At 44.9% G+C, this 288,358-nt stretch overlaps 3 protein-coding genes, 3 long non-coding RNA genes and 1 pseudogene across 17 annotated transcripts in view; 3 read left to right on the forward strand and 4 right to left on the reverse strand.

Moving 5' to 3' along the window:
• Positions 1–3,372, reverse strand: part of LOC134482155 (uncharacterized) — a 175,220-nt gene extending 171,848 nt beyond the window's left edge. Inside the window, exon 1 of the mRNA XM_063274898.1 lies at positions 2,770–3,372. Coding sequence (XP_063130968.1) covers positions 2,770–3,372 — 603 coding nt within the window. The remainder of the gene's footprint in view (positions 1–2,769) is intronic.
• A 28,795-nt stretch (positions 3,373–32,167) lies between these two features.
• On the reverse strand, positions 32,168–35,992 carry Rps29-ps6 (ribosomal protein S29, pseudogene 6; annotated as a pseudogene).
• Positions 35,993–106,270: 70,278 nt separating this feature from the next.
• Tsc22d1 (TSC22 domain family, member 1) lies at positions 106,271–206,903 on the forward strand. Of its 11 annotated transcripts, XR_010057848.1 has the most exons (5): positions 106,278–106,411; positions 106,607–109,619; positions 113,560–121,206; positions 122,505–122,687; positions 129,815–132,465. XR_010057848.1 is itself a non-coding variant. In XM_063274558.1 (4 exons), the coding sequence occupies exons 2-4, from the start codon at positions 106,774–106,776 to the stop codon at positions 205,844–205,846; spliced, it is 3,153 nt and encodes a 1,050-aa protein (XP_063130628.1). In that variant the 5' UTR covers positions 106,271–106,411; positions 106,611–106,773; the 3' UTR covers positions 205,847–206,901. The 11 variants fall into 11 exon arrangements, 7 of the variants coding, with proteins under 7 accessions (XP_063130628.1, XP_063130627.1, XP_063130629.1 ...); XM_063274558.1 differs by lacking the exons at positions 113,560–121,206; positions 122,505–122,687; positions 129,815–132,465 and adding exons at positions 204,377–204,425; positions 205,589–206,901 and having other exon boundaries at positions 106,271–106,411; positions 106,611–109,619; XR_005493779.2 differs by having other exon boundaries at positions 113,560–122,687.
• On the reverse strand, positions 177,062–178,490 carry LOC120097112 (uncharacterized). Its single transcript, XR_005494357.2, has 2 exons — positions 178,337–178,490; positions 177,062–177,613 (listed from the first exon to the last, which is right to left on the reverse strand). It is a non-coding gene; the product is annotated as an uncharacterized LOC120097112 (long non-coding RNA).
• A 28,903-nt stretch (positions 206,904–235,806) lies between the features above and the next one.
• Serp2 (stress-associated endoplasmic reticulum protein family member 2) lies at positions 235,807–259,883 on the reverse strand. The gene is made up of 3 exons (NM_001394792.1): positions 259,616–259,883; positions 253,114–253,186; positions 235,807–236,241 (listed from the first exon to the last, which is right to left on the reverse strand). Exons 1-3 carry the CDS (start codon positions 259,697–259,699, stop codon positions 236,201–236,203), a joined length of 198 nt encoding a protein of 65 aa, NP_001381721.1. The 5' UTR covers positions 259,700–259,883; the 3' UTR covers positions 235,807–236,200.
• A 225-nt stretch (positions 259,884–260,108) lies between these two features.
• On the forward strand, positions 260,109–260,688 carry LOC120097114 (uncharacterized). The gene is made up of 2 exons (XR_005494361.2): positions 260,109–260,219; positions 260,347–260,688. It is a non-coding gene; the product is annotated as an uncharacterized LOC120097114 (long non-coding RNA).
• Positions 260,689–273,166: 12,478 nt separating this feature from the next.
• Positions 273,167–285,281, forward strand: LOC102556319 (uncharacterized). 2 transcript variants are annotated; one of them, XR_005494363.2, is made up of 3 exons: positions 273,167–273,362; positions 275,174–275,367; positions 283,811–285,281. It is a non-coding gene; the product is annotated as an uncharacterized LOC102556319 (long non-coding RNA). The 2 variants fall into 2 exon arrangements; XR_010058217.1 differs by lacking the exons at positions 273,167–273,362; positions 275,174–275,367 and adding an exon at positions 281,832–282,192.
• Positions 285,282–288,358: the final 3,077 nt, after the last annotated feature.

Here is a 288,358-nt window from a genome sequence, read left to right on the forward strand (position 1 = left end):
CTTTTTTTAGGTTAGGGAAGTTTTCTTCTATGATTTTGTTGAAGATATTTACTGGTCCTTTGAGCTGGGAGTCTTCACTCTCTTCTATACCTATTATCCTTAGGTTTGATCTTCTCATTGAGTCCTGGATTTCCTGTATGTTTTGGACCAGTAGCTTTTTCCGCTTTACATTATCTTTGACAGTTGAGTCAATGATTTCTATGGAATCTTCTGCTCCTGAGATTCTCTCTTCCATCTCTTGTATTCTGTTGGTGAAGCTTGTATCTACAGCTCCTTGTCTCCTCTTTTGGTTTTCTATATCCAGGGTTGTTTCCATGTGTTCTTTCTTGATTGCTTCTATTTCCATTTTTAATTCCTTCATCTGTTTGATTGTGTTTTCCTGGAATTCTTTCAGGGATTTTTGCCATTCCTCTCTGTAGGCTTCTACTTGTTTATTAATGATTTCCTGTGTTTCCCTAAGTGTGTTCATGTCTTTCTTGAAGTCCTCCAGCATCATGATCAAATATGATTTTGAAACTAGATCATGCTTTTCTGGTGTGTTTGGATATTCCATGTTTGTTTTGGTGGGAGAATTGGGCTCCGAGGGTGGCATGCAGTCTTGGTTTCTGTTGCTTGGGTTCCTGCGCTTGCCTCTCGCCATCAGATTATCTCTAGTGTTACTTTGTTCTGCTATTTCTGACAGTGGCTAGACTGACCTATAAGCCTGTGTGTCAGGAGTGCTGTAGACCTGTTTTCCTCTCTTTCAGTCAGTTGTGGGGACAGTGTGTTCCGCTTTCGGGCGTGTAGTTTTTCCTCTCTATAGGTCTTCAGCTGTTCCTGTGGGCCTGTGTCTTGAGTTCACCAGGCAGCTTTCTTGCAGCAGAAAATTTGGTCTTACCTGTGGTCCCGAGGCTCAGGTTCGCTCGTGGGGTGCTGTCCAGGGGCTCTCTGCAGCGGCAGCAACCAGGAAGACCTGTGCCACCCCTTCCGGGAGCTTCAGTGCACCAGGGTTCCAGATGGTCTTTGGCTTTTTCCTCTGGCGTCCGAGATGTGTGTGCAGGGAGCAGTCTCTTCTGGTTTCCCAGGCTTGTCTGCCTCTCTGAAGGTTTAGCTCTCCCTCCCACGGGATTTGGGTGCAGAGAACTGTTTATCCGGTCTGTTTCTTTCAGGTTCCGGCGGTGTCTCAGGCTGGTGTCCTGCCGCTCCTGGGCCCTCCCCCACGGGAGCCCAGAGGCCTTATACAGTTTCCTCTTGGGCCAGGGATGTGGGCAGGGGTGAGCAGTGTTGGTGGTCTCTTCTGCTCTGCAGCCTCAGGAGTGCCCACCTGACCATGCGGTTGGGTCTCTCTCTCACCGTGTCTGGGAGCAGAGAGCTGCTGTGGGCCGGGATCCGCGGGTGTGGGACTTCCGGTAAACACAGACCGTGCCTCCTAGAGAAATTCTGCTTCCGTGTCCCAAGCTCACCAGGCAGCTTTCTTGCAGCAGAAAATTTGGTCTTACCTGTGGTCCCGAGGCTCAGGTTCGCTCGTGGGGTGCTGCCCAGGGGCTCTCTGCAGTGGCAGCAACCAGGAAGACCTGTGCCGCCCCTTCCGGGAGCTTCAGTGCACCAGGGTTCCAGATGGTCTTTGGCTTTTTCCTCTGGCGTCCGAGATGTGTGTGCAGGGAGCAGTCTCTTCTGGTTTCCCAGGCTTGTCTGCCTCTCTGAAGGTTTAGCTCTCCCTCCCACGGGATTTGGGTGCAGAGAACTGTTTATCCGGTCTGTTTCTTTCAGGTTCCGGCGGTGTCTCAGGCTGGTGTCCTGCCGCTCCTGGGCCCTCCCCCACGGGAGCCCAGAGGCCTTATACAGTTTAGTTGGAGTTTCTATTGCTATGATAAAACACTAAGACCGGAAACAACTTGGGATGGAAACAGCTCTCTCGCTAAGGGAAGTCTCAGCAGGAACTCAAGGCAGGAACCTGTGAAAAGCTCTCTGGGAGAACTTTCCCTCGGGATGGAGACCCTCCAACTCCAAAGACCAGACCGAGACACCACAGGATGCAATCAGCAAGAGGATTTGGTTTATTGTCGGGATACACAGGCACAGGCACCTGCGGGCGCTTCAGTCACTCGGGGGACTGGCGCACCCCACGGAACCAAGGATGGGCTTTTATAGGATTTTGGGGAGCAGAAGCAAGCATACAGAAGCAGATGCATGGTTACAGGGATATAATTGGTGGATTCTAATATGGCAAGGGTTTAGCCCGGGGGCAAGTTTCCTAGCTACCTTCCTGAAACATAACGGCTGACTCGGCCCCCCAAGGGTTCAGCCCGGGGGCAAGTTTCTTAGCTACCTTCTTGGAACATAACGACTGACTCGGCCCCCCACCAGGGTGTGGGACCTCTCCCGGGGCTTTTTTTCATTGTCAGGTGTTCAACCGAAGTCGTCCTGTTGCCAGGCCTTCAACCAAACACAACTTGTTTGGCAGCCGCTGTGTACTCAGTGTTCTAACCTTTCCCTGAACCAGTCATCTTAAGTACAGCCTTGCAAAATGGCGTTACTGCTGCTAAGCTGGGGTCTTTCATTCCCCCATTTTTTTTTTGTTAACTTTGAGTGAAATCTTTCACTCGACTTGGTCAAGAAATTTCTGTCTGGTGGGGGCCACAAAAGGACTAGGAGGAGCCACGTAGGAGTTTTAACTTTAAGGGGTTTGGAGTGCGCTGAACTCTCCATGTCTGGGGTGTAGTGTTGCAATTCCTCAGACCGGACTGTCTTGACGTGTGATGCGTGGATCTAAGCCGCGACTCCGTCTACCTTTAGGGCGGTCGGGGTAGTCAGGAGGACGGTGTAGGGTCCTTTCCACCGTGGCTCGAGATTCTTGGTCTGGTGTCTGTGCACCCACACGGTGTCTCCAATCTGGAACGGGTGTGGCACCACCGGATGCTCAAGCTTGTCCTGGTAAGCAGTGGCCAAAGGTCTCCAGACGTCTCTCTGCACAATCTGTAGGGCCTGTAAATGGGCCCTCAGAGAAGGGCTGTCAACAAAATCAGCAATGTTTGAATCAAAGAAATGGACAAATGGGGGTGGTGCTCCATACATTATTTCAAAAGGAGTTAGACCATGGGGGCCCGGGGTATTCCGGGCCCGATATAGAACTAGGGGAAGGAGGGCCACCCAATCCTTTGAGCCAGTTGCAAGCGTAAGTTTGGATAAAGTCTCCTTAATTGTTCTATTCATGCGTTCTACCTGACCTGAACTCTGGGGTCTATAGGCACAATGTAATTTCCAATCAATCCCCAGCAATTTGGCCACCAACTGACTTACTTGGGAGACAAAAGTGGGCCCGTTGTCCGACCTCAATGCTTGAGGCATGTCATACCTGGGAAAGATTTTCTCGAGGAGCTTCTTGGTGACCATTTTTGTAGTCTCGTGTTTCGTGGGGAAGGCTTTGACCCATCCTGAGAAGGTGTCTACAAACACTAGGAGATACTTGTATCCATATATACCTGGTTTAATTTCAGTAAAATCAATTTCTCAATGGATGTCGGGATGGTGTCCCCTAGGACGAACTCCTTGTCTAATCATGGTCCTTTCCGGGTTAACCTGAGCGCACGCTTTGTAACTCTCAGTCACCTTTTGTATCGCTTTGTCCCGATTAAAAAAAAAACAACACAGATTTATCTCTTCTCGATCTAGTAAGGTTTTTATCTTCTTATGTAAAAAGGAGATCAATTCAAAAGTCCTTTGTAGACCCACTGTTTTAGTTGAGGGTGGTAGATGGCCCCCATTTTTTTTTTCTAGGAGCTCTATGTCCTCATGGGCATAAACCCAACTGGTTTGTCCCACTGGTGGGGGCGTGGGTTGGTCTGGGCTATTTAAGGGCAAGATTTGTTTGCTCATGGCCGCTTCTCGCGCCGTGGCATCGGCCAGCCGGTTTCTTCGTGCCTCTGGGTTGTGCCCTTTTTGGTGTCCTGGACAATGTATAATACTCAGTCTTTTGGGCAAGAATAGGGCTTCTAAGAGGGCCAGAATTTTAGCCTTATTTTTAATATCTTTACCCTTAGATGTGAGCAGCTCCCGCCTCCGGTAGATCTCCCCGTGGATGTGTGCCGTGGCAAAGGCATAACGGCTGTCTGTATATATATTTAGCCTCTTACCTTTTGTCATCTTGAACGCCTGAGTCAAGGCGATGAGTTCAGCCCGTTGTGCGGAGGTACCAGCAGGCAGGGCTTTCGCCCAAATCACTTTGTCCTCCGTAGTGACCGCAGCTCCAGCCTTTCGCTCTCCCTCTGCCAAGAAGCTGTTGTCATCCATGTACCATGTGTGGTCAGCATTCTGAAGAGGCTGGTCCGATAGGTCCGGCCTGGTTCCATGTACTTCTGCGAGGATTTGTAGGCAGTCATGCTGTTTTGCCTCCTCTGGTAGAGGAAGCAAGGTGGCAGGATTGAGGGCGACTACGGGCCCAAACTGAACCCGTTCTGCATCCAGTAACAAGGCTTGGTGCGAGAATTAGAGAGCCAGCGGTCTGGGGGCTGCTTTACCAAGGCCTCCACTGCGTGGGGTGTTAGGATGGTGAGTGGCTGTTCCAAAGTCAATTTTCCAGTGTCCTTGATCAGGACAGCAATAGCAGCCACCATCCTTAGGCACGGTGGCCAGCCGGAGGCCACAGGGTCCAATTTCTTAGACAGGTAGGCCACAGGGCGTTTCCAGGGTCCCAACCTTTGTGTTAGGACCCCTTTAGCATACCCCTGTTTCTCATCGATGAACAGTTCAAAAGGTTTGCAGGAGTATGAGGGTGGGATGTTGAACCCTAAAGTCAGGAGCAAATTGTAAGGGTTTGGAACAGTCAGATGAATATCTTCTATCCTCTTGTTGACCTTTCTCAAGTCTTGTACTGGCCTATAATCTCCAGTGCCAGGTTTCTTACAGGCAGAAGAGGCGTATTCTAAGGCGACCGGCAGGGGATTAGGATGCCTTGATCTAGAAGCCTCGTAATGTGAGGCCTTATACTTTGATAAGCTTCATGTGACAGGGGGTATTGTTTTATGGAGACTGGAGTTGTAGTGGCCTTTAACTGTATAATTAAGGGGGGCTGTTGGAGCGCCAACCCCATCCCACCAGTCTCTGTCCAAGCCAGTGTCCTGTCCCAGTTCATAGGGTTAGAACTTGAAGGGGAGTTCCGTGGGGGCCAGTTATTTGGGCCCCTCCTTCCTCAAAATGAATTTGTGCTTTTAGTTTGGTGAGCAGGTCACGGCCCAGCAGAGGGTACGGGCAGTCCGGAACATGTAAGAAGGAATGGGTCACCTTACCAGTAGCCAGCTGAACCCGGCGGTCCGTAGTCCATCGGTATTGTTTCTCACCAGTAGCTCTTTGTACCCAGGCCGTCCGGTCGCTGAGTTGTCCTGAAGCTTGAGTGAGGACTGAATGCTGGGCTCCTGTGTCTACCAGGAAAGTAACCGGCTGCCCCCCAACTTTAAGCGTTACCCTGGGCTCAGGGGGGGCTCCTGGCCCTGACCTCCCTAATCTTTATCTAGAGCCAAGAGGGAGGTTCGTGGTCGAGGCTTTCGGGGTCCGCCAGGCTTCTTGGGGCACTCTCTGGCCCAGTGCCCTTTCTCTTTGTAATAGGCACATTGATCTTTATCCAGCTTCAGCCCCTTTCGAGCTCCCCCCTATCTCCCTTCCTTTTTTGGCCCTGAACTACGGCGGCCAAGATTCGACTCAATTCTTTGTTTCTTTTTTTATCTCTCTCTTATTAAAAATCTTTTTAGCTTCTTTAAGTAAATCCTGTAATGTATAGCCCTGCAAATTTTCTAACCTCTGTAACTTAGTCCTGATATCTGGAGCAGCCTGCCAGATGAAGGACATAGAGACACTCGTCATTTGTCCTGGGTCATCTGGGTCATAGGGAGTGTACATACGGTAGGCCTCCTTAAGTCTCTCTAGAAAGGCGGAGGGAGTTTCCCCTGTTTCCTGTAATACCTGTTTTACCTGAGCCAAATTAGTAGGGCGTCGTATAGCCCCTCGGAGACCCGCTAGAAGCAACTGGCAATAAAGGCGTAGGTGTCCCTTACCTTCAGCTGTATTAAAATCCCAGTTTGGTCCTCAGGCAGCTGGGTGGGACGCCCATCATCTCCCAGAACATGCTTTCTGGCCTCTAGGAACACTCTTTGTTTTTTTTGTTTTTTTTTGAGGTTAAGAGGGCCTGTAAGAGCTGTTGGCAGTCATCCCAAGTAGGCTGGTGGGTAAGTAAAACAGATTCTATTAGGTCAGTGAGTGCCACCGGATCTTTGGAGAAAGAAGGGTTGTGTTGTTTCCAATTGTAAATGTCAGCTGCTGAAAACGGCCAGTATTGGGTCTGGCCACCGGTTCCCTGTCTAAGTGGGAAAGCCTGGGAGGTTGTATCTGGCATCACCTCGCGCTTATTGTGCAATCTCCCTGCGACAGGGGAGAAACCCTTATCAGACTGTGGCCCGGCAACTGATCTGGCCGGCGGCTCTGCCTCCTCTGTTTTAGCCGGGCCTGTCAGAGAGAAGATCTATGAGAGGGGAGTTTGGGTCTGCCGGGAGGACAGGTTTCTTAGAAGGCTCTGATTTCACAAAGGTAGAGAGAGGAAGACGTGGCCGGCGGACCGGGCGGGGCCGAGGGGACAGGCTGGGGGTTGAGGGGAGGCCAATTCGGGTCCACGAAGGGTTCCACCCGGGGGGGGGGGTTTAAGGCGAGACTCTCTCAAGTGATAATATAAGAAACCTGGTCAGGATGTCCGTGGACGACCCGATCTTTAACCTGTAAAATAATGATCTTATTAAATGTGTCATTCACTGGCCATCCTGCTCCGAAAGTGGGCCACTCGGATGTGTAGAGAGTCTGCCCTTTTCCTTTTTATTTTTTAACCTCGACGGACTGGTTGTGTGCCCGGTCGTGGATGTCTTTCTAATGATCAAGAGTGAGACTTAGGGGCGTTGTTAGGGACTGTCCCATGTTAGTTCTAAGGAAGATTAGAACACAGAGAAAACAAACAACACCAACAGTCAAACAAACAACAGACAGGCGTGCTGCACGGCTTTGGTACCAAACTGAAAGCAAAAAGTCAGATGGAGGTGGCAAAGGTCCGGGGCCCTCTGAAAGCCAAAAATACAGACAGAGGTGCCGTTAGTCCGGATCTTTCTCCTCCCAGATTGGGCCCCGAAAAGTCGGGCCCCTAACACCCTTGGAACGTCTTCCAGGGCTGCGGGGCGAGAAGTCCGAGCTCGTCAGCTCCTTCTTCGTCCCGCCCAAATTCCAAACAACCTGGCTGGGCGCTCACAGAACCTGGCTGAGCGCTCACAGAACAGACCTGGCTGAGCGCTCACAGAACAGACCTGGCTGAGCGCTCACAGAACAGACCTGGCTGAGCGCTCACAGAACAGACCCGGTTGAGTGCTCACAGAACAGACAGAATAAGGCAGAACGAGACAAAATCAGACAGACAGACAGACGCCGGCCGGCTTACCTCCCAGTGGGTGGTCGGTGGTCCCTGGGTGGAGGATCTCCTTTCCCGGCCAATGCACCAAATGAAAAGCTCTCTGGGAGAACTTTCCCTCGGGATGGAGACCCTCCAACTCCAAAGACCAGACCGAGACACCACAGGATGCAATCAGCAAGAGGATTTGGTTTATTGTCGGGATACACAGGCACAGGCACCTGCGGGCGCTTCAGTCACTCGGGGGACTGGCGCACCCCACGGAACCAAGGATGGGCTTTTATAGGATTTTGGGGAGCAGAAGCAAGCATACAGAAGCAGATGCATGGTTACAGGGATATAATTGGTGGATTCTAATATGGCAAGGGTTTAGCCCGGGGGCAAGTTTCCTAGCTACCTTCCTGAAACATAACGGCTGACTCGGCCCCCCAAGGGTTCAGCCCGGGGGCAAGTTTCTTAGCTACCTTCTTGGAACATAACGACTGACTCGGCCCCCCACCAGGGTGTGGGACCTCTCCCGGGGCTTTTTTTCATTGTCAGGTGTTCAACCGAAGTCGTCCTGTTGCCAGGCCTTCAACCAAACACATCTTGTTTGGCAGCCGCTGTGTACTCAGTGTTCTAACCTTTCCCTGAACCAGTCATCTTAAGTACAGCCTTGCAAAATGGCGTTACTGCTGCTAAGCTGGGGTCTTTCACCTGGAGGCAGGAAGTGAAGCAGAGACTGTGGGGGAAGGCTGTGTACCAACGCACTCTCCATGGCTTGCCCGGTTTATTTTCTATGACACCCGGGACCACCTGCCCAGACGTGGGACCCCCCCCCCCCCCCGGGAGCTAGGCCCTCCCACATCAATCATGAGTCAAGAAACTTCCTCAGCACCTTGTGTAGGCCAATCTGGTGGAGGCATTTTCTCAACTGAGGTTTCCTCTTCCAAGTGACTCTGGCTTGTGCCAAATTGACATAAAACTAAACACAACACTGTCCACTCCCAAAAAAAGTAATCATGGTTTATTACAAAGCTCAGCTGTCAATAGTGTGCTCCTTGTGATGTCAACTAAATATTGATTTTGCCTAATACCTGTGAGTAGAAAAACGAAGGCATGCAGAGAAATAGGGGTGAGTGTGGGGCTAGGTAGGGAGCGAATCCGTAGTAAGAAAACAACTCAATGTAAGTTTTTAAACGCACACAGAGGGGTGGCTTCCAGTGAGCAAAGGGTGACTTTTTTTTTCCCCTTAAAACAAATATTATAGAACTATCTGATGCTTAACTAGATGCCGTGCAGCTCTGACAGGGTCTTTCAAGTTCCATTGTAGAAGCTATGAAGGAGTGAGAAAATAAAATACTAGTCAAAAACTCTGCCAGCTGAGAACTGATCTAAAGAAACAGTAAGTGTTGAGCTCTGTGGTGTTTGTTTGCTGGCCTGACACCGCAGGAGCTTAAGTCATACATGTTTATAATTTAAATCAGCCTGAATTGCTTTTGGTTACAAGATGGAGACACTGCTATGGGAACTTGTGAACCAGGCTGGGTGATCCACCTGATACTTTAAAACCTCACTTACAAAGGCCTATTTATATCCTTTCCCAAATAAAACTCCAGTTCCCTTCCCTCCTTAATTAATTTACTTATTTATTTACACAAGGTCTCTTTATGTAGCCCAGGGTGGCCTCAAACTTAGATCCTCCCTGCCGAAACTGGGATTACAGTTATATGCTACCACTTCCATACCCCTTAAAGTGAGAGGTGATCTCTAAGGTGAGAATCAAAGTGTTAATAGTTTATTTCACGATAATTAGCTTAACATAATTGAAATTAGTCAGTTAGTGACGGCACACACCTTTAATCCCAGCACTTGAGAGAGGCAGATCTCTGAGTTCAAGGTCAATCTGGTCTACAAATTGAGTTCCAGGATAGCCAGGGTTATACAGAGAAACTCTCAAAAAACAAACAAACAAACAACAACAACAACAGTTGAAATTATAAGAGGAAATAAGAAATAGAAGATGCCAGGCACTAAGCAAGTGGTCACTTCCTTGTTTCCATGGAAGAGAGGATTTGTTCCCTATCACTCAAAAGGTGACGTCATTTCTAGGTTCTTGGAACCTGGGACTTCAATAAAGATGTCTGGTGACTTAGAAGGGTCTCAAATTATGTCAGAAGGAAACAGTAATGACTTAGAAGTATCTGCTTTAAAGTGATTTTTTTTTCAGTGTCCAAAGAAGTTCTTGTCATATGTGGTCTCATAATTAAGGCCAGGTGTCGGGGTAGAAATCTCGGCTCGTGTCCGGACAAACCACAACGGGCCAGCATGGTTCCACATGGAAAGGTTTAATGAGAGAAGGAGAGTAGAAGAGGAGAGGAGTAGAGGCCAGCCATGAGCACGTGGAAGGAAGTGGGGAGGGGAATAGGGAGAGAAAGGACAAAGAGGAAGAGGGAAAGAGCAAGAGGCAAGAGAAAAGAGAAGAGAGGAGAGGAGAGGAGAGGAGAGGGAGAGGGAGAGAGAGAGGGGAGAAGAGCAACAGAAGAAAGAGAAGCAAGCAAGGAGGGGGCAAGTAGCCCCCTTTATGGTGCCAGGCATAGCTGGCTGTTGCCAGGTAACCATGAGGCGGAACATACCTGGCTGTTGCCAAGTAACTATGGGGGTGGAGCTTAGAATATCAACACCAGTTGACTGGACAATTTAGGTCAATCCAGATGCCAAGCTCCACCATGTAGAAGAAGGCCTTCCTAGTGAAGAAACCCCTTTCCCTCAAGTATCTTTCATTAGAGTATTTTATCATAGCAACAGAAGAGTAAGACAATACCCTTTAATTTCACGATTTATTATTATTATATTATTATTTTACTTCTCTCTTAGGGCTTGATTTTTTTTAACGCTTCAGCTTGAAGAAATGATTCCCAATAAAGCTAGACAATTGACTGTGCAGTGTTATGAACCTTATGGATGGCCGGGTCTTAGAAGTGGTATCAGGTATGTAGCTGGTCCTGGGACTCCCTGCTGGATTCAAGCTGGTCTGTGCTTTCCTCAGACCTGTTCTGACTGGTCACAACACTGGGAACAACATGAGACAGGAGCCCTAGCACTCATTGCTGCTGCTGGCCACTGACTTGAGGCTGTAAGGAGAATTTGCTGCATTCCTGGAACTGACTCATTTCTCATCTAAAGCTTGTATTGGGGCGGGAGAGCTGCTGGCTCCTGCTCTCAGGAGGCTGCTTCTGTGATCCCAGGACTGTGCTCCATCGTGGGAACCTGGAGCTAGCTTCTTCTGGAGCAGATTGGCTAAAATAACTTAGATATGCTTAAATGGGAAAGAGAATCCAGAGAGGAAAACTCTGAGTGGATCTCAGGCATTTTTGGGTAACTTGGCTCATAACTCCAACAGAGTAGTTTCCCCCATGAATCTTGGAACTGACCCCAGTCAGAAAGGTACAGCAGGTAGCGGTGTAACCAGGAGTGTCGATGAGGGTTGAGGACATAGCCCAAAGGTAGAGTGTTTGGAGCTCAAGGTCTTATGGATACAGGTATTTGGAGCTCCTGTGCCAAAACAAAATCTCAAAAGACCAAACCAAAACAAGCAAACAAGCAGCAAGAACAAACAAAGAAATGAAAGAAATAGCAGAAGCAACAAGCAGGGGAGCAGAAACTCAAGACCACTGCCTGCCTCCCTGGTTTGGCTGCCCTCCAATGTTTCTAGAGCCTCTCAGGTCCTACAGCGAAATCAATAGAGAGATACCAAGATGACTTTGGCCTTTTAAAACCAAAACCCCATAATGTGTAATGGAACTCACGGAATTGACTCCCAGGTTTCCCTTTGGGGAAAATCAGATCCATAAACAGATCAGACATCTCTAGGTACCATGTGCACCCACGGCGTATGCAAGGCCAACTTTATCGCCACTAAAATATATTCTAACTTAGATTTATTTTGAGCTAAAACAGGCACACATTAAGCTTTAGTGAAACTTAACAGAAAGTTGACACTGGCCTCTCTCAGGTATTCTGGGAAACAGAGCAGGAAGCTTCCTAGAGCCCCGCTATTTAGAGGGATTAATGGCACTAGCATAATTCATTTTTCATTTTTAGGATATTCGGGTATAATACTGTTTATACTCGGCAGGCTGTATGGATTATGGGGTTTATAATTGAAGTTTTAACAAAATTAAATCTGATGGGAAGAAGTCAGCGACAAAAACATTTCCCTAATGAGACCAAACACCTCTCTTATCTGTCACATAAGGTAAAAGTGAGGACAATTTGGTCCATCACATGGTCCTAACTAAAAATATCAATGAGAACAGAGTAATAGTTATTTTGCCTTCATCTAACCCTTCTGAAATTCCTGAATTTAGAAACTTTTAGTTATATATCATGAATTTCAGTCATTTTCACCCCTCTCCCACCCTCAGCCCCTCCTTCTCCTTCTGAAACCTTCTGCCCAACAAATCCCCATCCTGCTTTCATGACTCTTTGTGTGTGACACCCATTGAGTTTAACTGGAGTTTCTTGCCCAAGCATGGGTGACATGTAGAATCAATGACTACATCATTGAAATAAACACTCCCTGCACCAAAGACTCATTAACTGCCAATTGTCCCTCAGAGGAGTTGGGCCTCCTGGGCCTCTTCATCTGTGATAAAATGTTGACAGGCCCAACCTTGTAGTGGTCTTATGCAGATAACCACTGATGTAGCCAGTTCATGGGGGAAATAGCTAAGCCATGTCCAAAGATGTGTTTTTGTTGCTCATCCACACACCCTCAGCCCTTACATTACCTCCCTCTCCTCTTTGGTGACATTCCTTGAGCCTTGGAGGGGATGATATGACTGCCATGCTTAGAACCAAGCACTCCATCACTTATTTTGGTACTTTGGCCAGTTATGGGTTTCCATATTTATATGATGCCTGCTGTAGTAAGAGGTCTTGGTGATGAGGGCTGGGCATAGCACTAATCTATGGTTATGAAAAATGACCTACCTGACTCTTAGATGTCTACCTATGTGAGCCAAACTTGCTACACACATACACAGAGAGAGAGAGAGGTTTTATTCAGAAGCACCCTAAAGTCAAATCAGCTCAGAGGTCTTAGGTCCTTCTGGCGAGCTGATGACAACACAGAATGGAATCAATACTGAGTAGCACAAAGGAGCAGGTTACCATGACGAGAGAACATGGCTGAACTTTAAATGCCTTTACTTAACAGAAGAAGCATGATTGTTGGGATAAGAGTAGATGTGCTTCAAATACAATGTATTCTCACAGACTCAGGCGTGTAAGTACTTGGTCCTAGTGGTTGGTGATGCTCGGGAGGAATATGGTGGGGCCTGTGGAAGGTGGAGGCATGCTAGAGGGAGGGCATCACTAGGGGTGGGCTTTGAGGTTTTATAGCCTGGTCTTGCTTCCTTGCTTGTTTTCTTTCTGCTTCCTGAGTGTGGGTATCCTGTGATGATCAGTCATCTTCCTGCTCCAGCCTGTTGCACTATCCGGCCATGATGGACTGCATCTCTTGTGAACGGTGAGCCAAAATGTTTATTTTCTGCGGCGCTTTTGTCGGGGCATTTTGCCATAGCAACAGAAAAGAACCTAGTAGGGCAGGGAAAGGAGTGACTACCATGGGGGCACGGAGTATTGTGGGACTCTCCTGTGCTGTTATGCTAACACCCCTGAGCATTTATCATAATCCATAAAAAAACCCAACCCAAAGAATGAGCTTTACTGTATACAAGGGGAGGAGGATCAACCAGGAAGTAAGGAGAAAGCCAAGAGTGGCCTGTGAATCCCAACAGTGTGACAAGTGGCAGATGTGCCACGGGGAAGGGGTGGGAAGAGGGGAATGTTGGAAAGCAGTGTGTGAAGTAGATACTGGTAATGGCTAATCTCCACGGTGAGCTTGACTGTGTCTCAAATCAACTGAACCCTAAGCTGCTGGGCGCACGTGCGAGGGATTTTCTTAATCAGATTATTTAAAGTAGATCCACTCTAAATCTGTGCCACACCTTCTGGGGGCAGCCCACGTGAAAGGACATGGAAGAAGGAAACTTTGCTCTTTGCCTGCTTGCTCTCACTCTCAATGGCGAGTCCATCTGTGCTGTTGCTGCAGCCGTCCCTCACCAATATCAGAATCGACTCTTTTGGGATTCCAACGTAGACTGAACCCAGCAGCTGTAGTCATCTGAAAGGTGGGACCCTTACTTGTGAAAATGCTTCCATAAGATCAGGCTGGAGGCAAGTCTCTAGGACATTTTTAAATCAGTGACTGATGAAGAATGGCCCCATCCATTGTGGGTGGTGTTATCCCTTGGTTGGTGGTCCTGATTTCTTTAAGAAGGAAGGCTGAGCAAACCACGAGTAGCAAGCCAGTAAGCCGGAGCCCTCTATGGCCTCTGCATCAGCTCCTGCCTCCAGGGTCCATCCTGACATCCTTCAATGATGAACAGCATAAGCTTAATAAACCCTTTCCTCCCCAAGTTGCTTTTGGCCGTGGTGATCCAACACAGCAGTAGCCATCCTGACTAAGACAAGTGTAGAGCTGGCTTTTCTTCCCAACTTCTGTTAAACCAGAGAACTGTGCCATATGACCCCTAGTCATTACACGTTCTTTTCTGCTTTCTGGCCTGTCAGCCTTCATGATATATGAGGATATGTCATCTACTCAGATGTTACCCCACAGACTTACAGTAGAAGTGAAATGTTCAGTCCTTTCATTTTTAAAATTTCCTTTTTATTCTTCTGAAACAGAAAACAATTACCTCTCGGATACTAAGGTTGTCATGGGATCTGACCAATTGGCAAGTACAGCAACAGCCACACCTCCATCCACAAGATTCTCTTTAAATTAATCGATTCAATTAATCAATTAATTAGCAGGTTAATTAGTTAGCCTGAGGGAGTCTCCTCAGGACAGAGATGTGACTAAGGATATGTAAGGAAGTAATGACTTTAGAGTCAGTCTCACCTTCTACCTTGCCAAGGCAGGGTCTCTCTGGTTTCAGGGCTGACCTGGATACTGTAGGCCAGCAGGCACGGAGATGGAACTCAGGCCTTCAGCGTATATAGCCAATGCCTTCTCCAGCCGAGCTATCACTCGGGTCTCCACCCATAGGATCTCCATAGAAGCTCTTTTCACCCATCACCAAACGGAGGGACTTATGCTACACCTCATGGAGGTTGGCAGATGAGCCGCCTGCTGTGAGGAGTCACAAATAAAGACACACCCGGGTCTGCTAAGTAAGCAGATGCCACACACGGCAAACACACTAACATGTATTTTCTGAAAATGCAATGCTTCAACTGTTTGATAAGGAGGTTGAACTGGTTTCTCTATACTTTTCCCTGTCTTCTGTCTTCGACTACAATACGAAGAGAAACTTCAGCCAACTTCAACCATCCACAGACGCCCAAAGGCGGTCACTCAGATTACAAGGGGAAACTATTTATTAAATAGCACCTACATACTTGTGGTAGCCGCTTTCTTGTCAACTGGCATTTACTGTAATTTCTTTGATTTCTGAATCTTTTCTTTCTGTGTGAATTCTTCCTTCTTGCAAGGTTTTCTGGTTTTAACTTATCATGGTGTCTCACAGGCAAATGGCACCAAGTTCCAGTGCTTGTGGCTTCCCTAAAATGAGCCGTCTCTTCCTAAATCAGTATGAACCCACTAGGCCAGCACACGTGGAGAGGAGCACACGTGGAGAGGAGCCCATGTGACGTCCTTTTCTGAACTTCCTTCTTTCTCACCAAAGTTATGTGAGAACAGTCACTCAAATCGTGGTCAAAGGTAAGGGAAGCAAGTGACATCACCATGTGACCGAGGACAGCGAACAGTTTGACTGAGAGTCAGCATGTCAAGCCTGTGGGTTAGGAAATCGGTTTGTCTTTTGGGCTTCTGGCAAGACGTGCCACGGACCTCTGTGTCTCTGCACCTCGCTCTCTCCAGCATTGCTGAGCGCTTGGTAAGACCTACATTGTTTTATAAAGGAGAATCTAAAGGACGGGCAGAGGACATATGTGACTGTGAACTTCATTGGTAGAGTGCTTGTCTCCAGTACAGGAAGCCCCAGGTTCAACACCCAGCGCATCATAAACTGGGCACAGTGGTGCTCTATGTGGAGTCAGCACTTGGGAGGTGACGGCAGGCAGAGGAGAAGGTCAAAGTTGCCCTCCATTACGTAGGGATTTTGAGGCTAACCTGGGTTACATGAGACACTGTTTCCAAAAGAAAAAGAAGAGGAGGAAGAGGAGGTGGAGGAACGGGAGCAGGAGGAAAAGAAATAGAGCTAAATTGACCCATTAATTAAACATGGAAGGAAAATGACTGTTGGTGTTTTTCTTAGGAAACAAAACTGAGGGCTGGGGATATAGCTCTGCAGTACAGAACTAGCCCCCTGGATTCAATGCCTTATAGTAACGCACACACACACACACACACACACACACACACACACACACACCCCAAACAACACCCTGAAGGTGGATGAGTAGCCAGCCTCAGCACTCAAGAAGCTGAGGTAGGAGAATCAGTTCTAAGCCAGTCTGAGATGTATAGCAAGACTGTCTCAAAAAAAAAAATTAAAAATGAGGGGCTGGAGAGATGGCTCAGTGGTTAGAGGCATTGACTCTCTTCCAGAGGTCCTGGATTCAAATCCTAGCACCCACATGGCAGCTCACAACTGTCTGTAACTCCAAGGTCTGACATGCTTACATAGACACACATGCAGGCAAAACCCACCAATGAACATAAAATACAGCTAAATAAAATAAAATAAAAAGTTTTGTTTGGAAGTAAAAGGGTGAAAATATGTTGACAGAACACGATTGTGGGCACGAAGGTCTGCCCTGGGTTGTTGCTAAGTGGCCTTGCACCTTACAGATATCACCAGCAGCTCACAACGATTGTCCCCCTTCTGTCCCTCCGCTGTCCTAGCAGACACTCATTTGTATGTATGGTTTCCGCCTGTCTGCCATGTCTGGCCAAAGGGACAGATACTAATGGCATATGTTAATCACCACCCAACCGCTTCCCTCATTACAGTGTTTGTTAACTCTCACTTCAGCCCTTGAACCAGCTGGCAGGAGGAGCTGCTGGCAGCCGGAGTTCACATGGTGTTTTCACTAGGGACGCACAAGAGATAACAGATTCTTTTTTCTTTTGTGTAGTGAAATTCTTTCTATTCTTCCTCAGCCAAGAGCTTTTTGCAGTCCCTGGAAGATGATGCCCAAAATAGTAAGTTGGAAACAAATGTTTTGGCTATCATGGCTGGTTTACATCGTTGTAGGTAACACAATAGGCATCTATAGCCGTTGTTTAGACATTTTCACCATTAGTGGGTAACCCTCATCCTAACCATATATTCCCAGATGCTATCAAATAATTCATGTGGTACTAAGAGTATGTAAGTGATTTTGAGAGATGTAACAACTTCTAATGTGTCTCCTACACACACACACACACACACACACACACACACACACACACACACACACACACACCCCTCCCCATTTTGTTTTGTTTTGTTTTTTGAGACACAGGACTGTCCTAGCTGGAACTCACAGAGAGAGATCTGCCTGCCTCTGCCTCTCACGTGCTGGGATTAAAGGCCTGGCATACATCTCTTAACAGTGTTTCTAATAGAACAATGACACACATCACAGTAAAGTTTAAGATCTGGGGACAAAAAGAGAGTAAGACAAGGGAGAAAGGTTTCACGACCCCAAACCGTGGGTGTCATGATGAATCATGACCTAGTGTATATCCAGTTTACCAGTAAATGTCATACTTGATCAGCAGGCGCTGTGAGAGCCGGTGTCACAGACTCAGTCACAGGCGTCTGTCTAACACACCTCCAACAGACAGCACCAGAACAACAAGATGGCAGTTGGACTGGTTAGGCATTCTTCAGGGCTCTCACCTGGTGGGTGACACGGTCCTCAGTGATTTGCCTCAGGATGCTCCGTGAAAGACAGCGACAAATAATGATGAGATGGCTCTGAGCCTGCGTCCGTGTTAGGGAATCATGTGAAATCCCACTTCAGAGGCCATCAGAGGTTTGTTCTCTTCTGACCGGGCTACCTTGCTGCAGATATTAGACCAGCAGCGTTGGGGCCTTTTGTATTAGAATATGGTTGCATGATTCCATCCGTGGAGCTCACAGTTGTAAAAGAGAACTTGTTTGTTTGTTTGTTTGTTTGTTTGTTTAGAGAGAGGGTTTTTCTATGTAGCTCTGGTTGTCCTGGTACTAACTCTATAGACCAGGCTGGCCTTGAACTCAGAGATTCCCCCACCACCCTCTGCCTCCCAAGTGCTGGGGAGGGTTTTGCTGCTTTACTTCTTTTGAAGTGAAAGCTAGAGCAGGCTCATCTTTCAGAGAGGCCACACTCCTTTCCCTTCCCCCTTGTGACCCCAGCGACCAGAACCAGCCATCACCCTAGGGTATGTGGTAGAAGGTCAAGCAGGTTCTGTCTCTCGTGGGTGTGACGTCAGGAGGCTGGGGAAGGACAATCTTGAATGTTTTATGGGGGAGCTAATGGAATGCCACAAGCCATGGAGACACATGATTTAATTAACCACTACTTGCTACCTAAAACCAGAGCTGATAGTCCGCTGTCGTGCAGAACCATGGGCTGTGTCTACTTGCCCTTTAAATATTGAAAATAGGACTGGAGAGATGGCTCAGCAGTTAAGAGCACTGGTTGCTCTTCCAGAGGTCCTGAGTTCAATTCCCAGCAACCAGATGATGGTTCACAACCATCTGTAATGGGGATCTGATGCCCTCTTCTGATGTGTCTGAAGACAGCTACAGTGTACTCATATAAATAAAAGTAATCTTTAAAAAATTATTGAAAGTGTTCCCAGTACTGATTGGCAAACACTGAGTATCTCAAACGCACTGTTCCCTTCTAAATAAACATATCAATGTCTTCCCAGGACCCCTGCATCCTAAGGCCATCCGTCTATAAGAGTAGCACCACATTGGTCTCCAGAACACTTCTGTAGCATGTAGACATGAAGCAGAAAGGGTAGTGCCTCTTACATGCATGTAAACATGTAGATTGTCTTTCTTTCTGTTGTGGTTGTTTGTGTTTTGTTTTGTATCCCTGGCTATCCTGGAACTCACTTTGTAGACCAGGTAGGCCTTGAACTCAGAGATCCACCTGTCTCTGCCACCCAAGTGCTGGACTCAAAGGCATGTGCCCCACCACAGGTGTAGACTGACATTCTGAATTCCTAGCAGTAAACCTGCAGAATAGAACACGGCCCTCTGTCCACCGATTCTCCACCCGGTGTAGAGCGGCTTTGTCCTGGGAATCTGGAGGTGGTAACACCTCGTCGAAATAGACTTGCCAGCTTGGGAACTAGATTCTATGAAGGTACTGGATGGACTCAGTACCTTGGAAACAGATTTGCATCACACAGGCTCCCAAGAGGCTGCCACATGAACCAAAATGACAACTTATTAATTTGTGGTGAGAAACAAGAATTTTAAAGCAGAGTGGACCCTTATGTCACCTTGATGAACCTGTTCTGTCCCAGTAGGAAACTAAATAGGAAGACAAATGGTATCGAGAAGGCAGTTGGAGTAGGCAGCCTGGCTGGGGAAGGGCAGGGAATAGACACTAATGTCAAAGGGTGTCCGCGGTCGAGCTCACGTCTTCTTTCTCCTTTGGGGGGAAACCTGCCAAACAGTTAGAACTGGCTGTCCCTATGAGGTGTTTCTCACACCCCCACTCAGCCAGCCCTTCCTCTCTGACCCCACTTTCTCTGTTCCACACACACTCATTTTGGCTGACATGTTCTATCTTTAGAGTTGTTAATACCACTGACCTGGCTCTAGCCAAACTCTGTTGATTTCTTCTGCCTGGCTTAGAAAGTGTCCTTTCTTTCAAGTCCCTTGCCCCACCCACCCCCACCAGATCCCACCACGTGGGTGAGATTATTGTATTTAACTCACTGTTCCTCAGTGACTCACTGGACATTTAAAAGTGAGGCACGGTCCCACCCCTGGAACTTCAATTTAATTAATTCAAGTTGAAGTCTGGGTGCTAGATTTTTTTTTTTTAAAAAAGCTCTCCCAAAATAGGTCCCTAAAACGTTGACATTGAAAGGAAAGGAGCTGAATTTGAGGAAAGTTTTGGAATCGCTGTGTTTAACTCTGAGTTGGGGGGTGGGCACTGATACCTTGCATCAGCTCCTTGCTTTTAAAATTATTTACTTTATGTGTGTGGCTTCCCTGCATGTATGCACAAGCACAACACAATGCCTGGTGTTCGTGGAGAGCCTGGAACTGAAGTTAAGTTGGAGTATGTGGGTGGGTGCAGGGAACTGAACCCAGGACCTCTGGAAGAGCAGCCTGTCCTCTTAGCCCCTGAGCCATCTCTCCAATCCCTGCATCCACTCTTAACAAGTGCCAGAGTTCCAGTCTGAGGTCTGAATTGTTTGGTCTGAAGTAGGAGGTAGTCATGAGTGTTGTGGGTTTGGGGTCGGTTTTATTTTTTTGTTTTGTTCTGTTTTGTTTTTTCATTTTATTTTTTTATTCTTCTCTCATAGATTATATCCCAAACATAATTATCCCCTCCCTCCCCTCCTTCCTGTCCCCCCACCACATCCCATCTCTCCTTAGATCCACATCACTCACACACACACACACACACACACACACACACACACACACACACACACACCCTGCCTCCCCTCAGAAAAGAGCAGGACTCCCAGAGACATCAACTAAACAATAAGACCCACCATATTCGGGGTTGGGGATTTAGCTCAGTGGTAGAGCACTTGCCTAGCAAGCGCAAGGCCCTGGGTTCGGTCCCCAGCTCCGAAAAAAAGAAAAGAAAAGAAAAGAAAAGAAAAAAAAGACCCACCATATTCTTACCCCAAGGCTGGATGAGGCAACCCAGTGGGAGGAAAAGGGTCCCACAAGTAGACAAAAGAGGACAGGCCCCAATCCCATTAGGATTCCCATAAGATTGCTCCATTTATAAACTTGTATATCTGCTGTTCACTACCCTGGCTGCCCTGGGAGCCTCAGGGACCTGCTTGCCTCCACCTCCCCAATGCTGGAATTCTCCTGTGGTTTTCATGTGGGTACAAGGGTTCAAACCCAAGTCCTGTGCTTGACCAACTGAGACATTCTGCAGCCTTCCCTCATGTGTGATTACGAAGCACCCCGGATAAGCAACCAGGATTCAGATGCTACGAAAAACAATGTTAGATTCTTCAGTGTCCACTGATCCTTGGATATGGCATTGCACAGAGGCAAACTGAGGACAGCCATGGAGGGTAAGGCCTATGGGGGCAGTAGGAACTTGTGTGTGCAAGGGAAATCCTAGAAGTCAGCAGGAAGAGCCTGTGGAAGAGCAGAGTAGAGGACTCCTGTGGACTGGGCCTAAGAATCTTGGAGCCACATTGTGCCATATTGTTTAGTTACTCTAATGATACATGACCCTGGCTGTGCTTGAGGGCAGTGTAGTTTACTGAGTCCTTTTTCTACAAGAAGGATGACTTCTTTGTCTTCTGGGAGTGCTCTTCTGCCTGTCCCTCCCAGCTCTTACACAAGAGTCCCCTGCCGTCCTGAATTCTTCGTCTTGAAAGAGATTGGCCAATATTTTGGTGCATATTCTCTTTAATAGTGGGAGAGAAACAAAAGACTGGAGAATTCTAGCCTTCCCTCTTCCTAAAGTAGCTGAGGATTTTCAGTTTCCCTCATGATTTCTTAGCTTCCTGTAGTCATGTCTAACATTTCCAATGTGCATGAGAATTCACTTGACTTTTCCCAGTGTTTGCAGCCCTGTGTGGTTGCCAGGCATCTGGGAAAGCCATCAAATTCACTTTGGAAGCTACTTTGAAAAAGAAAATCCAGTAAAAGGTGGTGGGCGGGGGCAGAGTGCTGACCAGAGCTTCTTCCCTTCCCTTTGCTGGCATCTGCCCAGCAATCTGATTTGAGATCAAACAATCTTGAACAGTGGGATACAGTGGACAGAACAGGGCCATCGGCTAAGACTGGAGGGGGTGGGGGCACACAGCACAATTTCAGAAATGCCATGGATACACCAGCACCCCACAACCTCTCTGCTTGTCACACCCCACAGTCCTAGCTCAAGCATTATTCTGTGAATTCTGGTCATCTCTGCACCCAGACTCTTGTATGTTCAAGTTCTCCTGGGTCAAGTTCACCTTGACCTATGCATGTCCTTTGGAAGATTACCTTCTTAGAACCTGGGGCTGTGGCCTTTTTCCTTGAATTGACTTGGGGTGAGTGACTGTGGGTGTTTTGTCCAGGAAACACAAACAAAGGCCAGTGGCCAACACTCTGAAACACTCACAGGTCGCTCTCCCTTAAGAATAAGGTTGTATGATGGGTTAAGCTACTGTTTCTCTTAGGCTGGGTTCTTTCCCAGATGGCTCCCCTGTTCCTTAACCATCTCAGGGTCTTATACATTTGTCTCACTAGTTCATGAGTCATCCCAAAGTTGAACCCCAACTTGGAGTGAAGGCAGAACTCCAGTTACGCCAGCAAACTTCTAAGTCTACAGTGATAACTCGGGAGCACTGACGTGACTTGAGAAGAGGGTCACAACTTGACCTTTGATATGTATATAGTCTAAATCATTTTTTCTAGATTTTTCCATCCACAGTGTGTCCCCCATAAGCTTTGCCTATGTAACTTTTATAAGATCTATCAGAGCAGGATAACACCAAGAATAGGCTGTGACCTTCCCATTGGTGTCATGGTAGAGTGCAGGCTTTGCAAGACCCAGAGCTTAAAATGTTGGGCACAATTGTGAATAAAAAGAAGCCAGCTGGGTCTGGTGGTGCAGGTTGATAGTCACAGTTACTTGGGATATAAGACAAGAGGGGAGCCATATAGGAAGTTTAAGGCCAGTCTGTGCAACTTAGTGCAACCATGTTTCAAAACAGAATAGGAAGAGAGGAAGATTGTGGCTCTATGGTAGAGATGGTAGAGAGTGTCCTAGCATTTTTGAGACCCTGGATTTGATCTCTAGAACGGAAAGAGAAGGAGAAGGAAAGGGAGAAAGGGAGGGAGAGGGAGGGAGAGGGAGAAGGAGAAGAAGATGAGGAGGAGGAGGAAGAAGGAGAGGAAGAGGAAGGAGGAGGAGAGGAAGAAGAAGAGGAAGAAGGAGGAGGAGAGGAAGAAGAAGAAGAAGAAGAAGAAGAAGAAGAAGAAGAAGAAGAAGAAGAAGAAGAAGAAGAAGAAGAAGAAGAAGAAGAAGAAGAAGAAGAAGAAGAAAAGACACAACCATATTCTTCTAACCCCAGCACTCCAACACTTGCTTAGCAGAGGTAGGAGGATCCCAAGTTTGAGGCCAGCCTGGTCTATATAGTTCCAGGACAGGCAGGACTACATAGAGAGACCCTGTCTCAAAACACAAACAGACAAACAAGCAAATCACAAAATGACAAATACAAAGGCACAAAATGAATATTTGTTTAAAACAGGAAGAGAAATCACACCATATTTTAAAGTGTATGAAGTTAATCATTAATAAAAACAAGACATGATAAACACTCAGAAAAATATGATCTGTATTGCTTCCTTCCCCAGCTGGAGTTCCTCTGAGGGCTTTCTCCTCTTTGGGGGAAGAGGGTTGCACATCTGCTCACTGCTCTTTACATTGTTCCAGTTCTCCTATATCCGTTTCTATAGTAATCATAAATAATTCTGTTTTTGCTCTAGCATGGCTGGTGGGAAATTGTTTCTTTTGTAGTATCAATAGTTTTAAAGATTGGGCTCTTTTAGATGTGCCAGCACCATACTGACCCTGTCATATGGGCTTCTGGTATGTAAACTGTGAGGTTCCAGGGGAGTTTCAGATGTGTTTACATAATAACCAATTTTCAGTCTGTGGCTTGGTGCTCTTTAATGGTGCGCATGCAAGGGTCCCGAGGCTTCCTCTTCTCTGCTGTCTAGGAAGCCCGCTCTACCTCTGGAAGATGAGTAGGGAGCCGTCCTGCAGACTCCTTTCTCTCCCCTCAGTTCTGCTGTGGTTGCTGCAGCCGTTGCTTAGGTGGAACTTGGGATGTGTCTGCAGAGAAGCTGAGGCTGAGACAAAGGCACTGGAATCAGAGCCATCTCCAAACTGACTTTCTTCTGTTTAAAGCAGGTCCAGCTCATAAACACAGACATTTATACCAAGTCAGGTCACTTAAGTGAGCATTAGGAGAGAATGGGTGCTGTGCACATCAGACCCCTGTGACGTCTTCTTTCCACCCATGGTTGGCACACTTCACTGCATAAGACTCCTGAATGCTCAGAGGCTGCTTGGGTGAGTATGGGGGAAGGTGGTGGGTGCTGAAGGCTAGGCTTGAGGCCCTGACAACCAGACCCCATCAACACGAACAGAATACAAACACTTTGCTACAAGAAAAGTGTGAAAGCGCTTCCTCATCAGATCTTGTCAAGACCAAGCACACGTTCCTTAGGTCTCTGCCCGCTGCCATTTAGAAAGACCACTCACCATCCATGTTCCATTTATTTACCCATGAGAAGCAGCCAATGTGCTTGCATGACTGAGGCTAAAGGAGTGTGCTTGTTCTGTACTGCTGCCTGTTCATAAAATACAGGTACCAGTTTGTCTTCTACTTTATCATTTTGTTTTACCTTGTTTCCATTTTTCTGATATGTGTGTGTGTATGTGTGGTGTGTGTGAGTGTGTGTGTGTGTAAGTGTGTGTGAGTGTGTATATGTGAGTGTGTGAGTGTGTGTGACTGTGTGGTGTGTGTGTGAATGTGTGTGTGTATGTGTTTATGTGTAAGTGTGTGAGTATGTGTGTGTGAGTGTGTGTGTGTGTAGTTGCTTAACACAGACACCTTGGGAAAACCAACAATCTCTTCAGAGACGAATGAATGATAGGCATTTTATATGTTTTTCTCTCCCCCTCCCCCTCCCCTCCCCTCCCCTCCCCCTCCCCCTCTCCCTCTCCCTCCAGCTTTCTGTTTTAGTTGAGTTATTCCTGAACTCCCTTGAGGTTTGCTTTGGCATTTTCCTCTGGCTTTCCTTATCAAACTCTGTATTTTGTAAACTCTTGCATTTACGAATTTGTTTTTGCAAGATAATTTATGAATAAAAATGATTTGCATTTTCTGCCATTGTTGGTTAATTTTGTGTTGTTTCTTTTAAAAAAAACCCCATATATATATATACATATATATATTCTATCTTCCTCTTCTTTTTAATTTTTTTGAAGATCTATTTATTTTATGTATCTGAGTACACCGTCACCTATTCAGACACACCAGAAGAGGGCATTAGAACCCGTTACCGATGGTTGCAAACCACCATGTGGTTGCTGGGAATTGAACTCAGGACCTCTGGAAGAGCAGTCAGTGCTCTTAACCGCGGAGCCATCTCTCCAGTCCACTCTCTTCCTCCTCTTCGAGATGCAGTTATAGATTAACATATTGTAAGCAACTAGCAAATCAATTTATATTCAAATAGATATTTGAACAATTCACCCTGGCTTTCTCTTGTATGGGCTCCTCAGGATATGCCTTTGACTCCTTCTCTAATTCAACATCTTCCAGCTGGGAAATCTCACTGCTATCCATGTGCTGATATCTTGTGGATATGTCTGAAAGCCATCTGTCACCTCCAAGCCAGCTCTACTTTCCTAACTTCAAGACCCTTATTTTCAACAATTAATGTGGCATCACCATCAAACCTACAGAGACCCCCCCACCCCCAAAAGCTTCTCCACAGTACACCATATCTTGTACTAAAGGATTAATTTACATCTGCACGAAGTGATAAACCATTGGGTTGGGTCTCCACCCCTTGCTTTTGGGTGAAGTAGTTATTCATTGACAGTCGCTTTTCTCAGGCTGCTCACATTTAAGAGTCAGAGTATTCAGTAAAGAGCAGCAGTTGCCTTAGCTGGGATGCAGAGGCAGAAGGATCCTAAGTTTGCGGTGGGTCTGGGGTACTTGAAGGGATGGGATTTCAAAGCAGCAGACAAGAAGCTATTTTTGCAAGTAATTTGTTGTACTTTAATGTGGAGTGATCAAAGAAAGCAACTGCTCATTGTAGGAAAGGTTGGATGGCTTTCTGAGATTCTCACATTTAATCCTCGGGTTGGCATTCAGGTACACGCTCATGCGTGTAACATTTTCCCATTAGGAGCCCTATTTGGAGGGGGTGGGGCAAGAACAGAAAACCTGTGGGAACAAGTTCCATTTGAGTGAAATTAAGAACAAAGCATCTCTTTCCAGAAGAGACACCCGTGTGTACCTGAAAGTCTAGTTTGGGTTCAGATGTCGCTGCCGTCTGTCTGTCCTGGATATACCCACCAACCACTCTGGCCCCGGGATATTTGTAGAGGCCGGAGTGGGAAGCTTGGAGAAGAGAGAGGCCAGTAGAGCTTACCTTTGGGGAGCCAGGAAATGGATAAATAGATGACATGAGTTGAGAGTACAGTTTAATATTGACGTGATACATACTCAGGAAGAGGCAATCTCAACTGAGGGGAAACCGTCTCCATCTGCTGAGCCTGTGATCGTATGCCTATGGACATGTGTGTAGAGGTCTTGTTTAATGATTGGTGTTGGAGAGCCAATCTCACTGTGTGGTAGCATTGCTGGGCAGGTGGGCCTAGGCTGTTTCAGAAAGGTAGCTGAGCAAGCCAGGGGAAGCGAGCCCATGAGCTACACAGTCCTCTACAGTCTGCTTTGCTTCCTGCCGTGAGTTCCTGCCCCGACTTCCTTCAATGATGGACCGTAACCTGTAAGCCGAAGAAACCCTTCCCCACTCCAAGTTGGTTTGGGTTACTATTTGACGCCAACTAAGTTAGTAAGATAATAAGATGAAACTGAACAACAGGGGTTGCGCTTTAGGTAAGTGGCAGGGGAGGGACTTCCTGTCTGAGCAAGCTTTGACAGGCATTTCAGCAAGGCGCATGAGCAAGGTGGAGAGGGAGGAGCCCTCCAGGTGGGGCGACCAGAAGACATCTTGCTCTGTACTAGCTGCTAACCGGAAACGTGTCATTTCCTCCAGAAACAGCTGTGAACAGCATCTGAGACTCTCCCATGCATCAAAACCAGACACATCTCTATCACAGGACATCTGCTGCCGATTTCTGCAAATGCCACATGATGGTAGTGACTGGGGTGGCTGTTTGTCCTGTTACTTAACTTACTGAAGAAGTTGGAGTGCTACCATAACACATGCGCTTTCCAATATTCTCACAACGCCATCTCCTTAGAACTGTATCATTTGTAATGATGTGAATTTCTACTTTAAATCTAAAACCGTCTTTTGGAGAGGCTGGGAGATGATTCATCTGGTAAAGCACTACCTGTGCTAGTATAAGGATCAACAGAAGGATCAGGAGCTTGGATCCCTAGCGCACCCATAAATGACAGGTGGGTGTGGCCAGCCTGTAAGAGACAGATCTGTGGAGCAAGCTGGCTACAAAGACTAGCCAAGTCGGAAAGCTCTGGGTTCAGAGAGACACTGCGCACACATGCGCGCATGCGCCTCACCCACACATATGCCAACACACGTACACACACTCACACCACACACACACATTCACATGCAAATTAATCTTTGGAGAGAAGATACATGAATTTTACCAGCTACCAGAAGGGCCTACAATACAGAATAGGTTATGACTAATTTGTGAAAAGGAAGTAAGAAATTGAGAAGGAAATAGCAGATCAGCGGTTGGGCCTGAGGGTGGAAATGTGCCGACAACACACAGGTAGAGCTGAGGTTGGCTGTCGTGGGGGTTGAGAGTCGCTGAGTGCTTTGGCAATGGAGGTAACAACTGTATCAGGTGGCTGGCTATAGTGGGGAGAAAAGATTTTATAGCTACATATGGTATTCTGAGACCCTAGTCCAGCCTAGTTGGAAAATGGTAGGAACTTGAGCTGGGCTGGTAAGTGTCTGTCAAGAACAGCCATGATGGTGAAGTCCTTTTGAGGTTAAAATTGCAGAGTGAGGATAGGTATGAGAGAAAAAGAACATTCTAGAAAGATGTTCAGGATGACACAAGTGGGTGAGCTGTAGATTCACTTACAAAGAGGAGAATAACAGGAGGGAGACAGAAATGGCTGTGGGACCAAGAGTGCTTCTTAGAATATATTAAATTTGCAGAGCCTCCTTGCCATCCACAGGGCTACCGAATGCACAGCTGGATGTGTGGCCAGAGCTAGGGAAGGAATCGAGGCTGGAGAAGGAAGTGGAGATGTTAGGCATAATTGACGTTTGAAGTCATGGGCTAGAACATCTCCATCCCCCCCACCTCTGAAGGGCCAACACCTGGAGGTCTGGAAGGAGGAAGGAGCTGGCAAAGCTGGCTAAAAGGTGACAGCCAGTGAGGTGGGAAGATTGTATGGATGTTTAATGAAATACTGAGAAAGTAAATTCCAATGATGAGTTATAACCTAATCCAGAACATTTTGGTTACATCAACTATAACAGAGGGAAGTATGCCCGGCTTCTGGCACACATTTGACCCCATGGTTTAGATGTGGATAGGGTTCTAGATTTAAGCATTGATGTTTGTGTCTTAATACACTTTTCTCAGCCTTTGAGCTCTCGGTGAAGTTGTTTACTATTGTAACATCATTTTTTAAAAGTTTTCCTGCCTAAGCCGGACAGTGGTGGCGCACGCCTTTAAACCCAACACTCAGGAGGCAGAGGTAGGCAGAGCTCTGCGTGTTCAAGGTCTATACAAAGAAATCCTGTCTTGAAAACAAAACAACAAAACCCAGCAAGGACAAAAGTTGTCCTGCCTAAAACTGAAATGCACGTGTTGCCTTCTTCCCAAGAAGACTGGGAAAGATCTGGAACGCCCTCAGGAGAAAATGGATTACAAGGCGCTTGCTAGTAATGGGGTTAAATGTGAGGGGAGGAGGCAGGCGAGGTGGCATTTGCCTGCAACCCAATACCTGGCAGGCTGAGGCAGCATGAGTGGGTGTTTGGCAAGCCTGGGCTACATAGCAAGACTTGTGTCTCAAACAATAAGAAGAGAGTTCAGGGGGGACTTGACCCAAGTTCAATCAGTCTCTTGGATCCTGACATCATCTAAGACTCTATAGGGCCTATCCTAGACCAAAATGTGGAATAAAAACGCACCCTCAGCTACTTACGCACTTTTAGCATCACTGTGTCAGGCCCCCAAATAGATCTCTTGAGCCTGACTTCTCCAGGGTCCCCCATGCTGTCTCCCACATACTGTTTCCACTTCCCATTTCCTGGGCACTGTATCTTAGGGGCGCCTGCTACTGACTCCCTCTCTCTAACTCCCTCACCAGCAGGCACAAAGCCCATTGCTGTTATTAAAAACAATCTGGGCTTTAATATGGGCATGGAAGCTTTCTGTCTCTGTTTCTCACCCTTGCTATTGTCTAGCTCAGTGTGCATCTCTGTCCCCGCCCCTTCTTTGTGAATGGTTTATACAAGGACCTGCTCTCTCCCAGCCATGCTAAACTTTCCCAAATCATAAAAGAAAAAGAGTTTATTACACAGACTTAAAGACCTGTGTTCTGAGTCCACGATACTTCAAATGTAAATGTCTGTCTGAGTTGCCTAAATGTAGAGAGGTCCCAGAGAGACAGCTTCGTGGGTAAAGCATTGAGGATACAGGTTGACTCTTCAGTACCCATGTAAAATCAGAACATGGTGGTGTACACTTACACCCAACACTGTAGAGGCAAAGACTGGGGATCTTTGAGGATCACTGGCTAGTCAGTCTAGCCTAATCTACAACCTCAAGTCCATGAGAGACCTTGTCCCAAAATAACCAAGGATGATAGCTCTCAAGAATGATGTTTAAGCTTGCATTTTAGTTTACACACACACACACACACACACACACACACACACACACACACACGAAAAATGGAATCTCACTTTCTAGTTTGAAAACATGGTTGGCATGAATTCTGAAGTTCTTCCTCTTGTGCAACAACTTGATCTTCTCCAGCTGTGATAAGTCATAAAATAGAATTAGAAAAAAATAGTTTGTGTATGTGTTGGGTGGTGGTGCTGTGTGTGTTGCATGTGAGTATGTAAGTGCACACGTATACCTTTATGTGAACATGCGAAAGCTTGAGAAAGATGTAAGATCTATCCTTTCATCGCTCTCTCCCTTAGTCTCCTGAGACAGAATATTTCACTAAACCAAAATCTCACCAGTGATCTTCCCTCAGTGCTGCGGTTACTGGTGCACACAGCACACCCAGCTTTCCTTTGTTTCTAATGTGAATACTGGGGATTAAACATTATGCTTGCCAGCAAGCACTCTTGCTCACAACCATCCTCTCACTATTTTGTCACTATTTTGACTGACATCACACTTGTACACGCACGGGTATGCGATGTTTGATCCTTGTCTGCAACGTGGGTTGTTTAAACGAAGCTTCTCTGCACCACTTTCACTCACCCGCCATATCTTTTATGGCGAGGACCTTGAAATTCTCTGTTACTTGGAATACGGAGTGCATTCTTGTTGATTCCTCCCATCTGTGACTTTATAGGTTGCTCAAAAACGCCATCTCTTCCTTCCCTTCCCACCCTCTACTACTCTGGACACTGGTGACCATTGTCCGGCCTATACTTCCATAAACTCAACTCTGTTAGTCTCCACGTATAGCTGAGATCATGTAAAGTGAAATAAACAGTGCCTGCTCCCAGTGTCTGCTGTGTTTTACTCCACAATAATGTCTTCCAGATTCATCCAGGTCGTTGTAAATGGTAGACTTCTTGCCTTTTAAAGCTGAATAGTATTCTGCTGTGTAGACACATCACATTTTCATTGACCATTTATTGATTGGTTGATGGATGCTGTGATGGGTCTGTATCTCGGCCAAGAACGCCTCCACTTTTTATAAGAGATTTACTAACCCTGCAAAGTATTACTGGGTATTTCTTGAGTGGTTGACTTCCCTTCCAGGTCACACAGTTGACCTTCACCTTAGATAGAGTACTGTAGAACTTCATTTTCCCTTCTCCCAGTGGGTTTGTTTCAATATTTAAAGTACATAAATATTGGGCACACCCAAAGGAAGTATTAATTGGAATAGCGGAAACTTTTAGTAGCTCACAGGTCACCTTCTCAATTTCTACCTCATTCTGTTTCTTTGTCTATGAGAATGGGTCAAAGGGAGGGGATTCCAGCATAGAGCACAGACCAATCCAAAGCAGAGTACTGGGCTTCAGTGTGTCTGTCAATTTGACTCTAAATTCAGCCTCCTAGGGAGAGGGACCCACCACAAAGAAAAAACTTCCTTCAGATTGGCCTGTAGGCAAGTCTGTGGGATCATCCTCTTGATTAATGACTGATGTAGGAGGGCCCAGTTCACCATTCGTGATATCACCAGTAGGCGGGTGGACCTAGGTCCAATAAGACAGCAGGCTGAACAAGCCAGGAGCACATTCCTCTGTGGTCTCTACTTCATCTCTTGATGTCCTCCTTTGAGTTTCTGCCTTGATTTTCCTCGACGACAATGACAAGCTGTAACCTCCAAGATGACATAAACCCTCCCCTCCCCAAGTTTGCTTTTGGTCAGAGTGTTTAAGAAGGCAAATTAGGATGGGCCTATAGAATATATTTCAATTCAGAGGGGATCAACTTGGGGAATAGGGCTGGGGGAGAAAGCAGATAATTGGCTCTATGATGCCTTCCTCTCCTTAGTTGACCCAGGATTGTCTGCAGTCCCCCATGAACAGGTGGGAAGAGCTAAGATGATAGGAAGTCCTCTCCAGATAGCAGGACTTCATTCTAGCTCCTAGAAGGTGGAGAGAACTCTCTGGGCATCTAGCATTCCAGCCCCAGTGCCTGCAGAGCCACGCCGGTAACATCAACAAGGCTTTGCCTATGCCACCATTGTCTTTCTGCATCTCCAAAATCATTCAGGCAATGTACAGGCCCACAATGACCAAGGGACCTTTAAAAGCTGAGCTCTTGATGTCATTGACAACAGGCCAGAGGAAGACGTCTTCTGAAAGACAATGGGGAAAAAATACCATTCACCCATCACCCTTAAAAGTCTGGGAAGGGGATAGTGAGGGAGTCTGGAGAACACTGGGTAGTTTCCCTGGGGAGAAAAAAAGAGGATATATTATCTGGCTAGCTGGGACTTATAGAAAAAGAGTCCAAAAACCAGACAAAATGTACCTGAAAAATAAGATGTGTCACCAAGGTATTCAGTTCTCTGAGATGTCTACAGTTTAATTAAACAACAAGGGTGATCTTCTAGCTCCTGAGGAGTTCCTTTAATTAAACTTTCCATCTCTCCTCTTTGTTCTGCAGGTCCACTCCAGACCACTGTCTTTGATGCAGTGATCATTCAGCCACCCATGATGGTTTGGAAGAGTCCTCGCTGCTGTGTTGGCAGAATCTTAAAGGTGGCTCATTGACTCTTGGTTGTCACCAATGCCAATCCAGTCAGGAAGCTCTTAGGGCTGCAGTGAATCTCGGATGTGATTTTATTGACTCTTTGTGGGCTGAACGCAAAATATCTGCTCCTGGTAGAACTTAGATGGTGGGGAAGTTCCTGACTCTTCCAGCTCTGAAATAGTGTCACTGTGTTCTCTTAATAGAGAATTGTTTAGTCTTTTTGGTTTTTTTTTTGTTTTTTTTTATTAACTTAAGTATTTCTTATTTACATTTCGAGTGTTATTCCCTTTCCCGGTTTCCGGGCAAACATCCCCCTAGCCCCCCTCCCCTTCGTTATAGGTGTTCCCCTCCCCATCCTCCCCCCATTGCCGCCCTCCCCCCAACAATCACGTTCACTGGGGGTTCAGTCTTAGCAGGACCAAGGGCTTCCCCTTCCACTGGTGCTCTTACTAGGATATTCATTGCTACCTGTGAGGTCAGAGTCCAGGGTCAGTCCATGTATAGTCTTTAGGTAGTGGCTTAGTCCCTGGAAGTCTGGTTGCTTGGCATTGTTGTTCATATGGGGTCTCGAGCCCCATCAAGTTCTTCCAGTTCTTTCTCTGATTCCTTCAACGGGGGTCCTATTCTCAGTTCAGTGGTTTGCTGCTGGCATTCACCTCTGTATTTGCTGTATTCTGGCTGTGTCTCTCAGGAATTGTTTAGTCTTTGAGTTAAAAAGCTCATGACATTGTATGTCTTGACGTATTAAGCTTACTGGTTTAATTCATGAAAAGCCAAAGTTATCAATCACTCTGGGTGAAGTAAAAAAACTTCCAGTGGCAAAGTTGCCCATGTCTGACATACACTTAATCCTCAATTTGGTGAAACCCCCAAGTTAGGGTTAAAAAGACATGGACTATTGTTGCTACAAGCCACTCATGTTCTAATTGAGAGAGGCATCTACACAATGAAGAACTAACTGGGTAGATCTGTCAGGAGACTAACCAGCTAGTCAATGAGGAAGTTCGGAAGGCTACCTATGGTGAACTGGTGACTGCTTCATTCGTATGACACATCTGTACTAACTTGAAGTGGTGTGACCATTTTCTGCACTGTAGAAAGATACAGCATAGTCTCATATGCTCCTGTTGAATTGTCTGCACAGATACACATTTTCCAAATGCTGCCATATACACTAGCATAGAAAGCTAGGGCAGTGTGTATTTCAGATTGGAAATAAAAGGTGTCCATGTAGTTCAGATTTTGAAAACCCAAGATCAATCTTGGTGGCCCAGTCTTAAAGATATTATCCCATCTTCCCCCCAAGTTTTTTTTAATGGGACAATATTTTACAATGGGGAAAGTGAAATCTGGCTGCTGCTGACCAGACTTCTAACATTTGCAATACAGGAGGGCTGGCAGGACTCTTTGCTTCATTGTACCCATCCATGTGCTGGGCTTTGGTAAATTTAATTTCTTTTAGAGCAAATCCTAAATAAGCCTGAAGTAATTGCATCCTAATGTGTGTGAAGAAACAGGTAACATTAAGTTGGAATAAAGAAGCCTTCCGAAACTCAACTCTTGTCTCTTTGAACATAACCATGTGATGCTGCTATCTTTCCCCTTCTCCACTGGAAAACAGAATGGTTCTGTTACCTTTCTTTTGCTATCTTTGAAGATTTGTGTCTAATAAGTCATAAGTGATTTGAGGCCCATTTTTCTCCTCCATCCAATGGGAAAGCGACATCTGCTCTAAAGCAAATATTGCTATAAGACTGTGGCTATCAGGAGTATTTGCATCAAACTCAACACCAGCGGTTTGAATATGGAGCTGGTTGGTGATTTGTTCAGATTAATCAGGACAAGCAGTATAGCAATGAGGATGACAGATTCATTCTAATGACAAACCAACAACACCAAAGGAAAAGCAAGATCTCATTCTAACACTAAACAAGGAACTAAAATATTAAAGGAAAGCAATTATTCTTTTTTTTAAGCCTTCCCTTTTTTATTCTTGTGCACAAAGCCTAGCATGATCGGTTTCACTGGGTAGACAGTCAGTCTAGAAGGTAGACAGAAATCATTCAGGTCTCTTAGTCCAACTTAATGAAGCCCATGTCTTTCGCGTACTGATAGAAGCACTGTTGGCAGATGTTCAGTCCATATTTACGGATCAGACCATGGCGGTTAGAGCAGACGTGGTGAGAGCGAGAACCCTGGCCAAACATCCAAGGGTGACTTCAGTAGAGCTGCTGATGACCCATCTTGCCTTCAGACGCCCAAGGAGGAAAAAAGGAGCGATTATTTAGTCCTGTAACCCACTCTGTAAATCGAACCCTGAGCTTCACTTTTATGGCAACATTGGAAAGCTTTGGGAATAGACATTCTAGCTGGTGATGCGGAAGGAACGAACTTAACTGGCTTCACTAGGCAGGTGCCCACCACATTGGGTTACTCAGCAGCATTTGTAGCTAGTAGATCTGACCACATCGCCTCCTACAGCACACAGATGCCCCAGATAAATTCCAGGGTTGAATACAGCGCATGAGAAAATTCCTTCTGAATGTTTAGAACAAGACGCCATATAAGAACATGTTGTAAGTCCCATGTCGACAGGACACACTACAGTGACTTGAGACTCATTTATACATGGAAATTGCTGTGGTAGTTACAATAAGTTAATACGATCAGTTCAGAGATATTTTGCCACTGAATCTGTATGAGTTGAGACTGGTAGACAGACAGGAGAAACCCAAGTTTAAGCAAAAAAGATTCCGAAATAGATGGGAAATGTATTAGTCTTTCTTTCCTTCAATCTGTCACTCCAGCTATGTGTCCATCTTCCTGAGTTGGCCTCATACTTGTGACTAACTTTAAGAGATGGGAAAGATGGCATGTTGGTCAGTGTCCTCCAGAGGAATAGCCAACTGACCATGTGTATGTATGTCTCTGCTCTCTACATTTATTGTCTAAGCTAGAGTCACTGGAGAAGAGAGAACTGCAGTTGAGAAAATGATCAGGTTGTAGGCAAGCCTGTAGGGTATTTTCCTAATTAGCAATTTTTAGGGCAGGGTCCAGCTTATTATGAGTGGTGCCATCCCTGGGTTGTATAAGAAAGTAGGCTGAGTGAGTCATGGGAAGTAAGATGGGAAGAAGCACTTTACCAGGGTCTCTGCATTGGTTCTTGCCTCCAGATTCCTGCCCTGTTTGAGTTCCTGTTCTGACTTCCTTCAATGATTAACAGTGATGTGAAATCATAAGTCAAATAAGTCCTTTCCTCCCCAAGTTGCTTTGGTCATGGCGTCCCAACAAAGTAATATGAACCCTAAGTAATACTGTGTCTTTGTATACATTTACATAATATATTTTAAGAAATTGCCTCCTGGCATTGTACAGGCTATTAGATCTGAATTATGAATGGTGGGTCACTGTACTGGAAATCCAGGAGAAAGCACTTAAAGTCAAACACCCACTAGGCTGAGAATTCCCTTCACTTGAGGAATGTAAGTCTTCCTTTATACAGACCTTCACCTGATTGGGTGAGCCCTCCATTCTATATTGGAAAGTAATCTGCCTTACTGAACCCCAACTGCTTAAGTGTTAATCTCATTGAAATACCAAGAGTAATGTTTGCTCATGTATCACTTCTGACCATCCCAAGCCAAATGTGTACCTCATACAGAGACGTAAAGCTTTTGTTCAAGTATCCACATACCAATCCTCTGTTACCTTGTTGTTGTTCCCTGACCAACCATTGGCCAACTATTATTATACTTGCTAGCTACTGATAAACCTCATGGAGGGATGAAGAGGCTCTTGTACATGCTCTGCTGTGTTATCCCCTGAACATCTGATTACCTGGGGGCATAGAAAACTATCCTGTGAATAGGTTGGTGCTGTGGAAATTTCCCATGTATACAAAGTTCACATTATAGGGAAAGGTATATGGGATGGAGTAAGGTATCTGTGGTAGGGAACCTAGCCTTACCACATGGGGGGGGGGGGAAATGGGTCTCAGGTATGTATTCCAGGATCCATCCTTTGCTTACAAGATGAATTTGTATCAATAGGCATAACCCTGATGATAGAGCTGTCCCAGTTTGCCTTTTGTTGCTGTGTGTCTTAGTTACTGTTTTATTGTTCTGAGAAAACACCAAGACTAACACAACTTATAAAATAAATTGCTTAATTAGAGAGAGTCCATGAAAATGGAGGAGCAGCATGGTGGCAGCTGAGCTGAGAGCTCACATTTTGATCCAAAATCAGGAGGTCAAGCAGGCACATCAAGAATGGCACACGTCTTTTGAAACCTCAAAGATGCCACCAGGGACACACCTCCTCCAACAAAGCCCCGCACCCTAATCCTTCCCAAACGGTTCCACCAACTCATATTCAAGCATATTAGCCTATGGAGGCAGTTCTCATTCAAATCACCACACTGTGACAATTACTATGACCAAAAGCAACTTGGGGCAGGGATGGAGGGCAGAGGAAGTGTTTCTTTCATCTTATGTTTCTAGGTCATCCTCCATCACTAAGAGAAGTCAGGGCAAGAACTCAAGGCAAGAACTGAAGCAGAAGCTATAGATGAACACTATTTACTGGCTTGCTCAGGTAGCTTTCTTATACAACTCAGAATGGCCCACCAAGTGATGGTGCTGTCTACAGTGGGCCGGACCCTCCTATTAATTAACAATCTAGAAGATGTCCCCAGATTTGCTCTCAGGACAGTCTGACTTGACAATTCTTCAGTTGAGGGTCTCTCTTTCTGGAGAACATTAGGTTGTGTCGAGTTGCCAATGAACACTAACTGGGATAAGTACTGTGCCCAAATTAGGTACAAATTGTTTGGCATCTTCTTCATTGAATTATAAGACTCCCTAGATTTCAGTATGCATAACAGTGATCGGAGGAGGTATAATTATTTTTCCCTTGTCATTAGCTATAAATAGCTAATTGGAGACTAATTTTAGATTGATCTCTACTTAGATAAATATCGATGCTCTTATTTTCAGCTATTTATACTGGATGTATGAGATATGCTTACACCTGAACTAACTATAAGACCAAATACAAACTATAGTGCTCTCTCATGGGAATAACTTGAGATGAAAATAGTATAGTCACCCTCGCTTCATCTCTGTACTGTTTTGTGAGTTAGTCTTCCTTCTCCCTGCTGCGAGTCATTTTTGTGAATCATCTTATTCATTCACTTTTTGAATATGTATAACTCATCAGGCCCTGGAAGATGAGAGGGATATGTGCATGACTGCATCTATATTGAAAAGGCCAGGAGAACTCCAGCCTCACTTGGGCCCCTCTCACTCCCTTAGCCCGACACCTTACTTCTTACTTCTTTCATATCTGACCTTCTTTTTTCATCCTGCAATGTTTATTATAGTTTAAAACCAGTAAAATCCTTTTCTGGAAGACGATAGATCATAAATGAGCTAACAGCTCTTATTTTGTGGTGAGTTCAGCTGTTTTAGTCAATGCATTTTGTTATCTTAATAAATACACCATTTAGGGCTGAAGAGATGGCTCAGTTGTTGAGAGCACTGACTGCTCTTCCAGAGGTCCTGAGTTCAATTCCCAGCAACCACATGGTGGCTCACAACCATCTGTAATGGGATCTGATGCCCTCTTCCGGTGTGTCTGAAGACAGAGACAGTGTACTCATATACATGAAATAAATAAATGTGTCTTTAAATAAACACACCACTAAATAATTTCTTTGGGCAAGGTTAAAGGTAGACAAACAAATTCAATAAAACCTACCTAACTAGTCAGTCTAGATGCTAAGTCCCAGAGTGGGAAGAACCAGATGGGCAGTCCTGGTAAAAAGTTTAAATGCTGGACACCACTTTCATTTTATGATGATTGCTTTTGTTATGTTTAACAAAACCATTGAACTAATTACATCTTACTATTTGAGAGAAGGCCAAGTCTCTTCGCACTCCACATCCTCCTTTTTTTCCACCTTCATTCACTATTTTATTAGAACATTTAACTTCACATAATGAGATCTAATGATAGATGAAAACCGTTAAATCTCTTATGGTCTTTAAAAATATTTTTAATGGGCATTTTCTTTTAAGATAGTGATCGTAAACTTTTATTATTGAATTATTTTTATTATAATGTTCTATAAACACGTAAAGCCATAAAATAAGATAGAAACTCAGGCTTACACTTATTGCAATCTTCTAAATGAAATAGAAATAAAGCTATAAAACTGAAATATTCAAACTGACTATTTTAGTGTGATAAGGTAGAATAATTTCATTGAAGCTAAATTTCAAAAGCTGTCTAATGTCTGGCTTTCTCATTCCTTTTATTCTGACTTAGTTGTGCTAATATGACTTCAATATCATGAATACCTATTCACCTAAGAACACGTTTCAAGACAGTAGTCCCCAGGGGTCGCATCTCAGATTTCCTGCCTCAGCAACATTTCACTTCATACAGCACAGAAAAACCAGACTACACAGACGATAACATTAGCATCGCCGTGCGTTTGAAAGGTGCACTAAAGGGATAGCTGGTCACTGGTTGAATTCGGCAGAGAAAAGCACTTTGCTGTACTGGGTGTTTGCAAGTCGATGTACACAAAGGTAGGATCTGCTTGGGAGAGCAGCGCAGCAGATTCCTTTGAATGTAAAACTTGGACCATGGATTAGTGCTGCTTTCTCAGCACTTTCCTCCTTTTGAACTGAGGCTTTGCTGGTCCAGCATCCTCGTTGGAAGTGCACACACTGCATGGGTGTACTCAGAGGTTCGTGTGGCTCTGAAGTTTTTATCTTCTAAAGACTGTCATTGAGGTTAGAATATTTCCAGAAAAGAAGAACTCCGTCAGGCCCCAAGAAACCCTTAGTTTGAGAAATATCGCCTAACAGAATACTTCTTATTAGGTTAACCCGGTCTCCCCACCCTCCACCTCCCCATCCTCCCTCTGTGTGCACCCCCAACCCCCATAAGACAAAACCATGGCAAGTGGGCTGGGATAAAGAACACAGTCCTAAGCCTGAGAATGGCCCTTACCGTAGTCTTCTTTCTCATAACTTACTACCATTTACTCTCATCTTTGGATACACTGGGCTGTTAATGGTAGGCCCAGAGGAGCCAATGTCCCCTTCAGTGAGTGGCTGTAACAAGAGATGGCTGGGGAACACTAACATGGTTCTCTCACCTTGTCAGGCACAGGGAGCCCTGTAGCCCTTGCTCACATGCGGTTTCTAACTCAGTACCTGGAACTGAGGCCCTCTGCCTTGCTCACAGGCTCTCACTTACCTAGCCAGTACCTGTGGCTTATAGTCCCCACACCAAGAGACACATGCCTCAGGCACTTGGAACTCTTCTAGAATATATGTGAGAGGTGGCAAATTTTTCATCTATTGTCATTAGTTATTACCAAAGAAATTGTCTTAGTCTTGAATATTATTTGGGACTCGGATATTTCAGCTCTTTTGAAATGAAGCAGGGACTTATTAAGTGGATTAAACAGATTATACAATTTTTTATTTCAATTTGAGAGAAAGCAAAATTTTACCCAGCACAGAAGATATTCACAGTACAGAACATTTTATACCACTATTTGAGGCTGTGTGAAGTTTCAGTAAGATTAACAGCCAGAGAATCCATGATCAAACTCTAGACACCCTTCATGAGCTGTTAAGTATTCTCAGAGGTAAATCAAAAGACTGAATCATCCAGAAGAGAACTAAATGACTGTGTTTTGGATTTGGGTTTCAGGGAAGCTTTAAGGTACCACTCTCTGAGCTAGTCTCACACTGACATTCATGCAGAGGAATATTTTGATTTTTAATCAATGCTATATATTACTGGAGGAAACTCATAACGAAAGCTATCTGCTTCACAGGAAGCCAATGAAAACCAAGTACGATCAGAAACACAGATGGCTGCATGTGACAGAGAACCCAGCTGACTGGGGGCGTCACAGATGGTGGGTCAGTCTCTCCCAGAAGTAAGAAGCATAGAGGTGGGAGACCTGGCATCGGCAACTTATTCATCAGTGACTTAGTGATGCCACGGTCTTCACGGTGGTCATGGTCTTTTCTTCATCATCACAAGAAGCTATGATCAAAAAGATCTTAGAGGAACCACAGGGGAACCTGCCCCAGAATAGCTTGAGAAATAGATTGCTGAGTGCCCAGTGTAGGGGTGGGGTTTGATTGTAAGAACAAAAGGCAGGAGGAAGTGTCAAGCTCTGAAGAAAAAAAAAAAGGGGGAGTGTCTGTTCTTTGGTATTCCTTGGGGGAATAGATCCTGCTAGCGTCTGACTATGTGTTTTTGAACAATGAAGACTGGAATATTTGTAGGAAGGATAAAAAGCCACATTTTACCTCTGCTCGCCCACATGGTGTATTAGGAGACACATAAGGACCTGCCTAGCATTTTCTCTGTCCTCACACAACCATTGACAAAGAAGGCTCCTTTGACCTAAGAAGGTATAAGCATCTCTTCCCAGCAGCAAGTGTGCAATTCCACGGCAGGTGACGGCTGCAACCTCCCCAGTCCCAGTCGGTGCTGACGTGCCCGGTGTTGGTGTCTGCATGGTAACTCGGGCTACCTGCAGCCAACTCTTTCCTTGAGTTTGATTAAGTTCTTGAGGTACTCATGGAACCCAGGGAAACACATTACTGGCTTGTTGTAGAGGGTAACACGAAGGATTCAGATGAAGAGACCACAAGACGAGGGGAGGAAGAACCGTCTCCTTCTCTCTTTGTCTGTGCCACCCTCCAGGGGCCAGCTGCCCAGTATCACTCTTCTCTTGAGTGTTATGGGAATGCCATTGCAAGGCCTGACTGTTCACAGACTGAGTCCTCTCTGTGCAGTGCCCTCTCCAGGACCCTCCGGAATGACACAACGGTGGACAAAGTAGAGTTAAGAGACAGGAGCCACAGATGGAATCCAAAACGTGTATAAAGTGATACGTATATACCACTGTGCTGTAATAATAAACAAGAATTAATATATCTTGGGGGCATGTCACTTGTGGGCTTTTACTTGGGCAAAATAAAACGATTCTATGTCATGTATCAACTTTTTTGATAATGATGATACCAGGGACGCTGAGTTTCTTCATCTCATTAATAAAGGAATTCTAACTGGACTCAGGATGCTCCAGAACAATTTTAATAGTTTGACAACACCACCACCACCACCAGGCAGGCAGGCTATAAATCCCAGCAACTGTCAGGAGGGGAGAGATGGAAAGGGGGAGGAGAGAAAGCCAGGCTTTTGAGGTAGGGTCTGAGAAAGCGAGCACAGTCAGCAGTGGCATCAGAAGCAGTGGAAGGGCAGAGGGGCTTCTGAGAGAGAGAGAGAGAGAGAGAGAGAGAGAGAGAGAGAGAGAGAGCGCTCCCCCAACACCCCCTCTGCGGTAGCTTTAGAGAAAGCAAACTCATGATTTTGAGCAGGAGATATGAAAGGGAAAATTTGCTCCTTACTCCAGGATTTTGTTCTCCAGGGCAAAGAAATACAATGGGGCACATGGTTAGAAACAGAAACGGGGGCGTTTCTTTTAAAAGGAAACTTCTGAGAGCAGGCGTAGGCTAGTGAGGAGAGGGCTGAGTATTGGACGGGGTTGGGCCAGGGTATCCATTCCTTTATCTACAGATCTACATAGCACCTGCCTCTCCTGTTTGTTTTTTGTTCCTGTTGTTTTTAGTTTTCTGAGACAGAGTCTCACTGTGCAGGTCTGGTTGGTCTGGAATTTGCTCTGTGGACCAAGCTAGCCCTGAAATCATGAGATCTGCCTGCCTCTGTCTCCAGATTTTGCAGGGATCGAAGGCCTGGTCTTCTATTTGTATTGCGAATGCTCTGTTTATTAGGTGAAGCCCAGGCCGGAAAGGTTTCCAGTCTTCCCCGGCAAACTGGCTTCTTTCTAATGTTGATCTTGCCATTCCACACCTTGGCCCCTGTTTTCCTGCTACGGGGATGGTGGTGAAGATACGAACACTTTTTTTGTTTCATAAAAAAGAGTTTCATTGGTAAATGAGTTTGCGAAAAAGATGGGCCAGATAGCTAAAGTATGGGTGTGTGTGTGGGAAACCTTACAAGTGATATTTAGATATTTAGGAATGGCGAAAGCTGGATAGCTATTTAAATGCACACAGAGACAAAAACATGCCTTTTGCTCTTGGGAATCACAGACATGTCAGCTTCTGGAACTGGGAAACCATGGCGCTGTAAGCGCTACTTTAATGAGTTACAGCTGCCGTCCACTTCACATGTGGCAGTTCAGGGAGCCTCCCTGCTGTGTTTCTGCTAAAGAGGCAGGACTTGTGCGTACATGCACACCAACTGTTGGCGCTGGGTGGATTCCCTCTCCACCCCACCTCCCCCAAATCAGTTGTGGCCCTCAGAGCTAATAGGGGCCCGGAAAGTGCCCGCTGCCTCTGTAAAGACCTGAGAGAGGAAGTGCTTCCTTCCCTTTTTGAGCATGAAGACCCCTTGCTACTTTGTATGCAAAGTAAATCCAAAAAGCCTTAAGAACCAGCACACCTACACCGAGAAAGCTGAGGTAGGAGAACTGTTGTGAATTTCAGACCAGCATGAGATACATAGAAAGCCTACCTCATCAAAACAAACAAAACAAAATACCACGCGGTAGTTTTCTTTTTAGTACGTAAGCTTTGAGAAAATGTCAGCGATCTTTAAACGTTGGTCACATTTATAATGAATCGTACATTGTACAAGGTCATAATTAGGTCGCAGTGCTAGTGGTGCATATATTTCGTTTCCCTCCGAAGCAGCCAGACTCGCTTCTCATCCCTTCTACACTTACAGCTCTTGTGCACGCAGACCACACACTTCGCACCGCCCCGCTCCGCTCATCCCTCGCAGTCTTTATTTACAAACTGGGGAAAGCTGCTGCGGGGCGATTATGATTTTGGTTCACACAGCGGCACTCTTGTCAAACTGTCGTCCAGCCCTCACTTGAAATGCTTTAGTGACAGGAAACTCACTATTTAAAGAGTATATTGGTTTTGAACCATCTCCGCCCGCCGTCATCACTGTCTTGAACTGATTCCCGGTTCCTTTGGCGGCTCAGGCGAGCCCCACCCCTCTTTCGGATGACAGGCCTCAAAAAACTACAGGCAAGGCCGATGTCTTCCGTGTGGTTTCTCTTTTCCAAGGTACCATTTTGTAGACCCATGGACTAATTATGCATTAATGTTCCCCTGATACGATTTTTTTTTCTCGTGTGATGATTCCGCCTCTGGGTCTGCCCCTCCGCCACCCGCTGCCCCCTTTTTTGCCCTTTTACCTCACTTCATCTTCCTGAACATTTGTTCTCTGGACAGCTGAACGCCGTGCCAGAAGGGGGGTGATTCGCCCGTGAAGGCAGAAAACACACAAGATTTCACCTTCCTGTGTCTTGGAGTTAAAAGAGAGAAGGTGGTGGCTATAGTAGCTCACACCGGTAGTCCCAGCCCTGGGGAAGCGGGGGCAGGTGGAGCTCTGTCAGTGGGGCCAGCCTGGTCTACATAGTTAGTTCCAGGACAGCTGGAACTACTCTGTGAGACACTGTCTTGAGAAAGCCTAAAAATAAAATAAAGTAAAAGAGAGAAGGAACTCTGTCATGGCCACATTTTTTTTTTGTCCAACCCTGCTACCTTCACCCCAGGCACGGAGTTCTGAAGCAGGAGCAGAGGACTGGGACTGTGAGATCTGTGTTCGAATCCTGGTGATGCCTCCTTTGTCTTGAGAAGCACCTGGGACTTCTCTGAACTGGCTTCACCGTGTGTAAAACTAACAGAGGAATCACAATGCCGCTATTTGCAGAACCTTTCACCATCCCATTCCGTGCAGGTCATCTCACTAAATGTACAGCCCACCCTACCATGTCCCCTAAGGCTCTGTGTGGAGCCCTCAGACAATGGGTTTAAGATGCTATTCGATTTCGTTTTCTGCCTCTTCTCAGGTCCACTTGATGGGTTCTCGGTCTTTTTATACCAGTTTCTCACTGGAGCAATGCTGTAGTTTAGACCCGAGTGGCCCACAAAGGCCCATGTATTAAAAGGCTTGTATGCTAGCCTGTGGAAGTTTTGGGAGGTGGAGTCTTTAAGAGGTAGGGCCTAGTGGGAGAGAGTTAAGTTCTTGGAGTCGTGCTCTTTAAGGGGACAGTAGGATCTTGGATCCTTTCTCCTCTCTCGTTGTTTTCTGCAGTCAGAAAGTGAGCAGCTTCCTCTTCTGACAACCCAGCTCAGTCAGCCAGCCAGGTCTCAGGGAGGGAGCAAGGATTGAAGAGAAAGACAATTAGACAGCATCATAACATGACTCCAGCCAGCGCTGAGTCTGAAGTAGTTTATTTTTTTTTTCCAGTCTGCTTTTATACCGTTTTAATTACATGCAGATAATAAGGTCAGTTTTAGGTTAGGGAACAAGCAAGACAATAAACAAAAATAGTCAAGGAACAAACAAGGCAATGTACAAAGTCCCGTGATCACTCTTTCTAGGGGCTTATCAGGGTGACCAAGGTATCTGAGCCTACTTCCCTGTCCCAGCCCAATGTCAGATTCTTGCCTGAGCCCTACTTCTTTGTTCTAGCCCCAAATCAGCTTCCTGCCTGAGCCTGCTTCCATATCCTGGCCCAATGTCAAATTCCTGCCAAGTTTCTAGAAGCAGTCCCAAAAGCTCTCCACACTCCTCCATAGATTCCCACCATGATTTACTATGCTAGCTGCACCCAGTAGCGCCTGATGCTCACCAAGGTCAGAAAGGGGCATCAGATCTCCCGGAACTGGAGACAGAGGTGGTTGTGAGCCACCACGAGGGTGCTGGGAATCAAACTCAGTCCTCTGCAAGAGCAGCCACTTCTCTTAACCACTGGGCTCTCTCTCCAGCCTCATTTGAAGTTAATTCATCTCAAGTATTTTTAACTATGGACAAAAGTCCAAGTATACAAGCAATGGCTTTCCTATCAGCAGACTGTGGCTATTCACTGCCGTGTTTATAAATCACTGTATCCTTGGCCTTAACGTTCCCTACATTAGGCAGGTTTTCACTGTGGTCACAAAATTCTTGAGAAAAGTAACTTAAGGGAGCAATTGTTTATTTTGGTTCACAGTTTCAAAGATTTCAGTACACGGCTGGCTGGCGCTGTTGAGCTTCGTAAGACAGAACGTGAGAAATGTTTAACCCCTGGTTGTTAGAAGGCATGCAGACTCCTCTCAATTTTGTCCTATCCAGGTCCCCATCTTAGTGGGCGGTGCTGCTCACATACAAAGCAAGTCCACTCCTTTTCCCACTGCTCCAATACGTCAATCATCTTTGGAGATGGCCTTGCAAGCATAGCCAGAAGTGTTAATCTCCCACCTGCATTTCAATCCAATGAAGTTGTGCAGACCATATTCGCTGACTCCACACTCAGATTCTGCACGTGTGTCGAGTGTCGGCATGTCTGGCGGTGTCTCACTTCCTTCTTTCTGCTTATGATCACCAATTCAGTGACTGAAACTACCCCACACCTACGCTCAAAGCAGATGCACTCGCCAGTGACCCCCTCTTACCTGCTACCCCAACATCCATCTCTACAGTCCATCAGTGTGTCTGTGTGTTTTTCTCCTCTACCCTTTCCCTCTGCTTTGTGCAAACGCCTACAACGTCTTGTCCAGGAAACTTGTTTCCTTTGAGTAACCTTCCAACTAAAGCCAGAGTGATCTTTTTGAAGAGGAGGACTCACACCACCACCTTGCCTAAATGCCTTGACACTTGACCTTTTACCGAGAGCCTCTGGGGGCCGTCCCATGCCCTTTATAAGCACCCTCCCCTTTAATTTTTCATGCTCACCCCTTATAAGAAGTCACCTAGATCCAGGCAGAGTGGCATATGGCCTGTATTTGGTTTGCAATTTCAGTTCATTAGCTGATCTTTTTCACTCACAGACTGTCTCCTCTGCCAAGTAGCCCAGATCCACTTGAATCGTTTGGCCTATGTAGTGATTCAATCCCAGAAAAATTCCTCTGGTGGATATTTTTAGTCACCAAATGACAAACACTCTACACATTAATCACAGAGTTTACAAAATGTCAGAGGAAAACTATAACTATCTGACTGCATCTCAGCAATGTTTTTAAAGAACCGTGGCATGATGACATCATAACGACATTAGCAGAGCCACCCTGGCAATTTTATACTGAGTAAAGGGAAGGGGATAGCAGAGAGATAACTCGCGGCACCAAGCACAGAAATAAGTATATTTCATTGTATAAAGACTTTTTCCATGTTACAGAACAACTTACCTAATGAAGCTAGTGACAATTCCCACTCCCTGGTACCAAGTAGCTGAGGCTAAATTGGGGGATGATCCAAAAGTTGGAGTGTTTTTAATGCGTCTAGAAGACAGAAGATGGAAAATAATGTTTGTCACAGAAACTGCATGTACCACGTCATTCTAGGTTGTGGGCGTGTCTCTCTGCTGTCGACTTGCTTGTTTTACACAGCCACATCTTCCACCTTAGCCAATGATCGTCACAGTGTAACAACAGCAGCCTGCCTCCACTGTGAATGCTATATAGAAAGCTGGCACTTTCTTGGTTCTCCGTTGTTGTGACTGGGTCGGATGTAAAGCACATTCCCCCATCAGTCATCCACCCATGGTCGGCGTGGAAGCCAGCTTTCGCTCCGTTTTCACTCACTTCCTCTTTAATTGCAAATTTTTAGTGCAGGAATTTGCACAAAGGGGTTGTGCGAGCATGCCAAATGGCTTGAAATATTTTCCACTTCTTTGACTTCCCATGGGAAAAAACCACTAGGTTGCATTTGTGGCATCTCAGTCTGTTTGAGCAGCCTAATTGGGATTTAGAAGCTCCGAACTGCCCTGATTTCCAGATGAGCATCCATGGACATCCAGGGACTCCGGTCTCCGCTTGGTCCCCCGCATATGGAAATGTGTGAAGTACATAAAACAGAGCCTAAGCGATGGGCTCACATACAACTGTTAGTAATTATCCTTCAAAAATAGTTTTAGAAGGATGTTGGACTCTAAGCCACAAATTTCACCAAGAAGCAAAATATTCTAGGGGTTGTTTAAAACACACATAGAAAAAAAAAATCAATGTTCCCATCTCACGTGACTTCTGGGCACAGGTGACTTTCCCGAGCTGCAGAAGCAGCTAATCACACTGCCACATCTGTCTGTGTCTTTTAATTACGAACACAGACCTTTTGCAATGCAATGCCAGGCAAGGCACTAATGCAAAAGCCTTAATGAAAGCTCAGAGGAAACCGACTTGTAAGGATGAGCTTGGAGTGTGAAAGGTCCAGACTATTTCAGACACTTCCTTCACCTTTCAGGATCCCTAGGCAAACTTGTCACCGCGTGACTTGCTTGGTGACTGACACGGTTAGCACACCCCGGATCTAGTGTGTTTGACTGCTTCACTTCTCAGATCTGTTCTTAGATTCTTAAGGAGATATGTAGGCGGCTAGGCCTCTTAGAGACCACATGTTCAAGACCCCCCCCCCCCCCCCCAGCGTTCTAGGAACAACTTTCCTCTCCATCTGTGGCTGGAGACAGCTGTTTGGAAGATGCACTGGCTAGGTTGAATGTGTTCACAGATCTTCTTGTGTGAGAAGATACGCTTACTTCTGATTCTTTCTCCGGAAGAAATGACAGCCGAGTCTCCAGGGCCCCTTTCTGCTCCCTTCCTCTAAGATTCTAGAAGTTGGTCACCATTTAAATAGAGTTTTATCGGCTTGATCCAGTGGATGCCTCTTTTGGACGGTAGCCCTCTTCGTGTTGAAGTGTGGCTGAACTATTTGGGTTCCTCCCCAACCTCGGTTGCTGGGGTAGAGCTGTAAACACTGCTCTGAGGAGACTGAGGCAGGAGGATCTGAGGCCAACCCGGGCTACATAGCGACACTCTTTCTCAAAGGAAAGGAAGAAGGAAGGCAAAAGGAAGGCAGGCAACACATCTTCATTAGTTTTCATCCTTCAGTGTAATGAACTCTGAGTGTGGGGCGTTTTGAGACGAAGGGAAGTAGCCGAGAAAATTCATGCCTACTTGCCAAGATCGTAGACTAGACAGGAATTAACTACCCAAAGCACCTAAAAAATCAGCCTATCCCACCAACAGGAATTAGGAAGTGAATCTAAGTGGTCAAGCCAAAGATAGAGTTGGAAGGCTGCCAAGGGAGCCGAATAGAACCATTGTCAAGAAAATAAGTCGTGACCAGGAGCTGGGAAGTCTGGGCCCTGGACACAGAGAGAATTCAAGAGCTTATGGAGCAGAGGCTTCTGCCTGTAGATGCTGACCAACACTGTGAGGACCTGATGGTGGTATTGTTGCTACATTTTTAAAAACTGCTCACAACTGGCCAGAGACTATGACCTCTGCTATATTCTCCCCAACCCCCACCGTCGTTTTAAACAAATGCACAGTATAATAAAAGAGATGAGTTCAATAAAGAATGAATGTCACAAATCAGATTATTTTCCAATAAGATAATTTTTCTATGTCTCTCATAGATAGTCTTTACATTTTTGCCACTTTATAAGGTTTTTTCTTTTATCATCATCAGATTTTTACTTTTGGTTTGCTTGCATGTTTTGAGTGCAGGAACTGATGCAGGATCTCCTGCCTCCCCCTCCCAAGTGCTGGCTACACAAGTGTGAGCCACTGCACAAGGCTTATTTCTCTGTGGATGGAGTGCTGGGTTTCAGGTGTGCTGGGTGAACACTCTACCAACTGAGCCAGCACAGCCCACACACACACACAGTCACACACACAGACACACACAGTCACACACACAGACACACACACAGACACACACACACAAACACACACAGACACACACACACAGAGTCACACACACACAGACACACACACACAGACACAGTCACACACAGACACAGTCACACACACAGACACACACACTGCTGCCATATTCTTGCTATTTCTAAAGCAAAGAAAATGCCCTCCTTGTTTCCCTGATCACTAGCAACTCCTATTTTTGCTATAGCTGCTGTTATATCAAAGAAATTAAGCTATCCAAGGTTGGGAGAAGTGTCCTGCCAAGTTTTGTAGGCCCAATACCACTGAGCTCAAAACTAGGATTGCAGAGGCGAATCATCTAGGTTAACATGCTCGGTTGTTTCAAAGATACATTTGAAACAATTTGTTTTCATTCCTCATAAACTAGATACTTGAGAGTTACACTGGGCTAATACAGCCTCACAAATCCCAGCCCATTTGACATCCCACATTAACGATCACTAAGGCCAAGACTGCGTTGTTATTTCGGTTAAAAAACAAACGAACATACATAAAAACAACACCCAAACAAATAAACAAAAACAAACCTCCCAAATTCTTTAATAAGACACTGGGGACCTTAGAGATCTGAACCCTTCCTCCACAAACATTGGTGGGAACAGATGTGACTCTAATTTCTAGGGACTCAGGGAATCTTGAAGTGAGCAGAGAGACGGTCTGAAGCTTCTGTTGGGGAAGAATGGAGGTGAAGGCCCTTTCCTCTTTTCTCCTCTGACACACAGAGTCTTGCTTGTCCTGTCACCTAGACCTAGGAATGATGAACCTAAAGCAGATTCCTCAGTACTGACTCTAAAACAGAAGGCGCACACACACACACACACACACACACACACACACACACACACAGAGATACACAGACGCACACACATGCATGCACATACACACAGACACACACACATGCATGCACATACACACAGACACAGACACACAGACACACAGACACACACACACACACACACACACACACACACACACACACACGGCAGGGCACAGAATATTTGATATAGTTGCTACTAGTAAGTACTCTGTGGCACAAGGCTGTAGGAAATGACACAGGACCAGCTAATGCTGCACTGCTGAAGCTAAGACCGAGAGGCTGGGGCTTCGCTGTCAGCAGCTGATGAAAAAAGCACTCATGCTCGCTCAACCTATCTCAGTGGTTCCAGGAGGTCTAACTGTCCCGAGGAAGCTGCCAATAACACAGGCTAATTCTTAGCTTATGGAGTCTTCTTCACACTCCTCTCTTTCTTTTATCCCCTTTTGGGGGCTTCAGAATTGTATGTCGATTTGGTATATAAGATTGTTAGTAGAGAGAAGTCTTAGGTCTACAAAAAGAAAGAAAGAAAGAAAGAAGGAAGGAAGGAAGAAAGCTGACGGGTCAATGCTGATTTTTGTTTAATTTCCTAACAGCTTTATCTTTGAAATAAAGGCCTCCAAGTGTCTGTTTCAGGGGGAGGTACTTCAATACCCTTTGCAATTCAGAAGGAAAAAAAAAAGAAAAAAGAAAAAAGAAAAAGAAAATTTCCTGATGCAAGTTGTCATGGCACGATGGAAGAGTCCAGAAAAATCTGGTGAGATCATGGAATTTAATCGCCCTTTTCACAGCTCTTTTCTTCCCCTCGCTTTCACCGAGCACCCTGCATCTCGCCATAGATTCACGAGCCTCCTGCAGCATATGAAATAGGGTCCTCTGGCTCTTCCCCGTGTGGCAGCTTCCTTGCCCACTCGACCGGTCCATAATTGATTTCTGAACACGTCGATGCATAGAAAACATGGGCATTGATTGCCAATGATGAAAGAACATCATAATATACGAGACACAACCAGTTTTGACTTATGTTCAGTAAGAATTGGAGTAAGTGTCGCTCTGTGAAGAAACCAATCCTTCCTTAGCCAGCCTCACAGTCAGTGTGATTCCAAAGGAAGGGAAGAGAGTTGAAGCCAGAAGGTCAACTACACATGGCTAAGACTCTGTGTTTCAGGGGATTATGTGGTTAAATTGAACCCAAGTATTACTGAGTGGCACTTGTACAGACGGCATTTGTGCACATGGATGTGCAACTCGGTTATATTCCATATGCCTGTCCCTGTAAGTTATGCTTTCATTCTAGTCTACTACATAAGTATTTGTTATGACATATGCTGTCCTTAGGAAAGAGATCTTAGTTTGGCACGAAACAGCAGAAAGTTTGCTTTAAGATACAATTCATCTCAGGTATCTGTGGATGGGGAAAAAAAGCCCACAAAAGCCCTACTCCTTAAATTCATTCCTCAGCTGCAGCTAAGTAAATAAAGTGTATGTCTCGTATGCCATTCAATCAATGTCACCAGGCTTACTGTTCTCCACAAGTGAGATAAGACGTGGAAATATAGGAACTGAAGCCTGTAAATTGGGGGCAGGGCTCCTGGTATTCGTTTAATGTTTAACTTGTTGCCACTTCACTGTATGGATTCAGACAGGCACTTTGCATGTCTAGGTCTGACCTTGTTTGCACGGCGAGAGGATTACAGAGACAAGACCTAGCATTTGTTAAACATGTTAACTGTGTCGGGCATGATGCCTAATAACTTAATGTATCTTCTTTAATCCTTACAACAGCCTTCCAAGGTAGATTTTTATCTCCACATTACAGAGAACATCGAGGCTCAGAGAAGGGAAATAATTAGCCAGGAATGACATAAGACACAGACAGGATGTCTTAGATGGCCACCCTCCTCTATGAGGCCCCAAGATTTGATTCTTCCTGAGTTGTTGGTAACAGTTGGAGGGAAGTACTAGAACAAAGCACGGGCTAGGTGGCTTGAACCACAGAAACGAACTGATAGATTTGAAGCTGGGACAGGATGTTGACAGGGTTGGCTCTTCCGGGGCCACGAGAGCCCCATGGTTCTCTGTGGCATGTTGCTTTGCTAACTGTCTTTGATGCTCATTGGCTTGTGGCAGCGAAACTCCAGTCTTCCCGTGGTATTTATTCTCCCTGTCTGTGGTCCAATGTCTACTTTTTAAGATTTTCATCCGCCTGCTCCAGGATGAAGTCATCTAAGCTAATATCTGCAATGACCTCATTTCCATAGAAGGTCACATTCTGCGGCACTGAGGACTGGGATATAATTTATCCCATAACAATGCTTATGTCTGCTGTAGCTCTCAGGAAAAAGTGTGCAGGACTACCTAGTTTTAGGACAGGGTTAACTAGTCCCAGGACGTGGCCAGTAGTCCCAGTTGATACCGTGATTTCAGAATACATGAGTGTGGCTTCAGTGGGAAATTAATACCAATCCTTCAGAAACCTGAAAAGTCACGCTTGCTGGGGACGAGCAGGAAGTATCCTCTGCAATCTCCAGACCTGAACTTCGTGTGAAAGAATAACAGCTGGGAACTGTGTCGAGAGTTCTCAGCCTAGGCTGGTGGTCCTAGGAGGTTGAGGTGTGAGGGTCACCAGAACCCAGCAGTTTAAGACAGGTCTGGGCAGCATAATGAGTGCATGTGTGTAAGCTTGTGTGTATGCATGTATGTGTGTGTGTGTGAGCTTGTGTATGTATGTGTACATGTGTGCATGTATGCATGTGAGCTTGTGTATGTGTACATGTATGCATGTGTGCATGTGTGTGCATATGTGTGAGCTTGTGTGTGTACATGTGTGCGTGTACATGTGTATGTATATGTATGTGTGTATGAGTGTGTGCGAGCTTGTATATATGTGTGTACTTGTGTGTGTACATGTGTACATGTGTGTGCATATGTGTGAGCTTGTGTGTGTGTACATGTATGCATGTGTGCATGTGTGTGCATATGTGTGAGCTTGTGTGTGTACATGTGTGCGTGTACATGTGTGTATATGTATGTGTGCATGAGTGTGTGAGCTTGTATATATGTGTGTACTTGTCTGTGTACATGTGTGTATGTGTACATGTGTGTATATGTGTGATGAGTATGTGTGAGTTTGTGTATATGTGTGTACATGTGTACATGCATGCATGTGAGCTTGTGTAGGTGTACATGTATGCATATGCGCAAGCATGTGTGTGCATATGTGCAAGCATGTGTGCATGTGCGTGTGCCTGTGCGTGTGTGCGTGTGTGTGTGCGCGCGCGCGAGTGTAGGTGTAGGGTATGGCTTAACTTACAAATCAGTGGGGATGAAGGAGGCATGGTCTCCGTGTAGGACGACATGTATTTGGTAGAAGTTGTTGAGACATGAGAGAAGATATTAGGTAAGGAAATTGACTTCCTAACAAAAGAGTTTAAAACCTACCCTTTACTCATGGGGATATCCAAACTGAGGCCTGACATGCCGGTCTGATAGAAGCCACAGGTGCCTGAGGGAGAATGTTACTGGCCAAGAAAGGAAAAAATGTTCCTCTACTTTCCTGTCCTTCTAGAATTTTTTCTTTTTGAAACGGAGTTTCTCTGTGTAGCTCTGGTTTTCCTGGAACTCACTCTGTAGACCAGGCTGGACTTGAACTCCAAGATCTGCCTGCCTCTGCCTCCTGAGAGCTGGGATTAAAGGCACACACCGCCATTACCCTTCTAGAATATTGAGTCAAAGACACCACCCTTTCAAGACTCCAGAAAAAGCATGTAGTCAAAACTTTTCTGTTCTATAGCCCACTGCTAAGTGTTTTCCCATTAAAAAGCAGTCCCAGGTTTAATGGCTCTAAGAGATAATGAATTAATTGGGAATATGACTTCCAACAGCCCCTTGAAGGAAACATACATAACACACTCACATGACTCATCTCAGAACAGCTTAGTAAATGACAGGCAGGGTTTGGGGAAACCACAAAGGAAGGTACAAAGATTATGGACTTGTCCCAGCAGCAGGGAGTCACAGCCACTCAGAAAGCCAGAGTACAAAGGGGACTCTACCTGGAAGGCAATTCCCAGAAGCATCTGTGCCCAGAGAGGAGAGACACAACCAGCTCGAAATGACTAGGCTGAGCAGCCCGAGGGGAATGAACATACCTCAAACTATCTTCCCTTCACCTGACCCCATGACATCTCCTTTGCTCTTCCAAATCCAGCTAGGGTTAAAGGTGAGGTGCCTGTTGATTCAGAGCAAAATAATTGGGTCAACCTCCCAGGGCACAGAACAGGGTAAAGCCACCACACAATGGATACGGGAGGATAACAGAGGGCTTCTGAGTAAGGAGAACCTTTGAGTGTTTAATATGTTACTACACCAATGTGCCAAGGGGGTCCTGGAAGACAGTATTCTCAAACTAGATTTACCGTGTAACTTTTCTTTTTCTTTTCTTCTTTTTAAAATGAACTTCTGGGACCAGTGATCAAAGGAAACCACTTTGGAAAGCTTTGATCTGTGGGGTGAAGTCTAAGCTTCCTGAGTTGTTCAAGATGCTTTTAGATGAACGTATCAGAAAGCAATCTCAAGCTAGCAGAAACAGAAAGAGAAATTTTCTCGCTTCCAGGGAGCTGGCAAGTCTAGGAAGGGACACTGGTGTGGGGCAAGCCAGTTCAAAAGATGACCTGAACTTGTCTCCCAACATCCACCTCAGCCTTGCTCAGTTCAGCTTCATTCTACATGTGGGCTCCCCGAAAGAGGTGGCTGGCTCCCCTACTGCCTGCTCCCTGTCCCTGTGCGCCAGTGCAGCAGGTCCAGGAAGGAGGGACGTCGTTGGACTTCGTTCTTCCATGTCCTCGTGCACATCCGATGGAGACTGATTGCTCCTGCTGGGGTGGAGGGCTTATCTTTGCATAGCCACTGGTGTCAGTTCCGCCCTGCCCTTTGGCCATGAGGAGGATGACAGACTCACCAGGGTGGTACAAGGTGGGGAAGGACCAACGCCAAAGAAAAAGAAAGGGTCATGGGAAAACATGCAGACTTTTGTTCAAAAACCATCACGACTGTGATCCTTAGTATTTCTTAGAGGGGTGTCTTTGACTTTAGCCTCAAACTGCCAATCCTGAAGTGCATCCCGGCAACCTTGGTTCTCTCACTGTTGCTCAGCTACATTGACTGCCCCACTCCCCCTGGCCCCCGTGGTCCTCTCTGATTTGAATTCCTGCCCACCCACACCCAGAGTTGCCCTTGGTTTTGCTCTCATAATTCTAATTACAATAAAACTTCTATGCTATCCACTGGGTGTTCATCACACAATGCATTTTCTTGCCATTGTCTGCATGAGTGTCTCACATCCCCACAGACATATCTGCATGGCGAGCTTGAGCTCTACAACCTTTGTTTCGTTTGCTTTTGGGGGGAAAGTTCTCACCGTGTAGCCCAGCCTGGTCTGGTTTAGTAGCATTGCCTGGCCTTGGGTTCCCAGTTCCTAGGTTGCCTAGGTAACAGGTGCACTGTAGTACCCCGGGGGATATCCTCCTTAAATTCGGTGTCTGTCTCACTTGGTGGGCTGTGGGTGCCAACCTAATCGTTTGGTTGCTATTTCATTACCCGAAGTAACACCTTTACCATCGTACAGCGGCCTTGAAAAATGTTCTTCCTGGAGTTCAGTCTCAGTTCTCACAGGAGTGTGAGTGCAGACGTCATGGGAGAGAGAAGCTCGTCCATTCACTGACTCATTCATTCACTTGCCAGTACCCACCAAGTACCTCTATGAACCCGCTGCCAGGTGACACAAAGCCAAAAGTGAGAGGCAGGCAGTTCCCTAAGGACACACATTAGGGAAACGTGCGGAATGTAAAGTAAGAGTGAACGCTCTCTAAGGGAGAACACTGTGTGTCAAGACATGTTTCCTGCAGAAAGACCTTGGCAATACCTAACAAAACTACACACACATTTCCCCCTGCACATGAGCCAGCATTCCCGATCCTAGGAGTCGATCCCCACATAGAACTGCAAATGTATGAACAACACATGTGTGAGATTTTCACTGAGGTAAGCTTATAAGAGAAAAATAATAATAAACAATGTTAATACCTAGTCTCAGAAGGCTGGTGAAATAAATTATAGGGCAATTTGATATACATTATTTAAATAACTTTATATTGATTTTATAGTAATTGTAAATATGGGAAATATCAAATATGGCTTGAGTGATTTCCACTACATAGTGTTAAAAATAAAAGACACACAGAGGGGCTGGGGATTTAGCTCAGTGGTAGAGCGCTTACCTAGGAAGCGCAAGGCCCTGGGTTCGGTCCCCAGCTCCGAAAAAAAGAACCAAAAAAAAAAAAAAAAAGACACACAGAGAGAAGGAGTCAAAGAGAGAAAGCAAGATAGAATATTGAATATAATATGCCACCCAGGAAGAATTTTTGCTAAAATTATGGCTCTACTCTTGAATAAGTAAGCAGGAAAACTCAGGATGTGGTACAATTTGTCGTAGGGTTACTGTTGCTGTGATGAAACACGATGACAAAAAGCAAATCGGGGATGAAAGGGTTAATTAGACTTACACTTCCACGTCACTGTTCATCACTGAAGGAAGTCAGGACAGGAACTGAAACAGGACTGGAACCTGGAGGCAGGAGCTGACACAGGCCATGGAGGGGTGCTGCTTACTGGCTTGAACATCACGGCTTGCTCAGCCTGCTTTCTTATAGAACCCAGGACCACCACCCAGGGGTGGCACCACCCACAATGGGCGGGGCCCTCCACCGGCAATCTCTAATTAAGAAAGTGCTCTGCCGGCTTGCCTGCAGCACAACCTTACTGAGGCATTTTTTCAATTGGGGTTCCTTCCTTTCAGATGACTCTAGCCTGTCTGTGTTAAGTTGGCATAAAATTGCCAGTATACAATGCCATTAAGGAAAAAAATACAATGAAATCCTGGACACTGCTTCGGGGTGTGGTGGTGCACACTTTTAATCCCAGCACTCAGGAGGCAGAGGCAGGTGGATCTCCGAGTTAGAGACCAGCCTGGTCTACAGAGTGAGTTCCAGGGCAGCCAGGTCTACACAGAAAAACGCTGTCTCGAAAAACAAAAACCACACAAACAGTAATGAAAGTTGACTGATGAATCTTAAGGAAAGAATAAAATAAAATAAAAGCATTTTAAGGAAAAACTGAGAAAGTTTTAAGATGAGCTACTTATTGAGTTGACTTTAATGTATTTAATGATAAAACTACTGGTGCTGTATAGTAGCAAAAGAAAACGGGATGGATGAATAGGTAAATAGGCAGACAGACAGACTGGCAGCTGGATGATAGACAGAGTCAGATAGGTAGATATAGAGATATATGCTGATAGAAGGTCCATAGAGGTAATGTTTATGTACCAATTTGTTAATCGGTGAATTTTGAAGAAATACAGACTTTCACTTGCCATTCTTCTTGCTTTTCTTTGGGTTTGGAAACGTTAAGTGTAAGTAACTGAAGGAAGAAAATATAACAAGAATTATACACATTAGAACATTTTTAATTCCAAGTGTAACTTGAGTCCAAGCAGGTTTCTCTATAGGAGAAGTTGAGATGATGTCATCTTCTCTTTTGAGAGACTGTGTCTTCTGTTCGACTTGCAGCTCCACGGAACAGGGGTAACAACACCCCACAGAAGAGAAGGAAGGCCAGGGATGAAGCATGAGAGTTGCTTTCTAATTGGCCCAAGCTAGATATCTATCTATCTATCTATCTATCTATCTATCTATCTATCTATCTATCTATCTATGAGTCGCTAGACTCATCTATATGTAAAATCCAGATGCTGTTACCAAAAGGGGCTGGTGCTCCCCGGCCGGTGTTCCCCACTGGAGAAAGCAGGAGGAACAGCAGCAATAACATTAGAGGAAACTAAGGTATGATCAGCATTCAACTACGCTGACCCATAAAGGAGTCATCACGCACATCTGCTCATCACCCCAGGGCTTAGGGATGACAGAAGAGGATTGTCCTTCCCGTGAACGCCCACAGTAGAGCAGCAAACTGAAAGGCACGTAACTGGACTGGATTGGGTCTCAGTTGTTTCATTTATTCATTTCCCCCCAAGCCTGAAGCCGAAGTCTGCATTTGAGTAGACCTTGACAAATGAACGGAATGAAGGCCCCAATCTGATAACTAAGTTCAAGATCCGAACTTCTGCCAGACCACCAAGGCTTCCTCCGTGCTCACTATGGCTGAATGGGTTTAATTTGTTAGTGTTTACACTAGGTGTTCTCTCTCTCTCTCTCTCTCTCTCTCTGTGTGTGTGTGTGTGTGTGTGTGTGTGTGTGTGTCTACATGGGTGTGTGGAGTCCAGAGGACACACTCGAGTTGTCCCTCAGGTTCCATCTGTAGCAGCTGGTGTTCTTTTGCTAATTGTGTTATCGAAAAAAACAAAACAAAACAAAACAAAAAAACAAAAACCTGTTCATAGGCTAAAGGAAGCCTGCTCCAGCTGGCCCTGATTGGTGATAAAGAGTGGCCACATAGCCTATGGCTGGGCAGAGGGAGACCTGACGGGACCTTTAGATTTACATGGATTAGGAACTGGAGAAAAGGACACAAGAGAATCACCATGATTTGGAGGGAGACAGATCAAATCTAGAGCTGCAGAAGGAAAATCATCTGAAATGTGGGTGAGAAGAATGCGCCCCACTCCCCACCCCCAAAAGGGCTGCCCAAAAGCATCTTGGGCAGCAAAGACTAGAGAGTCGCTATAGAATTAGAGGGCACTAAGCCAGGATTACAGGAGGGAAATGTGTGCTAGCCGTGGCGAGGACTAGAATTTTGAACTGTCCAAGGAGTTTTAAAATTAACTGGTGTGTGTGTGTGTGTGACCCACCAGGAGTCAAAGCACTGTAGCCAACTACTGCTACACCATCTACTTTTTTGTTTTGTTTTGGAGACAGGGTCTTTCATTGGCCTGAGGCTCACTGATTGGGATACCTTAGCAGGATAGCAAGTCTCAGAGAGATATGTGCCTGTCTTGGTATAACGTGGGTTCCAAGGACCAAAAGCAGGCCCTCACACGTGCATGGCAAGTGCCTTAGTAACTAAGCTACCTGCCTCACCCCTGGATTGTTCTTTAAACAGTGTATTATTGCTCAGAAATTGCCCGATTTTTTCCCTTTTAAATATTGAGTGATCACCCTTTTCTCTCCCAAGCATGTGCGAAGCACTGTCGACAGTTTTTAATGTTTCGTCACATTGCAAATATATCGAGTCCTATTATGGTTCGTGGAGCTCATAAATAGTGTCACAAGACAAAGAGATTCATAAGCTGCGGTTACATGTGAGATTCCTGAGATACTCAGCCTCCCAGAGGACCCGCCTCATTAGTCACTTTGGATGCCACAGAAAAGATTTACAATGTTGCTCATAAAAACGTTAGAGGGCTTTTATGTGTGATTGAAGCGCCCATCAGTTACTGCTGTTTCCCAGGTGGTGCTGTGAGCTGAGCTGCAAGGGCTGCAGACTCAAAGGCTTTCCTCTGGTGCCTGCACACGAGTATGTCCAGGAAGGTGATGCAGACACATTCCAAGTCTGCCCTTCCAGTAGCAAGAGCCTCTATCCTAAACAACGGTTAGACAATGAAGGTTCTGCAAGGTGTCCAACTGCCTGTGCCCCTATCAGGCTGTGACCAGAGCCATAACCATACTCTGTCAGGGTCCTTTCTAAATTCTGTTGTGTTGAACATGTGCTGTCTACCCAGGACCTTTCTAGATTGTTCTCATAGGGATGTGGGCCTTCATCTGTGCAGATCTTTCTCCTCCCTGGGAAAAACAGACGCAGGGTACAAGGAGCCTGGGCAAGGTGATCCCCTCCCAGCCTCTGTCTTTTGGCCCGTCAGCCTTTGCCAGTCACCACTGTCTAAGACATACTGTGCAGCCCTCTTTCTCAGCACCCTTGTAGGTCTTATGATATACATTTATATCATTTTTAATTCTACAAACTTGTGTGTATGTTCCCTTAACTTTAAGTGACAAAGGCTGGCGAGCTCACATCCTGTCTCTTATGTTTATCTATTAAAAAAGAAAGAAAAAAGCAGAGGCTGGTGTGTCCTCCCCAAGGGGGCAAGCTATTGAGCCATTCTAGCCAGCTTTGTATCTCCACCCTGCCCCATGCCCTCTGTTGCCAGAGATTCTCCCCCTTTGAGTTTAGGGTAACCATCACGGGCTCCCTGTCTTTCCCCTTCATTGCATTCCACAGACTTAGCCTTCCCAAAGGGCTAATTTGGTAGGAGTTGGAGAAACCCAGTGGGGCTCTGTGTCTGTGATTCATTTCCGTTGGCCTTACAGAAATGATGGACGGCTCTGAGTTAACACATCCAGTTTTCAGGCCCAATTGTGAGCTAGCTGCACAGCCAGGCCCCCCGGCTCTCATGGAAGGGGAAACTTAAGCACTAACCGAGATTATGTGACTCCCCTGAGGTCAAACAGGAAGTCAGGGATAGAGTGAGAATTAGAGTCATGGCTTGGGAGAGCCTTGAGGAGGTGAAAGGGGGTGACGATGTCGGGAGACCACCTAGCTGGGTTACTCCTGTTTTTCTACCATTGCAATTCCAGACAACTCTGGTTCTGGATGCTTTTCTCGGGTTAATAATTCATTCGGAACCTTGATAATGAATTAAGAGTGTTCATGCTCACGGCATCCTTCAGTGACAGTTCTGTGCTCTGCTCCAGGAGGAAAAAAAAATAATAAAGCCACCTGCAATGTTGGTGCAGTTCAACTCAGTTCGACATGAAATTTTTAGCCCATGTTGGGTGCCAAACATTGGGCTAGTTCTCTGAAATGAATATTGGGGAAAGTTCAATCCCTTCCCACCGGAACTTGGAGTCTAATGGTCTGTTTGTACCTTACATGACATTTTATTATTTGTACAGTCTCTCTTTGGGGCCAACAATGATGGGAGGACATAGTAGATTTTGACTTACAACCATGAAGACTTTGCGGCGTTCCCAAAGACACAATCCGTTAGCTTTTATTCAGCCGGATGGACTGGTGAATGCCAGCACACGCACGCTACATCAGCTGCCACCCTTCAGTTAGAGCCCTGGAAAGTCTATTGTAAATCCTTCAGTGAGATGTTTTGGCAGGAATTTCCATCCAGATATTATTCACAGTAAAACTGAAACTGAGCACACATCTGTTGCAACGCTTCTTCATGCAGGGAGGTCTGTGCAGGACTGGGGCTCTAAGTGCTTTGTCCAATTAAATCTCATTTCCCAATCAGTCATAACCATGTAAGTAGCTTTTCTGTTTGGAGTCAGCAGAGTAGCCCTGGCACGTCCTTGTCCAGCCATGCCTTGTGTTTCCCATTATTGTGACGTTTTTAGAGTTTATGGCTGATCCAAGACTGCACGAGAACAGACTCACTAGCAGAAATTCTGTTGAAAACAAGCATCACACTCAGGAGGAACAGGTTGGAGAGTGTAGCCTACGTAGCCCATGCGTTTGACAGATAGCGATCAAGCACCCCACCTGACTTGGTACTTCTTCCTTAGTGATCGAGGTCTTTGAGACCCAGCTCTCCCCATGTGTGAAACCTCATCACTGCCTCATACAGGGGTGATGGTCACAGACAGTTACTGTGTGAAAGTTCTCAGTCCAAGAACTCCAGAAACACTGTCATGGAGGAGAAACAGTACCTCCTACCTTCCTCTCCTCAAGTTGTCTTCCCCAGAATTCCGGTCCTCTTAAAAAGGTGAAACTTAATATTTTATTTTAGATTTTGAGAAAACAGAGAGAAGTCAACATGGATGTGCTTCTGCACGCATGTCTTTTGATCTCTGCCAGTCCTCTTCCTGAGATCTCGGCTCTCATAGCTTCCTCTATCCTTCTTACAGGTACTAAGGACTTGTCCTTCTAGGACACAGCCTGATTCCTGATTCTTGAGAACCTTTTGCTGTCTACATCCTCATTCTCTTCCCATCTCAGTCGTTTACCTCCATAAATAATGACATTGGCTCTCTTCTTGGCTCCTATTTGACACTTGGCCTGGCCCTCTCCAGCTCCCTTTCTTCTTTGCATCAGACTCCTAGAAGACAAGGAGACTCCTTCCTTCCTCCACTTTTCACCCATCATTCATTCATTCATTCATTCATTCATTCATTCACTCCTGAAGCCTCGTCCTCCGGCTCTATCTTCCTCACACCATGGAGATAGCTCTTGTTAGTCACCATGTGTTTCTAGGCCTGGTGGGTGTTATGTCATCCTTCATTACTGACGTCTTTTCGCTTGGCCGGTGCTGAGAACTGAACCCAGGGTTTCACGGGTGTGAAATGCTGATGATTTGTTAAGATTTCTGCTTCTTAAAAAAAAAAAAAGATTTCTGCTTCTTTCATGATAAGGCTATTTGGGTTCTTTACTTCCCTCCCAGCCCCCATTGATTATTTTAGGGGTCCCACATCCATTGTACTGGAGGATACTAATCTCATCTCCAACTAAGTCCCACAGAACCTCAATCTCGGCATGTCCGGTGAGTAACCAGTTCTTTGTCTTAGGCCTCAGGTTCCGTGTCGTCTACTAACTCTCCTTTGGAATGTGGTCCCACTACCAATAACCATTTCAAGTTATAGCTCCCTCCCCCACTTGCTTCATCCGTGTACAATTAATAGCTAACTCCTGGGAACTGTATGTCTGACGTGCACGTTGACTTACTTGAGTGTCTCTTCTTCCTACACAGGATTCCTCCCTTTTTTCTTCTCATTTACACTGAAAGAGCTTCTTATTGCTATTCTCCTCTGTTCTCTTCCCACTGTGTTCCCAACAGAGTGATCCCCACCCCATCTCCAGAAAGAAAAAGTCCCCATGGACCTATTCAGCACGTGCTGTGTGATACAGCAGTCCATGTAGGGTGAGACACATGAGCTACTAATCTCCACAGTGGGGACACTCATCCCTTGACGAGGGTTAGAACACTGCATTTCCTGAAAGAAAAAAAAAAAGACCTAGAAAAATCGCAAAGATCATTGGCCTCTTTTAATAGGGAGTTACTCACTTAGATGTCATTTTCCTGGCCAAGAAAGGTACAGCCAGAAGGAAGCTTCAGGTGCCCTTGGAACAGTGGACTGCCAGAGGCAGGCGCTTCAGCGTCCCTGAAACCTGAGGACCTCCAGGCTCTAGTTTGTCTTTTAAGCACAGTCCACATTGACCCATATCTGTTGGAAGGGTTTCAAGTTCAGCCCCTGACTCTGCCAGTGCTCCCTGACTGGCCCTACACTTCCCATCTCCTTTTAACTTGAGAGGCAGGCTAAGGGAGGGATTGTTTGCTGTCTCCTGGAAGAGAAACTCTAGAAGGCCGTCGGTGTGGGCCTCTCCCACAGGTACAATGGCTACTTGATGGCTCCTGGACTTCCTAACACAGTCGGTTCAGTTCACGCCAACACCGAAATGTTTTAGACAATCATCAGGTTTTGAGTATTTCATGTTTAACTCTAGGACCTATCAATAGATATGTAACAATTCTATGTTCTAGGTAACGTGGGATATTTTTCTCAGTGAGCTTACTTGTGAAAGTTTAACAGTTACCATCTCCCCTATCCTGGATATAGAAACACATATTTCCCTTCATTCAGGAGTCATTTACTGCACATTCTCTATTAGACAACTAATGGACACTAGAATCAATTGAATAAAGACATGTGTGTGTTAAAAACTCGAAGTGATAAGTTTAATTATGCTATCTACTCATAATTGTATTAGGGAATTCTACTTGAATAGCACATAATGTCTTAACCTGCTTTATATGCCTGCCCTCATCCCTCACCCCAAGGAAATGATTCCATTGTCTTTTCTCTCAACTATAGGGATTGAGGGAGTCACAGAAGGAAAAGACAGCGGAAGGAAAGGTCATAGGCATCGATTTGACTGCTCAGGAAGATGATTAACTACATCTGCAGAGCAACCCCTGGGGCCATGAAAGCAAGGCTCGATGTCAGGCACACCCAGGTTCTTCCTTTGCTGCTACAATGGCCTCCATGCTTTGTAGGCATCCATCAGTATCCTGGTGACTTTATTTGACTTTAGTTTTCCCCCTGTATTCAAGATTATTTAAGTATGCAGTAGTCCCTGTTGTCTCTCTGGGCTTGTGTCTTTATGTCAAAGAGGAAAGAAGCAAGAGCTAAGAGAAGAGGCAGGTCAGACCCAGCGTCTGGGAGATGACTGTGCGGCTGCCATCTTTTGTGACCTTTGAACTCAGATAGACCACAGCAGAGCATGTAGACTGAATAGCTGATTTTCTGGAATCCAGACTATTAATATTACTACTAATAAGGCTAGAGGTAGGTGTGTCCCAGGAGCTATGAATGTGGCCTGACACGTTTTTGTAGTTGACGTTTTCATGTCGCAATGTCAGAAAGCTGGAAATTCTTATTAGAATCTTTATCGCTATCGAATATTGTGAATGTTAAATAAATATGAAGAGGTCGATGGTTTAAAAATAACATTATAGTTATTAAAACAACACTAATAAAATAACAAATAATAGTTCTAAAAATAGCTTGCCTTTACTTGGATCCATTCCAGAGAGTTCCTGAAGGCAGAGACTGGGGAGAGATCTGTGCTATGCTGGGCGTTAAGATCAGAGAAAAAGCTGGGCATCTTTGGTCCAGAAACAGCTTTTCAGGGGATCTCTGGACCTCAACGCAGGTGCACACTTACACTTACGTGCACAAACCTCTTCTCTTTCCTCTTCCTTCTCACTTTGATGCCTGGCCACAGGTACTTTAAGTCTGTGTGTGCACAACACCCTGCTGGCTCTTAACTTTCTATGGACTTCCTCTGAAACCTTTTCCTGAGTTATCTTGAGCTAAGCTGATATTTCTAAGCACCCAGAGGGGAAAAGAGAAATAGCGTCAGCTGCCTGCCTATTCCAGGACACAGGCATCCTGTCTCAGCATGGCAGAACAATAGGCTGTATTGATTCTTTTTTACAGGCAATCAGAATCCAAACTTCAAAGTCCCTCTTTGCAATGTAAGTACTGCGTGATGGTGGGACATTTTCTGAACACCTGCAAGGCTCAGTTTCTCTACCTGAAGAATGGGAGGATGATAAGACTGTGGCAGGGTTAGGTTACAACAGCTAAGAGGACAGACTTCTCATTTTCTGTGTCTGTGACTGTGTGTGTGTGTAGGGAGCAGAGTGTTGGATTGACCATGGACTGATTAACAAAAGATGAGGCTTATCTGTGTGCATGGGTTCCTTTGGATGAAATGGTTTCCCCACATAGCTAGGGAAAAGGGTTTGCAACTCCATAGGGGAAGAGGGTAGGAGAAGGGGATTCTCCAGATGGAAACCAGGAAGCTAAGAGTTCTGGGTAATTTAGCGATTACTTACTGCAGCGGTCATGCTTCATCTCAGTTAAAGTATAAAGTTTCTGTAAAGAGGTTTATGACAGCTGTAATTTTTGGAGGGTGCAGCTTAAATCAGTGAAATGGGTTTAAATAAAGTATTTTAAGCTGTTTACTCTTTGGAAATTCTAGTTTAAATTTTTTATTGGGCTGCTAAGATGTACTTACTTTTATCTCAGGATATAGCACACGGTGTTACCTAGGAGCTGCTGTGTAACTGGCATTTTCCTTGCTCTTGTTCTGGGCTAGGGAAATCTTTCATAGATTTAGAGGTATGACCTGTCCTGGCTAGTTTTATGTCAACCTGACACAAGCTAGAGTTAAGGAACCTCCATTGAGAAAATGTTTCCATAAGATGTAGCTGTGAGGCATTTTCTACTAGTGATCATAGAAGGGCTCCGCCCACTCTGGGCGGTGCCCTCCCTAGGCTAGTGGTGGTAGGTTCCATAAGAAAGCCATGGGAGCAAGCCAGTCAGCAGCATCCCTCTGTAGCCTCTGTGTCAGCTCTTGCCTCCTGGTCCCTATCCTGTTTGAGTTCCGGCCCTGAGTCCTTTCCATGATGGTCAGTGCTGCAGAAGTGTAAGCCAAATAAACCTTTTCCTCCCTGTCCTGCTTTTTGGTCATGGTGTCTCATTACAGCAATAGAAACCCTAAGACATTACCAAGCAGTGGCACCACCATCCTTAGGGACAGCAGCTCCCTTCCAGGCATTGACTGTGCCCTGGAAATGACAGCAGCTAGTTTAGCCATGAGGGGAAGCACTATGCTGTTTAAAGATATATTTCCAGTCTTTTCTCTTTTGCCATAAGTACAAATAAAGGTTTTTGTCTTTTCCTGCCATTGTCTCTTTGACCCATAGCACAAAAAATACATCAAGTTTAGGGCTGGGGAGATGGCTTGGTTGGTTAAATGCCTGCTTGTGCACAAGGACCAGAGGTCCACCTTTAGTATCCATACAAAAAGCCAGGTACCTGTAGACCCAGTGCTAGGAAGGCAGACAGGAGGATCTTTACAGCCTGTTGGCCATCCAGTCTAGATCAATTGATGTTCTTCAGGTTTAGCAAGAAACTCTGTCTAAAAATTAAGGAGGAGTGGGACTGAGGGAGAGAGCCAATGTTAACCTCTGGCCTCCACATGCATGTGCACCCACTTGTTCATGCACAATCAGGCACATATATAAACAAACACACACATAGACACCTATGAACCATAGTGACAACCAGCATGGCACAATAACCCTAAGGGTGCCACAGTGGCATTAATGAACAGCTCTCTAATTGGACTTAAGACCTGCTCAACAAGAGGGAAAACATAACCTGGTCTGAACACATAGCCAACTACTTAGGGTTAGTGAAATCATGGATTTTGGAGGAGAACTTACAACTATTCCCTCATTAAACCAAGATAATCCCTAACTGCATTCTAAGTATTTGTCCTTATAACTGCAGGTAACTGTTGTCCTTGACCCTCATCAAAGAAGATTCCCTTTGTCACAGTTGGACACCATTACATAAAAACCACAACCAATCAAAACGCAGTTGTGGAGTCCAGTCCCATGTATATATCTACAAAACGCTTCTGAACCTAAAGCTTTGAGAACATTGTGGATGAAGGGGTGGAAAGACTGTAAGAGTCAGAGTAGCAGGAAATTTGCTGTGAGATTATGTCTCCTGGTGATGTCGGTCAGAAGCTACACCCATAGTCTCACCAACATGACTGCTGAAACATGAGTTGAACAAGGAACACAGCAGAAGTCATGTTAATGTGGACAGGAGAAAGCCCAAATGGCCTCCAGCCCTACACAAAGAACTACAGGTGCACTGGCTGGTTTTCTGTCAACTGAACACTAGCAAGAGTCATCTGAGAGGAGGAAGCCTTGGTTGAGAAAATGTTTCCATAAGATCAGGCTGTAGGCAGGCCTGTAGGACCTTTCCTTAATTAGTAATTGATGTGGGAGGGTTTATTGTGGGGGACCATCCCTGGGCTGATGGTCCTAGGTGCTATAAGAAAGCAGGCTGAGCAAACAAGGGGAGCAAGCCAGTAAGCAGCACCCCTCCATTTCCTCCGCATGAGCTCCTGCCTCTGGTTCCAGCCCCATTTGAGTTCCTGCCTTGGCTTCTCTTAATGGGCTGTGACTCTGGATATGTAAGCCAAATAAACCCTTTCCTCCCCACATTTGCTTTTAGTGATGCCATTTTATCCCTGCAATAATAACCCTAACTTAGACAACAGGTAACTAAGCAATGCTGAGAGGGGAGAAACAGTCTTCCCCAGGGAAAAGCCCACCAATTGCTTATCCAATGCAATGGTCATAGGCATTGAAAACATACATACAAATAACATTATACATACTAAGTAGATTATATTGTAGATGACAAGAGTACACTCTGACAGGAACCTGATATAGCTGTTTCCTCAGAGATTTTGCCAGAGCCTGACAAATACAGAGGCAGATGCTTGCAGCCAACCATTGGACTGAGCACCAGGTCCCCAAGGGAGGAGAAAGGACCGGGGTAGCTGAAGGGGTTTGCAACCCCATAGGAAGAACAGCAATATCAACCAACCAAACCCCCCAGAGCTCCCAGGGACTAAACCACCAACCAAAGTGTACACATGGATCGATCAAAATGGTTCCAGCCACATATGTAGCAAAGGATGGCCTTGTTGGGCATCAATAGGCGGAGAAGCCCTTGGTCCTGTGAAGGCTCGAGGCCCCAGTGTAGGGGAATGCCAGAGTGGGGAGGAAGGAGGGAGTTGTTGGGTGGGTGGGTAGGAAAGCACCCTATAGAAGCAGGGGGAGGGGGGGCTAGGGAGTTGCTGGAAGGGAAACCAGGAAAGGGGATAACATTTGAAATGTAAAGAAAAAAGAAAAAAAAACCTAAGTGTTCACACTAAAAGAATATATATATATACACATATGCATATACATGTAACAAAAATTAATAAAAAATAGGCCATGAATTTGAGGGATATATGGGAGTGTTTGGACAGAGGAAAAGGAAGAGGAACATAATGTAATTATAATCTCAAAGAACGAGAAATTTATTTTTAAAAAGAAAAAATAAATACATATGTACAAAGTACAAAATTGAGTAAAAATCATTTAATTAATAAGGTCTACAGAGATGGAATGTGGCAGAGAGATTCTAGAGTTGAAGAAAAAACTACAATCACCTGTTGTTGTAAAAATTTAAAAAATAAATCAGTCTTTTTACCCGCTCTAGATCCTGCACTGCGGTGCCCCATGATATCTGCTGGATACCTTAATTCTCAGTCAGCAAAGCCTCTCACCCGCTCTGCTCCGTCCTATCACACTGCCGAAGGCCTCTCTCTGAGCCGTCAGCAATCTCTCTACCTGTCTAGTTCCCAAGGCAGGTTTCCATGCCAGAAACACACATCCCAACTGTGTGGCGGCCCAGGCCAGCCTCTGCACACTTTCTTACACTTAAATCTACACATGAAAGAACACACAACACAATAACCTTTGGCCCACTTGATAAGATATAATTGCCCACCTAAACATACAAAGCCCAGTACCATCCATCCCTTAAGAACATTGATAACAACCTGTAAATACACAGAGAAGAATCTTAACGTCACCTACCATATTGTCCTGCCATGACTTCTCTCCCTCCTGTTTCTTCCTCCTTTCTGTTCCAGTCTCCTCCTCTTCCTTCAAACTTTTCTCCCGCCCATCCTTTCTTCTCGTCCAATGACAGGCCTCCTTCTATCTTGTACCTGCCTCACCTGTGACATCATCCCACAGTCACTCAGACCGGGGATGGTGCCACATCTCTAATATTCTAACATTTGGGAGGCTGAGGCAGGAGGCTCACTGAGGCTCACCTGGACTGCATGTTAATTCAGGATTAGTCTAGGCTATGTTTAGAGACTCTGTCTTGGAAAAAAAGAAAGTCAGGAAAGAAGGAAGGGGGAGAGGGAGGGAAAGCAAATGTATACGTATAACAAAGATGCCATGAAAACAAGGTGTGTTTTATCTACTTATTTTCAATCCCTGCTAGGTAAAGTCTCTATTACTGTTCATATTCTCAAAGTTTTGTCTACTTAAAAAAATCTCAGGACAGCAAGAGACTCAAATGGCTAGCTTTATATAACAGTGTTATCTGGTTTGAAGGTATTTTAAATTTAGTAGAAAAACCTTTAAGACATAAATCTCTTATTTTGCTCTTTATAGAAAAACCTGACAGGACAAATGCTCCATACTTCATAGATTTCCTGGTTTAATTCTATTTTCTGGGAAATCACATTTCCCCATTCTATTTGTGGTAAAGTATGTAGCTCGGGTGAGGGCACATTAGAAAAAAATATTGTAATATGTAATTACGTCTATGAGAGTTGTACCGAAATAGACTGACTTTCAAATAAGAAATTTGATTTAATTTTGCTATTTACAATCTTGTTAAGGACATATTAATTTCAAGCAGTGAAAATGGCACTGATCCAGACCTATTACTTCATACTCATATTAAACAAATAATCTTTAAAAATGAATCCCTGAATTCATGCTTTATTATTGCCATTGTTATTATATTACAATGCTGGGGACTGAACCCAAAACCTTTTGCCTGTGAGGCTGGTACTCCACCATTAATCTATATCCCAGGCATTATCAACTCTTTTTGTAATGATTTAGCTACTTATGTCAGATATTATCAATCAAGCCAGTGGCAGAATTGTATTTGAAGAGTGAACAATTAATTATTTAAGGAGTGGTGATGGTTTTCTTATTTCAAGAAGTACTCTACGTTTACCCATTTCTTCTCCCCCAACAGTTGCTTATGACAAGTAAGGAATGAAAATTGCTAAGCTGGTGTATTTACTTTTAAAAAAAAAATCCCTTTGCAGGTTGTCAGCACTTTCTCTATGTAATTAATTCTCTTGGAATATAGGTTCTTAAAGCATTCATAGCTTTTAGCTCTGATGCCATGAACCACGAGTGCGCTGCTATTTGTGAAAGAGGGGTGCGTAGTCAACATCTGTGATGAGTTGAGGTCATGTCACTTTGGGTGATTCTGTCCTCGTGGAACAGTGTGAGCATCTCATAAAGGTGCCTGAAGCAACAATGGTGGTGACAAGCATCATGGTGACGACGAAGATGGTGGTGGTGGGAACACACCTTTGCTCTCAAGTAGGCCTTAATTTTCTGTTTTACCTCTTATTACATCGGGGATGTGCATGAAATGCAACCCAAGAGTTCTTGTGCTGAAAGGTGATTCCCGTCCCTTATCAAAGAAATGTCTTTCTGTAGCAGAAGGATATTACAGAGAGTCACAGCTGATCAAAAAATGTGAAGGACCACTGATGTGCCTGTTTACAACACAATCCCTACACCTAAGGCTCAAGGAACAATTTGCAAGAGAGGATGGACGATTGTAAGAGCCAGAGGGCCAGGATCTACTGTGAGGTTGTTCCTTTTATATGCGACAGGGAAGTTGGATCCATGAAATACCAACTATATGGTTCCCTAAAATAATCTGAGAAATAATGACACCAACTGACATGCTAGTATGGATAGAGAAAATCTCATACAGCAACCAGTGGGTGCTGAGAGAAAGACAAGCCTCCTAAAAGGTTATCTAATCCCAAGCTGTCAGCCCTGAACACATATACACATGACCAATATTAAATGGAACCAGCAGGTTGTATTTTTAAAATGTCATATTAATCAGGGTCCTTTAGAGGATTCAAACTTTAAAAATCTATCTATCTATCTATCTATCTATCTATCTATCTATCTATCTATCTATCTATCAAGAGAAACAGAGAAATGGAGAAACAAAGAAACAGAAAAACAGAGAGAAAGGGAATTTATTAGAATGTTTTGCAGGTGGTGGTCTACCTAGTCCAACAATGGTTGCTTACCAATAGAAAGTCCCATAATCCAGTAGTTGGTTCAGTCCATGAGGCTAGATGTCTCAGCTAGGCTTTAGTGTACAACAGAATCCTAAAGAAGTAGCCTTTAATGCCAGTGAAGAAATGGACCTGCCAGTGAGGGCAAGAGCAAGTAGGCCAAGACAGCAAGCTTCCTTCTTCCATGTTCTTAAATAGGCTTCCAGGAAAACGTGCGTCCCAGATTAAAGGTGGATCTTCCCACCTCAAAATATCTGAACTAAAAGTGTATTTTCCCATTCTAAAAGACACAGATTAAAAGTGGGTCTTCCCATTTCAAGTGATATAATTAAGAAAAAGAAAATCCCTCACAGATATTCCCAACTGCTTGGGTTTTAATTAATTCCAGATGTAATCAAATCGGCAACCAAGAATAGCCATCATGTGTATTTTTTTTTCAGAGAGAAAAGAAATGTGATCTCCATTGTGAAATAATAAGAGGATGCAAGTTTAATATGACAATAGTGTTTAGAGGTGAGGCCTATGAAAAGTGAGCTCCCATGATTGCATCCTGATCACTTTATCAGAGGGAAGAGACCAGAACACACACACACACACACACACACACACACACACACACACACACACTCACACACTCTCACACACACACACTCACACACACTCACACACCTATATACACTCATACACACACACTCACACACATACACCTATACACACACTCACACACATACACACACACTCACACACACTCACACCTACACACACACTCACACACACACTCACACACCTATACACACACTCATACACACACACACTCACACACATACACCTATACACACACACACACACACACCTCTCAATGATCTCACTCTCTGTCTCTTCCCATGTGATGCCTATGTGGCAGTCTCCAACTGCCAGCTAGAAGACCACGAATAAATGTAGTATCTTGACTGGGAACCTTCAGAACTGCGAGCCAGCCTCAAGTATTTCAGAATGGTTTGGAAAATGGATGGTTAAAATTGAGCATCATGGGGTTGGGGATTTAGCTCAGTGGTAGAGCGCTTGCCTAGCAAGAGCAAGGCCCTAGCAAGGCCCTGGGTTCGGTCCCCAGCTCCAAAAAAAAGAAAAAAAAAATTGAGCATCACTTTTAGTTGGAAATTGATTTTATTTGATATTAGACATATCTTCAGGCCCTGTAAATGTACTCAACCTGCATCCTGTGGAAAGCTAGACTCCATCACTGTTCTTTTTTTTTTTTTTTTTTTTTTTTTTTTTATTAACTTGAGTATTTCTTATATACATTTCGAGTGTTATTCCCTTTCCCGGTTTCCGGGCAAACATCCCCCTCCCCTATATAAATGGGTAGGTACCAGGAAGTTGCAGCTAATTTTTTGTGGTTTGAGTTGGGAGCAGGGTGGGTTGTTTTCCATACCAGGACATATTGTTTCTGCAGGTGAAGCAGACAGGTGAGGCTGGAGCCAAGCAATTCTTCATGGCTAGAGGCTATTGCCTAGTACTGCCCTCCTCAGTTCTTCATGACCTGAGGCTAATACCCAACAGATGGCATCTGAGGAACAACACCTGACTTTGACCTCTGGCCTGCACTCACAGATACAGACATGTGCAAGTGCACACACACAACGTACACATGAAAAGAAACACAAGAAAAAACAAAAAATGTTCCTATGTTTCTTTTTTATGTGTGCAAGTGCCAACAAAGGCCAGAAAAGGGCATGAGAGCCCCTAAACCAAGGTGTGAACCACCTGACATGGTGCTGGGAACAGAGCTTGGCTCCCCTGAGGAAGTGGGGAGTAATTTTAACTATTGTGGTATCTCTCCATCTCCTTGTATTCTTGGTACTAGAGAAGATGTCCACAATTCACAGAAGGGAAATTGTAAAAACATCAAAAATAAGCAAGCTATGGCATTGCAGCTGGAGATCTTGAGGCATTAGCTAAGCTGATTAAAATTTCAACTTTCATCACCTTTAAATGTGTATTCCCCAAACTGTATCAATAAATGTTTCTTAACAGTCACTATAAAAACAATAAATACATTTTACTGAAAAAAAAAAATTGAGCATCACTTCCTTGTAGGAGACAAATGCAAGGTAGCATGTCCTGCCTCTCTCCCCCTGGCTTGTGACATATATAGGCCTTAGTAAAGGTAAGAGCTGTCTTCCCCTATTGGGAACTCCCTTAATGTTTTATCTACATGAGGTCTGAATTCATGGGAAGAAAAGAATACCAAGTTTTATTCTTTCCAGCAAGATGGTGATGATGGTCATGATGATGATGATAATGATTAGTGTCTTAGTTAAGGTTTTACTTCTGTGAACAGACACCATGACCAAGGCAAGTCTTATAAGGACAACATATATTTGGGGCTGTCTTACAGGTTCAGAGGTTCAGTCCATCACCATCAAGGTGGGAGCATGGCAGCGTCCAGGCAGACATGGTACAGCAGGAGCTGAGAGATCCAATCTTCATCTGAAGGCTGCTAGCAGAATACTCACTTCCAGGCAGCTAGGGTTAGGGTCTTAAGCCACAGTGACATGCCTACTCCATCAAGGCCACGCCTACTCCAATGGAGCCACGCCTACTCCAAAAGGCCACACCTCCAAATAGTGCCACTCACTGGATCAAACACATACAAACCATCACATTTAGGGCTTTTATTTTATTTTATTTATTTTATTTTCTTGAGAAAGGATCACACTTACCCTAAACCAGCCTTGAACTTTCTCTGTTGCTGAGACTGGCTCTGAATTTTTGATCCTCTTGCCTCAGCCTCCTGAATTCTGGAATTATAGGTATATAAAACCACATCATGCTCAGGTAAGATTACTCTCTGTCTACTGAAGAACTAGTCCCAATCTCAACCCCCATCCCTGCAGTGATATTCTGGGTCCATGTGCTCAAAGAAGACAGGCAACAGCAAAGAAGACCACCATGGTCTACTTTTTGTCAGTGACAAACTTAGGCATTGATACCTTGACCTAGTCCTTACCAAACGGTACCTCTTTTGGGGGCCACTTATGGGATAACTATTTATTGCTAATTGAAAACAAGAAGATGCCCAGAAGAATACATTTCTCTCCTTATTTGCCATCTATGCAGTCCTAGGTGGTACCTGCTGCAGCCTCCGGAGCCCGTGAGTCAGGGATGCTGTTGTCCGCACACATAGGATGCTGAGCTGCTGAGCTAGACACAGGGACGCACTGTTCTTGGTGGTGTGGGGCACCACTGGAGAAAATGTCGAATTGCTGTCTCTTGGAGTTCCAAATACACAAAGTTGTAAGTTGGTTAGTACTAAAACAGCTTCAGGTACATCTTTGGCTTGTAGACAAAGAATATTCTCATAGAGACCGCCTCATGGGATTCCCCAGTTTTAGAATTCTTGAATTAGACCCCAACATCAGAAAAGGGTCAGGCACACCAACTGTCCAAGCATTGGTTCAGTTGCTGGCCAGAAAGGAAATGGTTAAACAAGGGTGTGGTGACGTATGCCTGGAATCATGGGGTCATGAGTGTGAACACAGCCTAGACAGTAAACACTTGTCCCCAAAAACAGCAATAACAAAGAAGACAACCAGTGAGAGTCTGGAGACCAGTCAGAGCACTTGTCTAGATGTAAAACCTCCTGGGTTCAAAATAAAGCAAAATAATGTAAGACTGTAATAATGTAAATGTAAGACTTATGATGTCATTATAATGTAGTGGACTCCTAAGTTCAGATTGTGAAATGGGCATAGTATACATCACCTACTGAATACTAGAGTTTACACGTCACCTACTGAATACTAGAGTTGAGTACAGTACACTGTAAAGCATCACTCATCTTTCCTTGTGAGAACACAACTCTCTGAGACCTGTGTCTTGCTGTCACCACCTAGCTGCTTGAGATACTAGTCTATTTCATACCAGTATTCTGGAAAAAGCAGTAAGAACTTATAAACCAAAGTATGATTTCTAGTGAAAAATAAGAAAAATAAGGTCCAGGGTTGAACTATTGTAAGTTGGGAGCCATTGGAAAGATCGACTTTAAAGGGTAATTGTGGTAAAAACCAGATTAAACATAAGTGACAACAAGAAAGGAAACCACACACCAACTTCCCCTGTGAGCATAGACACAAAAATATTCAACAAAATACTTGCAATATACATTTAGAAGGTCAAACCTGATGACCAAGATAGTCTCATCAAACAACTCAAGGTTGGCTCAACATACATAAATCACCTATAATACAACTGTAATACAACAGACAGATTTAAGGATAGAAATGGCATGATCATTTCCATAGATGGAAAAGTTACTTGATAGTTAAACATCTTTTCACAATGAAAAAGAAGAAACTAGGAACACATGTATGACAGACTTAGAGCAACTAAGGGTACTAAGGGTAAGAGTGCTCCTCCGAGACCTGAGATAAGGGCTCTCACTCTCCACTCAGTATAGTGCTTCAATCTTAGCTAGAGCAATAAGACAAGAGAAAGAAATAAAGGAGATCCAATTAGGAAGGGAGGGGGTCAGAGTACCCTTATTTGCAAATGACATGATTCTGTACCTAAAAGACGCCGAAAACGCCACAAGAAAACTCTTATACCTGATAAATACTTTCAGCAAAGTATCAGAATACAAAACAACACAGCAAAATTGGTTACCAGGGAAACTAGCTATTCACACACATGGGAATGAAATTAGAACCACATCTCTCACCCTGAACAAAAATCAATTTACAATGCTTCAAAGACCTTAAGAAAACCTTGAAACACCAAAACCACAGGAGGAAGACACAGAGAAAGCACTTCAGGGTACATGCATAATTCCAGGCAAAAACTGAAATTAAAAGGCTTTTGAGTAGGAAGTAAACCAATCACAAGAGTAAAGAGATGGCTCACATAATGAGGAAAATTCTTTTAAAATTATGCTTCAGATGAGGAGGGTAATATTTACAATACACAAAGAATTAACCCCCTCCAAGCCAAAACCTTCAAATCTGTTAATCAATAAGTGGACTAATGGATAGGATAGTCCTCAAAAGTAGAAATATAAATGGCCAATAAATATTTGAGAGTGTTTAACATCTTTAGCCATCAGGGAAATGCAAATTGAAACTAAGTTGGAATGTCATCTCATCCCAGTCAAAAGGACTAACTTCAGAACATGAGTGAGAACAAATGCTGCCACTGATGTGGAGAAAGGTGAGCTCTCATCTAGAAGATGAGAAGGTAGTAGTGAAGGTAAACTTACGCAGCCAGTATGGAAATCAGCGCAGAGGTTTTTCAAAAGACTAAAAATAGGACTACCATCCGACCCGGTGATACCACTCCTGGGCAGAGGCCCAAAGGACTCTAAGTCCTAGCACAAAGATGCTGGCACATCCGTGTGTGTTATTGCACTGTTTACAACAGATGAGAAGTGGAACCAGCTTTGATATTCCCCCAACTGATGAACAGATAAAGAAACTGTGGTCCAAGGGAAACTGAAATTATGACATTTGAAGGAAAACGGATAGAAGTGGAAAATCCCTATGTTAAGTAAAATAACTCAGACTCAGAAAGACAAATGTCATATATTGTCTCATATGCAGATCTTACATTTTAAAGTATACATACACACACTCCTCTCTCTCTCTCTCTCTCTCTCTCTCTCTCTCTCTCTCTCTCTCTCTGAAAATAATGAGACTAGAAAGGGTGGCATGAGAGGAGAGGTAGAGATCTTACTCTTACGGTGGAGGACAAAACAGACAGTGGGGAATACGTGAAAGCAGGGGGTGGGCATCCGATTGTGGGCACAAGGAACAGGAGAGGAGCAGCATGGGGAGGAGGACCAAAAAGAACCAAGCATGTATGAAAATGCTGTAACAAAGCACACTGCTTTTTGTGCCAACTTAAAACTTGCTAAACAAACAAACAAACTTAAAATATATATCCCAGAAGTTTTAACTGCCACGTTAGAAGCCAACAAACTGAAATTCAGGGGCTAATTTATTTTCTTTTTCAGTATGATGGTTATGAGTTTTTAGAAAAGGGTTTCTTATTCTCTTCCCAGAGTGAATCAGAAGGGTACCTTAACAAAATCAGGAAACTAGGGAAACTCCTGCAGCACATTCAGTGAGGAGACCCAGGAGAAGAGGTAAGGCACACTCAGACACAGAGAAAACAGAGACTCCCTGTGGCTCTTCACAGATACACACACACACACACACACACACACACACACACACACACACACACACACAGAGACACAGAGAGACAAAGAGATACAGAGAGTCAGAGAGAATGCATGAGTTATTGGATTGTATAATGGTGACATCTAGAGAGTCTTAACCCTATGTGGTCAATGAGAAAGCTACAGATGGGGGTGGGGCAAGAGAGGATGTCTGAAATTTGTAGGTCAAGTCAGCAGACTGGAAACCGAGGCAGTACTTCCTTGTTATACAGAGGTGGAATTCCTTTTCTCTGGGAAGACTGCTTGTTTGCTTGTGGATATATATGTAAATATATTTTGCTTTTATGTATTGTACATGACAACAGCATGTATGAAATACAATCACCACAATGTCTGGTCTTGTGTAAAAGCAAACAAATGAACTCTACAACATATGAAATTAGGTTTCACACTCCCCTTCCAACACAAAGCTCACATCAATCAGCAAAGGCCCAGCCCACATCCTGACCTTCTGGCCAGTCTTCCAAGCATCCCATGTTAAAGCACAAAGGCTTTTGAGGAAAGATATGTGGATGAATAAAGACCAATCCAGGCAAAAGCAAATGGCTAATAAAGTAAGGTGAATATCCTCACGGAGATCGGAGAAAATCTATCAGTCATGAAACTAGAAGGCAGCCACTGGCACAAAATGATCTGAGAGGGAAAAGGAGCTCTTGGGAATTACACATTGGGTATTAGACATATGATAACAGGAATGGCACCTCAGGTAAACAAAGGAGAGACTCCCATGAAAAGACAGAAGCTATAGATGGAAATCAGATCCTTCTCCCATAAGAACTGGTTTAGGAAGGCCACTATCTGAAGAAGATTCCCTCTTACAAGGTATGGAGGAACAGACTGGAATCCCAGCATCCTGGCTCCTGGCTTGCTCAGATAAGTTCAGTGCCAGCCTAGGGTACAAAACAAGAACCTAAGGAGAAGAAGGGAGGGAAGGAGGGACGGAGGGAGGGAAAGGATGGGGAGGGAGGAGAGAGAGGGGAGGAGAGAGGGAGGGAGAGAAAGAATGGGGAGAGAGGAGAGAGAGAGAGAGAGAGAGAGAGAGAGAGAGAGAGAGAGAGAGAGAGAAAGGGGAGATGGGGGTGAAGGGAGAAGGGAGAGAGTGATTTCCGGAGAGAGAGCAGAGAAAATGAAGGACATAGAGGAGGGAAAATTATCAAAACTAAGAGGCTTTAAACATCATGCATTTCCCAATTCAAAAGATTTTAAAAAGTTCCAAACCCAGAAGATATGTATCAGAACCACGTCATTTCATCATTTAAGAAACTGAAGATAAAATAGAAATGTTTTGAGTGGGCAGGGAGGGTAGATTGTTTGCCTCTCGGTACCTGCCACAGGTGGGCTCAGGACCTGCACGGATGCCTAAATTCCCTACAGAAATGACAGTGCTTGCAGTCATGTATACATCCTCGCTCACATACTTTAATTTCTAAATGCATAGACTACCCAATACGGTGTGAGGTAAATAGGTTCTACACTATTACATATTATTTAAGAAGTAAAGACACATAATTTTCTCCATTTTTTTTTCTTTTTGGATAGTGGTGAGTGGAATGAGATGGAGTCAGTTTACATAGCCTTAACTGTCCCAGAACTCACTATGTAGACCAGGCTGCTCTCAGAATCATAGAGATTTGCCTGCCTCCCCCTCCCCAGTGCTGGGATTAAAGCCATGTACCACCACACACAGCTTTTCTGAATATTTTCTATCAAAGAATGATTGACTTTACAGACATAAAACCTGGAGTGTGGAGGGTGACTGTGTCTATAAATAATCAAGAATTGATTGGCTTCCTCATCAGTAGAGGACAACAATGTCTTCTGAGAAAAACACTTTCACCTAGAATTCAAATCTCAATCAAGCCTACTAAATTTAAGGGTAGAATATGGCCTTTTCATAAATGAAGTTCACCCCAAACCTTTCCTCATGCCTCTCTCCTCAGAAGAAGGAGTAATGAAAAAAAGAGGAGGGTGGGACATCCAGTGATTGACAGATGCAGGGTACAAAAGACCCGAAATACTCAGCAGGATGCTATAGGGGATTCTAGGCTATACCTGCATTAGACCGAAACTGTTGGTGCAAACTGCAACAGATTCTGGACAGGAGGCCTCAAGGTATAGGAATCTCATCAGACTCATAGAAAGACTAAACTTAGTGTGGTGGTTTAAATAAGAATGGCCCCTGTTCACTCACAGATTTGAATGCTTAGTCACTGGGGAGTGGCACTATTTGAAAGGATTAGGAGGCGTGGCCTTGCTTGGAGGAAGTGTGTCAACTGGGGGTAAGCTTTGAGGTTTCAAAAGTCCACACCAAGTCCAGTCTGTCTGTCTCTGTCTGTCTGTCTGTTTTTGTCTCTCTCTGTCTGTCTGTCTCTCTGTCTGTCTGTCTCTGTCTCTGCCTGCCTGCAAGTCAGGATGTAACTCTCAACAGCCGTTGTTGTGCCTGCTGCCATGCTTTCCCCCACCCCCACCCCATGATGTTAATGGACCAAGCTTTTGAAATTGTAAGCAAGCCCCAAGTTAGATATTTTTCTTTATAAGCATTACTGTGGCCCTGGTGTCTCTTCATAAGTAATAGAACACCAAGACACATAATAAGAGATGTGTTATCTCTTGGGCATGGGTTGGGGATATAAAACTGAAGCCAATGTTTATAAAAGCAAGAAAATAATTAAATCCAAGAAAAGTAAAAGGCTATTCAAGAAAGGGAAAAGTGATAGTATTGATTAGTATGCCTGGCTCAGAAATGGATATTTACTGCCAGGATAATACAAATATTATTTAACAGAATTAATATTTATGTGAAAGATGCTGCTTGGGGTGAGAATAGAAAATGAAACCTAAATCATCATCGTTGGTTATGGAAGTTGATAATGTTCTGGTTTGTTTTTGTTGCTACAACAAAACAGTGGCTGAAAGCAATTTGTAGAGGAGGGGGTTTATCTCAAGTTATAATGCATTTTCAGGGACGCATGGTGGGAGATCCAGGAAGGAACTAAAGCGAGACCATGGAGGAATGCTTTCTATTGGTTTGCTCTCCATGGCTTGCTCAGTTGGCTTTCTTATACAACCCAGGACCATACGTCCCAGGGGTGGATGGCATCCATCATGAATCAGGAAAATAACCTATGCATTTCCTACAGGCACATCTGATGGATGCATTTTCTCAGCTGATGTCCCTCTTCCCAGATGACCTGTCAGGTTGACAAAAACAAAACAAAACAAAAAAACATAAGCAGCACAGATCATGTACACTTGATTGTAAAATCAAGAAATCAAGACTTGGAGATGGTGATAATAATGATAATTTAAAAGGTAGAAATGTTTGCCTTTGAGCTAAAAAAAAAGTAGAGATAGAGAAGACTAGGACTTACATAATCGACACCTCCCTCTATAAGTTTGCCCTTTTTTTCCCATATTCAATTTCGACAAACCAAAAACAAGAAAAAACAAAAATAAATTCCAAAACTGGTAGGATAACCCCCAAACTCCTGACTAGGAACTCAGTTTATCAAGTCATACTGACTTTGTTCTAATATTAGCTTTGCAACTTATAAGCTGTAACATTGGACAGGTTGTTTTAGCTCTTCAAACTCTGAATAGGGAAATGTAGTTTGAATATAATTGGCCCATGGGAAGTGTCACTATTAGGAAGTCTGACCTTGTTGGTATAGGTGTGGCCTTCTTGGAGAAAGTGTGTAACTGTGTGGATGGGTTTCGAGGTCTACTAGTGCTCAAACTCTGCCCAGTGTGGAACACAGCCTCTTCCCGGCTGCCTTCAGATCCAGATGTAGACCTTTCTGCTCTTCCAGCACATGTCTGCCTGGATGCTGCCATGTTTCCCACCATGATGATAATGGACTGAAGCCCTGAAACTATAAGCCAGCCCCAATAAAATGTTTTCTTTGTAAGAGTTACCTTGGTTGTGGTGTCCCTTTACAGCAATGAAACCCTAAGACAGAAGTGATGATAATTTTCATAGTTATGGGTTGGCAGGCAGCCCTGCTTCTGAAGAATGAAGAAGAAACAAAACAAGGGAAGACTAAGCATGGCGCCTGACACACAGCATAGCTTCAGCTTTCACCAGAGTTCCTTTCGTTATCAGCCTGTTGATAAGGCTCTTGGCAATCTCTCTTCAATCTGTTCTGACCTCATATCTTATAATTCTACTAGACAAACTCCACGCTTGGTCCACGCAAGCCTGAAACTTTCTGAAATGTAACTGAGTCACTAGGATTGCTTGCTCAATGTTGGCTTTCTTACTGACAAAACTGTTTTGGTTGAAATAGCAATGAAAGTGAAACAGGTTGTATTGAAATGACCAATACATGAAACTATTGGATTGAAGCTCAAGATATAGGTATCTGCTTCTTCCACAGGTTTAAAGTTGATAGAGTCCAATTTTTATTCAACGCATGTCAATCTTATCATTGCCTGAATTTTCTGTGTGTGTAGTTTGAATGAGATATGGCTCCCATAGGCTCATATGTTTGAATACTTGGTCCGTACTTGGTGGAACTGTTTGGGAAGGATTAGAGGGTGTGGGGTTGGAGGAGGTGTGTCACTAGGGTTAGGCTTTGAGGTTTCAAAAGATGTGGGTCATGCCTAATCTCTGTCTGTCTGTCCATCTGTCTGTCTGTCGCCCTGTTGTCTTCTGTCTCTTCCTCCTTCTTGCCTCATGGCTATGTCTCAAGATATGAAGTCTCAGCTACTGCTTAGGCATCATGCCTGTGTGTCTGCTGCCATTCTTCCTGCCATGATAGTCATGGACTCTAACCCTCTAAAACTGTGAGCCCCAATAAACACTTTCTTCTATAAGTTGCCCTAGTCATGGTGTTTGTCACAGGCATAGAGAAGTAGATAGGACAGTTTGGTTCGGGTTTGAAATATCTTGTTGTTGCTTCTGGGACTTGAGCCTGATGCCTTCACATCTGAGCAAATGAAGGGAAGCAGGAAGGGTAGGATTCTTGAAAGGTAGATAGTGATGGAACTAAAATTCCAGCCAACAATTTTGCAACGTAGGCACAAACTACCCCTTGCTGCCCTGCATAGTCCCATCTCATCCCCGATTGCCACTCTTGATGGACTGCAGAGCAATTTGTTTTGTAAACCAGAGAAATGACAGATCTGCCATACTCCCAAGAGTAGTTGGGTAACACAGACTGGACTGGATGGGAGGGAAGGAGGAATAAGACTCAAAGTTATATGGGTAGAGAGGTGAGAGAGGAGAGAACGGCTGTGGGAGGAGTGTGTGTGTGTGTGTGTGTGTGTGTGTGTGTGTGTGTGTGTGTGAATATAATCAAAATACATTCTATGAAATTCTCAAAGATAAAGTGATTTTTAAGTAAAATTAAATGTAAAGGTCACACTAATAAAGTTATGCTAATTTTCACACTTTATCGTCTTTAATTTCCCAGCCTTCTGTAGACGGACTCTTCGGCAAACGCACTCACTTGTTTGTTTTCTGTCTCACTCTTTAAAACGTTTGCTCTCGGCCAGGCCGTGGTGGCGCACATACTTGGGAGGTAGAGGCTGGCAGACCTGAGTTCAAGGCCTACATGATCTGTAGATGTAGTTCCAGGACAGCCAGAGTTACACACAGAGAGACCAGAAGAAAAAGAAATATTTTTTTTTGCTCTCTTGTGTAAGCAAGGACAAAGTAAGATAGGAATAGTGTTAATTATGCATCATTGTTTTAACAATCACAAGATTCCATAATTTTATGAATTTAATAGTTTGATTTTTTTTTTCAGACTTAAGGAAGATTCAATTTTCTTCTGTCATACTCCCCGGGTTCTTGTGCAAATTAACAAGTGTGGCCTCATTCATTATCATTGCCAGCTGTGTTTGATGGGTTTTTGTTGATACTTTGCGCATCTTTTAGCCACTGTTGTAAGCTGTCTATTTATAAGTTTGAAAACTTTCCTCATAGGGTAAGTAATTGATGGAGAGTTGTACTATTTGAGCTGAACTGGGTTCTTTTTTAGATAACAATAAAATGAGAGATGAGAACATTTTAATTCAAAATAGAAAGATTGGCACCCCTCCAATGACAGGAAAGTCATTTGACCCCTGCCATGCCTGAGCAAGAGAGGCATAAACCTCTCGGGCATACTTTTGGCTTGTCTATTTTCCCTTGGCTTTAAGGATTGTTAAAGCAAAATCTATTTAAGTGGACAGTCTCTACAACTAATGCTTTGGTTTCGATTGCTAAGTCTCTCTCCTGTGTTCTCCTTACCATTGCTTTGGACTCACCTTCAGTAAAGCCAAGAGTGCAGCTCATTCTCTACTTAAATACTTTCTTATAAACTATATTAACCCACAACAGTCCTTTATTTTTAGCTGCTTTCTTGTTTTATCATTCTTTTTGTTAATTTAAACCAATTTGACTTCCCGATCTCACGGTAAAAAAGTCTTGGATAGTAGACAAGGACATGTTGCTAGCGAAATGTTGCCAACTACAGGTTGGGACTGTTCTTTAAAATAAGAAGGGTCAAATCCAAACACAACCAATAGACCTAGTTCCCAGGCCCCCCTGGTACTCATTGGAGAGCTGCGATTAAAAATAAAAGCATTTCTGGTCTTCTCTCCATGGCTTGGTGTTTGTCCTCACCTCCTCTCCTTGCTTTGTCAGGACCAAGAAACCTTTGACAAAGAAAAGAAAGCAAACCATTCCAATATACAATGAAAACGGATGAAAAACACAAGGTCTAGCTGACCATGATGGTATAAGCCAGTAATCCAGCACCGAAGAGACTGAGAAGAATCTGGAGTTTAAGGCGAGCCTGGGCTATATAGTGTGCCTCTATTGAAAAACAAACAAACAAACAAACAAACAAACAAACAAACAAACAAACGTCAGAATTCCAGTAAGTGGATGAGAGCCAAAGTGGCTCTAGAAGGGCCTGCATGAAAAGCACCCATATTTATACCACATTAAGATCATTATCACCTTACCATGTAATGCTGAAAATGCCTCCTCTGGACAGTTGGATGTGCTGAACTGGGAATCTGATTTTTCTTATCTATCATCTGAAATCTTAGGTTGGTTGGTTCAGTAAAAAATACATGAAAACCTTAAAGGACAAAAATAATACTGGGTATGAGTCTTTAGAGTTCAAAAACTCTGCCTGATGTTAGCATGTCCTGTGGGTTCGGTACCCAGAGATTTCAAGCATGGCGGCCACCAACCTTCAAAACAGAGTTTGGTGATACATTGAAAAGCTGCACAGCTCTCACATGGCAATCTCAGTAATGAGCACTATCTGTACTTTACTAATACTAGGCTCTTACATCCTATGCAGTGTGGGAAACTAGAAAAATGGATAAATAAATATCAAAAGGCATCAGAACAAGATGCACCTTCTGCCATAACTCGTCTGTGGACTTCTAGCCAGGGGGAGATAAACAGACCTGGGTGGAGACAACCCCCTCATCAGTTCACCTCGAGTGTCTGGGTGGTACAGACCAGTCTCGAACTGGACCAGTCACTCAGCATCAGTGGCAAGCCTTGTTCATAATGGCGTCACTGCTTTCAATGCAAAACGTGGTAAGAGATGATGACTACCCCTCCACTCGCTTATCAAGCCTTTCATGTGGACATCCCAGGACAGCAGTGGAAGGACGTGAGGGACATAAACTGTTTCCTTTCCGGAGGTGCCCAGGGAACCCCATTCATTACAGCAGTCCATAACAGACCACTAGGTTTAACATTGACCTACTTTATTTTTCTTTTTCTATGTTTTTCTTCTCATCCAACTACTGCTTTTAGTAGTTTAGTGAGCTGTTTTAACCAAAATCTCAAAAAAAAAAAAAAAAAGATTTGTGGCTTATCATTCCTCCTTTTCAGCTTTCTAACTCCAAACTCAGCATCCCTGAAGGTGAACGGGGAAGTGTGTTTCTCAGCTTTCAGGAAGGGAGAGATGAACAGGGAAGAATGAATACAGACAGTAAAAGTGGGAGGGACAATAAAAAGCTCACTCCCTGACAAGCTCAGTTTGTCTGCCTTCCTTGGATCTGAGTGTGCGCTCCGGAGCCCTACAGGAAGGCCTGTTACCTGAAGGAGGTAAACGGAAATTGTATTCCACCTTAAAAATGCTAAAAAATAAACGGATAAATTCCATGGAGGTACAACATTATATAAAGGGTAAAGCACAAAATGAAAATGTTTTACTTTCAGTTGATTTGCTCAGACAAAAAAAATTCTATTAAATTTATATTAAATATTTTGTCAAAAAATTTTGTCAAAAAATTCACTCATAATAAAATTATAATCTATTTTGTTTCTAAGTCACATCATAAGAAGATTAAAGAATGGTAATTTAGGGCAATATAAAATATAACTACTTTATCATTAAAGCCCACACGTGAGTGGACATGAAAGAATTAAATGGAACCTCAGTGATGTAGCTGCTGGACAATACTACTTCATTAACAGAGGCCAAAGAGTACAACGACTGGCGGTATACACACACTAACCATAAACATACTTTTCCATGACTAATAAAGCTAGTTCTTAAGGCAGCACTCATCTTTTCTTCCAAGTTTACAAGGCAGAGAGTCTTACTTTAGTGCAGTTTCTCGGTAGCTATCTGTTTTGAAACAGGGTTTTGCTATGCAGATCAAGCTGTCCTTGATCTTGTAATCCCCAGGCTTCACTTAACTTCTGAGTGCTTTCACTCAAAAGTGTGCGCTTGTGTCCACTTTGCCTTTATTAGCCAGTTACAATTCATAGCCTCAGAATAATTCCCTCCAGATGTGCATGAGAACCGCTGTGTGTCCTGTTAGTCTTGGCCTTTTTGCTATCTGCACACTTTGTTTATTGTAAGCACTATATAATCTGCTTTTATTATCTATACCACAATTTTTCAGAAAAGACTGACTTTTTCTCTTATGTGTATGAATGTTCTGCCTGCATGTATGCATACTCACTATGTGCATGCCTGGTGTCCATCCTGTGTGCACATCTCCTACTCTCTCTTAAATTTATTATCTTATTCTTCCATCATATTGTTATACACACATGCATGCACACATGCAAACACATATACACACACATGCAAACATACATACTCATACATGCAAACACACACATACAAACACATACACACACAAACATGCACACACATGCAAACATACACATATACACACATGCACACACATATACACACATGCAAACACACATATACACACATGCAAACACACATATATACATGCACATGCATACACATAGGCACACACATGTAAACATACATACACACATGCACACACACATACACACATGCAAACACAGAGAGAGAAAAAGAGAAAGGGAGGGGGAGGGAGGGAGAGAGGTACCAATCTATAAATACAACCTGTCAAGTCCATGTTTGTGGTTAGTGTGTATACAATTTCAGGGCTGACCCATTTATGTTGAGTAACCAATTAGGAGCTCATTCCTGCTACAGCTACTTCCCCATCACTCAGCAGTCACTAGTTGCTTATGTAATTCTTTGTCTAGGGATGGGACCCGGTGAGATTTTTGTCCTGCATTACCATGTCTATTGATATTGTCATTGTTCAGGTCTTGTTAGGCAACCATTTCTAGAATATAGTCTCACAACTGACTTCCTAGTTCTCTGGTTCATAACAATTTTCTCCCATCTCTTCAGTGATGTTCCCTGAGCTTTATGTAATGTGTTATAGGTGTATTCATTTGGGGATGTGCTTCCCACGATCTGCTCATCTCTGTACTGTGTCCAGTTATGGTTTTCTGTAATGGTCTCCATTTTCTGTAAGGTAAGCTTCTCTGAAGAGGGCTGAGAACTACATACCTGAGAGTATGAGGGATGAGTTCTAGAGCGCAGTTAGGAATTATGCTGGTGTAGTAAAATAGCGGTGTTAGGTTCTTTTAAGACCCATGACCTCACCAGCTCCAGGTACATGGGTAGGTTTTCTGACACCAGGCATAATCCTTTGCTCTTGAAGGGGCCTTAAATCTAATTAGACAGTTTTTGGTTACTGCCAAAGTACGAGTGCTATGGTTACGTCTTTGGTGAATCTTGCCATGTTGGTCTTGCTGTGGCCCACAGGCCTCACAGCTGGAGAGGACTATTGATTGCTTCCCTCCCTTGGCAGCTTGCACTGTCATTTCTGGTACAATGAAAGCTAGACTGCAGAAAGGAGCCCATCCAAATCCTGTGTCCTAACTTTGCAATGTTATCAGCAGTAGGGACTTACCTTTAACCTCTGAAAGGTGACCACGGGAAACAGCAATAACCTATATATTGGGGGAGTCACTCGGATTACCAAGACCAACGACTTGAAAGGTGGCTTATCATGCCTGGTACTAGAAATGTTAGTCTATGGCTCCTGAGGAAGCATTATCAGCCACCCACATGTTACAACTTAGTATGAAGTGAATCAAATACGACTGACAAACTAGTTCATATAGTGCCTAAATCATTCAAATATTCCAAAGACCTTTCATGTGGAATCATATACAATTAAATCTTTCCACCAGATTTGTAAGACGGCACAGTGGGTAAAGCTGCTTGCAGTGCAGCCTGGCAATTTGAGTGCAATCCTCAGGACCCAGGCAAATGTGGAGAACACAATGCTGTCCTCTGAATTCCACACATCTGTAGTAACACGAATGCCTGCAAACCCAGGAGATGAGATGGTGGTTGGGTAGCGGCGGTGCCCACTGAGGCTGATGACTTACCTGGGTTTGATGCCAGGGACCCACATGGTAGGAGGAGAGAGAGCTGCCTTTCACCAACTGTTTTCTGATCTCCATATGTGTCCAGTGGTACATATGCACACACACACACGCACACACACACACACACACACACACACACACACACACACACGCACAGAGAGCAAACCATGTTCATGTTCTTTTTCCTACACAAACATAGAACTATGACCTCTTTAACAAATCCTCTTCAGCTTGTGTTACTTTGCTCTGGATCCCAGACTTATCAACTGCATAGCTCTAGTGAATTCAACTTGACTGAGTGCTTTCCTTAATTAATTCATATCTGTATTTATGTTGTATGAGTACCTTTATTCATAGGCCTCTAATGAATATTAGATTTTTGATTGTTGTAACCCTGTTTTCTCCCATTGTAAATCTCTGGGGAGTTTAGCATGGGTGGGCATAGTAGGTGTTCAGTCAATATTTGTTAAAAGAAGGACTTTGGCCAGGCCTGGTGGAGCAGGCCTATGATGTCAGCTACTTGGGAGACTAATACAAGGAGTATCACAGTTCAAGGTCTGCCCGGGTCAGCCAACAATGGAGAAGAAAAAGTAAAATGAGGACAGTTGTGTCTGTGTTATACAGTTTCATCATTAGATGTATGTGGGTGGGTGGGTGTGTTTGTGGGCATGAGTGTCACAGCATAAAAGTGGAGGTCAGAAGACAACTTTGTAGAGATGGTTCTTTAATCCCACCTTCACATCTTGGGGAAGCAAACTTGGGTCACCTTTGAAACAAGTACTTTACCTTCTGAGCCATCCCATCTGCTCTTACTTCTTATCTATTCACTGTTGCTGCCCAACACCCAGCCCGCCTTCCTTCAGTGGTGGCATCCTCATTTGGCTGTGACCTGATGGCCTGCTGTTCAGGTGGTTCTCCTCCCTCTAGCCAAGGAGAGGGAAGTTGACTTAGTTATCCCAGTCAAGTTCTGTTTTCCGGAGTCACTTATTCCGTAAGGAGCTGCTGGTCCGATGTTCACGGTACGGAGACCTAAGCGAGCTTCCTCATCTGCTTTCCTCATGTGGGCCCTTCTCTTTCCATCTTTTGCTCTCCTTGCAATTTGTCCAATAATTGCCCTTGCTTTAGTCTACCAGGCTGGCAAACCAAAACTAACTGGCAACAGGGGAGAAATGTAAAAGAAGACTTGGGATGAGATCCATTGAGAATGTATTTTCAGTTCCAAAGACAGCCACTGAGAACAAACAATTCCAGCTTAACCCTGAATCAAAACGCAGATCAGCATTTGATCATCTCAGCACATCTCTAAGAGTAAAATAATCACACCATAAGGCAGCAGTGGTAAGAGTAATATTCCTTTTCAATACGCTGTAAGTGGTAGTTCAAACCGTGGGGAGTCTGCCGCAGGAGGATTGCAAGGCAATCCAGGCTGGGTTACAGAGCAAGATGCAGTCACAAAATAAAGCAAAACAAAACAACCGAAACCCACTTCTGGATTTACACCACATTTTTAGGTTCCGAGGGAAAAAAAAATCTGTTTCCCTCAAGGCAGAGCTTTTGCTCCTGTTTTTACAATGGAAATGCTATGTTTCTTTGATAATTACACATCTTTGGCAAAGCTAGAGGATTTGCACTTTGGATTAAACCCTTCAACTTGTCTAGTCTCTCCCCCTTCCCTACTGATTTGACACTTTGGGATTCTCTCTTTTCACTGCCAAGGATTAAATTCTCTGCGAGAGCCTTGAAGGCAGTAGACATCTGTCCAGAAAATGAGATACAAAACCGTCCAACAAGAGAAAAACGATGTCAAGGATACATGAGAAAATAATTGGACTCTTATTCACACTGGGAAAAAAGTCTGCTTTCAAACTGAGTTTCTTATTGACTTTTTTGGTCATAAAAAGAATCATCGTTTATGCCTTACAAGAAACTGTTACTCTTCCTTTGAAAGAAGATGCCAAAGTTTGGCATATCTAAGCACCAAACAAACATCTCCATAGTGAGCGGCTTGCTGCCAGCATCAGGCATGTCCAGGAATCCTAAATGATGTCATATCCAAGGCTCAACCAAACATGCCAGACTCTCCATATATTTGAGCAATAAACATGATTTAATTGGTTGTCTAAATGTTTTTTTTTTTCTTTTTCTCAGAGCTGGGGACCGAACCCAGGGCCTTGCGGTTGCTAGGCAAGTGCTCTACCACTGAGCTAAATCCCCAACCCCTGTCTAAATGTTTTAAAAGGCAAAGTACCTGTGATTTAAAATGTGGGATGGGATGGCTTAGAGTGAAGGTCCCATCCTGAGTAGGAAGCAGTCTGTACAGAATGACCTAGCTCTGAGTGCTGCCAGCTAGTTTGACAGTTTGTGTTGGTGAATAAGTGATTTCAGGTGGAATGCTGAGTTAGAACTCAATCCTAATTCTGCTTGTGGTTCTGGTTTTACTTAGTCCTGTTTGGGTGGTGAGAGTTGACTCCATGTTCTCTCCCCAAACCACACGTGTGCAAACATGAGATGTGTTGAGTTTAAAGAGGATGAATCCACAGTAGATGGCTGTTTCAAATTTTATTTACTCACACAGTGTGAAGTCCCAAGCTATACCAAAGGAAACTGATGGCCAGTTTAGACTTCATGACAAGGAGGGTCATGCCAGAGTGATGAAACTGTATCAGCTCAACTTTAAACAGCGGTCTATTGGTTCAAAAGCTCGCAGTAAGCAGTAGAGCAGAACACGGTTTGATGGACAGGAACTAAACCTAGCTGTTAGCTTTAATAAAAAGCTGCTCCTTGGAAATATCCTTTATGTCTATTCATTTGCCACGTGAAATGACATCGGATTTTTCTGTGTGAGGAAATGTTGCTTGAGGGAAATCCGCTTAGGCTATTGAGTTAAGAACTCCCTTCCGTGGGAAAACCTGAGGTTCCTTTACTTTTCTTACAATATTTGGACCTGCATTCTAGAAAAAGCAATTGTAAACATCATTTTATGGAATGACTCATTCATATTTGATGGGGAGCCCATCCTATGGACCAATATGGTCATATCCATCATGTTTCTCTGCTGTGTCTGCCTGTGTTCACACAGAGTAAACATGAAATGAACCTTGAAAGATGACAGGAGCTCTCTTCTTCTGTATCATTTCCCAGAAAGAAGAGCAATGGATACCTGAGTTCAGAGGAAAAGTTTAAAATAAAGAGGCCAAGCAACACGCACACACAGGGACATGTGTGCACATGTCTTTCTAGAAAGGCGACATAATTTAATGGCCAAAAGCCATGTTTAAATGGCAAAAGGAACAAGAGACACACATTCTCAGTCTTCATGAGATTTTCATGCACCAGTGGGAGATCATTATTAGATCCTTAATACTTTGGAATAGTGAGCGAAGGGAGGGATGCTGGGAAGTTACAGTATTAGTCTAAGTTAAAAGATCTGAATTAAGCTGAGCATTGGTGGCACACACATTTAATCTCAGCATTCAGAAGGCAGAGGCAGGCAGATCTCTTAGTTTGAGGCCAACTTGTTCTACAGAGCGAGTTCCAGGACAGCCAGGACTACATGGAGAAACCTTGTCTCAAAAAATAAGACAGAGGCTGGAGAGATGGCTCAGAGCTTAAGAGAACTGGCTGCTTTTCCAGAGGACCTGGGTTCAATTCCCAGCACTGATATGGTAGCTCACAACTGGCTAACTCCAGGTCCGGGCGATCTGACGTCATCAAACAGACATTCAAGTAGATAAGACAGCAATGGACATAGATACATTTTAAAAAAGCTTTAAAAAACAAAACTATCGGGGTTGGGGATTTAGCACAGCGGTAGAGCACTTGCCTAGCAAGCGCAAGGCCCTGGGTTCGGTCCCCAGCTCCGAAAAAAAAAAAAAAAAAAAAAAAAGAAAGAAAGAAAGAAAAAAAAACAAAAAACAAAACTATCTGAACTTGCTCAACTGTCCTAGCTCGGAGAACTGAACTTCAAGATGAAGAGTGAGGTGGGCCACACAGACAGGAGACATTCGGTGGCTGGCTGGGTGCAGGTGTAGTTTCTAGGTAACCCATAATGGGATACCTGCTTTTCACCATAGCCTCAGAGAGCACAAACCTTGCCCCAGAGAATGGAGATTATTAGACTCCTTACCTTACCATACAAACTCAAACTTAAGGCCCTCATAATCCCAGCAGCTGCTAGTAATCCAATTTCCTCCAGATAGGGCAATCAGGGAGGCCTTGGCACAGCAAGAGAGCCCTTAGTGGCAGAAAGAGCTCTTCAGCAACACTGTCCCTTGGCCTCTCTTCTGGCTTTTGGCTCTGACCTACGTCCGCCAAAAAACATCTTATGTAACCCATTGTAGAAGGCATGAAAAATACTCAGATATATGTTTAATAACGCACAATCTTACTACCTAGAGTGATGCTCGCCCATGTTTTGGTTTAGCACATTTTATCTAAATAAAAATGTTCATTTAGTTGGGCTCACTATATATGCAAATGTTTATGCACACACACACACGTATATATCTAACTTTAAATTATGAAGGTTTGTGCTCTAAAAACATTCTTTGTGATCATTATACTTGTTATAAATAATAATTTTAGAGATCAAACAGGAGGCCAAAAACAGGAGGAAAGCTAATCTAAACATTGAAGATGGAAGAATGATGATCCCAGTTACCAATTTTCAAGTCCTCATGGTCACAGGGAAGAAGTGCAAATGGAAAATTATGAACTATGCTATAGGCAGCGGTCCTTTTACCTCCCAGTTTGCTAGCACAAGACCAAAGAGGTTGCTTTGGTACACCTGTGAACTGATGAAAACTGGTTGTCAGGAAGGGTGTAGTATAAAACAAGTAAATATTAGTTATCACTGGACAGCAACACCACATCATATTGGAGAGATGAGCATAGTCTCGTTAAGTGATAGAAATCCCCAGCTTTCTCAGTGGTGCCTAGGAACCATGTATGAAGATGCTCAGACACCGCATTAGCACAGTATTTTTTAATACACAGTGTAGTTTCTGCATTGGAGAGCCCCTATACCATCTTCAGTGAAGACTCACAGAGAGGTAAGTAGGACCACACAGTTTACATCCAATGCTTAGACAACTGTACTTCCCATAACCAAAGGGTTATTCTCAAAGACAGAGAAAAATGAAAGGCCAGCAATGTACTTTATGTCTGCAGGGAGCTGACCACCACCCCTCCCAGTCTCGTGAGAGCGATCTCCTATTTCCCAGTTACACCCTGGACGTGCATGGTGGGGCCTGGGTAGCAGCCCCAGGATACAGCTGGGATGGAATAGACAGTGGGTGCTCGCAGCGCTGGGCTATGGAGTCAGGCAGAAGCTCAACTGCAATCCAAGGGCTGACACTCTACTCACAGGTCAAGCCCCTCAACTTTTGGGCTTCTCTGTCCATTGATACAATGGGAACAGTACATCCTACTTCTCAAACGTGTTTATGAAGTTGGTTATTATTTTTTCATGATTTCACACTTTGCTGTAGTGTCACCATTTTCAGTAACGCAGCAATCATGTAAAACATTTCCATTTGCTTTCTTGGTTTAATCATGGAATCATAGGTCCTTTCAGTATGGTCACAGTTTCTCATCCTTGCTCATTCTGTCATGGTCTCTGACCTGTTTGTGCTAAGCAGCCATTCTTCCACCACAGGACTTGCTCTTTGGTGGTGAATCAATTTCAGAGGTGACACCAACACACTCTGGAAACATTTGTGAAACGCAGTTCCTTCGATTATCTATTATTTTTGAGACGGTGTCTTGCCATGTAGCCTTGGCTGGTCTGGTATCCACAATGTAGCACGGGCACCTCTAGCTCCTAGCAATGCTCTTACTTCAGCTTCCTGGGTGCTGGATTACAGGTACGTTCTACCATGGCTGTAACTATTTTAAATCGAAACAGTCTTGTACTAGTATTCTGGAGTTCATGATCTGCAGGAAAAGACTATAGACTCAATTGGGCTTATAATTAGTTCACTTTATTGATACTACTAACAGAACAATCTCTGAGCCAAATTTGAGGGAAGAGTTGATAAAGGTGAAAACCAAAAAAAAAAAAAAAAAAAAAAGATCGTAAGCATCTATATAGGCAAGCCAAGAAATATTTTGCTTTGCTAAGATTAGATACTCCACCTCACTAGAGTCCTTGAGTGGAAGCCAAAAAGTCCTATCATAACGAAGAAGATGGTCATGGCTTTACATTTTTGGATAGGGGTCATTGAGCCATGGTTTCTGGGAACTTGTCTCCTAAGGACTGGAGTCAGAGACGAATGGCTGGTGGGTATCAAGCCGAAGGTCCAGCATAAATGGAGCTTCTCTGGCCATCACAGTGGACGTACATCTAGAAATCAATAGGTCCTGATGCACAAGAAAGTCAAAGGGAGCTGTCTCAAGATACCTGAGAAAGGCTTAGGCACAAGTGAAAATTTTGACAGAGAATCTTAATATTGTATAACTGTAGGTTCAACATGAGTTGAAGACAGTGGCAGTTTGACTTCAGAAAGCTTCCAGACAGAGAAGGATATAAGTTAAGAAAGTGGAAAGGCACAAGTGGAAGAGTAATTTGAAGTGTTTATCATTTTCCAATCACATGTGAAATACAAAATGTTGAGCAAGGCATTTGGTTACTCCCAACTTTAACTTTTCTATCTGTAAAATAGAACTCTGGGGTCTCAAACAAACAAGCAAAAGTCTCATACAGAATTCACAGACTCAAGAAAAAAATTATAACAGAAATTTCAAACTCCCCTTACTTGTGCAGTATATAAAAACGTATGGGTTAGGGAGATAATGGCAATTTTTGGTAATTAAAGTGAAATATGTAAGTATAAACCAACTCATTTTAAACATACAATGAATTGAAAATGGTGGGTTACATGAGCAATTCAAAACGTTAGAGTGGCTGTGGTGGTTTGTGACTGTAATCATACTTCTGGAGATGCTGAGGCAGGAGGACTGCTGTGAGTTTAAGGTTAGCCTAGGCTACATAGCGAGTTCCAGGCCAGACTGGGTTTCGGAATGAGACTGTTTCAGAAAACGAGAGTCCCACGAAAGAATAACTAGCAGGCGATAGGCATGGTCACGCACTCCCAGAAGCCCAGCATTCAGCAGGCAGAAGCAGAATCATTACAAAGCTTGAGGACAGCCTGGGTTACACAGTGAGTTCCAGGTTAGCCAGGAACCTGTCTCAGTAACAAAACTATGCAAAACCCACAACAAGCAGGTAGAGAAGGGAAAATTATGGGAATTAATGGGTGGAACTAAGGAAATGGAAACACTAGAACGGGACAATCAACACTCATGAGAACAATCCTGATGTGGAAAACTCTAGAAGGAAGAGCTGATTTTGCTTATGAATTTTGATGTACACTTTTAAATTTAAGTACTAAAGAAATCATGTAGTTCTGACTACATCTGTCATTCAAATCACCAAATGGTAGGACTTTAGGTCATGGTATTAGAAAAATAGCCTGGGTGTTCATGAAAGGCAACGGCGGTGTGAGATTGTGTTCAGGAGTCCAGGTATGCCTGGCTTTACTTTTAGTTTATGAAGGCATGGCTGTGTTTTCCCCAAATTAAAACAACAGCAATAAATCAAGCTGGGGACCTTTAACCTTTAAAGGTTTGTCTGGCCAGAGGTAGGTTTCTTCCTCTGTCACTGACTTCCAGTCAGTCTCGGTCCATCTGCAGACGAGTAAGTGAGAGTCCTTACAATCTTAAGAGCTACTCACATGGCAGCACTGAAAACTTCTGGTCATTCCCTTTTTCTGGAATGTAGTACTTGTTCCACAACTAACCGTACCAGCTTAATGTGATGACGGTCACTCTAGGTTCTGCTGTTTGCATAAGTGTAGTTCGGCTGTAATGAAGTATATGGCTCTAGCCATTCTATAATGATCCATAATGGAGCACGTGGTAAGAAGTAGAGTGCAGTAAAAAGCATGTTAAAAATGAATTCCACTTAGTCAAGTCCTTTGATGGTGAAGAAGCCTCGGGACAAAAGAAACCAATTTTGTTAACTATTAGAAAAAAAAATTCATGGAACTTTCCTAAAATAGGGTTAAACTATAATAGAATTTGAATTAAATTTAATGACTGTATTCTCAATCAATGGGCTTGCTTGCCTAAACTCTTTTCTTTTGGTCTAGACCATACTTGGAATGATTCCAAATCTTTTGTGCACACACAGCATGTGACATGGGGATGGTGGACCCCACTGGTGTTGAATGGGAGTTTCATTGTGGTTGGCATGAACGGCCCATGGGGAATTCATATTCAGAGAGTAGGGTGGTGGTCTGTGCTGGTTAGTTTGTAAGTTGATACAAACCTAGATGTATCTGGGAAGAGGAAATCTTAGCTGAGGAACTGCCTCTGTGAAATTGTTCTGTGGGCAAGTGTGGGATTTTTCTGGATTAATTTTTAATGGGCTCCATCCTCTGTGAGTGTTGCTGCCCTGGTCTGGGTGACATAAGAAGGCAGTCTGAGCAAGCCATGGAGTGCAAGCCAGCAAGCAGCATTCCTCCCTCAGCTCTGCTTCAGTTCTTATCTGTAGGTTCCTATCCTAAATTCCAGCATGATGGATTATGATAGGGAAGTGTAAGCTAAACAAAGCCCTCCCTCCTCCCCACCCACAAAGTTGGTTTTGGCCAGTGTTTTACCACAGCAGTAGAAAGCAAAGTAGGGCATGGCTGCATGCAAAAGTATGGTCAACATGCAGTCCAGCTTGTTCACACGCTCTATCTCCTGGCTCTTAACTGCCGTGGATAGCCCGGTCACTGTCATGGGGCTTTAACAGAGCAAGTGGGTCTGAACATCTCAGATGGCCCCTGTCACTGCTGGGAATGGAGGAGAAATTCAGTCCAGTACTTTAAAAGTGCAGCTGATTACTTATGGTAACTTGTAAACATAGCACACTTTCTACTCATGAACTGTTCTCTCATTACGTAAATAATGCTTTGTCATGGAATAAGGTTGGTGATTGCCAATATAAAAAGGATACTGTTTTATTCTCCACACAGCTGTGGGCTATTATGACATTAACAGCCTTGGCTGTGTGTGCCCTTTGGTGTTTTGTCAGTGTTGAAGCTTCCTAGCAAGTGTGTACTTTCCTAGCTCATGATAGCTAAATTTTGGTGTATCACAGACATCTTCTTCCTTTGGGGCTGTCTCCTCCCAAGTTTCTGTCATCAACAAACTAGCAAAGAGTAAGAGTGAAACAGCATTGAGACAGCTGACCAACACGTGCGCCTGCTTGGAATCTCCTGTCTTACTAGGTACTATGATAGCATTGCCCTTGTATCAGATCCTTACCTGCTCGTTCCCTAGCAGACCTACCCGCCAGTGAGGTCTCGGCATCATGGGCCTTAAACTGTATTACTGTCATTTCACATTAAAACTAATCTTCCTAATGCCCAAAGATCTGCTATTGTACTTGTAAGCAATTAGCAGCTTCAGAGGGTTTGTGATAACTTGGACAACTCTGATCACTTTTGAGAGAAAAAATATCTTTGGTGCAACTTGAACCAAATTGTATTCCTGTTTCCAGTAAATTTGTGCAGATTTTGGGAGTGGATCAGGGAGGCTCCTCCTCTCGTCTCCCACTGCCCATATTTATGAAACCGAGACATATCACATGTGATTCTGTCCCCTAAAGAACCGATGCTGGGCTTGGTGGCATATGCCCATGTACCTGCTACTCAGAAGGCTGGAGCACAAGAATTGCCTTTGGTTTGAGGCCACCCTGGGTTACACGCAGTGAGTTCAAGGTTGTCATGAACTGCACAGGGAGAGCCTGAACCTGAAATCTAACAAACAAAAACTAACCAGCCAAGCACAACAGCCAATCAACCAACCCCCAAGGAACCAACAAGCATGTAACATACACACACACACACACACACACACACACACACACACACACACACTCACTCCAAACTAGCCAGCAGACACTGAATTAATGACATAAAGTTTGGATTTTATCAGTTCTATTCCTAAGTTTTCTAATCAGATTCTGCACTTCCCCTCTTCTAGTCTTTACCTGCTGATGTGGGATGTGGCAGCACATGAATTCTTGTAGATTTTTGGCTAATTCAACTTACTTTGTACAGAGGTAACCTTTCTTAACTGAATAAAATAAAAAGGTCTTACCATCTGATTCGAATGAAATCGGCGACTGCTCTCAACATGTATTTGTGGGAAGTTTAATGTTCTCTCCTTTCATTTTTTTAGCTCCATGCTTCTATGGCAGAAGAAAATGAGGGACTGAACTCATTTAGGAGAACTGTTGTCTCTCCTAAAATCGTTAAGAACTTCACATGCAGAGGACTGCATGTAAGTCAGTGGTTCTCAAACTTCCTCATGCCAAAAAATATAAACTATTTCATTGCTACCTCATAACTAATTTTGCTACTGTTGTGGATCATAATGTAAATGTCTGATATGCAGGGTATCTGGACCCACAGGTTGAGAACCACTGAATTCCCAGCTATTTGAAAGCATGCTAGTGGTGAGGTGTTACATAAGCTACTGATTCAGTACAAGTGGTTTATAAGATGAATGCTGGATTAATGTGTCGTTAGAACATAGTTCTCATAACAGGGCCACAGGCAGAGCTGGGTAGGAATAGCGATTTGCTTCCTTTGGATATTCTAGATTCAAGAAGCTATGGGCCAGAATCTTCTTGTTAGATTTTTCTTGAATTTTACACATATTTTGTATTATGTATAACAAGGAAACAGGAAGCACAGAAGTCATATTTCAATCAATTAGCATATACTTAATAAAAATATATTTGGCTACAGAGTCATTAACATTAAAAGAAATTGTAACTGAGCATGGCGGATATTCTTCTGTAATTCCCCAACTCTGGAGGCTAAAGCAGGGGACCAAGGTCAGGGCCAGCCTGAGCTACATAGCAGGGACCTACTACAAAAGGGGAAAATGAATATTAAAACATCATGCCCTGGGGTTGGCAATTTGACTCAGTGGTAGTGCGCTTGCCTAGCAACCGCAAGGCCCTGGGTTCGGTCCCCAGCTCCGGAAAAAAAAAAAAAAACAAAAAAAAACAAAACATCATGCCCTTGCACATGATTGCAGTATGCAGTGTGACTAAGATAGTGTTTTGCTATGACTTGGAACCTGCTGCTATATAGACTAAGTTGGCTACTCTCATCCATGGAAATCCTCCTGCTTCAGACTCCTGAGTGCTGGATGAAACTCATGTATTACCACAGCCACTTAATTGTGAAAAGCCATCTATTATAATTAGCAACTTAGTTCTTTATTATAACTTAGTTATATAATAGTGATTTAAAATATTTCTTTTAAAATTACTTCTATGTATTTGTGTGCGTGCATGTGTGTGTGTTTGTGTGTGTGCTGATACATGTATGTATGCCATGTCCACATACCACAGCAATGTGGAGGTCAGAAGGTAACTTGTAGGAGTCAGTTGTCTAATTCCATCATACAGGTTTGGGGGACTGAACTCAGATCATTAGGCTTGGTGGCAAGTGACTTTACCTGCTAAGCCACTCTGCTGGCCCCACTGTGGGTTTTATTGATTTGATCATAAATGAAGTACAAAAGAGTTTATTTGAAGAAATGAAAAATAGCTGAGATTTCATTAGGTAATGAAACTTCTGACCAGCAAACAGGTTGTAAATGTTTCTGACACATTAAGTCAACTTTGTCTAATGAACTACATTGTCTGTAATTACTCTGTTCGCTGTGGGCATCTGGCGAGTGGTGTGACCAGTCACAAAACAAAGATCACTTAGGACGTGCCTTAGAAAATGTCCACAAGCTCATCTGATCAGAGATGGAGATGGATGCCACACGGTCAGTCAGGCGGTAAGGAGAGCATTTGCCAAATTCACCAACGCAGGGGGCTCCTAGCTCTTGCCCCTCATCAACCGCTATTCCTAAGAGGCGTACAGTGATCAGTGGACATCACTCAACTCTAACAGGTGGGCCATTTTTTACTGAACTCTGCCTCTTAAAAAACGCTTTTTGGATGGTGTTACATAAGAAAGAGTAGTCAGCAAGCTGTTGGGCATAATGAATTTTCAGAGATCAAGTCAATACAACAGTATTGGATACCCTGATCGAAATCTTAATAAGGAGCTTGCTTTCTGATGTTATAATTTTCAAACCTAATCTCTTTCAGAGACACCCAAAAAGCCTAGTTGTAAAGGTCAGGTGATAAATTATACTGACACAGTTGCTAGATAGTGTGGGACTCAAAAGATTCTCTGCAACTATATATTTTCTATTCTATTCCTGAAAGAGCAAAGCACATCTAGCTTCTTTCTCAAGATATCTTGCATTAGAAGTACTTCAAGACTTTGTTTTAATTTACCAACCGGTTAGGATCAACAAGGGGGGCAGCTTTGAAAGTCGCTCGGTCTTCCCCCGAAACCAACACTGAGGTCACTGTAACCTAGCCTTTGTATCTCAGTTACAGTCGTGCAGGTCTTTTGAAGACCAGTATTATACCGCTGGGTTGGAATTATCACGAGGTAGCAGACTTGGCTGCTCCTAACGGGGCCAGGGCGTCTGGGCTCTCCCCTCCCATCCTTGAGGGAAGGCTTTGCTGGCATCTTTGCAATTAGCTTCATATTTAACTCAGTGAAGAGGCGGAAGCAGGTTTACATTTAATTTTCTTGCATGTGACAGGTATCTTTGTGTTACATATAACAACTTTGTTGAGCATTTCCTCAAAAAACCTTGCAATTGCTTCAGGTATTTGAGTATTTCTTGTTTAAGAATTCTAATTTATGGGTTGGGGATTTAGCTCAGTGGTAGAGCACTTGCCTAGCAAGTACAAGGCCCTGGGTTCGGTCCCTAGCTCCGAAAAAAAGAAAAAAAAAAGAATTCTAATTTATCATCCATGTAGAACAGCACTGTAAAAGTCACTAGGTGTCAAACAGAAGTTACCTCTAAATGTTTGTGATGTTAACCGAATTTTATTGTGTGCTTCTGAATGTAATTTAGCTTGCATATATTTAAGGTATTTTAAAAACTATTTCTTTGTTGGGGAAGCAGCACAGTGTGTGTGTGTGTGTGTGTGTGTGTGAGTATACATGCATGCATGTGTGTAAATCAGAGGACAACTTGCAGGAATTAGTTCTCTCTTTGCATTACATGAATTCCAGAGATTGGATCAAGTCCTCAGGCTCACAGCACGTGCCTTTCCCTGAGCTATGCTGTCAGCTGTCCGCCCTCTGTTTTGGAGGCATGGCCTTATTCTGTCACCTTGTCTATCCTGGAATTTTGTAACCAGGACTCAAACATTTAGTGATAGTGATACTCCTGCCTCAGTCTCCAGGATTACAGGTGTGAGCCCCTATGTTTGAAGATTTTATTTTTTAATAGCATTTAAATAAATACTAAAAACAAAACAAAAACAACAACAACAAAAAAACCCCACAAACTATTCTGGCCCCTAAGACTACTGACTTTGTTTCTCTTCCACAACAAAATGAAATGGAAACAGAAATTTGAACATGTTACTAAAAACCATCATCATTTTTTTCCCTTAAAGTTGTTAAAGCAGAGAAATTGAGTTAGCAAAATGTAATTCCTAAGGAATATAATTATTTCTTCACCCTCCTCCCCTTCCTCTTCATTTTTGGAAACCTTATCAGATAATATTGCTTGTTTATCTCTAATTCTGATAGAATTTTCATTTTCTTGCTTCTTTTTTTAAAGATGTATTTTATTTATATGAGTACACTGTTGCTGTCCTCAGACACACCAGAAGAGGGCATCAGATCCCATTACAGATGGTTGTGAGCCACCATGTGGTTGCTGGGAATTGAACTCAGGACCTCTGGAAGAGCAGTCAGAGCTCTTAACCACTGAGCCATCTCTCCAGCTCAATTTCTTGCTTCTTATAGTGCTTCTTACAGTATTGTGTAATTTGAAGTGACCAGACTGGGCATCTACACCTTGTACCAAATCTTACAGGAAAGACTATCAGTGTCTTTCCATTCATTAGAATACTAGTTCCAGATTTTTTACCCATGGTCTTTACTATCTTTGATAACCTTCCTTATATAATTAAACTGTCAACAGTTTCTATTAAAAAAAGGATGTTGAGTAATGCTGGATGATTTGATGTTTATCAATCGGTTGATCTAACCATGTGTGTTTTCTCTTCCTGTCTGTTAAAGCTATATACCTTACATTGACGTATATATGCTGTAAGCTAGCTGTGTGTGCCAGAGATAAAGCATCCGTGCTCCTGAGAGCTGAGACTGATAATGAAGTTCAGTGTTGGGAGGATAATTACGATAATGGTTGCTCTGGATTTTTGTGGTGCTTGGACCACATAGTTCATAGTGGCCTGAGTCTCATTAACATCCTGATACAAGCGAGTGTGATACATGATTTTCTTTCTATAGTTAAAAAGATGCACAGATGTTAACGGTCCTTTAAAAAGAACATGTTCAGAAGAGAAGCTTACATTCTCGTGTACAGGCTCTGATTAGCATCGGAATGCTAACTGCTCAAATAGGAAAGCATTTATCCTGTCTTATACAGAAAATATGTCTTATTTATGTACGATTAACACCTTTCTTCCAAGCACTTGGCATTTCAGTAAAGGATCATCCAACTTAATTCAATTATTGTTCTTCTCACTAATGCCCAATTTCTAGGTGGCCATAGTAGGTCCCTACAGTTTACATCCTTCCCTGGAATGTTCCTGCACGGGGGGAAGCAGTACTTATAGATTCTTCAGAGCTTTCTAGTTCGGAAAATTCAAACATGGGTCTTCAGTAGAACTTAAACTTGAGCTGAGTGCTTGGGTTGACAGGATCCTGAACTATGTGTCGGTTGTATGCATGACAGGGCAGTAGACAGCCAGGGTTTTTCTTGGCCTGGTTACTAGCCAAGCTGTAGGACCACAACTTCTCTGGACTTCCCTCTCCTCAGTAGTCAGATGGGGACAATTATAGTACCCACTTCATACCGTTGTGGGGATTAAGTGAGCTGAGACTCTTAGCACATAAAGCAATGGTGTGGTTACAGAGGGCATTACGCATAAGCTGCTGTTATTGGTGAGATCTGGAGGGAGATATGGGGACTGGATCCAGGCCTTTCTACGTGCTACAGAAGTGTTCTTCCATGGAGCTTCATTCTCACCCAATGCCTAAAGTCTTAAAAAAAAAAAAACTAAATTAAAATTTTTGGAGGGCTTACACCAGAGCCCACGTTGTCCTGGAATTCACTATGTAGTCGAGGTTACCTACAAACTTGGGCACTCTTGACTTCATCTCCTGAGTATTGGGATTATATGCACAAGATACCATGTCAGCTCTTGACTCCAAACACTTTTTTTCTCCAAGTTATAGGTGTAGAACAGAAACTAGAACAACAAGGTCTCACTATGTAGCCTTGGCTGGCATGTAGACCAGGTTGGTCTCGAACTCAGAGATCTGTCTGCCTCTGCGTCCCCAGTGCTAGGACTATAGGAGTGTGCCACCATGCCCAGCTGTTTTTAATTTGTTTGAAACCTTTCTTTTGAAAGGAATTTCCTCTCCCAATCAAAACCCAGTGGGATGCTGGGTTATCAGAATGAACAGCTGCATGTAATGAGGCCCTTTCTAAGAGGCTTTCATTTTCCCACTTTGCATAAGACTTTCCCGCACTTTACTTTTTAGCTGTATCATCACGGTGACAGTAGGCTTTGCCTTGGCTGAGGGGTGACAAGCTGCCATGTGCCATTTAAAACTTTGACTTAAGGCACCGTTTGGGATATAAGCGGCGCTCTTCTCACTACAGTCGAAAGAAACGCCTCTCTGTCCACATCCTCTCGCAGTTTCAGTCCATTAGGGCAGCTTCTATTTTCTATTAAAAAAACTGCTGAAAAAGCATGTCCAATATGCATTTCAGAATCTGGTCAGTCACTTTCGACAAAAGCTGCTGGGGGTTACGTCCACGAACACAGGTGACTTCCAGATAGCACACTACAAAAGATTTTTTTTTTTGAAATTTTTTTTTTTTTAATGTAGCCCAGCTGACCTGGAACTTAAGGTGGTCCCCCTGCCTCTACCTCCTCAGAGCTGGGCTTACAAGTTATGCCACCAAACCCAGTGAAATGATTACATTTGTAAAATACTCAAATGGCTTCAGTTGTCTGAAAGTACAGGCGTTCCCATACTAGGACACAACTCAGTTTTATCTTTTTCAAAATGACTTACCGCCTATTACTTTCAGAATCTCTGAGCGCATACTTTGAACCTAGCAGAGAACTCTTTATATTAAGGAGTGGGTGTGCTAGTGAAGGCTTGTAATTACAGCACTCAGGAAACTAAAAGCGGCTTACAGTGAATTGAAGGTTACCCTTCCATCCATATTGAGACCCCATCTCATTTTTAAAAAAAAAAAATCAAAATAATGTGAATCGTACCTGTATTGTGGGGGAGACCTACATGTGTGAGGTGGCATGTGTGAGAGTTTGGTACAGACCAGATAAAGACATCAAGGAGTCATTTCTATCCAACAGTATATAGGTGACATTCAAACTTCTTATGTACAGAATGGGGGTGCTAAGCTCGAAGACAACTGATGGTAACAGTTTTGGGTTTTTTGTTTGTTGAGTGTTAACCTACAGAAACAATATCGGTAATTTCCTGAGTCAGAGGTCTATCTTCTAAACAATTTGTATCCCTGACACCCAAATTAGAACAGAAACAAACCACTCTCGAACAACCCTTTTCACCTCTGCTTAAAAAATTTTCTGCGTGTGAGATTTATATTCTTGGTTAGAAGCAAAGCACTCGTTTGAGAGGTTTTGACATGTAATACTTCGGAGGCAGCTAACAGAAAATTGCCTCCAAGCAAACCCATCTACATCCATGAAATGTAGTTGGGGGGGGGCGATTTTTAGCTGGTCCTTTTGCTTTTCTAGCCCTAAAAGGCATTCTTCACAAATTTCCTTTAAATTCCACTAAGACCAAGCCCTAACCTTTTACCTCTATGAGGGCCACAGCAAGGACACAAAGACAATGAATGGCTGGAGGGAAGCTCCACCTGTTGGTTAGTTAGCTGGCCGGGCAGGCTCGCTTCTTCCCACCAGCTAAGGAGGGACAGCAAGGACCACTCCCTTTTGTAAGAGCCTTCCCCTGGGGTGGGCTTGGGAGATTCACTGCAAACATCCGTGCCATCTGCTAGCAGCCTCGCCCCTGCCCGTCGAAGGGCGAAGGACCGCGTGGCAGCCACCACCGCTCTGCACAAAAGGTACCACTGCTGTGGGGGAAGGCACCCGACTCCATCGGGGCATCCCCGGAAGGGGCGAGGGCGGTGCGGGTCGAGGGGGAACCCAGGTACTGCTTGGAGAAGGAGGAGGGGAAGGAGGAGGAGGAGGAGGAAGGCTCCGCCACGCGCCGAGGAAGAAAGCCTGACTCATGTCGTGGCAGCAGCGGAGGGCTCCTGGGAGCTGCAACTCGTGATGCTGTTGCTGAGGAGAAAAGCCTTATTACCCATTCAGCAGGCCGGGGGGACACCGCCCCAGGGCGCGCACACCCGAGACCTATCGCTCCTCACCCGCCTCGCCGGGGTCCGCGTGGGAGACAGCAGCGGACACGCCTAACCTGCGCGCACGCGCGCGGCGTGGCCCCCACGCCCCACCCTAGCTTCTCCACGCGACCCGGATTCGCTCGCGCGCCCGAGTGCCCCACCCCCACCGCCCTCAGGCGTCGGCGGCTCCGCCGGCCTTCGGCAATTTCCGTGGAGACGGAGCCGAGAGCTCGGCACGGACCGAAGACAGGCCACCTCCCCTAGTCAGACCCAGCTTTATGTCTGCAGCGCCGGCGCGCACGCGCAGACGCCATCTTCCCTCTTCTCCTCCGCGACCCCTCCCCCCCGCCTTCTCCTCCTCCTCCTCCTCCTCCCCCTCCTCCTCCTCCTCCTTCTCTTCGGTCAGAGCTCGACCCTCCTCCTCTCGCGCTGGGGCGCTGGTCCCTCCTCTCTTGATGCCGCGAGAGACCAGGGGATACGGAGCAGCCCGAGAAGAGCACTAGTAACAACCACCACAGCCCCCTCCTCGCCCGACGCCCTCCCACTCCTCCGCCCCGCGCCGCCACCGACCAACCCCACCTCTCATTTCTTTGAACGGCGTCGGCTGCAGCCGCTGCACCAGCCCCGTCTGGCCGTCGCCGCCGCCGCGAAAAGGAGCCACCGCCGCCCGCGGCCCCCTCCCTCCCGGTCGCGGGAGCAGCTCGGTGCCGAGCCAGCCGGCGGGCTGAGAAGAGGACGCGAGCTCGCCCCTCCGCTCCCGCGCACGTCCCGCCACCCGCCGGAGCAGCCTGGGCGCCGGCGCCCTTCCTCTCAGAGGACGTGTGCCGAGCCGAGCGCCTGCCCCGAGAGAGGAAAATGCTCGGGCTCCATGGCTGCCAGTGATGGAGCGGTCCCTGGGCTCCCGCTGCCGCCGCCACCGCCGCCGCCGCGCCCCGGCCGCGCTCCGCGAGGACCCGGCGTCTCTGCGCGCCCGCCCTCGCCTCGTTGCTGGGCTCACCGTACCCGGCGCCCCGCCGCCGCCCCGCTCGCAGCCGCGCCGCCCGGGCCCCAGTCGCGGTCAGCCTTTCCTCCCGGAGCAGCCGTCGCGAGCCCAGGGGGTTTGAGAGGGGCCGCGGGCCGCGGGGGGAGGCCCGAGCGGGGCCGGCCGCGCCGGCAAGGGAGGTTGGAGCGACGCTGAGCTCAGGGCTCGCCGGCGGCCGCGGCGCCGGGGGTGGCGAGGGCCGGGCGACCGCTCGCTCCGCGCTGCCTCGGTGCAGGGCGAGCGGAGGGGCTTTGCAGCGGCCGCCGCCGCGGGAGGAGGGGGTTGAGCTGGCTCCGGAGTTGGCCAAAGAAGGTGGGCATTTCTCGCTTCTCCTCGCCTCCCCCGCCCCCTCCTGGGCTCCCCTCCCTCCCGCCCCGCACCCCACGTGAAGCGGAATATAAAGGGGGGTGTGTGACTGGAGGGGAAAGTGAATGGCGAAGGACTGAAGGGGTCCCCCTTCGGTTCCCCAGCCACCTGGTTCACCCGGTTCATCCTCCCTTCCCGAAGCTAGCCCTCGAAGGCACGAGCAGCCGGCGCCTTCGGCAGAGGAGGAGGAGGAGGGATCGCGTCGGGCGGAGCTTCAGGTCCTGTTCGCCTCTCCGGCTTCTCCATACAAAGATTACGGTGCAGAAGGAAATTGCACTCGCCTCCTCCGCCCCCCGGTACCCAGCACAATGCACCAGCCGCCAGAGTCCACCGCCGCGGCGGCCGCTGCTGCAGACATTAGTGCTAGGAAGATGGCGCACCCGGCAATGTTCCCTCGAAGGGGCAGCGGTGGTGGCAGCGCCTCTGCTCTCAGTGCAGCAGGTACCGGCGTCAGTGGTGCTGCTCCATCTTCTGAAGATTTTCCTCCTCCTTCTTCGCTGCTCCAGCCGCCGCCTCCTGCTGCATCTTCCACACAGGGACCACAGCCTCCGCCTCCACAAAGCCTGAACCTCCTTTCACAGGCTCAGCTGCAGGGACAGCCTCTTGCGCCAGGCGGAACTCAGATGAAAAAGAAAAGTGGCTTCCAGATAACTAGCGTTACTCCGGCTCAGATCTCTGCCAGCATCAGCTCGAACAACAGCATAGCAGAGGACACCGAGAGCTATGATGACCTGGATGAGTCGCACACGGAAGATCTCTCTTCTTCCGAGATCCTTGATGTCTCCCTTTCCAGGGCCACTGACTTAGGTGAGCCTGAACGCAGTTCCTCCGAGGAGACTCTGAATAACTTCCAGGAAGCTGAGACACCTGGGGCAGTCTCTCCTAACCAGCCCCACCTTCCTCAGCCTCATTTGCCTCACCTTCCACAACAGAACGTTGTGATCAATGGGAACGCTCATCCACACCACCTCCATCACCACCATCACATTCATCATGGGCACCACCTTCACCACGGACACCACCATTCATCACATGCTGCTGTGGCCAGTACATCCGTTCCTGGAGGGCCACCACCCACGAGCCCCGTGTCCAGGAAACTCTCTACAGCTGGAAGTTCTGACGGTGGTGTGCCAGTCCCACCTACTTCTGCTGTATCATCGGCTGGCTTACCTGCCTCAGTGATGACGAGCATCCGTGCTCCAAGCACTCCAGGCAGCATAGGTGTAAATTCAGTTACCGGCACGAATGCAACGAATAATGTTAACATTGCTGCTGTGGGTGGTTTCAGTCCCGGTGTGGCGAACAGCGTGCATCCCAATGCTGTTAGTATAAGTGGTGGGCCTGGAGTTACCAGCGGTGTTAATGTGAATGTCTTGAGTGGCATGGGCAACGGTACCATTTCTTCTCCTGTCCTTAACGCAGCTGCAGGTATCACGGTGGGAGTGGTTTCAAGTCAGCAGCAGCAGCCGCAGCAGCCGCCGCCAACAGTTAACACATCAAGGTTCAGAGTTGTGAAGTTAGACTCTACTTCTGAACCCTTTAAAAAAGGCAGATGGACTTGCACTGAATTCTATGAGAGAGAAAATGCTGTGCCAGGTCCAGAAGGCGTGGCCATAAATAAAGTGGTGGAGACCGTGAAGCAAACCCCCACGGAAGCGTCCTCTTCGGAGAGGGAGAGCACTAGTGGGAGTTCCGTGAGCAGTAGTGTCAGCACACTGAGTCACTACACAGAGAGTGTGGGAAGCGGAGAGATGGGAGCCCCTACTGTGGTGGTGCAGCAGCAGCAGCCGCTACCACCAGCACCACCAGGTCTTCAAGGCGTGGCCCTCCAACAGCTAGATTTCAGTAGCCCTGGTCCACAGAGTATTTCTCAGTCACAGATGTCACAGGTACAACTACAGCCTCAAGAATTGAGCTTTCAGCAGAAGCCAAATCTTCAACCTGTTCCTCTGCAAGCCACTATGAGCGCAGCAACTGGTATCCAGCCTTCACCTGTCAACGTGGTGGGTGTAACGTCAGCTGTAGGTCAACAGCCTTCCATTTCCAGTCTGGCTCAGCCCCAGCTGCCGTATCCTCAGCCAGCTCCTCCCGTGCAAACTCCTCTTCCAGGGGCACCACCCCAGCAGTTACAATATGGGCAACAGCAACCAATGGTTCCTACGCAGATAGCCCCAGGCCATGGCCAGCCAGCAACTCAAAACCCTCCTTCAGAGTACGCACAGCAGCAGCCAATATTCCAAGCGGCAATGTCCTCTGGACAGTCCAGTTCCACAGGCACAGGAGCGTCAGTGATTCCCGTGGCTCAGCCACAAGGGATCCAGCTGCCAGTGCAGCCCACAGCAGTACAAGCACAACCTGCAGGGGCGACTGGGCAGCCCATTGGCCAGGCTCCAACAGCAGTGTCTACTGTACCAGCTGGTGGTCAGATTGCAAGTATCGGTCAGCAGGCAAACATACCCACTGCAGTACAGCCACCCTCTACCCAAGTTACACCTTCAGTTGTTCAGCAAGGTGCTCCTCCATCTTCACAAGTAGTCCTACCTGCTCCAACTGGGATCATTCATCAGGGCGTTCAAACCAGTGCTCCAAGCCTTCCTCAGCAATTGGTTATTGCACCCCAGAGTACCATGGTAGCGGTGCCTCCCCAGACACAGGGAGTGGAAGCAGTGGCTCATGGAGTTGTTTCCCACCAGTTGCCCACAGGTAGTCCTTTGCCCTCTGCTAGCACCATTTCTGTTACAAGTCAGGTTAGTTCAGCTGGTCCTTCTGGAATGTCTTCTGTCCCAACAAACTTAGTTCCACCACAGAATATAGCACAACCCCCAGCCACCCAAAATGGCAGTTTGGTTCAAAGTGTTAGTCAATCTCCATTGATAGCCACTAACATAAATTTGCCTTTGGCACAACAGATACCGCTAAGTTCTACTCAGTTCTCTACACAATCATTAGCTCAGGCAATTGGAAGCCAAATGGAAGACACCAGGCGTCCAGCGGAGCCCTCCTCAGGCGGCTTACCTCAGACTCTCAGTGGTGACAGTGGGGGAGTGTCAGCAGTCTCAGATGGGAGTAGCAGCAGCCTAGCAGCCTCTGCTTCTCTCTTCCCGTTGAAGGTGCTACCGCTGACAACACCCCTGGTGGATGGCGAGGACGAGAGGTAAGATCATGTGCTTCTGCAGGCATCGGGCAGTTCAAAGTTGATCTCTTTAGCAGCAGTACGTGTGGGTGCACTTAGTCCATATGTATATATATGCCTTTCCATTTGCATGTGAGAAGTGCATATTCATGGTAAGTTTTCCAGGGTAAGAATCTTACAGAATGGTTTCAGAGTGGTTGGGAGGCAGACTAGGTTATGAACATAATGTTCACGATAGTTATAAAAGTGTAAGTGTATATTACAAATAGACGGGGCTACCAGGTAGATTTTATTATTTATAAAGTGCTTTTGAGAAGATTATGCAAAGCAGCTTAGATTTGGTTATCCCACGAAATAGTTAAAGCTATTCTTTTGAGCTACTAAAATCTTAATGATCATTTCTTGTTAGGCGCTGTGGCTCCCACATTTCTTGTTTCCTAGGAAGTTTGATCTCAGGCTTTGAAAGATACTGTTACCTGCTTGTCCTCCTAAGGCACTGTGGGAAAGATGACCTAATCTGGGTGATGTAGGTTGTCCTCATACTGTTAGCAACCGGCTTTTGTAAACTCTGTCCGGACAGAGGAGGAATAGAAGTCTTAACGCGTGTTTTTCGAGGACAAAATGCCTACTTTATCCTTAGTAGTAAGTAATGGCTGTACTTTTTTTCCTTTTGAGAGTAGATAAAAGTGGTAGCCATTTTAAAGCATGCACTCAGTCTTAAAGGGCTGATTTTATACAGGCTAATCTGTCCCACCTGTTTCTTCTCTTGCCAAAAGACAGAGTCTAAAAGTCAGTATTAGGCCAGCATTTTTTTTTAAAATCATATTGGAAATAATATGCTAATCACTTAATGCATCAGATTGCCAGAGAAGCTGTGAACTCTATGTCTACATTGCTTTAAGATTTTTTTAAAGGAAAGTTTTTTGTAATTTTGCCAGTGTATATAGTGAACAGAAGTATAGTAGTTGTAAAAAGACTTCTTCACTGAAGTTTTGAAAAACATTTAAGAGAGTTATTTTAGTATCTGTTGGAGATTTTTGACATTAAGTTTTCAACCATTCCAATTGAAGCATTTATAGTCTATTTGTATATTCGTGGGTTTACTTTGGAAAAACTGAAACTGTTGCAAAAGAATTTTATAAAGAGAAAAAATGGCCATGTGTTTTAGTGACGTTTTCATCATTTTCCCCCAAGTTGTTTAAAAGATAATGATACTTGAAATCAGGGGAAAATACTTTTTTAGTGTTTTTTTCTAGTAGTCATATACTTAAATTTTGTTACTAACTAAATGTAGTCCTTACCCCCATACAGAAGTACTTCACAAGAGAGACTTGTAAGATGTAGTTTCTGTAGTAGTCCAATTATAATTATTGTTCAACCTTTAATTTTATCTTTATCATTCTGAACCTCACCTGTAATTTAGTTTAAGAAATTATTTACTCTTTTTGGTTTCCTAAATCTAAATCAGTTCAAGCGAAGCTCCTGTTTAACCGTGTAATACAGAAGCTGACCTAGGATGTCAAAGACAGGTGACAGAGAGCGATGGAAGCCGCACACTGCTTACAAACCGTGGAGGTTTTCTTAATTACTGTTTGTGGGCTCCTAAGAGGGCTTCCATTGTTTTCCTCCTGTTGGCAGGGAGATGGCAGGCCTTGGGAAGACCTCCTGTCCACAGTTAAGGCAGGATACTGTGCACTAGCTTTTATCTGTAGGGTGAATCCCAGTGTGAGAGTGCAGAGCCCTTTCCCAGTAGACACATAGTGACTGAGATGAAGGTGGGTCAGGAGTCAGTGGGGTGGAGTTATGTTCCAGGGCAGCAGCATGGGGGCATGTGAGGTAGTTGTGTGCAGTAACTAACAGAAGCAGTCCTCAGACTGTCTTTGAACTTCATTACAAACCTGTGTCAGTTCACATCAAAGTTGAGTCATCAAGACTGGACACATTGTTTGCCAGGCCTCCTTCAAGTTCTCTTAAGATCTTAGTCCCCCAGCCAAGGAGCATGCAGGACCGACCATCCAGGTCTATTTTTAATTGTGTTTTATTGCAGATTGTTTTTAATCTCACTGTAGTTTGATTTAAAAAAAAAATCACTTAAATTTGCCCTTGGGAGATAATTGGGAAATACCTAGGAGAGGCAAAAGTGAAGCAGCCTTAGAGCCACTCACTGCCTTTGCTCCACGCAGTCTGTGTCACCTGCATCCTGCAGGCTTTGTCACCATTGATCTCCTTTGGAAGAAAGGGCTGTGCCCTCATTTCACTTTATGACCCAGGAAGTAATGCTAACATGAAACTGTTTGGTGGCAGGAGAGAGAGATCACCCTTGCGTATATACTGCGATATAGTCTACTCTTTAGAGTTAGATGCTCAGACATGGGGAAAGTGCCTTCGGGTTGTCCTCTTAGCCACTGTGTTACTCAGAGGAGACTAAACATTGCAGACGATGGAAGATCATGCGACATTTTTTTTAAAGGCCATTTTATTATAAAGGTCTTGATGTCTTCGCCTTTAACGTGACTTAACGTTTGCAGGAACTGGAAGACACAGTTATTTTGCTCTAATGTTCTGTACTTGTTAGCACAGTGCTATGTGAAATTCTTGTTTATAAGCAAAGCTCAGATGTTCCCTCTGAAAGATTGTTCTTCCCCAGGGGGTGTCTCCTCAGCACATTTTACTGTCCTATTTAAGTACTGTATATTTGGTGATAATGATGTTTACCAGTCTTTCCCACAAGGGCAGGAACAAAAAAAAATTTTTTTCTTTTTTTTTTTTTTTCAACAAACTTAGCAGATCTTTTTCTGTTTTTCCGATGAAGGCACAGCTCACTTTGTCATCTTAACCACACCATTAGAAATGCAGGTGCTATAATTTATGTAATAAATTGAATGAGCAATGTGACTTTGCTATCTTCTTGCTCCTTAAGGTGACATGGTGTCAGCCTTGTAAATAGTGTCTGTTTCATAGCCCTCAAGTATTATACAGGAACAAGTGGGTTTTCTTTTTCATGTTTGTTTGTTTGTTTGTTTATTTTTGGTTGCATGCCTGTATGTGATCATGAAGTCAGAGGTCAGTGTCAATTGTCTCCCTCAACTGTGTCCAATTTATTTTTTGAGATTAAATTGGAGCTCACTGTGCTGGCTGGGCTGGTTTACCAGTGAGCCTCAGGGATACCCTTGTCTGTACTTCCTCAGTGCTGACATTAGAAGCCTGTGCCTCTGAGGCAGGCTTTTCTATGGATTCTGGGGTCCAAACTCAGGTTCACATGCTGTGTAGCAAGCACCTCCCATCTTGTAAGGTAAAAGAGTGAGCCGTCTCCCTAGCCTGGAAATCAGGGTTTTCTTTCGGAAAAGGAACAACACTTGTATTACTTATCTACTGGGAATGGTAGGATGGATCAATTAAAATCATGTAAAACACCTTTTAATGGTTTTTGTTTTGACCCAGTATCGATGGCTGGCTGGCTGGCTGACTGGCCGGCTGGCCTTGAACTCACAGATCAGCCTGCTTCTGCCTTCCCAGTGCACCATTACCATTACACCCGTCCTGAAGCATTTATTTTTTTACATATACAGTTTAAAGAATCAAAGTCTATACCTCCCACCTCCTTCCTTCCCAGATTTCCTTTCTACAATCCCTTTAATTTTGTTTAGATGATTCCTCTTTGACAGGCTTGTCTTGCTACGAGACAGGCAACGGTGTGCCTGTGAGGAGCAGCTCAGAAAACAGACCAGACCGCCCAGCCTTGTCTTTTCTCTGTCCTCTGCTCCAGTCATATAACTCGAGGCTGTTTAAGTTGCTTATGCCTCAGTTTCCTCATTTGAAAACAGTAAAGGCAATAATAGCATTTCTCAGAATCGTCAGGTAAAATAAATGAGTTTCGAAGACTCTCAGAACTTAACTCACTGTGCTCCTAAGAGTTTATCAAATAAGAACTATCCTTACTTTGTGTTTTTAAATTTCTCAGATAAAATGGACCTGCCTGTTGGTTGCCGGTGTGGTGCTCCAGGAGTTTCTCCCAACAGTTATGTCACTCTTGAATATTTATAAGCCTTGTAAAAGATGATTCCTTTTACTGTCCACAGTACAGTCCTGTGGCTGCCTTGCTCCTCCCTCGGTCCCCAGACAATTGCTGTATTGGAAGGGGTGGGTCCCCCTCTCAGAATTCCTTCCTCCTTCCTTCTCCTGGTCTCCCAAGTTGTGTGTGCCTTGGTCTCCACCTGGGCAGCGTCCTTCCTCGGCTCTCTGGTGGTTTCTTGCTTGTGTGCTTGCACTGTAGTCCAGAGGATGGAGGACTACTTAGAACATTTCACCAGGGTTGCTCTTAGTGTGGAACTTGGCTTGGGGCCCACGGCTGGAGTGCATGGTCCCCATTGAACCTTGTACTTCATCTCTGCTTGTCACTAATTGTCTATCACCAGCCCCTCAGCCTCAGCCTTTCTCTAGGAAAGTCCAGGGTCGCGTAGGCTCGCTACTTACTGTTGCTCTTGGCTTCTCTCTCCTTCACTTCTCCTGTGGTATAGCTTCATTTTCACAGCCTGTGTTGACTTCATTCTTGATTGGCCTGCTGTTTTTAGATGGTGTCAGCTTATCCCACTTGATGCCTTTGTTTAGGTAAAGGACACCAGGTTGTTCTCTTACAACTTTTTATTGACAACACTTCCTGGCTTCCATACTGCTTTTGAGAATTCTATAGCCATTTTGGTTTCTTAATGCCATATGTGGCCTGTCTTTGTTTTTCCTCTCTTTCATTCTTCCCCTTCCTCTCTTCTCATTTTAAAAACATCTATGAAAGCTTTTAAAGTTTGTTTCCAGTGTTATGAATTTTACACGGATGGCATGTGTGTGGTAGGGGAGCGTGATTCTGCTTTTTTTTTTTTATTGTGTGCTATTTAACCTGCAAACTTTGGGGTACTGAGTTTGAATCCAGGGCTTCAGACTTGGCAAAGGATCTGCCAATGAACCACATTCCAGAATTTTTCCTCAAATTTATTTGTATGATGGGCCTTCCTGGCTGATCTTCTAATTTCCTTGGTTTCTACTGAGTTTCTCTTACATTTAATTTCCAAGAGCCTTTTTTTGGTTGCAGATCTTTGCCTTTTTAAAAAACTGTATATTGCTCCAGTTTAATTTAACAGAGCTTTCTCTTAGCTCTGTGCACACGTTAGATTTGATTTATCACACAGGGTTTCTCTGTGTAGTTCAGGCCTTGAACTTGGCATTCTCCAGCCCTGCCCCTCCAGTGTGTCATCATGCCTAGCTCTTTAAAAGTTTTCTTTCTGTGGGGTCTGCTTTTCCCAGGTTTCATTTTCTCTCTTACCTTGGTCTGTGTCTTTCATTTCAATAGAACCTTTAGGTAGTTGGCAGTTGTGTGTAAGAGTAAGCAGTGTTGGTTACAGATTCTCAACAAAGTTTGTCGACCATCAGCTCCACTAGTCTAGAGTAGACTAGATGGTAACCTGACTGGGCTGTTCCACTGGGGGTCCTGACATCTTTGTACCTCCCCTTAGTTGATTAACTCCTGATCTGTCCACAAGGGCTGCAGGGAGGGGGGGGCGTAGAGGAATGAAAAGTCTTGGATCCCCAGCTCACATCTTCATTCAGCCGAGTTCCACTCCCCGCCTTGCCTTCTGCTGTGTGCTTCGCTCCCTCAGTCTGTGCTTTGCAAGCGCCCCCCCTTGGTCTGCAGACTTGGCTGTTGGGTAAGAAGCAGTGCCTGTGCTGCTGCCAGTTCCAGGGCCTTTGGGGCTTTTTGAAGTTTCGGTTGGATTTGTTTCTGGCTTTGTTTGCTGAATCTGATTGTTTTTTCTGTTTGTGAAGTCAGTTGTCACTCAACCGTCTGCTTCCTAGCATCCAGATTTGTTTTACTGCTGTCTTTTCATGGCCTGTTGTTTTTTTTTTTTTTTTTTTTGTTTTAAATAGGCTTACGTTTCTATACCTTTCCTTTTATTTATTTGAGATAGGGCCTCAAAAATTCACTTTAAAAGCAAAAGAATATATATGATTTCTTATCTAGAAATTTAAAACTTGAAACTGAAAAAAACCTGGCTTGGAGTCACAGTCAAAGCCTTGTCCCTTGGGTTTGGTTGCCACCATGAAGGCCGGATGGCATGGCAGACTATGCACTTCCTTGTTTCTTGTTCTTGCTTTTTGACATGGCATGCTCCTTATATAGCAGGGACTAGTCTCTTACAGCAGTTCTCTTGCCTCAGCCTTCCAGGTGCTGGGATTCCTGATAAGGCCTACCATACACGGCTTCAGACATCCCCTCATGACTCATTCAAAGGAAGGTACAGGAGAAGAAAAAGTAACCCATCTTCACTTATATTGTAAATGGAGGGTTGTGGTCTCACAGACAGAAATGCCTTTTTTTCCCCACCATTTCTTCATCCTGACCAGAAAGTCACCTCTGCTGCCTTCTGCCACCTGACCGCACTCCCTCCTGCAGCACTCCAGCTGACCAAGACACCCTTCTTTGTTTTTTGTTGTTTTGTTTTGTTTCCCACTTTCTCGCCATCCTGTGTTGGTCTCTTTGAGATCATTCTCTGCCAAACGGTCAGTGTCAGCTTCCCCAGCCTTGGATTCTCACAGGCTGCTCCCAGTCTGTTGTCTTGCTTAGGTAAGGTAGTACTGACTGGCCCCAAACTTGAGGCAGCCATCCTGCTGTAGCCTCCCTGGTGCTGGGCTCACAGGCATGAGCCTGTGCCTGCAGATCTCCTCTGTCTTCCCAGGCCGTCAACCTAACGCTGCTGTTTAGGCCTTCTAGTTGTTCTGTTATGGGGAATCTCCGTCTTACTTTAGACACCTAGATTACATTCCTCATGTCTTTCCTCACCCGCTCCTTCCTGAACGGAACATCCATCCTTACTTTTCTTCCGTCTCTTCCCTGCTGGCACAGTTCCAGTCCAAGAGAAAACAGCCTTCACTTAAAAGAGGTGCTGCCTGTGGTAGCTTTCTCACTGAGCGACCCGCACACATCCTGCCTTTCTCTGCTACTGCGCTGCAGTCTGAATGATGCTTTTAATGTGGAAGTCGTATGTAATTCACTTGCCTAGATCCCCTTAGTAAAGCCTTCCCCTCTGGTGTAAGGTAATTCCTTCTGTTTTTGCCTGCTCCTGGCCTCCTATCAGGCTCCATTTCCCCAGGAAAGGTTTATTTTGGCTCCTGGTTTTAGAAGGTTCTGTCCTTGGTTGCTTGGCCTCGTGCGCCTGGTAGTGGGAGCATGTGGCAAGGGCTCGCTGTTCTTGGCAGACAAGAAACAGATAAAAGGGAAAGTAAACATTCGCCTCTCTCAGTGCTGGGCTTGGAGCCTGTGGCCTTGTGCATGCCAGGCAAGTGCTCTACCACTGAGCTCCACCCCTGCTTCCACTGCCCCTGCTTCATTCCTTGTGACACTCGATGACCTCTCAGGAACCTTCTGACCTGCCTCCCATTCTCCTCTGGGCATTTGAACATAAACATGACCAAGGTCACCTCCTCAACTCTTTCTTAAAGTTTAATTTTTTTTTCTCTTTTGAGACAAGATCTTGCTATGTAGCCTAGGCCAACCTTGAAATAGCTATGTAGCCCAGATGGCCTTGAATTTGTGCTCTTCCTGCTTCGGCCTCCAGCGCCCTGGGGTTACAGGTATGTACCACCGCACCTGGCTAAACCGTTCACTTTTGGGAGGGCCTCTGACATACCGATTTAAATTGAGGTTGTTAAAACTAATTAAAAGCACCTTGTTACTTTTGTTTGTAATACCTGTTATAATTTATTACTGTATGTGATTATCTGATAAAATTTTAACCTCTGTGACAGGAATGTTTGGAATCTACCAGTATCCAAAACTTATTTCAGTGTTTACAGCGATGGTGAGAGCCTGTTTCATGAAGAAAATCTACTCTTAATCATGGCATAAGAACCGGGAAATCAAATGCATCTTTTTTAGAGACTAGAATTAAATTCCTTAGAGGTTACCGTGACATCATCAGCTTTTGTCTTTGATATGATTGAGACTTGCTTTACTTTTTGCTGCTTCTCAGTTGACTATTCTTTTTCTAAACAAGCACTGTGTTTTGTTTATTTTGTATTCTTTAAAACTGTTAAAAAATCTTTAACTTGAATGAAACAACAACAAAAAAAACCCCTCCATTTATTTGGTAATTTGAATAATCAGTATTTTTCCTACTTTTGACTGGCATAGCTATTTTCCATTAAATGGTTCTAAAATATCTAGGTATTATCTTGGGACTCCTTTGCAATCAGCTGTTCAAAACAGGCTTTGAGCTTGTAGAATGCCACTTGCTTCTGTTGAGGGTTTTATTTGTTTCCTTCTAACCAGTTAGTAAATGTTGTTTACAGTTTCTGTGATGTTTTACTCGTGGTCATTGTTAGATGCCTGTTATGCAGAAGAGGAAAGTAGGGTTCTTCAGATGGAGAAGAACCATAGCAGGGCTGCAGTGGTCAGAAGTAACAGTCAGCTTTAAAGACTGTCTGTGTGTGTCGAGAAGCATTGGGAGGCAGATGAGACCTCTGTTCTGAAGGGTAGGACACTGATGGTGGTAATACTAAGAGCAGCAACACCCCCACCAGCAGGAGGGGAAATGATGCACTGCACTGATCGCCAGAGGCTAGTTTGAAACCTAGTGAAAGAGTCTCCCTCCATCACCGTGAACTTGTCAGATGTTCAGCCTGGTTGCCTGTCAGAGAACCATTTTGTGTTGACTGGGGAGACTAACTGTGACCTGGTTTCATAAAGGATCAGTGTTAGGTCATGGTGCATGGTGTGGCTTTGCTCATCCTGGGAGCCACAGAGCAACTGTGCACTTTCTGTAGTTAAGACAGATGAAGTAATGGCTTACTCTTCCAGGGCCCTCACATTTTCTTAGTAACACCTAACTACCCAGTTTGGGGGATTCTTGATAGCCCATTTACATTTCTGAGTATTATTTGACTTTCAAATTCAGAATTGTTTGTTGATAAAAACAATTTTCTCATAGCTCATTCTGGTTATTTAGTTATTACCTTTTTTTGTTTTTTTGTCTTTAGGCCTTCATAGTGTGTGTGTACAAATGTATATTGACTAATTAGGAATGCTTTGAAAGGACACACATACAGTTGAAATGACACCAGTTAAAATTGCCACGTGGTTATGGTGTATCTCAGTAGCAGTAGTAATAAGATTACTTTCATGTAATTTTTAATTTGTTTTTAGCTTAGCACTTAGACAATGACCTCTTGGGGGTCTGTCCTGCCTTGGAGTTGATAGTTTCTGCCATGTGTTGTGTGCTGCTCAGACTCTAATAACACCAGTGGTGGCTTTGAAGTAGAGTTGTAGAGAACCAATTCTACTGTCCGAGTTGTCTGAGCACAGAGGTGTTACTTAATCCTCAGGACATCTTTTTGGCTTCATATTTATCCTCATTTTACAGGTGAGGAAACTGAGAATAGAGAAAGAAGCCTTTTATTCAGGGTCACCTGCCTGTATAGTGGAATCTGAGATTTGTGTATGGAATTCTGGTTTCAGGGTTTGGACTTTGACTTTCTTCTCATGGCTGCAGCAAAATAACTGACAGGAAACAGTGGGTGGGTGTTGGGATGGATATGAATGCTGCTGCTCAGCTCACTCTCCCATTTCCAGTCACCAGGACCCCCACCTATGGAACGGTAACCTCCACATTTAGTTCATTGTAGAGATTTCTTCATGCCTAAAGATTTCATTTTGTGGCCCTTCTAAATCTCAAGTCGAAATATCACACTTTAGCAGCATGTGATCAGAACCAGTTATCTGCGTTCTCAAGTTAAAGTATGTTGGGAGGCACTGAGACACTGCATTTTCTGCTACCACAGTAGAATTATTAATAAAAACATTGTGATATAATAGAGGGCCTCTTTGATTTTGTTTTGTATTTTGATTTGGCGTGTTGGAAAGGGTGGCTGTTTCAGGGTATTTTTGAAGAAAGGAGGACTCTAGTTAACTTTGTTTTGTAAGGAAGTTCTATGTTTGACCTCAGGCTCATCTTTTTGATTGGTCTCTTTAGATAACTGTTGTATTTGTGACAGTTATACAGTTTCTTTTGTTGAATATAGTCCTGTTTTAAAATTTACTTTAAAAAGATAGACTTGAGTTTGCCATAAAAATATGCCCCCAACTGAGCACTTGGCCCTGAGTACTTATGTCTTTGGGCGTTCCTTCAGGTGTCCGGTCACAAAGGCAGTGAGCCTCGTGAGTGGCCACAGCGTCTGTTTTCTGTGAGGAACCCAGTGATATGTCCGCAGCTCTCCTCTAGCATGCTCAGTAGGGCTTCCCCTCACACTCGTCCTGCATTGCTTTTGACTCCAGCATGGGCATGGCCGATGTTGTAGGTAACTGTAGAATCTGCATGGTGGTCCAGCATTTTCGTCAGCTCTGTTCCGCTCCCCTTTCTCTCCTGCATACACCCCAGCTGCTGTCTTTACTGTTCTCTTCCTTCATGGAATTCCACACACGCTCCTGAGTTACTGTTTGAAGTTGGGTGTTCACATTTGTTCACTGCTGGAATCGCTAACACTTGGTTCCTAGCAAGCACTTCTTCGGGTTTTAAACTTCACAGAAGGGAGGATGGAGAACAGGACTATGGTTTTACGTCTATCCTCATGTCCTGTTGGATTAAAGACTACTCCACACTCCAGTCCTTTTAGCTTCTTCTCTTGGCAGATTTATACAATGGGGATAAATTTATAAGGGCCTGTGGACCCCTGAGAGGAAGACAGTGATGGCATCCCTTTTGCTGTGGTTAGCATTTCCAAGTTTATTGCCTCGTATTTTACTTGGAATTGTGGGAGTCTAATCACAATTCAGAAGAATAACAGGAGACACCTTTCTTTCTTTTTTTTTTTTTAAGACAGATCTCACTGTGTAACCCTTATTTGTCTTGGAACTTACTTACTGTGTAGCCTAGCCTGTCCTTAATGTCACAGAGATCTATCTGCCTTGCCTCCCAAGTGCCAGGATTAAAGGCAGATGCCACCACGTCCAGTGAGCCAGTTTAATGCTGTGAATGATCAGTAAATGAAACTGGCAGCCGTCTGTTTTCAGTTCTAAGCTTACTTACGGTGTTTGCCTTAAGCTCAGCATAACTTCCATTACAATAGTTTAAAAGCAGAAACCTCGTTCTAATTAATCGAGTTGTAATAGCGTACTTAATACTCAGGTCTTTCATTCTGAGTTGTTGCAGCTTATGCTTGTCAATGAACTACAGAAGTGCTGCCTTATATGAGCGATTAATAATGCAGTCTAATAGTGGTGTTTACCGCTTTTGCCCCTGTCTGCTGGAAGGTAAACCCATTCGTTGTTGGCAAGGTTTCGGTAGGTGTCTTACTGGAGAGTTGTTGCAGAAGTTAGTCACATTCGTTCTTGTCCATGAGTGAGCATGGGAGCTGTTGAAGGTGATGGCTGGGGTTTTCGGGGTGTGATGGGTATGGATTGTGCCCTGTCTGCTCCCTAACTCCCGCTGTCACAGGTAGGAGGGAGCAGCTGCTGGTGAAAGCACCTCAGTTTACACCCACACGGGGGCTGCTCCTAGACCTGCCGTCTCCCCGGGCCAGGCCAGAAGTTGGAGGAGAGCATCTTAAGGAGTTAAACTTGTGGAAGGTAAGGCTCATTTTGGGATTTTTCTTAGTTTCAATTATTTTTCTAGTTGTACTCAGAGTCTAAGCCCACGAGGCTTTACAATGGCTTATAAATAGATCTAATATGTAAAACCAAAAGCTTTTAAGAATAGAGGCTGGTCTAACAGAGCCAAGCTGTACTGTATTTGAGCTTTTGAATAGGGAACTTAAATCCCATTAATACTGAGTCTAAATACTGTGAGTACTGAATAACTGAGGTTTGAGTTAGAGATTGATCAAATCACCAGGAAATGAACAAAGAAAACCAGGACGGTGGTCAGCCATTAGAGAGGGCGGTAAGGAAAGACGCAGTTGTCACAGTTGGTAATTTTTGTGGAGCAACTTGGTACAACTTACTCTGCAGGGCTATTCTCCAGTCGTTGCCTACATTTGGAGGTCTACTCATAGGAAGTTAAGATGGCAGCAGCTAGTTTAGGGCCTTGTCTGTTAGTCCAGAGTGCTCTTCACAGTACTCCATAGAGATGTACTGTCTCAGAAACACCGAGTGCTTCATACAGACTGAAAGATGTAAAGGGAAAAGCCCATGAGATCTTCCCGTGTTTTAAGCATCATAGACCTTGATGTCTTCCAGATTAAGTATGTGCTCGGTTGTTCCATATATAGTGCACATGACAGCTTTTGCATTCAGATAATTGATCAACAAGACTGTTCGTGCTTTCAGCATATGATGAGGTAGATTTTACTGAGCGTCACTTTTGGCATCAGACCTGGTCTCTAGCCTATTTCTTTTACCTCTTAACTGTATGACTCTGATAAGTGAGTTAAACTTTGTTAGTCCAGTTTCCTTACCTGATCTGTGGAGTAGAACATAACCCTGGTACTATTTGGGAAGATCAAAGGAGATAGCTGTGTAATACATCGTGGCTGTGTTCATGGTCGCTGTTCATATTGCGCCAAGTTAGAAGGTCCTCTGTAGCATTGTGAGTTAAAGTAGAGAGCTTGCCTGCCAGGCTAAGACTTCTACAGATGACAGCCTTCTCACAAGTCATTCTGGGTCTCTGTGATATTTCGTACAGTCTGGGTCACCAGGGTTACACGAAAGAACTTGTCTATACAGTGGCCTCTTTCTCATTTCTACCAAGCATGGTGTATATTGAGTGCCTTCATTCTGTTAAAAACAAACCTACTCCATTCAGTGAAGACACCAGGGGTTGGTTGTTTTTCTGAATTCCACTCTGAGTATCTGATGAATACGTGGGTTAAGTTCACAAATGCAGAAGTAGTTACTAAATACCTTTCCATCTTTGTTTCTAATGGGAGTGACGTGGACTGAGGGGAAGGACAGTGTCATGTGGCAGAGCAGACTCAACTTCCAGAGGAAGGGATCTGGAACTCTGTGAAGATTGTTTTAGATGGGCGCAGTGCCCCGAAGACCATCTGTTCAATTCTCAGCCCCATATGGGATGGTAAACATCTCAGAGATGAATGAGACTGATCAATCAGGTAATGACTCAGAATCAGGATTTTTAAGGCTCGCAGATCCATTGAACTGCATTTTGAGCTTCTCTATAAACTTTGTAAATGTGTTTTATTTATTTATTTATTTATTTATTTATTTATTTATTTTTTAATAATACTAGCTTGTCACGTGAGAAAAGCAAAGTTTGGAGCCCAAGGGTCTTGCCAAATGCTTTTTGTATCTCCTTGAGCCCATTTTTCTCTACATTTATTATCCTGCCATAACAGTTGGTGATGTTTCTGTCTTGCTTTTTGTAAATATACATTCATATTAGAAATAAAAGTGTGATTATTGCCATGTGAGAGTGCACCAAAGTGGTGTTCACCAGATGCTTGGGAACATGTTCACAGAAAGTGCTGCTGACACACCCTCCCTCATTCAGCTGTCCCTGCGTTTGTAAACAGTTGGCAGTTATTAGGGGTGGAGTCTATACATGGTATTCTTCAGGAAATCCAAATTAGGTTTCAAGGAGCTAGCTAATACAAACATTTCAATTTTGTTGTTTGATTTTGTTTTGAGACAGGTTCTTGCTCTGTAACCTGGCCATAGTGTACTATATAGCTCACACTGTAAATAGTATTTGTTGTGTAGCCCAGGCTATCCTCCTGCAGTGATCCTCCTGAGGCGGCCTCTGAGTGGTGGTGGGGAATTATAAATTGAGCCACCACGAATGGTTTAAAAAACCCCAACTTTTGAGGTAAAATTTGAAGTCTTTTGTAGCCCAAGACATTTTTTTTAAAGGGCGAAAAATTTGCCATGGAAGATGTTTTTGAGGATAATGTTACTTAATGTGGAGGGAGCTCTTCTGGACTGCCATAGAACTGTGACGTCAACTCAGGCTTTAAAGTATTTGCTGAACTCTACATTTGAGGACAGAATGAGTTTTTTTTTTTTTTTTTTTAACTTTTAGAAATACCACAATCTGGCATTATTTCTGAATAATAAGGAGTCAGTGACTTTCAGAATGTGTAAATAGATGTCATTCCATTAAAAGTATTGTTTTAATTGTGTGTGTGTATGTGTATGTACACACATGTATTTGGGTGCAAGTACCTGAAGAGGCCAGAAGAGACTCGAGCTCCCTGGAGCTGGATTCACAAGGGATTATAAACCTCCCTGCACAGGGTGCTGGGCACTGGCTTCGGATCCTCTGCAAGAAGGTTGCACAGAGCCATCCCTCCAGTCCCTCCCTCTCCACCCACCCCTCCCCCTTCCTTCCTTCTTAATTTTATTTATGTTTATGGGTGTTTTGCCTGCACAATATTTATGCCTAGTTCTGTGGGATGCTAGAAGACAGTATTGGATCTTTTGAACTAGAGTTACCGACAGTTGCGAACCACCATGTGGTGCTGGGAACTGAGCCCCAGCCCTCTGGAGTTGCAGACAGTACTCTTCACTGCTCAGCCGCCATTCTAACACCAGGCTTTATTTCTTAGTGGAGGCTTAGGTCTCCGGCTTGATCAGAAAATAAATTCTTATAGCAGTGGCACCGTCAGGGATTAAAACCAAATGCACTGTGAACTCAAAGCATTCTGTCTGTCTTTTATTTTGCTTTGTTTGTCAGACAGGGTTTTATGTAGGCAAGGCTGGTCTTGAATACCTACTCTTCCCTAACCTCCCAGTGCTAAGATTAATGTTAAAAAACAAAATAAAACAAAACATAAAAAACCCACCCCCTCTTTTTTTTTTTTTTTTCTTTATTCTCTTATTTTCTTTTATACAGCATTTCACTACTTAGCCCTCCCGGGCCTTGAACTCACAGAGGTCAGCTTTTCTGTGCCTCCTGAGGGCTGGAATTAAAGACCTGCTCCACCAAGTCTGGCCCAAGTCCCATCTCAAGAGTCGTTGGTTTGATGGTGATAGGCGTTCTTTTCACCTCACTCTCTTTGGCAGCATTTTCCTTCTTAGTTAGACATTGTTACCATCAAAATTTTGTTCTCAAAATTTTTGAAAAGTTGAAAAAAACCACGAAAGCTTTGAATAATTAGTAAGACACGAGGATTTGAAATACAGATAATCAGGTTGGACGGTTTTAGTCTGTGGGGGCAGTACAGTCTGAGTGTTGAGTAGGGATCTTTCTTGGTGAGCGGGAGACAACACAGGCTTTCTTAGTTTCTTTTAATTTGCTACTGTGAAACTTTAGGTTCACAATGACATACCGTTATTTCCATTGAGGTTAGTTATCGGGGAAACAATGGACTAAGTTATCCTGAATCTGGAAGATGCTTTATATTTCTTTTCAGTGACTATTACATGGTGATAGCAACTGATTCAGCACCTTTTGGTTTTTTAATTTTCGCCTTTCATGTTGAAGCAGAAGGGAGTGAGTCGTGCAGTCGTTTTAGAAACTACCACCCAGCTTTCCTTGGCATTCCTATCACAAATCTAAAAATTTGGAAATCAGTAATCAGTCTGTGGGCTGGTTTTGAACTTTGACATATTGTCAGAGTTTTAGGATCCAGTCTAGATTCCCATGTTGTACTTGGTGGTCGCATCTTGGCAATGCCTTCATCCTGTGTTGGGTCTCACTGTCTTTAGAGTGTACCAGCCAACTCAATTCTGTTTTCTCCTGATGGGATGATGATGGGAGTGTAGTAGCAGAGGATTGCTGCTGTGTCCTGCCTGCCCAGTGCCTAGATCAGGAGCTGCCTGCTCTCCAGTCGCCCCAGTGCTGGAGTTGTCTCAATCGTTGATCAAGAGGGTTTTTGTTCTCTCTTTGCTTTGTGGAGGTGATGACCTGGGCCGGCATTATGTATTCTGTTTCTTGTTCTTGTCTTGGTTTAGTGTCTGACGTCCTTATTGCCTTTTCAGTTGTATTCTTCGTCTTGTTGTTGTTGCTGACCAATAACAGTTTTTGCCATAAATGGATAAAGATACTAAAGGAATTGATTTAGTCAGCGAAACAAGAGTATTGTCTGTTGTCTTTTTTAGCTCTTTCTGAGTATTTATACAGTGTACAACTCGGGGTCCTAGGATAAAAAAAATACAGTGGAGGAGTCTCGTGACTGTCCTAAGAACAAAGCCAATAATGTATACTAAGAAAACAAGCTGGCATAAGGAGCTGTTGGAGAGGGAACGGGAGGCTAACTGTAAGAGCACAGTTGAGTGACTTGAGACTTAAAATGACTCTCGGTGATGCGGCAGGTCACGGAGACAGCTCTCTCTTCAGAGGCAGATTTAGGATGTTTGTGCTGTGCCTTTTGTTTGGGGTTGCCCCTCGTTGGCAGAACTTAGCAGGTCTGCTTTCCGATTGCCCTTTGCCTATCAGTCTTTTGTAAGTTGACTGCCTTAAATGTAGTGCGTTAAGGATTGTCTCCATTTTCAGCCCTTTACGCGATCTTATGCCCTAGTTCATGTGAAGACACATTTGGTTAGTTACCCTCTCTTGTCCTTTTCACAGAACTTGACATTTAAGTCTAGTGCTGTGACTTCAGTCCCAGCAACATTTTGAACATTACTTTTTTCAAAAGGATGAAAGAACATTTATAATGGGATTTTGTTACGTGGGAGGGAGTTTTGTTGTCCGTTGGGTGGTTTGTTTTGAGATGGGGTCTGACTATGTAGCCACACTGGTTTGGCACTTGGCAGATCTGGGTTTGGTCTCATCTCCTGTCTGAACTCTGATACAATGGATGAAGATGTTTCCTTAGGAATTAAAGTTGAGCCATGTAGTGTCCACTTGTGTGTTAGCCAGGAACACAGTTCTCCCTTACTGTTGTCTTGACTAGTGCACTTCACTTGGAAAACATGCACTGAATTATTTATTCAGAGTGGCACACACTGTCCTAGGGCCTGGAGAGCAAAGATTCTGCATTTATTTAAAAAACAAAGCAAAACATTTTCTTTTGATGACCAACTTGGAACGGTTATAGACAGGAATCTATAGGAAGTTTATTTTTAAATGGAAGTTCTTTTGAACCAGTAAGAGTGCTGGAAGGTAAGAAAAAGATGCTGTGGTAGGTGACCAAGTCATTTATGCTGTCTTCCTTTTTAAGTCTGCACACTGGTAGGCAGCAGATTAACTAGATCAGGGGCTGCATAGTCTGTAAGGGAGAACCACATCTGTGGACAGACTGTTGTGTGGTCCGAGCACTAGGGAGGCAGAAGTGGAAGATCAAGGCCATCTTGGGCTCCGAGAGGCCCTGCCTCAAAAGCAGCAACAAAAATGTTATTCTAGTGCATTGGTTAAAAATAACTAGGTATAGCGTTCTCTTTTTCTTTGATGGTAGGAATGCGTAAGTAAGTAAGTAAGTACTAAGGGCAAATTTTACAGATAGTCTCATTTGATAGACATTTCCAAGGAACATGTCTTTCTCAGTGGGACGTGTAAATGCAGATAATGCTAAGTATATATAAAAATACTTAGTGTTTCTTTTTGGTTTGAACGTAGCTGGATTTTCTGTAAGAATCTTCAGAAATGTAGACAATCAGAGAATGTTGACGATTGCTGACCTGTGGGTACAGAGGCCATTCACGTCCTTGCTGTGACATTATAGCATGACAGAGTTTATGACTGTGGTTTGAAATTTATTCTCTGTAATTAAGTCTTAGTCTTACAGAAAGCTTAGTTTTCCCCTTAAAAATCTCACATAGAGGAATGCCTTGGGTGGTCAATGTTGATGATTTTCACTTCATGACCTCATCTTGAAATTGTACATTTTTCTGTATAAAATCATCAAATCCAACTGGAATTTTAATTTACAGTAAAAAGAATACCAGCTCTCTTGAATGGTTTCAGAGTAATTTTTATTTGGCAAACGTTTGTTGTTGAGTAAGAGCATGTCAGAGGCCTGGTGCTAAAGGCAGAATAAAGGACCATCTTGAGAGAAATGGGACTTTGGGAAGCTCGCAGTGACCTTGCTCTGTAACTGAGCATACAGAGTTTAAGGCTTCCTTTCTGTGGTCCCTCTTGTTTTCAGGCCAAGATGGCTGTGTTTTTAACCTGTATTCTTGAAGGTGTAAAAATAAATGTTTAGAAGTAATCAGCTTAGAGCTTCTGCTGAAGTTGTGAACCCAACCTAATGCTCAAGATGACCTTCGTCTTTTTCCAGCTTTCACCCAGCTCTATGTTATGATTGGTATTTGATAATTGGGGGGAAACTGGGAAATTTTGGAAAAAATCTCAACCTTTGTTTCTGAATAGATTTTAAAAACTCTAACTTGATATCGTTAAATTTTACTTAGATTTCATCAATGTAGAATTCTTAAGTAATCATCAGTATACTTATACTGAAATATCACAAAAGGAAGGACTTTCCAACAAGATTAATTACTGTGGGGTAACTTTCGCAGCACCATTTCTCTATCGCTTACTTGGAGATGTCCACGGGGCGTGCGTCTGAGGCAACTTCAATGCACTGTGTCCATGCCGTTCTCACAGCAGAGTTACTAAGGACAATTCCAGCCGTAGGAACGTCATTGATGTCCTTCAGTTCTAAGGACTAGAAGCATTTCTCTAGACATTCTGTACTCAGGTACTCAGGCCTTGGTTCTAATGTGTGCTTCTCTCTTTCGTCATTCCTGGTCTCCCTCCCCAAGGAGATAACACTGGGCAGCCCTTTAAAAACCACACTGTCTACAGCAGTCTGTTGGCAATCTATCAGGCACTGTGATCGAGGACCGCGTGCTGCCACTTTGGCCCGTGAAGCACTCTGTTGATTCCATATCTCCCTAGGTGCCAATCGCACCTCCTGTTAACTTTGGTTGTTTTGTTTTGCTTTTCCATTTAATTTTTGGAATTATAGGTTGGGTGGCTAAATTTATCACAGACTCCTTTTATTAGGCCACATTGTCGTTATTCCTCATTTGTGCAGAGTGGGGTGTGTTGCTAAGTAGAAGTGTTCAGCTTTCTCTTCACCTCCAGGCTTAGAGAAAGTTGAGTCTAAACGTTGTTAGATAATGGAGTAACCGTTCCTTTTCAGCTTTGGTATGTTTCCACACTGGCTGCCAGAGCCAGGAGGAAGTAAAGGCAGTAGACACTGTCATGGTCACTGCCTCCTTAATGCTGAGATGTAACCTTTGTTGGTTGTTTGGTAGAGAACAGGACAGCACAACCCTCGGTCCACTACCAGGTAAGGAAACCTTGTGATAACCAGTTGGTGTGAGGGGAAGATAACTTGGCTGCATTTCCCCTCCTTCATTCACCCAGAATATAACATGTCCCAGAAATAGGACACCACGGCTGACTGATACATGCAGACTTAAGCACGCTGTGTACGAGATAACTGGTCACCCCGAGGCAGTGCTGTTAGTCCCTGTAACTGTAAGTCTGCACTGCCTCTGCTTCTCCTTGAGCCTTCCCTGATCAGACACTATGTGCGCTTGAACCTCTGTCCTGTAGTAAAACTGTTTCCAGCATCTTCACCTTCATCTATTGTTTGGTATACTTTGATGTTTTAATTTCTACATTCTGGCCACTAATGATTATTCCTGGTCCCTCTTGACTCCAAATAAAAGGATGATGCATTTATAAAAAATTTAAGTATCTAGTACCTATGAGCATTGTTCTGCCCTCCAGTCCCGAGGGTTGCTGATTGCTCGAAGAAGAAACCTTTTTCATTGACATTAGTCAGAGCTTTGATAAAACTCCACTTTAACCTTTTTTCAAGCTATAATATTGGCCTATAATGTTGATCAGTCTGTCTAAATTACTGCAATTTAAACCATTGAGTTGAGCTCTATAGACATTCCTCTTTTACTATGATGGTTCTGTTTCTACTTTCCAATCCATCCTCTTCTCTTCAATAGAAGAATTAGCTGGGATCTTCTGATGTATCTCAGGCTGAATGCCTTCTCCCTGTCCCTTTAAACAAATATGATCTTGTTTCCCATAATAACTTATGGTTTATGTTTTTGCTCCGATCTTCTGTTTGAAGTTGAGTGGTTTGTCACAGAGTATGTTATGGCTTAGACCAGCACAGGCCCCTTCTTAGTAGCTACCAAGGAAGTCAATTGTTTGTGGTAACAGACTTCTACAATTGAAATTAAGATGGTGCTTAAGAAAGTTTGTACCAAGACCGCTCCTTTTTGTTCTGAGGATAAGCCATTACAAACTCAAATGACCAGAGTATGCAATTTTTTAATAAGAGTTTTTTCTTAAATCTATATTCAGCTCTATTTCAGTGCTTCTCTCCTACCAGAGGTGCAAGGAGTGATCCTAGAGCCACAGATACAGCCAAGACCACGGGGAGCTTTGACGTCAGGGCTCCACTTTCTCCACTGAACCCTTGGAGACAGAATACCCAGCTTCTGGAGAGAGTGGGAAAGGATAATAAACAAGTGGGTGCTTTCCGTTACTTACTGGGGTTTATCTGTAGAGTGGAGTGTCTTTCCATTGCCCATTTATTCTGTTGGTGATCCCCTTGGCTTCTTCCCAGAGCCAGGTGCGACTCTGTGTTTCCTGAGAGAACTGTCTAGTGCCCATTCACAAAACAACCGCAAATCTATTTAATTCTCTCCAGATAATTAATGCAGTGGCTAATCTGGGGCACACACAGTTTGTTCCATGCCTGTGTAGTTCACAGGAATTAAAGAAAGGCAGTCATTTTCTGCATGGGCCTTTATTGTAACAGTGGACTTGATAGAGTTCTTGTAGAGTCCGGAAATTGAAGTTTCTGTGCTTCATCTTTGAACTGGACACCTGAAATCTCTAAACTTATATAGTTGAATATTCAGGTGTCACCCTGCCCTGTTAGTGAGGGTATTTTGGTCTTTTTTCTACCTTAAGTGTTAGGCCTTCACACTCAGTCTCTTAGGAGATGGAATTTTAGGACTGTTGTGGCTTTACTGTCAAATGTAGGCTTCATTCTTTAAGACAATAAATATGAACGAATATAAGTTTCAGAAGTTAATGTCCCTGAAAGCTATGTAATCAAAAGTTTTCTAGTCCCTTGGAATGTAACTTATGCCAACACTGTATTTTTTCCTAGGGCATTAAGATGGTTCTTTCTTAGTTTCTCTGATGCCAGGGGTAGGGTGTGAGTCCAGGCATTTCTTACCATCTGCAGTGGGTAGAATGTGAACTTGGTGCCTTGGCAAGTTTTCATTGTTTCCTTGGTGGCTTCTTCTGTGACTCCAGGTATCTTGATAATGGGAGACCGGTTTATTTGTTCTCTAATTGCCCAGATTTCTTTCAACTGGTAAAACATCATACCTCTTCAGCAAAAGGAACTCCTCTAGCAGAGCCCTCATGGATGATATCTGTCACACATGGCAGCACCTGCAGTTTGGAAGGCAGTGGTGAATGGATCCATGCAATATGTCTAGAAGACACAAGGATGAGCCAACCACCTGATCTTGTTACTTACAAACTTTTAAGATTTACTCTGGTTTACTTTTGGTCTGAAAATGGAAAGGCTCAAGTAATGAAGTAATCTTTTCATTTTGGAGTTTTACATGGCCATGAAAATATTTCTTATTCTGAAGACTGAAATAGAGGAAGCTTGAGAGTCTTGTCTTTCAAAGCAGCTCTCTGTATCCGTTTCACTTAAAGATTTGTGGAACTGAAAATCATTTTAATCACATAGGCAACCCCCACTTTAAAAAGTAGCGAAAAAAATACAGAAAGCTTGAGGAACCCTTCCACCACCTCCTCCTTTGTCACCCAGTGCTAAAGGGGACAGCAAATAAAGGGTGAGCTCGAGACTTAGTATTAGGATGTACTCTTGGCTCATCTCTTGCTGGCCCCGAGCCTTATTTTTGCTGTAATTTATCAAATGATGAAAGCTGTGGAGCTGTCTTCTGTGTTCCTAGGCAGTAAATAAACGCCTGCTAGGGTTTACGCTGTACTGACGGCGTCCTGCCGCTGAGTGATGGAGCAGAGGTGCCCGTCAGAATGAACCTGTAGGTGTGAGTGGTCTTGAGGTACTTGTCCAAATTACCAATTGGCAGAGGCTGTCAAAATGACATTTCTTTCTTTGGTTATCTAGTAACTGGCCAGTCAAAACTATTGAAGAAAACCGTGACAGTCACCTGATACTGCCAGTTCCTTTTAAGTTAGAGTAAGTTTTAAGAAGAGAAATTGTAGAATTAATAATAGGACTACTAAAATGTTAGCCTCTCAAAATTTAAGACTATCAGCTAAGAGATAATCTACTTTTAGTCTTTGTTGGCTATAAGAACTATTTCTTAATTATAAATCATTTTTTAAAAGTATAATGCTTAAAAAGTAGATATTAAAGATAATTTTGAACTAAAAAATTCCCCATGGAACTCTGAATTCCTGTAGAATGATTACAGCTTTGTAGTCCTGACTTAATAAGATAATTCACAAGTGCATATAAACGAAAAACAAATGAATATTTTAGAAGGAATTCAGAACTGAAAGCAAGATTTACATAGAAATCCTGTGGCATTCTTTAAAGCACAGTACAACCCATTTTATGGCCTGAGTCCACTAGCCTTTTGTCTTGGCACTGAAGACAAAGTGATTTAACCTTGGAATCTCAAGCTTTAATGAATTTCAGCTCTGTCCCTTAAAGTCTGCAAACGAGATGTAAGTTCATATCCACTCCCCATCACTACAAGCTACTGCAAAGGGAAACTGTGTATCACTGTGAACTGTTTTGTTTGGATTTTAATTTTGATGCATTTTCTTTTTAGATTCTTAAAGAACAATTTCGTGTCACAATTTGCAATCTATATCTTTCCATGTTTATTTTATGAATATTAATATAAGTGATTTTTCTCTAGAATGATATATTGTATAATATTTGTATTATGTGATCATTTGAAAACTAATAAATATTTTCTCCATGAAAAAAATGCACTTACTGATAAATGGCTTATTTTTGTTTCAGGAGTAGAAAGTGAAAAATTGCAACCGTATTTTTAAGTGTACTTAAATGTGTCTTTTGCTAAGTATTTCTGAATATATTGTTTTCTAATTTTTTTTTATCTTGGAAAAAATCCTCTAATTGTTAAAATTCTAGAGTCAATATAGTAAATATTATCACATTTCTGAGGTTAGATTAATCAAAATATAACCCCTTACAAAATAGCATACATAAATTGTTCCTCTGCTTAAAGCAGAAACTATTGGAAATAGTGACTGATTGGAGAATCACCCAAGTCATGAGGTATCACCAAGAAAAGTGTTTTCTGTTTACTGTTCAGCTTGAACAAATAGTAGACCTTGACTTGAGAGAGTCCCTTGCCTTTAACTTCTCCAGACACAGGTGACTCTCGTCTTCATAGGTGTATATATTCACCTCCCTGTGGCAGCCGTCATGCCCTTCCTTTTTCCTGCTGGGTCTGTTAGAAGAACCAGGTTGACAATAAGTGAAGCTCAGAAAGTGGACTCCTATACTTTAAATTACCCAAGATGGAGTCCCACACGAGAAATAAAGCTTGAGGCTTGACAGCGTAGCGATTTGGCTTCCCAAGGAAATGCTACTCTGAGCAAAATGAGCGCTATAAGTGGGAGGTTTAACTTGAAATACCTACTACACTGGGGCAGGGGAAATGAAGCCAGGATTTTTTGGTCTTGTTCATCGGGTAAGTTTGGAAAAGATGAGTTAACGTTCTATTAAAGGGCAGAGTGCCTAATGTTAGAATTGAGTTGTCGAGAGGTTCGCAACCCTGTTTGAGAGGAAGGCTGTGTTTCTCCACACAAGCTCTTTGATTACAAAGATAATGACAAAGGGAGAGGTGTCCGTGCTGCGTTTGCAGTCTTCCCTGTGCTATCATTAGCCCTCCCTCACAATAAAGCATGGCAAAGTGGAAATGTGGTTATTCCCACATGCTCAGGAGTCAGGCCTGGCCTCTGGCTTCACCACCACTGAATAGCTTAGCTGTGGTATTAACATACTTGGTTTTTTGTATGTGGTAAAATAAAGGTTGGGTTTTGGGGTTTTGGTTTTTTGGAGGAAGATAGACCTTTGGATAGCTTCTGTCTATGAAAAGTCACAAGCCAGTGACCTTTAAAGATCTTAAAAGATCCTGACCTTTAAACTTACTGCAAGTCTGCACACAGCTCACTTTTCTTTGCTCCATTGAGCAGAATGTCTATGCTTGGGTTTTCTAAGCAAGGTTTTTTTCCCTCCCATTTGGTTGTTTTTATTACCTGTTAAAAGGATTTCATATTAATTGGGTTCTAAAGGTAAAAACAAACAAAAAATCAAAGTAACCACACAGGTGCCTTGGAGTTTTTCCACTAGTAAAATCTAAGGCAAAATTAGATTATTATAGTAAAAATTCTACAGAACTTTGAAGTGTGCGTCGGAGTTTTCAGAAATTCTGGTCAGAGGGATCCTCTACACAAGAGGTAAGGCGTGCTGCAGGTAGACGAGCTTCAGGATGCGGTCAGCAGTGTCTCCTGACGACAGCACCCAGTAGGGTGGGTTGGCTTCTCTGCAAGATAGAGGAGCAGGAATGGGATTTCCCGGAACTCCCCAGTCCACAGAAAGCCACAGACGTGTTTTTACATGTTTGCGGTTTGTTTAGAAAGATGTCTGCAGACATTGTGTTTTCTTTATGTACAAGTAACCTCTAATTTTACGGGTGCCGAGGTCACTTCTGCCTGTCCTCTCAGTGTTCTCGACCCATTCTTAATTTAGTGGGTTTTATTTGAGACAGTCTTCTTGTGTAGCACAGGCTGTCTGAAACTCATGATCCTCCTGCCTCAGCCTCCTGAGTGTATCACTTCCGGCCTTTCGTGTGGTGTTTTGCATCCTGTGAGGGCTGTGAAAGCACTGGACTTGGCATGGAAATGTGGGTTCTTCAGTCACCGCCCGGCCCCACTTCGTCCTCTCGTTTCCTTTGCTTTACACCTAGATTTAGAAAATATTAAATCTTTATTTAGAAAATATTAAATCTTTATTTAGAAAATATTAAATTTTATTTTGGTTTAATAAATGAAGGATTTTATAAAAATTCACTTAAGGTAATCCCATATTTCTAAGAGTAAGAAATAATGTCTAGTATATAAAAGTAATTGAAAAGGGAAAGTTATACTATTATATTCTATCCGTGAGGACAGTTCAGTAGGTTAAAAAGCTTGAGTGTTAATACTTAGTGTGTCTGAGAGAAATTCAGTCTTGACTATGGTAGAAAACTGGTTAGAATTTTTTTCTTAAGGTCACAAGTGTCATTGACTCATGAGAGGTAATAAGAAAACAACATGAATTATATCGCATTTAAGCTGTCTTCATAAGAACTCCAGTTTGTCATCATTCTGCTTTTACTTAGAAGGATTTTAAAATCTCTTCTACTTCTTAGTATAAAACAGAATAATTGCTGGTGTAAATCTGTCATCAGCTCACCCTTTGATGAGATAGATGGTTCTGAGTTTGGGATAGTTAGTTCTAAGAAGAATCTGACCCAGAATTTGCTCCAGTGTGCATTTTAAGTGTGATCTTTAACCAGTTTATCACCCCTGTACATACATCTTGATGGATACATAGAAACAGTGTAGCATTTCTAATTCCACACTGTTCACAAATAGGAAATGTGTGGAAGACTCAGCCACAGCTGGGACTGGATCTTACTGGCCCTCCTGGATGGCAAAACAAGTTTGATCCTTGTCAATATGACACTCGTAATGATGTCTAGTAGTTGGTCCCGTCAGCTTTGAGCCCCCTTTCGGCTAGATCAGGCATTGCCCTACCCTTACGCATAAAGCACGTCTTTGGGAGCCTTATAGGTCTCTGAACATGTTTGGGTTTTCATTGTTTCTTAATGTGTAACATTGACCCAGCACAATACAGATGTGTCTGACTATTAAAACCCAACCTTCCTTGTCCATGGGATCTTATGTTATATATACATATGTCATATATATGTATCCTATATAAGTCATTACGTATTTATCCCGTAAGCCCTTGTTTATTATGCTGAGGTTGTTTTACAAAGGGATTATTTATAAGAATCAGATCAGTAGTCAAACTGTACAAGGTGCATAGTTTAGTAAAAGAATAGAGTCAAGGAAATAGGTAAGACCTTGGAAAATCAGATACAAAAGTATAATCTCCACTTAAGGTATTTTGGGCTTGCTTGCTTAGTTCTGACACAGATAACTGAATTGCGTGTTAAATGACCTGTATAATATAAAATGTTACTTTTCCAGGATGTCCTTGCAGATTTAAGGGTAATCAGGACTTTTGGAGCCAAACTATTGTTACATGGCTGGCATTGAGGAAATGAACTTGTGCTTAGTAACAGAATTAGAAATCAGAAGCAGTGCTTCTTTGGAACAGTTTGGGAGATTCACCATACCACCGAAGACGGTGCCGAGTAGATGCGGAAGCCTGAGTTCTAGTGCAGTTGCAGTCCTGTGCTGTGCGTTGAGGTGAAACCCAGTTACCCTGCAGTGCAGTGTCGCTGGAACTCAGCACTTCCTTTAGTTGCCAGTCAGGATGTTTAGTTCTTCACCGGAACCCAAGGCTGACCTCCAGGAAGATATGAGGAGCTTACTGGTCTCTGGAGTACGAGTGGATGTGCTCAAATCCAGGATATCAAGTGCCTTTTATAAAATGGTGTGGTATATGTGTGTTCCTACCCACAACTATTAACATGTCTGATCATCTCTGGACTAGCCGATACACTGGCACTTAGGAGCAACAATAAGACCTGCCCTCCTCATGCATAGTAAGACAACTTTTAACCCCTAGTGTTTTCAGTCCGAAATGTTGGATCCACAGGTATGGAGGAGGGAGGGCCTACTGTCCTACTTTGGCAGAATTAGGATTTTGGAGAAAACAAGAATATTCTTTACATAGCTACAGTGGACACACTTCTTGGGTGCTGTGCCTAACCTTACCCAGTGGTTCAGCTAACCTATGAGAAAGTTGGGGGTATTTCCATTTTCTATCCCAAGCAACTCCGCTTTTATAAAAATCCGCCCAAGAGCGTACTGCCGTTGGGCAGAAGAGATGCCATTTCAAAGTCTGTTAGTTTGAAGAATTCTACTGTCTGATCAAAAATCTTTGCCAAAAGAAGGCGGGTTATTTTCATAGAATGCAGTATCAGGTCTACATCGGTTCACTTAGTGTGTGCTCCCAGACTTTGAAAAGTTTGGGAATTAGAGAGAAATGCACCAGACAGTGAGGCGGACATCTCTCCTGTATTCTCTTTTCACCTAGTGCGGCCCTCTATGTTTCTGTTTGTGCTGTGTCCTGTGCCAGATTACACACTGTCATCATTCACTGGTGGCATCAGAAAAGGCTCACCGACCTAGGACTCCTAGGGGCTCCTGCTCACGGTGTGGCTAGGTCCTGTGGTAAGCGCATGCTCGGCTCCATTATACACAAACCTGTCATGAAGGCAAGTGCTTTGATGTCAGAGCTATCACCCCATCTCTCCTCCCAAAACCCCAGAAAGTATTTGATTTTCCTCTGTAATAATTTTCAAAGTGTAGTTTGGGACTGACTGCCCCTGGGCACCAGGGCTTGGAGGTGAGGAGGCATCTTAGAAATGCAGATTCTTTGGCCATCCTGTTTTGCATCCCTGCCAGCAGTGACTGAATCCTCTAGCCCCCAAATCTCCTCAGCGCTTGGTGGCATCTGGTTTGGGCTGTTCATAGATTGAGTTCACAAGTCCCTGGCCATCCTCGTTGAAAGGTCCTTTGTGTATGGTGGGTTTTGTCTCTGTTATCTTTGACATTAGGTATCCTAAGGGATTTTGCCTACTCAGAAGTCAGTTAATTGACTCACAGTGTGTTTTGGATACCAGTCCTTTGTCAGATGTATGTTTGGCAAAATTTATGCCCCATTCTGGCTCGTCTTTAGTCTCTGACGATCTTCTTTTCGGAGGAGTGTTTTTATCTTAAGTAAAGTTCATCCTGCCACTCTCCTTTTAATGAGTCATGATATGGTGGTGTTTGTAAAAATTTATTCCAAATCCACTCACATAGATATTTTTCCCCCACTCTGTTGTTGTCTTGTGCCCTCTTATGCCCCCTGCCTACCCCCAAGTTTGACATTTAACAAGTATTTCTTTGACTTTGAGTTAACTTTTTGCAAAAGTTGTAGGATACATACTTGTCTCCCTTTGAGCAGTCAGGCCGAAATTTGAAGACTTAGCTGAGTCGCCCTTGTTACTTCTTCAGATAACTACTCTGTTCTTGGTTTCAGTCTCTTGGCATGACGTTCCTCTGTTACTGCGATGCTACCATTTCCTCTCAGTCTGGAGCTTTGGGAAGACTTGAAGCCATGGTCGTGCGAGGCTTCACTCGCCTCCAGTCTTGTGTTCTCCGTCTTCAGCTTTTCCATGCCTCTCCATCTCTCAGGTCTTTGTCTCCATCCACAAAACCCACTGAGCATTTGATTGGCTACATCGACTCTTGAGTCAATATGGGATGAACTTGCCCTCTGAGAAGTTTGTCTTCTCCTTCCTGACGAGGGGAGCTGTCTGTGCTCATTTTCATCAGCACTAGATTTAATTCCCATTTTTAAAATTTGTGACAAGCGCTTGTAGCCCAGGCTAGCCTCAAACTCAGGCCTCTGCTTCAGCCTCTGGAGTGCCTTGATAGTTGTACACCAGCCAGTTGTATTTTGTTTACTGTAAAAGCGAAGCAGTGGTTTTTATCTCGTTTCCAGTGACTTATCCCTTGAAGCAGCTGGCTTTACTGTCGTGTATTAGCTTCATGTCCTTCATCCCCGCTGTAGTGACCTACACAGTTGAGATCCCCCTCCCCACCCGTGTCCCAGAGATGTTCACTTGGAGTGCTTGGAGTCTGGGGACAGAGATACTTGTGATTTATTCCTCTCGAGTCTGTCTTTCATTTCCTTTGCGTATTGCATTAGCCCATCTGATACTGGATACGTGAGAGAGGACATGTTCTTGTGTTGTCAGCATTAGGGGAAGGCATTGTGAGGTTAGGTGCAGTCTTGTAGGCATGCTCGTGAGAGTGAAGTTCCTCTCCATTCTAGTGACCCTTAGTGCTTTTGATCCTGGATTGATGTTGACTCTTGATAGATACGTGAGCATTTATTGAAGGGGCTGCAGAGATGACTCTGGTTGACAGACAACACTTGCTCCTCCAGCAGACCCAAGTTTGCTCCAGGTACCCATGTTGGGTAGTTTAGGGCTACCTCTCGCTTCAGCTCCAGGGTACCAGATGCCCTCATATGATCATCAAAGGCACCCGCACATTCCTTATGCCCATACCCCACCATACACAGAGACATAAAACCTTTAAAAACCAAATCTTTAAAAGTGCATTTATCATTACATTGTACGGTTTTTCTGCTGTGGCTTGATCCTGTTAATTGGTTTCTGAGTTGAGCCAGCCTTGTATACATTGGCTAAATCTCATTTGTCATGAATTACAGTGAGTGGCACTTAGGTGTGGTGGGATTTCATTTGTCAAGGTTTTCTGCATCATTGCTGATAAGAGAAGTGAATCTATAATTTCCCTTTCTTGTGCTATCATAGTTTTAGATATCTGTGTAATGTATGGCAGTGTTTCATCTTTCTGAATAGACGGTACATGTGTGAGTGCGGGCACACCACACATGTACATGACCTAAACAAGGTGTTGGTAGAGAATATGGTTCATTAGGTATTTGGTTGATTTCAGGAGTGCAATCATCAGTGTCTACTGCTTCTGTTTGGGAAGGTTACTAATTACTGCCTTCATTAATAAGCACAGGTCTGCATTTAACAACGCTTACCTCCTCCCCCGCCCCCCATGTTTAAGTAGACTGTTTTAAAAGGGATTGGTGTATTTCATTTAAGTTTGGGGACAGCTCTTTTGATGTTTATTGTCCTTTTAGTGTTTGCTGGGTCTCATGGTCTCTCAAGTGTGTCATTGGTGTGTGCTGTCACTGTAGCCAGTAGTCAGTGTATTGACCAAAGAACTAGAGTTGGGTTTTGTTGATATCTTTTCAATGTTTTCTTGCTTTGGGCTTGTTTGATTTCCGGTCAAGCCATCTTACCTGGTTTACATTGCTTTTCTGTTTCTAGCTTTCCTACGGTGGAAGCTGAGATTGAGTTTTTCCCCGCACGTGCATTCACCACTCTGTTTCCTTCCACGCAGTGTTTCTGCTGCGCTGATCCCCAGATCTTACTGGATTTCCTTTTCCTTTAGTCTGCAATGTTTCTGAAAAGTTGTGTTTATGTTGGGGTGTGTTTGGAGACAGGCTTTGCTTGAGTTGCTTTTCTCCCTCCACCTTTGTGTGCGCTCTGGGGATCGAACCTAGATCATCAGGTTTGCCCAGTAGGAGTCATCCTGGTGGCCCCAGTTTGAGATACTTTAGGTTTCTCTTGAGACCGCTTCTTGACCTTAAAAGTATGTTGCGTTGCCAAGGATTTGAGGGGCTTCAGCTGACTGGAAGTGATTGATAAGTGTCACTAACTTTTGTGTTAATTTCACTGTTGTCTGAAAACATTTGAGTTCTTTTGCATTTGTTGTTGGGCATTTGATTGCTGGGCACTGAATTGTCTTGATGAATGCGCTGCGTGAGCTCCAAAAGAACAGATTTTTATTCTGTTGGAGGTAGAAACCTGGAGCTGTCATTTAGGTCCTGTTGACTGGCAGTGCTGTTAGGTTGGGCCTTCTCTCCTGATAGGTCTTGTCAGTTACTCATACCAGTCCTTCACTGGGATAGAGGATTTGCTTGTTTTTCTAATATTTCTGTCAGGTTTTGCCTCGTATTCTCATTGTGGGGTGGGGTGGGGGCAAGCACATACATACTACAGACACGTTTACAGCTTACAATATTTTTTTAATCATTAATACTCATCTATATCTTGAATGTCTTTCCTGTTCTCAAACCTACTTTAAAATGAAAACAACTACTTCCACAGTTTTAGATGTTCTCTTTCAAAAAATTTTCTTTTAATTTTTAAATTTATGGGTATGTGAGGGTCTGGGTGGGGGTTGGTCCTGTGAGTGCAGGTGCTAATGGTGGGTATGGGATGCCCTGGAGCTGGATCTGAGGGCAGAGCCTGACTTGAGTGTTAGGAACCAAACCAGGATCTTCTGCAGGAACAGTGAGTTCTTGACCACTGAGCCGACTTTCTGGCCTCAAACTCAGCTTTGAACTTTGGATTCCTCTGCCTCTCCCAAGTGTTGGGGTGATCAGCATGTGGTATTGGGACACAAACTCAAGGGCTTCATGTCTGATCAGCAAGAACTCTACCACTATCCCAGCCTTCCGATTTCTTAGTGTAAGCATGATACATACTATCTTTTCTCTACTTAAAAGTAGGTGATTGCCGTGCTTGTCATGTGTGTGTTCACGAGTGTAGGCACGTGTCATGGGGCATGTTTGGAAGACATAGGACAGTAGTCAGGGATCAGTCCTCATACTGTTGAGGTGAGTCTCTCCTCTCTCTGCCAAGCTTCGTGCTTCAGGCTAGCTAACTGGCCCTCGATGTTCTGGACAGTTCTGTTTGCACCTGCCATCTCACCGTGGGAGTTCCAGATACAGACCACAGTATCTCTCAACACTCTTCCCAGTCTGGACGGGCGTTTGAACTTAAGCAGAGTATCTCATAGACGGCACACATCTGCATCTTCACACTGTTTTTCTGATGGCATTTGTCCTTTGAGGGGTTGATTGGCATTGTTAGCCCCTGAAGTGATGACTGAGCTAGCTGGCGTATTGGCTACCTTGTATTTAACTTTTCTTTCATGTACTGTCAACATTACTCTGTCTCCCCCTCCCCACTTCCTGTGGAAGTAATCGAATATTCTATGGAATTTCATGTCTCTTTTCTCCTAGCCTTATAACTAAGGTTTATTACACGGTATCCATTTATGGCAAGTCCACCTTGAGGCAACTGTTTCAGTTCCTGTGCATCCTCCTGGAGCATCCTAGACCTCTCCCTATCCGTCCCTAGCTTTCCCGTATTGGTGCAGTCAGCGTTTAGAAAAGGCTTAGATTGGTTGAGAATCTATAAGTAGCTTTTACGCTTTCCTGTTGTCTCCAAGCTTGCTGTTGCCTCAGTTCTTCTTATAGGAATTTCTAACGTTCCCAGGCACGGCTCTGAGACTGTCTGCCCCCATCTCTTCTTGTCTGCTGAAGTCTCGTCTCGCTTTTCAATGATAGTTTTGGTAGACACAGAAGCCTGGTATTTTTGTATGTTCTTTACCACAAGAACCTGGAGGGGGTTCTGCCATGAGGTCCCACAGTGCTTTGCAGGAGCTTTTCTCTCCTAGTCCCGAGTAGCTAGCTGCTCACTCCTGGCCTCTGCACCAGCTGCAAAGCTAGGCAGCAGTAGCCGCTAAAGCATTGCCTGCTCCTTGTTGAGCTAAACTGGGAGTCAGAGTGTTTGAGTCCCATGTCAGGGGAGAGTTGCTCCCGGGCACTTGCAAACCCTCATTGCCACTTCCTGACTCTTGAATCTTGTTGAGGAATTTTTTTTCTTTCCTTGATGGTATTTTCTCTTTACTGTCAGATAGTCCTGATAGATCATTGTTGTGGGTAGCTATATTTTTTTTCATTTTTAACTGTATGTGTGTGTGTGTGTGTGTGTGTGTGTGTGTGTGTGTGTGTGTGGTATAAGTTATTAGCCGTCCACTGTGGGTGCTGAGTACTGAACTTGGGTCCTCTGCTAGAGCAGTGTGTATTCTTTCTGGATGACCCCCTGCCCCAGCCCCACCATAAGTCTCAGCTATGCCTTCGCACGCCAGTTTTAGTAAGGATGGCTTATGTAGTCTAATGGACTTAGAAATAATTGAAAACTTCTCACAGGAAGGCTTCTTACCTGTGCATTGCTGAGTCTGTGTTTGCCTGGCTCCCTCATGTTTGGGACAGAGGATGGTGCAGAGTGCCTCACCTCACTCTGGGCTTCAAGCAGAAAGCCGGGTGTCATGTTAAGAAAAGGAAATCCACATCACACGTCATTTCCAGCCACTGCCCTTTGGACACTCAGAATGGTCTATTTGTATTGTCACAGCTTTTCAGATTCTGTTTCTTCTTCAGTCTGCTCCAGCCTGGCTGTTGCTTCCTGCAGCACTGCGATGACTGTGGTCACAGTCATCCAGTACCCCCGTTGACAAACGCAGGAGAAAATGGCCGCCTCTCTGTCTGACCTTGTGCAAGCACAACCTCGTTTGAACACTTGTACTTCCTGAAATGCACTCTCTTGGCTTCTGTAACTTCATTTTTCTTTCTTACCAGTGTCTTTCTAGTTGTCACTGTTATCCTACCCAGCCATGAGGGTACCTCAGAGCTCACCCTGGGTTTTCCTTCATTCTCTCGGTGCTTAGTCTTACCCAGTCAGGTGGCTCTCTCTTGCTAGCTGTCCACCAGTTTTTAACCTTTTGCCCTTTTTCTCAAATCTTTCACTCAGGAAAAGAGAGGTAACATGTAGCCCTTTGCTCTTTCTCTGCCTTATCTTCTTGGCTCTTGGCCTCTCCCTTGATGTTGCTCCATTAATAATGAAGTGGCATGTTCGCAGTCGGTGAACAGTTTTATACACTGACTACGTGGTGCGTAAGTCGCTTTTGTAACAAGGTTGGAAATGCATGGTCTTCGCACATTCGTCCTTCTCACTGTGACCTGTGGCATCCGCTGATCACCTTACCGGCTGCTTTTGCCTACCTTAAGTGTGATGGGTGACTGGCATGCTCTCATTGGCACTAAGCAGCTGAATGGTTCCTCTTCATTCATCCTGTAAAGTGGCCGTTTGCATCTTGCATTCTTGACAGCTGTGGCCACCGGTTCTGTCAGTTGGCATCATCCCCAGCATCTGGCAGTGCCAGTGTCTGAGTCCATCTGTTCACAGTGTCCTGTAGTGGCTTCTCATTGTTTTAATCTTCAGGCCCCTAGTCCATGTCGGACTCTGTCAAAGTCTTGTTCTCTCTCTCTCTCTCTCTCTCTCTCTCTCTCTCTCTCTCTCTCTTTCTCTCTCTGGTCGGATAGCTGTAACTGTTACCCATTTAAAGTCATTTTCTTGGCAACTCTGAGGAGTCCTAATCCAGTGCTGGTTCTTTCCCAGATGTCTGATATCCCCTCCAGTCTGCGGCTTGACCTCTCCTTCACCCAGCAGTGCCTGGGAGAAATGTTTAATTTTAATGAGCTGTGCCTCAACTTTTTTCTTTAATATGCCAAGAGTTTGGTAGTTTAAAAAAAACAAAAACAAAAATCAATAACAAAAACTAGTTTTCATGGATCCCTGTATTGCTTTTCATAAAGTTTTAACAGTTGAGTTTACACTGAAGTCTGTGATCTATTTTGACTTACAAAAAGTGAGGTCAGTGACCAGGTTTTCTGTTTTTTCTTGCAATTCTTACTTCCCTGCTGTATCCCACCTAGTTTTTCCAGCCCTGACTGTTGAGAAACTCTTTTCTCCCGTGTCTGAGGCCTCTAAGCTTAATCAGTGTCTTTTCTCATCAGCCTTTTTCCCTTGTGGGCCTCACCCAGCCTCAGCTGCAGCCATAGCCTTTCCCCTTCATGCCTGCTTAAACCCACTTTTGGAAAGTATTTCTTTTTATGCAAACCGTGACAAGCCCCATGGTTTGTCCTCCCAGCGTCTTAGGCTTGCTTAAGACAAAATGTTTTACACTCTCTCTTGTCGTAGGGGATTTCTGTGGCTGGGAGATTCCCTACTTCCCCTTTAAGAACCCAGGTACATTTCCTCATGTTAAAAATACCTTTGGTTTGTCATCATATGTTCTCCCAACTGAGCTAATTCGGCTCTTGTCATCATATGTAACTATGTTCCTCTCCTTAACCCCCATTCTTTGGATGGACTCCGTAGGGGTTTTTCTCTATTTAAAAGTACGTACTGTTCTTTGTACTGCCTGCCTTCATGAGGCCCATGATATTGTCGGTCTCATCATTGGTTCTCATTTGTACCTAATACATCTAATACACTTAGCTTGAAGACAGTTTATAAGTGTGTGTGTGTGTGTGTGTATGTGTGTGTGTGTGTGTGTGTGTGTGTTTTCTCGTGTTCTATATGAGCACCATGCATATATAGTTACTTATGGAGTTCAGAAGAGGGCTTCAGATCCCCAGGACCCGGAGTGACAGTTGGTTGTGAACTGCCCCATGTGGGTTCTAGGAACTGGGTTATCTCCAAGAACAGCAAATACTCTTAACTATTGTGCCATCTCTTCAGCTTGAAAGAATGTTCTTTAAAAATGGAATTAGCTAGAACTGTGACTTCCTTAAGCGCCTTCTTTAGTGATAAAAGAAGGATCAGTGAATTTTTTTTCTTAGTGCAGGCTTGCATATGTGTGTGTAATCTGAATATTTTCTTTTTCAAGCCTGTGGCACCTCAAGAAAGTGATTGGCCCTTTTCCATTTTTTCCATTCTCCGTGAAATAGACTTGTTCCTCATGGAAACGGATGTGTCCTGAGTAGGTCTGTTGGGTTCGGCTGTAATGTGTGAACACCAAACTGGGATGGTTGTTCCTTAAAGGCCTTGTACATCTAGAGGGAGCCCGTGAATCCCACACGCTTGCCTAGATTCCGTCCATACTCTCTCCAAGTGCTTTTGATTTAGAAACCCAACCACTGTAGCATTTCTATTTGCAGGGCTCTGCTCCAGCCCTGGGAGTGGGAGAAGCCTTCCGGTTATTCCTGCAGAAGGGGAGATGGCCGGGGAGAGTCACCTGCTGCAGTGTTGCAGTGTTCCTAAACTTAAAAACTCTTTGGGGCCTTCACAGGAGGACCTCTTTGCTAGGACGCTGTGTGATAAGCTCTGTTGGTAGTCGGTAGTCCCACAGTTAGCCTTTGGAATAGATCTGTCATTTCGGCCTTTTGCAGTCCCTTAAAACACTCATTAGGAGCGAGTCACGGTTTTGAAATCATCTACATTGTAGCTCTTTGTTGTTTTCCTTGCTTGAATTGTCTTACTGTGTGGGGACGTTTTGTGACAGTTGTGAGTTTAACGTGCGCACCACACCTCACAACTGACTAATGCCAAAATGCACATCGAGAGCACAAACTATTCTAAGTAATAACAGCGTCTGTGAGGCGCCCCTTGCAGAGCACAGCGTAGGCTGAAGTCTAGTGCGTTCACGTGCTCAGGCATGACAGGTTTATTTTGGGAAAAGAATTGGTTAATAGGACCCTGATCATCTCCAGCTTGCTTGACAACTTTGAAGTATTTTTTTTTTCTCGTAAGTTAGAGATGGGTTTATTTTTTACACTGAGGAAAACTGTGCAAAATAACTTCTTACATGTTTCCTAAAATTGCTAATCCTAAAATCAGAAACTTTTCCCTAAGTACTTGTTACGGAAACGTCCTAAGTGGATACTTCCCCAGATAAGAAGTTCACCGTCTCAGCGTTCTCTCAGTGACCTGCCGCTTGGCTTATTTTCCCCGTGGAAAATGGGATTGCACTAACATCGGACCTGTGTTTCACCAGTATTTTAACTAGTTTTTAAAGACTGCGTGGTTCCCATTTCTCCTATGAACTGACAACAAGCTAGCAATCCCCTCCTGGGTGCTTCAGATCCAGCAGGGCATGGGTTATGCACATTTTCTAATGAGCATCTCTCTCCAAGCTCCAGATCTCTGCCCTCCGCAGTAGGTGGAGTGGGTGGGTGGAGTAGGTGGGTGGAGTGGGTGGGTGGTCCGCCAGCCCTGTGTTTAGATCGCCTCTTCACTTACTCCGCTGAAAAGGTCAAGTTACTGCAAAGATTGTGTACGCTAAATTGTGTAACTCGGGAACTCTAAGAATTGAATGAGTTTATATAAATTTAAACTGAATTTTCCAGAGGAAAACAACTAGGTACTATTTATTGACTACACTGTGGGTATCACCTTCATGTTTCTAGAGAACCAGATTTGTACTCTAGATTTATTTTTATTACTCTTCTCTGTGAGTCGAGAGCACCCGTTTTGTGTGTGCAGATGTAAGGTCTTTGCCGGCTTATTCTGACATCTCAGTACCAAGCACTGATGATGGGTGATTTTCTAAACACTCATCAGTGTATACCGTGCTTTGATTGAAGGGTTTTATGGACGACTCTAAGGTGAGTGTGATGTAGCACTCAGGGCTTTTGTGACTCAGTTCCCAACAGTCTGAGGAGCTGGCACACTGCTTCATGGCCGCCTGAGTTTAACATGGCTTGGCTTGTGCCTCAGCTTTCCAGGGGCTCTGCTCAGACTTCAGCTTTCCCTGGCTCCCAGTTTGGAAATTGTATGTGTCCATCATTTTAAGACATAAAGTCCTAGCCTGGTGAGAGCACAGTAGCTTAAGACGCCCACCAGCAAGCCTATGACCCGGGCTCGAGCCCTGGAGCACACAAGGTGGAAGGGAGAGCAGTTTCTAGAAGTTGCCCTCTGACCTTTAATACAAACACATGAGTAAAGGTTAAAGACATGTTTTTTTGTTTGTTTAAACAAAAGCCTAATACAAGTGAGTTTATAATTTCTAATTTCAATTTTTTGAGTATGCAAGTGAGTTTTTAAATTACCCCATCCACGTGTTTAATGCAAATCACTGCGAGATGCAGATGTTTTCAAGCATCTATCCATAAAGCTCCTTTCCCATAAGATGTTAGAGGAACAGTTACCCTCACAAACTCTTGAAATATCTTCTTTACAGACAGGGCAGACTCAGGATGCTGTTGGGATTTGTGCCACGTGAGAGAAAGAAGTAGAAATGAGTCTATTAACTGATTTATTTTTACTTTATTTTATGTGCATTGATGTCTTGCCTGAATGTATGTTTGTGTGAATCAGCCCTGGAAGTGTAGTTACAGGCAGATAGATGTGAACTGTCAATGTGGGTGCTGGGATTAAACGGGAGTCCTCTGGAAGAGCAGCCAGTGCTCTTAACTGCCGAGCCATCTCTCCAGCCCCCTAGCCTGTCTTTCACACAGTCTTTGAATCATTTACAGTAAGTGACTGGTGGTGAACTGTAGAAGAGAGAAAGGGGACTTTTCAATTCCACCCTTTAACTAAAATGTCCCAAGGATTCCTTTGTTTAAAGGCCTTCCATATGCACGTGCTCAGAGCTGTCTATATATTAAGCACGGTGATGGGATCCTGGATGGTGGCCCACATCACACTTCCGATTCTCAGTAATTTGCATGTGGCTCAGTGAGTCAGGGGGAGTCTACAGTTGCTCTCTAAGGGTATCAGAGAATTGCCTTTTGGTTAAAGGAGAACTTCTACACGTACAGTGTGTGTGTGTGTGTGTGTGTGTGTGTGTGTGTGTGTGTGTGTGTGTGTTATGGAGGAATTTGTTACTGAGTTTATATTTTCAATAAAACTTGCCTTCAGTCCGTCACCAAATACATATACTGTTTATTTTGTGCTGGAAACAATGTTGCAAATGCCAGAGGCCAATCTGTGTAAAGAAGTAGATCTTAATTCTCCTGTTTCCTCAGCCTGCCTTAGCCTCTTGAGTGTGGTGATTACAGGCTGCCCAGCCATATCCGATTCTTATATCCCAACTTGTGTGTCTCACACTTGCTAGTACCCCTTGGGCTGATAGGCTTTTGCATTTTAGTTTCAGTGGATGGTTTTTAAGTGACTTAAACAGCAATTCTTCCTGCAGTGTTAGTAATATTTAGCAAGTATTTAAAAATGTTAAGTGAACTCCACTGAGTATTGTGTGGCTTTAGACAAGTTTGTCTCCTTGGATGTTTACATTTGAGGTCTGGTTGATGATAGTGCTTTTCTAACAGTGTCTGGAGAATGGGCTCAGGACTGAGTATCATTTCATTAGCGGGCAGATGTGTGTTTCCTATAGAATCCTTGATGCTTTCGCTTTCTTGGTGCCCCTGTGAGCTGATGAGATCAACATGGAGTTTGGGTCTGATGTGCTGTTCTTCCATTGTGGCCGTGGCATCAAGTGACCCTGACCCTCTCTGTTCCTTGCAAGAGCGTTGGGAAGCTGTTGCTTTCTTCACTGACTCAGTCAGGCGTCCACCCACTGTAAGTGCTGATGGCTCCGTATCTGTATATCACAGATAGCCAGGTAACGGAGGCTGGAGATCCCTGGTGAGGCCACTAGGGAAACAGCTTGGGCACATGCAGTATGGACATGTGCAGTACGGGTGTGGGAGACCCGACAACCGATGCCACGCGTGCAGTGCCAGTTTGTGTGGGAATAGCACGGTGTCACCTATTTTTCTTTTTTTTCCCCACATCGGAAAAAATAAAGCTTACCAAATAGAAAACCGTGAACTCGTCAGTATCTCTCTCGACACTAAAGCTAAATCCAGGCAAACACTGTTGACATGTTAATCTCAGAGGCTAATTGTCAACTATCTTTGAACATTCCTGTGAAGTTAACTGAACTTTAAATATTAACCAAAAATGATTTGTTGAATTTAAAAAGACGTCCATATTCTTGTTTTTTCTGAAGAGCAGAAAGTTGGGTCATTTACAGTCCTGAAATAGAAAGGAAAGCATTTGTCAGTTTCCTCCAACTTCAATTACTAAATTCTAGTATTTTCTTACATCACCAAATTCATTAGTCTCTTGCAGATGACTAGATAACAGTGTAATTAAAAAGTTGGGGGTTCATACATACAGCCCTTTGAAGTCCAAGTGATTTGCACATAAAAATAAATTGTAGCCTTACCAGTCCATAATTTTTACTGTCACCTTAATGCCACATTTAAGAAAAAGAAATCAGGGTTAGATAGCTTTTTCTGAATTTTACAGTGTTAGGTCCGTATTAAAGTGAGCCCTTCATCGATCCTTTGTGGGGTCTATAGTTAAGCCTCTAAATAAAAATGAAAGAAAGCAACACATTCCTAACTTTGTCCTTGTTGAGAGGATGCCTGGACTCTAACGAGAAGAACCGTTTGTGAATTAATAGAAAGCCCAGTCAGCTCCATTTTGACAGAACCAATTACCGAGCACAGGCAATTCTGTGTTTTGTCTTCTGAGCCATAGCCTCACTTCATGGCCCAGGCTGGCCTTGAACTTAAGATTCTCTTGCCTTAATCCCTTCTGTGCTGGGATGACAGGTGTGTGCCACCACATATGGTTTGCAGGGACTTTAAACTTTAAACTTGATTCATGCTCCATTTGTGGCATTAGGCTTTCTAATATATTAAGTTTCATAGACCAAGGATGCTGCTGCCTATATTTCCAAGTTTTAGAAAGGGTTTTTAGTAATGTTTAACGGGAAGGGGGTGTTTTCTTAAAGTAACAAGGGTTATCATCATGTTCCTGAACTTTAGGTTTATCGAGCACAGGTAAATAGTGAAAACAGGCCATAAAACAGACTGAATACATAGGCAGAGCGTCTAATCACATGCTTGTGTATGCACACACATGTGGATATTCGTGTACAAACACTTCATCCTAGGTCAGAAAGGTGCGCTGGATCTGACAGCTGCCTTGGCCAGTTGCTTTTTATAGCATAATTGGTCCGGTAGAGGTAAGAGATCAGGAGGTGGCCGGAAGAAGAGGGGCATGGCATAGTGAAGACTCTCATCCCTTTCTCCCTTCATCCTTCATGGGTCAGCCCGAGTTGAAGGGTTTTGTTTTCTGCTTTGAGGTGCTCCTGTTGATAGTAGTGTTGCCATGTCTAAGACACAAAAAGAAAAGCGAGGAACAGATAACGGGAGATCTGGCTTTGAGGGAGGAAGCTGCCCGTGCCTTGGCCAAATCTTTTCCCAGTGGATTTTTGATCGGGGCTTTTCTAAGGTGGCATACTGAGATTTTCAACAAATAGAAGTCAAATAGTATTTCACTTGTGATGTTTGCTTCTTGTGACAAGGAAGAATATTTTTTATTTGGTATAATGCAGCCACTGAGTGTCTCTTGAAAGTAGCCTGGCAGTGTTTGCGATGGGATGCCCTGGCTTGTCATCGCCTGGCTACCACGTAAATAGTACCAGCAACCCTCCCAGCTGTATGCCTGTGTGAGCCTCAAGTCCTCGGGAACACTTAGTGTGGACGTTAAGAGACCTTTTAAAGTCAGACAAGTAGAATGAAGAAAAAGTGTGTATCAGAGAGCTGGTAGTGAGTGTCGGCCTGTTCTAGTGCCCTCCAAGATTCTCAGGCATACTAATGATATTCAGCATGAAACTGGCTTTGGTTTTTATTTTTTATTTTTTATTTTTTAGCCATATAAATGCCAAAAATCTGCACACCAAGTAACATACCACTTCAAAGACATTGCATTCTAGCTAAAGTGTTTTAAAAAAAACCCTGCTTTTAGGGAGTGAGGCCTCCCTCCCTCTAGTGCCCTCCAAGATTCTCAGGCATACTAATGATATTCAGCATGAAACTGGCTTTGGTTTTTATTTTTTATTTTTTATTTTTTAGCCATATAAATGCCAAAAATCTGCACACCAAGTAACATACCACTTCAAAGACATTGCATTCTAGCTAAAGTGTTTTAAAAAAAACCCTGCTTTTAGGGAGTGAGGCCTCCCTCCCTCTGGCCTCCGTTGTTTAGTCAGCCTCTGTTTCTGCCCCAGCCATTCATTTGAAAAGCTGCTGTGGATCAAACACGTGAAAAACGTCTGCCTGCCATGTGGTCTTGCGGATGCTTCTGTACCTGGTCAAGCAATTGGCAGTTCATATCCATGGGTTTGCATTTAGCAAGTTTACACAAATGGTGGCACATCAGATACAGGTCATCCTACCCTTCCTGTTCTCCTCTGCAGCCCTGTGGAGCCTTTACAGACAGTAAACAGCTTCTTAACTAGTTTTTGTTGTGCAGCCCAGGCTGGCCTGGGAGTTGCAGTGGAGCTCCTGCCTGTCCTGTGCTGGACCTCAGGTTCCTCCACAGCTGGTTCTTCCTGACTCTAGCAGTCCCTTGGCTCCTGAGCACCTCGTCAGGTCTAGGCCATTCCTCTGGTTACTGCAAATAGTTCTGTAATAGTGACCTCGCACCTTCCGCTGCTAACTGCGTTTGCACGTCCGTGAGTTAAATTCCCGATAGATTTGCCCCCTCCCGTGAATTAGTCTGTGTGTAGCTCTGGTTGTCCTGGAACTTAGCCACCTGCCTCCGCCTCCTGAGTGCTGGGATGAAAGGTGTGCCTGGCCACCACCACCCAGCCTGAGAGTTATGGTTTACTCAGACACCAGCAGTGCATGAGAATCTGTTCTCTTACAGCTTTGTCTTTGTGCCTTTGGACCTGAAAACAGTGGGTAGCGCGGTTCTAACTTGTATGTTCCATGCATGTTCCTTACTAAGGGGTGAAGTTCTCCTTATGTGCATATTTTATCTGTATGTTGCCAGGATTTCTTGTTGATGTTGGCCCTCTATAATGATATGAAGAGTAGTAAATATTTCTTCCTGTTTGACCGTTTACTGTCATAAATTTGTTTATGGTGGGTACTGTGTTTAGGTTATGCCTTTTTTATGTAGTAAAATTTATCAAAGTTTTCCTTCATAATTGGAACTTAGAGTTGAGAAAACTTACTTTAAGGATATAAGGAAATTATCTTTTTTTTTTTTTTTTTTTTTTTGGCCCACTTGGGGATCTTGGTATTCTGATACAGATTGTCTGTCTGTCTTTTTTCTGTGTGTCTCTCTGACTTTGTCTGTCTCTGTGTATCTTTCTGGCTCTTGGCTGTTCTAACAGCCTTTAGTGAATAATTTATACTTTCCCTTTAGTGATCAGATCATGTTCAGAGTCCAGAGTGCTAACCGTGGAACTGCCCGTAGGTCAACAGAATGGATTGTAACCAGAATGTCCCTCAAGAGTTCCTTTGAGTCACGGTGTTCCCTGGTTGAGTTACTCCAGCTCTCCTACCACATTGCTGGGGGTGCCCTCTGGCTACCTGCAGGGCGGATCTAGCCACCTGCCCTCTTAATTGATCTGCGCCGTTGTTCCTGCTTATCATTTGCCTTTTCTCTCACAAAGGCCTTTTCTAGCAAAGGAGCGGGCAGAAGAGGTGAGAGGGCTTTCCACACCCTTCTTCATGCCATCGGTTAACTCGTGGGAACTGGTATTGAGTCTCCGGTTATACCTTCTGTTAGTCTCGGTTTCCAGCGGTTTGTACAAATTCAGGATGAAAATGAGAAAGAATAAGGAAGCAAGCATAGCTTATGAGGTGGCTTCTGAGACAGCCTCTCTCTGGTCAGTGTGTTTCTGATGGTCTCCTCTGGGTTTTGACACATGGAGACCTGTTTGTTTCTTTCGTCAAAATAGTTACAGGTCTCTGCATATTGGTTCATACAGTGACTAAAAGGTGCATGGAAAACATTTCTAGCAGTGAGATTTTAGTTGATAGACACAAAATCATGAGTATGCGTTTGAAAATATAAATAACTACTAGGCTTGTGGTTGGGGTTTGTGGTTGAGGTTTGCAGAGCAAGGCCTTTCAAACTGCCAGTCACACATTAGACCCTGCCCAGTGGAGCCAGCCTAGGGGAGGTAAAGGGGTTTTCGGTGTGCTGAAACCCACTTCACAGCAGAGAACACCAGGTCACTGTAAGGGTGGCAGAGGGATACTGCTTGGTCCATTGCTGTTAAAACTAGCCTGGTCTGGAGACTGGGAAGACCTTTCTGAGAAGTCGATGCCTATTGAAGATGGCTTCTGTGGAGCGCTGCTGAGGGTCAGGACTGAAAGCAAGCTAACTAGCAGGCAGGTTCAGGGTTCCTGGAAGAGCTAATATCAACCTGAACTAGGACAGGTGGAAAATTACTGTGAATTCCTAAGACTTATTGATGGCTGTAGATGAAGTGGTGGGAAGTGGTTCTTATTCTAGAGGGAACACGAAGTCCCCTTTGAGTGCAACGAATCAGAAACATCTAAACAAGTTCGAGGTAAGAATCTGAAATGAAGGCATTGGCTGGGAGCTGTCATCGTAAGGGTGATCACTAACTCGGGGAGAAGCAGTGTGACTGCCCGGGAAGTATGTGGAGAAGGCCAGGGGTGGAGGCTGCTCATGAGAGCTGTGGCCAGGACCCGTCCGCTATCCAGATTTCCTTCCAAGCTCCAACCCAGTCGGGTTTCATCTGTCCTCAGTGTTTAAATTAGAACCCATGTCAGCTGTGAAGCAATCTTTTTTTTTTTTTTTTCCAAAAGGCTTTTTAAAAAGGCACTTACAGGAGTCAGCATTTGCTCTTAATAATAATCAACTATACTCCACACAAAAGATTTTTGACTTGGCAGGCTGTTTCTTGTCTGTTTAAAAAAAGCATTTGTGTGTATTTTTGCTTAGCTGGCTCTGTGAGTGGGGGAGTGCATATATCTTCATGTTGGACAGCTACTATGCTGGCTGTGTGTTAGACGTTAGAAATCAGAGTTAACTCTAACCTTAGGGTACCAACAACTTAATGATAAAATAGAGGACCGGTGGATATTTTATAAATTCACAGCTTCCCTTTCTCCTCCCAAATGTAAGTTGAACTTTATTTTTAGTCCCACCATACCTGTCCCCTGTCATAGTGACGTGAGCTTAGCTGTAGAAAAGCAGAACTCTGGGCAAAGATTTTCTTCATGTTGTTTGGAAATGTTTGAGAGCACGTTTGGTATATACGACTTTGCAAATTTTTTCCTGTTGTTGTTTTTTTAGCCTTTAAAATGTTTATCACAAGTTCTTTGGAAACCTTTTTAGCTGCTGTATAAAAACATGTGAATGCTCCAGCCTTGTGTTCTCTGTTGCCAAGTGTCCATTTCGCTTTCAGCTCCTTGTATGCCTCGTGCTCACGTTTGTGCAGTCATCTGCGCATGCCCTCGGGATTGCTTCCTTGGGTGAATTCACTGGAGGGGATCTGCTGGGCAGATACAAATGTATCTTCTGGACACGCTCCTTTTATGAAGACTGGCGACATCCCACACAGGTTCCTTTCAGACCTTGCTAGCGTCTTTCGTTTCTGGATCATACTTTATTGCTATTTTGTTTCTGATACCAGTGCAGCACCATTGACTTAATTTATATCAGGTCTGGAGTTGCTGCAAACATTTAGAGCCCCTTGTTCAGTGAACAGGACTTACTGATTTTTAAAAATGCATTCTTTAGTATGTCTTGGCAGGATTGCTCATTAGTCACGGCATGCCTAGGACATGGGGTCCTGTGGGGTCGTGTGTGGTTTCTCATTGGTTTTGAGAAGACACTCCCCAGAAGTCTCTCAGAGGATGGGGGCTGCGTGTCTGTCTCTGCCTCTACACTGGCAGAGAGCCCAGGAGAGACAAAATCTTTGTAGTAGGAAATGAGCTTGCTCAGGGCTCAGAAGAAAGTCCCGAGTGTCCGAGTGTCTGGAGCAAAGGGCCAGCGGTTGAGCCAACATTGCAGAGGCCAGAGGCTGGCGGGGCGCACACAGAGGGAGGGGTCAGTGCCTTGCTGGAACCATGCTGAGGACTTTCGAGTGGAGCTAGGAATAGAGGCAGCAGTCTATCATGTTCCTGTGTTTTGTTTCTTAAGATCCTTCTGGCTGCTGGGCTGGAGATTACAGACAAGCCATCATAGAAGCAGGGGATATGTTGGAAAGCGACTTCTGTTGTCCTGGTGACAAGGTTATACTGATTCATTCACCTCTCCTGCACTTTAGCTAAACCGTATTGTGACCATCGACAGCATAAGTCACGATAAACTGGCAGGTTTACTCCATGGAAAATAAAGCTTGCCAAATGGAAACTGCAAGTGTGAGACTGTCCAGGTCTCGCTCGACCCTAGCACGAAACTTAGGCAAATCCCATTTACGTGTTAATCTCAGAGGCTTATTGTCAACTGTCTCTGAACATCCCTGTGAAGCTAACTGTAAATGATTTGGTGAACTTAGAAAGATGCCCATATTCCCATTTTCTGTCCGGGGAGCAGAAAGTTGGGTCATTTGCAGTGCTGAAACAGAAAGGAAAGTATTTGTCAGCTTCTCCCAACCTCAAGCATCATATGATACGCGTCAAAGGTTAAATCTTTCCAAATCCTGTCGTGACTTCGGCACACAGTAGATGAGCTCAAAGTGTTTGACGTGTGTTTGGCTGTGTGTTATTTTGACAACGTCGTGTATTTATCTGACTCCCCAGGCATAGGGACAGGTCTCTGTATTCCCTGTGTTATCACAGGACCCGTGTGGTCCCTGTGCTAAGTCAGCATCCATTATGCTGAGTTTCACGGTGCTCTGAGGACGGAGATGAAGTTTGGGAGAACTTGTGCACACAGGGAGACCGGGGATGCACGGCACATCTGGAGGAGGAGGGCCAGGGTGAGAGTCCTCCCACTTCTTGTAACCCACTGATTTCATTCTGCGCTGCAGTTTTCATAGGAAGCACGTCACCGAGTATTGATTTTTTTGTTTCTATCGTGGGTCCCTCTTTTGGGGGAACATATCCCTGTCTCCCAGAACGAAGGGTTTTAGGCTTCTATAGCATTTGCTTATTTTTAAATTGGCATCCAATTATTGAGCTTTGTAAATTTGAAAAATGTAACTTCCTGTAAGGTATTTAAGTTTAGTGTAAAAGAATTCGGTTCTTGATTCTTTAATCACCTTGTTGTTTTGATTCGGGCCAGTTCTGTCTGGTTAGTCTTTCCTCCCTCCTCTGGGTAGTACACTGCCGACATTTTCTTCCTGGCTCTCCCCCTCATTCACCACACTCTTGTGTAGGACGAGAAGGTCGTCCCCTTAGCTCTGTGCCTTGTCTTCATCTTCCTCAGCTCTGCACGATGACCCCAGCTCTTCTCAGGAACATGTTCTCTGCCTCCTGGTGGCCTGAGCTCCTCCTCTGTGTGGGATTGCCCTGGTTTTCTAGTCACCCGTGCTCAACAGCTGGCCACCTCACACTGTCTTCACTCCTCTCCAGCCTGCTCGTTCCTGAGCCGCAGCACTGGGACACGCAGTGGGCAGTGCAAGGTCCCCACGGTTTTATAACTGTCTTGATGATTTTGCTTTTGTGTTCTCAGTGCCTTCCCCACTGTCTCCATTTAGCACAGACCATCCAGACACTTGATTTCTCACTAATGTGAGAGAAACTGGTGACCAGCCAGACTCCAAGCCCTCTCCTCTTTCCCAGCCACAGTGTTATTCTTATTAAAACGCTCTCCGGCGCTCACCTTAGACAGCCTTGGTGGCCACCAGGGGGCGCCCTTGCTCACACCTGACTAGAGCTCAGTTCCTTCTCTTGTGTATCTCCCTTTTCCCAGGATCCCTGCTTCCTCTTCCCCTCACAGTGGCCTCCCATTTAGGGACCATCTTGCAGGCCCTACCCAATGTTTTTTCCTTTGAAAACATGTATTTTTTGTTGCACTTTATACAAGTTCCCGCCCGGGCCTTTCATACCACCCTCTCCGCATTTCCCACCCTTGCCTGCCCCTCTTGCCAGCACCAGGCCTTCAGCTGCTTCTCTGATCTCTCTGGGCTTTGCTTTCCTCGTCTCTTAAGTTGGGAGCAGTAATAAAATTCACTTCTGGGCCATCGTGAGGACTCCGTAAGTTAATAAGTGTTTAAAAGACTTAGGACACCACTTGGGTAGGGAAACGTTTGCTGTTGCCATTGCCCCTGTGAGTGTGCAGGTAGGTGTGTTTCTGTTTATGTAAATGCACTTGCACATCTGTGTACCTGCATGTGGAGGCGGGGCAATCGTACATGTCATCTTTTAGTAGCCCCCTACTCGGTGTGTTGAGATGGCCTCCACTTCCCGTCATTGGGGTTGTAGATACCTGAACGCAGGTCCTCTCCTGCATGTGCAGCAAACATTATATTGACTGAAATATCTTCTTAGCTCCATTGATACATGTTAAAATTAAAAATCTGCCCCGAGGTACCTCCAGGACGGGGCATCCTGTGACTGGCTCCATAGAATCTAGCACGGTGCCTTATACGTAGCTGGCATTTCATGAAGTACCCTTTGAGTCAAATTGAAGTTTATCAAAAAGCCGACTTCTCCAATAACAGCCACAAAGGGTGTTTTGAAATACGGTCATTTAAGCCAGCACACAGTAGTTTCCTCAGTCAAAGTGAGGTCACTGAAGTTTTCTGGGATAATTTAACAAAGGGCATATAGTTGCCCTGTCTAATTATATGGTATGGATAAAACAAGCCTAATGTCATTTAAAAAAAATTTAACAGAAACCATATAAAAGGGATGACTATCGAGTCCCTGGATGCTAAAATAACACATTGCTTTAATACTTGAAGAACATAATCTTAGCCGTTTGGCTGCCTCTGTGTCAGAGACAGCCTTCTGCATGAGTGTTTGCAGAGCGCAGCTGCCCAGTAACGGTCTCTGGTCACACCGGTTTCCAGCTCCCTCCCATGCTCATGCATTTAGCTAGCAAATTCAACTGGGGTGCTTAAGAAGGGGTGTTCAGGATGAAGGTTAGCTGCTGGCCTTGATGTTAAGTTCCTGACAGTTTAAACATGTAATGTCAGTTTGGCTATCAGTTTTATTTTCTATGATCTCAAAGAAATGATAGACATTATCATTATGGTATATTATACCCCATTTCATTTTAGATTATTTTTCATTGGTTCGCTGAAGACTATCAATGGAGACTTCGGGAAGCTTTAACACTAAGGGGTAAAAACTAATGCTAGGTTCTCCTGGAGAAGAATTTGCACCAGTAAGCAAAAGCCTGATTGAATGTCCTGAGCGGGTTTTATCCCCCTGGATGATGTCAGGTTACAATGTATACCCTCTCCCCAGCTGTAGGTTTTCCCTGTGTTTGGAAGCACTTGTAGGAATCACCAGCAGGGGGCGCTGTTTCACCCTCGCCTGGATTCCTGCACGAAAGTCCAGGCTTATTAACTGGCTTGTTTGACACAGTTGACTTGAAACACTCTGTCTCTTTATACGAATACAAGCTCTGTTTTGTCAGGACAATATTAAAGTATTTTTAGTGGTGAAGTCTCTCAAGTGTTTCTAATTGAAATAAAAAGCAGAAACAGCCAGGAGTCTGAAGTTGGGTTTGAGTAGGGCAGTGTTCAAGTCGAGGGAGGGAGAGGATCGAGTGACAGCGATGGGATACCTATGACCCACTTTATCAGTGGGCCGCTCCCTTCTGTTTCATCTGTCCGTGCCGCCTTTGTCTCAGAGTTAAGATGTCTCTACAGTGAACGCTTAGGTTTTCCCTACGTTAGAGTTGGAAATACCAAGAGATTTCTCTGTGTTGTATATTGTATCTTCACCCCTTCTTTTCTCAAACTGACGAAATCTTGGGCCTTGGGATGGTTTACAGACCTATTAGCAAGGACGACTCTGAACATTCAAAGGTATTTGCCTATGGCTTCCTGTACTTTGGGTAGAGACCATTTATTTTCTCTTTTTCTACCAAGTTCCCTAGGTTCATAGATCCCAAAAATGGAGCCCAGTAGATTTCTAGGGACTTAGTCTTTATGTCCTCTGCTTCAGTTTGTGTCTTGGGAGTACCTGCCCGGAGCATTAGAAGACGAGCTGCAGAGCGGTGACCTTCATCCTGTGGTTCGATTAAAAGTACTGCGTATGGGTATTTGTACAGTAAGGCCTGCCCAGAGCTTCAAGTTCCAGAGTGCTCACTGTGCTATACGTCAGCAGGTCCTGTGGGAGCCATGCCTGCCTGCCTGCCTGCCTGCCTTCCTGGTCTCGCTTCCCTCTGCTTCTCGATGTCTCATATATAACTGTGGTTGGTGGCAATGATCAGTCAGGCAAATCCTGAGTACCCTTCGTAAGGCCACTGCTGCAGGGATCCAGGGAAAGTTTTCTGTGGTCTTTATTTTACATGTCTGGTGTTTTACTGTGAACTACTGAAATAATTTATAAAGATTTGAGAAGGGCAGGTTTTTAAGGTATAGGCCAGAAAATCCCCACACAGAGGAAGGGTTCATCGTAGCTGAGTAGCCAGACTATAGTAGCAAGAGTTATGGAGCCAGGCTGAATCTATATTTTGGTTCTATGGTGTGCTATCAATGTTAGCCTGATTGGGTAACTCGATTCCAGTCTCAGTTTTCTTGGCTGTCAAATGGGAATGATGGAGCTTGCCTGCTGGATTGTGATTCTTTACTGGGGTTTCTTGAGAAATTCAACGGCGTATATGTGAATGGGTTGACCTTTATTCCATGGTCCTAGAAGGACCCTACTAAAGGACTGCCCTTGGGAGGTGGGAAAAAAACCCTCTCAGTCTTCTGTCAAATGCAGTGGTTTGATAAAGAGCCTTAGTTAAGAGGTAAATAAGTTGACACTTATTATAAACCATGTAGGTATAGGTTAACTGTTACTGGACTGTTGACAAAAAGAAGAGAATTTGTTTCATTGAAATAAAAGGCATTTTCCTTTAAGAGATGTAGAATGGAGGCTGCCTGAAAGTGTTTTCCTTCTCTATGCATCGCTGGGGCTAAATGGGGCTAGGAAAACCAGCCACTCACTGAATTTGTAAGATTACTCATGAGGACGCATGCTCGGCGGTAAGCACATAGCCCATGTCAGAGTCCTCTCAGGGATGGAGTGCTTTATCAAGGATGGGCAGCAAGGGGAAGAGAGAGATTTCAGAAATGTCTTCTAAATAAGAGATGTCAGCTACAAATTAAACATGACCTTAAAAGGTGTGTAAGCCCACAGATCTTTGCTGCACATACTGTCTTGTTTATATACCTTGTTTATAGTCTCTACTCACTGTTTGGCGATTTCATGCATTTCTGTAATAAATTGTAGCCACCCCTCCCTACCCTGCCATCTCCTGTCGCAGTGCTCCTAAAACTTTCCTCCATGGCTTTCTACTCTCGTGGCTTCTTTGTGCACGTGGCCCACTAAGTTTAATTAGTGTTTTTGGCTCAAGCATGTGTGGGAGCAAGGACATCTTCAATGATGTACCACTGAAGAAAATGACACACACACCCTCCAACCATTGATGACTGGTAGTTCTTCAAGGATGGGCAGGGCTTCATAGGTCCTCATTCATGATGACATGTCGAAGGGTCCAGTCTCTTCTGCAGGCCACCGTGAGTTCATGAGTGTAATGATGTGTGTTGTGTTAACATTCTCATCTGCTCCGCCTGTGGCCTTTTCCCTGGCCCGACTTCTGGGACCAAGGCTGACCTTGGGGAGGATTAGAGTTCCAGTTAGGTACGGGGGACTCAGGAGTGAGGACAGATGTGTGGGTTTAACACTCATCTTCTAGGACTTACAATCAGCTCCTTGAAATGGAAACCATCAGTTTCAGTCCAGGCTCCCAGGCCAGTTCTTGCTGCAGTGTCTTGGCTGTTGTAACTGCAGAAATCCGGGTTGACTGACATTGGACAGTTGTGATGTTCTTCTGTCTGTTAATCCATGCTGAGACTCTACCGTACCTGCCCCTTCCTTGGTTATTAACTGTCTCCTGCCACAGTCTTACCTGTGTACGCCTTGGGACACATTCCTCATCCCTCCCATTCCCCACAGCAGGAGCTGGGGGCTGAGACACTTCCATGAGTGGCTGCATCGTCTCTGAAATGCAGGTAGAGACCTCTGTTGAGGGTCGGACACAGTGTGATCCCCAAGGAAGATGGGGAGAAGTCTGTAGTTGTTTGGATGGGTATGAATGCAAGGATTGCTGGACAGCTCTGGGTAAGTTTGCTTCTGTCTAGTTTCTGTAACATGTGGAAACTAGAGGCAGACAGGCTAGTATCTTAATCAAGTGTATATTGAGATCGTAATTAATTAGCTAGTTAATTAATTAATTAGGTTTTTTTTTGAGATGGAATTTTTCTGTGTGGTCCTGGCTGTCCTGGAATTCACTCTGTAGACCAGGTTGGTCTCGAACTCAGAGATTCGCCTGCCTCTGCTTCATAAGTGCTGGGATTAAAGGCATTATTTTGTAGAAGGTTTTCTAGAAAGACAGCTTATTCATTAAGCATATATTGTGGCAGAACAGTAAAAACAGTTAAAATAATCAACATGGAACCCAAGCCGAGACTCATAGACCCACACTGCAAACGAGAAACAGATGTGGGTCATCTGCGAGACTTCTGGCCGCAGAACAAGATTCTAAACCCATAAGGCATAAAACAAATACATTACGTATGCAAAGCGAAATACTTCTGGCGTTGAGAAAAATAGATGTTTGCCTGACCACTTTAGGTTCTGTAGAAATAGCCAGAGAAAAGCCAGCCCTGATCAGCAGGCCATAGTTCCTCCTCTCAGGTGCTTGGCACTTGCTGTGAGGTGCGAAGAATTAGACTGGATTCAGACAACTAGAGAGGGACTCATCCCACTTATCAAAAATATAGCTGCAGTTTATCAAGGCCTGTTTTATTTTTTTTTATTTTTTTATTTTTTTGGTTCTTTTTTTCGGAGCTGGGGACTGAACCCAGGGCCTTGCGCTTCCTAGGTAAGCGCTCTACCACTGAGCTAAATCCCCAGCCCCCTGTTTTATTTGATACGTTTACATAGCTCAGAATATTCTCGTATCCCGGAGAGTCAAGTTCTTACAACATGTTCAGATACCAAGCATTTTCAGCAGAACATGAGGGAAGAGTAAAGAATACTTTCTTGGAAAAACATTCTGAAAGGTTCTGGACTCCAGAATATCGTCTGAAACAAACCCGATGAGTTTACGAGCGGAAGAGTGCAGGGTGCTGTGCCCTGGGGAATAGTGGGTGGTGGGGTACAAGGGGTGTGTTCTGTACATCTAAAAATGAAGGTTGAATTGCGTATCTACTGTGAGAGAAATGTTTCAATATGTAAACTTAGGCTTTCCCCCTTAAAGTCAGTTTAGGGATCCTACCTTGACTATAGTCTTACTCAGTAAACTTGTTTTTATGTTTTTCTCTGCTGGCCTAAAGAAGGATTGAGTGACCGTTCTTTGTGAACCGAACCAATCAGCCAGGTCCGAAGCTCTTACTTTAATCAGTGTGAGGTGGATCCTAGACTCATGAACAAGTTGTCGCTGATTCTCCCAGGTCAGGACCAGCATGTGTGCCCATTGGCTGTGTAGCAAAGATGAGTGGCCAGGGATCTGGGCACTTTTGCTGGGCTTACAGAGTGAATGGCCGAGTGGGTGAACATTTGCCAACCTGTGGACATGCTCTCAGAGTTTGCTAGAAATGGTAAACTGGTCATTTCATGTCACTGTGCAGAGCACTCTGAGGAAGGCCGAGTGTGCGGTGGAAGTGAATTGCGAGCTGGGGCTGTAGCCCAGTTGGTGTGGTGCGTGAAGTTCTGGGTTTGATCCTGGTGCTGCACACAACGGGCATCGTGGTGCCCACCTGTAAGCCCTGCGCTCAGAGGGTAAAGGAGAGAGGACCAGAAGTTCAAGATCATCCTAAGCTAGAAAATGAGTTCAAGGTCAGCCGGGGCTGTAAGACCCTGTGATGTGACAAAGGTGACTTGAGGCTGAGGGATGACTGGTTGTGAAGGATGAGGCGCGCAGATGGATATGTAGGAAGTGTTGCCGGAGAAGGCTCTCCCAGGAAGAAACAGGACGTAGAGGTCTTTGAAATAGTGTAACTACATCCTGTGTGTCGTGGAGGGAATGCGAAGGAAGAAGATGAGGCCGGAGGAGTAAGAAGGGGCTGGACAGAGAAAGACCTTCTTGTGCCAATATAAAGGGTTTCCCTTTATCTTGAGGCAACTGGGAACACGAAGGTTTGACTGAACGCTTCAGAAGGATGGATGTGCCAGCAGCCTGGAAAGGGGTTAGCTGTGGGACACAGTACCCTTGTAATTAGACTACCTGGAAAGTTAGAATTCTTAAGTTAGAAGTTGCGGTCCAAGGGGTTGGGGATTTAGCTCAGTGGTAGAGCGCTTGCCTAGCAAGCTCAAGGCCCTGGGTTCGGTCCCCAGCTCTGAAAAAAAAAAGGAAAAAAAAAAAAAAAGAAGTTGCAGTCCACCTATGGCAGGGCAGCCACAAGGGAAAGAAGGGGAATCTCATTCTATGTAGAGATAGCATCAACCATGGCTTCTTGTCAGATAGAATGCGAGGGGCGGCGATAGAGGAAAAAGCAAAACAAAACAGAAAACCCTGAAGATAATTTGGCTTTTGTTTTTTTAATTCAGGCCATAAATTCATTTTTTTTTTTTTTTAGACTGAGGTAAATTGAGCTTAATTCACACAGAACCAACCGTTTTAAACTGTACAACCTGATGGCACCTAGGTCCATTACACTAGCTCCACCGTTAACCACGTCTAAATGCTCTCATCATGCCTGACGAAAGTCCATGACTGAAGCAGCAGTTCCCCGGCTGTCGCCTGTGTCTGGGTGTCTCACATTCTCTCTCATTTTGGAAGGAGATTTATGCCAGTGGTAGAATTATTCGAGGGGTATTTTCCCCCTCTGTGTGTGCATGCGTGTACACATGTTGTATATGATGTAGTTTCTGCTAATTTTTTCTCTCTATTTAACCGTTTCTTTGGTGAGGAAGGCATTTGCCCTTCCTTCTCTGCTGTTTTTACTGACGCCAGCCCGCCCCTCAGAGGACTTTCTCTCTTAGAAATAATGTAATGGAGGGATGAAACATGGTGTGGTGGGTGGCTGAGTTCTCATTTGGACTTGACTACCAGGACAGCATACTACTTGAGCAGTTTTCAGGAGAAAATATGAGTGTGTGTGTATATATATATACATATATATATATACACACACACATACATGTATATCATATACATATATAGTCTTAAATACATATATATATACATTAAATACATATATAGTCATATACATATATAGTCTTAAATAGTTTTTATTAATTTGTTATGAGATTTATGCTAAATAAATACATAACAATTACTTGAGATACAAAGGAAAACTGCTGAAGATGTCCGGAGTGACGTAACGCAGAACAGGACAGTGCCTGTACCAACCCGTTGTAGCACAGCCTTCCGCTTCCCTCTGGAGGTAACTGCTAAATGCTATTTTGTTTGGATGGGGAGAGCTTATACTCCGGAAACCCCAAAGCAGTTTATTCTACCTGTGCCTGTCCCCAGACAGTGCGCTGCTTACCTTGGCTTGTGTTTGCGCTTCCCAGGAGCAGGATTCTGTACAGTGTCTGGTGCGGTTTTCGCTCATGCCTTTGTGGCCCCGAAGCCATCTATGAATACAAAGACGTAGATGCATGATCACACAGGTGTCTGTTTTCTCTTGCCGGCCTTTTAGAGTGACTTACCTCCAGGTCTTTTCCGTTGCTGGATGTACAGTACTCCTGTGAACATCCTGACAGCATGAGACTGCAGTGTTTGCGGTGGGCTGGAGTAGTGGATGGTGGGAGAGACCCTCGCAGCTTTGCTGGATGGTGATTGCCGTGGATTGCCCCGTCTGGCCGCTCTCCAGCAATCCATTGAACAGCCCCACTGATGGCTGCTTTTGCCAGCATTTGTCAGCGTAGAACATGTAGATATTAGACGTTAAGTGCTTTCAAATGGATGCACACAAACTACTTGTGTTCTTCTGTGAAACTCCTTTCCTTATTTCTTACAGATTATCTGCTTTGAACCATATTTGAAACTACCTTCTCGCTCTCCTTTTTCTTGCCGAATACTGTGTTTGTGAGATTATCAGAAGTTTGCTCATTTTCATAGCTGTATACTACATTGTAGGAATGCATCATATTTTTTTGATTTTTGTTGTTTTCTCGATAAGACATTTAGGTTGTTTCTTGTGTGTTCATTTTTGCTAGATATTGCTGTTTTAAAGGGGTTGTGCCTATTTTTATCTACTAGGGGTGTGTGTGTGTGTGTGTGTGTGTGTGCGTGTGCGTGTGCGCGTGCACGCACGTGTGCACGCGTACCACTGGGCACATGTGGAGATCAGAAAACAGTTGGTGAAAGTCAGCTCTCTCTCCTTCTACCACATGGGTCCCTGGCATCAAACCCAGGTAAGTCATCAGCCTCAGTGGGCACCGCCTCCACCCAACCACCATCTCACCTCCTGGGTTTGGTTACCTGGGTTTGGTTACTTGAGTCAGTTTCTCACTAGGTGGTCTAAAATCCCAGTAGTCCTCAGCTTCCTGCGTTCCGTGATTACAGGCCTGCACCATATGCTCAGCCTTAAGTTTTTATTTCTTGAAATGATTTATCTATTCTTCTTGCTGCCTGTTTCTTTTGTTGATCTGATAAAATGTGTAGAGTTTATAATGTTGAGGCACCCTAGCGGTGCTGCTGTGAATCCAGCCCAGTCGTGACCTTTGTGTGTGAGGATTAGGGACTGGGATCTAATGCTTTGGGGAGCATGTGGAGGTCAGAGGGCAGCATACAGGAATCAGTTCCCCCTTTGACCTTTATGTGAGTTCTGGGGATCTAAGTCAGGTCATGAGGCAAGTGTCTATCCACGGAGCCAGTCTTGCCTGGCCCCAAGTTGTTTCGTTTTGTTTTTTAAGGGATTTTGACACTGTTCATAAAAGGAAAATAGCGTATGGTTTTTCTTAAACTCTGCTTTTTTGATTATTTTTTTTCAAGTTTTACTAGCTTCTTAAAATAAGTTTTAGGTGAAAACAAGTTTTTATACGTGTATAAAATCCCTGGGAGGTTTTTAAAACAGTGTCATTTTCCTTTGACAGTTTAACAGGGCCGGGCATGTAGCCTCCTGACTGAAGGTCCTGTGTTTATAATCATCTGTATTTTGCTTTCCATAGGAATATTTCCCCTGGTATTTATGTTTGCCTCTCAAATGCTTCGGGAAATCCACCTCTCTTTCTTTACTAGTCTCTAAATTTTAAATTGCCACATAGAATTATACCTGCCCGTGTGGTACCAGATGATGCTTCAGTACCGGTTAGGTGCACACTGAGGAATGTTGAAATCAGGGTGCGCACACACACCTCTCTCCTCAAACATCTATCATTTCCTTTTGGCCCAGATACTGCAAGTCCCTCCTTCTGGCTTTCAGAACATACACAGTATGTCTCGGTCACACTCCTTGTCCTCCCAGCCTCTTCTACTAACTGCTGCTTTGTTTGTTCTTTTCTAGTGGATTAAGGTTTGAAAATTTAACCCATTAGGCTCCAAGTTTTCTTTCTTAGGATCTGTTTAAGAGCTATAGATTCTTTTTAAGTCATTAAATAAAATAATATATAAGTCCAAAATTTAAATTTTTTAAGTTTTAAATTTGTATATTTGTAAATGGTTTTACCCACAAATATCTAGAAATATAAAGTGTACTTTTCTCAATATGTCTCTCATCTTGTTAATGAATTAAACATTAACCGTATTTTTTTTTTTTTTTGAGACATGTAGTCCTGGCTGGCCTGGAACTTGCTATGTAGATCAAATAGACCTTAAAGTCTCACAGACCTACCTGCCTCTGCCTCCCTAAAGCTGGGATTTAAAGGCGAGATCTACCACTGAGCTGCAAACTTGATTTGTGAAGTATTTCTTCTATTTTTTTAGAGATTTGGTTTATTTTATGTATATGCATGTTTTGCCTATTTATTCGTACATATGTGCTGGTGCCCAGGGAAGGCTAGACTCCTCCCAGAACTGAAGTTACAAGCAGTCATGAGTTGCCACACAAGTGCTGGGAACTGAACCCAGGTCCTCTGCAAATGCTTTTAACTACTGTACCATCTCTCTAGCCCTCAAACTTATTTTAACTCATTCTTTGAGGTTTGCTTAACTTTATGGTTTAGCCCAGGAGGCCTTTATGCAGATGTTTTCCAAGTGCTTACAAAGTGCGTTCTTTAGGTTTTGAGGTTGAGATTTCTCTGTGTGCATTAACTCAAGCTTTAAGCTCTCTTAAATCTTACATTACGATTAATATGGTCTTAACAGTAATGGAACCAGTTTAACACATTGCTTCCCTGCTTCCTACATTTCATAGGTCCAGCGCCTGCAAGTTCAGGGCTCTTATGGTACATTGAGCCTGTTGGGTCTTGTCTCTCCCTAGAGATGCCCCATACGGGGTCTGTTTTGTCTCTGCAAAGCATATAACCTTTCCAGATTAATATTGTCCATACGCCCCACTTCCTGAGTTTACCAGTTCCTTGCCCTTGAATGCGGTTTGTCTCCAGTTATGCTGTGCAAGGGAAGTTGACAGCAGTGGCAGCTTAAGCTCCTTCCCTGGTGAGATGAGAGCGCTGTGTGACGTCCACCTGCTCCCTTCCTTTTCCAGCTCCGTGGTGATTACCCACTTCCAAATCCTTTATCATTGGAGATTCAGGATTCTGTTTTGTTTTTTGCTTTTTTACCTATTGTGTTTTACCCCCTTTCTAGCTTGGGTGTTCTGTGTCTGCTGATGGTCTTTTAATCCATACCGTTTGTATTATCAACTTTAGGAATCTGAAATCATCCTAAGGCCAACTTTCAAAGAAAAACAAAACCAAGTCCTTACGTTTTAACACTAATTGCTACCAGTCCTACCCCTCACAATGTATGCCAACTGTCGTCCTGTAATTTTAAATTTGTGTCTAGCAATTTCACAAATCTGACGTTACCTACGAAACATGGATATTTCCTTTATACCAATGATTTGTCGACTGTACCTTCTGATTCATATCTAACTGGGTTTGCTTACTTTTCTTAATGAGATGCTTCAGATGTTTCCACGGCAACAAATGGCAGGAAGATTTCATTTTGTGCCTCTGTTTCACTCCAGCTCTTGAAATATTCAGCCACCCCACCACGACCCCTGTGGCTTTGCAAGTTACCCTCATTAGCCAGTCTCTCTGAATCAGCAGAATGCTTTTGAAATGTCTCCTAGGAAAACTGATCAGAAATCTAATATTTAGTACACAGGGCTTTGAGGTTTTGTTTGTTTTTACCTGAGAAGACCACTCTAGTCTCTGGAGCATTTGTAGGTTACTGGCAGAACTGCTGCACGGTGAAAGGCTGAAGTAACTCAAACTTTCCATGTGCACTTGGGTGGAGGCTGTCCTCAGGACAGAATCGCTGTAAAGCTAAGGAGGCTACCCCTGCTACATAAGGAACGTTGTTTGACACTTTCTTACAAGCATGAGTATGTCAGTGTGTCTAGGTCGTGTCAACGTCTCTGCCTCTGTCTGTGTCTCCCCGGGATCCCACCATCACATCTCTGAGTTCATTCCTTCCTTTCATAATTTAATTAACATACCTTTTTGAAAACCATCGAGTCCAGCTAGCACCATCCTTGTGTGCAGAGGTGTGGGCTCACCCACTGGAGAACGTGGTTCCTATCAGTGACCTGGCTCTCCCTCAGCAGCCATCACTGTCAGTAGCTCCTCAGCCAGGGGCAGGGCCTCAGCTACATCCTGACTAGAGACTCTGTCCCGTGACCTGTCCTTATATCCTTTCTGCCCCCTCTACCATAGTGTTGGTTGATATGTAGTGGGGATTCAGATGCCCCACTCATGGCTGAGGGCTCGCATTGCTTTTTACTGTGAACAGTCAGGTATAGAAGTTTCTCTGACCAAGGTTGGAGCCGCACCAGTCTATGGATAGAAACATTTAGAAGGCAGTGTGGTAAAGCAACCATGTAGAAAAAAACAACAGTAATAACAGACACCAGTAGGTTTTTCCTGTCCTGTTACTTCCCTAGAAAGGGTTTTGACCAGGTCTACAGTAGCAGGTCTGAGTTCCTTCCTGAAGCAGGCCTCAGAGCCAGTCAGGAGAGCTGCTGGTTATCCCCCCACACACACTTGCAGCTACTCCTACATCTTCCCTGACAGGTGCTACCGTAGTGAGGGAGGGTCCAGCACTGAATTAAGGGCACTGGTGTCCCTCTCCCAGCAGCCTGCCTGGCCCTTTTCAGCACTGTGAAAGCAGGGACTTTCCCGGCAGTTCAAGATTGATTCCCTGTGTCCTGTAGAGTTTCCGCAGCAGCAGGCTATCGCTGTGGGGCTATCGTGGGTAGCTAAGAGCAGTGACAGGGGCCTGTGCTGCTTTGGGTGCCCCTGGGACCTGTCTGACTGTAACTCTCGGGGAGGAAATTCCTGCCTGGCACTGAAATGTTCATTTAGTAACTTCTGAGAATAGCAGTTACTACTGTAGGGAACTTCTGTTCAAACTCCCCCTTTGAAAATGATTATATTTTAGATCAGGTTACCAACTAGTGGGGTTTCATATGGCTTCTACGAAAATGAGAATATTGAGATTTAAGCAGGAATCGGGGTGGGGAAGGGGTTAGCTTTCGTTTAGTATTTTATTCATATTACCACTTTTTTTTTTTTTAGCAAACGTTTACCATATTTTTTTCCTTGATGACAGAGCTCCCATTCTTTTAAATCTTATTTTTCTGTCCGTCATCCTGTGAAGTCCAGGTAAATGGAGTCCCACTACTCGTGTTTTCTGTAGTTTCAAGTCAGATGCTCCATGGTAAGCAGGCCTCTGCTAACTCACTGATTGATGTGAGGAAGCCGCTCACCCAGCACTGTCAGCGTGGTGCAGCAAAGCCCACAATTGGATTAACTTTTACCATGGTGTCTAGTTACTTTATGCTATAAATATTCCGCTGTTTGTTCTGATCACTATAGACTTAGCCATTTCTGTCATGAGCTGCCTTCTCATCCTAGACTAACAAGAAACAAATGCCTAGGCACGTTTCTTACCACAGACCTACCTAAAGTTCCGACCACTACAGTTCCGTCCGCTACAGTTCCGACCGCTACAGTTCCGTCCGCTACAGTTCCGTCCGCTACTGTAGGCACTCGAGTTTGAAAGAAGATTTTAGCATTTCTATAATTGACTGGAAATATCTTCGGACTCTAAGGCTAAGCAAACTTGAGTGCATTCATAGACTCTTGGCTTTTACTTTCTTTAACCTGCTCATACTCTCCTCTCTCTTACTGTATTTTACTCTGTATACGTAGTTTAAATTAGCGAAGTATGATCTCATTATGGCCTTTTCACATGTAGATGTCTTTCTACCCTGGGCGTTTCTGTTTTAAACGTAAAGTTCTGTGGCAGTGTAGTTCTTACACTTAACGTTTTCTGCATCTTAAAAATAGCTGTAATGAGGGTATAAAATGCCTGTGTATTCAGAGTAATAAAATCATGTCATAAAAATTATGAAATATTACATAAATAAAATCATTAGGTAGCCTGGGTTATACCTTGTAGAAGGATATGGAAGCCGTTCTACTAGGACATGGCATGTTGGCGCCATCTACTGTCCTGTAGGCATATTTCTTTTTAGTGTACATTGGGATTTTTTTTTTCTTCTGAAGCCTTATTCTAACCAAAGCTGGCTCCTTGCCGTGGGGATTTTCATTTAGTTTCTGTTGTGTGAAATCTGGGTGTTTGGCTGCTCTACCGACAATGTCTGTTCCAAGTTGGCCAGTGTTTGGCAGTCTGGCCTCAGAGTCGGCAAAGGAACGTTCTTGATAGCTTTATAACTAACTGATCATGCTACCTTTTCACATAGGGTTCTTGGTTTAAAACACCCTAATTGATCATTGTGACAAAGACTCCTGGATTAAAACGAGCTCGGCGATGTTATTTTGAGTTTCTTGAGTTATTTTGGCAATGCTACCTTTTCCCACTTCTCACATTAGTCATTTCTGGGTCCTTCCATATACTTTGGTTTAGAAAATAATCTCAAGTTCTCAGGCTAAGTAAACCTCAGTATGTTAATGTACGATTTGTGTGAAATTTTGTTAGCCTGTTCTGGCCTTTATAAAACTTCAAGCTTTGCTACATTTTGTTTCTTGTGTTTCTTAACACATTTCGTAATTTTATTCTATATGAACACATTATGAGTGTGTTAGTGAGTAGCCTAACCTGGGTGTACAGGTCTGCTCAGTGTGGAGTGCACAGGCATTTGGGAGAAGCTGTGTCTAAAGTTGTTATTTTATTGGTTCGGAATTTAATTTTTTTTTTTTTTTAAGATTTATTTTATGTGAGTACACTGTTGCTGTTCTCAGATACACCACAAGAGGGCATCAGACCCCATTACAGATGGTTGTGAGCTACCTTGTGGTTGCTGGGAATTGAATTCAGGACCTCTGGAAGAGCAGTCAGTGCTCTTAACCACTGAGCCATCTCTCCAGCCCCCAGAATTTAATTTCTCAATATAAAGGATATATAAAAATATTTTCATACGTTATACTAAGTAAGAGCATAGGTTTTATGAACCCCTGAGTTTCTTGATTTCATTTACCATTAGGGCGTGTGGAGTATTAGGCTGTGGGAGTCTGTTTGTTCTCCCCCTCTCTCATGGCTTCCAGACAAGCAGTTCAGGCTTGTGTGGCCATGGGCCTTGACCCACTGACCCACTGAGTCGGCTCCTCTCCCAAGTTGAGACAGTGGCTTTCCCAGGTTTTCGGTTTGGGGTCATGAGCCTTCACTTCTCTGGGCCTTGGGTTTCTCAAGGGGAACTGGAAAGGCGAACAGCAATAATTCTTGCTGTGAGTGACGGTCGTCATCAATATTCGCATCCATTCTCACATCATCTGTTTCTTATGATCATTACGAAGTACAAATAACATGTACTAAAGTATTTAGCCCGGTGTCTGGCACTTCACATTTTGTGGCTTTTGTGGTTTTTGATTGGGTGTCAGGGCTGACCACAAACTTGCTACATAGTGGATGGAGACCTTGAACCCCTGATCCTCCTACCTCCACCTCCCATGTCCTGGGATTAAAGGCTTGTACCACTGTGCACAGACTGTGTGACACTTCTCTAGGCACTCCATAAATGTTAGCTGCTGTAACTGACTGTCAGCATTTACATTTGTAGCAGTTCTTTATATCAAAATGAATTCAACATTTCAGTAAATATGTATCCTAATTGTAGTCACCAATCTGTCTCCTACAGCGAGACCTAGAATGTTTGTCCTAAGGTATGTGTGTACCTTAAGATTATAAATGTGCAGAATGTTTACTGTCTGGTTTTTGCACATCCCTTAGGGCGTGGTTTGGCAGAGTAGAGAATCCCCGTTGGGCATCCATCTGGGCTCTGTCTCATGGTGAACTGCTGGCCTCTGAAGCCCAGCTCTGTGAGCTGTTTTAAGGAGAAAATCTACTAATATCTTATGAAACCTTGATTCCAGGCACTTAGACTAACAGTAGAACTAGTCTGTCTTTTAATTGCATACTTTAAATGTACTAACATGATTCTGTGATTTTTGCTTTATTCATTGATCGTATTGGCATGGGATTTTAAGCCCCATTTATGTTCGAGTGACTGCCAGAGTTTGATAAGGCTATGAAGAAATTTTACGTTGGCAAGAAGTGTGATGAAGATACAGGATTAAACAGGATTTAAACAGCACAGGGTTGTTCTTCTCAGTTTGGACAGCCATAGTTATACACATATGTGACCAGAGTGTCTAGAGAGGGTCCAGGGATGCATGCTTCTTATACTGGTGCGGGCCCCCCTGCCCCCAGCACACACAGCACATTCTTCGTAGTATAACCTATAGGGCCTTCTAGGAAGATATAGACAATATAAACCTACTCATGGATTATTAGACATCTGTTATCCGCAGGCCTCATAGACCATGGGTGTGAATGTTTCCAGTCTGCACTGTGAGGGCAAGACCCTAAGAGTGTGAGGGTAAAAGATGGGCCCCCAGGGTGGTCCCTGAGCAGAGGAGATGCCTATGCCTGGCTGGATGATGGATGGATGGATGGACGGATGGATGATGGATGGACGGACGGATGGATGGACAAATAAATGAATAAGAGAAGATCACAGACTTACTGATTAGCTGAGCTTGTCCGTGTAGTTATAAGTAGATCATTGTCTCTTTTGCCTCTTGGGCTTTACTTCCTAAGAACGTCTCTCCTCTTGCCCTCCTTCATCTCTTGTGCTATGTGTCTAAGTCATTTCTACTCCAGTAAGTAACCCCTCTCCCATATTCCCAATAACAACCCTCAGTGAGACTCATCGGCTCTCTAGCTTTGATTTTAGTGGTTTCCATACTTTGTCTGTCACAGGCTCCCTATCCCGTGTGGATGCGTGTACATACGTGTGTGAGTTCGTGTGTCCTGTGTGTGTCTGTCTTTGTGTATGTGTTTGTATGTGTGATGTGTGTATGTATGTCTGTTCATGTGTTTCTGTATATATGTCTCTGTGAATGTGTGTGTCTGTGTATGTGGTGTGTGTGTGTGTCTGTGTATGTGGTGTGTGTGTGTGTCTGTGTATGTGTTTGTGTGTGTCTGTGTCTGTGTGATGTGTGTGTGTGTGTCTCTGTGGTGTGTGTGTGTCTGTGTGTGTGTGTCTGTGTGTGTCTCTGTGGTGTGTGTGTGTATCTGTGTGTGTCTGTGTCTGTCTCTGTGGTGTGTGTGTATCTGTGTGTGTGTGTCTGTGTCTGTCTCTGTGATGTGTGTGTATCTGTGTGTGTCTGTGTGTGTCTCTGTGGTGTGTGTGTATCTGTGTGTGTCTGTGTGTGTCTCTGTGGTGTGTGTGTGTATCTGTGTGTGTCTGTGTCTGTCTCTGTGGTGTGTGTGTATCTGTGTGTGTGTGTCTGTGTCTGTCTCTGTGATGTGTGTGTATCTGTGTGTGTCTGTGTGTGTCTCTGTGGTGTGTGTGTATCTGTGTGTGTCTGTGTGTGTCTCTGTGGTGTGTGTGTATCTGTGTGTGTCTGTGTCTGTCTCTGTGGTGTGTGTGTATCTGTGTGTGTCTGTGTCTCTGTGGTGTGTGTGTATCTGTGTGTGTGTCTGTGTCTGTCTCTGTGGTGTGTGTGTATCTGTGTGTGTCTGTGTGTGTCTCTGTGGTGTGTGTGTATCTGTGTGTGTCTGTGTCTGTCTCTGTGGTGTGTGTGTATCTGTGTGTGTCTGTCTGTCTCTATGGTGTGTGTGTATCTGTGTGTGTGTCTGTGTGTCTGTCTCTGTGATGTGTGTGTGTGTGTGTGTTCATTGCTTCTCCAGTCATCTGGCCTCGTTCCTGTTCCTTTGATGCTCTTGCCTTGCATCCTTGACTCTTCCTTCCTGCGAGTCTCCTCCCTTGATGGCCTTGTTTTCCCTGCTTCTCCTATCTCTGGGCCTCTAAATCTTTTCGTTATATAAAGAACTGGTACGTGCTTAAAATGCCAGAAAAAAGATCAGTCACCCATCAGGCTCCCAGGTTTCAAGCCTGGCTCAAAAATTATTACTTTGTGCCTTCGAATTTTACTGTAGTCTTCCTGTGCCTTTGTTTTTCTGCCCACAAAATATGAAATAAATACCATGTGTATTAGGTACTTTGATAATGTTTAAAACAAGGCCAGTAGCGTTACTGTGCTGTGTCCTTTTTCTATAGAAAATATCTGAAATGGCAGTAAAACCTGCTTGGCAACCTCTCGTGTGCTGGAGCCACTCAGCTGCTTAAGCTGTGTAGGAACGGTTCATGGTTTAGGTTCTGTCCCAACCTTTTCAATGTCTATTTTATCATTTACGTATACACTTTTATCTTTAAATTAAATAGGACTGATACTCTTGCTTCTCTGTGGTATCCTTTTTCTCTTCAAAACATCCGACTTCCAAGTTCCACATGAGGCACAGGGATGCAGGCGAAACAGTCTCCCAGTCACGTCCCCTGTAGAGCGTTTGTACAGTACAGTACGGGAGATGTTGGGAAGAGTAAGGACTCTACAGGAGAACCGGTTTTCCTGGGAGCCGGTTTTCCTGGGAGTGCCGTCTGGAACTACAGGAGCTTCTGGCAGGGAGACTTAGCGAGCCTCGGTTCCCAAAAGGTTCCCTTCAGCAGCAAACCTCAGCAGTGATCCCAACATGAGCCGAATTCTGACTAAAAAACCAGGCGTAGTTATATGTTTACCACCCAGAGACGCGCAGAAGTCATTGTTCCACATGAGGGGTTGTCTTGTATTTTTAAGAATAAAACAGTAGATTTTTATATTTTGCAGTGATGTTATTTTTATGCTTCATCTGGGAAAATACATAGAATGATCTTAACTTTTTTACATTGATCAGTCAGTGATGGTTAATTTCTTAGTAATTTTTAGGAAATTTAGGAAAATAAAACATTAACTTTTATACTAGCTTTAATTATTAAATATCAAATGACTGTATGTTCCCATTGGCTGTATTTTTAAATTAAGGATTATCTCTGTGTAGATGTCTATTTGTTTTTTCATGTGTTTTTCTTTAGTGGGGCTCACTATAGCCTAGGCTGGCCTGGAACTTGTGGTCCCTTCCAAGTGTTTGGTGCTATAGGTGTGCGGTACCCACCAAAGGCAATTATTCGCAATAATCGATATGTCTGCTCATGTAGCTGTGGACACTATTTTGTAATAAATATGGAGCAAGGAGATGGCACAGAGCTTGCTACACAGACACTAGAACCTGAGTTGAGCTTCCCAGCACCCACCTGCTGGGGGAGGCAGGTGAGGGAGGCCTTGGTATTGGAGGAAGGTACCTGAGCTCCTGTCTCAAAAACTAAGGCGGAGAGTGTGGGAAAACAGGAAGTGTAGATGTCTGTTCTGCCCACGACATACAGGGAGAGTGTACCTGCTCACACCGTACACACACATACTGTGCTCACACATATACCGTGCACACACATACCACACACACAATTAAAATATAAACGTAAAAATAGAGCATATGATCCTTACTTTTGCGTATTGACAATCTTAGATAAAAATCAACAAAAGAAAGTCAGCTTTAGCAGTTACCTACATATATTACAAGTTTATACTTTGCTGACAGTAGAACTAGCACTTCTGTTTTCAGAGCCAGCTCTGATGCTTTTGTCCTTGGGTCTTAGAAAGAAGTTGCCCCGTGGCTTTCCAGTTTGCCTAGAGCCTCTGTAGTTGCTGTAGCGGGAAGCTGGGTAGACATTAATGCCTCATTTCCTGTCACACCCACCAGTGAGCACATTGTGGTCGAGTTTTAAAAACTCTAAATCCCTTTTGCCCTCAAGTTTTGTTAGAATATTAATTTTCAGTGACTGTATGATCTATGTTCTGGTGGCAGTAGTCCTCATCTGCTAATTTGGGACACTGGGTCCTTTTCCTTCCCCCCTGCATTCTTTCCTCTTCGTCCTCCCCTCTCTCCTCTCCCCCTCCCCCTTCCCTTCCCCTCCCTCTTCCTTCTCAATCCTCCCTCCCTCCCCTCCTTTCCTCCTCCCTCTTCCCCTCTTCCTTCCCACCCTCCTTTCCTCCTTACCTTCCCTTCTCCCTCCTTCCCTGTTAGATTTTCTCCTTCCCAAGTCTTCCTTCCATTTTACAATCCTTTGGCTGTTGTTCACTGCTAGTTTTCCTCTCACCATACAAACGTGTTTCAAAGCCTTCGTAAACTCCCACTGAACTCTCCTAGGCCTTGGGTTGGGTAGATAATGGTGGACAGGTCATAACGGTTGTTAACTTCAGAAAACTGTATGACAATCTCCTGTGCCCCTTAACCCCTTGAAATGGGCCAAATGCCACTACCGTGTATCATAACAGTTTTTTATTCTATCTGTAGTAGTGTATGATCATAAATAAATTAGGTCGCTTCCCCTTTAAGTAGAAACTGCCTGGAGGGTCAGATGGAACTTGAGAACTTTCATCTGAAGCACTTGTTGGTCCCCCGGGAGTGTCAGTTGGACCTGGTGGGGGGAGCGGGGCAGAGGGAGGCTTGGAGGACGGCCACCATTGTGTCTACACATGAAACCTGTGCTGTGATCTAGAGGTCAGAGCGCTGTGAGTACCAGCTGCGGCTCTCGTGATGGGTGACGGGCTCTCCCCCACACACTGATTTTTACCTAGAAAGGCAGTTGGCTTCTGCCGCTTTGGAAGTTGCCACTAAGTCCAGTTCAGCCATTTTGGTTTCTTTTTCTTAGTTAGGAAATCTCTCTCTCTCTTCTTTAAAGGTTTATTTATTTTTTTATACTGTCACTGTGTTCAGACACACCAGAAGAGGGCATCAGATCCCATTACAGATGGTTGTGAGCCACCATGTGGTTGCTGGGATTTGAACTCAGGACCTCTGGAAGAGCAGTCCGTGCTCTTAACTACTGAGCCATTGCTCCAGCCCTATAGTGCTACTTTAAAGACACTTGGAGGACTGGGTGTCGATTGGGATAAGAGGAGTCTTTTGCTTCAGTTGACAGATAAATTATATGAGATTCTTTTCTAAAGCCTAGTGTGGTGGTACAAGGCCGTGAGCGAGTCCAACAGCTTGGAGGCGGGGGCCGGGGTAGGGAGTTGTGGACAGCTTGTTCTACAGAGTCCCCAGCCATTGAGTGCTGTGCAGCGAGACCCTCCGTCCCTCCTTTTTTGTTAAAGACAGGGCCTCTCACCGTGGTCTGGCTCTCCTTGCTATGTAGACCAGGCTGGCCTCAGATTTACAGAGTTCCCCTTCCTTCTGCATCCTTTGACCTTGGCTGAAAGTGTGTGTCAACACACCTAGAGGGAAAGCCTGTCTTTAAAAAACATAAGGAAAAAAAACTGAGTAGAATAACATGGTTAGCTCTCAACTTTGACACCAGATCTGAAACCATTTTGAATTAGCATTGTAAATGATTTTAGCATTTGTTTTTCTTTTATTAGTACTTTTTGAGAATCTCACGAACAAGTACAGTATTTATATAAGAGGTTTATACTGAGCCTTTTTTGGGGGGGGTCAGAAAATGTTAGCTTAACATTCATATTTGGAAAATGGTATTAGCCACTCTTACTAAGAATGCTAAGGAATAGGTGCTCCAGCATGCTTGTAGAGTTTTTTGGAAATGTTCAAGCCTTTTGAGAATACTGTTTGGAGGCAGCTGACTTTATTAATAACTTACGAATTATATACATTAACAGGCGACCTTCTGTGTGTGTGACTTCTTTGGATTCCACCTGCAGGCCCAGACTTTTTTCTTGTCACTATCCCCTAAAGAGTGTACAATTATTCACATATCATTTTCGGTGTTTTATGTGTTCCATACAATCTAGAGTTGGATTAAAGTATGCAGAAGGTTATACACACAGTATGTGTGTGTGGGTTAGGATTGCATATTAAGGTGCTAGAGGTCCCTGTGATTTTTGGTCTCTGCTAGAGAGTTGGGGTATCTAGAACCAGTCCCCTGAATATAGCAAGGCTGGTAATAAACAGTGCACTGTGTCAGTCACTTAAATGGGTTTATGTTGACAGGCGTACATACCTAACACTCCAAAGTAGTTTGTCTTAATCCTTCAGATTAGGAATTCATCAGGATAGGCATGGCGACTGCCATCTCAGCCGGAAGGAAGTTGAAGCAGGAGGATCAGGAAAGATCATCTTCAGCTGATAAGGACTTGAGGCCAACCTGGACTGTATGAGGCATTGTCTTAAAAACCATAGCAACAGAAAAGGATCGGCTTGAGTAGAAGATACATAGTAACATGTTATCGATACATATTACATTATGTCTGAAGTTGCCAATGGCAAAATTGCTGCTTAGTGCATAGAGACAGATGAAAAGGCTGCTTGGTTAAATATCATTAATTTATATTTTAGTTGTCACTTTTAATAGACAGCTGGGATTTAAGACTTATGAAAAACTGGCCACTTTTTATTGTTTACTTATTAGGGGCGTGTGTGGGGGGCATAGCTCACATGTGGAGGTCAGAGGGTAGCTTAAGGGAGTCAAGGCTCTCTTCCCACCATGTTGCTTTGGGGAATTCATAAACTGGGGACTCTGGTTATGAGGGTTGGGGGCAAGTGCCCTTACCCACGGAGCCCTCTCTCTGTGATACTAGAACAACAGTTATAACTCCTAGAGCTTAGGTTCACAAATCTCTCCACTGAGTGAATGATTAATTGAAAATAATTTCAGACACATAGCCCTGTGAGTGGCAGGAAACCCATTCTAACTAGCTTTTGCGATTTTCTGTTTTACAATGTGATGCCCCTCATCATTGACACTGAAAGCTGATATTGTACAAGTCATTTTACAAATGTCTTCTCATCTGGACCATTCATAACTCATGAGGGAGAGAAGGCAAATATTTTTATCTTTATTTTGAAATGAAGAAATACAAGTCAAGAAACTTACTTATGGAGGCTACTTAGACAAGTTCCTAGTTCTTGTTACAACATGTGAACATTTTGTGCTTTGTACTATATATAAAGCATGTTCAATAAATATTTACTGAGTGAATTAGAATAAACTTTTTGAAGTAATATATTTATTAAAGATTTAATGAGAATTTATTTAATGGGACATTTGGCATATGCAAGAGCTTTTGAAAGTCTGTGTATGCCAGTTGTCTGTGTGCATTTATAGCATATATAATCCATGTCATTTTACATCAGTACGTCCAAGGTGTGTGGTGTAGCAGTTGACATACACACGCCTAAGTCTTAAAGGGAAAACTTTTCTTCTTTGTACACTTTATGTCTCAGAGTACGACTGAGTAAATGTGCTTCCAGAAGAATGTGTTTCTTGTTGGAGAGATGGAGAAGCTCAAGAGAAGCTGTGTTTTATTTGTTTTGTTTTTGGCCCTGTTTTTTCATCAAGAGAGTTGGAAGGCTGAGTCAGACACTTGGATGGTAATGGAGTTTCAAATACGATGCTTGATTGTGGGAGCAAGTCGACCTGCTCATGGCTGACTGTAGGAAGTTCTTCACTTTTATACATTGCTGTGTTTACTTGTGGAGTCCACAATAATTATTGTAACCAGAGTTCTCCTATAGTCATTTACTAGATAATCCGGTCATTTTACTTTAAAGAAAGGGAGTTCCAGCAGAAGTCATTTACATAATCAGGATCCCGGATAAAACTTTGTCCTGTGCTTTTTTTTTTTTAACTTTTGAAGGCACTCTCCCTGTAGCTGCAGGCTTTGGGGTGTAAATGCAAACTCTTCACAAAGTCATACAGTTACATATGTAACATTTGAAAATGATTTGGAATGGTGTACAGAGACGACAAAAAGTTCATGGCTCAAAACAGTTTCCTACCTCTGATTCAGTGTGGATTAAACTGTGTGCACTTGCTCTGCAGTCAACAATGACTGAGTCTCTCCCGGCTCTCTGCTAAGCGGCAGTTGGGAGGATAACTGTGGCTCCTCACGGTTTGATTCTTAAGACCTGGTGCTTAGATGTTTTCGTGTGTGCATGGGTGAAAGGTCACTTCCTCCCCGAGGCCAACACGCAGCCTGTTAAAGGGAGCCAGGAAAGGGTTGGCCCAGAGGCGTGGGAGCTCTGGATCGAACCGCGCCACATTCATGAGGTCTGATGTTGCATCTGCCTCGTGAGTTTCTGTAACCGGGCAGCCCATGTTCTCACAAGATCAGGCTAACCCTCATCAAAGGAGACTTTGTTTTTCTAAAGGCTACGGTTTCTGAAAAAACCATTACTGCAACAAGTACTCTGAAGACGCCATAGGCTCTGCCTTTGTGTTCACTATTTTAGAACCAGCTCTTTTGTGGAAGTTTGATATCAAGAAATAGATTCTTTGGAGAGTTTGAGCTAATTGCAATCTAACTATGAAATACTAAAGATCATGTAGGAATTCTCCCTCACAGGGTAAAATTGTCACTGTTGGTGGGTGGCGGAGTCGTTGTGTTGTGTCAGGTGGTAGCTGTTGTAATGGTCAGAGAGGATGAGACCCCAAGTTTATTCTACATTCTACATGAGCAGTCCTGCTCAGGTCTAAAGAGAAACTTTAGTTTTGCCCTCCAAATGATTTTACTAAATAAGACATTAATAAAAACCAATTGAATGCATGTTAGTGAACCTCTCCACTAATATTTAATGTTTTAGAATAAATATGTTATCTCGATTACTGCTTTAGTATATTCGATACATAGTTAGCATTTTAGTACATTTAGCTAGCTCAGAGGTTGTAGTTCTGAATGTGTTCCACAAGGTGGCAGGGTTGTATGTTTGTAGGTTTCCTTTGGTTCGGTGCAGAGCAAGCTCTTGGTTATGCAAAAATCTAAGTTTTCCTGTGTGGTTAAATGTTAACTGATTTATGTGCCGGATCTTTACATTCCAACTTCTACGAAGGAACGATGGAGTGCTCTCCAAGCCTCGCCATGCTTTCCTGTTGTCTTAAACAGTAGAATGCAGCATAGTTGTGACCAGGGAACCCTCTAGGTAGTGGTGACTGCGTAGACTAAAATGGAGCAGTGAGGTGTGGGTGTTTAAACGCCGCCTGGCACCACCTTGCCTGTGTTTCTTTGAATCTGTGATTGTTTTCCTGCTAATGATGAAGTGAGTAATGCCAAGTGCTAGTCTCCAGTGTGGTGGAACATGGCTGCTTTCTGCAAATTTAAATAGCACAGTGACAGGCCAACCCTGCCTTCCCTCAAGGGGTTTGTAACATCGGTTATTTGAGGGGACGAAGGCACCATGACGTCTCGAGATTTATTTATCCCAGGCCACAGTAGGAAGGCGGCGCACCACAGAAGCATCTGTAGCTGTAAGGTCCAGTCTGAAGCCCGGTGAGGGACCTTTCTGCAGTCCTGAGCCTCTAGTCTGTAGACCGTTTGTGTGGAGGGGAGGACACTGAGTGCAGGGATGTAGCTTGTACTGACTCTGCTTGTCCAGCCATCAGCCGTTCAAAGCAGTTTGTGGTTCTGGTGACACAGCACTGGGTAAGTCAGTCATCGGTCTCCTGCACCAGGGCACCAGTGGTCACCAGATCTTTGCTCTTACGGGCTTCCAGGTCTGCGGTGGTCTCTGTGATGACCCACGCTGGCTCTGACGTGGACTTTACACATGGCTATAGACGTTATCCAGCCATAGTTTCCCTCTGTGCTGTACTGGCTGCACTGCCCCCTCCTTGGGTGACAGGGAGTTTTCATACCAGATTCTATAGAGAAGCTACCACCCATTATGCATGAGCTGTGTTTTGCCTGACCATGGACCAGGGACACTGGACTGTGGACACTTGAACCTCTCTTCCCAGCTCTCCCTAATAGCAGGACTTTTAACCTTGTAGTGGTGGGCAGATATGTAGATATGGTGGCCAGGTGCTTAAAATATATGGGTAGCTTTATCGTAGCTGTAAAATGTAAACATTTTCCTTTTGGCCAGGTATTGTGTGCTTTTGAGTAATTGACTCACTGCCTTACTAGATTATATAATACAATATTATCCTATAACTTTGCCTTAGACCGACTTTAGTCTTAGCCTAAAATCTTGGGGCCTTAGGGCAGAACTCTGTGTCTGCCCTTTACACTCTGAGTCTAACTCAGACCGGGAGCATAGCTGTGTTCAGAACATGGTATCCGAAGATGGAGCTCATCTGAGAGAGAGGGGAATCTTAGCATCTACTTCTCACATTGCTGATTGTTATTATAAGGACTCAGTGAGTTAGCCTACACCCCCGGTGGTTTTGTTGTCGTAAGACCCACTTACCTCTTGTGTTTAAAGGGATTTGTTATTTGAGTGAATTGCTGTTGCAGGTCTGATAAAGAAGTTGAGCTGGGGGGTTGGGGATTTAGCTCAGTGGTAGAGCGCTTGCCTACCAAGCGCAAGGCCCTGGGTTCGGTCCCCAGCTCCGAGAAATAGAAAAGAAAAGAAAAAAAAAAAAAGAAGTTGAGCTGGGTGCAGCTCAGTACAGATAGAGTTCCAGGCTTCAAAGCTGGAGGGTTGCCCTGTAGGTGCCTACAGTCAGTCACTCCGGGGCTTGCAGCAAACCAGGGTGCAGGGTTACATAGGCCTCCCCTGCATCCCCTGGAGAGCCTGGGCTGCATTGATCTAGAGAGACCTTGCTGTGTAAGGCTGCGTCAGGGTGGGGGCGGGGCTTGCCAGGCGTGGCTAAGAAGAAGAATGTTAAGTAAAATCTATTATCATTTGGAGGCAGGTCAGGAGCAGGAAACTTTAGCAAAAGCCAGTGTTGTGGTTGTATCCTTCGATGTGTAGAAATCTTTTAATTTCACACATGCTCTGAGCAAACTGGACTGATTTCTGTGCTAATTGAATTCTCTTCAGAAAGCTCTTGCCTCTTCTTGTATCTAGAAGGATGTTCTCTGTGGTTTTGTGTAAGAGAATCAGAGTTTCAAGTCATACATTGAAGTCATTTTATCAGTTTTAAATTGATGTGTGTGTGTGTGTGTGTGTGTGTGTGTGTGTGAGAGAGAGAGAGAGAGAGAGAGAGAGAGAGAGAGAGAGATTCTTTTTCATGCGCATATCCTCTTCCCAAATCTTCTGTTAAAAGCCCTTGTGTTTTCTCCAGTATATGCTCCTGACAGCTGTGCCAAAACTAGTTGGCTGTAGCTGTGTCCAATTAGGCACTGTAACTGTGTCTTCAAAAGTTCAGCCCAGCTGCTTCAGGATGGTGGGGGACACGGTAAGACTAGTGGGTCCATTGTGGCACTTCTCTGGCTGTGGAGTGAGTTCTTCTGTCAGAAGCAATACCGCATAGCATACATACCGTGATGGTAGATAAGAAAGGCATTCTGATAGTCCTCTTTTGCTGATTTTGGCAGAAGCATTGCATTCAGGAAAGGCAATTCCCATAATAGAGTAAGTATTTACTCCAGAAGGGACAAAGGGTTGTCCTTCCCATGGTGGAAGTAGTCCAGTGTAATCCTTTGTTGATTTGCATGTGTTGATCTCTGCATTCCCTAGAATGAAACCACTGTGCTCATGGTATATATGATTTTACTGTTTTCTAGAAATTGGTTTGCAAGTACTTTACTGATTTTTTTTTTTGTATGCTATTGTCCATCTGGAATATTGGTGTGTGTGTGTCTGTCTGTCTGTCTGTCTGTCCATCCTTACCTGGTTTTGATAGCAATATAGTGGCTCCATAGACCGGCTTGGTAGTGTTCCCCGCAGTGTGGTGAAGTACCCTGGCTCCCCTTCCAGTCAAGGGACTTCTACCTGATGGGACCGTTTGAGGAGCGTCACCGTTAGCTCTCAGCTTATTAAGTTTGTTAGGAGCGGTGAGAACATCCTGCCGTGGACTGTCTTTCTATTACTGTCTCACCGTCCGTGCTTGTTACCGATCTGCTTAACGTGGAACGTGTTGATACCCTCTTGATTTGATATTTGGTAGGCTGTCTCTTCTTAAGGATCTCCGTTTCTTTCCCATCGATGTCCTGTCTGTCTGTCTGTTTTAATTTTCAAAATACTAATGCTCATTTGCATTCCATTTCAATTCACTGGAATTTCATCTCTGCTATTAACTTAGATCTTTTCTTTCCCTTAGTTAGTCAGGATAAACATTCATTAATTTTATGTTTTTCAAAGAACCAACTCATTTCCAGGTTTCTGTCTCCATTGTTCCGTCTGTCTGTCCACAGCTTTGGGAGTGGACTTGTTCTTGTTTCCTAAGACCTGGAAGTCCATCATTAATTCACTGACTTGGGATCTCTCCAGCTATTTTTAAAAAATTACAGTGTGTGTGTGTGTGTGTGTGTGTGTGTGTGTGTGTGTGTGTGTGTGCGTGCATGCCATGCACACATGTGGAGGTCAAAGGGTAACTTGCTGCAGTACCCTCTGCCTTCTCCTTCCACCTTCTCCTTCCACCATGCCAGCTCTAGGGGTCATCCTCAGGTCATCAGGCTGTCCAGCCAGTGAGTGCCTTCACCTGCAGGCCATCTCCCTGTGCTCCCCACCCCCACACACCCCTTGACCTTTCAATGTAAGCACTCACAACTGTGACCTTTCATCTTGGAGCTGCCTCAGCAGCGTGCCAAAGGTTCTGCTAAGTCATGCTTTCATTTTCACTTGATTATAAGAACTTCAAAACGTTCCTTTTGATTTATAACTGTTCTAGACAGTATTGCTCCATCTCCTGGTATTTGTGTGGCTGTTGTGGTTTATCTTATTACTAAATTCAAGTCTTGTTCCAGTGTGATCTGATGCGAGACAAGGAACTATTCCAGGTCTCTCTCTCTCTCTCTCTCTCTCTCTCTCTGTGTGTGTGTGTGTGTGTGTGTGTGTGTAGAGTCATTGCAACCTAAACATGGTGATTTTTTTTGAGGGAGCTCCGTGAGCTACTGAGAAGAAGGTCTTCTGCAGCCCTGGGGTGTAATGTTCTGGTAACATCAGCCCGAGTTTCCTCCTTTGCTTTTCGTCTGGAAGGCCTGTTGATGAGAACGAGTTGTTCCTATCGGCATCTTTATTTATGTCCACTAGTGAAGTTGCCTTCTGTACTTTTCTGATTTTGCCTAGAAATTTACTTTTTAGGCTATCCAACCAAATAGTTACCAATAGTTGCTAATTTAGGCCTCCATTTGCTTAGTAAACTGACTGCATGTGTTCAGACTTCTGGGAGTACAGCTAGCTGGATCTTGTTCATTCAACTAAGTTTCCTCTTTCAGTTTGTGTTCTCTTGGTGAAGTCTGTCTTTCTGAATGCCCCAGCACAAAAAGCCCAGTATGGCTGCGATGACTTGTAGCCCCAGCACTAGGTAAACAGACATGTGGCTGGAGAGCTCACTGGCCAAAGTGGTGAAGTTCGTTCACTTCACTGGGAGACCTCGTTCAAAGCAGTAACATGGGAAGTACCTGGAAACATCTGCTCAGTGTCCTGCTCTTGTCTTTGCAAACACACATGCATGTGTGTTTATCTGTAGACTCATGCACGTGTTCTACATACACCACGCCACACACGCATACACACACACACACACACACACACTTCCTCCTCTTCGTATAACATTCCATAACTGTCTTCTTCAGTGCTGGCTTGGTGACCTTGAAATGCCTTAGTTTAATGCTCGCCCTGGAGTGGCCTCACTTCTCTGTCAATTTTAAAGGATTACTTTCTAAGATATAACGGTCTTGCCTGAAAGTTACTTGCTTTTAGACCTTGAAATACAGCTTCTTACTTCCTGAGTGTTAATGCTTTCGTTGAGAAGCCTGGTGCTACTTTGATGTGTTTGCCTTCCCAAGTGAGTTGATGTGGTTGGTTGGTTTGTTGGTTTTCCTTAGTGTTTTCAGTACTGTTTTTTAGTTTTGTGGTTTTTGGCATCTTGACTGGTGTGTGGTAGAGGGGCTGTCTTTGATCATGTTTGTTTAGGATTCAGAATTCCTAGATGCTGTTCCTTTTTGCAGATTTCAGATATGCCTCAAGTTTTATTGGGTGGATTTCTGTGCCTTTAGCTTTTCTCCCAGCTTCTTGCTTATCCCATGGGTTCTTAGACAGGTCTTCTGATATTATCAGAGTTCTTGGAACTCAGGATTGTGCTGTCCTTATTGATGTGTGAATGAAGTATTCACTGGTAACCTGTCTGTTGGGTCATCTGTATTTGATTCATTGACTTTTTCATTCCACCATTTCTTTTTTTATCCTTCAGATTTTGTTTCTTGGCTGAATTTGTGTTACCTGCTGCTGTCTTTGTTACTGTTATTGTTGTTGTTGTTGTTTTGTTTTTCCTTAAGTTCATTCATCTGACCACTTTCTCATCTGTGTTGCCGGCTTTCTTCTCCAGTGTCCTGAAATGATTACTCTATTATTCCCGTGCGTGTGTGTGTGTGTGTGTGTGTGTGCGCGTGCGTGTGTGTGTGTGTGTGCGTGTGCGTGTGTGTGCGTGTGCGTGTGTGTGTGCGTGTGCGCGTGTGTGTGTGTGTGTGTGTGTGTGTGTGTGTGTGTGTGTGTGTGCGTGTGTGGGGTGAGGGTCGTCTCACATTTTTTAACCAAATAAAGTGAAGTCTTCATCCTCCTTCATTTTACACAGTCCTTTCTGTGCGTTCAGTGGCTGGATCTGTTGGAGAAGTCACAGTCCTGGGCTTATTTGTGTCGTGTGGATAGCTTTCAGTGTTATGTGGGGCTCTTTTTATGATCAGTTTACCCTTGAGGGTAAATCCCCAGTACCACCCAGCGAGGGAGGGGCAGACAGACTGCTGTAACAACACACACAAAGCCTAGCCAGGTTCCGAATGCACTTAGGGTTGACTACCAATAGCGTGAAACAGAGAAGCACGGGGGTAACATAGACGGGACTGTGACGGAGAAATCCCCCAGGGTGAGTGTAGAGGTGATGACTCTGAGTAAGAAAGGCATGAAGGAAAGAAAGGGGAGGAGAGAAGTAAGTTATACAAAAGATGGAGAGTAGAGAAGGATGCTGGGAAGAGGGAAAGACAGACGGGTTAGAAAAATAAGGTTGCCTAGTAGTGAAACAATGCAGAAACAAAACTGGACACCCCGAGGGAAGTGAAAAGTAAAACAGTGATGCTGTTGTACCAAATCAGTAAACTAAGCACTGTGTCTGCTGTCCTGCGAAGGGTCGGGTGGGGCGGACACTGTGATGCTGGGAATTGGAGTCTTCAGGGCATGCAGTGGGGAGAGGCTCAGGGGAACGTGGGGTTTTTCCTTTCTGAACCGTGCTGCTGCAGAGCCTGTGTTGGGTGCATGATACCCACCGGAACGGTCTTCACTTTCGAAGCTTTCCTTTTCCTGCCTGTGAGGACCTCTTGGAGTCCTTAGCTCTGCTGTATGTGGACTGGGTGGGACCGCCCACTTCTAACCCCTGTTGTGCCAAGTTGTTGCTTTGAGGTGTCTCCCATGTGTGAGGGGCGTGCGAGAGACCAGCGTGGCCGTGAGATCCACACACAGATGATCTGCCTTTCTTTGTAAGCCTTGAAAGTCAAAGTGTACTTAACCCTAATCACCTGCAGTGTGTGTCTGGTATTCCACCGGAGTCTCAGATTTCTCAGGCCTTACAGCAGGGAGCCTGGAAGCAGGTAAGTGGCTTCAGGTTGATCTACCCGACAACCTCAGGCCCAGGACTGTCCTTCTCCAGGGTTGTGGCCAGGACCCAACAACAGTAGGCTACCTCTCCTTGGACACTTCACTGCCTGGGCCAAGCCTCTGCCTTTGGCACAGCAATGCCGGGTCCTCCCACTGCCGTCTCCCCTGATGAGGTTGTGGAGCTTGAATTCAGGGTCCTTGCTTGTGACTATTCTTAGGCCTGTATATGTTACCTCTCAAGATGGGTCCTGCCAGAGACCCTGATCACAGAAGGCAGAATGGGATTCTTGTCTCCTGCTGACCTGCCAGACCGGAAGATACTGTCTCCTCGGTGCCTGGGCAGGACTCGAGGGTTTTAGAGATCTGTGGGCCACACGGTCTTTCTGTTTTTCAGAGCCCTGGGCTCACCCTGTGACTAGGACTACTGTCTGCTCACTCTGACTGACTTAACCTTTTGGATAAGGCTCCTCTGCCCCAGCCCCAGCCCTCGCAATGCAGCTGCAGCCTGTTCTCCTCGGCTTCACACCAGGAAATCACCTGGGAAGCCAACCCCGTGCCAGGAAATTGGGATCTGAGGGTCAGGTTCGAGCGTCTGTGTTTTATAAGTGTTTCCTGCTTGATTGTAAAGTTCAGCCACGGTTGAGAGCCACCAAGTCAGCCTTATCCCTTCATTAGGCAGAAGTTGTGTCTGTGTTAGTGACTAGAACCTCCTCGTCTGCCAAGATCATCTGCATGGGTAAGGAGAGAGCTCATGACCAAGGCTTTGAGGTAAGGGGAAAGGTCACTTACCCTGCTTGGTTCAGGGAGATGCTCCCTGCATCCCTGTCTTCCTGCTGTAATCTGGCGGATGTGCTGTTCCCACATTGGGTGAAGCTCTTTATCATTTACTGTTCACACTAAAAATAAGGCAACGGAGGCACAAAATGGAGCAGAGACCAAGCCCTCAGAAGAGCTCATAACCAGAGCACCGGGCAGATACAAAGCTGTAGCAGCTCAGTCTAGCGGCGGGCGAGTGAGCGAGCTCCCAGATGGTAGATATAAAAACTGCACAAAGAGTAGAATGACGAGCCTGCTCTGGCTTGGGCTGCGAAGGAAAGCCTGTGTCAGGGTTTCTAAAACTCTTGGCACTTCCAGCCCCTACTCTGGAGAGAGGTTTATGTGGTCCTAGGTATATTACATTCATATAAAATTTCTGAATCCTCTTAATCAAAAGCCACACATCAAAATGGCTGTTGTTAAGATGCCATCTCGAGAGGAAACGATTTCCCCGTGATGGGATTCAGTTGATTGATTGATTTTGCACTGACCCAGCTCCAAGACCAAGTGTGTAAGGGCTTTAGTGGACGGCTCAGCCGCTCCCACTTCTAACTCAGAGCCTGGTACAGCCATCCACAGGCCTGCAGCTCAGCTGGGCTGCTCTTAGGCAGTGCTGCTTGGACAGCAGAGTAAATGACCGAGTGTTGCTTTACAGATTAATTTAGATGAAGGAGATTAAGACATAGCTTAGGATCTCCCCCTCCCTCCCCCCTCTGTCCCTCTCTCTCTCTCCCCCTCCCCCCTCCCCACACAAACACACTAGAAGTCTCACTGTGTAGCTCAGGCGGACTTCAACTTTTGGCCTGTTAGCGGGCCCTCCTGTTAGCGGGCCCTCCTGTTAGCCGGCCCTCCTGTTAGCGGCCCTCCTGTTTCAGCCTCCTGAATACTGAGTTAAAGGTGCATACCACCATGTCTGGTTAAGTGATCTCTGATGTAACTTTTTAAATGTTCGAGTTCTTATTAAGTGCCTCTAAAATGTTGGTTAAAAGTATGCATTAGCTTGGCAGCATTTTACTGCCTCAGATCAACAGGTGTTCTTAGTTTCTCAGAAGACTCACCAGCTTACCCTGTCTCTTCTTCCCCTTCTTGTTTTCTTCTTTAGATTTTGGAGGTTGTGTTTATGGGGTGTGTATTCGCGCACGTGTGTGTGTGTGTGAATGTTCGAGGTGTACCTTGTAGATCTGTTTGTATAGTGAGCCCTTCAGTTGATCTATGTATCTTGGTATTGCATGAGGTTCTCTTTAATGCTGTGTAAAGCTGTGGTTCTGCAGTTACGTAGGTTAAAACGTTTATGAATTCCCGTTAATGGTTTCTGGTTGAAATCTTTTTAGGATAAGTCTATTTCACTCCTCAAAGGCGCCAGGGATTAATGCTGTGCCAGTCACAAATGTTTGTGGACTTAGCATTGTGTAGATGTTTGCACGTAAATAGTGCACGGGGAGGAAAGCCTCCCTGAGCTTTATTCTGGGCAGATGGTCTATTATCTTTCTGGAGAAGAAACACCCACACTAGTACAGGAGAACCTTGAAGGACAGCTCCCTTCAGGAGAGGGCACAGAGTCCGTGTAGCCTTGACAGAAGCCAAGAGATCTACAGCATAGTCTAGGACGTTAGCCAAGCGTGAGGGAAGAAAGCGAGGGTGTTCTCGTTGAGCTATAAAATAAAAAACACTAAGACTCGGCCTCGAGCTACTGTGGAAGCCAACCTCAGACTTCTGCTTCACTAAACTCCAAAGTCAGCTGGACACTTTGGTAATGATCCCGTGTTTAGAAAGGGGTAACACACTGTAAAAAGGTGGATGTTCTAGTTGACAAAAAACGGGAGGTGGTGGTAATTTATAATAATTTTGTGTATTGGGCACTCTCAAGCAACTTTCTACTTTCAAAACTATGTAGAGAAATGTGTAGGTCTCTTAAATAGCCCCAATTACTGCTGAAGCCAGGTAACTCAGAGCGTGATCACAGCTGAAATTCCTATAGGGAACTCAGGTTCTTATGTCATTTCTTCTAATTGTCAGAGCAAAATTACAAAATATGATATCCCTGTTTTACACAAGAAGAAATGATCTGGGGGAATTTAAATTGGGGTCTAACGCCAGAGCCCCAAATCTGACTGTACACAAGGCTGTGTTTTAAAAGCAATCAGTATTTTCCAGCCAGGCAGTAGTGCAGCAGGTAGAGAACTTGTGCCAAACCTGACTGACAACGCACACTTGGTCAAGAGAACCGGAGGGTGGAAGGCAGATCCACACTTAGAAATTGCTCTTTGACCTCCACACATGTGCTGCGACATTTGAGATGCACACAAGTGTGAGTGTGCATACATGTGTGTGCACATGCACACGCGCGCGCGCGCGCACACACACACACAGAGAGAGAGAGAGAGAGAGAGAGAGAGAGAGAGAGAGAGAGAATGAGAGTTAGCGTATGTGGCTCTGGCTTGCCTCCCAGGGCAGTGCAGAATTGTGCTGTTAGGAGACCATGAGTAAGATCTGTCATCCTCCCTGTGAGAAATGAGAGGATCGGATTTGATGGGTACAGTGACTCAGAAGTAACCGGACTTCACTGGGTTGCTTGGAAAATAAAAACAAACCCTAGATTTTTTTTTCTATTTTGCTATAAATAGATATTGAAAGTTAGTTTTTCCAAGTTTATCCAATATTATAAAATAATCTAAAAGTGCCAATAGGCTTGTCTTTCGGGTCTGTGTGAGATAGATGTGATTATAACAGGTGTCTGTTTTATTAAAATTGAAAGCTTGGTGGAGCGCGTGGCTGCCTTCTTCGCTTAACTTGGGTTTCACTGGTGAATTCTCTGGCTGTGTTTCGTGTCTCACCTGTAGCCGAAGGCTCTGGAAACTAGAGATGCCTGAAACTACTCGGCTACCATTAGGACGAAGAGAATCATGTTCTGGCAATGTCTGGTCTTCATGTAGAAAGTTATTTCTCTGATTAAGGAAAAGGCTGTTTCCAATTGATTTCTTAGTCACTGCCATCTACCTGTCAGTCACTCTAATGGTCTTTTCAGTTCTGTTTTTCAGTCATTGTCCCTAATGACGCTGCAGCACTTGCCCACAACAGACTCCCCACCTACCCCATGTGTATGTGTGCAGGGGTGGGGGTCGGGGGTGTATAGACCACGGGTAATGCACAAGGCATGTGTTCCCTTCTGCCTCTGCCAAGGGAGGTGTCTGATCTCACTGGTTTCTCAGTACTTTTTTTCTTGCATTCACTATACGATATTAAAACAGGGAGACCAGCCAGTGTTAGGATTCTGAATCATACTTTTTTGATATAGAAGCTAAGACTTGCAGAAGTATGAAATGTCTGTCCTTGTGAAACACAGCTGTGGACTGAGGTAGCTCCTGGTGGCTCGGTGCAGCTGCCGCTTGCACTGTTGGGCTTCCCGTGTCTGAAATCCACACCAGATGAGAAACATCCATTGTTCATGCTATGTCAGTAGGCTGCACTCTGTATCTGTAGAAACTTGCATGGATTATTTTATGATGCCTAACCTCTGCCCGGTCCTTCTTTTCTTCTGACGCCTCTTTGCAGATGTCAGCTTGTCTAATTAGCTGTTCTCTTTGTTCTCCCCATCTCTTTCTGTTCTGGTCTGAGGTGTGCCCTGTTTCTCATTAGTCCTGTCAGTGTTCACGGTGTCACTGCTGAGGCCAGCTCCTCCCATGCTGACCACTCTTGTCCTGTCCTGTTGAATCTGTGTATTCTTTTGAGACTTCGAGAAACCTCGTGAGCGTCCCACCCTGCATTTGCGTCCTCTGGGGCCCCTGTCAGTGAAGTCTGCTTGTATTAGAGGCTGTCGGCTGCTGCAGTGTGAGTGGGTTCTGCTCCAGGCCCTCTCTCCTGTCCCTTGTACTTCCTGGAGTAAGCATGGGGCTCGGTGATGGCCGTCAGCCGTCTTCTGGCTCACCTTATGGTCCTTGATTTGATGACACAACCCTCGTCTTGGAAAGCTGACAGAATTGATATCTTTACCATATTTCTTCTGTCTTTATGGAGTTTAAACTGCGTTCTTTTTGTCTTTAGTAGTGTGTAGGTAGAAACAGATGTATGTGATCAGTGGACCACACTTGGTCAGAAATAGTTTTTATCAGCTCCTTAAACATGTGAATTCCTGATAAGAGTCACCTGGCTTCATGAGATTAAACCAAGACTCAAACAAGAGCTGCTCTCATGTCTCTAGTGCAGAAACTTGAGGCAACTAGTTCTACAGTGGGAAACATTACTTATGTGTACTTCTGGACAGGAAAACGTTTCTTGGGAGGTGAGAAGTATCCCCAAGTGATTGTTGAAGAAGCTAGCCTAGGCGGTGAGGAGGTCTGTAATACCCACTGCTGTCAAGTACGCATGGGGTCCTTAAGTACAGTGTGATGTCAGCCCCACAGTCCCACTACTCAGAAGGCAGTCCTCGGAATATGCCAATCAAAGAGCATTGGAACCAGGTTGCCTACTGCAGCTTCTCGTGATGCTTCTCCATACTGGCTTTGTCCTGGGCTCCCTGAGTATCAGAGGTGTACGTCCTTAGCTGTTCTGTGTGAAAAGCTCTTCTGAGGTAGACTCATTCCTCTCCAGGACTGCTCCCAAACTCACTTCTCAAGGAATTCTTCCTGGAAGATGAACCCCCTGTCCTCTCTGACCTTGCTCATCTCAGCTCCACAATTTGTCTCCTCTGTGCTTTTACACTGTGTGTGTGTCTCTCTCATACACACTCCACACACTCACATACACACTCAAACATACATTAATGCACACTCACACACTCTCACAGTCTCATACACTCACTCAAATACTCTCTCACACACTCACACTCGCACACTCATGTTCTCACACACATACATGCACACATACAGACTCACACACCTGCATACTCACACATTAATACACACTCATATACACTTATACACGTACACACACACACACACACACACACACACACACACACACACACACACGTACCTGTTGGCCAGGCTTACTTTTCAACCCCTGTGCAATGTGAGTCCCACCACCAGAGTTCTGCCTGTTTTGTTCCTATTGAGTTGTGAGTGAGTCTCGCCCACTCTTCCCCACAGAGGAGAAGAACCATCTGGATGGAGCCTGGACCCTGAGCTGGGCTTTGGTTGGCTCAAGCACTTCCCTCGTCTCCTCAGCAGGTTGTGCCAGCTAAGCTGCAGGAGGCAAGAACAGGCCAGAGTCTGACCATGCTCTCTGAGACATTCTGTGTGTGTCTGCCTGGACTGAGGGCACTGGTACCATGCATTGGCTGCAGGGTACTCTTTAGTGGGCTCTCGCAGGACACAGTTGGTGACTTCCTGAGGAACACTTGGGCCACTTGGCATTGTTAATTTGAATTGTCCCTTTCTTCCTGCCCTCCACTGACAGGTCATGTTTGTCAGTTTGGTCTCATTCAAGAGGCCACTCTCCTATGCTAGGACCTTGAAAACAATGGCTTTCACCACCTATCTTCTGTTGTGTCCACCAATCCCACAGGAAGCTCAGGTGTCTGCCGCATGGCTGCCCTGATGACCTGTGCCCCAGCTTCGTGGTCCCTTTCCCATGCACAGCCCTGAGGTGATTTCAGCCAGTCCTGTGGATATTTTTGCTTTCTCTCAACTTCAGACATTTTTCTTATGTCCACTCTCTCGAGTTACAGACCACTTTTCCACTGGCTGCTGGGTCCAACCAGTTGCCATCCTTCCCCCTGGTTAGCTGTAGCATCTTGATTGGTTAATGACTTCACCCTCCATGCATTCCCAGGACCTGGAAAGCAGAAGGTCACCCTGCCTGCCCTGGCTATCACCTCTGTCTCCCTCCCAAATGGTGGTCCTCCCTCTCCAGCATGGCCCCATCCCGCGTGGCCTCCCTCTGTCATTCCTACTTTCTCTCCTGGAATCTTGTACATCTGATGTGACCTTCCTAAATAAAGCACACGCCCCATTAGATCCAGGTACCAGGAATCCCAGTCTCCTTTCAACCCTTTCCCATTTGCTACTTCTCTGCACCTCTGTACCCCACCCCCACCCCCTCAGGCCCTACCCCTGGCAATGCCCCATGACCTGGGCGTTCATCTGGTCATTTCCTTCTCACAAATGTTCTCCCCACTTGTACCATGTACATGCCTTTTTTTCCAAGGTCCAGAGGGAATCTTGTGCTCTCAGAAATGGCCCTTAGCTTCTTTCTCTGGACCGGCATCCTGTGTATCCTGTTCTATCAGACAGGATGCCCTCCCCCGCCTCTCCTCCCTCCACCCCTCCCCAGTCACTGAAAGCAGGGACTCTGACTCATTTGTCTCTGTAACTTGAATTCTTGGCCTTTCATAGATCTCATTAAGTAAGGATGGATTGATGAATGAGTGAGTGCCCAAAGAGAATTTTTAAATTTTTTTTAGTTTGTATACTTCTGGTCAAAATGTATTGTATTAGTCCTTTAAAAATGTTAGCAATTTTTATTTTTACAAGTATTATGTGTGTGTGTGTGCATGTGATATGTGAGTGAGGGTACATGTGTGAAAGTCAGGACAGCCGTGTGGACTCGGTTCCTTCCTTTGGCGCTCACATGACTGGGGTGTGCATTGTGCAGTGTCACGTGCCTTTACTGCAGAGTCACCTTGCCCACACTGGCAGCAAGTTAAGTGACCTACGTCTCACTCTTCATCGGCCAACGCCCACCCCATTATTTATTCTGTCTTCTTGTCCCCTTTCCCTTATTGAATTGTCACTAGTAGAGGATATAGCAAGGTTAGAATTGTATATAGGTGATGTATATGTATATAATAGAGAGGACGCTGCTGTGTTGGCAGGACCCATAGGAATACTGGGATACTCAAGACTTATCACGGGACACACTGCTAATGCCACCCTTCCCTCCTGACACAGGCCTTAGACATACAGCCTGCCTAATTTATAAGGTGTCATTCCCTCTGGGCCACTTGAACTCCCTCAGGCCTTTCTCACAGCTCCTCAGGGCTCTCAGAAGAAGGCCCCATGATGTCACCATTTGAACATCTGTCTTGAGCAGGTCTGCACTGTAATGTGCCGGCCTGGAGCTGTGGTAAGCCTTCACTGACAGGACTGGTCCCAGTACCTGATGAGCGCTTGCACAGACTGCCGAGCTCGCTGCCTCTGAGACTGACTGGCGTCTCTGATCAGTCTGCCCTGCATCCTAGCAGAGGGCTGGGAGGGTCAGTCTCCACTCCAGACTAGACTTAGACACCCTGCACCGGACTGCAGGCTCTGTGCCACATTGGACTATGGTGTGGGTTTCCAGTCTCCTAGGTCTTTACCTGTAAAGAGGGTGGATTAGATGACTATGACGGTTCTGCAGAGCTGGTCCTTCGCCTTCTCCCCTCCTTACCATCCCTGGTCGATATCATTGCTTTAGAACTCTGTACAGGGCTCTGGGATGTTTCTCTGTAGCTCTAATACATAATATACTGATCAGTGGTTTCTGTGCCCATCCTCCAATTGTGTGGGTAAATCCTGGACACATCGTGTCTTAAGGCTATCAAAATAAAATGGCCCCAAAGCTTGTGTCCCCTCTAAAATTCTGACTAATCGTAGAGTTAGAGGAAATGCTGCCGGGTGGAGTTCTACAACCGGCATCCAGGAGGGGCCGACATACGGATGTGTGTCCGTTGTCAGAGCAGAAGAGCTCACTAGACTTGTGCTACCTTTGCATTGTGCACTTACCTGAGCCCATGCTGTGCTAGGCGCTCCTAGTTCTGGAGGCTGTGACCCACCCTCCGGCTTATCTTCACCTTTATAAATAAAACTGTTCAGCTAAGTTCGTCCATTTTAAGGTCACCAAGAGACTGACAGTCATGGCCCCTGCTGATTCTGTGTCCCCATCTCATCTCTGCTGCTTCCCACTGCTACCTCAGGAATTTGCCATGAAACCCTGGGTTGAGGCAACTTATTGTTAAGGTGTAAGGAGCTCAAATCACCTATTCCCATGGCTGCATGGACGTAAAGGAGAAATACTGCTCATCTTTGATAGGAGATGCGCGTGAAGTCCTTGAAATAGAACCATAATCAGGACAACTTTTCACTTCAGATGTTTCTTACAGAATGTCATTTAGCTTCTAAATCTGGGGTGCCATTTTTGTCTCTGCTCCTGATTTTCATAATCTACCACCATTTAGCAGAAGTGGTATTTATGAAGAAATTTGGCTCAGAATGATTCTCTTGGAGATGTACAAACAAGTTCACCATTTGGTTCATGTTGCCAAGAGGCTTGAGGGGAGCCCTGACTGCAGAGGCCCTTGAATGGGGTCTTCTCACCACTTTCTTCCTTGCCTCAAAACTCAGGCGGCTGTGGCGGTGTCTTCTGTCCCTGCTGCTTGGTCTTTCCCAGGATATCTCAGACATGGGGCTGTGTGTTTTGCAGCCTATTGTATATATGAGTACACTGTTGCTGTCTTCAGACAACATGGGATCCCATTACAGATGGTTGTGAGCCACCATGTGGTTGCTGGGATTTGAACTCAGGACCTCTGGAAGAGCAGTCAGTGCTCTTAACCACTGAGCCACCTCTCCAGCGCAGCCTATTGTATTTAATGGCTTCTTCCACTTGCTGTGTTAAATCTGAGATCCATTCATGGTGTTAGTTCATTTCTCGTTACTGCTGAGTGATAGACCCCATTAGATTAGCTGCTGGGACATGGCTGTCTGTCGTGTGGTTGTGACACATTATGGTGCTTATGCTAAAGTAACTGTGAATGTGCACATACAGATTGGAATTCATAACTTGGGCTGGGATTGCTGGCCCTGATGCAAAGTGTGTGTTTGACTGTTCAGAAGCAATCGTGGCGTTATACATTCCCACTGCCAACAGATGAATGGTCTCTTGCCCCCCACATCCCGACCGTTGGTGCTGCTGTTTTCAGACTGGAAGGTTTGATTTTTAACCGTGCTGTATGTATACAGGTATATTGTAGAGTAGCAGCATCTCATAGCTCTGGTTTGCATTATTGTAATGATTGATTCTGCTTAGTATTTCTTCATTTATATATACATATATATTATATTGTATAGTATAATGCAGTATATATAATATACTATATTATATATTTATAACAAATGTATTATATATAATGTATATTTTATATAAATTATATCAGTATATTTTTATATATATAAATAAAACCTTAGCTCATTTCCTTTATTGGCTATGGTTCATTCCTAGCACCTGTTACTATTAACTTGCTTCCAATATTCTTATAGCATTAACTTAGACAATTTCAATAGCAGTCCAGTTGCCAACTTTTTTTTCCCTTCTTGGATTTTGGTTTTAGGGTCCTATCTAAGAGTGTTCCTTGATCTACAGAGTAAACAATTTCTCCTGGGTTTTCTTACAGAAGAGATCTAGTTCAGGATTTTACATCTACTCTATGATCTGTTTGTAGTTAATGTTTCAAATGTGTGAGGAATAGTTTTAGGTGGTTTTTTTTTCTTCCTTTTTTTCTGCTATTTAATTTTGACTTTATCCAGTTGGCCCAGGACCAAGGAGCATTTATTGAAAAGTTACCAGTTCTTCACAGAATTCTTACATTGGTGTGGAAAATCAACTTGCCATTAGGTGTTGACCTAGATCTTTCTTTTGTAACCATAAATGTATTTCTGAAACTGTTTCCTGCCTGTGATTGTTTCCAAGGAGAAAGCCAGCTGGAGACTGCTGTCCCCCTGTGTGTGACAGAGTCTCTGTGCTGCTGTCCCCCTGTGTGTGAGAGTTGCTGTCTTGGTGACCGCACTTCGTCCTGACCTGACAGGGTCACCTTGCCTTGGGGTTTGTGTACAGCCCTAGCTTCAGTGGTTGTTGTAACTTTGTTTGGGGAGCCGCTGTTATTTCCTACAGTAGTTCTCCTCCGCGACCTGTTTCCTAGGGTCCATCACTGAAACTGTCCCGTACACCGCTCCCCTGCTGTGGCACCCCTTGTCTTTGGGTGCTATTGCCTTGGGTCACATGCAGGTCGTTTTCGTTGATTTTTCTTGTATTGTGAGTCCTGACTTCCTGCTTGTGTATCTGCCACTTTTAAACAAATGACGGTTGTGGGGAGTGACTTGTTAGTGTTTCAAGGCTGTTTTCAGACAGTGTTTCTTGGCTTCTGTAGCCCTCACCAGCTAAGACCCTCACTGACTTCTGACTGCTGGCCTGCTCTTTGGCTGTGGCTGTCTCAAAGCTTGGGTAGTTTCTATAGAAGCTTGATAGTGGCGGTCTTTGGTATGCTTGTGTTTGCATTCTTCCCTTTTAAAGATGTTGTTTTTAAATCCAGGTATTCCAGGTATTCCATATACATACTCAACAATTAGTATTTCCCCCTTCCCACCCCTTATCTGTTTCTCAAGGGCAACTACGTTAAATGTTTCTTTGTCTCCATATTTCTCTATGACATTTCTTTTTTCTTTTTGATTTTTCAGTTTTGAGCATTGTGATTAAGTTGTGATAAATATAGATGCAGTTTAGCTCCTTTAAGCTAAACACACTACAGATATCCTTCCTACCACCCTCTCAGTAAATTTCATGGTTTTGGCTTTGGTTTTTTAATCTCTAAAATGATGCCCACATAGACTGGGGGAGGTGTGTGCTACCTTTCAGTATGTAGACTGATTCCAGCAGGACTGTCACGTACCTCCATTGCAGCAGCTGCCTAGGCCCTGCAAGTCTGGCTTATTCTCTCTACTCTTGCTCCTGGAGTCTCCTCCACCATTCGGCCACCACAGCACCAAGCAGCTGCCATGTGAGCCTTCCAGGCAGCCTCTCTGGGCTGGCAGTTGCCTTTCCCAGGGTCTGACCTCTGGCTGTGGTGTCCCTGCCCACTGTTTCTTTTGATTTCAGTCTCCAGCATGTTGTACAAAATATCTAAATGTTATTATTCTAACTTTGCACTGAAGAGATAATTTGGCCAAGAGAGAACTCGAGTGGATGTGGCCCCTTTCCTTCAGAACTGTGAAGACCTTGTCTCTATGGTCTTTTAGCGGCTGTAGAGCTGCTGCTGCTGTTCTGTCCTGTCCTGTCCTGCCCTGTCCTGTCCTGTCCTGTCCTGTCCTGTCCTGTTTGCAACTTGCCCTTTCCATCTGTGTGCTTTGGATCTGCCTCTCCATCCCTGTGTTCTTGCGTTTCGTGATGGTGCACTTTGATGATTCCTTTGGTTTTTGTTTTACTGTTGTAGGTGTTCGGCCATCTCCGTTCACCCGGAGACTCCCGCTTTAGATGATCATCTGGTAATTTCCTTCTCGCTGCAGGTGTCTTCGGGTCACATCCTGTTTGCACCTTGGCTTTCCAGCATCTTTTTCTCCTGTCCGTGTTCTTTTCATTGGGGAGGCTTTGCAACCTTTTCTTCTAACCAAAGGGAGGCTGCGTGTAACCCCTTGCTCACCTCTGTATGGCGTTTATTTCTGCCTCTGGCGGTGTACAGAGGAGCCATTGCTAAACCGTTGTCTGTTGTGTATCTGTGAAGCTTTACTGTATTTCTGTATATCGTGATACTGCTTTAGACTGACAGGTAAAGTTGTGCGTGGTGACTTTTTTTTTTTATTAACGAGTATTTCTTATTTACATTTTGAATGTTATTCCCTTTCCCAGTTTCCGGGCCAACATCCCACTAACCCCTACCCCTCCCCTTCTTTATGGGTGTTCCCCTCCCCACCCTCCCCCCATTACCGCCCTGCCCCCAACAATCACGTTCACTGGGGGTTCAGTCTTAGCAGGACCAAGGGCTTCCCCTTCCACTGGTGCTCTTACTAGGCTATTCATTGCTAGCGTGGTGACTTTTAACCGTTTTTGCTTATTTCTCTGTTCATGGAAATGTATGCGGGCTAGTTTTTACGTGGCTTGCTAACAAATGCACAAATTCCCATGCTCTGGGTTGTCAGGAAAGGGCTCTGCATCCACCCTTCAGAGGGTGCAGTCGAATCCCCACTCACTGAAGCTGCTGTGCTAGTCAGTGGGTCACTTGACTTCCTCTTCCTCTCTGGGATTGTATCCTCTGAGCAGAGTCCCTTCACGCACCTCTTCATCCATCATCGTCGATGACCTTGGTAACCACTGTTCTGCCCTCTACTTCAGTGAGATCAACTTCTTTAGATGTGAGACCATGTGGGATTTGCCTTTGACTCTCTGGACTCTGTGGTTCCATCCATGTGGTAGCCATAAGATTTTATGTTTAATGGCTTAGTAGTATTTTTGTCTCTGTTCCCGTCTCTAGTTCTGACTCTGTGCTTATCACATCTTCCTTGGCCACAAAATCTGTGGTTTTGTTAAACTCAGTATTCTTCTGCTTCCTAGGAACCTGGGAAAGTGAGGTGGCCGGGGGAGAGGCCTAGACAAGAGCAGTTGTACCAGGTGCATCTCTTGCCTGCTTCCTTAACAGTCCCTGTAGGTTCACAGGGAGTCTAGATGGGGAAAGAGACTGCACTGTGTATGTGGATCTCTGCCTAGGCAGTGTGGGCTAAGCCCAACCTTAGACCCTCGCAGATCCTGCCTGTTCGCCGCCCCTTCGTTCCCCACCAAGAGGTGTTGAAGTAGAACCCATTCAAAGGCTCACAAGCAGACCACAATAGCAAATCAAATGTCTGTAGCTTTTCCTGTGTGTGTGTGGAGACCTGATGAAGCTGACTTTTATGGCCCACGCCTTTGGGAGTCTCTCCTGAAGGGCTGTTGCATTTCTTTACGATCTCAGCGGACCTCTCGTGGTCTCCGACATGGCACTAGACTCACAGATACTTGTCTGTAAATAGAAAACCCTGTAAGGGAAATTCTCGGACACTCTGGCCCATCGGTTATAGCCCAAGGAGGTCTCCTCTGTTTCCATTGCCTTGGCTTTCAAGCTGTATGTTCCCCCTTTCTTATAAAAGCCAGCTTTAAGGGCGTCCAGCACATTGGAGTAAGAGGCTCCCTTGTCTCCGCATCCTTCGGTCCAGCCAGTTCTCCAGTAGGGATGTCGATTAGACAGACTGGTTGTCCGTATTTGCTTCTGTTGCTAATACAGCGGTTGTCATTCAGCTAAAGATGATGGAGAACAGAACCGATTTAGCCCTTTTACTTATGTTCAAGAACAACATGAATAAAATCATGTGATCTTTTAAAATTCCAGCTGGGATCGTAACCTCGTTTCTTCACAAGGCCTGAGTGAGTTTTGTTTCCATGTCTAGCTTGTTTACCATTGCAGCATACCTTTCTGTGATGTTCTTTCCTCTGGGGTTGCTGTCCAGTTAAAAAGATAGACGGATAGTTATATTGACTTAAAAAGTGCAGGAACTGTAAGGAACCTAACTCCACTTAGCGTTCACAGACATAGGAACTGCATCCGTTTCATGAGTTATTAGAATTGTTCAGTCTGTGTTCCCCTCGCTGAAAGTGTCGCCGTCTTCAAACAAGACACATCGTAAACTACCAATATACTAACGTTTTTACTCAGAAGCAAAGCCTAACACGAAACTGTAAATGGAATATTGTTTTGAGGCAACTCCCATTTTTAACACAGAAGAAAGTTGCACTCCTCTTTCTGTGCTGTATTCAATGTCTTTGGTGTTTAACTGAATTATGGCTTCTGAAACCAAATGCCCCCTCTATCCTTGCGTCAACTTCAAAGATTGCCTGAGACTCTAGGAAAGGATGTTCCTTGAAGGAGAAGCCTCATCTTGAGGGAGAAAGGAGTTCACTCTTCACATGGGTGTAGAGTGAGTATTTATGAACCATAGTCAAATTTGAGTTTGGAGTTATTTATTTGAATACCGCTTGCCTGTGGAGAGGTCCCACGCTGTTGGGATTCCTTTTCTGTTTTTATAGTCTTTGGCCACCAGAGGGCAGTATTGTAGAGGTTAAATTTTCCTCAGCCATACTGCAGACCGTATGTAACATGTAATAATCAAACTTCTGGTCTTGGTTTTATAGTATGTTAAAGTATAATCTTCCTTGAAGCATCGTCACAGATATTTAAATTATTAGAGGTAACTTTGCCCCGGGTTAAGCAATCTTACCCCCTTATCTAAGGACCATGATTTGATGTCATTAATCTGCTGACTGACCATTTGGTGAGGTGTAGTGACTGGCCTGCAGCATTTCTTGACTGGTGAACCTTTTTAACCGCCATCAGATTCTCTCCACATTTTTACTGGTTCTGGCCACACTGCAAGTGAGCAAAGGCTACATATAAGGAATTGTATGCTCTTTTGGAAAACGTCCTTGATGGTCTTTCAGTTCCTCCGATTTAAGAAGACTGAGAATTGCGTCTTGGCGGAATTGCGATCTCAGTTCAAAAACCCTCGACCTTAGGGATGAGCTGAAAATAGATCTGTTTGGGATTGAACCTGTAGATTGACTTTTCTAGCTATAAATGGAAGAAGACATAATTACTGGTGCAGTTAGGGTAATGAGATTTTAAGGCTTACAACTCTGGGGCCATTTGAGGAAGGTCCCCTGCATCTTGTAGAGATTCCTTTGACTCTTATTTGCCTAGCAGAGAAAAATACAATATTGTTTTCTGCACATAACCGATAAACTTTATGTGGAGCTATCTCCCACCCACCCCCAAAAACCAACTGTAATATTTCTATTAATTTCATTAGCATGAAAAAAGGATTCATGCAGCAGGACTATTATCCTTGCACATAACACAGCCCCCGTAGCCTCCCGTTTGTGCTTCTTGTAAGAACCCAGTAATTGAAATCGAGACGCTGGCGTTCCAGAGTCTTAGTGGTGGGACTGGGCATGCCCAGTAGCTCGGCTGGATCTGGTTGCAAAGAGCAAGCTTGCCGGGTTCAGCGCCGCCGCGGGGCCTTGGCCGCTTTGGAGACGGGGTCTGACTCCCTTAGATGTAAGCGTGCGGGCACCGTGTGCTTTCAGGGACCCTGACGCAAGCCTCGGAGGAGTTGGCGCCCAACCCCCTCTGTCCCCTCCCCTCCCCGCCGCCGCGGGCACCAGGAGGGACCGCAGCCCGGAGCGCGGGGCGGGCCTATGGCGCGGCCAATCGGCGCGGCGCCTCCCCGCCTATATGTGGCGCTGGGGCCGGGCGGCCTCCTCTAGAGGAGTGGAGCCGGCAGCCGAGTCGGATTGAGCTGCTGCAGACGCCAGGCCACTCCAGCCAGCACTGCCGTTTTCACGCCCCGGCTGCAGACAGCTAGGAGGCTTTATCTAGTTTGAACCAGGCTGCTGGAGCTCGCTCCTTCCCTCTCTTTTTTTCCACGAGGCTGTTTTTTTATTTGGCTGCAATTGCATGAAATCCCAATGGTGTAGACCAGTGGCGATGGATCTAGGAGTTTACCAACTGAGACATTTTTCAATTTCTTTCTTGTCGTCTTTGCTGGGAACTGAAAACGCTTCCGTGAGACTTGACAATAGGTAAATGTCAGCTGGGATAGTTGGTTTAGATTGATTCGGAGTAAATTGACTTGCGGTAATGCAGGTATAAGATAGCCATGCGAATTCCTTTGTCCATGCCTAGGGTTACTGTGGCATAGATGTTGCTTTTTGAAATGGCCAGAAGATCCTTATTTTCATAGATCTGGCTCGAGAACAGGCTTTCTTCCATTATGTAATTTAGTCCTTTGTGGCTCCCTAAAATAGGAAAATGCCTGGATAGTCGAGAGTGGCTGGTATTTTCTGGAGTATTTGATGCATTTTTGTAACGTTAAAGAATGCTCAAAATGTGATGCTAGTAACGCCATTCGAATTCAGAGATCTGTCCTTATCCTGGATGTTAAAGATCGATTCCATTTATCGATGATTTTTTTTTTCTCTCTTCCAGCTCTGGTGCAAGTGTGGTAGCTATCGACAACAAAATAGAGCAAGCTATGGTATGTACTGATTTAAAATTACTTGTACTCAATGTGGGCACAGCACAAAAACCAAGATGTCTTGGGAAGGGACTAGTGCATCCCTTAGCCAGTCGGTGCTGGTTGCTCTCCATAACAGTCAGAAATGCCCCCGTTAGCTCGCTCTCTCGTGCCGTGCGGTGCCGTGCCGCCGTAGAGAGAAGCCACGTACCTCCAGGTATCCCCAGGACTGCCACAGAAGGAGAAGGGCCCCAGGTTCTGAGCGGGCCCTGCCCTGGACCCATTTCACTTAATGTCGGGATAAGAAGGCAGTGGCCCAGCTTCCTCCTTGCTCGTCTTGGGAGCACCTTCAGCACTGTGGCTTTACTAGGAACCCTGAGATTTTTCTGGGGAGCTGGGAAGGAGGGTGACCCCACCGAGGGGAGCTGGGGAAGGCGTCTCTAGACCAGACCAGAACCTCTCCCGTGCTGCTGAAGCCCCACAAAGGAGGGGAATGAGAGAAAAGTTTTATCTTTCTCGGCCTGTGCCTGGATTTCTCCTATTTTTTATTTCCGCCTTGGTCGTTCTTTGTTATTGGAGCAGCGCCTGTGGCTCTTCTCACGGGATTCTCTGCCCACTGTTGCTAGGCAAACTCTGAACCTTTAATTCAGAGCTATAAATAACTCGGGCTCCCATTGGCTACGACGTCTGCCCAGGTTTCTGTGATGTCAGCTTAATCATGGGGGGCGGGGGGAGTAGAGGTGGAGGGAAGAAAATGCGGCAACACGCTCTGTAGGAACTGGCTGCAGCCGGTGCCGAGGGAGGGAGGGAGGGGGGGAGGAGACGCTCCTGCGCCGGGAGGGCCTGGGGGCGGGGAAGCGGCCACTGGGCCTCGGGCCTTGATGAGAACACTGGGCCTGAACGGAGCCCCTGTGTGGTTTGCCATCTTGAATTGGAAGCTGGACTGTAGACATCATTGGTTAATGCCTGCAAAGAAAGTCTAGAGACTTTTGGAGAGCTTGATCACGTATACATTAAACTTGAGTATTCCGAGGTTGTGATAATGGGCAGATTTCCACAAGTGTGCTCTTTGGAGGTAGAATGCGTAATTAATTGGCTAGGGAGAGCTGAGAAAGGCCTTCAGAAAAGCCAGAGTGAGTCCAGGACCTAGTAAGCCTAAACGTTTCTTTCCCTCTTGTTTTCAGGATCTGGTGAAAAGCCATTTGATGTATGCAGTTAGAGAGGAAGTGGAGGTTCTGAAGGAGCAGATCAAAGAACTAATAGAGAAAAACTCCCAACTGGAGCAGGAGAACAATCTGTTGAAGACACTGGCCAGTCCGGAGCAGCTCGCCCAGTTTCAGGCCCAGCTGCAGACTGGCTCCCCTCCGGCTACCACGCAGCCACAGGGGACCACACAGCCCCCTGCACAGCCAGCGTCCCAGGGCTCAGGATCAACCGCATAGCCTGCTATGCCCCAACAGAACTGGCTGCTGCTGTCTGAACTGAACAGACCGAAGAGATGTGCTAGTGAGAAGCCGCCTCCAGTCACCCATTTCATTGCTGTCTGCGAAAGAGACGTGAGACTCACACATGCTGTTCTCGCTTTCTCCCCAGTATTAAGCACTCATATGCTTTTGGCTTGAAGAAATATACTAGTTGAGTGAATTAAAGGTTAAACAGAGAGTGAGCATGGATGTACCCTGTGCAACGTGGCAGATGTCTGAGGAATGGTTTGATTGACGCTGAGGAGGAGCTCTGTGCCTTTTCAACCCTCCCCAGCCGCCCACTCTACTCCCAAGCTCTGGGGCTCGCCTGCATGGGGCTCAGAAGGTGGGCTGCTCCTGGATTTTGTGTTCTCCTCTCCTTCCCTTCAAAGAATTTGAGAGGCCAGAAACGAGACTGCAAAGGGGGGGATGCAGTCCTTTTACAAAACCGACAACTGTCACCAAAGCTTATAAAACAGGACAGTACTGTCCCTCTTTTCTGAAACATCAGAAGACACAAAACTGTTAGTGACACAACGGTGACAGGTAGCTGGGACCTAGGCTATCTTATTATGAAGGTTGTTTTGCTTGTTGTATATTTGTGTATGTAGTGTAACGAATTTGTACAATAGAGGACCGTAACTACTGTTAGGTTGTACAGATTGAAGTTTAGATGTTCCATTGGCTGTCTGAAAAGGTGTGGATTGTCCTTCCTAGAGAGATCTACTTAAAAACTGCTTCGTGACAAAAACCACACCTGAAGAAATTTTAAGAATTTGGCACAGTTAGTCACTTTGTGTCACCCGGAATCTAGCTGCTGAGTCTTGCAAAGTAAACCCCCTGTTGACTGATGTCAGTTGAGCTAGTGAATGAATAGATGGAGAAACGTCAGTCAGTTGCTGAGGAAGTGGATTTCCCAGTAGGGGTTTCTGCAGCTCACCTGTATAGTCCTGCGCATGTTCCCCACACAGAACCCACTGTATTTACCTGTTCTACTTGTCACCTTTCAATAAAGCATATCAAATGTTGATACATACGTGTTTCCACGTGGCACCATTAATACAATTGTCATTTCCACAGCTGCTCCTCATAAAATCAACAGCAGTTTGCCTAGTAAAGTCTCGGAGTGAACACCAGTGGTTTGCCTCAAGAAGGGAGAGTGGACATTGCTTTGCTTGGGGGAGGGGGAGGCGCTCGTTCTCTTGTGACTAAGTCACCTCACCCCTCTGGACTGATAAGAGATAGTATCTTCAACTTCCCCTGTTTAAAATTGGAAAGGTTTATGTAGAGTTTATTCATGTGTAGTAACTGAACTGAGAGAGAATGAGCCTGATTCACGTGTATTCCCAGTTAGGATCTAAGGAAGAAGTGACAGGTTCATTTCCACATTGACAGCTCTGTTGTTATGGGACAGATCATCTGTTCTACAGTGGAATGATTGACCCATAAAGTAGCTGTGTTTTTAGAAACTCTTCTGAGGGTTGAAGGAATATATTGGTCTTGAGCTAGGTAGGACCTGGCACTTCAGTCCCTTCTGGATGATGTGTAAACGCGGTGGAGCCTGAAGGACTAAGAGGAGAGAGAACAGGATGGGCTTAGCTTTGTAGTCTGCCCCAGGTCCTCAGCAACAGCCCTTGGGCCCAATGGGAGCTGGGTCCTTCCTGCGCATCCTCTGAGACTTCCCCAAGTCCTGGATCCCTCAATTCTTAGTATAGAGCTGGGGGGAGGTGGGTTGGGGAACAGGGCACGAATCAGGGCTCACTGGGAAGAGTGGCCACCAGCGGGTGAGGTTTATTAGGGGGAGGGTAAAGCCGTGTACCGTAAGCCGATGACAGTTGTCACAAACATAACTGGAGAGCAGCAAGCTCTTGACAATGTCTGTCATCCTCAGAGCCACATAACTGACCCGATGATGCCTAGATGGTAATTACGCGTCTCTTAAAAAGAAAACTAGCAGCGGCCACTTCGTCTCTTACATTTTTCATGTAATTGTGGAGAATTTGAAGTCTCCACCCTTGATGAATCAAATAGACATTTCTACTAATAGGAAAGTCCCTCAAAATCGTGGTGTCTTGATACATGAAATAGTAATGAATTATTAAAATCAGAAGATACGTTTTTGTGGCCTTTTTCCTCACCTTCATAATTCAGAACAGTTTACTGGCTGCTATTTGAACATATCTTAAGTTGATTTTCTAAGCACCTCTTAACTGCTGGCTTCCAAACCTAACTAGGCCTCCTTGGCCCGTGGGTCACAGTGGAGTTGATGGTGTCACACTTCACGAGCCACAGAGCAGGAATGACTTCTAAAGCGGAAGGAGATCTAGTGTGAGCGCCGGGTGCTCATGAATCACCAGCAGGACAGACCCTCAGCCCAGGGCCTGTGAGATGATGGAGGGATCAACGTGATTCTAGTGATGCCTGCTTTCTGTTTGGAATTAACGATTGTTCAGATCTCAGGAGCTGTGCTTTTGGTGTCTGCATACAGAGTGATGAATGCAGCATGCCAGAAGTCAGGTTTATATTTGCTGGAGAAACGTATAAAAGTTAATTATAACCATAATTAGAAATGAAAATGATTTCCATAAAGGCACTGCTGTCCCTCAGGCTGTGTGAAATACAAGACGAAGCCTTGCACAGTGATGGCCTTCAGACGTCCATCTCAGATCCATTCGGATGGTAATAACCACAGTAAGATCAGAAACCTGCAGAAAATGAAATTTCCTCCCAGAGAAAATAGCCTGAAAATGGAGCACCAACTGCTCCCCAACAGAAACGGGGAGCAGATTGTGTGGTGAGGTTCCTGCTCAGTGTGTGGGAGAAAGTATAGCTGATGGTGCCCGAGTGCTGTGGAAACTGGTTACTCCATCTTTGGACCGGACAGGACCTCCGCAGACCCACCAACCCATTCAGGAAATCATAACTTGCCTGAACTTCAGCTCAAGTTAGAAAAGCCTTTCTAGTGGAGATCTGTGGGCACAGGGTCTTAAACACTGTCACTGTGTTAGCTTCTTCAGAGATTATCAACAAGTATCTTCAACCTGCTAAAGATACTATACTAGCAATCTCTGTACGTGTGTGTGTGTGTGTGTGTGTGTGTGTGTGTGTGTGTGTGTGTATATGTATATACACATGTATATACACATGTATGTATAGAGAGAGATATATAGACCCCTGGGGAGAGTAAGGGGGGTGATGGGTAGACATCTGTAAGAGCTCTAGGTAATGGCCGTGGAGATGCATGCCTGTAGTTCCAACTGAAGCAAGAAGATCTTGAGTTCAAGGTCATCTGGTGCTATAGAACATGACATTTCTCAAAATTTAAAAACAGTTATTGTTAAATGGGAAGCCATTACTCTTGATAGGATGGTCCTATCCCCACCTTCTCTAACTAACCCAGGGACCAAGATTGTGCATGTGCATGTGTGTGCTACAAGTTTTTGTCACAATTTCTCTATATATTTCAATGAAGATGTTCTCCGTTGTTTCTGTTTCTTTTTTTTTTTCTTTTTTTTTCTTTTTTTTTTTCTTTTTTCTTTTTTTTTCCAGGAGCTGGGGACCGAACCCAGGGCCTTGTGCTTGCTAGGCAAGTGCTCTACCACTGAGCTAAATCCCCAACCCCTCTCCGTTGTTTCATAAGCGCTTTCCTTAAGCACTTTCTTAAGAAGCAGGACTGCTGTGGTGACCTGCTGTGGCAAACAGCCACACTGTTTGGCCGGGGTCTTCCCAGAAGGTAGCACTTACTGGACCGCCCAGCGCAAACTGGGACAAGATGGTTGTCTTAGATCCATTGTCTTCTCCTTTCTTGTGCCTGCCTTAGAGTTAGATTTCCTTACAGGTGAACGAGCACTGAAGGGTTTGAATTCTGCCAAATTGGCCCAGAAGAAAATAATTTTCAATGATCCTCTGAATTTCTACCCATCTGCAAATGAAAGACCTAGTGACCATGAAATGAGACCCTTGCCATCCTGGGTACAGAATGATCAAAGCATCTGTCCTGAATCAGGAAGCGCAGCCCTAGAAGCAAGCATGGGTCACCACAGAGCATTTTAGAATCTTCTGCTTGTGTAGTGTCTTAGTCAGGGTGTCTATTCCTGCACAAACATCATGGCCAAAAAGCAAGTTGAGGAGGAAAGGGTTTATTCAGCTTACACTTCCACATTGCTGTTCATCACCAAAGGAAGTCAGGACTGGAACTCAGGCAGGTCAGGAAGCAGGAGCTGATGCAGAGGCCATGGAGGGATGTTACTTACTGGCTTGCTTCCTCTGGCTTTCTCAGCTTGCTTTCTTATAGAACCCAAGACCACCAGACCAGGGACGGCACCACCCACAATGGGCTGGGTCCTCCCCCTTTGATCACTAATTGAGAAAATGTCTTACAGCTGTATCTCATGAAGGCCTTCCACAATGAGGCTCCTTTTTCTGTGATAACTCCAGCTTGTGTCAAGTTGACACACAAAACTAGCCAGTACAGGTAGCTAATGTGGAAATGAGTATCCCAAAGTCCATGGCTTCTGACAAACACCCTAAACTATGTTGCACTGCTAGTGGGAGGGCCATGGGGGTGGGCGACTGTTGGGAGCCTGAGATCTGTACTACAAAGTGGCAAACTCATTTCTGTAGAACTCTGGTCTGTGGTGACTCCCAGGGTGTGCCTTTGTTTTAGATCTGTGCTTCTCAACCTGCGGGTAGCGATCCTCACAAGGGTTGTATATTACAAATACTGCATATCAGACGTTTACATTATGATTCATAACTAGCAAAATTATGGTTATGAAGTAGCAGCTAGGTAATTTCATGGTTGGAGATCACCACAGCATGAACTGTGCTCAAGAGTCAGACCATTAGGAAAGTTGAGAATCAGTTTTAGATGACGTTCTTCGGATGGTCCCTGTTACCCTGGTGGTAGAGAAGAAGAAGGAATAAAATGAAAACTGGGCATGTGCAGAAGTCCCTGGCCGACCCAGTGCGCTGACAAAGGCATAAAGGAGATGCCGACTAGTTTTCCCGGGGGGGGGGGGGGGGGGGGTTCATTGTCAAGGAAGACAAGCCAATCCAGACTTGTCACAGCAAAACCTTTCAACAACCCTCAGGCTTCGGGACTCCGCAGGAGCTGGGAGTGTGTTGTGGTCTGTCTGAATAGCTCTTTAGGTCCTGAGAAGCTTGGTCTCCTAAATACCATTCTACATCTGGGGAACCTGAGCAAGGAAACTAGTGGTAGAGACCTGGAACTTCAGAGAACAAAGTGCCAGAGATGTCTTTCCATAGAGAAGGACCAGGAACCAGTCTACCAGTCATGTTTAACCTGGCACCAAAGGGCTGCTGTTAATTGTCCTAACCCAATATTGTAAACTTACTTAACTATAAAACTCTGCATGCTTGCCCCCCCCCCCACTCCTCGCCCCCCCTCTCTTTGTGTGTACAAGAGAGACAGACAAACCAGGTCTCATATACCCGGACAGGCCTCAGACTTACTAAGTAGATAAAGATGACCTTGAACAGTTGACCATTCTGCCTCTGCTGCCGAGTGCTGAGATTATAGGCAAGCACTCTACCAACTGAGCTATGTGCCCGACCCTTAAAATCTTGAGTTTGACTTGGAAGAAACTAAAATAACACATGGGAAGAGTGATCTTCGGCATAGTTATCAAAACACTTGCCTCCCTCTGTGGTGGGGATGAACTGTTTTTCTAATAGTTTAGAAAAATATTATGCAGCGAGAATTGGCTGGCTAAAGTCATGATGTGTAATTCAGTTTTCCAAATACCACTGGTGGGGCATCAGCTGCAATCAGATGTCAGCCTGTTGGTCCTTGGGTCATCTCAAGATCGGTGGCCAGATCTGGCTTTCAGACATGCTTTCATTAAAGTGAATTTGTGGCATTCATCCTGTCTTGAGTCTAATTCCCTCTGACAGGCCCCAGCCCCCGCCAAGTCAGGAGTACTGTTCCCTTGGACCAGGCCCAACAATTCAGCCACAACAGCCTCCACCATCAGCCATTGTTGCACGCCACTCATTCCCGTACCTGCTGCAGATAGACATTTGAAATTGTGTTCTAAAGTCAGATCATAACAGCTCAATCTTTTTTATTAAAAAAATAAATAATTAATCTGAGGTGGGGTGTATGCCATTCCTACGTGTGGTGGTCGGAGCACAACTGTGGGGGTGGTTCTCTCCTGCTGTGTAGGACTGGAGCTTGTTACTCAGGTCAGTAGGCTTGACAGCGAGGGCCTTTGCCTAACCAAGGCTTCTCATCAGCCCTAATAACAGCTCCTTCAAATTTTTATGTAGTGGTTTATATGATTTGACCTCTTAAAGAAGAAGAAAGGCACAGATCTTGTTGCCATGACTATCAAGGTTTTGGTTTGCTTGCTGCATTGGTCTAAGCAATTGGAGATGGGCACGGTTGGACACTTGCCTTTATAGATCTGGAATGGCTAAACCAGGGCCCAGCTTGAGACTCAGGCTCCTCCCAGGAAAAGGAAAGTGGAGTCCATTTCTTATTGCATATAGTATGCCCTTACTGTGTGCTAAGCATTTTCAGGATATTATTCTTCATACCAGAAGAGAGAAGTCACTTGTCACTGTGTCAATTATAAGGACACAATATAGATGACACAAATCACATTTGTCCTGTACCAAAATCTGGAGCTCTTAGCCACTTTTCAGTAACTTCCCCCAAATAGGCAGCTACATTTGCCAAGTAGAGGGTCTGTAGTTGTTCCGGAGCTGGCATTCTATCCACTCCTTTCGTTTATGCCACGAAGAGAGGTCGTGTGGAAGCAGTTTGGGGCTAGCATGGAAATCCATTTCTTCCAACAAATAGTAATATGGAGGATCCTGCCTCAAGCTCTTATGAGGCTGTTAACTCACCTGGCCAGCAGGAGCCGTGGAAATGTCCTCTAAGGCACCAAGGGGGAGGGGAAATAGATGCAAGAGTAGAAGATCCACAGACAATCATCAAACCCAATTAAATGTTGTCCTTTATAAGAGTTGCCGTGGTCATGGTGTCTGTTCACAGCAGTGGAAACCCTAAGACAGCATGGATGCACCTGGCCCTGGGAGCCAGCTTGGGGCCCATCAGAATGAACTCCAGCCATAAAATTCAGAATCTTGTCATTGTGTGCCCCTCATCCAAATCCTTCACCTCATCATCCCCCACTTCCCCCATTTCTGTGGGCGTCATTAGGTAGATCTACAATAGACAAGAGACAACCGGGCTGAGCTGTGAGTCTATGGGACTCACTGCATTCCCTCAGTAGAGTCTGAAGCCCCATTTCCACACTGGATATGACTCTTCTCTCTGAACTGGTTTCAGTTGGGCTGACTGTGGCTTGCAAACTTCAGGGTCCTCTGTGAATCGGGCTACTTTCTCTGCTCTCCGAGTAATAGGTGGTGGCAAATATTTTGGGATAACACGGGGCTCAGAACAAGTGTAGTCCAGGAGGAGAAGACTTTTGATGGAACCCAGTTCTGAGGGGGCAGAAGGAGGGACCAGCAAAGGACACTAAGGAGGGGTTTTCATCTGTAAGAGAGACAAGCCAGAGTCCAGGAGAAGCATGTGGCAAGCACGGGCGTGAACATGAGAGATCAATGGGAAGTGTCCTTAAGGATTTTGGGGGTAGCTTGTTAAATGATAAGTTTAGATACATTAAAGCAAAGGCCTAACTGAAGGGTATGGTCAATGGCGTGGTGAGGTCAAAGAGAGTGAGAGGAGACAGCAGAAAGCAGCGTCTTAAGGACCCAGCTAAGAAAAAGAAATAGACGTGGGGAAAAATGAAGAGGTAGAAGACATGTTGTACATTTATGAATCACAAATATAAAAACTGATAGCTGGTGGGAGGGGCAAGAAGATGCTAGAACCACAACACAGATGGGGAACCAGCAACTTCTCAGAGCCAGCAGGAACACGTTGCTGGGACAAACACACATGGGCTTCCAGGTGCACAGATGAGCGTCCCTCTACAAAGCGTGTCCTGTGTACGTTAGAAGGCGAGGTCTAGCCGGATGCTCAGAAGGCAAGGCCGGGAGGGCTCCTAGGGAGAGCAGAGAGGAGACTTACAAGATCCACAGATGGAAATATCGGAAGGCAATGACTTGTGATCCCAAAAGCAAATCCATACTCTGAGGTCCTCCTTGTAGCCTCTACATGCAGGTAATATTCCCAAAGCTAATGGCCTAGAAACTGCTCTAGGATCAGCATCTGGCTGGGCAGAGATCGGGATGGGATTAGATGAGCCAGTGTAGCATGGATTCAGGAACTGTTGCTGGGTGGTGGCTCGAACAGAGAGTGTGATTTGTGTGGAAGGCTCTTCCTGGACAGCACACAGGGACACCCATAGTCACACAACAGGATCACATGGCTAAGAGTAGAAGACCTACTGAACAGCCTACAGCTCCACCCTGTCCTCTGCCTTCAGAAAAGGGACAAGGAATCTCGGAGGGGTGGTATCATTTACACATGCTCACATGATCACAGTCAGTGTCGAGGCAGCCAGCCCTAAACTACCATGGACTAAAGAGAAGCATTGAGGAGAGGAGAGGCACTCACTCATTCGCTCCTTCCTCTACAATCTTATGTTAGCTCAGGATAGCTTTTACGTACTTGGTCACAAATATGGGTATGACTTGGTACCCCTTCAAACAACTTGTCACTGACACGAGGTAGCTGTTGTGGTCAGTTATGAGACAAGGGGACATGGAGGGGAGATGGGGTCCTTTGTTCCTGGGTGTTGGATGTTGAGAGTCACAGAAAGCTTCTGAAAGAAGGCCACAAGTGGAAAGATGACAGAGAACTAAGCAGGAGGGAACATTTCAGTGGCAGGGCAGAGGTGGGGTGGGGTAGCATGAGCACAAGCACAGACACATGAGCCAGGAGGGATTTGGTAGAGTTGGTCTGGGAAGGAAATGACCTGTCGGGGAGGATTTGGGAGTGTGAGAGCAAGGTCTTGAAATCATGTTCCCATGGGGTGGGAAACAACATAGGCAAAAAGGAGGGAGAGGTCTTGGAGAAAGTGTAGCGTTCTGCTCCTGGGAGCTGCAAATCTGTCTATGGAGAAGATTCTATTTACTAAGAAATGGAGGAAGTGGAGCTCACAGCAGATGAGCTAGGGTCTGGGTAGAAGGAGGGCTGTTCCTCCCCCACTGCACGACTCAGAAGGCTCAAGATCCCAGAGGCAAGCCAGACTCTGGTGAATAATGAAAATTGGAGGTGACAGAGCAAAAATCTGCAGGGGACAGTGGGGGAGGGAAAGGAGAGGGGAGGGGGAGGGATTAATTTCCTCTGGGAAGGATGTCTGGGTAGGTTGTTGAGGGATGTGGAGGATTTTGACAGAATGGGTTGGGAGTCACAGAGTGATGGGAACTCTGGGGGGGGGGGGCTCATTAATTATTCTGATAGAATTTATACCTTAGGGAGGGAGTGCCCGTGGATTTCAAAGCAATGAACAGCTAGCTGAACTTGAGTTTTCCCTGATTTTTCAGAACAGAGGCTCCTTCCTTTCAGCTGACAGTCAGCAGCTGTCACAGGACAGGTTGCCTTGGTACGCCATGCTTTGGTAGTTTGTAGATAAGATACTAAGTGTTGGTTGAATGAATGGATGGTCTGGAAAAGGGAAATAAAGTGTTCACAGGGCCACTACCCAGACTTTAAAAAAATTCTGGGGATCTAAAACAGAAATCTTTCATGCACAAAACCCCAAACTTAGGTTTCTTAGCCAAGACTCTTGTTCCTTTTTGTGACATGGATCCCCCTGGCATCTTTGAAACCCACAGAACTTCTTCGAATTTTCTAGCTAAAGAGATGACATTGAGGACTCAAAGGAGAACTTTTGTTCTGAAATAGTTAGCACAATATTTTAAGAAATGGTCTATGGTTCTAGGAATCCTTGTTTATTAACACAATAACAAGGTCTAGGAGCAGGTTTCAATAAGGACTGTAATTTTGAAGCAGTAATGGGTTTAATGACATTTTCAACCACCTGACACAACTTGTAACAGATCTGAAAATAGCTACGTTGCTCCCAGAGACGACTGCAATGTGGTTGTTGGGATGTATGTTGCTGAAGGAGACACTGGCAAAGATGAATGAAACCGAGATATTTTCCCCATCCACATTGATGCAGCCACTGAGTTCCCGAGTTGGTGATGACCATTTTTCAACATCCTTAGCAGTTGTCAGTTTGAAGGTCACTGGTAGTCGTGAAGGAGAGGCACACTTGAGGTGGGGACCCTGTGAGCCTGCAACAGGAAGCAGGGTAGGAAGATGGTTGGGAAGCCAAGTTGGCACACTTTAGTGTTACACTGGCCCTCAGATGGAGAAGAGGGCTAAGGAGAGGAGCCACCCCTGCTGCCTGGGGCCGTGCAGGATTTGCCTCCAGAAAAGTGACTCAGGAGCTCTGATAGGCTGAGTCGTCATCTGACTTGGAGATTGAAGTGGGTCTCAACTCAGAATTTGCTTCTTTCTCTTTGTCGACAAGAACTCTGTGAGACAACTTCAGGAACACCCTGGTTTGCCATCAGCGAGCAGATGTTTGCCTGCCTGTCTCCTAGGCTGTGCACTGAGTTGGAAATGAGGGAAAGGAGCAATTAAGCTAGAGTTGGTGAGGGTGTGTGTAGAGTAGACGCATGACTTCTTTCTTTCTTCCTTTCTTTCTTTCTCTCTTTCTTTCTTTCTTTCTTCCTTTCTTTCTTTTTTTGCAGTATGTCTGAGTGAAGTGTCTGCAGGGAAGTTCTACAGGTTAGACTCGACATTTTACATCTCTGTGTGCTTCTGTGGGGAACTGCCTGCCAATGGTTTTCTGAAGAAAAGAATTATTTTAAATATCTGTGCCCCAAATGTTTATTAGTGTGTGTATGTGTGTGTGTGTGTGTGTGTGTGTGTGTGTGTGTGTGTGTACGTGTGTGCACACATGCAGTGCATATTCACATGGATGTGGTGACCAGAGAGGTCAACCTCAGGGTGGTGGTTTGAATGGGAATGGCACCCCATGGACTTGTGCGTTTGAATGCTCGGCTATAGGGGATGGCACTATTAGGAGGTGTGGCCTTGTTGGGTAGATGTGACCTTGTTGGAGGAAGTGTGTTCTTGGGGTGAGATTTGAGGTCTCTTGTGCTCAAGCTATGCCCACTGCGACACAGTCTCCTGCTGCTGCCTTCAGATCATGATGTAGAGCTCTTGGCTCCTCTAGTGCCATGCCTGCCTGCCTGCACGCTGCCATGTTCCCACCATGCTGATAATGGACTAGACCTCGGAAGCTGTAAGCCAGCCCCAATGAAATGTTGCCCTTCCTAAGAGTTGCCGTGACATGATGTCTCTTCACACAATAGAACCCGGACTAAGACACTCAGGTATCCACCTCAGCAGCTGTCCATCTTGGCTTTTGAGGCAGGGTCTCTCATTGAACCTGGGGCTCACTGATGAAGCTAGGCTGACAAGCCAGATATTCCCAGGGACCTTCTGTTTCTTCCTCCCCAGTGGTGGGACTCTAAGTGTGCACCCTGACACCTGGCATTTTCTTTTGGGTTCTATGGATTAAATTCAGGTCTCCATGGCCTTCATGGCTGTACTGACTGAGCTATCTCCCAGGCTCCCAATGGGTGCTTAAACAAACAAACAAACAAACAAACAAACAAAACAAAACAAAAAGCTGACAACAATGAAGTGAAAAAGAAAACCAAAGAGGGCATTCATGATATAATTGCAAAACCTACAAAACTAATGCTACTACTGGGTTACAAAAGAGTACCAGAACACCAGAGCAGATCAGAAAACTGGACGTGTGTTAGGACCAATGCCCGCAGCACCTTCACTGTGAACGCTGGCTCTCTCCTCCCAGGATCGCATGCAACGTCACCCCAGCTCCTCTGAAGATCCTGTAGGGAGCAGGCACTGTGTGACACAGTCGTCTGGGCTGTTTCAAGAACAGGAGTGGGGCTGGGGATTTAGCTCAGTGGTAGAGCGCTTACCTAGGAAGCGCAAGGCCCTGGGTTCGGTCCCCAGCTCCGAAAAAAACAAAACAAAACAAAACAAAACAAACAAAAAAAAAAGAACAGGAGCAATAAGGAGATGGAAAAGAAGAAGAAAAGAGGGAAGGGAGGTGGGAAGGAAGGAAGCAGGGAATGAAGAAGGGACTAGAGGGGAGGGAGAGAGGGAGGGGAGGGAGGAGAGAACAGGAAAGATCTACAAGGGCAGGAAAGGTCTGGGTGTGAGAGGCCCCATGCCCTTCTTCAACATTCTTCCTTGATTGACAGCATTGAGTGACAGCGTTTGGGTGTTAGGCAAGTCCATGCTGACTGCCACCACTCCCTGTTTGCCAGGAGCACTCAACCCAGGCTTCCACTGTGGCCAGAAGGCAGTCTCATATATGAATGAGGACCTTTTCCTGGCTTACAGGCCACTAAGCCTTCCCATCCCAAATACCTTCCTCTCCACCCTGTGGTGGTTTGAATGATTCCAGTGTCCTTGACTGCTTAGTCATCAGGGAGTGGCATTACCTGAGAAGGAATGAAAAGGAGGTGTGGCCTTGTCGGTGTGGCTTTATTGAAGGAAATGTCACGGGAATGGCCTTTGAGGTTTCCAAAGCCTGAGCCAGGCCGGTGTCTTTCTCTTCCTGACACCCTCAGATCTGGTTGTAGAACTCTAGCTACTTCTCTAGCATCATGTCTGCCGGTGTGCTGCCATGTTCCCTGCCATGGTGTTAATGGACTAGTCCTCTGAAACTGTAAGCAGGCCCAAATTAAATGCTTTCTTTTATAAGAGCTGCTGTGACCATGGTGTCTCTTCACAGCGGTAGAACAGTAAGACAACCTCCTTCACTCTGGGAGAGGCAAGGGTGGCAGGCTTTGAAGTGTTTGTCAGGGTCCAGACAACTCCAGGCAAGGAGTGCAGGGGCACCACTGATAAAACCTTACCCCTCAGGAGTCTGCTAACGTCAGATATCTGGGATTCCTGACGTGGTGCTTTGTGGTGCTTTGCTCTTACCAGAAACTGCTTCCACAAACTGTTTGCATCTTAAGTATAAACATTTTAGTACCTTCATCCTTTGCTCCACAAATATTTACTAAGCATCTTCATCAGAGATAGTAAATGGTTTGTGGCTCCTTGGACCTTCAAGACGTCTCTGCTTCAAAAGGCAGATTCCAACCGTTTTCCTCAGTTTGGGTAAGAGTAGTCGTTAGATAAAGTGGATGGATTGTGAGAGGAGGAGCCCATGTCTCAGCTCAGTGGATGCTGCTTGGGGTGGTGCAGGGTGGACGGGATTACCATGGGCACAGTGGGCAAGGCCATGAGCTCTGCAGGAGTGAACTGGGCTGATATATATGGAACAGATCAGTGGGCTTTTAAGCCTGTGTTAAGAGTCTTCAGAGACACAGACCCAATAGAAAATACACCGACTTCTAAGAGGTGACTCATAATGGAAACTGGCCACACAATTAGGGATGCCAGAGTTCTCCACCATCTTCTCTCTAGAGAACAAGGGAAGTTGGTCAGGTGATTCCCACTGAATTCCCAGGCACAAGAACCACAAGCCCCAGGTTGGGAGAGGGTGGATATGTCCCTCAAGGACAGAGCGAAATGCTTGTTTCCACTATTTCTTTGTTCTGTTCAGACCCTCTGTGTGCTGGATGGTACTGTTGTTTTTATCAGTCAAATGCTGAGATCTTTCCAGAAGCTATTCAGAGACACCAAGGAATAACACTTCATCAGCTCCCTGGATATCAGTCAAGTTGTCACATGAAATGAACAATCATAAGACCACGTGATCCTTCCTTCACCTGTATTTAAAGAGTTCTTTTAGGGGCTGAGGGGTTGGCACAGATGGTAAGGAGTTTGTCCAAGCGAGCATGATGGTCTGAGTTCAATCCCCAGCACCCATGTAACAAGCTGGGCATGGTGGTGCATACAGACAACCCCAGCACTGGGGAGGCAGACACAGAGGGACTCCTGAGGCCAGCCAGCCTAGCTGAGTTAGTGAGCCCCAGGTCTCCTTGTCTCAAAAAGCAAGGAAGACAGCTTCTGAGGAACAATAGCTGAAGTTGAACTCTGACCTCCACACACATATGAATGTGCCTTTATATACATACACACACATGAACAGACATACACATGTGTCTCTCTCTGTTTTTACACATGCCCACACCACACACACACACACACACACACACACACACCACATATGGATATACACATGTGCTCTCTCTCTCTGTCTACACACAGCCCACACACCACACACATATACACACACAAACACACACACACACACACACACAGAACAACACACACACCACACATGGACATACACATGTGCTCTCTCTCTGTCTACACACAGCCCACACACCACACACACATACTACACCACACACACAGCACACAACACACAATACACAACACACCACAACCACACACACATACATACACACACCACACACACACACACGCACACACACACACCACACCACACCACACACCACACACACACCACACACACCACACCACACCACACACCACACCATACCACACACCACACATACAGCACACATACACACCACACACACACACGCACACACACCACACACCACACACCACACACCACACACCACACACACACACACACACCACACACACATACACACACACACTACACCACACACCACACACCACACCACACACACATACACACACACCACACCACACACACATACACACACACACCACACACACACACACGCACACACACACACCACACCACACCACACACCACACACACACCACACACACCACACCACACCACACACCACACCATACCACACACCACACATACAGCACACATACACACCACACACACACACGCACACACACCACACACCACACACCACACACCACACACACACACACACACCACACACACATACACACACACACTACACCACACACCACACACCACACCACACACACACACACACACACACACACACACCCCTCTTCTTTATGTAACTATAGTCCCTGTAGCTCTGACCACCCTCAGAGAGCTTCTGCTCCCAGGAAGAAGGTAGGGAAGCAAACAACAAGTGTAGTGGAATGCAGTGGGGGAGAGCTGGAGGCAAGAAGGCCACAGCAGCCATACTGAGGAGCTGGAGGGAGGGCGGAGCTCCGCAGAAGGAAGAGTGTAAAAGCAGAGCCCTGCAAAATAACACTGCCAGGTTTGCGAACAGGGTCTTGCGGCCAAAATTGATTGCTGCAGGAATCCAATAGTAGGACAGGCATCAAGCTCTGAGGGCCACTAAGAGAGCTGATGTAGACAGACAGCATTTGCTCAGATTCACCTTTAGAAGTCCTGTGTTAATATGGTGGGCCAGACGGGGTGAGGACAAGGGGCTCAGGAGGAAGCCATACCTGACACTGTAGCACAGAAAACTGGGAAGTTAGCCCTGTGTGGCTGTGGTCTGTCTGGAAGGAAGGAACGGCCCTGAGGGATAACGCACGTAGGTAGGAAGGGAAGGATAAGGTAAGAAAGGCAAGGCTAAGGATGACTGTGCTATACCAGGCAACCTAAGCCTGGTGAGAATGAGGGTGAGGATGAGACTTGGGTTTGAGATGGTTATGGAAAAGCCCTGGGGGAGCCCGTGGATGCTGGCATTGGGGTCTGAAGCTCAGGAGTGAGCTCAGACCAATTCTGAGTCAGGGTTTAACTTCAAAGACTTTGCTGTCCTGGTGAAAGAGACGCACTGAAAGAAACCTAGAGCCAGGCAAAAGGGCCATTCTTGTGCAAGTTCCTATAAGTCTGGGAAATTTGTCTTCTTACATCATGCCAGTTTCCTCCACTGTAAAAGGTAGATGGCTTACGTTTGTGGTGAAGGTCACACGGGATTGTGTGTAGACGCTCAAGGAAGGTTAGCTGTTCACTGGGATTCTTCAAGCTTGAAGGTTATGATGAATGGAGTGTCCCAGGGGGTGACAGCCTCCAGGGAGAAGCCTGGGACAGTTGGGACCCTGAGCTAGTAAGAATGTTCTCTCATGGGGCTTGGAATATAGTCAATTGGTGGAGTGTTTGCCTAGCATATATGAAGCCCAGGGTTCGATCCCCAGCGCCACAGGACACAGAACTATAATCTAGGTTTTGGGAAGGAAGTAGATGGTAGGAAGATCAGAAGTTCCGGGCCATTCTCAGATATACAGCAAGTTTGAGGCCAGGCTGGGTTGTCTGTAAACAACAACACGTTTAAAACAATAAAATAAAAATAAGAATGTCCTCCCGGTTTACCACTAAGCCAAACTGATGACTAAAGACTGTAGTTCAAAATCTTACAAATAAAATCTCACCTCTTCTATTTAAATATATGAAAGAACTTAGTTTTAGAAACAAGACAAGCGAAATGCGCTCTCTGCATTTTTAGGTGAATGGAGCCACACTCTAAACACCACAGGGTATGTTTTCAAGGGATGAGGCAACTTCCGCCGAGTGAGGAATTTTCTGGTAACTAGCTGGGTGACTTTGAAGGGCCACCAGCTCCCCCTGAGCCTGCGTTAAACTCTCTGTAATGTTGAGTTTTGGCTACATTGGGATCTAGCTCGAAAACCTGTTTTTGAGTACTTGGTTGGACTTGAGGTAGCAGTGAGGGTTTGAGGATGTAAGCAGAGGCAATTCCATCCATGGCAGGCCCAGAGCCTAAGCACTCAGGCCTGGGGGTAGTAGGTGGAACAAAGGTGCCTGTCCAGGAGTTGGGGAGCTTTGTGTTCTGTTCCTAACTGGTTCTTAGAGCTCAGGGGTGGTCCCAAGCTCTGTAACCACAATGGACGCCTGTGCTAGTTATTGGCTACCCTCATGTTTACAATATGAATGAGATGTCTCTAAGACAAGTTAGTAGATTTCTGTTAACCTTGGTTTCCTCCACAAAACAAGGTTCTGAATGTGTCTTAGGGTTTATGAGCATAAGTATGCTAATGTACATCTATTATGCCATGGAACACACACTACACTATACACATACACATAAACACATATATACACATACACATACACATACGCATACGCATACGCATACGCATACGCATACGCATACGCATACACATACACATACACATACACATACATACATACACATTCTGGGGCTCAGAGATATCCGGAGCACAGCACAAGTCATTAAAGCAGGACATTGGGGGAAGGGGATAAAATGATAACAGACGGGAGCATGAGTCTCGTAAGTACATACCCAGTCCCACAATGGCTGCTAGGCCAGTGGCTTCCAAATAGTCAGAGAAAGAAGAAAATAAGATGCATTTAATGCTATCCCTTCTGGCTTAAAGTTTGTCAATGGCTCACTCTTGCAAGAGTCTTCATCCTCACAGGCTTTTCTCTCCCAAAGCCCCTCAAACAGGCCCTCATACTCTAGCATGGAGAACTGAAGGAAAGTTCCCCTGCTGGGACAATGAATCCTCTGCTTTCCTAATCCTGACTGGGCTCAATTCACCCAACCTTGCCCTTAGGGAGCTTCCTGTGGTCCAAGGTGGACTGAGCAGCATCCCTCTGTGAAAGTATCCTGTGTGGTTCACCTCCTTTAAAACTGTGGGTCCTCCATCTCTCCAGCCTCTGCTTCCTCTTACCCAGAATGCTCGACACAGAAGAGAGAGGTCTTCCTGCCTGCCATAAAGACAGAGTATGATGAGTGGATCTGAGAGCTTGCTGTCTGGAGATCTCCCCAGCCATCTTCACAGAGGACACACCACACAGTAGCCGCCTGACCAGTTGGATTGAATAAATGGGGGACCCAAGAGAAACCAAAAAGGCAGCTACTAAGGCAGGGCTCACTGGAGAAAACCTCTGGAGCGGTAAAAGACGAGATGGGAATTTAGTGATGAGAAAAACACTGAGCTCAGGGTCATTTACTGAAAACTTGCCAAGGGCAGATGAGGAAATGCTATTACCGCTTCATAGAAGACTCATAAAACTGGTGATATTGTTGGAAACAAGTTGAGCCCTGAAAAGAGAAAGCTGAAGAAGGCAGAAATCTGTGACATTCAGACACATTCTGGAGGGAAAAGGTTACAAAGTTACTGGGCTACTGACTAGTCATGAGTCATCCACAGAGTAAGCAGATAACAGGCAAGAAGGTTACATGGTGACAATTCAGAGAGCCTGAGCTGTGAAGGTTATGTGGGGCCTCTCAGGCTAACCACTTTCAGAATGTCAGGAAGTCATGGCAGCCTTCACAAACATTCCAGGGGCAGTGATTATTACCGAGTCTCTCTGCCTCCATTCCCAGATGGAATGCACTTTGAAGTGGTGGGACCATGTTTTTTTCTTGTCTCTTCCCATTTCTGTTCTGGAACCTTCAACAACTACTTTCTTGTATTCAAAGGATTACCACAGTGCTGGGATTTAGGAAGTCATCGTGTGCTTCATAATGGAAGTCTGAATTAGAGGCAGTCTTTTTAGATCTTTTTAGTTATTCACTTGTGACTATACTCACGTGAACAGATTTATAATACAGAAATCTGTGCATTTACCCCCCCCCCCCCACCTACTATGGCTTCCTCACACACAGATTCAATCAACCAATACAACAGAATGTATTTGGACAAAGCATTGCACCCATACTAAACAATACTCTTTTGGTCATAATCCCATAAACGAAGAAGTCCAACAACCGAGGAGTATTTTCATTGTGTTGGGCTTGATAAGCAGTCTAGAGATCCTTTAGCACATGTGAGAAGACGTAATGAATCATAAGAAAACACTAAGCCATTTTATGTAAGAGACTTAAGCAGCTGTGGACTCTTATCTACGGGAGCAGGGGTTCCTGGAACTGATCTCCAGGAAGGTGCGGGATAATTAGATAATGAGTCAGGATTGTGAAATGGCTTGGTTAGGAAATCCTGAGAGCCTACCTGCTACATTCATGGTGCCTCTCCTTGGGCTGGCTCAGATGGAGCTCCATAGAGAAATGGGGGAGCTGAGCATGCTTTGGGGGAACCAAGGAGAACAAGACCCTCTGTGTGTCCCAAACACCTTCTCTCCCAAGCCAACCCTTGATACGTGTTCTAGATCTCTTCATTCAATGTATCTTAGATCCAGGCACTGTTCTCTGTCCTATGCTATGCCCAGCTGAGTTCTGGTGCCCATGTGTCTCCCACAAGCTTTTGTTCCATCCAGGGCATGTATCCCTCCATCCCTTGCTCACACAGCTCTCAGGCCAAACTTTCTGAAGTTCATATGTCATCGCCAGGTATAATTCTTAACATATATTCACCTGTATGGCTACCACCTGGCCCAAGGCTTTCATGATCTGATCTAAGCCCACCGTTATAGCCTGGCCTAGTGACCTTTGTCCTTTCACAAGGATCTTAGGCTGTAGGTGGGACACACACCCGCCAAGTCCTTTTCATCTCCATCTTACTGCACCCACACATCTTACTGCACCCACACTTTCCTCTCAGTGGGGAGCTAGGACAGAGACTCAGACTCACTCAGAGGGAGACCATATGAACCCATACACAGTAAATGCCAGCTATAGTTTCAACTCGGAGGCTTTGTCCCCAGGGTGAACTATTGGGAATTGGTGAAATCTTTTGGGGTCTACTGGGAGGTCCTTATGTTACTGAAGCTGTGTCCTTGAAGGAGATTGTAGGATCCTAGTCCTCTGGCCTCCTGACCATCAGGTGGACAGGTTAGCTCTGTTGCCCGCTCCAGTCACAATCCACCTTACTCCAGACACAAAGCACTAGTGCCAATCAATCATGCAACAGAAACTCCAAAACCATGAGCCCTAAGAGGCCTCTTCTCTCTTTGAGGTGGTTGTCTGGGTCTTGTAACAGAAAGGTAACACAAAACACAAAGTAGCCCATGTGTAAAGCGTCTCTATCCTGCCCTCAGTTTCCCTCAGGTGACCGTGCAGCGTGTTACTCCAGAGCCGGGAGACAGAAGACAGCAATCATAACTTTGCATTCTCTTAGGGTCCTGTATTGGGAGGACATTAGAAGAAGATTCCCAGAGAGGACTCTGGAAACTGTGAACAGGGAACAGGGCACCCTCACAGGGGCTCTCCACCCTGCAATGGAGAACTCTGAGATCCCACCAGGATAATGGAGAAAGGGAAGCAGGAATATAGCTCTCCAAAAGAGTAGATGCAGGTCTCCTCTAGGTTTCTCTGGTCTTGACGGTCCAGAAACAAACTTACTCCCTTCCTTCCTTCCTTCCTTCCTTCCTTCCTTCCTTCCTTCCTCCTTCCTCCCTTCTTTTCTTTCTCCAGGGCCTTCCAGGAATCTCTCTTCCGGTAGGAGTTGTATGCAGGTGGCTGTTTGGTTTTGTGCCTCCAGCTAATGCAAGTTTTGGGGGAGGCAGGGATTTTATAGGCAACAGAGTTCACTCTACCCTCTAGTCATCCCTGCTAGCCTGTGCCTACGCAGACTACATGACTGTGTCAATTTGCTTCCACTGGGCTCAGGCACCGTGGCTTATGAGCCGAGCTGAGGACGAAGAGATTTTTCTCTCTAGCCACTTTCTGGCAGGTTCCTGGCTGCTGGATGCCTGGTGGACCCACACAGGCTGGGTTCTGAATGTGGCTTCCTTTACTTGCCCTCTCCAATCTTTTCCTGTTATCACATTCTGGGGTGGGGTCGCACTGTGTGCTTTCCCACCCTCTCTTGCTCTCCTCATGTTAAACAGTCACAGTAAACCACCCGGCCTCTGCCAGCCTCCTTGCTGAACACTGGCTTGCATTCAGCTTTATCACCCCAGGACCTAGCTCCGTGCCTTCTACACCACAGGCATCCCGTCAATTAGGGAATTAAAGAATGATTAAGCATTGGCCGGATGCATAAGGAAACAGTACTATATGAAAAATGAACTAGAAACTTTCAAAAAATTCTAAGACTCAGTCAGACACATTATTCATACTGCAATGTGGCATGTATACCCAAACACACACACACACACACACACACACACACACACACACACACACACACACACACGTGGAGAAGCTTAGGAGAAAGGGCTTACCTTTACTATGTGAGACACAGTGTAATTTTTTTTTTTAACTTAGTTTTGCTCCGCTTCAGTTTTCAACTTTTCCTTACAGAATGTTAAATGATTTCACAGCTTACAACGCACCGGTGTGGAGTCCTTCGTTACTCCCTCCATCACGGAGAATGCACCACCCCAGAATCCTTAGTAGCATCTTAATGGTGATGCGTTTAATGAGACTTGGTGTCTTTGCCAAAAACAAAACAAAAAGCAATCACAGGTGCAATTGCTGTCCTAAGGATCTCATAGGTTTTATTCAGTGCTGGCCTTTTCTTTTTATAAAGGTTTAGCCTGATTGAAGAATGATCTACTTTTAGACCTTAGAAAGCAAGCTGCCCATGTGAGTTGTTTGTAGAACTCATGTTCATCAGGTTCAGTGGGCTCCAGAGCAAGCCTGAAGACGGCAGCTCATCTTGGAGGCTTGCCTGGGCCTTGCTCTCTGAGCCCCACTGTCACAAGTAGCTCCTCCTTGCCTGTGCCTGGTTTTGTTCCTTGCTTGACCAGCAGAGAACATGGGCCTGTCTCTTTGCATCGCCAGGGCCTTAAGTTAAGCTCCACTTACAACTCAAGGGTCCTTCAACACTTCTATCTCCATCCTGGTCTACAGGCCCGACTGACACAGAACTGTATGGTTCATGGCTGAGCTGTGTGTTCTGTAAAAAACTCTAATTTTCTCTTTACACTCCCTACCTGTCTGTCACTCTCTCGATATCTAAATTGCCAAGTAAAAGGGCAGGAAACAGCCACAGGTATATTTTCTTAGCTGCCATTTTGAATCAAATCTATAAACTCCGTGTTTAGTCAAATATTGCTTTTATACAAGGTTCTTGGGAGAGAAATGGAGAGAGTCCAGCTTAGGTGGATAGACCTTTGACCAGATGTGGATTTAGTCTTTGTCTCTAATGGAGCCCTGGCAAGCCATAGCAACCATTTATTTGCCAGTTTATCACCCACGATTAGTTCTCCTACCTACAATAAACCAGATACAAGTGCAGTACCGGACAGCGGGAAAACCAGACTTGGGTTCATGCTCTAGCAGGAGAAACAGAAAGGAATCAAATAAGCTAGGTACACATCAAAACAGAAGGTAGGCTAAGCATGTGAGTCCCCCAGGGTGTGTGTGTGTGTGTGTGTGTGTGTGCATTTAGTGGTGTGCCCACATGATGGGAGGGGGGCTACAGGAGGAGGTGGCAGTTTAGATGAAGGGGAATGAATCTGAAGACGGTGATATGTAGAAGCCCAGTGTGCTAGCTGTTTTTGTGTGTCAACTTGATCAAGCCAGTGGCATCAGAGAGGAAGGAGACTCAGTTGAGAAAATGCTTACATGAGACTCAGCTAGAAGGCATTTTCTCAATTTGTGATCAATGAAGGAGGTAGGGCTCAGCCCATGGTGGGTGGTGCCATCCATGGCTGGTAGTTCTGAATTCTATAAAAAGGCATCCTGAGCAAGTTGAGGGAAGCAAGCCAGTAAGCAACTCCCCACCATGGCCTCTGCATCAGCTCCTGCCTCCAGGTTCCTGCCCTGTGTGAGTTCCTGTCCTGACTCCGTCCAATGATCGAACTCTGATCTGGAAGTGTAAGCCAAGTAAATGCTTTCCCCTCCAACTTCATTTTTGGTCATGGTGTTTTATCGAAGCAGTAGAAACCCTAACTAAGACACCAAGATGATGAAGAGGTGACTTTCTCCCAGAGCTGGAGGCAAAGCTCAGTGACACAAGAGTGGACGTCTCAGCCCCTCGTCACCTCCCCTCAGCTCATGCCAAACAGTGAGCGATGTTCTTACACACAGACTCTGATTGTTTCATTAAATTTTTTTGAAAGATTTATTTTATGTTCACAAGTCTTTTGCCTGGGTGTGTATGTGTACCACATGTATGCCTGGTGCCCACGGAGGTCGGAAGAGGATGTTAGATCCCCTAGAACTTCAGGTAAGGACTATTGTGAGCCATCAAAAGGTAACTGGGATTGGAGTTACAAGTAGTTGTGGGTCATTATGTGGGTGCTGGGAATGAACTGAACCTGGGTCCTCTGCAAGAACAGTGAGTGATCTTAACCACTGAAGCATCTCTCCAGCCCTGACTTGATGATTTTCTTAATGATTAATTTGAGGGATGTGGCTCGGTAGTAAAGCGACTGCATAGCAATGCCAACCCTCGGTCCAATCCCTAACACCACCCTCCAAATTATTATCATCACTTCTCAGAGATGGGGATCGACTGAGGACCTCATATAGTTATCAATGAGTTACAGTCCAGCCTTTAAAGTTATTGTTTTTAATTGTGGTCAAAATACGCATGGCAAAATTTGTCATCTGAACCACACTGAAGTGGATAGATCTGTGACAGTGTCTTTACCACAGCCATGAAACTGTCATCACAGTCCATTTTCTGAATGGTTTCACCATCCCTGACTGAAACTTTATCAGTCAATTCCCAGCCCCTCCTTTGAGCCGGTCGCCACCACCCTCCCTTCTGTCTCCATGAGTTAGATTAGTTAGAGTAGCCTTACTTCACCTAGCACCACGTCTTCCAGGATCCTCCATGCTACGGCACGCTCCAGAACCTTCTGCCTGCTTTAGGCTGAATAATGAATGCTCGGCTTAAGAGTATGCTGACTTTGGTTGTCTGTTTACCTCGTGGCTGCTATTCCCCCTGGGAGCTCCCTCCTTGGCTGCTGTGGCTAATGCTGCTAGGAACTCAATTGTCCAAGAACCCATCTCTTCAGATCCCTCTTTTTGGTTCCTCAGGCGCCACACCCAGAAGCAGAACAATTTCAGGTCCCTGATCAGTGTCCACTTTGGTCATTGTTCCTATTCATCTTGTCTCCAATTTCTTGTGCTCTTTGCTGGTGGTCCCTCTTCCGTCTCTGCTGTGCTTCTTGGCCAGCAAGGGGCCTGCAACTGCATCTCCCACTTGGATGTTGTGTAAGGTGCAAGGTGGGGTCCACACGAGGCTCATCGGATGGGCAAACCTGGGCAGGGCTGGTGCAGAGGGCGAGGCGTGTGCAGGGAAGTGTGTGTTCCTCCCCTTCTGTTGTCGCACACTTCTATACAGTGTGTGCCTCTGATTTTGTTGGAAAGGACATTTCTGCTCCTAAAATAAAAATAGATGTAATCTATTTCCCCGTGGGAAAAACAGAAACCCACAGAGTAAACAGCCTGCCAGACATCCTGGGGTCAGAAGCGGCACAGCTAGGACAGAATCCAGGCTCCCTACTTAAGTGAGCACTGCTGTCACCAAGACAGCTGCCAGAGACGACAGCATCTTCCTCTGTTTCTCTGATCCCTTCTGCTTGTCTCCCTCCTGCTTAGAGCAGGAGAAAGAATGAACCCCTGCTGGAATACAGCGTCCGCCCAGGGGTGCCTGGTGAGACCCACAGCTGCAGCAGGGCCACCTTCTTTTCTGCAGATGTTTGGCAGCTCGGGGCTCAGGACTGAGGCCTCTCAGCTCTCCTGTTGGCTCCCCAGGTCCCCAGGTGCATTATGGAAGGAGTTCTGCATGCTCTGAGACAGCTTCTCCCCAGGAGGGGATCAGCTTACTGGTGTGGATAAGATCGTGTGTGTGTGTGTGTGTGTGTGTGTGTGTGTGTGTGTGTGAATGCTGCATGTGTGTGAGTGCACAGACAGAGGCAGTAAGGGACCCAGCTAAGGACCTCCTCCAGATTTTCAGGCTAAGTGATCTGATGTGCTGGTAACTATCTCTGGCACGCAGAGTAGTTATGTCAGTGGGTTTTATTACTGAGGTAGAGACGCGCGCGCACACAGAGGGGAAAGAAGAGGGCCAGCGAGGGGTAGAGAGGAAGTCTGCTTTTGAAGCCCCCTCAAGTTTGAGTTTAAAGACTCTGCCTGGCAACAGGCACAGGGCAGTGAGACAGACATCAGGCTGAAGAGGTAGTGTGGTTCAGTCCCCCCTCCCCAGGTCCCTCAGCTTGGCTCTTTGCTGTCGCCATAAGCCATCTGGGCCTTGTCCTCATTGGGGGAGGCTTTGGGGGGGAGTAAGGGGATAGAAGCTTCTTTGCAGATATGTACAATTGAATAAAAGAGAAAGGCCCTTGACCCTCCAAGGCCTGCAATGATTCCTCACTCCTGAACCCACGTGACCTGACCTTGAAGTCACACCAGTCTGGGCTGGTTTGCGACATTTTAACATTACTGTTTCAAACTCCAATTTTCTGTCTATGTTTTAGATGGAGATGGACAAGAGTGAAGTCCGGGAGGGAGAGGCTTATTCCTGCTCAGGCTGGCTGCTGTGGTGGCAGGTCCCAGCACCCTGCTCCCCTCTGCACTGTCTCTGTCCTTTCTGTGCATGGGAGGGGTTCTACTTCTCCTGAACCTTTGTATGAACAATTGTGTGAACAAAGCCAGCTAACTGTCTGCTCTTTGCCCCAGCCCCTCCTCAGCGTGCTCTATTTCAATAGCAGAAACTAAAGGAAACCCATCTTCTGTGACCACTGAGTGCTGCCAATTTGCCTTTGGGAAGGAGGCTCTAGTAAGCTTGGGGGTGGGGGTGTCTTGGGCTGCCAGATCTAAGAATAAAGAAGCTTGAGAAGACACTGGTGTTAAAGGCCACAGCCTAGGCATAGCTTGCAACTGAAAGCCAAGAAAAGTATCCCTGTAAGATACAGAGTAGCAATGGGTGTGGGTGTGCAGCCAGGCATTAAGAGGCCCTCGGGCCATGCTGCCCGGGGCTGCACCCGTGCTGTGGAGATACACAGACTATTTGCAGCTGCTTGGTTCTCAGATGCCTAGCTGCCATGGGAAGGCTGTGTACCTGCTTCCTCCTGTGCCCTTGTGCCGAAACTGGCAGCGAAATTGAAGCTGGGCTATTACCTCATCGACTTTCCCCTCTCTGTCCCTGGGGGAGAATCTAGTGTTGAAAGCAGCAGGAGTTTTTCCAACACAAATAAACCATCCTGCCGGGAGTGGCCCTGGTGCTAGAGACAAGGGTGCAGGCTTCACTGAGGATGCATGACTTCCCCAGGGTCAGGCCCTAGCCCCGCATCAGGGATGCAGGCCAATCTGGGGGCCTGAAAGATGGAGAGACATGCTCTGAAAATCAGGTTTGGGGACTCTGTCCACATAATGGCTCCGATTCACAGAGGCAACGCTGTTCTTTGCTGACCCTTGCATGTTTGTGACAGTTGCTGGGAAAGATAAGTCCCCAGACTGGAGCTCAGGCTGAGAGGAAGCAGACACGGTGGGTGAGTGATCCTCTCCAAGATGCCTTGGTATTCTTGAGACTAGATTCAGTTTGGGGACTTGCCTAAACTCCACATTCATATATCACTACAAAGAACAACAATTCATGGAAACGTGGGACTGGCAGCAATGTGTGTGTAGGAACGCTTTCTGCATTCGTGGGGCCAGTGAGTCAAACCATTCACTCCCTCCATCCTGGGCATCCACGCTACTAGGAGTCCTAAGATTAGGCAAGATGTTCAATGTGAAGCAAAATGTTCTCTGCACAGGTCCCCAGAGACTATCTTGACTAGCAATTATTATAAGATGATAATAAGATCATCAGCTGAGTACATGCAATTATAGGTAAATAACTATGGATATAATTCATGTATAGTGTTAACACTTCTTTTTTTTTTTTTTTTTGGTTCTTTTTTCGGAGCTGGGGACCGAACCCAGGGCCTTGCGCTTCCTAGGTAAGCGCTCTACCACTAAATCCCCAGCCCGTGTTAACACTTCTCTCTCTCTTTTTTTTTTTTTTGGTTCTTTTTTTTCCGGAGCTGGGGACCGGAGCTGGGGACCGAACCCAGGGCCTTGCGCTTCCTAGGCAAGCGCTCTACCACTGAGCTAAATCCCCAACCCCAGTTTTAACACTTCTTAAAAAGCATTGTAACTCACCTTGTGCCATTTGCTTCCCACAACAGCCCTGGCAGTGTCACAGCATCTTTAAACACACTCAGGAGCACACTGATGTCCCGAAAGCAAAGTGATGGACCAGAACTGAGGACCAAAACTCGTCCTGGGCTAGTTCTATGATTCTATTCCGTCCTGTATGGCTTGAGCCTTGCAAGTCATGTACTCACCAAAGGGCAATTCAGTTGTTTCCCTTATGTGGTTTGTGGATATTTGCTAAACTTCAGGCACCAGTCTCTTTCTTGGGTGGAACAGGGAGAAACACAAAAGAACCCCACTCTTTTGTCTCTGGATGGGGAAACCTGGCAGTTTGGGTTTGATAAATTTCTTACTTATTTCTACCTTGGCCATGTTTTCCAAACCTGTTTGAACCCACTGTCCTGAGGTGACGATTTGCATGCTTGCCGAAGCTAGGCTGACTGTCGGTACAGCCTGATGTGGCTGGAACAGCCTCAATTTACTCATTTTGGTGTCTCATTACAATTATTCATAATACGTGTGTGTGTGTGTGTGTGTGTGTGTGTGTGTGTGTGTGTACTGGCTTGGGTGATAAATCACATGATCACATGATCGCCTTCCATGGGGACACAGCAAGGCTATCATTCCCATCTGAGAGCTGTACACAAGAGAACAACTCCAGCAGCCAAGGGTGCACGGTGAGATTAAGTGCCCAAGGCAAGGTGCATCCAGAAAGCAGAGCTCAAGTGAAAGACTCCTGTGATTACACAGTGCGCAGAGAGCACCTCACATGAGTTTCCAGAAGCAGAGCCCGCCACATAATCATCTGTGCTTTAATGTTGCCAGAGTTCCTTGCAGATTGGGTCATGTGACTAGTTGGGCCTTTTGGTAGCTGATGTCAAGGTGCCACTTCGAGACCCAGGCAAGATCTGCTGCTGCCCTCTGCCTCCTGCATGTTGCTGAGGTGACTTTGGTTGCCAAGAAAGCAACCCCTGGATACGGAGCCACTCCTTGTGGGGAAAAGCCCTCCCCAGCCTGCATGTACCTTATGTGAGAGAGAAGTCAGCCTGGTGTGGGCTGCCCACCGGCTTTCCTTGCTGCTGTTGCAAGCTTGTTGTCTCAATATTGAAATGAGCACCGCCTCACTTGATCTGAAAATAAAAGGTCTGTGTGCTCTTTCTACTCATAAAAACACACCGGCTTCCTGTTCACTGTCCTCTGAGCAAGTTGTTTTACCTCGGTCTTCTTAAGTTGCTGTTGGATCCACAGGCTCACACGCCCCTAATTTCTTGGCACTACCTGATGTACTTTAAGCCCCACCACCACCACCAGAAGTTGCTAGGTTCCAGCAGTATGGACTTCAATGGAGACCTCACTTTAGACGCTCATCAGCCTGACAAGTAAAATTCCAATTTCCCTACCCATGGGGCTCAGTTTACCTGTGTCCATCGAGAGTTTTAGTTGCCCATGTGGTTCAAAGTTTCTAAGGATGTGGGCTAAGCCCATTTATGACCTATAAATTCAGTTGTAAAAGATGCAACTGGCGTTTACAAAGTTAAGCAGAGTAGAAGAAAGTCAGTGTCTGCAAGGCAAGTGGGGATAGTGATTGGCCTTCCTGGGTGTCCCGAGACTGCCTCCCCTGCTGCACAGTGTGGATCAGCAGTGGTCCTCAGGTGGCGGGACTTGTCTCTGCAGAGGACTGATGGAATCAGTCACACAGAGTGAGCATTACATACGAGCATTTCCAGGAGGCAACCTGGAAACTGAGGGAAACCAACTAAGAGTGGAGTTGACGGCTGGGGAAGAAGTCGGCCAGGGCAGTTTTCCCTGAGCAGAGACTGTCTGTCTCTGTCACCCAGAGTTAAGCTGGGCTCCCCTGGAGCTGACTTTTGCAGAACTCCCAGTTTTCCATTGAAATGAGGATAACCAGTCCCCTTTGCCTGGTAGGTGTCCTTATGGTAAAGTCTGCATTAAGGAGAGGGGACTTGAGTTCCTTCAAGACTGAGCCACAATGCCCCGGCCTAGGAACAGACTCCATGGTGTGTGGTGGGTGTGCTTTTAATCAAGGCAGTTGAGAGAAAGACAAACATACCACGGGAGTCAAAGGAGGTGATTGGGGTGGGCAGCCTGAGACATGAAGCCTCCTTCTAGCTCTTGGTGGGCAGCTGGGCTGCTGGCCCTAGCACAAGGTGTTGATTTGTGCATGGGGACGCTAACATGGGGACAATTGTGTTACCTTTTTGGTGGGGTAGGAAGGAGGCTGGAGGGGAGAGGGGACCGCTGGGAGGATGGACGGCGTTCAAGAGCATCACCAAAGATCCACGAGAGACTAGTGATCCAAACGCCCTGATTGGAAATGTGCCACTTAATGAAGTCTTACTAACCACGCCCAATACTTCCCTCCTTAACGTTCTCATAATGTTAGAAAAAATGAAAACTAGGATGGCAATACAAAGATGGGATTAAGTAACGACAGTGTGCTCAATGTTAGCTGCATGCTGCTGTCCTTAACCCTGCCTGAGATCTTGAGGCCTGTTGCTTCTTTCTGTGACACTGAGTTTTATGAGGCTCTGAGAAGGCTAGGAGGGAGAGGAGGGCCTGCTGCTCACCCAGAGTGCTGAAGAGACCTGTGCTCTTCTGTGGTCTTCGGGGCTCTGTAGTCAGCCACTGGGCTCTGGGGCCGGGTGGTTTTCACCAAGAGGCGTGAGACATCTGGGTCTGTGCTGCCTTTAGGCGGACTACAGAGATAACAGCTAATCAGACCGCACCACACATTATAGGCACCTTTTTTGGACTGAAGAAAGGAACAACAAAACCCAAACAAGAGATAAATACATAACCAAATTCATACATACACAAGTATATATGAACACACCTTTTAAAGAAAATGAGTCAAGTGTGTAACAAAAGTGAGGCCATCAGAGCTGCCTGTAACTGCATTCAGGCAATGATGTGGAGTCAGGGTGGGGACCCAGTAAACCCAGGTCTGGTTTCCCCATTGCCTAACCCACATTTCACCAGCCGGCCCCATCCAGTCCCTCTTCGGCCCCTCTGGTGTTTGTGTTTCGCTCTGTAACTCGAACGTGGTATTAAGGTTGAATGAAGACATTTATTTGTAAAACCAATTCCTGACACAGAAGAGATCGATTGGCAGGATGTAAAGGGGTGGTCGTCGCTCAGAGGGCCACATGCACACCACAGTGAAACCGGGGGAACCAGACAGACAGCGCCACTGCCAGGACCCCCCCACGTGACTTCTGATCAGTCAACAGAAGAGCAGAGTCCTTTCCGCTGGAGGACACAGATGCGCGGAGATGTCCTGTGAGAAGGCAATTTGGTCTGACCTCCACCACAGAGTGGGAGGGAACGGGGGACCGCCTTTCTATCACCCATGGCTTGTTCGCTTCCTATAGACCCGCTGAAGGCCTCAGTGGTTCTTTACCTGCCAGCAGGAGGGCAGCAGCATACAACATCCTGGCCCTCTCACATGCCCATCCTTATGCTCTGTATAATCTGGAAGATTGCTGGAAGAGGAAAGAAAACAGACAGCTCAGAAACCAGACAGCCAATGTTGGATACCCGATCCTCCCAGCAGCCTGCTTCTGCTGACCCTGCCCCTCGCTGGCTGGCTCAGAGCTGATTAGATACTTCCTAGATACGTTAACAAGGGGTCAGTGAATTTCTTTCAGAAAGACAGTCTGGCTCTGGCTGTTGATGGATGCCTCTCGGATTAATAGATAACTTCTGCTAATTCCACCAGGAGCTGCAGCCAGAAATCCCTGAGGCATGGGAGATATCCCTGGCCTCCTTCCCCATCTATGTTCTGGGGCTGCTGGGGAGAGAGATGTGGGCTTTCGTGCAGAATAAGCAGTTCAGTGAGTCTGCCTTTTCAAAATGGCTATGACCTGTAAAACAGCCAGTTCTGAGGGAGGGCAGGCCAGGTGTTCCGAGCACACACAAGGCTGGTCTCTGCTGCCCATGACCCTGAGCAGCGTCCTTGTGACTCTGCAGGCCACCGTCTCTCAGTGTGGGCAAAACTGACGAATAGAAAGTCCCCTCTTTAATTAGCTGAACTGTAGGTATGTGGAGCAGGGTGGGAGCCCCAAGCTCGAAGAGAACTTCTGGACATCTGGTGTATTTGGGGAAAACTGTAACACCTAGCCTGGTTTTGGCTATTGGCCTTTGGGAAAAGGTGTGTGTGTGTGTGTGTGTGTTTCTGTTCTGCTCTTGTTGCTTTTTAAAAACACCTTCCCCGGTGATCAGTGGCTCTTAGAAACAACAGGTACTTGAATATGATTTTTATTTTTTAGAGGGAGGCTGGGCATCATCTCATTTAATCACCATATAAAAGCAGAACATGGAACTGTCAAGACTCTTATTTCCTATTTGCAGAACAACATCCCAGAAAATACCCAGGAAGCTCCACTTCCTAAGGGACTACCAGACAAGGGGCTCTGAGGAACCCCTAGACAAGGAGTCATCTGCGATGCTGATGCTAACGCCTCAGGGCACTAGGCGCTTGGCGGCTCAATAGCTCTTATCCTCTTATCCGGATGCTTGAGACCAAAATGTTGAAGATTTCAAGATTTTTTTTTTTTTATATTTGCATGGCCCGTGAGGTTTTTTAGGAATGGGTTCCAGGCCTCAACATGAAATTCATGTATGTCTCATGTACACCGTAGAGCCTGCAACATTTTTACCAGTTGTGTGCATGAAGCAAAGCTTCATGACCGAGAATTAATGTTCCACGTTTGCCATCATTACAGCATCAAGAAGCTGAGCCTTCGGCTTGGGGATTTAGCTCAGTGGTAGAGCGCTTGCCTAGCAAGCGCAAGGCCCTGGGTTCAGTCCCCACTCCGAAAAAAAAGAAAAAAAAAGAAAAAAAAAAGAAAAAAAAGAAAAAAAAAAAGAAGCTGAGCCTTCAGAGAATTTCAGATCTCAGGATTTGGCAGTAGAGGAATTCACAAGAAGAAATGCCAAAGTAGGGCCTGGGAAATCTCCCTTGGGCGGCTGTGTGTGTGAGTGTGTGTGTGTGAGTGTGTGAGTGTGTGTGTGTGTGTGTGTGTGTGTATGTGTGTGTGTGCACGCGCTGGAGGTAAAGTGTTTCTCTAGCAACACTGAATGGGAAAAGCTGGTCATGACATGAACAGTATCTCATCATGGATACCCAGTGAGCATACACACACGTCACAATGAGAAACAGGTAACAATCCTTTGCTGTGGTCATTGTGAGGGACACAGTGTTGCCCACCTGCTCACTTCCTTCCAGTCTCTTTTCATTTTGTCTCCTGATTGTTGCCATTGGTCACATCCCTGGCATTACGCCTTGTGTGCGGTAACTTTGCTGCTGTGGACTAACCTTAAATGGACTTAGGATTGTATATATACTTAGGACTGTAAAGATAACAACATACACTATTTAATTCTGGCTTTGCTCACAGGTTTTCTTGGCTAATTTTGGGACCTTGGCTGGCTCTGGGTGGGAAAGTTTCTCACCAGAACTTAAACACTTAAAAATAAAAAACAAAAACCAAAAACCCCTGCTGTTTCTGTCTTCCCTAGCAAGCCTGACAAGAGTAGAGATAAAGCAGACAGTGGTCTGACTCAGTAGGAATGGCACGAGAGAGCCAGATACATTAGGAAAAAACCCACATGCGTGTCACGTTCTGGGATGAGAGTCATTGTAATCTTGTCAAGCAAGGCGATTTTACAAAGACCAGAAGGTTATGTTACGATGGAACTGGGTTGAACCTCAGCCTCTGTGAGTGGACAAATAAACTAGGTTATTCCCTCTCCTCAGAAGCAAGCCCCATGCTGTCAAGGGATTAAGCCATACGACATACTAAGGCACCTCACACACCGAAAACACGATGCATGTAGTCATACCTGCCGCTTACCGGAACAGCCTGGGACCAGACATATTTCAGACTCTTTAATTTTAGATTTGAGGTTCATGCATAGGCAAGGAGCTACTACAGGAATGAGAGACGACTGTAGACATGGAATTTATGTACGTTTCCTTCATACCTAGCATACACTTACCGTGACGATTTCTTTGAAAGAAAACTCTGTGTGTGTGTGTGTGTGTGTGTGTGTGTGTATGTGTGTGTATGTGTGTGTGCGTGCGCACGCGTGCGTGCGCCTGCTCATCAGTGTGTGCATCATGTGTGTACTGGTGCCCTTAGAGGCTAGAAAAGGCCATCAGAACCTCGGAACTGGAGCTTCAGGTGGTTGGACCTGATGTGGGTGCTCCATCCCCTGAAGATCATTTTATATAATACTTTTAGTGTGCCCGAATTTTGCCCGTGGCCCATTCATGACATGAGGTCAAATGTAGAACCTCCCACCTGTGGGGGGTCATGTCAGCACTCAGAACCTCTTAGATTTGGGGACGTTTTAGGTTTCTAACTTTCAGATTAGACCCTGAGCCTGTTTTACTATTGCAGCACAGACCACTGCTTGCCCTTGACGCCCATGAAAGCAGCACCCACAGGCTCTGCATCCTGGAAGGGCTCTGGGGAATTGCAGTTCTGAGTTCTACTTTCTCTGTTGGGAAACCACGGATTCCCAGGAACATATATGGTGACCTATGGAAAAGTCTACCTGCCCATAGTTAACACTAAACACGTTACCTCTTCCTTAATTTCACCTGAGGACCCGTAGGCCATAGATCACTGAAGAGGAAATGGGTTATGTCTTAGTCGATCACACCTCATATTAAGCTAATTTGTGACTTTAGAAGTTCTAGGTCAGGATCAGACTATTCAGTTCGTTGTTTTGAGAACTATTAGGCGAAACTGGTAAGCCTCAGAGGAGCCAAGACATATATTAAAACAATTTGTCTATTTGAACATTCTTTGATACTCATATCTGATCCTAACTGAAGCCTTGAGATAGCATGCCAAATATTTATAACTTTTAATTTGTCTACAGAACAGCTCCCTCTTGGAGAAATGACTGAAGTCTATTTTAAGTTCACATCTGAGACGGTGGTGAGATGTTTATTATTCCTCTTGCAGTTGTACTGATGTCTTCAATGAGTTTTCTACATTTTATACCAATTATTTTGCTTGAAATCCCATGTGCTTGCCAACACTGCCCTGCAGAGTGACCCTCACTCTGAATGCTGACTTCCCATGCTGCAAACAGGAAGGGAGCCAGCAGTGAGATCAAAGAGGAGGGGAAGCAGAGAGTCTAGACCCTGACAAGTTAATAACTTAACAGTGGGCGAACAAAGCTGAGAAAACAGCCGGACGGGCTGCAGGAGTGGGGCCGAGTGCAGGCTAGACAGGAGGGAAGAGAGAAGCCAAGAAAGGGTAGTGAGGCGGGCATTCCAGGACAGCCACCAGGTCCTGGGCAGGATACAAGTGGGCTCAGGAAAGTCTCTGCAGGAGCAGGGACTGTCAGCACAAATAGACTCTGCACCTCCTCTTCTGTGTTTGGGATCCTGACCTTCAGAGATCAGAGATCAGTGGTTCTCAACCTTCCTAACGTTGCAACCCTTTAGTACAGTTCCTCATGTTGTAGTGGCCCTCAACCATAAAATTATTTTTTTGTTGCTACTTCATAACTGTAATTTTGCTATGGTTATAAGTAGTAATGTAAACTCGTTTTCCAATGGTCTTAGTCGATCACTGTGAAAGTCGCTGGATTCCCAAAAGGAGTCATGATCCACAAGTTAAGAACCATTGCTTTAGATGCTCACCACTCAAAGTTCTTCCCCTCCCCTCTTTCAACTCAAACTTCAGTGTGTCAGATGTTCTATCTCCCTGCGTGGCTAGTCCTCGCCTCTAGGCAGCTGCTCAAAACCATCTTCTTCAAGCCCTTCCCTTCTATTTCCACCCCACCCCTCACTCTGCCCTCTGCTCCCTCCGTTCTGTATCACTGAGTGTGAAGATCCTCCACCTCCTCTTGACTCACTCCCCTCCTCCCTACCACTGGGTGCTCCCTCCCGAAATGCCTCTCTTTTGTCCTTTGGGATGTCCTGGCCTCTTAGTTTCTTCTTTGTGGCTCTTTCTTCACTTGGAGACTTACAGGGTTGTCTCCCTCCACACACCAAGCTAGCACACTGGAATTCCTTCACGACCTGTGTGATTTGCCTCTCCTTGTTATATTCCTTCTCCTGAGGTGACCCATCCTGGCCCAGAGTTAAGGGCCACTCAGCCGGTGATCACTCACAATGGCATTCTCCGTCCCTAAGCAGCGGATCTCTACTGTCTAGGATCTAGCTTCTGTCGGGCTTTCTCACTTTGTCTTCATGCTGATTAATTAGTGACATCATCTTACATCTTGTATGTAAACCGGGAGCTCTAGTGTTATCTATGACCTTCTGACTGACGATGACCTGTGGACTCTATGTGAGGATCCTGGGATAAATATTCTCTCTACTGCCCCAGACAACCTTCTAGTTCCTGTTGCCACCATCTTTCCTGAGCTCTGCAATGACTTCCAACTGCTCTACTCTGGCCCTTCTTCGATCCCTTTTCTGCGAGGTACTCAGATTTAGCCTTTAAATAGAAGCAGATTGTATGAGGTTACCCCCTATGTAAAGCAAACCAGAAAGGACTTCTTGCTAACTTCTCAATAGGACGTCCACGGCCTGCAGACTCTGGCTCCTACCTGCCTGTCCTGTACAAGATTCCCTTGTACAGGAGCTCTCTTGTGATTTCCCAAACTCCCTGGCTCAGCCACAGGCTTTATCCCAGGTTATTCTGTCTGAAATCTGTGCTTTCTCCTGCCACATGATGACTTAATTGTAAACTCAAAAGATAATTCCTCTGGATAGAATGCCTTTGACACCTTGGAGCAGACAATCTTAAACATGGGCGTCTGACATAATCTCCTAAGAACGTGTTGTAAAGTTCTTTCATGGATGTTAGAAAAATCAAATACCAAAACAAACAATCCTCAAATGGAAAAAAAAAATCCCACCCCGCCCCAGCTAGATCAGCGGATGAACCGAAGAGACAGTTGTTAAGCCTTTCAAAAAGTCATCAACATCGTTGGCCATTAAAGCAGTGCAAACCAAAACTGCTTTGAGAGTCTCTCCCATGCCAGTCAGAATGGCTTTCCTCAAGGAAAAAAAATAAAAACAAAATAAAACAAAACACCACTGACATCAAACGCTGCAAATGCTGGTGAGGATGTGGGGAAGGAAAGAAAGAAAATCTATTCCCTGCTGATGGAAATATAAATTGGTTGAGGGCACATGGAAGCCAACACACTCCCGAGATGCCAACATGTCAACAGTTTCATTATTCATGACAGCTAAGAAATGCCATGAAAGTGCATGAACCCCTGGGGCGTGTTTCGTTGGAAAGAGACAGAAACTGGGTCTCTGCTCCAATAGGAGGCTCAAGGCCTCTTCTACTGTAGAGAAATACTTAATGATAAGAGAGATCGGAGAGTTGCCAGGAAGAGAGCAAAGCCAGTTCAATATCCTTTAGGCAGGTAAGGTAACTATAGAAATCAAACTTCATTTTTTTTATTAAGAAAAAGACGAAGAAAAGATAGTTAAAGAAAGCAAGGGTCCCCTGGCCAACAAGCGTGTCAGGAGACAAGGCAGAGCAAAGCTGACCCAGTACGCTCTTGGAGAGGGAAACACAAAGATATAAGCAAGGTGCCATTTTCCACGGGCTGTTCCAGAGAAGAAAGACTAATGCCAGAGATAGGTTAGGGAAGAAAGATGTCATCAACATAGATGGGGATGCCTACTCAGGGGCACAGGGAAAGAGTGCCACAGGTCACCTTTTGAGAGTCGATGGCTGCTGAGATGTCTCTTCCAGACTGTCCGTCTTGATCCTCTGGGGCTGTCCGGTTCTCATTGCACCTCATGATGGTCTCTGGGGTGACTTTCTCTGGAGCAGTTTCCAGAATGTTCTGGCAGTCTCCAGGAACAGCCAGTATTTATGTGGCCAACCTGCAAACATTGGGGATTTAAGTCTATCCTGGAGCAAGTTTCCAGGAAATAAGGAGGGGAATAGGAACATTGGGGAACCAATGAAAGAGCAACCTGTGGCTGGGGAACCAATGAAAGAGCAGCCTGTGGTTGGGGAACCAATGAAAGAGCAGCCTTGTGACTTGGGAACCAATGAAAGAGCAGCCTTGTGACTTGGGAACCAATGAAAGAGCAGCCTTGTGACTTGGGAACCAATGAAAGAGCAGCCTTGTGACTTGGGAACCAATGAAAGAGCAGCCTTGTGACTTGGGAACCAATGAAAGAGCAGCCTGTGGTTGGGTGCTATCTCTGCTTTTTGAAGCAGATGGTTAGACATCTGGGATATTTAGAAAACAATTCTCTGGCAACAGAATCCAGAGGATGTCCTAACAGGCACTCTATTCAATGTAGTCATATGCAAGGTCTAAAGTTAGCAAACTTTTGCTCCACAGTACTTTTAGGAAAATATTTGAGAGGGAATGTGGGACAACAGAAAGCAGATGGGGTTAAGTCATGAGTCTAGAACACTAACCTTTAGACCATGGAACCAGCTAGGTTTGGGAACTAGCTATCTCAAATTTTTTTTTTAAATCTTTTTATTGAATGTATATGAGTGCAGTCACTGTCTTCAGACACACCAGAAGAGGGCATCAGATCTCATTACAGATGGTTTTGAGCCACCATGTGATTGCTGGGATTTGAACTCAGGACCTCTGTAAGAGCAGTCGGTGCTCTTAACCGCTGAGCCATCTCTCCAGCCCCTCAATTTTTTGATATGAAATTCTGGCTGTTTTTTTTTTCTTCTATGTGTGGCAGTTTTATGGTCTGGGAAGAGGGCTTAGTAGCCTCCTTGTTAGGGGCTGTGTGGTTACGAGAGACAAATGCCCAGAGTCCTCAGGAAGCGGTAAGTGAAACAGTAGGGTGAACAAACCTTGCTCACACGCTGTGGCCTAGATTATAATGAGTTCCTTTTAAAGCAGAGAATAGGTTCCCTCTCTCCCCACATCTCCCTGTTAGAGCAGCTGGTCAAGATGGGGCAGGCAGTTTGGTAGCTCAGAGCTTCCCTACTGCACCATGTATGACAGTACCAGAATGAAGCGGGGTTACTAAACATGTAATTAAGCATTTACAATCTTGGTCGGAGCCTAACTGGAGAGCTGGCAGGCGGGAGGGAGGCCATATGGAGAAGAGCCAGAGGTAGCATTACAGTAAGAAGAAAAATAAAGCCATCACATGCTGTCGCTGAGCTTTTTATCCGGTAAGTGCCAATCCTCAGAAGGGAGGGCTGGGAGTTCAGAACCACTCCACCCTCTTTAACAATTTGAGACGTGAGGTGTAGAGTGAGCGTCAGTAACTTGGACAAGGACACACAGCTGGGAAGTAGGTGGCCCGACCAGGTTTCAACAGAGGCTGGGTTTGGTGTTAGAACTCTTAGTAACTGAGTTTAACTCTGTCCACACAGTGGCTTGTAGCCGACACACTCCAAAAGCAGCCGCAGCAGCCGCAGCAGCAGCAGCCACAGCAGCAGCCACAGCAGCAGCAGCAGCAGCAGCCACAGCAGCAGCAGCAGCAGCAGCAGCCTTTCACAAAAGAGTTTCTTAGCTGTTGCAAAAGGTCTTACTTTGGTGTCTGAGCCTTGGGCTCAAAGACATGTCACCACACTGCTGGTGACCCATGAGCATCACACAGGGAGCACAGGGCAGAAGATGCTAAGGGGAGTTCTTTGTTCTTTCACGTGTTTCTGCCACGTGCATGACTGTCTTTTCCCTCCCCCATATCATCCTGAACATAAAAGGCCAGGGTGTGGCCTCACTGAAAATGCCTATCAGGGCATCCGCTCAAGGTCGGAGGTGGACTATCTGACACTTGAGGCAGGGCACTGGGGAAGGGTTCAGGTCCTGCCGAGAACATGACAGAGAATCACTTCACATCAATTCTAAACGAGCTGTCCCGAAAAAGGACCTGCCTGTGATATGAGATCTCTGTCCCCACCTCTACCTCCTGCAGGCAGAGTCCCTGGAGAGTCCAGGAGAAAAGTGCAGGCAGTCAGTGACAAACAAATGCACTGTCCCTACCCAGAAAAAGGGGAGCTGGCTGTACAGTGACAGATAAACAGAGCAGACTCTGTGCTCAAAGGCTTTACCTCTGTAGTGAAAAGCCAGATCCAATTTACTGTTTGGTGAGGAAAGATGGTTGCCACTTTGTACAGATAGGGAAATCAGATATCTAACAACACAGGGCAACAGCTCCCCCACCATACACACACAGATAAATACATAGACACACACACACACACACACACACACACACAAATATACATAGACCACAGAGATACTTATAAACACATACATATAAAGATACATAGACACAGATATACATGCATACGTACAGATAACATGCAGGCACACACACAGGCACATACACATATGGACGCAAGGACACAGTGGTACACATAATATTCACACACATACACGTGTGCACGCGTATACACAACACGTAGAGACACATATGCAGTCATCTTCCTCAACACACATCCTATCCCTTCCACATACACAGAAACACATCTTACACACATGCACACAGACATAGACACAGGCATACAACACACATGACTATACATTGATTCACAAACACATAGAAACCTAAACATATACATATGCATATATATATATATATATATATATATATATATATATATATATATATAAGACCACATAGCAACATACACATGGACACACAAACACATGTCTGACACAAACCCATGGAAACATAGAAATCCACAAATAGACATAGACCTAAATCTACAATTCAATAATCACATACACATGTAAACACATGGACATAGAAACACATGTATATATAAATATACACATATATAAATCTACATATCTATACATGAACACACAGGCATACAAATACACAAACACACAAACACAGAGTCTATGTGTATTAACACAGGTAGAAACCTACACATTGCCTAACATACACAAACACAGCAACCACACCACCACTTCATTTAACAGTTGCTCTTTAATTTACCAAGCTTTTAGCAGAAGTCCCCAGCCTTCCGTGGAAAAAGGGCTAAAGAACGTGCATCCAGGGTTCTGTTCTCAGAAGTCGTGATTATAAAACACACACTCACTGGAAAGTTATCTACACAGAAGATGGAGGGAATGACAGTCACTAGCTAATCCTATCCCAGCACATTCCCCTTAACGCAGAAGCTCAAGAACGCCCAGCCTTTGGAGACCCTTAAAACTCTCAATGTCTAATCAGGGAGTGAATATTCAGCTCAGACAGAGAGAAGAAATAACATTGAAGTTAGGGATACATAAGGGAGGAATAGCCTGGGAAGGAACGGCGGTGTTGACTGCCATTTAAGAGGTTCTGGCAGAGAAGCAAAGGATGCTGGGGGTTAAATGGCTCCACTGACCCCCGATGCAGTTGGAACAGGATCGATCCAGCTGAGGATGGAACAGGTTACATCTTTGCCACAAAGAGAACACCTCAGTTGCTGCTCTTCGCTACTGTACAGGATCATAGCCGGGGCTCAGGAGAGATAAAGGGCACTGTAAGACCACCGAAGTACGCACATGCTAAGTGTAAATTTAAGTCACTGCCCAGAGAGCTTATTAAGAGAAGAGCAAAAGAAAGCATTTGGATGAGGAGGAAAGTGGCAAACACTGAACAGAGCTGTTCTCTGAATACCATGAGGACTTCAGTCTAGGGATGACAAGAGGTTTTTGGCTCTGGTGATCATAACCACGTACATGGCAGACATCACCAATCGATTGCTACCTACTGTCTAAGGATTTGGGGAGGCGGGGCTAGAAGTATAGCCTAATGTCTGTGTTTTCTCTAAGCATGTGAAGAGGCCCTGGTTCAGTCCACACCATTACAAGGTAAAAACACTAGCCGAAGAGGAAGAGGATGAAGGGAAGGAGGAGGGACCTAGGAATTATAGTCTGGTGCACACATAGTCAGGAGGGAATCTATCAGTGGTCTGGGGAATAGCATCAGGTCTGCAAGTCTTCAAGTCTGCAAAAGGAGCGAGGAGATAGCAGCTGGGATATTTTTGTGACAGTGTCTCTGCAGGGAACAGTCACAGAGTGACATTCTGGAAGATGCTTGTCTCTGAGTCTTGAGATAAAAACAAGCAGTCCTCCAACACTACAAACCATCCTGCAGAGAGGGATGGCTTGGAAACTCAAGATTGACTGTTCCAGGAGATGGCTATCAGTAAAGAGGCCCCATTGACTGAGGGAGGAGAAGATGAGAAGAGGGACAGGGGGACAAAGGGAGGGTACACAACCTCCACAGGACACTTGAATTCCATAGGCTTCAATATGGGTCTGTATCTGAAGAGATTAAGCAGAGAGAAACAAATCCAGCCAGTTCAGCAGGCTCAAGGACTTCCAAACCCCAGCCTAAGAGCAGGTATTTGATAGAGAAATAAGTTTTCCATTTCAGATATAATCTATATAGTATTAATAAAAATAAAGCCAGTTACTAGATTAAACAAAACGTAACAAAGCAAGAAATGGTCCAGAGATGTCCCGGTTGGGCAGCAGCAGTCTCAAAAGAACACACAGGTTCACTGTTTTGAGCCTCATATGGAAAACTACACACAGTGGGAGTGCATGAGCCTTGCTTTAAGGAAAGGAAACACCGTGTGTTTTATGCTCGGCCAGTGTAAAGCCACCATTCTCTGAGGTTGGCCTGCATGGCGATGCTTCCTTTCTCTTACTGGGACCCAGTGTTAGCCCTGAGAACCGCGCTCACACATCCTCGGAAGCAAGAGGCAGGCAGGCATGCTGGCTGATGGTTTTCTGATAGACCAAGAATGGAAAGTTGAGGCTGGGTCTACCAGTTAGACACACAGCATGGGAGAAGGAGAAATGAAGCAAGCCCTCCAGAGCCGGGCTGACATTTTCCATGAGATGCTGGTATTTGGAATGAGTGAGGACAGGTTTGGGCTTGAAATGGGCGAGATTCCTCAGAACCATTCAACATCTGTGGTAGACTGCCCCTCTCCCCTTGAGTCAGAGTCTTACTGGAGACTAGCCTCAAGCTCATGATCTTCCTGCCTCAGCCTCTTGAGTAAGTGCGGAATTACGGGAAAGTACCACCACGCCCAGCCTTTACCTCTATTTTCTCGGGAAGAAAGGCAACGTTGAGAGTACTAACTTGCGCCTTGTCATTCATTCATCTAACTACCTGAGGATGCTCATGGCTGGCTGATTCGTTTCTCTCCTTCTCTCCGAGGGCTCTTACTGGAGTAGAGTAGTCCCTTGCTCGAGGCAGCATTCGCAGTGGAGAAGTTCTGGTTCCGCAGATGCAGCCTCAGCACCTGCGCTCCTCTGGGTAATTCATTATCGGAGGTTCGAGGCAGCTGCCTCGGCCGTTGGTGACTTCAGGCAGCCCCGGGAGGGTCTTCTGCTTCATCTGACTTCTCAGTGTGTCAATAGCATTTCCTTGATGTGGACTGAAGACTCCAGGTGCAGATTCCAGAAAGGGTAAATGCCCCAAGAGAGGACAGCCACAGGAAGGGCCGCCAAAAAGCCATACCAGACTCTCATAGGTTTGTGAACCAGCTTCTCCACATAATGGAGCAAGGGTGATCAGTGAATGACATAGGTTTAAATGCTAGCTCCCTGACACCCCTAATTCTCTCGGAGACCACAGTGAGAAAAAAATAGTAAATGTGTTTCTTACTACTAGCCTGACCTGAATATTTATTTACCACCGGTACTGTGACACTATTTCTAAAAAGGGCACTTCACTCAATCAATCATCACCTAGGAAAGTAGGTTAATAAAATAAGGGAATGGAAGCCGAGAGACGTTCAAAGAACAAGCACGGATGATCAATATCTTCCCTTGTGTGAGTCCTCACCATGTCCTCAGTGTCTCTGTGAAAATGCACAGATTAAGAGGCACTCACTGTAGGAGCTTGAAGACCACAACAAGCTGTCTCCGGAACTGAGTGGGACAAAACTTTTGCTACACCAGGGGTACATGATACTCAAAGAAGAGGCAGGAGATGGAGAAGGGCGGGACAGAGTGACTGCAGGTGTGAGACCCCTTCACCGAGCTCCAGTCCACCTTGCAGGAGCATGGTGGGTAAGAACAGGGTGGGGGCTTTCGCTTGTTCTGCAGTGAGACATGAGGAGAACATTTTCCCCTGCTGGATTTTAGAACTGGAACTTGAGGCCGACACTTCAGGGATGAGGGGGTACAGCATCCTAGTGTCTAGAGGAAGGCTCGTTACTAAAGCAGAGGAACAATACGGGGGCTAGAGTTGGCAAAAATCACATCCTTTCCAATGGAGAGAAGAGAGGGGAGGGGTTTATAGTCCGAGACCCATAAAGGACATAAGGGGGAGAAAGTCAGGAGCAGGAAAGGTTCTGTGAGATGAATGACTAATCCTGCAGCGCTGGCCTTGAGGACAGAGCTGTGTTTTTCATGACATGTTCTGTTTAGAAAGGGCCATGTACAAAGATGGCAAGGTAGTGCAGCAAGGACAAACTGGGAAGAGTGACAGGAGAGCAGTGGCCAGTGTGAGCTGAGGTGTATAAAAACAATGCTACTGCTGTTAAAAGGAGGCGTGTGTGTGTGTGTGAGTGTGTGTGAGTGTGTGTGTGAGTGTGTGTGAGTGTGTGTGTGAGTGTGTGAGTGTGTGTGTGCATGTGTGTGAGTGTGTGTGAGTGTGTGTGAGAGTGTGTGAGTGTGTGAGTGTGTGTGTTTGTGAGTGTATGTGTGTGAGTGTGCGTATGTGTGAGTGTGTGTGTGAGTGTGCATGTGTGTGAGTGTGTGTGAGAGTGTGTGTGAGTGTGTGTGAGTGTGTGAGTTTGTGAGTGTATGTGAGTGAGTGTGTGTGAGTGTGTGAGTGTGTGTGAGTGTGTGTGAGTATGTGTGTGTGAGTGTGTGAGAGTATGTGTGTGTGAGTGTGTGTGAGTGTGTGTGAGTGTGTGTGAGTGTGCAAGTGTGTGTGAGTGTGTGAGTGTATGTGAGTGTGTGTGAGTGTGTGTGAGTGTGTGTGTGAGTGTGCGTGTGTGTGTGAGTGTGAGAGCAGTGGCCAGTGTGAACTGAGGTGTATAAAACAATACTACTGCTGTTAAAAGGAGGCGTGTGTGTGTGTGTGTGTGTGAGTGTGTGAGTGTGTGTGTAAGATGTGTGTACCATTTTTAGTAGTAACTTGAAAAGAGACGAGGCCATTGCTCCGGGGGAAATGGCAGCACATTAAGAGGGGACAGACAAGGTATAGCATGTTGGATTTCATTGCTCACCATTAGGTGCCATACAAACAGTGGCAGGAGGGTTATGCAGCACAGTAGGAAAACATCTAACATGAAGGAGGCCTCGGGATATCTTCAATATCCCCCAAAAGTAGCAAAAAGGTGGGAGGAAATGGGTGGGTGTAGTATGTGGTCTGTTCTCTGAGTCATTATGGTCCATGGCTTTAGGGCCTTCCTCATAGGCCCAGATCCCAGGGACCTGACAAGCTGGGGGTCGGGGGTGGGGGGAAGGGGAGACAAAGCCTGCACAGGCCACAGTGCTGGTCCCTGAGAATGACCAGGCTCTAGGAGAGTCATAGACATGTGGCATTTATGCAAGGGACATAGATTTGGGAAAAAGAGGTCAGACCAGATTGCTCTACTGACTTGCGCCCAGGCAGACTACATTGAAAGGCCTCACTAGAAACTGTGATGCTTAAAGAGAAACATACATTAGCTATGAATCTACCTATCACCTGATCAGGGGTTATCATACGGGGCCTGTGACTGGGCTGGTGGGATGCATATGTGCCTATGGCCATCCCATTCCTCCTTGGGGGTTCACCTTCCTCACTCATTCTGTCTCAATACTTACTCAATTCAACTGCAGGAAGGTCCCTCTCCTCAGCCCTGTGTGCTGGGGAAGGCCTTCTCCACTACTGCTGAGCCACTGTGGTCAATCTGGGGTGCTATGTCCTGGGCTGCCCCAGGCTCCCCTCCTTGCCAACCCCTGCCAATGCCACAAACTCCTAAGGAGTTTGCATTCTAAAACCTGCCAGAGAGCCAGACTGCAAGCCTGCAAGGTGCAGACATTCAAAGTCAAGTCGAAGGAGGCTGGCTTACTGTGGCTTTCTCTGAGTCTCGACCTCTCATGGGTGACTTAAGGTATAACATACGCTCAGAGATCATAACGCTGGGAGAGGATAATTATATTTGAGGCTCAAAGTTCAAAGCCCATCTGTCTATGTACTGGCCATAAACCTTAAGAGCACAGATAACGTCTTAATGTAGGCTGGCATGCTTAAGGTGAAGGTGTATTTTGTTTCATTCTTAGGCAGAACATCAGAGGTGGTGAATTCCGGGTGAATACATCCACACGGGGGGAAGTGCTGTATTAATAGATCAATCTTGTAGAAAGAACATTTATTATATGGATGTATCACCTGTCAATCAAAAGTCCATGGCCTATGGCTTAGGCAGGAAATGGAAGGTGGGGCATCTGGGAGCTCGGGAAAGATGAGATGAGACAGACACGTGGTACTTGAGCACAGGTAACCGGTCACGTGGCAGGACAGAGGCTAGAATAGATGGGTTATTTTAGGTACGATCTAGTCAGAGTAGAGACAAGCTATGTGGCCAAGGTATCTGTAAATATGTTTTGAGTCTGGGTTTGGAGGAAGAACCAGGGCTTAACTACAACACAGTCTCCTGCATTCATGTACAGTGTTTCCACTGATACAGGTTGAGCACGTGTAACACTACTATGCTGAGTAACAAATCATGATGTCAACAACCCTCTTGTGTCCATTTGCAAGCTTGGCCACTGTGGAAAGACAACCAAGAATCATGCAGCTTTACACTGACTCTTGAAAAGTAAACCAGGTATCTGTCTGTAGTATGAGCAGTACCTGACCATCCACCCACACAGCCGCTAGCCACTGGCCCACCTCCACACTTGCTATGTGTCGAGTACTGTGCAGGATCTACAAACTCAGGGGAAAAGAAACACTGCATTCCTGTGGGAGGAGATAGACAGGAAGCCAGGAAATGACGTAGTCTCAAATGATGAGGATCAGAGCAAAGGAAAGGACATGCTGGAGTATGAGGTTCTTTGGGTACCCCCAAAGAGGTGCACGGATGCACTTTGACGCCAGCAGGGGTCTGATATGAAGAAAGACTGGAGGGGGTCTGATGGCTGATAGGACCCCCGCTCAAAAGCATGAGGAGTTAGACTGATAACCAGATCTCGGTGACAGAAGCAGGGTAGTACAATCAAGAGTGGTGGTAATCTGTCAATGCCCGCACTTCCTGTGTACCCCAAAGCTGTCCTCAAACTGATTATCTTCCTGCCTTAGCTACCCAAGTACTGGCATTACAGACGTGCACCATGGCAGCTGGCCAGGAATAGGGTTTTTGCTTCTTTGGGAAGTCAGCACCCCATTCCTTGAAACAGTCGTGGGTTGGATGAATGTATTCAAATCAGTTATGAGGTCACTCATACACCAGGTAACTTTCCCCAGAGAAATCTGACAAGGCTAAGAGTTTTTACTTCTCAAGCAGGTAATTTTCTCTTCTTGAAACATCAAGTTCTCTCTAAAATATTTCAAACACAAGCAATGATATCCCCAAGTGCTTCAGATCTTGTTCCCTCCCCCGCCCCAGAGCTTCTGTAACCTTGGGAAAGCAATCTCTTGAATGTCAAGGAGTCAGTGGTGATGGCCTTCTCTTGATAGTGGAGCAGAGGTGTGTCTTGGTGGACTGCCTGAGCATACACAGGAAGACACAGACTTCTTGCACTCCCTGTCCTCAGAAACACAGAGGTGACAGAGAAGGATGTGGACCCCTGAAGCTATGTCCTACATTTAGATAAAGTAATATCCACTTACCAGAACCGCATACACTTAGCACATGTAACTCAGGAACCCAGGCAAGGCTCCACCAATAGCATTCAACCAGAACTGTATGGTTTTTGTTTTGTTTTGTTTTTGCTCATGTCCCTTGTGCATACAGGTATATGTATTCGCAAGTCTTTTAAGCACAGCTCTCTGAACTTCCAAACCAAAGTATCAAGAGACCTGTATCTATGGCTTAGGTCAAAGGCTGTGTTCTGTTTGAGATTTCTATAGAATGCAGTAAGGCCTAAGGCCTCTCCCTGTCTTTGGAATGTGGACTTATCTTGAGCAGATAAGTATTCTACAAAAACAACTCAAATGACCTCCACAGCATACATAGCACATTTAATTTCCTGTAATCACTTTATGACTATGGTTTGATAGTGTATGAAATCTGTCTCGCCATACTTGGAATAGAAGATAAATCAAAACCCATTAAGATTAAAATTTAAGGCCGCAATGAACTTGAACCCCAAACAGATACTCCTTCGTGTATTTAGGTTGTGACAAAACATGGTTTTTTCTCAAGGACAGTGGAGAACACAGGCTAGAATTCAGTGAGATACCATACCTGAGCCACAGACAACAAAAACAAACAGGGCCAACAGCCATGGCCCAACGGGATATTTCTCTTCTTGTGGCCTCTGTAAGGGAATAGAAAAATTAAGGTTAGGTTCACTGACGCTGGAAATGTTTACAGGGCACTGACAGGTATCGCATGTGCTGAGGATCCTACTGTGTATGGATGGCAGGCCTGGTTGCAACTCTTAGTGGGTCTAGATGGCTGAGTAAAGCCAGTTCTAAAGGACTGGGCTAATAAAACAAGTCATTCATTACTTGATTACTATTAATGAACTGGTGGTCTGAAATGTCGTGGAGGTGGATGAGGTATGTAGTGATTCTAAGGTCTAGTGATGTTGACAAGGAATAACTGTGTCCGTCTGTTGAAAGCAGAGTCCATGCAGTCCATGTATGTTATCTCCAGACCCAGTGCCCAGTGCATGGATTAGTACGACGATGATGGTGATTCCCATTCTGCAGCTGATAACTGGAGGTTCAAAGTTTGCTACTGAGTGAGAGATGGGGTTCAATTCATTACTGAGCGTGGGTGTCTTTCATGACCAGATTCGTCTTTCATTCTTGTGTCCGTGCATTCCCAGAAGGACCAGACATTTCCCCCAAAATATCAGTACATTAAAAATAAAGAAAGTCCTTGTTGCCATGAAAGCATTCTGAGGAGTGGATGATAGAGGAGCAACATATTCTAAGCGAGCTCGGAAGCCTTAAAGATGTTTGCAACTCTGAGAAGTCTGCTCACTGGCAAGCAGGACGGCTGGGTCTGCAAAGCCTGGTATGCCTGATGCTCTTCTCAAAACAAGAGCTCTTGGGGATTGGTTCTAATGCTTTGAATTAACCCTGCCCCCCAAATCGGGAATCTACACACCCAAATGCTAAAGGTCCTTGTCCCCAATTGGTTTTTGACCAATCAATAAAGAGTCAATAGCCAATGGTCGGGCAGATAGACTGAGGCAGGACTTGGGGATTTGCAAGGGCTAGGAACTAGAGAGGAAAAGAGGGAACGCCATGTCTTGGGGGAAACGGATCAGATTTAGAGCTGCAGAAGAAAATACATCCAAAATGTAGGTGAAAAGGGAAAGCTATGGGAAGGGTGGTCCAGAAGGTAACAGGGCAACAAAGATAAAACATAGGTTTAGAAGGTGTTGAACCAGGAGTACTAGAGGGAAATGTATGCTAGCCACGGGGAGGCCCAGCCTTTGAGCTAGTCAAGGCATATTAAAAATTAACTGGCGAGTGAGTGCGTGCATAGGTGTGTCTGTCTTCCAGATTGGTGTGTCGCCAATACGGATAGCTCTTAGGCTGGTGTGAGCATGCAACTTGTCGGGAGCGCACAGCGGTTAGCTTAACTCATGGCTCCACAAGGGTGTAATACGAACATCCCTCTGCCGACACCCTTGGGCCTGCGTGCAGCTGCTCCTAAAGACCAAATAAATGAACGGAACAACCTAGGCTTAGGGAAGGCACCAGAAAAAAAAGCAGTGACTTATCAAACCCAAAGAATCAAGAAAGAACAGGGGCAGGGCACAAAACTGAGGGTGCTTCCTCAATAGCTCGAGCAAAAGATAGGCTGCGCTCAGTCTACCTAAAGAGCGTGCAGAGAGAAGCACACCGGGAGGAGAGACAGTCTGGAAACAATTTCCTAGCAAATCACAAACTCAAGCTGTGGGCTTCGGTGAAAGGCTGCGAACATTTGACTGTATACTCAACGTTATAAAGTGTGGGCTGAGAAACGTTCGTGCCTATGCAGATCTGGCAGCTACACAGTGTTACATTAGTGTTTCAAAAGAACATGATTGGTGCTGTTGCTGCGGAGGAAATACTTTTCTGACATGCTGTGTGGAGTTTTAGTCAAGTTTTGAACAAAACCGTGCAAAGTTTTCCTCGGTGTGCTTTCTGGAAAAGTTCATTGTATTACAACTACAAAAGCAGGCTGTATTTACTGATACCTGCCGTTCTATAGTTAATAATAGTCTTCATTTGCTGGTGGCACAGACTTAGAATCTCAGCAATTAGGTGGCTGAGGTAGTCTGATGGTGAGATTATATAGTAAATTCAAGGCCAGCCTGGGCCACATAGGACAACCCTATTTCATTACACAGCTCAGCGGTAATGCACTTGCCTCACATGCACAAGGCCCTGGTCTTAGTCCCCTGTACTGAAAAAAATAGGAGTTCCTCCTCCTCCTCCTCCTCCCCCTCCTCCTCCTCCTCACCCTTCTCCTCTCCCTCCTCTTCCTCCCCCCTCCTCTCCCTCCTCCTCCTCTTCCTCCCCCTCCTCCTCTCCCTCCTCCTCCTCTTCCTCCTCTTCCTCTTCCCCCTCCTCCTCCCCCTCTTCCTCCTCCCCCTCTTCCTCCTCCCCCTCTTCCTCCTCCCCCTCCTCCTCCTCCCCCTCCTCCCCCTCCAATAGATTAACCTACAATTTTTCAGGTCTCAAATCACCTATTACCATCCTAGTCTTTCGTCTCTACCTTACTCAGGCGTGTCATTTGTATGACCAAGCACATTTTCTTGACTTTTTTTATAGTTTAGAATTATTGACTCCCCAGAGAACACGTTTAATAGCCATCTCTCTACTGTACCGCAGGCCCCACAAGGATTGGCAATGAGTTTCTTTGAGGCGTCAATGTCAAGTGCAGTCTATCACAGACTTAGAGAAAGAAGACAATAAACATTCATTTAAGAATGAATGAGCATGCACGTTTCATTAGAAGTGATTTCGCAGGTCAGGTAAAATGTGAGTCTACAAAGGTTACTGCCTATTTATTTATTTAGACTTTCTTCTAGTCTAGGCTGTCCTTGAACTCGGTGTGTAGCCAAGGATGATCCGACCTTCCTCTTCTCCCCTTTCACCTCCCAAGTGTTGGAATGACTGGTATGCCACACCACTCCCAGCTTTATGTGGTGCTAGGGATCATACTAGGGGACGCCTGCATGCTGTGCAGCAAGTCTACCAACCGAGTGACGAGTGACGTGCTCAGCCGTCCTCATAGCAAGACTTTGTAATTGATGATAATGAGTGGAGCATCCTGGGATTTGACTAGCTAGATATCGAAGTAGAGAGCAATGTGTCAATAGCAGCTTGATTTTGACTGAAGCTTAAAGCCATTCGTTCTTTGGCCTTGACCAGCATGCATCCCAGGGAGTCACAATGTAATAGGTCGTTGCTTTGGACCGGAAAAGAACCAAGTAATTCTTTAAGAATTTCACAATAAGGGGTTGGGGATTTAGCTCAGTGGTAGGGCGCTTGCCTAAGAAGCTCAAGGCCCTGGGTTCAGTCCCCAGCTCCGAAAAAAAGAAAAAAAAATTCACAATAAAAACTTTAGTGTGTCACCAAGATTGGGCTAACCTCATATCAAGTAAACAACAGATTTTAAAGTCACTTGAGCAGAGTGTGACATCTGCCCGTCCCGGCTCTCTTCTAGAACCTTACTGTCCTAGTTTCTCTCAGAAACCAATTGCGTTGCCACTGTTGTAACTCGTGACACAGTATGAAAACATTTGCCTCAGCTCGATTCCCAGCAAATCAAATAAGGGAACCCACGGGTCTCTATATGAATCACTTGGCTACTAAGGATGCCAAGTGGAGTCCTGTATTTTATACCTACAGCCCAAATTATCATCTCATAGCCCGGTGTACATAATACAAAACCCTTTTGGAAGACATTCCCCAGTGAATGGAAATCAGTTGTGGACTTTCAGAGCCCTGGAGCACACGACTGATCATAACGCCAGTACATCCCCTTTAGAGAGTCTTAATTTTTCCTGGAAAGTGCCAATGGGGTGCCAGTACAGCCCACCCGAGCACCATTGTACTGCTGCAAACGACAGAGGAAAAGGTGTCTCTACAGTGATTCACCTCAAACATGAGGGCCCAACATGTGAAGGGTTGTCTTTTTCTCTGATAAAATCCTTGCAGGGCAGCCCAGAATTCTGCAACCTAAATTCCCTTACATTGTGGAGGAATTCCTACTGTCCAACCCTCCCCCTCCCACAACAACCCTTCATTTTCTGTTTCTTACATCAATCTGGGAGGAAAACATTTGTTTACCCAAAAGCCATTAGCTAATCATGAAAGACAAGCATCCGCCACATACAGTGACAGAGGCTGACTTCTGAACAGTGAGCTTGAGTTTTTTCAACTGGAACTTGCAAATCTGTTCCCATTTACTTAAGTCTACACAGGATTAGTTACTAATGTTTGGCCTCAGATGCAGACAAGGGACTGAGGTGCACATTTTACATATCAAAGCACCTTGGCCTCCAGGTCCCGAGGCATCCCTCAGTCTCTTCCTGCCCCCAACCCTGCCAGGCCAGAGGCTGGGCCTGGCTGTCCTTCTCCCAGAGGCTCTTCCTTATATCCAGACATTTTGGTGTTCTCTCTCTCTCCCTCACTTCCTCCCCTTCCCTCTCCCTCTTCCTTATCCCCTCCCTCTCCCTCTCTCCTATTTTGGTCTCCTCTCGGTCTCCCTCTCGTTTTCTTCTCTTCTGCATGCCCCCTTTCTCTCCCCCACCACCCTATGGTGACTTCAGTAGTCTCCTTCCGTGGGGCCAGTGAATTTGACCAAGAGCCGCTTCCCAGTCAACCTGTCTTTAATCTAATCTGGCTTGAATTGGCTCACTTCACTGGCGGAGAAATAACCTAGAAACTTCTATCAAAGTACAACCACATTTGACTTGTAATTAAAACAAGAAGATTCAGGATTTACAGAGAAAAAATTTGTTTTCCTTTTGGATGCTGATCCACTTACAATGTGACTAACCAAACGCCCCCTCAAAACAACTGGAAGCAGTTTATGGGGGCTTGGTTTTGAAGCCTTCCATTACAAATTTAGTCTGGTCAGTTACAGGTCCTCGTAGGCGCCACAGCATTGTTGAGGAGGGCCATCCGTGGTACAGCAGAACCTTTTAAGTGCACTTATACCATACATTAAATGGGATTTAATGTAGCTGGGAAAGTTGTGTTGGATTGCAGATGGCTGGTTACATCCACTACAGAGCCTTTTCCTGTTTTATTTTCTTATTTTGAAGCCAACAATTTTTTTTCTTTGTTTTAGGCCCTCAACATTCTCTCAAGTCTATGGAGGCCAATGGGGAAAACAGCCTTGCAGATAACTCAGTGCTTGAGTCCTTGCCCTGGCCCCCACAGAAGCTGTCAGCTGAGATCATTTTACCTCTGAACTCGGTTTCCTTCACTCATTAGGAAGAACCACGTCTACTTATTTCCACTATGTCAGCAGATGGGTCTGCCACCTTGAGAAGGAAGAAATGAACTGCTAGGAGCATAAAATAATTGCCTTTAATGTCAACTTGGGCAGTGGCGCCCCACCCCCACCCAGTAAAACCTCATGGGGGAAACAGAACCCTGCGAAAAATGTGGTTCCCATTCTATGGTGCCTTGGCATTTTGTCTCCTCTAATCTCAGCTAAATGCTCTAGTTCCCCAAAGAAGGAATTTTAAGGGTTACTTAAGCCTGGAACTGTGTATAAAGCTCTGAGTGGAGTTTGACGTCATGGCTTCTCTGCCACAATTCTGCTTGGTTTAACAAGGATTCCGGTGTGATGACTACATATCCAGCTTTTCCCTCAGTTAATCAAACCAACATAATGTCTTTGCTAAAAGGCATTGCCTCATCAAGTCTGCGTTTCCAGACAAACCCCAAGCTTCGGCTGGACTTCCCCTTAATCTTAGGGGATAATAGATTCCAGGCGCCTTTGCAAACCAGTTCTTCGAATCCGATGCAACCCACTCAAGCCTTGGATGGTTCAAAGTCACAGGCCTGACGTTTTCTGTAACAGACAACCTGGTTTCCTTAAGGAAACCTCTGCACTTACGGTACATAGCTTACTTAAGATTCCAGGGGTAAAGCTTTAATACACAGTCTGGAAGCAAAGAACCCCGGGCAATAAGATGGTCTCTACAGTTACAGCATCATAATGAGCCAGAATCTATAGGGTGAACGATAGGCAGTAACGAAGAGAAAGAGGAGGGTGGAGCGAAATGTAGCTCGGAAACTCACGCCCTACTTTAAATCCTTTCAGTATGTACATACAGGGAGAAGAGACAAAAAAAGGTGGAAAGAAAACCTTAGCATGGGGGTAGGGAGGGTCCAGGGGCGGAGTCTAGAACTGGGGATAAGTGGCATTCTATCATTCGTTCGTTCCCTCATTCATTCATTCATTCATTCATTCATTCATTCATTCACCTACTAGGCTTTTAGCCCAGTTGGTTTCATTGGCCCCTTAAGATGCAGCTTTTAGCCTTTTTCAAGGACGATGGCTCATTCTCTTCTGGAGAGGCTCCACCAACCAGAGCCCTCTCCGCCCATGAGAAAGCAGAGCAGTCTGCGCCCCCAGAGCCCGGCTGGGTCCCCCAGCCTGCGGGACCCCGGAGGAGGGGCTGGGAGGCCTGGCTCGGAGCCCGTGGCCCGCCCGCTCCGCCCCGCTCCGCCCCGCGGGTCCTGCCAGCTCGGCCCGGCCGGCGCCGCCCCCGCCTTACCAAGGTTTTGGCTACGTTTCCCCTCTGGGTGATGTTTTTGCTGTGCTTCTCGTTAGCCATCCGGATCCGCTGTTTGGCCACCATGGCTTGGGCGCTTGGAGATGCTCTCGACTCCCACCTGCAAGGATGGCCGGGATGAGCCGTAGCCGCAAGGCCCCGCGGCTTGCCCGGGCGCTGCAGGTGGCAAGGCGCGGCCGAGCCCCGCACACCCCGCTCCCCGAGCCCCAGCCAGCCGGCTCCAGAGAGAGGCCAGCGCGCGGACGGAAGTAATCTCTCATCTCAGGAAACCCTCTCCGACTTCCTCGCCATCCTTCCGGTCCCCCCAGCTACCTACCCTACGCGGCCACCGAGGCAGGAGGCGGGAAGCGGGAGGCGGGCGCTGCTACAGCGCCGCGCGCCGAGCCAAGGGCACCGTGGCCCAGGGTGTCCGGGTCCTGAGATCGAACGCTGCGGGGCATAGGGTTCGGGCGACCGGGCGTTTGTGCGTGCGTGGGGGGTGGGGACGCAGCCGCACCCAGCCTGGTGACCTCTGACTGTTTCATGACCACCTCGGGCCAGGCAGGGATTGGGGCACTGGTGCTTCAAGCTGAAGGCTAGACCCTAGGTAGTGAGCGCTGAGCCTCAGAAAGCAAATTGAGCCTGACCAGGTTTGGGTAGTACTGTTGGGAAACACCCTGAAGGAACCTGCCCTTTAGGTGTCTGAGGAAACCCCACTTTGGCACTTTCTACAGGGTTGTGCGAAGAGACCCTTTGTGACATAGGAAGAGGAGCCGGAAAGCCTCAGGGTCGAGTTGGACCAGGCCTTCTCACCTTGGTAGTGGTGGGCATCACACTAGTAGATTGACCGCGAAACAACTGAGTGGACCATAAAGGGCGAAGAGATAGTAAGCCTACGGCACAGGAAGATTTTGATGGTCACTACCCATAGCCAAAGTGTTGACCAAGCTTGAACTCCCACCACCAGCACCACCACCACCACCACTGCCTTGGGGCATCTTGGACCTTCTCAGCTACTGTGTGTGGTCTCCCAGACAAGTACTGGGATTTGCTATTCAGTAAAAGGACAAAACCAATGTTTGAATCTCCAGATGCTGACACCAAGCTGTAGCTAGTAAAGGAGGAGCTTAACTGCTCATCTTTCCATAGCAAACAGGCTCCTTGGAGCCCAGGAGGAGGAAAATCTGGGGAAGCGGGAAGAGGTGATCCAGGGTTAGGGCAACACAAAATAACACTACAGAGCGAGGAACGAGAGCTGTGTAGACCAGATATGGCTGAGACATCTCTCATCCTATCTTCCAGCATCCTCCAAACATCTGGAGGCTGTTTCAATGGGCTCTGGTATGGGCAGAATTTATGTGGTAGGAAGCTAGGAAGAGCTCTTTTGATACCATTTGTCTTAGTTTGGGTTTCTGTTGTTGGGATGAAACTCAAACAGGGCAGGAACTTGGAGTCAGGAACCTGGGGGCAGGAACCTGGAGGCAGGAGCTGATGCAGAGGCCATGGAGGGTGCTGCTGACTGGTTACTTTTTCTGGCTTGCTCAGCCTGCTTTCTCATAGACTCTAGGACCACCAGCTCAGGGACGGCACCACCCACCATGGGCTGGGCCCTTCCCCTTCATTCCATACTTAAGGGAACGCCTTACAGTTGGATCTCATAGACATTTCTCAGCTGATGAACCTTCCACTCTGAAGACGCTAGCTTGGGTCAAGTCAGACAAAACCAGCCCATACACCCTTCTATCAACTGGTTAGAAATCTTTTCACTTGAATGACCAACTACTGGCTTCATAAACATTATGAACAGCCACCAACATCACAGGACCATTTGAGACTTCTCTGGTCCCTGTTTTTAAGGACCACTGACTTTTATGTAGGGGAAGTGTTTGGGCATCTCTACCTCCTGAGAAGGGCTATTATATAAGACCCATGGGTGCTTCTGTCTGTCCCTCAGTTACTTCAGTAACTAGGCAGAGTAAGGGCCAATTCTCACTGAAGCTGACGAGAGACCAGGCTCAGGGGGACATTCAGAGTAGTGAGGTTGAAAGGCTGTTTCTACTTTGAGACTTCAAGCAGTATTCCTAGCTCCACAGAGGCAACCTTATTGAGGGAAATTTATTATTTCTTGTTCTTTGTTTTGTTTGTTAGGGAACAATCTTATGCCTTTAATTTTTACTTTATGACATTTTAAATTAGTTTTAATTAAATAGAGGACCTGTTCACAGTGAAAAGTCCAGGGAAAAACCCTCTATTCCCGCATTTTCCAAGTTGCTTTCCTAGTATTCAATTAGTCATCTATCTAGCATCTATATCTATCTATCTATCTATCTATCTATCTATCTATCTATCTATCTATCTATCTATCTATCTATGTACCTACCCACCTATCTGTCATCAGCCTGCCCATTTTTAGACTCCCTTCAAAAGTTCAAATAGAAGCAGAGTGTGGCAATGAAGATCTATTCCCACATTCCAGAGGCTGACACAGGGGAGTCTCTGTTTAAGGCCAGCCTAGGCTATATATGAAGACCCTACTTTACAAGGAAAACAAAACTACCAAGGCAAATGGAGTGATGCCTTTCTGTCACCTTGCTGTCTCCGTGCTTAATGTATCAAGAGCTCTGTTGTAACTCTATACAGTAACCCCTGTTTTACACTTGCCCCCACAATATGAATATATAGTGATATATCGGACAGTGCCATTGGTAGGTGGTTACCAACACCCTTCGTTGAACAATAATATCTTTATTGGTTGAACAACCCCCAGTAAAGCATCTCTGTGCATGTAATTTTATGCACCTTTGCAGGTATAACTATGTGATATTGGGGAGTATATCATTATTGTAACTGTACTTCCTTCCTGGCAAGCTTCTCCAACCTTGAAATCTCTATATTAACCTGAATGCCTTTTGTTTGCTAAACAGCACTCGGGTTGAAGGGGTCCTGAGTAGCTTATAGATGGAGAATGGTCACTAGAAAGACCAAAGCATGACTTGAGTTGGGACTTTTGTTCCTGTTCCAAACCCCCAGAGAAGGAAGAATGGCCACAAGTTGAGTTGATTACCAAACCAATGATGCAACCAACCACATCAGAGTAATAAAGATTTAATAGAATCCTTAAAATATTTCATTGAGCGAGTCCCTGGGTGGCCAAGCATGGTAGGCTCACAGATGGTGAAACCGGCCTGCTCCCTTACCCTGACCTTTGCTTCTCTTTCATCTGCTGCTTTGTAAACCTTTATAACATGCTCCGTGTTTTCCTGAGCTCTCTGAAATGTTCTAGGGAACTGCTTGTGTTAGTTACTCTTCTCATTGCTACAACCAAATAACCGACAGAAGCAAAGTCAGGAAGAAGGGTTTGTCTGGGCTCACAGTTAAAGAGTAAGTCATCATGGCCAGCTATCCTGGCATCAGGCGCTTGAGGAAGATGGTCACAGCATCTGGGAAGGAAGCAACAAGCTATGCTACTTCTGTGGAGTTTCTCCTCCTTCTGTGTCTGGAATCACAGCCAGTGGAACGGTGGTGCCCACAGTTAGGATGATGGATTTTACCACTTCAGTTAACCCAATCTAGAAAGTCTCTCAGTCTTCCAGAGGTTTGCCTTCTAGATAATCTAGACCATGTCAGGCTCATAATCCAAATGAACCATCACATTAGTCAGACTGCAGGGAACCGTGGGAGCCTCAGTCTTTACATCTACAGCCCTGTTGCTTAGATGTATGATGGACTGACTGGGACTGGCATCTGAAGCAGGGCAGGCTTGGGGACTGAGGCCTTAACCTGTGGGGTTGAAGGCTACCTCCAGGTTTATGGTGTCCATATGAGAGCCGAGTTGAATTAGGGGCCACTGGTTTGGTGTTCACTCCAGACTTGCTTTGCCAGTGTTGAAGTAGCCCCCTTTCTCACTTGTCAGAAAGTCCTGCTGACCATGAAAGAGCAGGGGAAGCACGTTGGGCTTTGCTCTATTACCATACTGTGGAATTAGGTTCTTGCTAGTGAAATTAATATAATTTCTGTCAGGGGAGTTCCTGGTCTTGGTTCTGGAATGAGAAAACGTCCTGTTGTGTGACCTTCCCGTCCCTTTTTACCCCTCCCCCACCCCTGCCTTTGGCCTGTTGAGTTAGTCCAGCACCGTAACTGATCTCATTTCTGCTTATTGCCCAAGGAGCCTCGTTATTGACCATGGAAAGTTGTTCCCTCTTTTCATGGGTGCTCTTCTTCCCCTACTCCGCCTCCAGCCTCTATTAAGCCAGAAGCTGGTGTAACCCAGGTGCTGTTAGGTCTGGGGCTGGATCCCAGCATCTCCATAGTAACAGCTATGCTCCGAAGCAGCCAAGTGTGGCGTTGTCCTGCACTCCAGGGGTGCGAGGAAGTTGATAAGACCTGAGTCCCCCGGATTCGTCTGTGCGGCCAGCAGGAATTTTGCTAAGTGTCAGTACCATGCTGTTCAACCACAACCTCTAAAACCTCATGGGTATTTAAATTTAAACTTTAGCTGGAAAAATCTCCAACCTTTACAGAGGAATTCCAATGCGAGTTAATCTGAAATCCGCCCCCACTGGATTTATGAGAGACTCGGTTTTACGCATTTTAAAAGGAAACGATGCTTCATCAAAAGACTCAGATGCTGTCCTGTTGAGCTGTGATATAGAGGATGCGTGACATTTCTGTGTGGCAGAGTATGTGCGAACTTCCCCTTCTATATGAATCTTGGGATGTTCCCTCCCACTGGGGAGCATAAGGGAATACATTTGGTCTCTCAATCCTGACAGATAGGGCCAGTTATTCAAATTCTCCCGTTTCAAACTTGAATTCTTGATCCAGTGATTAAAAAAGAAAAGGATGAAGACAGGGGCTTCCAGCAGCCATGGCGGTGAATCCAGCCGTTATTCTGCTACCTGAACTCCCATCAGTTCCTCATCGGCTTCCGTTGCCCAGGGTTTGTTGGGAAGCACACAAGGACTCTGATACACACGAAAACAAACAACCCCACATCTGGGAAGCCTGATTAGTGTAGCAGAAGCATCAGCTGTTGATAACAAATGCCCTCTTTTCAGCTTGTCCTTCAGAGGGGAGCTGAGGATAGAGGTCACGGAGATCAGGCTGTAAGTAGCCGGTCCCTCAGTATTGGGTGTGGTCCACAAGAAAAGGCTGCACAGCGTCCGTACTTCAGTCACCTGCAGCTTCTTCTTCACTCAAGAGGAAAATCAGGGAAGTCCCTAATCATCCCCTATCCTATTCTGTTTACACCCTGGGAAATGTTTGAGCTGAGGTGTCGGTGGTAGGTAGGCCTCAAGCTGACAGCTAATGCTACCCGGAGTCCATCCAGTTCTGTAGATGATGGTTCTGTGGAGACACACACCTCGCAACTGGAAAACTTGGACTGTCACTTACTCTTGTGTTTGCTAGACGCCATTTTAACCATGAAAACTCAAATACTCATAGAATTTTTGCATTAGGGGGCACCCAGTTGGCAGAAGGACAACCAAGTATGTCTTGTGAGACTGCTGTACTTTCACAGGCGGGCAGGAGCCTTGGGATTGCAGAGGAAGCTGTAGCAAAACTCAGAGCAGGGCTGGAGCCTCTTGACTGGTCTCTACTCTCAGCAAACAGAGCCATTACCAAGTGAACTAAACGAGCGAGAGGCAGGGTAGATTGACTTCTGAAGAGGCTGAACAACTTGCATATGCACAGGAGAATAAATCAATCTCTCTCTCTCTCTCTCTCTCTCTCTCTCTCACACACACACACACACACACACACACACACACACACAGCATAGCAAAGGTAAGTTCCACTGCAGAGGAATGTCAGTTATCAGATGGTGACAAGAGACAGAATTAAACTGCTGTGGCAGCTATGTGAAACCAGATCAGAGAGGTGATCTGATTAAGCCTCAAGATGGAGACTGTTTACCCAGCTCAAGTCTGTAATCGCCTGGCCTCGTCTACTGCTGATAAAGTAAAGTCATTGTATGCTGACGGAAAGGAAAACACAGGGAAACCCTTTCCCTGGTGACCCACTCCCGGAGCAGGACACTGGTGGCTGAAGACGAGATGTGAAGAGGTACCACTAGTTCTGCCTCAGGTGTGGCTAGGCCCCTGCTAACACTACTGCTTGTCTCACCTTGTTTCCACTCAGCCAGGCACATACCTGTCATTTATCTGGAAGGGTTTCCTAGAGAGAAAGAAAGGACACTGGTGATCACAGCTAAAGCATTTCCTAAACAGGACAAGCCTGTCATTTCATCTGTTCTTGCTTCTGTCGCAGCTCTATAAGCACATGGATCTGTAAACACCAATCCTGATTCCTCTGCTTGCTTTTGTAATGTAAGCCTCTTTCTTCATCTGTGAAATGGGTACAGTTGCAAAGATGCTCCTTAGTGTTCTTTGGAGACGGGATGGGATAATCCACTCCGAGAGTAGTAAGAGGCTAGACCCAGGACCATCACCTAATAAATGTCCACTATCACTGTGGCCAGCACTTCAACTTTACCACTGAAGAAACAACTGGATAAAAGTTAAAAGTCACTTCCCCGGGAACTTCAAAACAAATGAACCACTGGTGTGCCGGAGTGGGCTCATTAGCCACTCTAGCACTGGGAAGACAGAGGCGAGAAGGTTGCTTTGAGTTTCTCAAGGACTATCTAGTGAGTTCTCAAGACCAGCTGGGTTACATGATGAACCTTGTCTTCAAAAAACTAAACTGACCCATCCCAATCAAAATAAAAACAGTAAGTGAGCTGTGGTCTCTGCACTCGCGTGGTAGGAAGCTCATTAGAGTCGTCAGACACACTGCCTAGTACCTGTTGGAAGTGCAAATAGTAAAAGGGAACCAGAGCAGTGGGAGACAGGTCATGGGGAACATCCTCCCAAGTTGTCATTTTTTCTTAATTAAAAAAATTTTATAAAGTTCAACTATCACCATAGCAAAAATGTATACAAAAGTCTAGTACCCTCCCTAAGTTCAACAGACAAATCAACCTCCATTTTCTTAACTTCTCAAGCATGCATGATATATTTATGCATGTTTTGCTTATTTATCTAGTATCAGAATAAATTTGTTATAAAATGTGTTTAGTCTCTACCAACTGAACTGTAGCTCAGCAAATGGGAGAATGAATAGTTTTAAAAAAAAATTGAAGCACAAATGACCAGTAAACGTATGAAACAGTGATCAGCCTCACTCATCATCAGAGTAATGTAAACGGAAGCTTCATTGAGATTCCATGTCACTCTAGTCAGAATGGCAATCATTAAGAAAACAAATAACAACAAATGCTGGAGAAGACACAGACAAAAGGGGACTCAATGTTGGCTGGACTGGCTTACAGTCCTGTATAAATAAATATGGTTTCTCAAAAAAGACTAAAAAGAGATCTGCCGTATGGTCTTCTAATATCACTCTGAATATTTACCCAAAGGACTCCAGATCAATTTATCATGGAGATACTTGTTCATCAATGTTTGTCACAGCATGATTCACACTTAATTTAGGTACAGAGGAATGGAGAAAAAGATGGGGTATATGTACACAGTAGAAATGGTTTTAGCTCTAAAGGAGGAGGAGTTATGCCATTTGAAGGAAATGGAAAGAATTGGAGATAATCACTGTGGTGGTTTGAATACACTTGGCCCAGGGAGTGGCACTAGTAAGAGGTAGGCCTTGTTGGAGTTGGTATGGCTTTGTTGGAGGAAGTGTGTCACTGGGGAAGGGGCCTTAGAGATCTTCCCCTGGCTGCCTGGAAGCCAGTCTTTCCTTGTTTGCCTTCAGATGAAGATGTGGAACTCAGCTCCTCCAGCACCATGCCTGCCTGCATGCTGCTGTGCTCCTGCCATGATGATAATGGACTGAACCTCTGAACCTGTAAGCCAGCCCCAATTAAATGTTGTCCTTATAAGAGTTGCCTTGGTTATGGTGTCTGTTCACAGCAGTAAAACCCTAGCTAAGACAGTCACATTAAGAGAAATCCATGTATACTTGTAGGGAAGTATCCATATTAACCCAGTGTCAAGCACAATGAGTATACATTAAGAGAATGTTCTTAGAAAATGGTTTTAAATAACAATGACAGCCATTGTGAGATTATTATAGAATCCATATGTTATTAGTATAAGTATTTGAATGCTTGAGAACAAAACTTCAAAACAAAGTCAACTGAAATCATCCTGAAATGTTCGAGTATGTTAAGAAAAGGCAAATATAGAAGTTTAGTATTTTCCTGAGAGACAGGTTTGAAATAAACCTGGAATTACTGCAGGGTTCTGTATCGATACTAGTCCTCCTCAGCACGTTGCATAGCACAAAAGAAGGTGGTTATTTTGATATTTAAGTAGAGGTATCTTCGAATACTTTTTTTCTATAACATGTACTATCCACTTTTAATTGAGCAGGTTGATTTTCCCTTCAGTTTTTATTGAGCTATAATTGATAAAAATTATACATTCACAAAGACCAAACACCATCATATTGCTTAATGTAATATGTATTCAATTTGTGTTTTGTTTTCATTTAATATCTAATATACATAATTTAATTTTTATCTGGATAACTTCATTCTTTAACAATGGCTGCATGGGGGACTGACAGAATTGCTCAATGGGTAAAAGAGCTTGCCACAAAGCCTGGTGGTGTGTTTGGTCCCTGGTACTCAGGTGATGGAAGAAAAGAATTGACTCCCACAAGTTGTCCTCTGACCTCTAGAGATATACCTTGGTGTATCTCCATACATACATTCAGAAAATAATTAATAAATATAATATATAAAAGCGGTCTCAAAGCATTGCTTCATATTCAGGCATCACATTGATGAAACTAATCCTCTACTAGTGACCATTGAGGTTGTTTCACTTCTCTTTCTACATAAACCAACAACCAATTGCCACGTTCCGTGTTTTGTAGATGTATGCCTTAGTTAAGGTTCTGTGTTTGTTTGTTTGTGTTTTTGCTGTGAAGAGACACCATGACCATGACAACTCTTCAGTGAGGCTGACTTATGGTTTCAGAGGTTCAGTCCACTATCATCATGGCAGAAAGCATGGCCGCATCCAGGCAGGCATGGCGCCAGCTGGAGGAGCTGAGAGCTCTACATCTTGTTCTGAAGGCAAACAGAAAACCAACCTCCAGGCAGCTAGGAGGAAGGCCTCTCAAAGCCGTCCCCCACAGTGACACAGTACCTCCAACAGGGCCATACCTCCTGATAGAGCCACTCCTTGGGCCAAGCATATTCAAACCACAACGTCCATGTGTATACCTATTGGAGAATTTTCTTTAATTCATGGGTTATAGTCATCAGCGTGTAAAGGGTATTGCCCATTGTCCAATTGTCTTTCTGAGGGGTGTCATTAATTTACAACCCAATATAACATGTATGAGTTGAGACTGCTTTTTCCACATTTAGATGGAATTGGATAAGCAGCCTTGGTTAAGTGTGATCATTTTTCCTCATTATAAAGTGTACCAGTTAGCTTGAGTGTGTATATATGAGACCAAGGTCACATTAGTTGACATACATACCCTAATGACAATTACCTTTGACATACACACCCTTAAGCAAAGGTCTGCCTTGCACAGTTTGTAAATCACATGAAGGCATAAGAGAAAGCAGATACACAAGCAACAGACTGCTAAGTACAGCCATAGCTGTTCATCGAGGTGCCTCAGAGACTAGTGTGGTGACACTATTTAAAAGATTTGGGTCATGAATTAATTACACGGACTGTTTATTCAGTGGCCTGTATGGTTTGTACTTCATTCATTCAGCGTTAACTTGTGCTAGAAACACAACACAGGTTCAGACATCAGGCATGGAGCTCAGATGTAGGCCGTTCTCGACTGGCTTGTGTATTTATTCTTCACAAAATGGGGAAAAATGCTATTTTAAAAACACATTAACATTCAGGCTTTATGGACCCAATTAACACATTCCTTACAGTTATTATTCTAATTTCTGTCAATCAAGTTTCAAGTTCCTTTCAACAACTTCATCACGAGTCGCTGATGAAGCTGCCAGGTCCTCAGGAATGTTGCTGCTTTCCAAATGCCTGGATGCTAAATCCCGGTCTAACAGTTACCTAAAGTCTATCGTAGCTAACATGCTTTCATAAGATTTTATGAAGACCACATCGGCAACAATAGAAGAGGTTTAGAACCTATCTGTACAAACCTCAGGTGAGCAGAGAAGTTTTTTTTCACTGAGATAAAGGTGGCTTCCAAACCATGTGACAGCTCTAGGCCACTGGCTTCTCCAGGTGGGTGCCTCTGAGGCAAGAGCGGCCTGACCGTTGCTAAATATTGCAAGGAAGCCTCAGGCAAGGACAGGAATTAGGTAGAGAGTAAAGAAAGGAAGCCTGGGAAGAAGCTCCAGTCCATTAATGGTAGAAAGAAGTATTAGGGCCTCCATGTTGTCAGCTCAGTGGCTCACCTGTGATCCCAGCACTCAGGAGGCAGAGGTAGGGGAATTGCACGATCAAGGTTAGCCTTGGCTACATAAGACCCAGTTTCTGAAAACCAAACCAAACCAAACAAAAAACAAACCCCAAAGTGAAAAATAAACTAGCTTAAGAGAGAGACAGAGAGACACAGAGACAGACAGACAGACAGACAGACAAACAGACAGACAGACAGAGACAGAGAGAGGGCACTGGTGGTTCTCCCTCAACAGATGTGAGTACTATACCATTTCATCATGGAGCAGAGGTCAGGAAAGAGCCAGTCTGTGGGGGAGAAGAGAAGCGATTCAAGCCAGTTGGCAATGCTCAGCAATAATGATTCCCAAGAATTCCTCTCAGCCTCATATTGGGCACGTGGCTTTAGCTGCCCTTTGACTCTGGAGTCCTTTGTCCAAGTGTGACAAAATACCAGCGGAGGGTGACCTGAGCTTCAGCCCGCACCTTGGGTCTGGCCTCTGGGAGCAGTGTGAATTCTGACGGCAGAGTGTCCGTCCTATTGTGCATTCTTCAAAGCATTATTGCAGGGATTACCATACCACCACTGGGAGATCAGCACACCGGCGGGCAGATGGTGATCTCTACAGTTTCTAGACGGGAGGACCTTAGGGACCAGGTCAGAAGTGGGGAGGGAAGGAAGGTGGCAGGAACATCTTGAAGCTGTAATTCCACAGTGGTTTTTGTTTAGTTTTGTTTTGAATAAAAAATGAAACTTCCAATAGGCTGTTTTCCCTCCATTCCTCACACCATCCATGTCCCTCAGTACCTGTGACATCACAGGGAAGGGGCGGCAGTTCACGTGCACCAGTGCCAGCATTGGGTAAGGGTTCAGTTCGCCTGGCCCCTTGCTCTTTGTCAGAATTCCCCATATATCTTATGATCCCATATCTCTCACAGAACTTAGGCTTGAAAAGGACCTTGGAGGGTGTCCAGTCCAACCCTCCCAATATTAGGAGGGTGCAAAAAAACCACCAGAAGGTAGAAAAACACATCATGGACGGTGCCTAAGGAAGAGGGACGGTTTTCAGATGTGAAAACCAGGCTCAATGAATTTGAGAGTGTGTGTTTGGAGAGGGGTGCTCATTTTCTGCTGAGCTCCTGTTTTGACAGTGTATAGGGCACATAGTTAAATTTCACGTACGTAGCACAGCTAATTATAATCTTGTAAAAGTCACAAAGAGAATTTGGCAGCTAAAGGAACAAAATATATAAGGAAGGAAATATGACAGATACTAGTAAGTTTTTTTTTATCCTTTGGAAAGAAAAATAAACTTTTCAAAGAAGTGTTATGGGCAGTGTCAGCAATGCTGGATTAACGTAACACAAGTTCACACATTCTATGTAAGCGTGGCTCTCCAGGAACCATTTCAACCCTGCTTTCCCCGGTTCTTCTGACCTCTGGGGCTCCCTTTGCATTTTATCTCTTTGCCACACTTGGGATCCTGTGTGAGGTGACGTATCAGTTGGTTGATGCTTTTATGATTTTTTTTTTCTCTTTCTCTGGTCATGGCTCCTGCAAGGCCCAGGATTCTGGACATTTCAAAGACTTTGGCGTTCAGGCACACAGTTGCCCCTTGTTAAGGGTGGAATTGTTTAAATCCATGGCCAATGACTTGGCTCCATGTTATGGGAGGAAGCTGGGCTTGTGCTGTAGCTCCCAAAAGGGAAGAGACAGCTTATAAGCAGTACATCTGCTCGCTCTGCAGCTGTTAACACGAATACAGAGACTTACTGGATTTCATCTATAGTCGGCCAAACCTGATAGTTTGTTTTTCTTTCCTTTTCCTTTTTTTTTTTTTTTTTTTTTTTTTTTCTTTTTGAAACAGGATTTCTCTGTGCATCCCCGGCTGTCCTGGAACTGGATGTGTGGACCAGGCTGGCCTTGAACTCACAGAGACCCACCCAGCTCTGCCTCCTAAGTACTGAGATTAAAGCCACCACAATTGGCTTCACACCTAATGTTTTGTAAGGTTTTGGACGCCCTGGTGCCCGAGCATCTAAGAAGAACTCCTACAAACCTATACACCAGCTAGGTCTGTCTTCTTCCAGTGATCGAGAGTGCAAGAGGCCAGTGTTTTTCTTTCAGTTTCTTCATCCCTCCTAGAACGCCATACCTGGGCAGCCCACCACCCACTCAGTAAGTGGCTGTGTGACATCTGTGATTGCTTAGTCCCAGCCTTTCTGCTCAGTTCCATGGGGATATCAGCGCTGGTACTAAAGTCACCCCTTTCTGCTCCCCTGCCTCGGCCTGGGTAATTCATTGCTTTCCCTGCCTCAAACCACAGTCTAATCAGCATCCGACAGAGCCTTCTCAGCGACAGCTCAATGCACAGGGCCCTTAACTCCCATCCTTGTTTTTCCATCCACTCCCCTAACTTCGGCTCCACCCCGAGTGAACTCCTTCTGATAACTGGTACCGTTTGCTTTCCCCATCCCTGGCCTGTTGAGATCTGGAAGCAATTGTCTTGTCTGACACTTCCTTCCACAGCTGAACTTGTCCAAATCAACCGTGGTCTCTTGTGCTTCCCTGGCCGTTTATTTTAATTCCGAAATGGGCCTTGACCTCCCCCTCCCCCTCCGTCCTGTGTGCTTTGTTTGTTTTACATGGGTGCGTGCCAATATAAAATAAGAAAATGTCAAGTTAGGGCTCTGAATAGTTGTGTGGGGGGAGAGGAGGGAGGCGGGGGGAGGGGAGCAAAGATCCAAGAGGGTAGACAAGAAGGATTGAGTTTCTTGGAAACTTCGGCCTAACAGAGCCGAAGACCCAGACCAGATGTCTGCAGAGCTAAATGGGCGGGCCTTGTCTCCATAGTAACCCGTTTTTATGAAAAATAACCCCTCCCCCAATGACCACAAGTTCTTTAGCAATCTTTTCCTTTAAGATTTTAAAAGAATCTTTATTTTGTTTTCGGATAAAATATAGTCTAATTATTTCCAAAGGTACAATTTGACATTAAGTACGTTCATACAAAAAAAAAGATACAGTTGTACGCTAAAACATACATTCATCATCATGTAACAATCAACGCTCTTTCTAGAATTTTCTTGTTCCAATGGAAACTCCGAACCTATTTAAACAAAACAAACAAACAAAAAACAAACTCCCACAAACTTCTTTTTTGCTCCCTGACAGCTTCTCTTTTATTTTTCTCTATGGAGTTGTGTGTTCTAGAGTCTGAAGCTCAATTCGGAAGCTTGGTTTCTCTAGCTGAACAGGACTGCACAGAAGCCTTATGTGCTACTCTGAGATTCTGATAACCCCATGGCGGGTAGGACGGATCCTTGAACAATCAGAAACAGTCGTGAGTCACCTGAGTTACTCATTCTGCTTCCAGCAAACAGCTTACGCCATCTCCATGCCCGGCCCTTTTTTCTTTCTGTCGTCATTTGTGATGTTTTCCAAAGTTTTCTAGAGACTGCTTGTCACTTAAGAACGTACCAGTTACCCTGCTTGTGACTCCCATTCCAGGTCATTTTGTTTTGTCCTTTTGAACATTTGAGGCAGGGTCTTCCTGTGTTGGCCAGGGTGCTCAGAACTTACCTCACCACCTCCTGAGTGCTGGGGTTGTATAGCTGTACACATCTGGATGGTTGGTTGTGGAGACAAATTCTCTTTACTCTTAATTCTAAAGATAAAATACACACAAAACATATCCAGTTTTAAAGATATAGTCTGGTGGCATTGGACACATTGTTGTGACATCACACCCCCCCCCACACACACACACACGCATCTCTAGTGGAACTCTGAACCAACTGAGTATAAACCCTGCTACCTGCCCGCCCCAACCCCACAGAAGAAATGGGATTGTGTACCCCAAGGGAGGAGATGTGTAAAACTTGTCATTTCAGACAACCATTTTGACATGGCTGGATCTGTACATAGAGGTTTAAAGCCCAGAGAGCTCCTAGTTAAAGGCCCACCTTTTGTGAATTCTTTATAGTGGTTAAGGAAGCCACTTGGATAAAACGTATCAATACTGAGAGTTACTTCTCAAGAAGTTACATGGTTGCTACTTCCTAGAGTTCCAGACTGTGGATTCTGAAAGGCAATGAGTTCCCTGAGGGGAGGGGAGCGGCTGCCTGACTTCCGAGTGGGTTCCTCTGGGCTCTCTTCAAAGTTTTAGAAGGAGTCTTTTCCATAGCATCTCTCCATGTTGCAGTCAGGAAATCTGTTATTATCTTCGTTTTTTGCTTAGACAGAGGTAAGGAAAATAAATGGCTCTCCCATCTTGAGGTTGTTTGGTTTTGGTTTTTGTAGTTGTTGTTGCTGTAGTTGTGGGCTTTTTGTTGTTTTTGATTGTTTATTTTTGAAGTAGGGCTTCTCTGTGTAGCCTTGGCTGTCCTGGAACTAGCTCTGTAGACCAGGCTAGCCTTCATCTCACAGAGATCTGCCTGCCTGTGCCTCCCAAGTGCCGGGATTACAGACATGTGTCTCCATGGCCTGTTCTAATGAAATCATTTTAGACAACTCATTTTTTGTCTTCTCTGGAATTCTGCCACTCTTTTCTGAGTCAAGCATCCAACAGACACTGTACAATGCTCGGAAAATTCTTCTCTTGATAAGTCCTAACTTGTTCCCTAATGTGCTCCTTAGGGACAAGAACCTTTGATTTAGCATTTGCCTTATCCAACCCCAAACCTGGCAATCATAGCAGGCTATCAGCCATAATTCCAGGGGCTTCTAACCAGAAAGAATGTCTGGTTAAAGTCTTCCTGAGTCAGGAGGTCCTGTTCTAGAACCCCATGACTTTAGGAAGGCTTTGTGTTCTCGTCTATGGAGTATTAGCGATGCTTTCTCTGGAGGGTGGCTGTGAACAGTAGTGGTAGATGCTTGCTTGACCTACAATCCACAACTGTATATAGAAAGGGTTGAATTCTGTCTCAGCATTATTTTGTTGACCATGCATGCCTCTGGTGCACTGTAAGTATTGACAAGACTTACCTTATCGACTTATTCAACAGCTAATAAATGTGGGAACACAGAGGGCCACAATGAATCATAAATTGCTATTGTATCCAGATATACACATGAACATGACATACACATACATATACACATACACATATGGAGTGTTTCCACTTAGACATTTTAGCACCACTGTGTTTCTAGGTCTAAAATGGAAGGCGCTATTGGAATCCGAAGCTTCACAGCTCTTCATCTCTACTGCTACTTGTCAATGTCAGCTTTTCTGCTCAGATGAGAAGATGTCCTGGGACTCAGACACCCAGGAACCACACAGCTCTGAGGCGGGACAGTGTCCCAAGGAAAGGCATCCTGAAATATGGAGCCCAGGAACCACAGAGGTCTGAGAGGAAGCCTCCTCAGCAGAGGCACCGCAATCCCCAGGGGAGGGAATCCCCGGGGGGGGGGGGGGAATCCCCAGCTGAGCTCAGGAGCTCAGGAGCCTCAGCCTCTCTTCCTCTTCCCTTCTTCTCTTCACTGCTTCTTGTCTTCTTCCACTGAGTCACAGAATATAGCAAATTTCATGAAAGTGATTTATTGGAGAGTCCAGGGAGAAGAGGGATGAATCCAAGGGTGGCTGCCTGTACTCCCTGGAGGGAGCACACAGTACAGTGCTTATATAGAGGTTCTTGTGGGGTGGACTTTCTAGGGTAGAGATTTTCAGGGTGAGGATTGGTGGGAGCTCAAGACCCCAGCTTCAGGAGCTCAGGGATTGGTGGAATTTCCTGTCCAGGGACTGGTGAGTTTTGTTCAGACTTTTCAGTTAAAATTAGCATAAATTGGGGAGGGTCCTGTTGAGGGGCTGGAGATGATCTTTGTGACAGTTATGGCAGTTAGGGAGGTCTCAGAGAGGGACCTAGGTGTAGGAGGGCCTCAAGTGGGGCTGGGGGTGGGAGTGGTGGGGGAGTTGGCTACTTTGTTGCCAAGAGGGTATACAAAGTTTACAAAGTATACAAAGTTTACAGAGTGCTTCTGCTGCAGAGAAAGTCTTTCCTGCCACGTGAGTGGCATGAATATCTAACAAAATGACCCTGTCAGTTCTTACCCCTCGGGTTGATATTCTCTTCATCATTCTTGACACTATTTCTCCTGCTGTCTTCCCCATTCCTCAGCAGGATGTGCTCTTTAAAACATGCTTGGGTTCAGGCGGGAGACCAGTGCCTTTTGCTATGGGAGAATTACTATGAAGTCAAGTATGTAGGGAACATACTAGGTACAGTTTGAAGTCACTGACCACCAGACTCTGTTGGAGACCCTATAATTATTGTGCTGTTTTCCTCATGTGAGTCATCTGGGAAAGAGGGACCCTGAACTGATGGATTATCTCCATCCCTTTGACTTCTGAAAGTCTGTTGAAGGCATTTTCTTGATTGATGTGGGAGGGCCAAGCCCAGTGTGATACCCCTGGGCAAGTGGTCCTTGGTTGTATAAGAAAACAAGCTACGCAAACCAGTAGCAACCTCTTTTTCTACCTCTGTTCCTCTTGAGTTCTTGCCCAGGCTTCTTTCAACAACTGACTGTAAAGGGGATGTGTCCGACAAATAAATTCTTTCCTCAGCAAGTTGCTTTTTGTTGTGATGTTTATTATAGTATCAGGAAACAAACTAGTATATTAAAGTGTAAAGGCAGGTGTTCCATAGGCTGCGAATCTCATATTTTCTGCTATGACATTTTTGCCAGAACTCTCAGGACTTCTAAATGTATATCTGTCTTCGCATTCAATATAGTGGAGGATGCTAGAATCCGTTTCACTTTGCTTGTGTGACTGTTTAGGAAGTGTTGGTCTGAACTGTCCGTTCCATGGGAGTGGACACTGTATTTGCTGTCAGCTACCGGGCTATCCAGGGCTGAGGAGGATAAGGGAAGTTAGTATCAGTTTAATTCAACACAACAAAAGAATAGAATTATTCCAGGAGCCACTCGACACTCTGCATTTCACATTTCTAAATCTTTAACTCCATTATTGAAGATAAAAGGTTCAGGGCATATTAAACTCATACCTGAGTAGTCAAGGGCATAGATTTTTAGTTCAAATCCTGAATTTCTACTTACTGTGTGGTCTAATTATTAAGTTCTCCAGTGTAGTTCTAAGTTTCCTTGAGTAGTACATAAAACTCTTGGTACACAGTAGGAATTCAATGAAAACCAGTAATTATTATTAATCAAATGCTTGGGGTGAAGGCTTCACAGAGTGCAAATTAGTCTCCTATCATTCTCTCCATGTAAAAATAATGGATGTGTGACCCGGAAGACTCAGAAAAGGGAGCTGCTTAAATATCAAAACCACCCCCTTTAAATTCGGAGTTCTGGAAATCTCATTTTCTTGGTTTGGAGAGAAAAACACAAATCAATCTTTGGTGCTACATCTCCTAATTCTATCTGAACTGTATTTTCTAAAAGCTGTCACATGATACACTTGACACATGTTTACAACTACATATTCTAGAAGCAATTTCCATTTTGATGTGCTGTTTCACAGATCGTGTTACTGGTGAGTTGGGCAGAATGGAAAATAAGACATCGGGCTGACATCTTGGCTAGATGAAAATACAGATGAATGGGACACGGGAATTCACTCAGGGCTGTGAGGACAGATACTGTAAGTTGAATGGTAATTTCATCAGAATATGCCAGAAGACACAGGCAAATTGCCAGGCTGAGATCCAACGAATGCGAATACATTGGCTCTTGCTGTCACAACGGATTGTCAAATTTATTTTCCTGAACAAACAGTCTTATGGGCTCATAAACTGGATTGGAAGAGAAAGAAGAATTCAAGACTATTGGTTAGGAGTCAAGTTGGTCAGATGCCTAACAGCACATTTGGTGTGCAAATCCACAGACCTCAGAACAAAAGTGTGAGTGGGCTCATCTTGGTTACCTTTGGAGTAGATTGAAAAGGCACTTAAGATAGGGATTTAAACATCTACATTCTTCTGATTTTCACTTAGCTATCATCATCTTAATAAGTCACTTTTTATATTTCATTTGTTGGATGTGTAAAATGAGATTTTTTTATCTTGATTCACAAAGCTAATTGAATAGAATAAATGGATCATCTCTGGAAAATATAAAGCATGTGTGTTCTTATTGTATATGTCTCCTGTGACTTACTCCTTCCTCCCTTCCTCCTTCTGTGCCTTCTCCCTCTCTCTTCTTCCTCCTTCTCTCCCTCCTCCACTTGTGTATGTGTGCATGTCCCTATGAATGTATGTTCCAGGGATCAAACTCAGATCATCAGACTTAGCACCACACCGGTCCCCCTTCTTCCCCTAGAGCACCAGAGTTCTTAACTTGTGAGTCACCACCCCTTTGGTGACACCCCAAAGTGGGGGAGGAGGAGTCAAACAGCTCTTTCACAGGGATTATACATCAGATATCCTGCATATCAGATATTTATATTACAATTCATAACAGTAGCAAAGTTACGGTTATAAAGTAGTGATGAAACTAATTTTATGGATGGGATCACCACAAGATGAAACACTGAATTAAAGGGGCCATGGCATTAGGAAGGTTGAGAATCACTGACATGGAGAGACTGGAATAAACTGTAAGAAAGAAGTTAATCTCATGAGCATGTTTCTTGGGCTGGCGATATAAATTAGGGTATTAATAACATTGCTGATTTATCTGCTTTATGCATAACTATTATTTGAAACAGGAAGGTCAAATTCCATCAACTATTAAGACAAGGGCTTGTGTTGTTCACTATAGGAAATATGGAAAGACCCACCAATTAGAATTTTACGATAAATCGATGTGAGTTGGCCCTGATCTAAAATAGTTTGAATATAGGATGTTTATCAGTGTTTCTTGTTCCTGCCGAATAAAAAAGGACCCAGTCCATTCGCTTAGTCTCTAGGGCAGGCTCTTTTCGGTAGCTAATGGATAAGAGTGTGAGATACAAATAATCAAATGATTCAAAAATATTTTTAAAGGCTCTAGAATTGAAGTCCAGATTAGTCTGAATCCAAAGATTACTATGCCACATTGTATTTTATTTTATATTGGCCTGTGAAGAAGTTTAAATCTTCCTTTTACTAGTGGAAAGTTAAACTTTGGGGTTGACAAGTTCTACATCCTGATAGACGGACTTCCTTCCATTTTCAGTCATGAGTTACCCTTGACTTCTACAGTATAACTGGCCCCATAATTGCACTAGACCAGTTTGCTCAGGCAGAGCCCTGCCAAGACCACTCAACAAAAGTGGGCGTAGGGGTAGACAACTGTTGGGAATGGTGTTTGTTGTTTTAATTCGCTGTTGATGGTTTATTGCCAGTGTATGCTAGCCTCATCAGGATGTAGGCTATGCCTGCAGCCCTACAAACCTAAGTCTTGTGCCAGTCAGAGCTGGCACCCGCCCTCCATCCTCACCTCAGTGTTCCAGGCAGACAGTGGTGGTGGGCCGGCCAGGGTGTGGCCCCCAGTGCATGTGGGAGGTGTGTCATACTCTGGTGATTGCCTCTGTGCCCACATCCTGTTAGTCTGCAGGACTGTATGAGCATCACAAATATTGACCCCAATTTTCCTAAGTGTAGGCTTCTCTCTGTTTATTGGCTGAGCAGCTTGGAAGCCACACATGTGGGTGAGCTTGCTCAGCCCAAAGTGCCTTCAGCTAAAGGTGGTCAGTGGAAAGTGCTCTGCTTCAGACAGAAGTAATATTTTATGCCTAGAAACCCATGCCCAGGACCCATGTTGATCAAAACTCTCGAATGAAGGCTTTGGTTTCTTGTTTCTTAAAAGAACTTAGGTATTAGTAACTTAAACATTAGGGTCGGCTGTCTGTGTGTTGGTAATACTCTCCGAGGCCCTTCTTCATGAAGCATACTCTCTTGGCTCATAGATCTTCATATATACATTACATTCTCTGAGCCAAGTGGGCATGCCTATAGTTCCAGCCCTTGGGAAGTGAAGGCAAGAGGGCCAGGAGTTCAAGGTCATCTTCAGCTATATAGAAAACTCAAAGTCAGCTTAAATTTCCATGACTCCGTTCCTCCCTGAGCTGCTCTCCTTTGTCTTCCCCAGCTATGTGTTGCCTGGTATGGAGGGACCTGGGTCTGGACAACAGATAGTTGATGTCATTGCTACCTGTTAACAAAGGGATGATCTTGGGACGGTGCTCTCACCTGTGCGATAGCAATCATAATAACACCCGTGCTGCAGGCTCCCGGGGATTCGTGAAGTAATGCAGCCACTCTGCGAGAGCTCCTCAAATGCGTGCTGTCTGTGGTCATCGCTCTCTGGCTTGTGTGGGCTTGCCGAGCATGGGAGACGACACAGGGGTCATGGGATTTGCATTCGTTTTCAAGTCCAGTGCCACATGTGTGGCCCTCTTTGAAGTTTTCCCTTGCCTGGAGATTGCAAAGTGAAGTATGCTTTCTTGAAACTGCATTTATTTACTTAAATGCTCACTGCACGTGCTCGTTGCCCAGCACATGACAAAGCACACACGCAGGGGGACGACTTGTGGTGTAGGTTCTCTTCTTCAACCAAATGGGTCGAGGAATCAAAGCCACAACACCAGACTTGGTGGTGAGTGCCCTTGTCCACCGAGCCATCTTCTAAGCTTGATAACGTGGCCTTTTGACTTGTAAAATGTGTTTTGAATTTTAGCTTAACTGGAAGCTTTCAAATGAATGTCTCGATTTTCTGTATTTTAACAAACAACAAACAAACACAAACACCTTAGGATTTAGTAACATTAAGCCAGGTACTCATGTACTGACTCTAATCCACAGAGGTGCATCTCAGTGACATGTTCTTTCATTTCATAACCCTGGTACATATTCACTGAGCATGTCCAATAATACTGTTTGAGACAGTGGGCACAGCTCTAAGTGTAGCACTTGGGAAGTGAGACCTGAGAATCTGGAGTTCAAGGTCAGTCTTTGCTACATAGTATATTCAGTGCCAGCTGAAGCTACATAAAATCCTTTAAAAAACACACTGACACATTGAAAATAAAAATAAATATATTTTTATCTTAGACCTTGCAGGCATCCGGATTTGTAGGTGACCCCTTCTGATGGTTGAGCTGGGTGGATTTGTACAGTCTATTTCTGGAGCAGCTGCTCTTGGCTTTCTTAACGCTCACGTGACCCTCACGTTATGGTGATCCCAAACCATAAAAATGTTTTTGTTGTTACTTCATAACTGTAATTTTGCTACTGTTATGAATAGTAATGCAAATATTTTTGGAGGTAGAGGTTTGCCAAAAGGATCACAACCTACAGGTTGAGAACCAGTAATCTAAAGTATTCTGGGACAGAGGAAGGGACTAGGGAGGAAAGCTTGTATTTGGTTTTGTACCAGACAGCTGTGCTCTGTTGTAACAGACCCACAACATTGTTATCCTCTCCTTACAAACACAGGCTTGTTGAGTAACTTGCTCAAGGTCAAGTAACTTGCTACAAAGAGGCAGAGCAGGTCCTTAAAAACAGCCACTTAGGACACCAAGCGTATTTTCTGCTCATTACACTGTGAAAATTAGCTTATCAAGAGATTTTGATGGCGTAAGTGGTCTGCTGTTTGTTATTGGTGTGACATTCTCCTGGAGAGAGGAGGGTGTGGAAAGGAGGGTGTACAGGTGTGAGCCTCAGGGCACAGGTTGGAATACCAAGGTTGGGGCCACCTCCTTTCGTGGTGACTAGGATCTGGCTCACCCTAGTGTTTATTTTCTGAATGATCAGCCATCATCCCCCAAGTGAGGTAGTATGCCCCAAGAAAGATTTGAGCCTCCAGTTTACCGGTCGCCCTAGACTACTTAGCCAGCTCTGGAAAGCCAAGGGGCAAGTCAGAGAGTTTGAGCAAGTGGAAACAGGATGTGCTCCATCCTGAAGGTAATTAGATACCCAGTGTAGTAAACGGTAATGAGGCGGGTGAAGTCTCACCACAGAAGGGCTTCTGATTGGCTGACTAATGCTTTTCTTACCTGGGTAAATATTTTGCAACAGTTACCTGGGTGAAAACCAGCTTCCTGTAAAAGGGTTGATTTAAAAATCAAAACAAAGCCCAGACTCTTGTGGGTTGAGTGCTCCGTACTGTGTAATTATTTCCCAACTAATGATACTGACTCAACTTTATGCAAAGGGAAGATTCAGGAACAGTTCTTAATGGCTGAGGCATACCCTAAAGTGCACGCCTATTGCCTAAGAGCTTCAAAGGTGAGGACAATTTTAATTACTTAAGCAGAATTCATAGCTGGTGAAACCATTTTTTAAAAAAAAAAAGCCGTTTAATTTAATGTTTATAATATAGTAGTATTTTGTGTGGTCTTAGGAGCCAGAATAGCCTGGGCCTAGAAACTTCTTTTTGAGACTTTGTTTTCAGTTACGTAAGTAATGTGATGTTGATTTTTGATTGGTGTTGGAAAAAAAATCAAATGAGATTATGTCCAATTCAGACAAGACACATTTTTGAGTGACAAGCCTGAGCTAGGCACAATGACAGATACTAGGGACAAAAATGAAATAGTCTGTGAATCCCAAAGTGGTACTGTGGCGAATTTTTCTTTATCTTTTTTTATCCTTCTCCTCTTCCTTCTCATTTTCATCATCATCATCTTCTTCATCCTCACATCATTGAAAGTGTGTTACCTTTTAAGTCTAGCTTATTTTTCTTAGCGTGATGACTTCTAGCCCCACCTATATTTTTTCTGTTAACACTTTCATTCTCTGAGTGGATCTAAATACAAAACAAAATTGCGTTCCACTTTACGATCAAATAAAACTCCATTTGCATAGAGTTACCACATTCTCTTTATCCCTTCATCGACTGGCTAGATTCGTATCTTGGCTGTTGTGATTCATGCCGCAGAAAACGCAAATGCGCAATTTTCTCTGTATTATGTTGACTTAGATTCCTCCAGGTGTATGCGTAGGATTGGGATAGCTAGATCACACAGCTTACTTTTAGCTTTCTGAGGAAACTCCATACTGACTTTCGTAGTCCGCGGTCTATAAGGGGGCCTCTTTTCCTGCATCCTTCCGGGCACTTTGTGTCCATTGCTTTTTGCTTTCTTGATGATCTATGTTGGGTCTTGAAGGCTTGCATTGTTCCATCAGAAGCAGGAAGGGAATGGGAGGGGTGCAGGCAGAAGGATTAATGTGTATAGGAGCCCAGCTAGCCCTTTGCCTGTAACGGAAGTGTTAGACGGACTGTGAGCACGGGTAGGGCTCTGCTGAGGAAGCTGGGAAGGTTGGAATGCAGGACAGAGCAGGGCAGGGCTAGGAGAACCGTGGCTGCAGGGTGAGGCACCTAGCTTGCTATAGATTAGAGGCAAAGACACCCCGAAGGAAGGGATATTGCCAAATACCCCAGCGGGAGCAGACAACTGATGGTCCCTTGCTGGATTTGCTATCGTCTGGCAATGCACAGTCGGGCTACGGCTAGTCAGTTCTGGAAAGCAAACCTTTGGCCTTTAGCACTCCAGAATCTGCTCTTCTAAGCAGTGCTGTGCCTCTAGCTTTAGTGATTTTCCAGTGTAGGTTCAATCTCCTTCTCTGGCCAGCCCGAGGCTAACTCTCAGCCACCAGTCACGTGTGTGGGACCTCACGACTCTCATTTGCAGTATAACCTGCCCCCGTCTCCCCCCTAATGCTATTCCCTGGGAAGATCACAGACCAAGGAAAGCCTTCTTTGCTGTGCACCTGAGGACTTGGCTGGCTCTGTTCCCTCTCACACCGCCTGTAACTCCAGTTCCAGGGCATCTGACTCCCTCTGTGGCACCTGCACACAGTGGTACCGGCTTCACTCACTGCCTCACTGTTGCTCCTTCCGCAGGGCCCCGAGAGCCAAATTTCCTTGAATCCAGGACAGACACCTACTGACAACTCTTACCTTCTCCCTCCATTCATGGATCTAGAGCACTGTGGCTGCTCTTAACTTACCTGGGTTATTCTGACCGCTCAAGAAGAGTGTGTGTGATGCTCAATCCAGATCAGTGGAGAAACACAGCACGCAAGCGTAACCACTGGAAGTTCAGCAAAGGAGGGAAGAGCTGGCAACGAAAATGTGCCCCTCAGGAAGAACAAGTGGGAAAATGTATAAGGAACGGTTTTCTCTGAGCTGATGGTAAAATAGCATACTTGACTGAATTTATTACTGTCTACCACTATGTGATTTCTTATGTACTGGAAATGTTTAGACCAATAATAGAGACCCAAATAATGATTGAATATTGTGTGCTTCATACGTATCTATTTGTCTTGCCTTGTTTCAGCTCAATCAATAATCATGTTATTGTAGGTAAGATTTTATGCTATATTTTATATAATATATAATTAATAATAGTAAAAAAGACTGAAAATACATTGCCAAACTATTGATTCCTACATCTATTATTTGTTTTACTTATGTTTAAAATATGCAGGGTTCTCTAAAACAAACAAATAAAATATAATATGGGCAGTTAAATTTTAATTATTGACATTTAGTATAACTATATTCTATGTGATATTCAGTGTAATATTTTAATATAAGTATGTCCCATTTATTGTACTAAAAATTGTTCTTTTTTTACCCAAAATTCAAATTAAGTGAGCACTCAGCATTTTTGTTAGATACTGATTTCTTTATCAGAAGATTAATTTGGAAGGGTATTAAATAGAATCCAAGAAAAAGAAAAGCTGATCCCTGAACTCCAGAGTTTTTGGCAGGACTCTTGGGAGTGGGACGCTGAACATCCCTTCCATCCTGTGTGACCCGTCAGCTGAATCTAGCGTTGTGGCTTTCTTACCACAAACGCCTTTGCTCTCACACAGCCTTAGAGTATCATCAGTTCATTCTCTGATTTAGTTTGAATAATTACCAACTCTTCCTTGTATTTAGTTATTCATTCATAAATTGCTAGGACAACCCCCTTAGTGTCCCTGGCACATCACATTTGATAGTTCCAACATCGTCGTAGAGTGGATGCCACCTTTACAGGACAGAAGGGAAGCTCATGGAGGTTAGTAATCGACCTGAGACCACATGCTTGGTTAGTGATAGGTGCAGGATTCGCATCTCTGATGTTCTGAAGTCTAAGCTCTGGTGGAAATGCAGGCTGTGGTGTGGGGGGAAGGGGAGCACCCCCCTTTAGAGCCTAAGGTATTCTAAGGCCAATTTTACATACTTGAGACCGTTGAAGACCCTTTTTGTTCAAACTGACTCTCAGAATTTAAAAAATAATGACATTGTTTCCCTGAGATAAAAGCTGTGTAACAGTTTCAAAGCTTTATAACAATCAAATACATGTGGTTTTGGCAAACGAGCTTGTGTGTAAATCAATGGCAAAGACCAGCACCTAGAATAGCTGCTACATTTGTGGTCAATTAAGTCTGAGATGGGTACAAAGGAGGAAAATATTCCGGAAAAAATTGGGTATCTACTTTTATAATAATAACAAGAATGACATATTTGGTGTTAGGTCTCAAACTCAGGACAAGGGCTGAGGTGCCTGATTAACATATCAAGGCAGACCTGCCCTCCAGGTTCTCCCAGCATTCCTCAGTCCCTACCTGTTACTGGATATGGCGGACATACCCACCACCTACCCTAAACTTCTCCAGTCCAGGGACTGGCTACTTGCTCCTCTCCCGCTGCCCTTCTCTATATAATCCAACCATTTTGGTTACCTGGCACTCTTTACTCTCCTGGTCTCCTGGCTGTCCCCTCTCCCCTCCCTCCTCTCCTCATCTGGCCCTGTCCAGGGTCATGTTCACTCTGGACTCTCCCAGATGTCACTGCTTCTGGCTGTGCTCTCTCATATCCACAATAAACCTTCTCCTTCACCATACCTGGGAGCAGTCATGGTTTTCCTTTTATATTTCTTTTCATTCACTTAGGTTTATCATGTGTATTATCCACACAAATGAACCTCCAATATATCACAGATCTGTACGTGAGATCAAGTCATAAGGCTACTATGCCATGTAGTCATTTTGACACAAACTAGACACACCTGGGAAGAAAGAGCCTCATTTGAGGAGTTGTCTCCTTCAGATTAGTGTGGGCAGGTCTGTGGAGATCTTCTTGACTGCTGACTGACGGAGGAGGACCCAGCCTCCTGTGGGTGGTGTAACTCCTGCACAGGTCATCTGGGGTTATATAACAAATGTTGCTGGAGGCAAGCTGGTAAAATCACTCCTCCATGGCCTCTGCTTCAGATCCTGCCTTCTGGTTTCTGCCTTGAGTTCCTGACTTGACTCCCTTGATGATGGACTGTAATTCGGAAGCAAAATAAACTACTCCCTCCTAAACTTTCTTTCGATCACAGTATTTTATCAGAACAATGGAAAGCAACTTGGTCAGGGGCTTCTGGGGAAACTTCTTAGGAGGAAAATCTTCGTGAGCTTGAGATAGGCAATAATTTCTCAAATATGACTTTAAACGCCTGAGTATATTGAAGTAGATACATCAGCAGAAGAAAAGCAAATTGAAAGCAAAACTTGGGAGAAGATTCATTAATCAGGGAAACACACATAAAACCATAGTGAGATAATAGAAGGAAGAAGAAGAAACCGAAAGACGCCAAGTGTTGGAGAGAATATGACTTAAGAGCCCCCATAAATAGCTGGAATGTATTTAAACAAGATTTAAACAAGGTTCAATCTCTTTGAAAAGCTATTAACAATTTAAAACTGGGCAACGAAGTACATATCCTTCGTCCCAGTATTTGGGAGACAGAGGAAGAAACAGGCTGATCTCTATGAATTTGGGGCCAGCCTGGTCTATATATAGTAAGTTCTAGACCACCAAAGGTTACATAGCAAGACAGTATTCCAAAAATAAAAATTAGGTATACATTTACTGTAGAGTCCAATAATTCTCCTTTTATATATAAAGTCAAGAGAAATTAAAATGGACAAAGACTTGTGTCTGAATGCATTGAGTATGAATTGTGTATGAGTAGCGAATGACAATGCTCCACCTGTCAATCAACGAATGAGTGGGCGGAGAAAGTGATACAGTCATGCTTCGTCATGGTACTCAGCTGTAACAAGGATGAGTTATAAAAACACACCAGCATGAATGACATCCCACGCACTGTACAAAATGACGAAAGCCCAACAAAAGGCCACATAGTGTAGGGGTCAGTCTACATGAGTGTCCTGAAAAGGCAAAATGGAAGCTTGAGACCGAGTGGGAGCTTGAGAACCAGCAGATGTTAGGATACTGGCTAAATTGGGACTCTGAGTTTACTGGGACCCATCTAATCATACGCAAGATGGGTACATGTTATGGTTTCCAATTATACCTCCCTAAAGTCTTTCTAAAATGTGTGTTCATATCGTCAGTTTCTTGTTCTATCTGGTACCCCACCCCACCCCTACACATGCCCAGTCCCTAATATGTCAGGGTCTTCTAAAGTTTGGCAATTCCCAGTAGAAACCTATCTGCAAAGCCCATTGGTCTGCTTGTTTGTGTCTTCCGGCCGTTGACCTTAGGACTGTTCTACTGCTGAAAGAAAGTGTCGTACAGAGCTGTTCCAGAGCTCCAGAGAAAAGATGGTTTCTTCATCATCTGCCCTTGGATAAGTGGAGAGAATTCACTGAAGAAAGGCAGTAAACTCATATATACATAATGTTCATATACCGTGTTCATATATACATAATGGGAAAGGGTGCCATTAGGCACACATTTCAGAGACAGATGGTTTTTGTTGGTTTATATGTTCATTTGAGACAGTCTCACTAAGCAGCCCTGGCTGGCCTAGAACTTCTTAGATCAGGTTGGTTTTGAACTCATAAAGACTCTTCCACCTGCCTCAGGGATTAAAGATGTGTGCCACCATACACAGCTTGTCTAGGATTTTTTTTTCTTCCTTTGTATTCATAGAATTGATTGACACAAGAAGGCTGCTCTCTGTTTCAATGATTCAGGGCAAATGCTACAGAAACAGCTCATCTCACAGGAAGGCAGAGACTCGGTGCTCCAGGGAGATTATAACATGTGAGTTCTTGAACAACAACAATCCACAATAACAAACCAGCAAGAGTCTTGGAGACAGAAATGGTATCTTCACCAGGGTGCCTGCCCCATCCTTCCATGAAGTAGTTTGCTGTGAGGGCCTTCCTTAGCCACTTTCTTCTGTGGGAAAATATTATTATTATTATTATTATTATTGTTGTTGTTGTTGTTGTTGTTGTTATTTTTCTGACTTTCAGATGATTCATATGCATATTAAACTGTAGGAAGCTGTTCTGAACTTTTCACATTTTCCTGTAACTATGCTGTAAATATTTTTAAAAAAAATAATTGAAGGACAATCAGTACTCTAAGTGGAAAAGCACTTTCTACACATGAAAGTATTCTCTACAAAATTAAATATAATAAAATTAACAGTTT

Source organism: Rattus norvegicus, chromosome 15 (genome assembly GCF_036323735.1).
Source record: "Rattus norvegicus strain BN/NHsdMcwi chromosome 15, GRCr8, whole genome shotgun sequence".
Lineage (NCBI taxonomy): Eukaryota > Metazoa > Chordata > Mammalia > Rodentia > Muridae > Rattus > Rattus norvegicus.

What these genes read in the sequence shown, in the direction of transcription:
- Tsc22d1 (XM_063274558.1), top strand. Translation starts at nt 106,774, where the DNA reads ATGCACCAGCCGCCAGAGTCCACCGCCGCGGCGGCCGCTGCTGCAGAC. An exon ending in GTGGATGGCGAGGACGAGAG is followed by an intron (nt 109,620 to 204,376) that starts GTAAGATCATGT and finishes TCTCTCTTCCAG; the next exon opens with CTCTGGTGCAAGTGTGGTAG. An exon ending in ACAAAATAGAGCAAGCTATG is followed by an intron (nt 204,426 to 205,588) that starts GTATGTACTGAT and finishes TCTTGTTTTCAG; the next exon opens with GATCTGGTGAAAAGCCATTT.
- Serp2 (NM_001394792.1), bottom strand. Translation starts at nt 259,699, where the DNA reads ATGGTGGCCAAACAGCGGATCCGGATGGCTAACGAGAAGCACAGCAAA. An exon ending in GAAACGTAGCCAAAACCTTG is followed by an intron (nt 253,187 to 259,615) that starts GTAAGGCGGGGG and finishes ATTCCCTTACAG; the next exon opens with AGGCCACAAGAAGAGAAATA. An exon ending in TTTTGTTGTCTGTGGCTCAG is followed by an intron (nt 236,242 to 253,113) that starts GTATGGTATCTC and finishes TTCCTCTTCCAG; the next exon opens with CAATCTTCCAGATTATACAG.